Source organism: Capra hircus, chromosome 14, assembly GCF_001704415.2.
Source record: "Capra hircus breed San Clemente chromosome 14, ASM170441v1, whole genome shotgun sequence".
In the NCBI taxonomy this organism is placed as follows: Eukaryota; Metazoa; Chordata; class Mammalia; order Artiodactyla; family Bovidae; genus Capra; species Capra hircus.
This window is the reverse complement of record NC_030821.1, coordinates 63,331,706-63,620,063: the sequence shown is the minus strand read 5'-3', so window position 1 is coordinate 63,620,063 and position 288,358 is coordinate 63,331,706. Positions and strand designations below refer to the sequence as shown.

Here is a 288,358-nt window from a genome sequence, read left to right as displayed (position 1 = left end):
AAAATTTTTTGAATATAGTCAATATCAATAATCATAATAGATATAAATGAAATATCTATAGTGCCTTTAATTTTGCTTAAGAATGTAACAGAGACCTAAATAAAAACTTTGAGGACCACTGATATATGGAATGTTGACACAGAATTTATATCATACTCACATGCTGTAAACAAACATGAAAATTCTGAGCTCATATTTTGCTTTAGAGAGCGAAAGGAAAGTTAACTTCTTCCTTCCTTTCTTTCTCTTCCTTTTATCCTTGTATCTTTCCATCTTTTTATTATCTGCCATTATTTAATATCTTTCTATTTTTCTAATGTCTCATACATTGTCATTTGTATTAAACTTAAAATGTATCAGTGTAAATGAACATAAAAGGACTTTGCCTTATTTAAATCTGTATATGTAAAAAAGAAGTCTAGTATAAAGAATTCAAATTTATTGACAAGAATAGGTCACTCAGGTGTGTCTAAAAATAAATTTGAGAAAATTCAGAATATTACATATTTATCAGTCAGATATATGGTATATAATATCACCGAGACATTAATGAGATGACATTGCAATACGTCTGGAGGAGCAGGAAAAATGAATCACTTCTTTGTTAAAGGGAAACTCTCACATGGAAAATTCACTGGGAGAAATAAAACAGTAGCGATAAACTAGTTTCTCCACTCTGCTGCTGCTGCTAAGTCACTTCAGTCGTGTCTGACTCTGTGCGATCCCATGGATGGCAGCCCACCAGGCTCTGCTGTCCCTGGGATTCTCCAGGCAAGAACACTAGAGTGGGTTGCCATTTCCTTCTCCAATGCATGAAAGTGAAAAGTAAAAGTGAAGTCATTCAGTTGTGTCTGACTCTTCGCGACCCCGTGGACTGAAGCCTACTAGGCTCCTCTGTCCATGGGATTTTCCAGGCAAGAGTACTGGAGTGGGTTGCCATTGCCTTCTCCAAGGAAATGTCTTGCCATTGCCTTCTCCAATACCTTCTCCAAGAAAGCTCTAAAATTTAGAAAAGAAGAACTTGGAAAAGGGAGATTTAAATGTACTGGAATTCCAATAGAGGAAACATAAAGAATTGTAAAACCAACTAATAAAATTTGCTCAAAAATCCTATTTTGTCATATAAACTCAGCCCGGAATGTGAATAATTATCAATTGTGATAAATTCCCCAAGTTGCCAGTCTTGGTTTTCATGTCTATTCATGAAAGGTGATGATGGTACTTACACATTTCTTTGAGAAAATTGGATGGGAAAATACAAATCAATTGCTCAACACACCACTAGATACAGAGTGAGTGAACACTACCTTTTGTCTACTAACAGCAGTGATGCTCAGTTCTATCAGTGTCATGTAGTGTCCAGATGAAATGGTCTCTCCCGTTTCCACTCTGGTTCTGATTCCTAAAACCAAATCCCAATGTCTACTTCTACTTCTTTGTCAGTAACTTGAGGAATTTATCACAATTGACTAGATTCTAGGACAGCTAGATTCCAGGCTAAATCTAGCATCCATGTCCTTAGCCATGTTGGTATAACAATGGCAGTCTTTTGTATGGCCTCTTCTTCCCTTGTCTACCTCTCTACCTGTCTACCTCTCTGTCAAAGCTCAGCTGCCAGATCGCGTCACCAGGTAAATGGAATCTCCAGGCAGGCACCACCCCAGGAAGCCCCAGTTCCCTCCTCTTGCTGACACTACTTGATTTTGACATAGGAGTTACATTTCCTTGTGGCTTCTGCAGTGCTAGCATGGAAGTGAGGATCAGGGTACCCCGGTGATAGCAGGAGCAGAGCTGTTTTGTAATTGGAAGCCAAACAAGTCACTTAGCTTTGAAGGCACAAGAAAGGCTTCGTTTAGATACCAGGCGACACAGATCAAAGCTGAGGAGGACAAACACGCCTGTTGTCTGCGACAGGCGGCAAGCCACCAGAAGGGAGCCCCACATCCTTTACTGCAAAGCAGATGCAGTACATCTGAGAGGTTACCATAAACCAAATAAATACCACTGCAGAGCCTTCCCTTGAAGTCTCATGGAAACAAAAGAGGGGGGCTTTCACCTGAAACAGAGTGGCTGCTCTCGCTGCAGCTTGCACATGGCCTTCTGCCCCATTCTACTTGTCACGTCTTGGATGAACACCGAACAGCTCCTAATAAACTCCCCCAAAGACACAAAACCTCTTTATGTAGGTCCAAAATAACACAACAATGGATATAAAAATATTCTCTGGGAAGTGGCATATCACGACTTCTTGGCAAATCACAAAGGTTTCAGGAATTTACTGCTGGTAGGCAGTTAAGAGAGATGCTCTGCTCTATTTAAATGAAGCCATGGCAAATGAACACAGGGGACTTCCTGATTCAAGAGAGAAACATGAGCACATTGGGCATCTACTCTATAGCAAACACTATTTTAGGTCTTTGATGCACATGGTTGTATCTGATTGCTACCAGTCCCATGAATTTGGAACTATTCTCCAAGGAGAATGAATTTTTTTCGTCAAGGTCATATAGTAAGTGGCAGAACTGGAGTAGGAACTCCTTCCTTCAACAAAATACTTGATTTTATTTAAAAAGCTACGTAATGAATTCTACCAGCTAGGAAACTGAAAGCCCAGTTACGAAAATTAATGAAAATTACACAAAAGCAATTAACTTTAGGAGCAAAATATTTCATCTGTTAAATCTGAAGGAAAAAGAGGTAGATTTAGGATCTTAATAAGTTAGAGGTTGGTAATAACAAACAGCAAATTGAGCAAAACAGCCTTCCTCTTAAACTTTAATTTTAAACCCATTTTTGAGTACATTTGAGAGTGGCCTGGCTCTGTCCCAATCAGACCCTGTATTTCATCCTGGAGACAATGTACATGGTAAGTAGGGATAGTTGGATTCCTACCAATTACTGCCTATGATAATTGCTAGAGGGAACAGATATTAATGGAATGAAATCCAGTGGTAATTAGAGTTACTAAGTTACTTATGTGAGTGCATTAACAAAGGGATTTGAATTGTCTTGGGTGTTTAAAAGTATCACTTTCTGTGGAAGTGACAGATGAGTGGGAATATAAAGGATAAATAGATATTAGCCAGATACAAAGCGGGTTGAGTGGGGATATTCTAGGCAGAGGGAGAAGACTGTGTACAAACTGGAAGGCTGAAGGGAAGAGATCTTGGTACTTTGGAGCAACTGGGAAAAATAAGGATTGCTTGAGGGCAGAATGTGGAAAGCAAAGTGCAGGTAAGACTCAGGTAGATGAGCAGACAATTCAAAGGTTTGTAAACTGAGTTAAAGCTTTTTATTTTTATCCTAGGAAGAGAGGTCTAGGACTTTGGCTCAGATGGTAAAGAATCTTCCTGCAATGCAGGAGACCCAGGTTTGATCTTTGGGTCAGGAAGATGCCCTGGGGGATGGGGGATGGCAACCCACTCCAGTATTTTTGCCTGGAGAATCCATGGACAGAGGAGCCTGGTGGGCTACAGTCCATGTTATGGCAAACAGTCAGATACGACTGAGCAACTAAAGCTAGGAAGAAAGAGAAGCTTTTAAAGGGCTTAAGGATGGTGAAGGGAAGGAGTGGAGGTTGCAGTTGACATATTTACATTTCCATTGTGAAAAGATCACTTGCACTAAGGGGAACAGAGTAGATGAGACATCTAGCTCCTGCTAGATGACTACTGGGACCAGATGAGAGGCAATGACGACCAGGGTTAGGTGTTAAGAGCCAAGACTGAAAGAGGATGGATCGTGCATATTTCCAGAGAGACAAATTGACTGCTCTTGGCAGTAAGCTCAACACTGAAGTGAAAGTAAAGTGTCAAAGGCGATGTCTAGTTTTCAGGCTCTTGTAGATCGATGGACAAAAGAAACTTTGGTCATCAGTTCAGTCATTCAGTCATGTCCGACTCTTTGCAACCCCATGGACTGCAGCACTCCAGGCTTCCCTGTCCATCACCAGCTCCTGGAGCTTGCTCAGACTCATGTCCATTGAGTTGGTGATGCCATCCAATCATCAGTTTTACTCTCCAACAATTTATGTTAGCTATTTTAATAAAGGTGTTCTTGTTTTTGAAATAACATTGGAATATGCATGGGTCTATGGTCCCCTGCTGCCGTTTTTCGACGCTGTCCCTTACTGGCGGAGAGACAACCTGGGAGGGGGAGAGAACTGCATAAAGACGCAAACACCAGGTCTGTACATTACAGCTCACATTACACGAGAATGAGTGCACCAGAATAATTGATTCAAAGTTCCCTCAAGCTGAAGATGCACCGATAGGCAGATCACATGAATGAAAAAAACTGTAGAACTAATTCATTTAACCCATCTTCATGACAATGAGAGATAGGAATTATTAATACTTAAGAGTAGGATTTTTTTTTAAAATAACATTACTTTTTGGAGCAGTTTTGATAAGAACCAACAAAATAATTCTACAAATCTCTCTGCTCACTCAATTCTGCCACCATGAGTAAAATTATTCCCTTCATACAGCTTCCAAAAGTATTAACACATATTTTATTATGCTAACGCTCTAGATTTTTCTCTTATCAACAATATGGTTATTAAAAAGGTAAAAGCTACTGTAAAATTATTTTTGCCTTATCCAATGATCAGATTGTACTTAGCTTACAATAATAAGAAGAAAAAGAAGAAATTATGCATAAATAATGCAACCTGGTATATAATATAGAATATAGTATATGGATGTTATATATTAATGTAATATAATATATAATTAATTACATGTATTCAGAATGAACCATATTCTGGGCTATATAACAACTCTCAAAACATTTAAGAGGTTAATATACAACATGATTTTATAAATATATAAATCATGTATAAAACATGATTTTAATCACAACGGAATTAAATTTTTAAGTAGATTTTAAGAATTTTTAAAAGGGCAATTATAAATAGTATACTAGGGTGATAGGTGAGAGAAACCAGAAACAAATTTGCTTCAAGTCAAAACAAACTACATTTCTGTTAATATATATTATTATATAACACAGTATATAATAATACCTTGCATATATTATATAATGTGAGTATATAATATAAAAGTACACTATTATGCTTTAAAATATCAAAGTGATACATAAAACTCTTAATATATGTCATATTTTATAATTCACAAAGCTGTTTCATACACATTCTTGCACTAAGTCTTCACTGTGATCTAAGTGTTACTATGTTTCTAACAAAAGACAGGAAACAATGACTGTTATTACCAGGTTGTAGTGAGTTTGAGAATAGAGGATGGATGGCGTAATATCTCTGTAAGGTGCAATACATAGTATATAATACAGAATGCATCACCTATGACATATGACAAAATATACTTCCCCATGTATATTCTCACTGCCCTGGGATAGGAGTATTACCAGGCCTTCTAACAGGGAAGGAAACAAAGTGATTCAATAACTTACTTCAGTTCAGTTCAGTTTAATTGCTCAGTCATGTCCGACTCTTTGTGACCCCATGAATCGCAGCACGCCAGGCCTCCGTGTCCATCATCATCTCCCGGAGTTCACTCAGACTCACGTCCATCGAGTCCGTGATGCCATCTAGCCATCTCATCCTCAGTCATCCCCTTCTCCTCCTGCCCACAATCCCTCCCAGCATCAGAGTCTTTTCCAATGAGTCAACTCTTTGCATGAGGTGGCCAAAGTACTGGAGTTTCAGTTTTAGCATCATTCCTTCCAAAGAACACTCAGGGCTGATCTCCTTCAGAATGGACTGGTTGGATCTCCTTGCAGTCCAAGGGACTCTCAAGAGTCTTCTCCAGCACCACAGTTGAAAAGCATCAATTCTTCGGCGCTCAGCTTTCTTCACAGTCCAACTCTCACATCCATACATGACCACTGGAAAAACCATAGCCTTGACTAGACAGACCTTAGTCAGCAAAGTAATGTCTCTGCTTTTGAATATGTCATCTAGGTTGGTCATAACTTTTCTTCCAAGGAGTAAACATCTTTTAATTTCATGGCTGCAGTCACCATCTGCAGTGATTTTGGAGCCCCAAAAAATAAAGTCTGACACTGTTTCCACTGTTTCCCCATCTATTTCCCATAAAGTGATGGGACCAGATACCATGATCTTCGTTTTCTGAATGTTGAGCTTTAAGCCAACTTTTTCATCTCCTCCTTCACTTTCATCAAGAGGCTTTTTAGTTCCTCTTCACTTTCTGCCATAAGGGTGGTGTCATCTGCATATCTGAGATTATTGATATTTCTCCTGGCAATCTTGATTCCAGCTTGTGTTTCTTCCAACCCAGCGTTTCTCATGATGTACTCTGCATAGAAGTTAAATAAGCAGGGTGACAATATACAGCCTTGACGTACTCCTTTTCCTATTTGGAACCAGTCTGTTGTTCCATGTCCAGTTCTAACTGTTGTTTCCTGACCTGCATACAGATTTCTCAAGAGGCAGGTTAGGTGGTCTGGTATTCCCATCTCTTTCAGAATTTTCCACAGTTTATTGTGATCCACACAGTCAAAGGCTTTGGCATAGTCAATAAGCAGAAACAGATGTTTTTCTGGAACTCTCTTGCTTTTTCCATGATCCAGAGGATGTTGGCAATTTGATCTCTGGTTCCTCTGCCTTTTCTAAAACCAGCTTGAACATCAGGGAGTTCACGGTTCATGTATTGCTGAAGCCTGGCTTGGAGAATTTTGAGCATTACTTTGCTAGAATGTGAGATGAGTGCAATTGTGCAGTAGTTTGAGCATTCTTTGGCCTTGCCTTTCTTTGGAATTGGAATGAAAACTGACCTTTTCCAGTCCTGTGGCCACTGCTGAGTTTTCCAAACTTACTGGCATATTGAGTGCAGCACTTTCACAGCATCATCTTTCAGGATTTGAAATAGCTCAACTGGAATTCCATCACCTCCACTAGCTTTGTTCGTAGTGATGCTTTCTAAGGCCCACTTGACTTCACATTCCAGGATGTCTGGCTCTAGATTAATGATCACATCATCATGATTATCTGGGTCGTGAGGATCTTTTTTGTACAGTTCTTCTGTGTATTCTTGCCACCTCTTCTTAATATCTTCTGCTTCTGTTAGGTCCAGACCATTTCTGTCCTTTATCGAGCCCATCTTTGCATGAAATGTTCCCTTGGTATCTCTAATTTTCTTGAAGAGATCACTAGTCTTTCCTTAAGCTCCCTCAGCTATATTATTGAGAAGATTTAGGACTCAAAGCCAGCTTTCAAAAAATGCAATTTTGGTGTTATTTCTACCACATCACAGCTGCTCTGGATAATGGACTGACTTTTGATTTATAGCTTCTAACCAGCTCCTAATTGGCAGTTACATACAGGAATATTCATGATATTATCTGCATAGAGATGACTCAACTGATGACATCCGGAAGCAGTCAAGAAAATATTGAATGTGGCTCACATGTCACATTCTGAATAGGAATATTAAAATGTCCAGTAAACATTTGTGTGAAGTGTTTCCTTGGCAAGAACCAGACTCTCAGGACTGAACTGCGTTGTGTGCAAGTGGTTTTCATCGTTCTTTCCCTTTCAAGGGATGCAGGGAGCAGCCTTGCTCTCCAGGTTCACAGGACCAGGACTGTCTTTGCATACAAGTGATGGAGCAAGTATCCTGGCCTGATGGCCAGGCAGTGTATACTGCCTGCTAGAGGCAAAGGTCATCAGGCTTAATGACCTCCAAGAAGCCCACCCACCCAGAAGAACAAAGACTCCTCTGGGTTCCCGGGACACATGAGAGCAGAGGGATGGTGTAAGTGTGCTTGAGGGGGTTCCTGTGTGGGGGCTGGGGTTGACATCATTCTCTGACTTCATGGTTTAAGCACAGTTAACCCCGAGAAAGCTAAGAGGTAAGTCAAAACATATAGGGAATTCATGGACAGGGTAGGAGAAAAAACAATATTTTAACCCTGTTCCTTCCTTTCCCCTAGCTGGTACTCATTCCCAATAGTACCCAAAAAAAAAGAAAAGAAAAGAAAAGAAAACTGAAAACTCACACATGTACTTATATTTATATACTTACATAGATTATATAATACATACATGTTTATATATACACATACATATATATACATACACACATATGTTTTTCCTTATGTTTTCTTTTTCCTGACCTCTAAAAATTCAGGTAATGTAGTTCTTTGGGAAAAGAACTGTAAGCTAAAGAACTGTCACTGATGGCAAAGGTGAACTTTTTTAAAGGCCACAGAGAAGATGGAATAAAAATCATCCATAAAAAAGAGAAAGTACATCAATCATGGCCCTATCTTTAGGTCTGCTGACTGGAATCTATCTTCTGCTCCAGTATGTGTACACACACACTTTTATTTAGGTTAAGAAAAAGTGAGTGAGTGTCAGTTGCTCAGTCATGTCTGACTCTTTGCAACACCATGGACCATACGTAGCCTGCCAGGCTCCTCTGTCCATGGAATTCTCCAGGCAAGAATACTGGTGTGGGTTGCCATTCCCTTCTCTAGGGGATCTTCCTGACCCAGGGATCAAACCCAGGTCTCCTGCATTGCAGGCAGATTCTTTACAGTCTGATCCAGAGGGGAACCAATATAATCTGCCTGCCTAATTTATATCTGCATTATATATATATACAGTCTCATTAAACCTGAAAAACACTCACTGATGGGAAATAGCGAAGATTAGCTTTTTAAGAAAGTTACTGAAAGAACTGCGTAAAATTTTTCTTAAAAATAAAAAAGAGAGAGAGACATATTTTTATAGATGATTCTATATTACCTCCCTGCTCAAAAGTTGTGTTTGGCTCTTCGTGACTGACAAAAAAAATTATGAACTTTTTATGTGGCTCATTTTCACTAAGTTTGAGAGGAAAGGGTTACTAGTCACATTTTACAGATGAGGAAACTGATGCTTAAGGATGATAAGTGACCTGCACAGGGTTTCATGTGGAACAGATGTTTTCGTCTGGTTCCAAAGCTATTGCACCACACTGCGGTCTCTCACGAAAGAGTTCAGGCCTGACATTTCTCCATAGCTATGAAACAGAGAGCAGAAGATGCCTCATTTCAAAGAAAATAAAATGTTTTGATCCAGCAATATGTTTTTCTTTATTTCTCCTTTTCCCCCAATTCTTAAGAATGCAGATAATGAGTTTATCTGGAAAATGGATTACAACCTGAAAAATCCTCACTGATGGGAAATAGCAAAGATTAGCTACTTTTAAAAGTTACTGAAAGAACTGAGTAAAATTTTTCTTAAGAAAAAGAGACACATTTTTATAGATGATTCTATATTACCTTCCTGCTCAAAAGTTGTGTTTGGCTCTTCATAACTGACAAAAAAATTCTGAACTCATTATGTAGCTCATTTTCTCTTTCACCACAAAACTGTCATCATACCCCCTTTGCAATTACAGGACTACTTACAGATCTCTATATGTATGGAAAGGCTAATCTTGTTCAAAACACCTTTCATTCCTGGATTCATCAGCTAGAAAATTGCTTTGAGTTCACATTGGAACCCATGCATTCGCCATCTCTATGAAGACTGATCTGAACTCACAAAGTAAACAGGGTAACTAAACAACCTTGTTCCATACCATCATCACGTTTTTAATTATTTTTGTAATGTTTACAGGTTCTTTTACTCACTACCTGAGCTCTTTGGAGGGCAGAGAGCATTGCTTCATGCATGGTTATGGCACCAGAACCTTTCACTGTCCTTAGTACATAATCAACAAAGAGTCCTTGCATAAATCAGTGGATAACTGAATCAAAGCCAAGTATGACACACTAAAAATGCCAGGTTATTTATGGTTCTGGTGAAATTAAGTTGTGTCTCATACAATTATCTGATGCTGAAGCTCCAATACTTTGGCCACCTGATGTGAAGAGCTGACTCATTGAAAAAGACCCTGATGCTGGGAAAGATTGAGGGCAAGAAGAGAGGTGGGTGACAGAGGATGAGATGGTTGGATGGTATCATTGACTCAATGGACATGAATTTGAGCAAATTCCAGGAGATAGAGAGGGACAGGGAAGCCTGGCATACTTCAGTCCACTGGGTCACAAAGAGTTGGACACGCTGAACAACACACAATTATCAAAGGTTTATTCCCATCCAGGATTATACACTCTCTCTGTCTTCTCTGACATTCTCAAACATTTGCAATTCCTTTGTATTATTGCTTAAAAAAAAAAAAGGAAATAAATCCTCCTTCTAACCATATCTTCGTTTTGCCATTTGCACACAAATGATTCGATGGTACCCATATAGGGAGGTTATTGTTTTAAAACAACCATTTATTTTTCAGATATCAAATCTGATATGCTCCTGGCCCCAGTCCTGCTTCACAGCTCTGTTTTCTTGTAATCTTCTACCACCAAAGTAGAATCAGGGGGCTAACAACATTAGAGAAGAGGAGCGTAGACACTGCCTGGTTCCTTCATCAGCTTTGAGTTCTCAGTTCTCTAGACTCACAGCTACACAAGAAGAATGACTTCATTTTTGTCTCCTGCTGTTTTCTCAGCAACTAAAAAAGTGCCTAGCACATAGCATGCACTTTATACAGAACAATGAATCTGTGAATAAGAGCTGTTACTCTTGATCACTTCAAGACAGCAAAAGTAATAATTACTGGACTTGATGAGTAAGAAAGGATTTCCTAACATTTCTCCAGATTTCTTATGAACTTAGCAAAAGGCAGACAGACTCACTCAGTCATCAGAGTGTCAGTAAATAGATAATGACAAACAGGGAAGGGAGAGCCCAAGGCCCACCCTTTCTGATCTCATTAATGGTGTTTAGTAGAAGGAGAGAGACTGAAGGGCAACAGGTGATTAGAAGCACATCTCAGGCTCCCTTGTGCAGCCGCAAATCTGAGGCTAGGTAGGTTGGAGGTCATGTCAGCAGTGGAAAAGCTTTTGCTCTATTTATTTTTGGACATTGGGAGACTATCTCCTGGCAAGCTACCCTCTCAGCAACCCAGAAGCAGATTCAACAAATAGGTTGCTTTACTGTAATTAAATAAAGAGAGAATCTGAGTCTGGGTATACTGAGCTCCTCTCCAGATTTAGCAGAAAAAAAAAAAAATATATATATATATAGCACCCAGTTGCATTTGAATTTTGAATCAGCAAGTGAATTTGTTTTTTGTGAGTTATTTTGAGGTTTGTGTGTGTGTGTGTGTGTGAGTGTGGGTGGGTGTGTTTTGTATAAATGTTTCATGCAGTATTTGGTACAGGCTTGCACTAAAAAAATATGTTCTGATTCAAATGTGACACGGCATGCTGTATTTTAAATGGCAACTCTGCCGCTGTCACTTTTTATAATGTATAATTTATAATGTGTTCAGGGATTCCTGCAGACCCCCACAAAGCATGCGAAAGTTATTTAAGAGCTCTCCGGAGATCTTGCCAGAGGGTGTCACAGCATACTGAAAGCCAAGGTGTGGCCAAGTTTCCAGGGAGGATCAGTCAAAGCCCTGAGCAAGACAGAGAAGAAAAGATCTCAAGCTATGCCAGCCTCACGAAGGGAAAGTGACAGGCTCCCTAAGAATGGCGCCAGTTGCCCCTCGGCGGTGTCACCTGTCAAGGGAGAAGACAGCTGAGACAGAGACCAATAAACACCTAAAAATTCAAAGAACCTGTGGTAGCAGTGGAGTACACTGCCCAGACCTCTGCTCAAGATAGAATTCTCCATTTAGGTAAAAATAGTGCAGTTGGCTGACAGCCTCCTTACTGCCTTCAGGGTTGCTCAGTTTGAGACAAGAGTATGCTCTCTCTGGGTAATCCTCCGCAATGATTGAATACAGCAGGGGTACTAAGGTCTGGTTATTTCTGCTGAACACAAGACTCCTGTAAGAGTCAGTCTGTCCTCTGCCAATTGCTGTTGGATTGGCAAAGCCTTTCTCATAGTTGCTTTGTGGTCTCCCTGCCCAGTTCTGCTTCTTTCCATCTTTCTTTCCCCTGGTACCACACCTGTGGACTGAAGTCTTTCCCCATCTAGTCTTGCTTCCTCATTTCAGTTTTCACAGGTTTTGCCTTGCAGTAAATCCCTTGAACTACTCTGTTACAGCATCTGCTTCCCATAGGTTCCAACCACCACAACTGTGTTAGTTGCTGTGATGCCACCTAAACCTACCTCTTCCCATAATCTCAACTGGGCTTCCCTCGTGGCTCAGTGGTAAAGAACCCACTGGCCCATGCAGGAGACATGCAGGTTTAATCCCTAGGTCAGGAAGATCCTCTGGGGAAGGAAATGGCAACCCACTCCAGTATTCTTGCCTGGAAAATCCCATGGACAGAAGAGCCTGGCAGGCTACAGTTCATGAGGTTACAGAAGAATCAGACATAACTTAGTGACCAAAGAACAATAAACAACGACATAATCTCAATTGCCTTCTTGGAGAGAGAACTCTGATACAGTGAGTAGAATCTGTCACCCTAGCAGAAAAAGAGCTTATGCTTTTAAATCAGAGTAAGACTACCTGACTGGGATAAATGTACCTGGAGTAAATTTATTTCTTCAAGTCACCTAATTGGGACCTCATGAAGGAGATCAAGGTAATTACAGAGAAAAAAATAAGTCACATTTTCTTTGCAAGTTTGATCACAGTATTGAAGAATTTACAACTCTGGGCTATCTACCTAGGGTAGAATCAGAATTCTGATTAATGAGATAGGAAAACAGAGACTAGAGAGAGGGGGAAGAAGGAGATGGATTACAGGGAGGTGAGATAGATTACAGGGAGGTGAGATAGATGAGCTTCCCGAACACTTAAAATTTCAAAGTCTTCAGGAGGGTACTTTTGGATGCTACCCTCTGACCCTTCACTAACTTCAATGTTAGTTTCCTATCCTGGGAAAACACTGGCCGGGTTAATTTCAAAATCTCACCCTGTACTTTTTTCCTGGGAAAATGATCAAAAGTTATTACCTAGCAGGTGCCTAAAAAGGGGGAGAGGAAGTCACTTCCTGCCAGGTCCTGTAGATGTGAAGGTTCAACTTCTCCATCTAGTAAATCTCTTAGAAGCATAATATCCTTCTGGTAACACCTTACTGGAGCTAGGTTGCTACCCTTTCAACAAGTTTTAGGTTGCAACCCATTCAGAACTAAAGGGATTTAGTGGAAAGAAAACCACACCCCCCAAATATTTAAAAATCTGAGCTCTTATTACATGTATTTCATAAATTCAACCTAACCCATCTTTGTTCCTGAAAGCTGGTTAGACTGATTTCCTGCCTGTATGAAGTCTTATCTAAATTTCAAAACTATGATGCACCTGCTTCAATACTTGTATCTTATTTTGTCACCATGGTTACAGATTTCTTTCTCTTTGAATCATTTTGAATTTACTTTATTATTTATTTTTTCATTCACTATATGCCTCTCATATTTTATAATTTTTCTGTGTAAATGTCTTATCTCACCAATATTAAAGTTATTATAAAGGACAGTCCCTTTTTTTTCTAGATTGTATGTTAGAGTAGGTATCATAGGAAGACAAATATGTTTAATCTCACATGAGGAATTTAAAAGAAATAAACCAAACTCATGCAAAAAAGAGATCAGACTTCTAGTTACAAGAGGTGGAGGTTAGGAGGATGGAGAAATAGAAGGAAGGTGATCAAAATGTACAAACTTCCAATGAACACTGCTGTGTGATACGTAAGAAAGAGAGTGAATCCTAAGGGTTCTCATCATAAGGAGGAACTGGGTTTTTTTTTCCTTTTCTTTTTTCTTCCTTTTTACAGTAGGTGTATGAGATGATAGATGTTAACTGGGCATACTATGATAATCATTTCACGATAATCATTTCATGTTAAGCAAACCATATGCTGTACACCTTAAAATTATAGAGTGATATATATACATTAGAATAAAACTAAGAAAAACTATTTTTCAAGAAGTAGCTGTCAGCTCATTCTGGAAGTTCTCTTGACACCAAAACAAGTTATTTCAGGAAAATCACAGATGTAAATGGTTAAGTTAGGGTCAAAGTTAAATACTGTCAATTTGAAGGTACATAAATATTGTGCTCACCATGTTGTTATTCTTGAAACTTAAAGAAACTTCTAGTAGTAAGAGACAATGGAAAATGGACATCAAACAAGTTGGTTATGATTCACTATTTGGCCTTTACCAGTGACTAGCAGTGAACTTGGAGGTGAACCAGAATGAGTTACTCCACCTATATAGCCTTGCTACCAGTTTGAGTGAAGTGAGGTCTCAGTCTAAATTCTGCCACATATGCAAACAAAGCACATACTGAGCAATGCTTGGAAAGTAAAACAAAAATTGTCCATACAACCTGCTATATTGGCTCAAGGAAGTATTAGCTCACTGTCCTTTTAGATACTATATTCATAAATTGCAAGAAAATTCACTCAATGTTCTAGAAGTAGACACAATATTTCCAAGCCAGGATTCTGTCACCATTACAGCTGAATCAAATAACCAGAATCCTTCAGAATCTAGGGCTGGACACAAGAATCTTTGGGGATTTAGATTAAGATATCTTTTGGATGTAGGTGATAAACTAAAAACACTCCCTGAATTCTTACTGTTCATGTAAGTGGGGGAAGTATCTTCTAAATATTTTAGCCAATACACATACATTGAATATTTTAAATTTCTCTAACAAAGAATCACTTCTAAAAATTAAACTTTTTATTTTGTATTGGGGTACAGCCAATTAATAAACAATGTTGTGATAGTTTCAGGAGAACAATGAAAGGATTCAGTCATACATATACATGTATCTATTCTCCCCCAAACCCACCTCCCATGCAAGCTGCCACAAGACATTGAGCAAAATTCCCTGTGCTATACAGTAGATCCTTGTTGGTTACCCATTTTAAATATAGCAGAGCATACATGTCCATCTTTTTTTCTAACTAGGTTCCCCTAGTTTTGCTCTCCATTTCTACCAACTAGGGAGCTTGCTCATGCGCATTCGCTCAGTTGTGTCCGGCTCTTTGTGACACCATGGACTATAGCCCACAAGTCTGCTCTGTCCATGGGATTTTCCAGGCAAGAATACTGGAGTGGGTTGCCATTTCCTCCTCCAGGGGATCTTCTCAATCCAGAGATTGAATCCGGGTCTCTTGTATCTCCTGCATTGGCAGGTGGATTCTTTACCACTGAACTAGGGAGCTACTGTATCCTCAAAGGTTGAGTGTCAAAGAACTGATGCTTTCAAACTGTGGTGCTGGAGAAGACTTTTGACAGTTCCTTGGACTGCAAGGAGATCAAACCAGTCAGTCCTAAAGGAAATCAACCCTGAATATTCACTGAAGGACTGCTGCTGAAGCTGAAGCTCCAATACTTTGGCCACATGATGTGAAGAGCCAACTCTTTGGAAAAGACCTTGATGCTGGGAAAGATTGAGGGCCAGAGGAGAAGGGAGCGACAGACGATGAGGTGGTTGGATGGCATCACCGACTCAATGGACATGAATTTGAGCAAGCTCTGGGAGATTGTGAAGGACAAGGAAGCCTGGCAGGTTGCAGTCCATGGGGGTGCAGAGAGTTGGACACAACTTAGCTGAACTGAACAACAATAATACTGTATCCTTAAAAAAACAAAAGCTACTTTAAAAATTATTTAATTCTTCCCATTGAATCTCCAGGTAAGATTTCATCTGAAGGATATAGAAGAGATTGCTGAAAAACAGATTGGAAAGAATTACTCTGCTACTTGTGTTATGCTATTTCTCAATGATAAAGTTATCACCCAGATGGTGCATAGATAAAATTTAAGATGTATCATTTAGTGGCAGGGATGGACCCTGAAGAGCATTTGTATTTGGGAAAGTGGTACATAAAGACTGTGGCAAAAGCAAGATGTTTAGAAAGATCCGCACAGTAGCTGGTTTTCTGGATCCAAGTCTGTTAGCAAAGTGCCCCTGAAGAACCAACTGTGACGTTCCTTGTTCCTTTGACACATCTTAAATTATGTACAGATACAGCATCAGTCGGATACTTGGAGCTGACCCAGATAATCATCTAAATCAAATAATACAAGTCTTGATTCTCTGTCAGAATCTTTCATACATATAGAAAACTATCCTCCAGGAAAACAAAGTGAAAGTTACTTGGAAAGAGTGAGATTTGAACCCATATTATCTCAAGGATGCCTTTATAGTTCCAGCTGGACTGATGAGGTCAGGAGCCCTAGACGTTTTGATAGCCTAGAAAGCATGACCGACCCCCTCTGACACTGCCTTTCTCCCTTGGTCAGGGGCTCTTAAAAGTCTGCTTTGGTGGACAAGTGTGGAAGATAATGAGTTCTTTTATAGAAACCACGGACTCTTTCTTTACTTCTTCTGGATCCTGGGGAGTTTCCTATAAGGAAAGAGAAGGGAAAAGCCACGGATATGGGCAGAGAGCAGTGCACATGTTCTCACTCTATGCTGTTCTTTGCTTTCCAACTTGCATTTCTCAATCAGCAGGTACTTCTACCAGAATGTACTCCAAAGGACTTGTGGAATGAGGAATAAAGAAGTAACTCAACATACAAAATCTGGGAACCTTGAACCAGGTGGTTAAACTGTACCTAAGTAGTCCTTAACTTTTTCTAAGTTACATTTTGGAGGACTGGAAAAACCCTGAGTTGTCATTCCAGAACATGCTCATGTGTTTCAAATATTACAAACTATCGGAGAGGTTACTGCCTCTCCAAAGATCACCTACAAATTGTTCCCCCTTCCTCGGGTGACCTCAGCCTAGAAAGATGGCAGCCTGTGGTTATATATCCACAAGGAATTTAGATGTTGTAGATGGTAAGTTCACTATATTGATTAAAATTAAAAGATAGAACATGAACAAAAAATCAAATAAATATGATGGCTAATCTACCAACATAAGAGTCTCTATTAGGAGAGTCTCTCTCCCACGATCCCCTGTGTTCCTCCATAAAACGGCAGAGACTAAGAACACACCATACTCTGTCTCAGTTACTACTTCCTGAAATTAGCCTTCAGGCATATTTTGGTGTAAGCAAATCTATTCTTACCATATAAAATAAGACAAATGCAAGTAAAGTTATAGAGCTCTTTGAGTCACTCCAATAACATTTCTTTCTAGATTTCATGTTGAGTTTATCTCAAATTATTTAAAAATACATTCCTAAAAAAAGATTGCGATTTACTACTTTACAAGGATTATAGTATTTTTGTATAATTGTGTGATGCTGGTAATTTCGAGCATCCCTTCATCAGCACATGTTCACGTTGCCAATTTAAATTCACAAGCGTACTTAGGTTTTATTTTAGATCTCCAACACATAACTGTATTGTTTTAATTTCCACCTCTGTGATGAAATGAATGTACAAGAAAGGAGGTGGAAATGGGAAAGGTCATGGGAATAATGTGGAATCCATCTCACCACCAAATTATCTCCATGTCTTAAAAAGCCTTGTTCCAACATGGATTGGATTTCCTCTGAGCCACAGAGAAAGAATAAACAAACAGAAATCTTTTCAAAGAGAAGAAAATAATTGCCAAGCTGTACACATTTAATTGTAGCACAATGACACAAGTTAATTTGCATCAAGTTAAAAAAAAACACATATTTTACTGATTAAAAAAAAAAAAAAAACCTGGGGAACCACTCAAAGTTTCCCTCTGAAGAAAGTATTCTACCCAAGTCTAAACTGTGCAAACACACCCTGTGATTACCACCAGTTGGGAACCATGGAAAGTCCTTAATACCAAAGCATGAGAAGGTATTTTAGCTTTACACACCACCTAATTGTTCCAAGCTATTTGACAAATTCAAAAAAGCCAGTTTACAGAAAGCATAGTACATATGGTGTTTGCCTTAATTGCCATCTATTCTTTCAGATATTTGAACTCAAACTCACTATGCCTGTGAGAAGTGGCAGAAACAGTTCAGGAGCAGACAAGTTACTATTCACCTTTGAGTAGATGTATCTTTTGCTTCTCAAGTCCATTATACAGTTGATTTTACCAAACCATTGTCTCTTATAAATACAATTCATCTGAATGACTTAACCAATTAAAAAAAATTAATACAATTCCAGGACCCCAAAAATCTGCCCTAATTTATAGTCTGTTTCACGGAGAAAACATCTGCATATGACTTTGCTCTATTCTGTTAAATTTTATCTCATGATTATAATGGCTAATCCTTTGTAAAAACAAATAAAGATCCTAGTTCTCAATTCCTATAGGTAAATACAGGAGCACTGCATCATGGATCCTGTTTCTTGTTATAAATAATAAAAGATATTAACCTACAAAGCCTTAGACTCATCTGATTTTACCAAACTGTTTTCATAATTAAGCTCAGGTATTATCATTCTTATTTACTCAGTTATATAAACTATTCTACCTTTGGGCTTTATTTGGCCATCCTTGATCTGACATGAATGAAAAAAAGAAATTGTTCTGGTGATTTACATAAAACTCTGACTTGTTAAATGAACTTTTTGATTTGTCTAACATTGAATTTTTCTTTTTTTACCTTTTTTTCCCCTCACTTTGTGATAAAATAAAATAATACACTTTTAGGACTTAAAGACTTTATCTTTTATAAAAGAAGATTCTGAGGACTGAAAGTTTAAATGAATTATCCGAGGTTACACTCTTAGTTAGTGGAACAGTCAAGGTCAGGATTTAGGTCTTATGATTCTCAGTCTAGGATTCTTTCTACATATCTGGATGCTAAACTACACTTCTTATTCCTAACAACTCCAGTTTTCCATTACATAAAAACCCTCAAAGACTGACCACATTCAACAACAGGATTATTATATAGAGAAGAAACGTTTTCTTATATACTTAAATGCTTTTATCTCTACTGATGAAATAATTGTCACGCTGAAAACTTGATTATGGCAGAAGTAAATATCACACAAGATGGTCTAAAAGCTTGCTACATTTGATTAGGGCTGCAGTAGTGATCAATGAGGTATCAGTACTTTCAATAAAGAAGAAAAATCATTTTCTTACACACAAGTTCCCAGTTAGCATATTCTAGAGGCTAGAATGTGAAAACCTGGGCATTATTTGGGAGGGGATGGAACAGTCGAGAGAATGGACAGCTCATTCCTGAATCATATCCTCCTCTCCCATGCAGATGGTGACTGAAGTCAATGAAGAACTTCTATTTGTAGTTATCCTTTGCCTAATAAACTTCTTCCACACCCTAGTGGAAATTACAGTGTCTGTTTCAAGCATCTTATCCCTCCTCTTGGCTAAACTCTCCCTCTTACATGATTACTGAATGAAGGGCCAAGTATCTTCTAAAGAAACATTCATAACCAGAGATTTTCTAAGAGACCCTACTGTCTACATCCTATGCTTTTTATTCTTTTTCTTTTTTTTTCCTAATGAAAGAAAGAATAAGTAGGGCCCAACTTGTTCTTTGCAGTGTAGTTTCATAAAATTGGCCTTTCTCTAACAATCTGAGCTGTTCATTCATCTTATAAAAATGCCTCGTGTTCGGCAGCTGTTTTGTTTTGCTGAGCTTTGGAATTGGGGGCATGGTATTTACGCTGTGTCCTATTATAAGCTAACTGGACTCACACCCTGGAAACAGTTATTGCTTAATGAAAATGATATGCTATAACCAAGATAGTATTAATATATGACAAGAAGACCTCCCTTGCAGTAAAATGTGTCTGTACTAATAAAAGCATATGCAGATTTAAACCTATTGCTCTGTTTTTTCTCATGGGCAATTATCTGTAACTTTTCTTTATATGTTTTATCCAAATCGGAGAGAGAAGCATGTGATGATTTTTGAAAACATTCCCTAGTTTGGTAAAATGTACAGTCCTAGGATTTTAGTGGCAGACAGAGCTGGGGAAGATTTGAGCTATGACAGTAAGCTGCTGTATCAACTTGTAAAAATTCCTCAATTTCTCTAAAGCTCAACTATCTCATTTTATAAATGGAATAAATATACATACATGATGGTATCCTTATGAGATTTCAAGACAATTTCAAGTGCCTAGTTCAATATCAGAGAAAGAGTAGATGTTCAGTATATCATAGCAAATGCCCTGAGTTCAAAGCTTTGCTCCATCACTTTCATGTCTAAGACTTTGCTCTTGTAAATTGGGCATAATAGTAATAGTCATTCAAGAAGTTTTAATTTTTTATAAGAATTAAATAAGATGACATACATATGGCATGTAGAATAAAATCTAGTACCTAGTAAGTACTCAATTCATTCATTAATTAAATACTTATTGAGTACCTACTACAAACCAAGAACTTCCCTGGTGGCTGAGTGGTAAAGATCTCACATGTCAATGCAGGCAGCATAGGTTTGATCTCTGGGTCAGGAAGATCCCCTGGAGAAGGACATGGCAACCCACTCCACTATTCTTGCCTTGGAAATCCCATGGACAGAGGAGCCTAGCAGTCTACAGTGCATGGAGTCATTAATAGTTGGATGCGACTTAGCAACTGAGCATGCGCACATGCACTACAAACCAAACGCTGAAGAAGTAGATTCACCAGTGAAATAAATGATAAAAAATAGTCATCTTCATGAGTTTATTAATAAATTCCAAGAAAGAAATATGATAAACAATTAAAACTTCTATTATGTAAAACAGTGAAAAATGCTAAGTATATTTTCAAAGACTGGGGAAATGGAAGCAGAGTTGAAATTTTAGATAAAGTAGTTAGGAAGGCCTCACTAGAAAAGACATTTGGATACAGATCTAAGTGTTAACAGTTATTACTACTACTATTATTTTATTTCCTCCCTTCCATACTTAGTAGTCTGAGATACAATTCAATAAGCAGGAGAAGAAAAAATATATATATAAACCAGGGACTAGTCAGGACAACAGAAAGCACTCAAGTTGGAAGGCATTGAATTCAGGGATTTAGGCGCTTACAAAGCTGTTGAAAATATGATGAAGCAAAATAGAGTGAAACTACTGTTTTCTTTTTTAAAACTAGGGTATTAAACACATTGCTGGAAACCACTTTCAATGATATCAGTTACCTATGACACCAAGATGGTAATTCTCAAGGGAACTCACTAAAGCCACTGGCAAAACCTCAAATTTGTCTACAACCAAATCTCATGCATCTGTCTATTCCTGGAGGAGGAGTTTTATTAATTTCTATTCATTTTCTGCCTCCAAATCCTCATGAAATTAAAAAACGCTTACTCATTAAAGGAATTTAAATGAGAAGATTAAAGTCAATCAGTTCAGTTCAGTTCGTTCTCTCAGTCTTGTCCAACTCTTTGCGACCCCATGAATTACAGTACACCAGGTCTCCCTGTCCACCAACAACTCTCGGAGTTCACTAAAACTCATGTCCATTGAGTCGGTGATGCCATCCAGCCATCTCATCCTCTGTTGTCCCCTTCTCCTCCTGCACCCAATCCCTCCCAGCATCAGAGTCTTTTCCAATGAGTCAACTCTTCGCATGAGGGGACCAATGTATTGGAGTTTCAGCTTCAGCATCAGTCCTTTCAAAGAACACCCAGGGCTGATCTCCTTTAGAATGGACTGGTTGGATCTCCTTGCAGTCCAAGGGACTCTTGAGAGTCTTCTCCAACACCACAGTTCAAAAGCATCAATTCTTCAGCACTCAGCTTTCTTTACAGTCCAACTCTCACATCCATACATGACCACTGGAAAAAATATACCCTTGACTAGTCGGACGTTTGTTGGCAAAGTAATGTCTCTGCTTTTGAATATGCTATCTAGGTTGATCATAACTTCCCTTCAAAGGAGTAAGCGTCTTTTAATTTCATGGCTGCAATCACCATCTGCAGTGATATTGGAGCCCCAAAAAAGAAAGTCTGACACTGTTTCCACTGTTTCCCCGTAAATTTCCTACAAAGTGATGGGACCAGATGCCATGATCATTTTCTGAATGTTGAGCTTTAAGCCAACTTTTTCACTCTCCTCTTTCACTTTCATCAAGAAGCTTTTTAGTTCCTCTTCACTTTCTGTCATAAGGGTGGTATCATCTGCATATCTGAGGTTATTGATATTTCTCCCAGCAGTCTTGATTCCAGCTTGTGCTTTTTCCAGCCCAGCGTTTCTCATGATGTACTCTGCATATAAGTTAAATAAGCAGGGTGACAATATACAGCCTTGATGTACTCCTTTTCCTATTTGGAACCAGTCTGTTGTTCCATGTCCAGTTCTAACTGTTGTTTCCTGACCTGCATATAGGCTTCTCAAGAGGCAGGTCAGGTGGTCTGGTATTCCCATCTCTCAGAATTTTCCATAGTTTATTGTGATCCACACAGTCAAGGCTTTGACATAGTCCATAAAGCAGAAATAGATGTTTTTCTGGAACTCTCTTGCTTTTTCCATGATCCAGTGGATGTTGGCAATTTGATCTCTGGTTCCTCTGCCTTTTCTGAAACTAGCTTGAACATCTGGAAGTTCACAGTTCACATATTGCTGAAGCCTGGCTTGGAGAATTTTGAACATTACTTTACTAGCATGTGAGATGAGTGCAATTGTGCAGTAGTTTGAGCATTCTTTTGCATTGCCTTTCTTTGAGATTGGGATGAAAACTGACCTTTTCCAGTCCTGTGGCCACTGCTGAGTTTTCCAAATGTGCTGTCATATTGAGTGCAGCACTTTCACAGCATCATCTTTCAGGATTTGAAACAGCTCAACTGGAATTCCATCACCTCCACTAGCTTTGTTTGTAGTGATGCTTTCGAAGGCCCACTTGACTTCACATTCCAGGATGTCTAGCTCTAGACTAGTGATCAAACCATCATGATTATCTGGGTTGTGAAGATCTTTTTTGTACTGTTCTTCTGTGTATTCTTGCCACCTTTTCTTAATATCTTCTGCTTCTGTTAGGTCCATACCATTTCTGTCCTTTATTGAGCCCAACGTTGCATGAAATGTCCCCTTGATATCTCTAACTTTCTTGAAGAGATCTCTAGTCTTTCCCATTCTGTTCTTTTCCTCTATTTCTTTGCATTGATGGCTGAAGAAGACTTTCTTATCTCTTCTTGTTATTCTTTGGAACTCTGCATTCAGATGCTTTTATCTTTCCTTTTCTCCTTTGCTTTTCACTTCTCTTCTTTTCACAGCTATTTGTAAGGCCTCCTCAGACAGCCAGTTTGATTTTTTGCATTTCTTTTCCATGAGGATGGTCTTGATCCCTATCTCCTGTACAATGTCACGAACCTCCGTCCATAGTTCATCAGGCACCCTATCTATCAGATCTAGGCCCTTAAATCTATTTCTCACTTCCACTGTATAATCATAAGGGATTTGATTTAGGTCATACCTGAATGGTCTAGTGGTTTTCCCTACTTTCTTCAATTTGAGTCTGAATTTGGCAATAAGGAGTTCATGATCTGAGCCACAGTCAGCTCCTGGTCTTGTTTTTGTTGACTGTATAGAGCTTCTCCATCTTTGGCTGCAAAGAACATAATCAATCTGATTTCACTGTTGACCGTCTGGTGACGTCCATGTGTAGAGTCTTCTCTTGTATTGTTGGAAGAGGGTGTTTGCTATGACCAGTGCGTTCTCTTGGCAAAACTCTATTAGGCTTTGCCCTGCTGCATTCCTTATTCCAAGGACAAATTTGCTGTTACCCCAGGTGTTTCTTCACTTCCTACTTTTGCATTCCAGTCCCCTAGTGAAAATGACATCTTTTTTGGGTGTTAGTTCTAAAAGGTCTTGTAGGTCTTCATAGAACCGTTCGACTTCAGCTTCTTCAGCATTACTGGTTGTGGCATAGACTTGGATTACTGTGATATTGAATGGTTTAATGGCACTGGATTCTGGCAAAAGTAGATTGTAGATTTCCAGTCAGCAATACAAAGCCTGGCTTAGAATGGAGTCTAGGTAGGTATCTATCAAAAAGAAAGAAGAAATAAGATTTTTTAAAAAAAGGAGAAGGCAGAGCCAGGATACCTATTATATCCAAAGTCACATGCCAAATAAATTCCAAAGCTGTGTTTTATTCCTAGTTAGTATGTTTTTAGAACCTGCCTTCTTCACCACTCTGCTTTTATTTACCTATGATCTTTATTCCTGGGGAAAAGATAAAAGAATGAAGTTAATCATGTAGTGATATAGAGAATAATATAACTGACTTAATTTTTTCCTGACAAAGCAAGAGACATTATGGGGAGGGGTGCCCAGGCAGAGAGTAGGAGGGTAAGGGAACCCAGAAGAACTGTTCTGCCACATGGCTCACAATCTCGGGTTTTATGGAGAAGGGTTAGTTTCTGGGTTGTCTCTGGCCGACTGACCTGACTCAGAGGCCTTGGTGGCAGTGAATGAATAGCTCAGACAAGATGGATTCCAGCGAGGAGTAACATAACTGGCTTTACTTGTAACTGACTTGTTGGAAAGGAGTTAAGGAAATACCAATTTTAAAGGAATAAGAGCTAGTTTTGAGGGCTACTGGAAAAGAGGCAGAATTCAGTCAAAATTTCTAAGGAGAAGCATGAAGAAACCCACAGCACCACCCTGCCTCACTATTTCCGTAAATATTTTAAACGATTCTTATTTTCAGGCAAGGCCCCCTTTCCAGAGTAAGATCTACAGAGAATTAAAATAGCAGATTGAGAAGGAATCTTAAAAATCAATTCACCTCAGATGGGGAAATGAGACCATTGAGACCATCAGGGAGATTGTTTCAGGTTCACACACAGGCTGACTTGGAGTCAAAAATGTCCTTCTAGACTGTATTTTAGTCTGTAGTTTTAATTATTTAAATATCTATGAATTTTTGCATGGGCCTGGTGGTTAAAACAGTAAAGTAGAAATGGTGTTTGCTATTTTTGGCTCATCTGCAAACTTGCTGGCAGCTATGTCATGTCTCATTCACTTCATCCAAGATTTCCAGAAACTCCATGTTACCATATGTGGAATAGGAGTCTCATTAATCCTCATTCAAAATATTAGAAGGACTGAACTGTGAGTTAACTTGTACACAGTATTAATATTTTGAGATTTTTGGACAAAATCCACCATATAAGCTAAGAAAAGGGAACTATCTTCCTTTTCTGGATCAAAAATCAATATCCTGAAGAATAGCAAACTTTAAATTCAATAAAGAAAGTAAATATTCCTCTTTGAAATCTGACAGTCAAAATTGGAACAATTTCAATATCCATGAAATTTCAAAAGTAATCATAAAATGAGCTTGCCTCCAAAATCTTTCTGTGTAAAAGTAGAAGCATTTTAAAATTACTTTTGGGACTTTTCTATCCTGAGGAAACAGCTGGTCACACTCTCCACTCAACGGTGTATTCCCACGTCATCTTTGGAAAACTAAATACTGTAATTTACTTCAGCCATAATGTATTAATATTTATTATTTGAAGAAGGAAAAATAACCACTGATTTTTTTTCTTCTTTGAGAAGTACTGCATTCCTGAAGATTTATGGGAATCTATTTGTATTGTCCTGTTTACTAATCTTTATCAATCTCTAGTGACTGAATATTTTACTCTGTTAGAGAAAACTCCACATTGTTCATTGCATTTGATAATTAAATATTTCATTTTGTGTTAGAGAACACCACTTATCTCATCCTCAATAGAAATAAATACTATTTATTTTCCTTTCTTTCCTATTCAGAGGCCAATCAAAACAAATGATTTTATACAACATGAAGTTTAGCAAATGCCCACACTAAAAAGCACAGTAAAGTTCTTAATTAACTAGTCTGTTACCCTCACCAGGTTGCATCATCAGAAATATTAAAAGAACTAAAATGATGTAATTTTAACAATCTGTTATTGAAAAATTGAAAAGAGAAATATTTTTGCTGTCAAGCACAAATGGCATTTGCTAACCTCTTCCAAAACAACTCAGAGAATTCAGCTTATTACAATTATATCTGTCCATAAAATATACATGAATCATCTGATGAAGATATCTACAGCTTATCGAGCTCCTTGGTTCTCAGCATCTTGCTATCTAGGTTCTGCTATACTACTGAAACTGAGTCTGACAGTCATCAATAGCCCCTTGGACACTAATATCGCCTTGAAATGAACTTTTTCCTTGGTATTTCTTAGAACTCTCTCCTAATACGTCTTCTCAATTTCTATATTTTCCTTGAGTGATTTCAGATGTTCTTTTGACTTCAATCACATCTAGGCTGCTGAACGAGTTTTTATAGTCCAGATAGACTTCTGAATATCAAGCTTTTACATTCACTTTCATATTATATATCTCTGCTTAGATATCTGATCAAAATCTTATGCTCAATATTTCTAAAACTGAACTCATATTCTCATGCTCCACAGACTGCATTGCCATCTGTGCTCTGAATTTTAATGAATTGATCCATCAGTGTTTTAGTTGCTTAAGCCATAACCCTTATAAGTCTTCATTATGACTCTTTCTTCTTTCCCCAACACCTACAACTAGTTAGTTGCCAAGTTCTCATATTCCACTTTTTAAATACTTTAAAAATCTATTCATGGTTAATACTACCCCATTGTTTAGACCACAATTATCTTTTGCTTGGATTAATATAAAGGAATCCCAACTGGACTTTCTGTATTCAATCTTATCTTTCTCCAACTCATTCTTTATACTGATTCCCAGGTGACACTAGTGGTAAAGAACTGGAGACTTAAGAGATTGGGTTTCAATCCCTGGTTTGGGAAGATCCCCTGGAGGAGGGCATGGCAACCCACTCCAGTATTCTTGCCTGGACAATCTCATGGACAGAGGAGCCTGGCGGGCCACAGTCCATAGGGTCACAAAGAGTTGGACACTATTAAAGCGACTTAACATGCACACAAAATTATAATATGGGCATGTCATTTCTTTCTCTTGCTCTTTACTCTCTAAATGTTAGGAGGCATCCTTAATGCCTCATTTCTCTTTCTCTTCCAAACCCAAGTCCCATCAATTCAACAATTTGAATGATAGCAAATATGACCATTTCTCTCTATTCCCAAGTCTGAGTTAAATGTCCACACTGGATACTTTTAGAGCCACTGGATTTCCCCCTACTAAAGATGGCAATGATCACACTTTTTGGAAAATGTCTCCTCGCTTTTCTGTGACCTCTGCTGCTGCCAGTGCTGCTAAGTCACTTCAATTGTGTCCGACTCTGCGACCCCAGAGACAGCAGCCCACCAGGCTCCCCCGTCCCTGGGATTCTCCAGGCAAGAACACTGGATTTGGTTGCCATTTCCTTCTCCAATGCATGAAAGTGAAAAGTGAAAGTGAAGTCACTCACTTGTGTCCAACTCTTAGCGACCCCATGGTCTGCAGCCTACCAGGCTCCTCCATCCATGGGATTTTCCAGGCAAGAGTACTGGAGTGGGTTGCCATTGCCTTCTCCATCTGTGACCTCTAACTCACTCTAAACTCTTTAAGGCTTAAGACCTTATCCTGTTCACTCTTACATTTCCAGCATCTAGCTCTTTGTTAAAAATATAATAGGAGATTATTAATAGGTGACTGAAAAGAAGAAAGAAAAAGAAGAAGGAAGGGGAGGAAAGATGACAACTAGAAAAGTCACATTGTTTATTTTTTCAGAAAGACAAGCCATGTTACTTCATCTTAAAATTCCCAAGGAAACAATTATTTCAAAATGAGTAGCTACAAAGCTGAGCAAAGACGTACTGAATATATGAAAGACACCCCACAGTAGGAAGGGAAAAAAGAAGACACAATTGTTAAAAAAAGAAAAGAAAAATCCATCTTCATGGCCTCCGTCCCACTGGACTTGCCCTTTCCCTGTGCCAACAGATACTATTACCCTGAGTTGTACTAGACATTTCCAGCCCAGACAGAAAACTATTTTAAATGTTGCCTGTGCCGTAAGAAAAAGAAAAAGACTACCACTCCAAAATAAAATCATGAGAATTAAAAACAAAACTAAACTTTAACGAAGCCAATAATGTCTGTTGATATAAAACTTCTGTTCTGAGCCTTGACTTTATTTCTTTATTTTTAAAGGTTAGCTGGTCTAAATCATGATATTTCAATTGTAAAAAAGGCACTCAGTTCTTGATTTTAGCACTCAAATAAGCAGGGGGAACCTTCAAAGAAACTGAGATGAAGCTGGTTAATTGAGTGAGTTTTTTTTTTTAACCATGTTCATCATACTACCCCCAACTTAACGCTACCTCCTTGGGGGACTGACTGAACAAGAACTGCAGAGTAATGTGATGCTGCTCAGTTCCCACGAATGAAAAAACATGATTTATGTGTGTGTGTTTTTTTAATATGGTAAGTAAGGAAAAGAAAAAGAAATCTGAGATCTGATTGCAAAGCAATGCTCATGATCTTTAATGTCTTCCTTTCCCTGCTACAGTCTTATCCCAGGGCAGAAGGACCAGATGTGAAGTGATTCACAAGCAATATGAGGTGACAGTTCTTCCTTGTCTTGAAATTCTAAACACATTTCAAAGACACGTTTTCAAGTGAGCCAAACCCATTTGAAACCACCCTCCTTAAAAATGACATCTTTTGTTCTTTTTTTGCCCCTGCTTTGACTCCATATACCTCAAACTGAGATCTCTGTATATTTGAAAGTGAAATTACTTTTTTTTTTTTAAGTAATTCTGCAATTAATGAGAAAAAAAGGAGTTACTTTGATTCTGGAAAAAGTCAACTCGATTTACTCCAATATTTTCTATCCCTTTATGTACTTGGTTTTCTCTATAGTGTCTCTCAACACACATTTCATGATGGTGTTCCAAATGAGCATTCAGTAACCCTTTTTAAAAATTACTTTCATTTTTCTGACCATATAGTTTATGCAGAATGTTAAAGAAATACCCAGATAAAAAATGACTCATAATGCCACTGGCAATAAATAACTTCATTTTTGGATATTTTCTTCATGTTTTAATATAGCTAAGGTCAAGAAGTTCCCTATAGAGTTTTCACTCTTACAATTTTACCCAGAGTAATTTACATATCAAAAATATCATAAAAACATTTTTTATTGCTAATGTTAGATTTCATGTAGTTTTCATTGTTTTCAATACTATAAATTTTACAGTCATAATTATCTTTATATTTTCTAAGCACAAAGTCAAAGCTAAATTACTGTATCCAATAACATTTATTGCGTATATTTTGAGGCCTGTTTGATTTTTTTTGGCCTGTTTGACTTTTGTTTGATTCCCATTTCTAAATAACATTTAAAAAGATGGTAAAGTTGACTTTCTTGTATGTATTTAAGAATGATTCCTTCAATATAATTTTAAGGAAATCAGCATTATTTACTTTACCTTTCAAGTTTAATGAGCACAATGGAATGTCCTTATTATTCTACTTGGCATTTTTTATTAATAAGACTGCTGAAATTTGACAGTGTTCAGCACATCCATACCCAGACACACATACATTCATGTTCCTCAGTGTCTAGTTGCATATGCACACAGATATGTCCTTTATATGGTCATTTTATTTATCTTTTGGGGTCTTCCTTATATTTCTATGACTATCATCAGAGTGTCTAACTTCACTGAGAAGTCCACCCTGTGTTTGAGGTCAGCCTCAGATGGTCCAGAAAAATGCTTCACCCAAAATCAAGTTTCTTGACACCATTCAATAAAACCACATAGACTAAACTTCTCTGTTCTCAGGTATGAGCTGGCATGAATGCTGAATTTGTCCTGAAAATCTAGCCCTGTGTTTTCTGGACCCACTGAAGGGGGAAGCTTGAGTTTATTAAGTACTTATTCCCCAAGGAGGTGGCAGCTGATGCCAAGAGGGAGGATGAGATCACTTTGATTTCCTATGTGGCCTTTGGGATCAGCTCAGACTGTTCCTTTGAGGGGCAACAGAATAAGGGCCTGGAGCATCCTGAAATACTTTATTTTTTAACCATATGTCTCTGTGTCTCTGTGTTTATTACTGAGTATGAGATCAGAAGACCATATGGACCGACTTGGGGATGATATTTTAAGAAATTATTAAAATGATTCATTGTAAGTGCAATGGATAAACACAAAGACATGACAAATGGGATCATTAATAATTTGATAATGTTTTGGATGCAGTTACAGTTAACATTATACACTGATGTCTCACAGAAGAAGCAAAATGTGTTTTAGGATAGCAAGAGACATGGGATTGGCAAATAAACAAATGACAACAACCAAACCCCCACAGCTTTCAACAGATTCCCCCCAAAGATCTGATTGTCCCAATTCAATTCCATTAGACTAGAGAGAATAATTGCGACCACTGCCATCTCATGCCAGTGCTAGTCTAACACCTCTTTCTCACAAAAGTAACACCTCATAGCCCAGTGTTTGCAAGGTCTAACCTGTTCCAGCTGCAGGAACCCTGCTGGACCTCCCCCTCAAGAAAAGATTTTTGCTTCCTTCCACCTGAGATGAAAACACAATAGCAGTTCTTCCCAAAAAAACACTTTTGAGCTCTGTATTCTCAATTGTTCTCGGATCTCCTCCCTGACCTACCAAACCATTCTCAACAGTGAATTGATAGTAAATGGTAAATATCAATGGCAAATACCTATCACCTATTTCTATTATGTAAGAATAATAGCTTTCACTAATTACCATATGCAATGCACTGAGCAATATGGTAAGCATATTTTGAAAAGTGTAAATATACTTTCACAAACTATAGACTACACTCTATTATTATTACATTATTACTATTTTTTAATTGTAATGTGTTACAATATTTATATTCTCAACAACTCTATGTGATAGGTATCAACCCTGAATACTCATTGGAAGGACTGATATTGAAATTGAAGCTCCAACACCTTGGCCACCTGATGCAAAGAGCCAACTCATTAGAAGAGACCCTGATGCTGGGAAAGACTGAGGGCAAAAGGAGAAGGGGCAGCAGAGGATTAGGCAGTCTGGCTTCTGAACCTTCATCCTTAACTACCATGCACTTCCTAGATCAACCGCCTTCCACCCCAATGCTCTTTCCATGTCCATTTCTTCACCAGGGGTAGCTGGAGCCACCTCACACCAATTTGCAAAAACCAACTGTTAAAATATAAGGAAATTTGTTAACAGGTGACCAAACATAGTCAGTATTAAGAATTAAATTTTAGGGAGAGGGGTTCATGTTTGGGATCTCAGGTACACCCGTGGTGGATTCATGTCAATGTATGGCAAAACCAATACAGTATTGTAAAGTAAAATAAAGTAAAACTTAAAATTAAAAAAAAAGAAAAAAATAAATAAAATAAATAAATAAATAAAAAATTTTAAAAAATTAAATTTTAGAAATCTGTAATCAAATTAACTATATTAAAAATAAAGGTAAATGCTTTTGTACCTTTGTGACTCATTTTGGTTTTAATACTAACAATATTAGTGGTAATAACATTAATAATAAAATTAATAAATAATACTAATACCATTAACAATATTACCACTGCTAATACTGTATAATTTACTGTACATATTATCTTACTACATTTCCAAATTATTTTATTATATTTACTGTTACCAAGGCTCTTGAGATTATGCATCCATTGCATCCATATGGTGGGAGCACTATGTAATGTTGTTCTGTACACCTGTTCCTAACTGTGCTTTTAGTGATTATCGACAGGCCACCTTAGGACTATTTGCACCACAGAAATAGGCGAATGGGCTACAAATCAGCACATGTATTCCCTCACATAGTCAGTTGTTAAACATTTACCCATACCACTGCCAAAGGTCATGAGTATTCAAAAAGAATTCTCTGGAAAATTGTCCCTAAATATTTAGGCTATATGAGGAAACCTTTAGCTTATGTCACACTCATTCAAATGATACAGTATGAATTCACTGGATTAAAAAAAAGTGAGTGGTCCTGGTGGCAGTAGTGACACTTTTTGAATATAAACACTTCAAAGTAATGGTTCCTAGAGAATTTTTGCTGGTATTCAAACTAAGAGGCTTCTAAGCTTCTCCACAAAATTTATCTGTCTACCTCTCTAAATCATGAAAGCAACTTAGTATACAACAAAGAGTGGAAAGAAGATAATAGATTCTAAATTCATACAATATAATACAGTGCGGATCATCTAATGAACCATTATAGTTTTCAGCGGCAGAGCTCACCCTTTAAAAGGACAAAACAGTGAAAGGTGACACTAAGCTCACAGACCAGAGGAGAAACCCAGCTCAGTGTGAGTGGTGTCATTAGTGGGGCACAGCCTGAGAGATGTAAACCAGCCTGTGTGATCCCAGACCGCCTGGCTTGGTAATGTGATGCTTGGTAATTCTGCCTTGTGGGTCACTGGTTCAACCTGGCTTACGCTGAGGTTAGATGAAAGCTGCTGGCCGCAGAAAGTGATTTAATGCTTCCAGCGAAATGAAGCAGTTAGCTCAGCTCAGTTCTGCCTGGACTCCTGTTTTTTTCCCATAACAGTTAGCAGTCGTTAGCACCCTTGTTGACAGTTTACGCAGAAAGGCCAAGATCACAGTAGGCCCAGAGATTAAAAATCACATCTCACCTTGGTGGTCCCTCCAGAACAGAGCTGGAAAGGTAAGAAATCTTGTCTCACTGCTTGGTCTCATTAGAGAACCTTCATATCCACCATAATGCTTCTTTCTCAAAGAGCCTGGAGTCAAGAGTTCAAAAGAACACCAGGAGGAAACAAACAATATTTGTAAAGCCTCTTTGCTCGTCATTTCCCTTTTGATTTGAGATAAGAAAATGCAACATTTGTAAGGTCACAGTCTTAAATCACATTCTTTGGGTGAACATTTTCAGTAGAGGAAAATTTTGAACAGCTGAATGCTGTTTGTAGGACTTATTTCAAATCATTAAAGTTGGAAAACTAATAAGTTACAGCATGGAATTTTAAAAGACCTCATAATGGTAGAAAAGTGAAGTTGAGTGAAGAGACCGCTCTGAACTACTTTAAATATTTAGATCTTTGGAAAAAACACCAGGTGGTGTCACAGATTCAGAGACTGGGGTGCAAGGGGCTAACAGGCATGAAAATTAGTCCTAATGTGTGTGCGTATATGTAAGTTGCTCAGGCGTGTCCAACTCTTTGCAACCCCATGGACTGCAGCCCACCAGGCCCTTCCGTTCATGAAATTCTCCAGACAAGAATACTAGAGTGGGCTGCCATTCCAAGAACACTAGAGGGGGTTGCCATTTCCTTTTCCAAGGGATCCTCCCAACTGAGGGACTGAACCCAGGTTTCTGGCACAGCAGGCAGGTTCTTTACTGTCTTACCCACCAGGGAATCCCATAAGAATCTTAGTCCTAACCCTATCATTTATAGAGCATTACAAACTTCAGAAAAAAAGTCATGTTAAACTTGATGGAATTCCGTCTCTGACATTCTATGGTACAGACTCTTTTTAGGCAGATGAAATATTTCTAAATACCTAAAAGTACTGCTATGTGTAAAGTACTTGGCACAAAGTCTGGAATATAAGTGCTATATATTTAGTTCTCATATTATTTTTGTTATTACTATTATTATGATTATTATTTAAATGCTAAATTATCCAAAGTAAATTATAAATGAGTTTTGGGAAACTAAAACTCTAGCCCTAGCCTGGATTTTTTTTTCATTAAACTATAGAAAAATGTCATATCCAGTAGATAATCATTTACCAAACTGTTGTTCATAGGAATAATAATTCTTCAAAATGTTCCTTTATAAAATTATTCCTTGGATGAAAAGAAAATTGAGGAGATGCTTCCTACTACCTACCCTTAGAAAGTAACTGCGTATTAGTTTATTAAATATTCAGAGCAGTTTTGAGGAGAGAAGTGTATCTAATTTGACATACCTTAATATTCTCAAAGTTATTTGATGATAAAACCTCATTAGTGCATACCTACATGGATCTCCAATTGAACTACAGACCTCCTTTTTGAATTGTCTTGAGAGTTAAGTCTTGGCCTCAGTATTTGCCTATTCCAAACCCTTTGGATAAGTGCTTATTAAGTGACAGACACAGTTTTTTACAGTGATTATCCCACTTAATCCTGGCAATCGGTGGCTTCATGGTATCTTTGCAGATGAGTAAGAGGCAGTTCAAAGATGTTTAAAACTTGTATAAAATTATACAACCAAGATTCAACTGTAGAGTTGTCAGTATCCAGGACCCAGACTTTTAAGCTCTAGGCTATTCTGAATGACCATCAATAAATGAATGAATGAGTATAAATATTTCCTGAGTTGGACTGGAGTGATGGCTGAGTTTGGACAGTGACCAACGCCCTCAAAGAAAACTTGATTGGACACCATGACTAGTCAAGGGGATTGGACATCCCCGCAAAGGAACGTTGAGCAGATACCTCCTAAGTGACCCCAGGGCACAGGGCTAAGAAACTGAGACAGGAGGGGGAGCTAAGTTCTGAGTTCCTGTGTCACAGTCAAAATGAGTTAGGGAGGGAAAGGTCTGTCCTAAGAGGAGTGAGTGCTTTGTCTTGGTAGTTAGTGTAACCAGGAGCTCCACTTTCATGCATCCTTCCCTAGCTCTCCACATATGTGTTCCATGTATATTTGCCCAAATTAAAAACATATATTCCCCTAGCTCTTAACCAACAGGCACTATATTACTTTTAGCTAAAAGGACACTTCTTAAAGAGGCATACTACCCATTTCAGTAAAGTCTGAGTCACACCCTTGTGTGGTCTGCAAGGTCAGGTCTTGCTGATATGGCCTTCTTCTTGATAAATAAGCCTATGATCCCTGGTTTGCATCCAAGAACAGAAATTTCTAAGAGGGTCATGTTTGGCAACATGGGGGACTTAGCTCTCACCTCACTAATAACTTTTAGTTTCTTAGCTTGGAGTCATGATTATACTTTTTAGAATCAGAGCCTGTTGTTTATAAAGACCAAAGGTCATTTATTTATGGTGAATCCAATCACAAGATATAATTGATTTTTCAGCTGTTAACAACGAAGGAGGAAGAGGTAAGTTAATTAAACTAGATTAACTAATTAAATTAATTAATTTAATTAACTAATTAATTAAACTAGTTAATTAAACTGCTAGATTTCACTAGCAGATAAAATTTGTGATTTCCAGATAATCCTCCTGTATGACCATTAGTTACTGTGCAAAAAAAAAAAAAAAAGATCCAATTTCCTCAGATATTCTGATCTTTCAAGAGTAATAAAAATACCATGATTTCTAAATATAGTGTCAATTATTCAAAATTTTATAAAATTTTCCTTCAGGGAAAAAAGCCACTTGTGGGCTTCATTCGGGCTATTGGTTACTTGATAGTAATATTGACTATAGGTGGTTCCATCAGGAAGATGATTTCATACAGGTAGCTTTATCAGGAAGGTCTACCCAGGTGGCGCTAGTGGTAAAGAACCCACCTGCCAATGCAGGAGATGTAAGAATCTGTGTGCCAGTGTAGGAGATGCAGGGGACATGAGACCGATCCCTGGTCAGGAAGATCCCCTGGAGAAGGAAATGGCAACCCACTCCAGTATTCTTGCCTGGAGAATCCCATAGAGGAGCCTGGTGGGCTATAGGCCATGGGGCCATAAAGAGTGGGACACGGCTGAAGTGACTGAGCAGGCACACATACATCAGGAAACTTGGTCTATAAGATATCTGAAGATACTTTGCTCTGGATTTATATGTTATTTGAGATTTGTACATAAATTGAGAAAAAAATAGAGTGGATTGCATGCTATCATAGACAACGGGGCAAATTACCTCTTAAAGAGAGGCTACCTAATACATATTTTGCAACGTTTAACAATAGAAAAGGGTCAATGGAGATTTAACTCTTTTTTTCTTGTTGTTTGTTTTCTTATATATGGCAAGAATACTACTTTTCTTTTAATTTCAGACATTTAAAATTTTAAATTATAGAAGTAATACATGAATAAGGGAATCTCAAGCATCCAAGGGCTTCCCTGATAGCTCAGTTGGTAAAGAATCTGCCTGCAATGCAGGAGACCCCAGAGACCCTGGGTCAGGAAGATCCCCTGGAGAAGGGATAGGCTACCCACTCCAGTATTCTTGGGCTTCCCTTGTGGCTTAGCTGTAAAGAGTCCACCCGCAATGCAGGAGACCTGGGTTGGGAAGATCCCTTGGAGAAGGGAAAGGCTACCCACTCCAGTATTCTGGCCTGGAGAATTCCACAGATTGTATAGTCCATGGGGTCTCAAAGAGTCGGACACGACTGAGCAACTTTCACTTTCATTTTCAAGTATCTATAATAATATTACTAGTTCACACAGTAATAAGCCCACATCTCTGAAAGCTATTACCAAAAATATTGTATCATTGCATATTTTTATTTGCTTATTCAAATACATATGCACGTGTTGGTGGCTCAGTAGTAAGGAATCTGCCTGCCAATGCAGGAGATGCCTGCCAAGCAGAAGACATGGGTTGGATCCCTGGGTGGAGAAGATCTCCTGGAGAAGGAAATGGCAACCCACTCTAGTATTCTTGCCTAGGAAATCCCATGGACAGAGGAGCTTGGTGGCTATAATCCATGGGGTCAGAAAAGAGTTGGACATGACTTAGAGACTAAATAACAGGCACAGATTGTTGATTTGTTTTTTTACAAATACACGCATCAAAAATTTTATTTTATAATTTCATATCATTTTTAATATAATTTAATTTCATATAAATTTCAATGATTTTATTATACTTGACACCTTTCCTGCATATGTATATGTCTTCACTTCTGTATATACTTGCACTACCTCATTCTCTCTGAGAACTACAGCATATTCCCTAATTTGGATGATCTAAATTTATTCCATAATTTGGCAGCACTGAATATTTCAACTATTTTCCTGTTTATAGACATTGCTTTATTGTTTCCAGCTTCTTAAAATTAAAAAATGCTACAGTAATTTTTAGAATTTGATAAACTGATTCTGAAGTCCATGTAAAAGAAAAATATATAAGAATTGCTTAAAAATCTTAAAACACAATAATGTTAATATGGTGAAGTAATTTATTATTTATTGAAACAATATAAAGCTAACTATATTCAAAATAATAGAGCACTTGCTTAGGCATAGACACTTAATTCAAGGAACTGAATTCAATAAATGAAACAACTAGTCTACAAGTCAGTGGGGAAATTATGCATTTACCAGCAATTGGTATTGAGGTAATTGTTATTTATTAGAAGAAAATAAATTTAACCCCAATTGTGTGCCCACAGACGAATATAAATTTAAGACTATAGTTCCCACCAGAAAAATAAAAGTATTAAAAGAAAAAAATTAACTTATGAGTGTATATGTCCTTAGGGGTAAAGGAAAGCTTAGTAAGGAAGATGGGAACAAAAAGATATAATGGAAAAATAAAATATCAGATAACATTATAAAACAATGAAACAAACTAAAAATTCTTTGAATGGAAAAAGGCAACTTAATTTAAAAGGACAATGACCAACTGGGAAAAACATTTGCTACACATACACAAAAAAGTGACTAATACTCTTAAGATACAAGTAGTTCTTCAAATTACTATGAACAATGTATGCTGCTGCTACTGCTGCTAAGTCACTTCAGTCGTGTCCGACTCTGTATGACCCCATAGACGGCAGCAAGGAAAATTGATATTCAGGAGAATGGGGGAAGAGGCAACAATAAAATAAAACTTTTAGCCCTTTAGATTGATAAAATGTAAGATCACGTTAACACCCAATGCCCACGAGACTGCCAGGGAAACAACATGCAAGCACTCAAGAGCAATGATGAGTCTAAAAACTTCTAGAAGTTTTGGGAAATAAAATCGGGCTATATTCTCTTAATGCTGGGAAAGATTGAGGCAAGAGGAGAAGGGGGCGACAGAGGATAAGATGGTTGGATGGCATCACTGACTCAACGGACCTGAGTTTGAGAAAATGCAGGGAGAAAGTGAAGGACAGGGAAGCCTGGCATGCTGCAGTTCATGGGCTGCAAAGAGTCAGACACAACTTAGTGACTGAGCAACAATAACAATATTCTTTTAAACCACAAGTGTGAATAACATTTAATCAAGCACCTCACTCCTAGGAAATTATTTTTCAGAAAATACTGACAAGTGTATAATGATACTCTTTTCAAACAGGAACTTGGTTTGTTGTTTCCTGAATACAATAGGCAAGCATCCAGAAAACTAGAGGGTCAATTTGGGCCAATCTGGGCTCTTGCACATAAATATGCTTTGCTTTTGATGTTTTTTTCTCTGTACCAGAAAACCATAGGAGGAGAAAAGTCAATAAAGTTGAGTGAGCCTTTACTCTCCTTCCTTAAAAGAAATGCGGGTAAAAAAGGGGGAGGGGGGCTAAGCAAAGAGAAACAGAAGTGTGAAGGACTCAGGCAGAGAGCTAAGGTTTTGCAGTTCAGTTCGATTCATGGGGTTGCAAAGAGTTGGACACGACTGAGAGACTGAACTGAACCGAAGGATCTTTGACTGAGTCTGTACTGAACAAATGTGTAAAATAACCCTACCTTCTAGGTCATCTACGAGCATGCAGTTGAGCTCCCTGTGCTATGTAGCAGCTTCCCTCTAGCTATCTGTTTTAAAAATAAATGGCAACCTACTCCAGTATTCTTGCCTGGGAAATCCCGGGGACAGAGGAGCCTGGCAGGCTACAGTCCACGGTGTCACAAAGAGTTGGACACGACTGATTAACAAACACAATGATGACCTTAGTGAAGGACAGAGAAGCCTGGCATGCTGCAGTCCACAGGGTTGCAAAGAGTTGGACACGACTTAAGGACAGAAAGACGAATAACAACAAGTAATGACCTTGGGCTTCCCTGGTGGCTCAGCAGTAAAGAATCCATGTGCCAGTGCAGGAGACGCAGGAGACTCGGGTTCGATCCCTGGGTCAAGAAGATCCCCTGGAGAAGGAAATGGCAACCCATTCCAGTATCCTTGCTTGGAAACTCCCATGGACAGAGGAGCATGGCAGGATATAGTCCATGGGGTCACAAAGAGTTAGACATGACTTAGCGACTAAAAAGCAACAACAATAAAGTGATGACCTTCAGGGGTGTGATGGGGGGTGGTGGTGGGAGGGAGGCTCAAGAAGGAAGGGATATATGTATATATAGCTAATTCATTCTGTTGTACAGCAGAAAGTAACACAACATTGCAAAGCAATTATACTCAAAAACAACAACAACAACAAAAAACCCCCCTTGCTCCCTGCCATTTTGTAACTGTGTGGGGAAGGAAAGACAAATGCATACACCCAGCAAGGTGCTAATGAAACATCCGTAGTGGGTTAGTGGAAGAGCAGTCATGGTGCAAATATAAACAAATTTCAGGAGAGACTTAATATCTTTATCATGAGTGTTGTAACAAAGCAGATACATTTGTCTCCACCTGCTGATGTTTTACAAAGGAGGAACAGGAAGCTGGGAGTCAGAGTGGTCAAGAAATGGTCTAAAAATAAATCTGCCCCTTTATTCCTGTAATATGTCTGATTCAGCACTTTTGCCCCCTAGGTTTTCCTTGGAGGTGCTAGACAGTGTTCCTTTCTTTGACAAAAGGTCCATTTTCTTCACTTTTCCTCAGTCTTTTATTTGTCTTACTGGTCACAAGTAATGAGAACAAAACATCTGCTCTTTATTGAGTGTTTACTGGGTGTCAGGGACCTTGCCAAGCATTTTATATAAGTGGCCTTCTCCAGTTTTCACAACAGCCCTGCGAGATTCGTATTTTTTTATATTTTATAGATTAAGGAAACTCAGAGACTCAAGTTATTAATACTTTGGGATGGAACTTACCACTATCACATGGCAGCTATGATCTTCAAACCTGTGTTGAACTTCAGAGCCTCCAATGTGCTTAAACACGTTGTTAGCCTACTACCTTAAGACAGAACATTTTGGAGTGCAGGGCACTGTAACTTTTACTGCAATCTTACTTTTTTGCTTCACATCTTGACTTTTATTTTATCTTATTTTTTGTCTTGTGATTAAGGTCTTCTCAGGTGACTCAGAGGTAAAGAATCCACCTGCCAATGCAGGAGATACAGGTTCAATCTCTGGGTCAGAAAGATCCCCTGGAGAAGGAAACAGCAACCCAATACAGCATTCTTGCCTGGGAAATCCCATGGACAGAAGACCCTGGTGGGCTACAGCCCATGAAGTCACAAAGAGTCAGATGTGTGACTAGGCCTATAGATTACAGTTAATTTGCATGCCTCTTTACCTCAGGAGTTGATAAACACTCTACTGTTCTTTGCTTTTAGAGGATCTACATTCAAAAATGCTATTATAGACGCAGGAAGTAAAAGTAATATGAAAGTATGTAGAATTTGGTCCTTTGTGAAGGAGAGATTTGATTTGCCTTTGTCTTTGTTTCTGTCAAGGAAAGACTGAGGACCCACAATGCCTTGACTGGTTTTGATGTCTATTAGATGGATTTCTCCTGAGGAGTTTAGATAATCTCTGATATTTATATAGTGGCAATCATATCCCTGGCACTTAGCAATAGCCAGAAAGAGATTAGATAAAAGACTCTTAAGAGATTAGTGTAATGTAACCCAGACTTTGATTCATCTGTTCTCTGCTGGCGTTCCAAGTCCCGCCCACATGCTATTTTTCCCAGGAAATACAAGGGGCAATTTTAGGGTCTTCTACTAGGATTGTTTTCTCTGTTCCATTATTTTGAATATTATTGTCTTGGTGCCTGGATCTTCCTTGACATAAAATGTTTAAACACTCAATTTTCTTTTATTTATTCATTCATTTATTTTTAATTTTTTAAAATTTATTTTAATTGGAATCTAATTAAATTCACTATCATCATACAAGGCTCTCTAGAAATATCCCAAACTATGTACGACCAACTACTGAGATGGACCTCCAACTCAATCACTTTTTTAAAGAAAAAATATATATATATGATTAATTAATTCCACCTCCTAATCCTCAGACTCCATTCACATTTTTCCAGAACACTCCATTTCTCTTCAACCTATTCTGCATTTCTTCAAACCAGAGTAACTGGGGCAAAAAGAATGCTCAATGATTGGGTGAAAGTGTTGGGATAGAGAAGAAGCCTTTGCACATTCCTTTGATTATTTTTACTGATTGCCCAGTGTTCCTTTTTAAAGACAGCTCCGTTTCTTAGAAGCCTGAGAATGATTGCTTATGCTAATCCTAATGCATATCTAAGCATATTGGACACTTGGCCCAGTTTCTGTGTTTGAAATTGAACCTACATTGAACCCTATCAGGTCTCTGCCTGCTCTCCCACTCTCTCAAACACCCATAAAGACACGTACACACAGATTTCTTCTTGGTCAGTATGTGTTCCCTAAGGTTTGAAAACATCCCCTTAAAATAACCACACACACGTTTCTAAACCACTAGTACCCTTCCTGGTGTCAAAGGAGTGCTCTCCCTCCACAGGCTTGTCTTACAAAGATATTTTTTTTTAAAGTATATTTACCTTGCTTTACAACCAGTTTCTCCTACAAAAGGTATTTAGTTTTATGCCCAATTTATATTTTATAATTTCAAGCCATGGAGCATTTCCTTTATGAGATGATGTCTTTAATGAAATGTATGACATAAATTTTGAAATCTAGTGATAATTGCAACATTCAGTTGGCTTCTCCTTTGATATTTGCCACCCCTTCACTTTCACTTTTAATATTATTAACTAATATCTGTCAAAACAAGTAAAGTTACTAAGAGGAATGTAAAATTGCTGAAAAAAAATTATTCTGAAAATTTTCTTAGGAAGTGATGAAGGCAAAACACAACTGCCCCCTCTGAGGTTTGAACTCAGGACCTTCAGATTATGAGACTGATGTGCTGCCTACTGCACTAAGGAGGCAAGTTAAGAGCACAGCACTCTGTGGACACTCCTCACAAACAGGCATTTTCCTTTGAAGCCTGAAAACTGGTAGAATATTAGAATCATCAATTTTTTTATTGCTTTCAAAGTACATTTCAACAATTGGCTCAAACTGTCTTTCAAAATTGAAGCTGCTTTAATTATACAGAATTTTCTGGTGTAGAGACACAATATACCAAGATAAAGTTAACCAGTGTTTTTATATGTGTGCTCAGTTGAGTCCAACTCTTTGGACCCTATGGATGGTGGCCCGCTTGGAATTCTCCAGGCAAGAACACTGAAATGGGTTGCCATTTCCTCCTGCAAGGGATCTTCCTGACCCAGGGATTGAACCCATGTCTCCTATGGCCATTCCAGGAGCATTCTTTACCACTGAGCCACCTGGGAAACCCTCCTTTATGTGACCTTTCTCTTATATTAGGGCTTCTGTTGTGGCTCAGCTGGTAAAGAATCTGCCTGCAGTGTGGGAGACCTGGGTTCAATCCCTGGGTTGGGAAAAAAGGCTAGCCAATTCACTATTCTGGCCTAGAAAACTCCATGGACTGTATAGCCCATTGGGTTGCAAAAAGTCAGACAGGACTGAGTGACTTTCACGTTCACTTTCTTTTCTATTAAGCTTCTTGCCCTTAAAGATCCAGGAAAGGATGAAGGAAATGGCAGGAATATTTTGGAAGAGGGTGGATTGCAAAATGTTGCTTATTGTCCTGATATTTACTATAATTTAACTGAGAAGAATATAGCTGCATTTTGTTTTGGCAAACAACAGCATTTTCTTGAAGACCTGTAACATGCATTGCTACCATGGTTCTAGCTGAACAACCATGCCATTCCAAGCAGATCACATAAGGTGATTTCTGCAACCTTCTAAAGCTATTAGTAGTTTTGAATGATTTTTCCATGCAAATCTCTGCTTTCCCTACTGACTAGTTATGATGAAAAGAAACTGCTTATAGTCCTAGTAGGTGAAAGAATCAACTAGGTGTGAAATCTAAGCAGCCAGAACAAAGAAACACAGGCTGGCAAACCTGGGTGGAGTGAGGGAGTTTATTTTTAATATCTCTGTAGGGCCATTTGTGTCTTAGATGTAAGCACAATGTGAAGTTAACTTCAAGGAAAAAGGACATTGATTTAAAGAAAACTACACATTAGTTATTTAATTTGCATATCTGCACCTCTTCAAGATTACAGTTTCACTTTAGGAAACAGAGCATTAATAGTTCGACTTTTAATCAGCAGCTACCACAGCTGTCATTTTTAAGATATCAGTTCCATATTTACTCACAATAATCTTTTCAAGAGCTCTGAAAAGCAATGGAGAAACAGACATAGAGAACAGATTTATGGACACGCAGAGAGGGGAAGAGAGGGTGAGATGTATGAAGAGAGTATGAAGCGAGTAACGTGGAAACTTACATTACCATGTGTAAAAGGGATAGCCAACGGGAATTTGCTGTATTCTCAGGGAACTCAAACAGGGGCTCTGTATCAACCTAGAGGGGTGGGATGGGGAGGAGAAGGGAGGGAGGTGAAAGAGGAGGGGACATATGTCCACCCATGGCTGACTCATGTTGATGTTTGACAGAAAACAACAAAATTCTGTGAAACCAATTATCCTTCTATTAAAAAATAAATTAAAAAAAAAAAGAGAGCTCTGAAAAGTTACCAAAGCCTACGTTGTCCAGGGGGCAGATAAGACAATTTTTCTGTTAACTGAAAGGAAAAAAAAAAACCAGATAACCATAGATGGCCATAGCATTGTGTAAAACACACCTACTTTGAATACAAAATGTAAAACACCAGAAATCGTTTAGAGGGAGGGAAAAGAGAGTCAATAAAGGGGCATGACTGAGGAAAGATACCCTACCAGACAAAAGGACGACATTGTGTTCAGATCCTTTTTTATTCCTGAGAAGAACAGGTTTATCAAACTATCATGTTAAGGATAAAAATCACAACCACGACACAATCAAAAGTTTCTGTTGTTTGCGAAGCAAACTTGGCAAAGTTGACCGGTCAAGGTACTCAAGGTTTTGTCTGTTGAACTAGAGTGTAAGCTCCTGTAGGTCAGGAGTTACAGCAATTTTTTTTTTCTGCCTGTCTCTTTTAGAAGGTACAGGAAAGATGCTATCTGCCTCACAGACCTATAAAATGGCCCTGCTGAATCCGTTCTCACTCAGGTCTCTCAACACACTTCTGACTGGGGGCAGAGGGCAAATTGGACATCAAAGAGTTGCCAAAGGCTTTTCTGCTGTGGAAGGCTGAGGACTCTGGATGATTCTTTGATCTCTGTTTCCCTCCCCCTCCCCCCTCTGCCCCCACGAATACCTCACATCAGTCTTCCCTAGACCCCACCCTGTGTCTCTGCTCTCCTCAGCTGCTCTCACAGAAGACCCCTGACATCCTGGTCCACATTAAGGAACGAAACTAAACAAGAGTGCAAACAATCAACCTTCTAATCCAGACAAGCTGCTGTCATAGCCTTTGGCTCCCTTATCTGCACAGAGAAAACATTTGGTGAAACCTTTTAAATCTCAGTTTAAAAAAAAAAAAAATCAGGGGCAGTTCTCCCCCTCTCTTCATTTTATATAGAACCCAGATTCTACTGCTTTCTTTGGCTCACCTGTGAAAGAATCGAGATGGAAAGTTTCTAAGGTATTAAATCTGAAGTATATACATCTAGCTATAGAATTCTTGAAAATCTTTAGAACTTAAAGATTGTCTACTGTAAGCACACCTGTCCTGAAAGTGCAGCATTTCATGAACTGCAATGTACAAGCAGAGGATGGTTTCTTTGGAGAACAAACTGATAGGCTTGTTAAAAAACAAACAAACAAACAAAAACTATGTAAATGTTAGAATCTCTTACACACTGGAACACACAAGAAGAGTAGTTGAAAATAAACTTCAGTTTCATCAAGAGAGGCTTGGTTCAATATAAAAGATTGTCTAAAATGTATAAGATGTTTTAGAATTTACTCTAAAGAAAGAGAATATGCAATCACTAGCTTTGATGTTTTAGATTTCAAATGCCTAGAGGAAGGAAACTGAACCCCATGACCTTCTGAGGACTCTGCTCAGTGTGCGAAGCTCATTCCAGTTCTGGAATTGGCAGATGGTGTTCACCCTGGATTGAGTCCCTAAGTCAAACCTGGTACAGCATCACTCAAATATGTTCTGCTAAGTAGTAGTTGCATAGCCTTATCATCAATACTTCACCCCTACACACACAAATCATACATTGGTTAGCTTAATTTTGCTTCAGCTGACATGCATAAAGAATCTTCTATGTGCCGAGTTCCATTATTGGTGTACCGGTAAATATAGGAAATAATAGCGCAAAACTGAAAAATTCATCTCAAATCATATTTACAACTAGAGTTTTGTCTTCTGGCCTTTTCTATTATATGAGAATTGAAAGGGTGATAGAAGGCTCACCACATATGACAACCAGTTCTTTCTTCTAGGCTCACAGAGAACTGGATTACTGGATTACTTTAACAGAGCTGGGCTTTTTGTTTTTTGTTTTACTTAAAAAAATTACTTTTAATTAAGCTGGGCTTAATTTCTAGGCAGAGAGATGTTTTAAATCAGATAAAATAGTACAGTATGTTCATCTCTAAATGAGTCTAAAGCTTTTCCCTTTGTTACATCCTGATTATGCTGTCATTTTTTAGCCATTAAAAGTAGATGGTCCCCAAAGTGCTACCAACAGTCTTCAGATAAAAAAAAGAGAGTTTGTTTGTTTGTTTGTTTTCTCTTGTCCTCTCACATTCCATCTATTATCACCTTAAAGCATATGATTTCTAGGGTCTCTCTTTCTCAGATCTCAGATAGCTAAACTTTTTATTTCCCAATTCTTTCCTCAAACATCCCCTTCACCTAATGCCAATCCTTACTACCTTGACTAAAGTGACTATTTCCTGCCACTCACCCCAAATCCCCTTATTATGCTCTTTTTCATAGCTCTTAAATATACTAAGTGAAAGTGAAGTTGCTCAGTCATATCCAACTTTTTGCAACCCCATGGACTGTAGCCTACCAGGCTCCTCTGTCCATGGAATTTTCCAGGCAATAGTACTGAAGTGGACTGCCATTTCCTTCTCCAGGGGATCTTCCCAACCCAGGGATCGAACCCGGGTCTCCTGCATACTAAAGAGTTCAATTATTATCTATTTTTTATACCACCCTCTTCCCACCTGTGATGGAATGTAAACTCATGGAGAGCAGGGGTTTAGTCTATTTTGTGTCTGCTGTATGTCAAGTGTCTTAGAAAAGTTTCTGGCACACAATGTGTGTGTGTTAGTTGCTCAGTCATGTTCGATTCTTTGCGACTCCATGGACTGTAGCCCACCAGGCTCCCCTGTCCACGGGATTCTCCAGGCAAGAACACTGGAGTGGGTTGCCATTTCCTTCTCTCTGGCACACAATAGTCCTTCAACAATATTCTTTGGATATATGAACAAATCAACTCCAACTTCTAAATCTCATATTTCTGTTATGTATCTTATTTTCTTACTAGGTTCAAAGTTTGAGTTCCATGTCTAACTCATTTTCTGCTTTTCTACAAATATCCTGTGAGTCAATATGTCTAACTCATTTTCTGCTTTTCTACAAATATCTTGTGAGTCAACATGTGTTGACCATGCTTCATGAATGGTAATTCTCATGTCTTTCCCTTGAATTCTATTCCTACTGCCAGAAACCTAGCTGAAATTTCCACATTTTCTTTCCTGATTGAACACAACAGCCTCCTAACTGGTTTCCTTTTCTCTAGCCTTTCCCTTTTATAACTCATTTTATACATTGCTGCCTTTCTAAAGCATAACCTTGACTATGTGATAGCAGTTCATTGATTCTTTCATCAAATATTAAGAGCAAATATATGGCAGGCAAGGATTGAAAAGACAGAAAAATCTCTTCTTTTGTAAAGTTCATATTCTGAACTCATTAGTCCTCAGTGACTCCCCATTGTTTACAAAGAAAAGTCTGAACTATTATTATGACATCAAGACTCCACAACCTGATCTCATCAACTTTGCTATCTTCATTTCCATTACAACCTTCTATGTATTTGTGCACTAGTCAAATCAGACCGTGAATGGTAAATTTTGTTCCATATTTCTGAGTTGACACTGGCTTGCTGTTGTTGTTTGGTCTGACTCTTTTGCCACCCCATGGACTATAACCTGCCAAGCTCCCCTGTCCATGGGATTTCCCAGGCAAGAATACTGGAGTGGGTTGCCATTTCCTTTTCAGGGGATCTTCCTGACTCAAAGATTGAACCCACGTCTCCTTCATTGGCAGGCAGGTTCACTGAACCACCAGGGAAGCCCTCACACTGGTTTACTTCCATGTAATAGAGGCTCAATTGCTAATTCTCTGTATCCTGTAAGGATTCTAAGCATATTTGACTCTACCATTTCCATGAATTCTCTGATTGGCTTCCATTACTTGAAAAAGATCTCTTCTATTTTCCTTTTTGTCTATTTTTACCTCTTCAAAGATATATATCATGTAATACTTTGTATGGTCATTATTAGTCTATAGGTCTCACCTACCACAATAAATTAGAACCTCTTTGAGGTCACGGAGCCTGCCTCGGTTTTCTTGGACTTCTGCCTATTGCCTTGCCTTTCAAGGCACTCAACAATGTTTGCTGCAAAGACAAAACAAAGAATATCTTTTCTCTCTTCTACTCTACATTATACTCACTTAAAACTAAATCTTAGAGATAATTTTTCATCTCTGAGTAAATATCACAACATCCCAGACCATATATCCCAACAGACAATAATATAGAGTGGTGAGAATCCAAGTATATAAGTCAAAAGACTTTGTCTTTATTATGGCTTTATGGTGTACCTTGAACAAGTTACTTTTCCTCTATGCCCCATTTTCTCAAAATAAAGATGGGCAAATAATTAATACTTTCTTAATATGTGAATGTTATATTGAATATATGACAATCAGCATATCATTTGACACTCATCTAATGATCAGATCAGTTCAGTCTCTCCGTTGTGTCAGACTCTTTGCCACCCCAAGGGCTGCAGCACACCAGGCTTCCCTGTCCATCACTAACTCCCGGAACTTGCCCAAATTCATGTCCATCGAATCAGTGATGCCATCCAACCATCTCATCCTCTGTCATCCCCTTCTCCTCCTGCCTTCAATCTTTCCCAGCATCAGGGTCTTTTCCAATGAGTCAGTTCTTCGCATCAGGCAGCCAAAGTATTGGAATTTCAGCTTCGGCCTCAGTCCTTCCAGTGAATAGCTTTTATTATTACTGAACAAAGAGAGTGTCAGCGTTACCTCTTTACTCACCACCCCCTTCCTTTCTCCAGAGTTCCTACTCTTGATTCCATGATGCCATGCTCTATCCAATTCCTGCCCCCTTGCCACAAGCAAACAAACAACCTCCCTTTTGTTCCTATCCAGGACATATGCATCCAATAGAAGCCAGTTTAAACCTCATTTTATTCATGAAACCTTGAAAAACCATGAAATCTTGGTTTTTTCAACCTGTATTGAGTTTACTCTTCTTTGAACTGTCATAACACTTGGGAGGATATATACATCCTATTCTTTCTAGATACCTGCTGTTATTAGTCATTGGCCTATTCATTACATGATATTAGAGAGTAAGGAAATATCTATAATAAATTATTTCATCAGTTCAGTTCAGTTCAGTTCAGTCGCTCAGTCGTGTCCGACTCTTTGTGACCCCATGAATCACAGCATGCCAGGCCTCCCTGTTCATCACCATCTCCCGGAGTTCACTCAGACTCACATCCATCGAGTCAGTGATGCCATCCAGCCATCTCATCCTTGGTCATCCCCTTCTCCTCCTGCCCTCAATCCCTCCCAGCATCAGAGTCTTTTCCAATGAGTCAACTCTTCTCATGAGGTGGCCAAAGTACTGGAGTTTCAGCTTTAGCATCATTCCTTCCAAAGAAATCCCAGGGTTGATCTCCTTCAGAATGGACTGGTTGGATCTCCTTGAAGTCCAAGGGACTCTCAAGAGTCTTCTCCAACACCACAGTTGAAAAGCATCAATTCTTCGGTGCTCAGCCTTCTTCACAGTCCAACTCTCACATCCATACATGACCACAAAAATTATATTTATTTTATATATTTTTATATACATGCATATATTCTCAATGATAATCTAGTGCAGTGCTTTACAATCATGTTAGAAAGTATACATGAGACTTAGAACCATGAGATATTAGTTACAAGGAGCTGGGTTTAAATCCTATCTGTCATTTTGTTGTTGGTGGTCATGGTTTTTTAAACTAAGTCATCTTTGAAAGGCTACTTAATCTTTTTAAGCCTCATGTTTCTTCATATGAACAATGGAATGGCAATGCTTACATTATTGGATAGATGTTATAATTAAGATAAATGACACATGTATATAATACAATGTCTGAAACCCACTAGACACTTCATAGATAGAAATTGTGATCATTATTCTTATTACTATTATCAGTTAATTTATTCCTAGAAGAACTGGCATGAAGCAGAGATTAATCCATGAAACCAAAAATCTCCCTTTTACTGAAAACTGAATTTATTATATGCTGCTGCTACAGCTAAGTCACTGCGTGACCCCATAGACGGCAGCCCACTAGGCTCCCCCGTCCCTGGGATTCTCCAGGCATGTACTAAATATAAAATTCCCTTAGATGTGCATGTACATATTTCTTTTTCTTACTTTTTTCAGCAGATGTTTTTTTCATGAGATTTTCAATATTTTTTGTAATGAGAATAAAAGCAAGAATCAAAGAAGGAAAAAAAAAGAGAGAAATAAACTTGTTATCTTCTGTCTGTCCTTAATTTAAAAATCACTTTTTCAAACTGGAAATGTTTTGAAGGACAAAGTCATTTTTTCCCATCAATAGGGTGCAGTAAATCTGTTCTGGAAAATGGAAACTTTTAAATGAATACTTCCAAAAGCTCCCTGAAGTTCTTTATTGATTTAGAATCTTTTTTGCTATGTTGACAAGAGCCTTTGAGACAAGACTTAGAGACTTTTTAATGCCCAGATCTTGTGTGGAGCAATAACAACTTAGTTTCTAAAATGCCACATTGTTGGTTTTCCACTGTTGGACTAAATGAATATTAAAGATGATGTCTACTTGCCTTGTATATATCTGAAGCAGGATAAGTAGGATATGGAAGAAAGAAACTGGTGTCTTCCACTTTCAAGGGTTGGTTCATTAGAAATGCAGCAATGAATTTGCTCTTTTCAAAAATTCTGAAGCTTACACTTACGTTCATGGCCGCTTCATCACAGAAGGTATGAGAAAAACTGGAGAGAGACCAGTGCAAATATCCACTAATAAGGACTCTGTGATTCTCAGTGTTTAGAAAATAAGACCTAAAACGTGTCAGCCAAACAGAGACAGAGCTTCAAGTATCTCTTGATTGGAAAATGAGAAGTATCCTGGTTTGAGATATAGTCTACATATGTCATGTTTCCTTTCGTGTTACTTCATTGGTCACAAACTTTCAAAGTCTCCCACTGAATGCTAATTTCCTATTCTTTTATAGCTTTCATTCAAACAATGACTTGGGTTCTTTATATATCAGATAAAATGTTACCAGAGTACCTCTACCATTAAAATTGTGCCATGAAAAGATTTCTGATCATGCAATGGTTCGAAATCCATCTGTACTTTGTACGAGATATGTTATCATAACCAATTTCTTTGCCCTATCTGGATTCTATTTTTCTTATCTGCTGGTGATCCATCAGATCCATAGCATTACAAGGCAGCTTTACAGTGAGTGCTAACGGAGAAATCTAAGTAAAGGATTTGGGGAAAAAAAGAAAGAATCCTATCAGCTGGTATACTCTGGAAGGTTTCAAAAAGAAAATAATTTGAGATGGGCTTGGAGAGATGATATAAAGATATTTAATCACTGGAAAGAAGACAGGGCTTTCCAATCAGAAGAGATAGTGGAACTCAGTTAACACTAACTCAGACTAGCTTAAGAAGTGAATTCAAATAAGAGATTAGGAAAGGCACTTTAATCCCTGAACATATGGCCAAAAATATTAGGGTTTTATTTATGAACAACTTTGAATTCAGATATACTTCAGTTTGGCTTTTGACTACCAATTTCCAAGGACCAGAATCTATACAAATTATTTGGCCAATGTGAGTTTCAGTTTCTCAAACTGTAGTATTACAATTGATAATAACTTTCAAGAATGTTGGTGAACTTAGAAAAGATAAGAAGGTAATATTTTTAGCACATTACATGCTACATATTCTGGTTGTTTGATCAACCTTCCAGCTCACTCTGCTCACCGCACTCTAAGTCAATAAATCTGAGATGAGGTGTTGGGACTAGGAAGGGACTTTATTCAAGAGCCAGCTGACTAAGAAGATGGCAGGCTAGCACCTCAAAATAACCATCTTGTCAGGGCCTGGTTGCCAGGTTCTTTTATGGATCAGAGACGGGGTGGAGTGGGAGGTGAGGAAATAAAGCAAAAAGACCTGCAAACAAACATCTCTTAGAATGGCAAGTCTCAGGTAGGGGGATGTGTTAGTTCCGCTTGCTTACAGTCATTTCATGTGTGGTGTGAAATGGAACACTTCCTCTCATATCAACAAACAAAGATGTTACATCTATCTGAGATTCCAGCCTCCACAAATGTGAATTTTGGGGCCTTGCTGGTAAGCAGCAGATAGAGGCGCTGGGTGCTTGACATTTGTTATACAAACAATTCAAGAATGTCACAGTCCTTCACAGGCGGGCAGGGTAAGATTATCTCCCTGAGGCAGGCCATTATGTATGCTTAAGTCAACCAAAGGTTATTGATATTGAGGAAACATCAATAACTTCAGATATGCAGATAACATCACACTTACAGCAGAAAGTAAAGAGGAACTAAAGAGCCTCTTGATGAAAGTGAAAGAGGAGAGTGAAAAAGCTGGCTTAAAACTCAACATGCAAAAAACGAAGATCATGGCATCCAGTCCCATCACCTCATGGCAAATAGATGGGGAAACAGTAGAAACAGTGACAGACTTTATTCTCTTGGGCTCCAAAATCACTGCAGATGGTGATTGCAGCCAAGAAATTAAAAGCTACTTGCTCCTTGGAAGAAAAGTGATGACCAACCTAGTCAGCATATTAAAAAGCAGAGACATTACTTTGCCAACAAAGGTCTATATAGTCAAAACTATAGTTTTTCCATTAGTCACATATGGATGTGAGAGTTGGACTATAAAGAAAGCTGAGAGCCAAAGAATAGATGTTTTTGAATTGTGATTTTGGAAAAGACTCTTGAAAGTCCCTTGGGCTGCAAGGATATCCAACCTGTCCATCATAAAGGAAATCAGTCCTGAATATTCACTGGAAGGACTGATGCTGAAGCTGAAACTCCCATACTTTGGCCACCTCATGTGAAGAACTGACTCATTTGAAAAGATCTTGATGCTGGGAAAGATTGAAGGCAGGAGAAGAAGGGACAACAGAGGATGACATGGTTGGATGGCATCACTGATTCAATGGACATGAGTTTGAGCAAGCTCTGGGAGTTGGTGATGGGCAGGGAAGCCTGGCATGCTGCAGTCCATGGAGTTGCAAAGAGTCAGACATGACTGAGTGACTGAACTGACTGACTGAAGAGAACAGAAGATAAGACTCTGGGAAGCTGGTCATGTTAACACCATTCATTCAGATGACATAAGACAGTTAAAGCACAACACCTGGAAAAAATAGTAAGCACACAGCAAGAGCCACCTACAAATTCTCTCCTATTGATAGGTATTTCTACAAAAGTCAAATTGCTTTTGTTAGTCGGAGAAGGCAATGGCACCCCACTCCAGTACTCTTGCCTGGAAAATCCCATGGACGGAGGAGCCTGGTAGGCTGCAGTCCATGGGGTACCTAAGAGTCGGACACCACTGAGCGACTTCACTTTCAATTTTCACTTTCATGCATTGGAGAAGGAAATGCCAACCCACTCCAGTGTTCTTGCCTGGAGAATCCCAGGGACGGGGGAGCCTGGTGGGCTGCTGTCTCTGGGGTCGCACAGAGTCAGACACGACTGAAGTGACTTAGCAGCAGCAGCAGCAGCTTTTGTTAGTATCAACATATACTAACATAAACAACATATAAAACACTGAAAAAGAAAAATCATTCATAATCACACAATCTGAAATTTTTAAATGATTACTATTTGATCATATTCTCTCATATTTTTTGTTTTAAAAAACATGCACTCACTTTTGCATCAGCTAAAAAATATCCTTGTGTAATATTCTCATTCTCTTAACACCTATTTAAGTTACAAATACTGACTGTGGGGGGACAGGTGACTGGGTCAGTTAATGACGTTATCTTAGAACCTAAAATAAACCCTAAAGAACTGCAGAAATGCTACATATTGGGCAGAGGACTGGACAGATGTGTTTTTATTAACTCCCCCAGAAGAACATCAGGTTATGGACATGTCTCTAGATTAAAAATATTTCCCACATTCTAAAACTATTGCTGCCCATCTGCCTTCCACTCCTTCTCAGAGTCAAAATAGGAGTAAAGAATCCTTTCTCTTAGGTTGAATCTTGGTCTTAGGTAAAATTATAAAGAACAATTAAGAAAGGAATAAGCTCTGAGATATAGTGGTCTAGACTTGGTATTGAACCTTACTTTGGACAAAATTTTAATGTATTTTTCTTTTATCAGCAAATGCGCTCAGCAACCTTTGTAAGAGTATGTAAATGTAATTCAACTAAAATAGAATGAATTTAGCTTTAGTTATTAAATGACTGGAATCTGCTTTTTATACATTGTTTAGAAATAGGCCCTGGCATGTTTCTCAGTAGTATCATACAGCATAATGGCACACTGTTCTTATATAACTGCTACTTCTTGTATGTAACGTGACTTTGGACAGTTGCTTAACCTCATTGTGCTTAGGCCTTGAAATGGGATAACAATAATCCCTACCTCATAGGGATGGCATGGATGAACTAAAATAACACATATATTATAAATAGTATCCACACAAAATATGTATGTGTTCATCCATGCCATCCCTATGAGGTAGGGATTATTGCTATCCCATTTCAAGGCATAATATGCGTGTGTATGTATATATAAGGGCTTCCCTGGTGGCTCAGATAGTAAAGTGTCTGCCTGCAATGCAGGAGACCCGGGTTCAATCCCTGGGTTGGGCAGATTCCCCGGAGAAGGAAATGGCAACCCACTCCAGCACTCTTGCTTGGAAAATTCCACGGACTGAGAAGCCTGGTAGGCTACAGTCCATGGGGTCGCTAAGAGTCGGACACGACTGAGTGACTTCACTTTTCACTTTTGTACATATGAAAGTGAAAGCTCCTGGCTTCCCCAGGGGCTCAGTGGTAAAGAATCCACCTGCAAAGCAAGAGACACCAGAAGTACCGGTTCGACCCCTAGGTTAGGAAGACCCCCTGGGGGAGGACATGGCAACCCGCTCCAATATTCTTGCCTGGAGAATCCCATGGACAGAGGAACCCAGCAAGCTATAGTCGATAGGGTCGCAAAGAGTCGGGCATGCCTAAAGCGACCTCCCGTGTACACATGCACATACGTACATAACGTTTTAAGTGTGACACAAGATCAGCACTATTTAAACACCAGCTGCTGCTGCTGCTGCTGCTGCTGCTGCTGCTGCTGCTGCTGCTGCTGCTGCTAAGTCGCTTCAGTCATGTCCGACTCTGTGCGACCCCATAGACGGCAGCCCACCAGGCTCCGCCATCCCTGGTATTCTCTAGGCAAGAATACTGGAGTGGGTTGCCATTTCCTTCTCCAATGCATGAAAGTGAAAAGTCAAAATGAAGTCTCTCAGTCGTGTCTGACTCTTCATGACCCCATGGACTGCAGCCTACAAGGCTCCTCCATCCATGGGATTTTCCAGGCAAGAGTACTGGAGTGGGGTGCCATTGCCTTCTCCTTAAACACCAGCATATCTATTTAAATGTCACTTTTATAATTATTTTCTCTTTCATTTAGCAATGCCCTTCCCTTCATCTTTTTATCCTCTGAACTATATAATAAACAAAACTCTCAGGAATGTGTAGGAATTTCCCAGTGATTTTCAGCATTCATCTCCATTTTACAGTAGGTCACACATCTCTTTATATTGACCCATATCAGAGTTTCAGTGTGACAAAACCATTAGTTACCAATTAGACTTACACCCTGTCATCTTCCTTGTTGGCAGACAGCCAATATTGATCACATAGCTATTCTTGGCACTCAGAGTTGAATCACTTGCTCAGGAGTTGAACTGAAGTATGATCATTCTAATTCAATCATGGGCCATCTGATTAGATCAGTGAGTCATTTGGTGAATGCCATGTTGACAACCCTGCTTGATAGAAACTAAGGGGGAAACTTGGGGGCAGGGATGAGGGATAGCGAGAGTGGATGGGGAAAAGGGGGCTTAAAGATTTCTCTCCATAATTAAAGGAGATCCTGGGAGAAAATGTCTTTCTATTGAGTCTTCTCTTCTGCTGAGTCTTTCTATTGAGTCTTCTGCCTAAAACCTATATAACATAGAAGTTTCCTTTTCTGAAGTTTGTCTCCCTCACTCTAAGTTTTTTAAAATCAGGAAGGCTAATTTACTAATCTTGGTATCACCATTCTACGTTCCCCACTACAGCCTCAATTCTCAGATTATCTGAACCTACTCTTTAAAGCTGTCACTGAGCCCAGTGGCATGAATAACTTCCTCCTCAGTGCTCCCTCTATATTTTGTTTGTATTTGATCAGTAGGACACCAAAGTAGATTAAACACTGGCTTTAGAATCAAACTTCCTGGGTGTCATTATGTACTCAATTTTTCTTTCCCTTTCTGTTTCCTATTCTTCAAAATAGAGGTATCTACAGTGTGAACTTTTAGAACTTACACAAGCATTAAATAAGTCAGTTTTGACTAATATAAGTGACTTAAAATAATAAATCACTATTTACTATTGTAAACAGTGCTTGACATACAGTACATAATAAATAATTCTTGAGTTTAAGATATAAAAATTCTATTAATAAATTCATTTTAAAACAATTAATTGTTGAAACATGTTTCACCAACTAGATGATGAGGGTAACTTGGGCTTGGACTCTTAATTTCCATTTATGGGTTTCCCTGGTAGCTCAGTTCGTAAAGAATCCGCCTGCAATGCAGGAGACTTGATTCGATTCCTGGGTTGGGAAGATCCCTTGGAGAAGGAAATGGCAACACACTTCAGTATTCTTGCCTGGGAAATCCCATGGACAGAGGACAGAGGAGCCTGGCAGGGTACAGTCCATGGGATTGCAAGAGTCAGACAAAACCATTACCACCACGAGCCAGCAGAGCACCTTGCAGATAATAGGTGTTCTAGTATTGAGGAGTATTTCCTTCACTGAAGCCTTAAAAGAAGGAAGGGAAACAGTGAAGAAAAAATAAAGCATTTGCCTCTTTTTTGCATTTTTTTCCTTGGTGTGAGAAAGAATTAAATGAACTATAAAGTTAATCTGGTTACCTGTTTCTCCCTTGTGTCTAAATTCAAACTATGTCCTGAGCCTACTGAAGAGGCTTATCTATGAAGGCCTATCGGTTCTCTACTGTACAAATGATGCTTTCAGCAGAACGGTACCATTATGACACAATGAACTCTATATTAGGGGTGTGTGGAGCCAGGAAGCATAGTGAGCCAACTGAAGCCTCTGACAACATCACCACTGTGTGGTCACACAGTCCGGCTGGAGCCTCAGAGAAACTAATTATATTGTAGAGACGGGTCTTCCACAGAGCATAGAACTCACCCTGCCATGTCAGGCTGCACTAAATGATCATATTCATGAGATCCACACAGTCTTTCTTGTTTGAGAGTCTGAGAGCTCACCCCCACCTGGGTCCTTAAGCACTTGGTTTATGGCCTCTTAGGTTCCCTGGTGGCTCAGATGGTAAAGAATCTGCCTGCAATGTGGGAGACCCAGGTTCGACCCCTGGATCAGGAAGATCTCCTGGAGAAGGGAATGGCAACCCACTCTAGTATTCTTGCATGAAGAATTCCATGGACAGAGGAGCCTGGTGGGCTATAGACCAGGGGGTCGCAAAGAGTCAGATGCAACTCAGACATTTCACAATAGAACCTAGAGGATCAGCTGAGCTCCTATCTCAATAAGTAGTTATCAGGGAAGTTCCCCAATGTATCAAAAGAATCAGAATGGATTGAGTTTGGTGGATTACAGTAAGTGATATTGCCTTTCAATATTACCCAAAATTTTCAGGAAGAACTGAAGTCAGATTCTGGAGCTGTGGCCTCATTCAAGGATGTAAGTAAGCTCAGACATAGTCTGTGATGGATGTTGGACAACTTAATCCTTCATTATCTGATACTGGTGGAAACTGCAGCTTCTTCATTGTGCAAAACTTAATTTCTTTGCATATGTCAAGAGAGAGCAGTTATATCTTCAAAGAAGCAACCCAGATTTTTATAGAACTGCAATAATCTTATCACCCTTGTCTGTTCTGTTTACAGAACAGAATTATTTCCCGGATTTTTGCCCCATCTGGCTAATTCCAACCCTCTCTGATGAAAATCAGCTCCCTGTTCTGATCCCTGCTCTAAGTTCCATGTCTCTTTTCTTCTCTTTCATATTATCTTGTTCTATTCCTCCAATGTACATATGTAACTGTATGTACAATATATAATTATACTTTGTCATCTGGTTGTTTGTTTAAAGTATATCTTTCCCAGCATTTCTCTGCATAAAGATCACCAGAAAGACAATTAAAATGTAGACTTCTGGATATCCTCAGAATCATGGTTGAAGGAGGTTGATCTCACCTTTTTTTATTGAGTGGGTGATTGGTCTCATATTTTTTATTGACACTGAAGTTTGAGAACTGCTTTTCTAACTCTGTCTACTGAGGGCAGAGGTCATGTCAGTTGCACTGAGCTCTGATATTTCAGTGTTGGACTTAGTGCCTGGCACAAAACAGGTTGTTAATAAATTCTTTTTGAATAAATGAAAATAAGAAGTTAAGTACCAAAGACACAGTTGTTAGTAAGTCTAATTCTTATGAAGAAACTGAAAGACAAAGTTTAAGCATATTTCTCCAGGCAAGAATACTGGACTGATTAGCCATTCCCTTCTCCAGGAGATCTTCCTGACCCAGGGATCGAACCCAGGTCTCCTGCACTGCAGGTGGATTCTTTACCATCTGAGCCACCAGGGTAGCCCAAGCATACTTCAATTTCACTATTACTGAAACTTCAAAAGAGAGAAGTTGTGTTTGATACACTTTATCCCATGTAAAAGGCCTTAGAACCTCTAAGAGGGAACTCTTCCATTTCATCCTAGAAGTTGATATATTGGGAAATAGATTTTGCAACCCTCTAGAATTGACTGGCACTCATTTGACTTTTGCCAATTTACTCGAACTTTCTGAGTTCCAGTTTCTTCATCTATAAATCAATAGCTGTGTTAAAATACAAGCATGAACACATAATTAAATAAGACACAGACATAGAATTGCACTGTTCTTGGCTTTTAAGGATAAGGAATGATAGCCCTTGTCTGCCCCCTTTTTAGCAAATTATTTTAAAAACAACCTGGGAAGTTTTAGGCAGGCAGTCAGCATCCTTTGCTCTTTTTTCATCATTCTTAGTCATGTTTCAGGAGCATTGCAGTTCTTAATTGGAATTTTAAAGGATAATGAATATAGCCTTGAACTTGACGAGGCAGAATGTATTTTCTTGATCATCACAATTTTAGGACTACGAGTGGCTTAGCATGAATCAATGTGCAAAAGATGTGATTTGGAAACTGAGACTGGGGAAGATTCAATCACAGAGAAAGCTTTTGTGTAGGGATTATGACTTCTGGCTAAATTGGGATGACGTACCTTTGAACATCATAAAATAATTCACTCAAAAAACATAAGCAATTAACAGATATATTTAGGATTGCTAGAAACTACAATTGTATCTATATTTTAATAGTGCTACAAATATGGATAATATTCAGTCATGGCAAAGGAATAGAGGAAAAAAACTTTGTTTTTTTTTCTCCCTTACTTAGTTTCTTGGAGAAGGCATTCTAATTGTTTTAGCTCTTTTACTGAAAAAAAAAAAAAAAAAAATGAGACTTGAAAGGCTTAAGAAAGCTTTGGCAACTCCATCTTTTCCAGCTGTGTTAACAAACTTCTGTGAAGCAGATGGGTGGCTGGCTAAAACACTCAGAACTGCAAGCTCTCTTAATCAATTGACACTTCCCAGTGCTATGAAATCCATAATAAAATTAACCCTCCCATAGCTGCTTCAGGAACATCTGGGGTTTGTTATGTCTTTTTCACTTTCACTTCAACTATTAAAAGGAAACTTACTTCAATAACTAACCTTTATCTTTTCTCTGCAAAATTTTATCTTTCCTTTGTAGATAATGCTAGCAAAGTCAGTTTGCTTAAACAATTTTAATTCCTTAAACAATCAATCCCTGTCATATTGGAAACAGATGATTTCTGCATCAACATGTACTTTGGAGGTTAAATAACACCTATAGTGCTATTTAGAACCAGGACAATCAGTGAACCTACAGTTCTCTATGTGTGTGTACTTAGTTGCTCAACTGTGTCTAGCTCTTTGCACCCCCATGGACTATAGACGCTCAGACTACTTCATTCATGAGATTTTCGAGGCAAACACACTGGAGTAGGTTGCCATGCCCTTCTCCAGGGGATTTTCCTGATCCAGGTATAGAACCTGGGTCTCCTGCATTGCAAGTGGATTCTTTATTATCTGAACCACCAGGGAACACATAATTCTCTATAGTGAAGTCGTTCAGTCATGTCCGACTCTTTGCGACCCATGAACTTAGCCTACCAGGCTTCTGCATCCATGGGATTTTCCAGGCAAGAATACTGGAGTGGGTTGCCATTTCCTTCTCCAGGATATCTTCCTGACCCAGGGATTGAATCCGGGTCTCCTGCATTGTAGACAGATGCGCTTTTTTTTACCATCTGAGCCACAATAATTCTCTATAGATACTTGCTAAATATTAATAACATAAAACTATAATGCTCACAGTAGATAAGTTCCTTTCTAATTCATTGATATAATGGGATTCTCAGGTGACTTAGTCGTAAAGAATTCACCTGCCAATGCAGAAGACACAGGAGATGTGGGTTTGATCCTTGAGTTGGAAGATCCCCTGGAGTAGGAAATGACAATCCACTCACGTATTCTTCTATGGACAGATGAACCTGGTGGGCTCCAGTCCATGGATTGCAAAGAGTCAGACATGAGCTACTGACTAAGCACACATGCATATTCATGATAATAGAGAATGTTTGTATGGGCTTAATAGTTTTCAAGGTGTTTCCTCTCACAGTGGTGTTTTTGGAATTGTAAGCACTGTATAACAATTTGTATTAATATCCAAATACAAATGATTGTGGTAACATAGCATATAGAATTCCTACCTTTTTAAAAAAATTTAATTTGGTAGCCTTCCTCATCTTTCTATCTTATCTTTAGCACCCAGTAGGGGTGAGGATAGAGTGTGGACAGCAACTCCACGTGTTGTTGTTGGTTCTTAATTATGGGTCTATCTGTTCTATTATACTTTATTGGAGAGGCTAAGTTCATTAATTTAAAATAAAAGCTGGATGACAACCAACCAAGTAAGGTGTCCTGATTTGTCCAAGACTGTCCTTAGTTTTAAATTTGAAAAATCCAGCATCCCATGAACCTCCTGAATTCTGAGCAACTGGGATAGCTGGTCATCAAAATCCAAAGGTCAATTTAATGTGGTTATGAATATTTGTCCCCAAATAGAGCATCTCAAAGTTAAATGTAGAATAAATATACAGATAATGATCAACTTCATTTTGCTTTGGGTTCAAACTAGAAGGTAAGTTCTCTGACTATTCTATTGGAAAATGCTGCTGAGTCTTCATAAACTTGCCTATTTTGCTTCCCTGTTGAGATTTTTTTGTTTGTTTATTTTAATTTGAGGCTAATTACTTTACCATATTGTAGTGGGTTTTGCCATACACTGACATGAATCAGCCATAGGTTTACATGTGTTCCCCATCCTGAACCCCCCTCCCACTTCCCTTCCCATCCCATCCCTCTGGGTCATCTCAGTGCACCAGCCCTGAGCATCCTGTCTCATGCATCGAACCTGGACTGGTGATCTGTTTCACATATGATAATATACATGTTTCAATGCTATTCTCTCAGATCATCCCACCCTCGTCTTCTCCCACAGAGTCCAAAAGACTGTTCTATACATCTGTGTCTCTTTTGCTGTCTCGCATATACGGTTACTGTTCACTTCAGTTCAGTTCAGTTCAGTCACTCAGTCGTGTCCGACTCTTTGCGACCCCATGAAGTGCAGCGGCGCCAGGCCTTCCTGTCCATTACCAACTCCCAGAGTTCACTCAAACTCATGTCCATCGAGTCGGTGATGCCATCCAGCCATCTCATCTTCTGTCATCCACTTCTCCTCCTGCCTCCAATCCCTCTCAGCATCAGAGTCTTTTCCAATGAGTCAACTCTTCACATGAGGTGGCCAAAATATTGGAGTTTCAGCTTTAGCATCATTCCTTCCAAAGAACACCCAGGACTGATCTCCTTTAGAATGGAGTGGTTGGATCTCCTTGCAGTCCGAGAGGGTTATTGTTACCATCTTTCTAAGTTTCATATATATGTGTTTATTCTAAATTTTCTAAATTCCATATATATACTATATATACCATATATATAGTATACTGTTGTGGTGTTTTTCTTTCTGGCTTACTTCACTCTGTATAATAGGCTCCAGTTTCATCCACCTCATTAGAACTGATTCAAATGTATTCTATTTATTAGCTGAGTAATATTCTATTGTGTATATGTACCACAGCTTTCTTATCCATTCGTCTGCTGATGGACAGCTAGGTTGCTTCCATGTCCTGGCTATTATAAACAGTGCTGTGATAAACATTGGGGTACACTTGTCTCTTTCAATTCTGGATTCCTCAGTGTGCATGCCCAGCAGTGAGATTGCTGGGTTGTATGGCAGTTCTATTTCCAGTTTTTTAAGGAGTCTCCACACTGTTCTCCATAGTGACTGTACTAGTTTGCATTCCCACCAACAGTGTAAGAGGGTTCCCTTTTCTCCACACCCTCTCCAGCATTTATTGCTTGTAGACTTTTGGATAGCAGTCATTCTGACCGCATGAGATGGTACCTCATTGTGGTTTTGATTTACACTTCTCTGATAATGAATGATGTTGAGCATCTTTTCATGTATTTGTTAGCCATCTGTATGTCTTTGGAGAAATGTCTGTTTAGTTCTTTGGCCCATTTTTTGATTGGATCATTTATTTTCTGGAATTGAGCTGCAGGAGTTGCTTGTATATTTTTAAGATTAATTCTTTGTCAGTTGCTTCATTTGCTATTATTTTCTCCCATTCTGAAGGCTGTCTTTTCACTTTGCTTATAGTTTCCTTCATTGTGCAAAAGCTTTTAAGTTTAATTAGATCCCATTTGTTTATTTTTGCTTTTATTTCCATTACTCTGGGACGTGGGTCATAGAGGATCCTGCTGTGATTTATGTCGGAGAATGTTTTGCCTATGTTTTCCTCTGGGAGTTTTATAGTTTCTGGTCTTACATTTAGATCTTTAATCCATTTTGAGTTTATTTTTGTGTATGGTGTTAGAAAGTGTTCTAGTTTCATTCTTTTACAAGTGGTTGACCAGTTTTCCCAGCACCACTTGTTAAAGAGATTGTCTTTTCTCTATTGTATATTCTTGCCTCCTTTGTCAAAGATAAGGTGTCCATAGGTGTGTTGATTTATCTCTGGGCTTTCTATTTTGTTCCATCGATCTATATTTCTGTCTTTGTGCCAGTACCATACTCTCTTGATGACTGTAGCTTTGTAGTAGAGCCTGAAGTTAGGCAGCTGATTCCTTCTGTTCCATTCTTCTTTCTCAAGATTGCTTTGGCTATTCAACGTTTTTTTTATTTCCATACAAATTGTGAAATCATTTGTTCTAGTTCTGTGAAAAATACCGTTGGTAGCTTGATAGGGGAATGGCAACCCACTCCAGTGTTCTTGCCTGGAGAATCCCAGGGACGGGGGAGCCTGATGGGTGGCTGTCTATGGGGTCGCACAGAGTCAGACACAACTGAAGCGACTTAGCAGCAGCAGCAGCAGCAGCAGCTTGATAGGGATTGCATTGAATCTATAGATTGCTTTGGGTAGTATACTCATTTTCACTATATTGATTCTTCTGATCCATGAACATGGTATATTTTTCCATCTATTTGTGTCCTCTTTGATTTCTTTCACCAGTGTTTTATAGTTTTTTATATATAGGTCTTTAGTTTCTTTAGGTAGATATATTCCTAAGTATTTTATTCTTTTCATGGTGAATGGAATTGTTTCCTTAATTTCTCTTTCTGATTTCTCATTGTTAGTGTATAGGAATGCAAGGGATTTCTGTGTGTTAATTTTATATCCTGCAACTTTACTATATTCATTGATTAGTTCTAGTAATTTTCTGGTAGAGTCTTTAGGGTTTTCTGTGTAGAGGATCATGTCATCTGCAAACAGTGAGAGTTTTACTTCTTCTTTTCCAATTTGGATTCCTTTTATTTCTTTTTCTGCTCTGATTGCTGAGGCCAAAATGTCCAAAACTATGCTAAATAGTAGTGGTGAGAGTGGGTGCCCTTGCCTTTTTCCTGACTTTAGGGGAAATGCTTTCCATTTTTCACCATTGAGGATAATGTTTGCTGTGGGTTTGTCATATATAGCTTTTATTATGTTGAGTTATGTTCATTCTATTTATGCTTTCTGGAGGATTTTTGTCATAAATGGATCCTGTTGAGATTTTAATATGTACAGTGAAAAATGAAGATATAAATGTCAGAGCATTAACAAGTGACATGTCCCAAATGCCTAGAGTTTCTGACCAAGTTAGAAAAAAGGGCACTGAAGTTCACAGTTGTCAAAATGAATGCTGTTTTGCCCTTGTTAAGAAAGATTTTATCATGGAAGGGGATTTTACAGGGCCAGTTCAGGTGGCTCCCTGTAACCTTTTATATAGTACCTAGTATCTAGCATCTAGTACCTAGTACCATGGCAACACCTAGTACCTTTTCCTAGTTCTTACCTCTTTATGCATGGTATCTTTACTTAGCATTAATGATAACAAAGATTTTCCCCTACTGAAAACAAAGTAAACTATATTCAGGACCCCTAGATGGTATTAGATTTCTGTATCAATAGATGTTCAACAGGATTTATCTATTATCCCTATTGCATACCTAAAAAGTAAGTATTATTAATCCTTGTGAGAAAATTCAGAAATAGTATCTGAACTCTGATCCAATACATTCCGACTAAAAACAGTCTATAGTTGATACTGAGGTTGCTTATCATGAACATAGATACTTTAAGTCACTAAAAAAATCCTTTTAGTATAGAACTGTCTCTCTTCTCCCAGCCATACCTTTTGGTATCAGACTTGATGAGAATTTCCAGGTAAGGAGGGGCCAGATCATTTTGGCTGTGCGATTTTCAGTGGTTTAAAAATAGTCACACTATTTGCAGCACAGGAGTAACTGCTTTAGTGAAATGCTTCCAAATAGATTTCAATTTGCTTATGAGTTCTTGGAAGACAGTCCATACTGATGTGTATTAGCTCACTCACTCTTAAGTTTTGTTTTATAGTGTAGGCTTGTGGGGGTAATTAGCCTCCCTCTCTTAGCACCTCATTCCAAACTTCTTCATCATTCACTAAGTTCTCAGTCCTCGATCTGCACCAGAATGATCTGCAGAAATTTACAAATAAAACACAAACAAATTTCAAGGTCCCATTCTAAACCTGCCACACCCATTGATTTTAAAGGTGGAAATTATTATTTTTCCAAAAAAAAAAAATCACAGGTAATTCTGATGCAAAATTAACATTGAAGACTGATGCATTCTTTTTTTATTGTTTTTTTTTTTTTTAACATGGACCTTTTAAAAAAAAGTCTTCATTGAATTTGTTACAATATTGCTTCTGTTTTAGGTTTAGTGTTTTGGCCACAAGGCATCTGAGATCTTAGCTCCCTGACCAAGGATGGAACCGCACCCTCTGTAGTGGAAGGTGAAATCTTAACCACTCGGCCACCAGGGAAGTCACAAGGGTTGACGCATTCTTCATGCAACACATGGTTTCTTGTTGGGATAAGAATCTTGAAGAAGAATGATATATTTTAGTTGACTGGTTGAGATGTTGATTAGAGGACATCTGTCCCAGTTTGTCAGATGTTAATTTCAATGGACAGTCTCATTCACTTACATCCTATCACTTTTATTTTCATTTCTCTTCACCATCTTAGAATACTCTGGATATTCTGTCCTGGTCAAAAGGTGTTAGCTCATTCTTGAAGTAGGGCTCAATAGCTCTCTTTTTAGTAAAGAGAGCAAGGAGTTTGCCTGCAGTGAGTGGAAGAGCAGTGGGAGGGAAGAGTATGCAGAGGGCAGCATACTCTGCTGTGAGAGGTGGAGTTTAACCAAGGAGGAACCAGCATTCCAGAATCCACCTAGAGGCCTCCAGTGGCCAGGCAGGGACAGCCCCATTTAAATACTATGCAGACATGTGTGCTCAGTTGTGTCCAACTCCTTGTGACCCCATGGCTTCCCAGATAGCACAGTGGTAATGAATCTGCCTTCCAATGCAGGAGACATGGGTTTAATCTCTGAGTCAGGAAGATCTCCGAGAGAAGGAAATGGCAACCAACTCCAGTATTCTTGCCTGGAAATTCCATGGACAGAGGAGTCTGGTGGGCTACAGTCCATGGGGTCACTAACAGTAGGAAATGACTGAGTATGCATGTACATAAATACTATGGCTTTCTGCATACACTGCCTTAAAGCACAGTACCCAGAATCTCAGCAGAGAAAGCCTACTTTAGGATTTAAATTAAGAACAGAAGTTTTAACATAACTCTTGAGCAAAAGCAGAAATTCAGTTAAATTGTCATCATGCTCAAAGTCTGGGCTAGAGAAAGTTCTTTTGATGCTATGTAGGTTTCAGGCATTAAATCAATCAAAACAGTGCACAGATCATGAACCCAAAGGCAGCAGTCTGATAAGATGTTAAAGAGAAATTATGACAATAATAATGATATTAACACATAATATTCTGCAAGTCTTTACTATGATAGACTTTCTTCCAAACATCTCACATGCATTGTATCAATATTTCTGATTATTTGAAGTAGTGACTATTACTATCCCCATCATGTAGATGAGACTGTTGAGGCTCCAAGAGTTCAAAGCATTTGTCTGAGGTTGCATAGCAAGGAAGAGTCAGAGAGGGGATCCAAGTATAAATCTGACTTACTTCAAAAGTTTATAGTTCTATTTCTTTTGCTTGCTTCCAAAAGACTGTTTTGTTAAGCATGGATATCTGAGAAAGTTAGTTCAACAACTTACTGCAATTTTAAGAAAGAATTTTCAGTATAAAAGGGCTTCAAGAACCCAACCGAGAAAGAATTATTACTGAATTATCAGAAAGACCTTTCACATCATTCTGAAACATGCACCCAAGAGAAAATATTATACACAGTCTTACATGTTACTAAACTCTCCGTTATGTATCTGTTTGTTGATTTTCTAAATGGGTTCCTACAACAAGCAACCTTCTCCCTGCTTGCCTGTTTGTTTTTTTTTTTTTCCTCCAAGTGATAGCCTCTCAATCTGAAGGAAAGCATGTTTTTCAAGTCAGATATTTATGTCTGTGTGAGATTACTTACATTGTCTCAGTTCTCTAATAAACAGAATTGATAGTATTGGGATGAACTTCTAACAAATTCCAAACAATATGCTTCCCAGGCCTATAGCTTTTCTCTGACAGCTCACCAAGATGGTAAATTTAACAGTTCCATAAATTTGTGTAATGGTAAACAAATGACTAATAAATGTCTGGATGTTCAAGGAAAACATTCAAATGAACATATTGCAGAAATAAATAAATGGCCATTAAAAGCTTAACAGTGACTGTCATAATGTTAACCCATAGCCTGGGAAGACATGGTGGTTTGGGAAAATAAATGGACAAATGGACAAATTATTAATGGCTGTGCTTTTAAAAAATGGATGTTTATTCAACAATATAAATAGGACCTAAGTCCAAAGAGGAAGTCTCTCAGCTTCTGGCAATAGCTATCATAATCTTATAATAATCAAATAATAGAACCGCAAGCTCCAGTAAGTTTCAACAAGTGGTCTATTCTGCCCCTTTAAATCCTCTATATTGTAGTTTTTTTTAATGTTCTTTTTGTCTCTAGGGGAGCCAGTTCAAGACCTACTCTGATAATAAGTTGCACCACCCTAATAGTTTAGAAAATATTATATATTAAATAATAAAATGTCCTTCCTGCTTGCCCTCATTTAATCAACCATTTCACCTTCATTCTCTTTTTTGTAGTCTCTCTTGTATCCATGCCATGTCCAACATTCCAGACTAATGTCACACCCTTGCTCACCAAAGAATTTTTGATAGTATACTAGGTTGACACTCTTGCTTCTTAAATCCTTCTCTTCATTAACCCTTCCCCATGCTAGCTTTCCCAAGTCAAGTCTCTAATTCCATTTCTCCCTTGCTCAGAAATATTCAGTGTCTGAAGACAGACTAAAATCCTAAAAGCTTAGTTTGAAAAGAAACACCATCAATAACTCAAACTGTTTTTATGTGAAAATTAGGAGTCTTCAGGTGGCAAGTGAAAATCTAATTTAAGAGGCTAAGACCAAAAAAAAAAAAGGAAGAAAGAAAGAAAGAAGGGGAAAAGAAAAAAGAAAGAAATGGAGGAAGGGGTTAATTTATTAACTTCAGTGTTGGCCTCAGCCAGGGCCAGCTCCAGCTCCAAGTGTTTCAGTGATGTCACTGGATTCATTCCTAGCCCTTCCTTTGGCTCAGCTTCTCCTCTGCTGGATTTACTTGCAGGAAACCTCTCCAAAAGAGAAAAAAGAATGACTGCCAGCACCTCTGGCCTCAGATCCCATCCTATAGTAACCCCAGGGGAAGTGATGCCTCTTTCAAAATAATGCCAACCGAAGTCCAAGGCTGCTAGTTTTTTTCCCCTGAATCCACCACTATTGCCAGGAGGAAGAGATACACTGGCTGCTCCAGCCTAAATCACTTGCCCAGTTTATAAGATTAGAATTATATCAGCCACACCCCCTTCAGAAGGGCTGGGAGCAGGAGAGGGATGGTTCCCCAAAGAAAAACTGTAAATATTATGACATAAAAGAGATACAGATCTTGGTCGGTGAAGAACAACAGATATCCATTGTCTCTTTCTACTCTTCTTTCCCTCAACCTTACCTCACACTTGTATAATCAAAAGGGAGTTGATTTAGGTCATACCTGAATGGTCTAGTGGTTTTCCCCACTTTCTTCAATTTAAGTCTGAATTTGGCAATAAGGAGTTTGTGATCTGAGCCACAGGCAGCTCCCAGTCCTGTTTTTGTTCACTATGCCAGTGTGTTCTTTTGGCAAAATTCTATTAGCCTGTGCCCTGCTTCATTCTATACTCCAAGGCCAAATTTGCCTGTTACGCCAGGTGTTTCTTGACATCCTACTTTTGCATTCCAGTCCCCTATAATGATAAGGGAGTGGTGTAATCTTTGAGGGGTGTTAGGTCTTGTAGGTCTTCATAGAACCATTCAACTTCAGCTTCTTCAGCATTATTGGTCAGGGCATAGACTTGGATTACTGTGATATTGGAAACAAACAAAGATCATTCTGTTGTTTTTGAGATTGCATCCAAGTAATGTATTTTGGACTCTTTTGTTGACTATGATGGTCACTCCATTTCTTCAAAGGGATTCTTGCTCACAGTTGTAGATGCAATGGTCATCTGAGTTGAATTCACCCATTCCAGTCCATTTTAGTTCACCGATTCCTAAAATGTTGATGTTCACTCTTTGCCATCTCCTGTTTGACCACTTCCAATTTATCTTGATTCATTGACCTAACATTCCAGGTTCCTATGAAATATTGCTCTTTACAGCATCGAACTTGACTTCCATCACCAGTCACATCCACAGCTGGGTGTTGTTTTTGCTTTGGCTCTGTCTCTTCATTCTTTCTGGAGTTATTTCTCCACTGATCTCCAGTAGCACATTGGGCACCTACCGACCTGGGGAGTTCATCTGTCAGTGTCCTATCTTTTTGCCTTTTCATACTGTTCATGGGGTTCTCAAGGCAAGAATGCTGAAGTGGTTTGCCATTCCATTCTCCAGTGGACCACATTTTGTCAGAACTCACCACCATGACCCGTCCGTCTTGGGTGGCCCTAGATGGCATGGCTCATAGTTTCATTGAGTTAGACAAGGCTGTGGTCCATGTGATCAGATTGGTTAGTTTTCTGTGATTGTGGTTTTCAGTCTTTCTGCCCTCTGATTGGGAAGGATAAGGTTTGTGGAAGCTTCCTGATGGGAGAGACTGACTGAGGGGGAAACTGGGTCTTGTTCTGATGGACAGGGCCATGTTCAGTAAATCTTTAATCCAATTTTCTGCTGAAGGGCAGGGCTGTGTTCCCTCCCTGTTATTTGACCTGAGGCCAAACTATGGTGGAGGTAATGAAGATAATGGCTACCTCCTTCAAAACGTCCCATGTATGCACTGCTACACTCAGTGCCCCCAAAGCTGCAGCAGGCCTCCACCTAAATCAAATCCCTTAGGATTATACAGTGGAAATGACAAATAGATTCAGGGGATTAGATCTGATAGACAGAATGCCTGAGGAACTATGGATGGAGGTTCCTGACATTGTACAGGAGTCAGGGGTAAGGTCATCCCCAAGAAAAAGAAATGCAAAAAGGCAAAAAGGTTGTCTGAAGAGGCCTTACAAAGAGCTATGAAAAGAAGAGAAGCTAAAGGAAAAGGAGAAAAGGAAAGATACACTCATTTGAATGAAGAGTTCCAAAGAACAGCAAGGAAAGATAAGAAAGCCTTCTTCAGTGATCAATGCAAAGAAAAAGAGGAAAACAACAGAATGGGAAAGACTAGAGATCATTTCAAGAAAATTAGAGATACCAAGGGAACATTTCATGCAAAGATGGGCATAACAAAGGACTGAAATGGGATGGGCCTAACAGAAGCAGAAGATATTAAGAAGCGGTGGCAAGAGTACACAGAAGAACTATACGACAAAGATCTTCATGACCTGGATAATCACGATGGTGTGATCACTCATCTAGAGCCAGACATCCTGTCATGTGAAGTCAAATGGGCCTTAGAAATCATCACTATGAACAAAGCTAGTGGAGGTGATGGAATTCCAGTTGAGCTATTTCAAATCCTAAAAGATGATGATATGAAAGTGCTGCACTCAGTATGCCAGCAAATTTGGAAAACTCAGCAGTAGTCACGGGGCTGGAAAAGGTCAGTTTTCATTCCAATCCCTAAGAAAGGCAATGCCAAAGAATGCTCAAACTACTGCACAATTGCACTCATCTCACATGCTAGCAAAGTAATGCTCAAAATTCTACAAGCCAGGCTTCAACAGTACATGAACCATGAACTTACAGATGTTCAAGCTGGCTTTAGAAAAGGCAGAGGAACCAGAGATCAAATTGCCAACATCTGCTGGATCATGGAAAAAGCAAGAGAGTTCCAGAAAAACATCTACTTCTGCTTTATTGACTATTGCAAAGCCTTTGACTGTGTGGATCACAACAAAATGGAAAATTCTTAAAGAGATGGGAATACCAGACCACCTGACCTGCTTCTTGAGAAATCTGTATGCAGGTCAAGAATCAACAGTTAGAACTGGACATAAAACAGGCTGGTTCCAAATCGGGAAAGGAAGACGTCAAGGCTATATATTGTCATCCTGCTTATTTAACTTATATGCAGAGTACATCATGTGAAATGCTGGGCTGGATGAAGCACAAGCTGGAATCAAGATTGCTGGGAGAAATACCAATAACCTCAGATATGCAGATGCAGACATCACCCTTATGGCAGAAAGCAAAGGAGAAGTAAAGAACTTCTGGATGAAAGTGAAAGAGGAAAGTGAAAAAGTCAGTTTAAAACTGAACATTCAGAAGACTAAGATCATGGCATCCAGTCCCATCAATTCCTGGCAAATAGATGGGGAAACAATGGAAACAGTGAGAGAATTTATTTATCTGTGCTTCAAAAATCACTGCAGATGGTGACTGCAGCCATGAAACTGAAAGACGCTTGCTCCTTGGAAGAAAAGTTATGACCAACCTAGACAGCATATTAAAAAGCAGAGACATTACTTTGCCAACAAAATTCCATCTGGTCAAAAGTATGGTTTTTCCAGTTGTCATGTATGGATGTGAGTGTTGGGCTATAAAGAAAGCTAAGCACCAAAGAATTGATGGTTTTGAACCGTGGTGTTGGAGAAGACTCTTGAGAGTCCCTTGGAAAGCAAGGAGATCCAACCAGTCCATCCTAAAGAAAATCAGTCCAGAATATTCATTGGAAGGATGGATGCTGAAGCTGAAACTCCAATACTTTGGCCACTTCATGCGAAGAACTGGCTCATTGAAAAAGACCTGGATGCTGGGAAAGGTTGAAGGTGGGAGGAGAAGGGTACAACAGAGAATGAGGTGCTTGGATAATATCACCGACTCAATGAACCTGAGTCTGAATAAACTCCAGGAGTTGGCGATGGATAAGGAGGCCTGGGGTGCTACAGTCCATGGGGTTGCCAAGAGTTGGACACGACTGAGTGACTGAACTGAACTGAACTGAGTTACCTCATACATATTGTGTGATCAAGCCAAACAAAAATGTCCAGTGTTCTCCATATTTCTCTGTCAGTGTTTCTTTCATTATTAGGTTTTCACAGAATCTCACTAATTCCTCAATAGTATTGATAAATTGGAGTTTATCAATGTATCACAAAATGCTAACATGATTTATTAATAGAGCTGCCAAACAAAACTATAAGATATCCAGTTAAATTTGAATTTCATATAAATAGTAGCATTTTTAGATCAGCATGTTCCAATATTGCATGGGATATTGTTTTACTAAAAAGTATTTGCTGTTTAATCTGAAATTTAAACTTAATTGGATGTTTCTGTATTTTTATTTGCTCAATCTTATCACCCTATTGTCTAAGAAAATACACATATTTTCCAAATTTATTTGATCTGAGATTTTTTTTTCTCAAACTCTTCCTAGATAAGTGTTACACAGTTTGCTTCAAGAGAAGCTATGGTAACTCATATCTCAATAATTTAATGAAAATTCAGCATTCTATCACATGTACACTCATTTTACACCATGTGTAGTTTTCTTAGCCATTGCCCTACGAAGCGAAATTATTTTCATTGAACAAAGAGCTGGAAGAAGGAGAAAACACTTGAAATGCAAAATATATTACCCCCAAATAGAAATTGATGTCTGATGAGCAATACAAAAAGAAATCGGCATTTATTCATATACTTGCCCCTGACTTGTTGCGCATGAATAAAGCTGATGAAAAAATACTTCCAAGATGTAAGAACAAGTATATTCTTAAAAAAATGAGACCTACCAAGTGATGAAAACGTTTATATCTCTCCCTTTTACATTGCACTGAAAACAGAGATCCATCAGCCACCTCTTAGCCATGATGTGTTACGTCAAAAAGATTCACTAAAGGCTATCTGCACATGTAATTTAAACCATCCAATAAATTAAAAGTGTGTGTGTATGTGTGTGCATATGAAAAAGACTGTGGGAGGTATCTTTCCAAAATTATCACTAGGAAAGATATTTGTTTAAAAGAACACTCATATGTAGGGTTTTCCTTTCTTTATTATTTTCCTCTGTGTTATGGAAGTTACCTAATATCACATCTGGAAATGGAAATGTCTGGGAGAAATGTCACTCATTGCAGAGGGCAAGAAGCAGAAACCTGAGATAAATGTGCCTCTGTCAAACGGAAGCAGACAAAATTACTGTCGGAAAGAAGCCAGACATCCCCTAGTGCTCTTTCAGATAATATATTATAAATGCCAAAACTTTCATCAAATAAATAATAAAATAGACATTTAATCCATTTATACATGAATAGTTTAAATACAAAAGAGGAATATAAAAGAATAAGATTTCTAAGAAAAAACAATGTTCTTTTTTGTCTTAATTTCCTATTTTGGTCAGTAAATTGTCCTTGATAGATACTGGGGGGAACTCTGTGATTCCTGCATGCTCCGAAAGTCTTTTGATTCTAAGAGAAGAATCATGCAGATGGTTTTTTACATCCATGGGATGAGGGCTTAGAAAGTGATAGTATGTAGAAGTGCCTGTGATTAAACCTATACATTTGTTTCAACTTCCTTCTTTGACTTTCTAAGTTCTGTATTCTACTCATCACCTGCTCCTGAGCCTGTCCTTTAGTTTACTGCTTTGGTTCATTTTGACTTGGTTGTTTTATTGTTGGAGTTCTTTCTATGTCATTACAAAAGAAGATACCTAGTAAGCAAGACTTCCACAAGACTTTCCTATGGAAAGGTGTATTCTAATACATTCGTATTTTAATGTTCCACTATTATTATAGAATACTTTACTAGATGATTCATCCTTTCATTAATTATCACATGGAAGAAGAAACAAAGTTCTTTGAAAAAACAAAATCTGTGTAGAAGGACAACTAAATTTTTGCAAAAATTTTTCAAAACTAGAGCTATAAGAGATTATTCTTTCAAGAATCACAGAGATAAAGGAAATCTGCCTTCCATTAATTTTGCATTTTGAGTAAATTTTTCTACCATACAACAGGGTCCCTGAGGGAAAGGATTCAGTTCAGTTCAGTTGCTCAGTCATGTCTGACTCGTTGCGACCCCATGAACCACAGCACGCCAGGCCTCCCTGTCCATCACCAACTCCTGGAGTTCACTCAAACTCACGTCCATCGAGTCGGTGATGCCATCCAGCCATCTCATCCTCTGTCTTCCCCTTCTCCTCCTGCCCCCAATCCCTCCCAGCATCAGAGTCTTTTCCAATGAGTCAACTCTTCGCATGAGGTGGCCAAAGTACTGGAGTTTCAGCTTCAGCATCATTTCTTCCAAAGAAATCCCAGGGCTGATCTTTAGAATGGACTGGTTGGATCACCTTGCAGTCCAAGGGACTCTCAAGAGGCTTCTCCAACCACAGTTCAAAAACAACAATTCTTCAGCACTCAGCTTTCTTGACAGTCCAACTCTCACATCCATACATGACTACTGGAAAAACCATAGCCTTGACTAGATGGACCTTTGTTGGCAAAGTAATGTCTCTGCTTTTGAATATGCTATCTAGGTTGGTCATAACTTTTCTTCCAAGGAGTAAGCGTCTTTTAATTTCACGTCATGGAAAGGATTATATCTGCATTAATCAGTATTAACATAGTCTTTGTCACAAAGTAGGCACCTGTGAATAAAAAATTGTTACATGAATCAATGAATTAAGGACATGGAACCTAGAATGGTTTCTTATGACAAAATAAATCTAAATAATTTTTTTTCTGTAAAGAGAAAGTTTTAATGCATCCAAGTAATTATTGTTGGATAGGTTACCTAGGTTATGTGTCAACACTGACTTAGGTTTTACTTTTTCTATATCATTGTTCTCAACTCTCAGTCTATCTACTTCTAATTGGCATTTCTAAGACAGAAAACACAAAATCATACAGAAAACAAAAAAATACTCAAAGTGATTTTAATTCTGTCCACCAATGGTGTTGACTTGGAAACTTTTTCCTGGACTACTTAAAGCAAACAATTGCTAAAAGTACCAATCCATTTTTCAAATATAACTCTATAAGTTATCATAGTTATTATCTTCATTTATATTGTTTAAGAAGATTTTGCTAATATGTTTATCAATTGATATATATGTGCACATTTTTTTTATTTGTAGGAACAGTCCAGTGAATGTACTGAGTGATAAAATTAATGCATATTGTTAATTATTTGTTACTTCAGGTGATCCAAGTCAACGTTTTCCCTAGTCATTAGGCACCAGTGTTAACACAATCACTTTCATTTAAAAAAAATCATTAAAGTAGTACTTTGTTTGAGGGCTTCTACTGCATAAATATGACTTGTAATACTAAGGTTACTATCAGAGAAAATAATTGTTTATGTTCTGTGGAAATTAGTAATCTTCATTAATGTAAGCAGACTTCATGGCTATTTCTAAGACATTAAAAACAGCTGTAATGCTTCAGTATACTGTCTATTTTCATTTGTGGGAAAAAAACTTTAGTAAATGTCAACATTTATTTTGGAGAATTTGAGTGAATATCAAGGTAAATATTGAGTTGTAGAGAAAGCAGCTTTCCAAAGTAAAAATTGAATTCTTATATATTTAGTAACAAAGTTTATGTTTTAAAAATCAGTTGGCATACATTATTTATTATATATTGGCATTTATTATTAATTACCAATGGACATATTATTTATCAGTTTTTTGATTTTTAAGAAATGTTTGCTCTCTGGCATGGATGCCCAATTACATAAAGTAAGGAAGTGATGGACTGCCCAGACCATGACTTCACATTTCTTTTTAGTATAGGAAACATTTCTTAAATGTTTCAAATTCTAAAGATCCAAACATCTCTAATGGAGGCAAGTAAATATGAGGCAGCACAAAAAGCAAAATCAAAAAAAGGTTAAGCAAGCAAGAAAATAATGAAAACATTTGGAGTCTCACAGATTCAGATTAAATTACTGCTCTCCCATTTACAGCTGGGTGGCAATGGACAATTCACTTATCTAGGTTAAGTAATCTGTAAAATAGAAATATGAATGTCGATCCCATAATAACTGTGAAAATGGAATCTGATAATAAAATGCCTGACTCTGAAACTCACTCCTCACCCTACCACTCAAATTACTTAATGGATTTAGGTTTTAGGATGCCCATTTTGGTCTCCCTGGTGGTCCAGTGGTTTAGAATCCACCTTGCAATGCAGGGGACACAGGATTCTTGCTCTAGGAATTTCCCACATGACTCAAGGCAACTCAACCTGTGTACAGCAACTACTAAGCCTATGCCCTAGAGCCCATGAGCTGCAACTAAGGAAGCCCATGTGCCCTATAGCCCTTGCTCCACAACATTGCTCTCACCACAATGGGAAACCTCTGCACCACAACTAGAGAGTAGCCCCTACTTGCTGCAACTAGAGAAAGCCCATGAGCAGCAGCAAAGACCCAGCGCAGCCAAAAAAAAAAAAAAAAGAAAGCCCATCTTGCCAAAATGAAAAATACTGTTAAACACAGAGTTACTATGTGACCCACAAATTCCAGTCCTAGATATTGTACTCAGGATAATAGAAAATACATTTTGACACAAAAACGTGTATGTAAATGTTTATAGGTTGTTTACAACAGGCAAAAAGTGGAAAAATCAAATGTTTATCAACTGATGAGTGGATAAATAAAATTTAATATATCAGACAATAAATATTATACAGTAATAAAAGAGAATGAAGTCCTAATATTTGTCATAACATGGGTGAAGTTTAAAAATGTTATGCTGACTGAAAGCCAGGCACAAGAGACTACATGCTGTGCTATTCCATTTATAACAAATCTCCAGAATACATAAATCTATAGATACAGAGAGTAGATTAGCAGTTTCCAGAGGGAGGGGTGGTGAGGCATATAAAATGGAGAGTGACTATTAACGGAATCAGGGGTTTTATTTTTTTGGAGGATCATGAAAATACTCTGGGGCATTCCAGGTGGTGCCAGTGGTAAAGAACCTGCCTACCAATGCAGGAGACCTAAGAGATACAGGTTGGAACCTGGGGTCTGGAACATACCCTGCAGGAGGGCATGGCACACTCACTCCAGTATTCTTGCCTGGAGAATCCCATGGACAGAGGAGCTTGGTGGACTACAGTCCATGGGGTTGCCAAGAGTGACACATGACTGAAGTAACTTAGCACTCATGAAAATACTCTGAAATTGGACAGTGGTAATGGCTGTATAACTACATAAATATACTAAAAATTAAAGAATTATATGCTTCAAGAGAGTGAATTTTATGGTATGTGAATCATCTCTCAAAAAAGAGTAGAATATTCAATGTCACACCTCACCTATGGGACCACATATTATTTCTCACAGCAAATAATCAATAATCCTTAAACCCTCTTTCAAAAATAAATAAAGAAAGAAATAAAAGTCAGGGGTTTCAAAACCCATGCAACAACAGATATTTCTAAAAATTTTTTAAATCTTTCATAATAAAGGATAGTTTTCTTTTTATAGATGCTTTCAGCAAATCCATGTCACCTCTCAAATTATGCAGATGTTTAAATATGACCATGTACAGCAAAAGTAGATAAACAGAAATAGCTTACTGGGGGACCAAAAGAGCACCTCTTCCACCTGTTGATGGAAATGTTCCCAAATATGGAGATCAGTAAACTTGTGTCTCCCAAAACAGCTTTCCCATCCCCAAATTTCATGTACCTTTTCTTTTGCCTAAAGACCTGCCATGGGCAAAGAATGGGGTGACCCCAAAAGCACTGATGTTCACCCACATCCACCTGCATCACTGGAGCTAACTGATTCTGTTTCACATATTAACTATGAGATGGGAGAGTGGAGGCTCAGAGTGGGATGTTATCTGCCCCCAGACCCCCAGTTAGGAGCTCTCAGAGGCAATGTTCCACCAACCCACAGTTACCTATAAGGGACAGCTTCTCCCCTCACAGCACTGCTTCCAGGGAACACTCTTTAATAGTGTAGCTGATGAGAGAGAATCATTAGAAAGTAATGGTCATAGGCAAAACACTCTCTGACATAAATCACAGCAGGATCCTCTATGACCCGTCTCCTAGAATATTGGAAATAAAAGCAAAAATAAACAAATGGGAGGTTTTAAAGTTAAAACCTTCTGCATAACAAAGGAAACTATAAGCAAGGTGAAAAGACAGCCTTCAGAATGAGAGAAATTAATAGCAAATGAAGCAACTGACAAACAACTAATCTCAAAAATATATAAGCAACTCCTGCAGCTCAATTCCAGAAAAATAAATGACCCAATCAAAAAATGGGCCAAAGAACTAAACAGACATTTCTCCAAAGAAGATGTACAGATGGCTAACAAACACATGAAAAGATGCTCAACATCATTCATTATCAGAGAAATGCAAATCAAAACCACAATGAGGTACCATTTCACGCCAGTCAGAATGGCTGCAATCCAAAAGTCTACAAACAACAAATGCTGGAGAGGGTGTGGAGAAAAGGGAACCCTCTTACACTGTTGGTGGGAATGCAAACTAGTACAGCCACTATGGAGAACAGTGTGGAGATCCCTTAAAAAACTGGAAATAGAACTGCCTTATGACTCAGCAATCCCACTACTGGGCATACACACCAAGGAAACCAGAATTGAAAGAGACACATGTACCCCAATGTTCATCGCAGCACTGTTTATAATAGCCAGGACCTGGAAGCAACCTAGGTGTCCATCAGCAGATGAATGGATAAGAAAGCTGTGGTACATATACATAATGGAGTATTACTCAGCCATTAGAAAGAATACATTTGAATCAGTTCTAATGAGGTGGATGAAACTGGACCCTATTATACAGAGTGAAGTAAGTCAGAAAGAAAAACACCAATACAGTATACTAATGCATATATATGGAATTTAGAGAGATGGTAATGATAACCCTGTATGTGAGACAGCAAAAGAGACACAGATGTATAGAACAGTCTTATGGACTCTGTGGGAGAGGGAGAGGGTGGGATGATTTGGGAGAATGGCATTGAAACATGTATAATATCATATATGAAATGAATCGCCAGTCCAGGTTCAATGCATGATACAGGATGCTTGGGGCTGGTGCACTGGGATGTCTCAGAGGGATGGGATGGGGAGGGAGGGGGGAGGGGGGTTCAGGATGGGGAACACGTGTACACCCGTGGCAGATTCATGTTGACGTATGGCAAAACCAATGCAATATTGTGAAGTAATTAGCCTCCAATTAAAATAAATAAATTTATATTTTAAAAAAAGAAAATAATGATCAAATGGATGGGACTGAGAGTTGGGCTGCCGAGGTTTGAAGTCATCTTTGCCACTTTCTAACTGGGTTTGATCAGGCATAAAATGGGCCTCTAACAGGATTGTTATGAGGCTGAAATGGTTAATCATTCCTCAACATTCAACAAATACACACTGAGTACTTGTTTTGTGTCGGCTGTATTTTAGATACTGCAGATAAAGTAGTAACCAAAAGCAACCAAAAAACACTAAGATCCTACTCTCATTTTTTCTTTTTTTGCAATCTAAGGGTATTAAATGAAATAAATATAGTATGTGGTATATTCATTGTCAATAGTGCTATTATTACAGAAGAAGCTAAGGCACCCTAAATATGGCAGCATATGTAAAAAGATGATTAGGGTGCCTTTCAGACTAAGACTAAAATTAGCAAGTATTATTGTGTTCAAGAACAGAAATGTTCATTCCAAATGTGCTGTAAAATGCTTTGCCTATAACCTCATGATGCCATGGATTCCAAGAAAATACAAGCAAAATATAAAAACAAAACAAACAAACAAACAAAAATCTTGTGCAGAGAGACAATTATAAAGGAAGAAATGAGATGGTCTCTGCCTTTTGACTGAATTTGGAGATAAGTCCTTCCCAGGAGTTGACAGAGGGCCATTGCTGATAAAGCTGGCCCCAATGTGTTCTCAGATTATGTGCTCTTCATGTGCACAGCTGTCCTTGGGTATCAGTACAGTGGAAGAGAAGAAAGACTGAACATTTTCAGGGGCAGAGCTCAATTCTGCAGGAAGTGCTCACTGGTTCTGTCAGTGTCAGGAAATCAAGTACGAAGATGTTGGTATTTCTCAATCTCTTAAAGCCACAATCCTGGGAGGGTGTGAGTGCTGCAAGGGTAGCTCCTGACTCCTAACTTGTGATTCTGCTTTGAATCCTGTGTTCATGTGTGCTCAGTGTCTGACTCTTTGGGACCCAATTGATGATAGTCCACCAGGCTCCTCTGTCCATGGGATTTTCCAGGCAAATATACTGGAGCGGGTTGCCATTTCCTTCAGTAGGGGATCTTCCCAATCCAGGGATCAAACCCACATCGCCAGTGTCTCCTGCATCTGCAGGCAGGTTCTTTACCACTGAGCCACTGGGGAAGCCTGCTTTGGGTACTAGCTGTCTGGAAAAGGCCCATCACAGGATGGTTCTGCGAAGCAGATGCAAAAAGTGGTGCAGCTTCCTTCTTTCCTTCAGGCTTGGGAGATAGGAAATAGGAGGAGAGCTGAAGCTTGAAAGAACAAACAGAATTTCTTAGAGCAGTAGTTCTCAAACTGAGATGCACATTGAGAGAATCTGAAAAGTTTTAAAAAGGCAATGATGTCTGCATTTCCTCCCCAGAGGTTCTGATTTGATTGGTCTTGGATGTGGGACCTGGACACTGGGATATTTCAGAGGTGCCGAGGTGATTTTTATGTGTAGCCAAAAATAAAACTCACTGACCTAAAATAAAGATTAAAGTGAAAGAACACCTGTGGTAAAAGACATGCGGAACTCTGTTAAAGGGTCAACGATTTAAGCAGCCAATAACACCAGGTAAAGGAAGGGGTTGGGGATATGGGGAGAAGTTCCTGCAAAATCATGCAAGAGAAACTGAGACTGGTAAGAAGTAAACTGAGTTGCATGGAAAAGGAGTGATTATATTACTGTGAATCATGTAGTATATATTTTTAAAAACTGCAATGATTGCTTACATATGTATAACTGTTTTAATAGATTGTTCCAGTTTTTAAGAAAAAAACAATATTGAGTGCATTATTCCTTTCTCATTTGACCACAGTGACTCTGTGTCCTAAGTTGCTTCAATCATGTCCAACTCTCTGTGACCCCGTGGACTGTAGTCTACCAGGATCCTCTGTCCATGGGATTCTCATGCCTTCCTCCAAGGGATCTTCCCAACCCAGGGATCAAAGCCATGTCTCTTTCATCTCCTGCATTGGCAAGTGGGTTCTTTACCACTAGCGCCATCTGGGAAGTCTAACCATGTGTAGTAGATAGAAAAGCATGCCCCCTCCTCCTAAGACGTCCATGTCCTAATCTCTGAAACCAAGCAACATGCTATTTTACATGGCAAAAGTAACTTTGCCTCTGGGACTCAACTGAGGATCTTAGAATAGGAAGATTATCCAGGATTAACCAGTGGGTCAAATATAATCACAGGATCTTTGTAAGAAGAAGGCAAGTGGGTCACAATCAGAAAAAGGAGATGACAATGAAAACAGAGGTTGGAGTGACATTTTTTGAGATGGAGGAAGGACCGTGAAACCAGAAATGCTAGCAGCATCTAAATGCTGAAAAAGACAAGGAAATGGATATTCTGCTGGAGCCTTTCACCACCTGATAGCACCCTGATTTGAGCCTTGTAAGTCATTTTTGACTTCTGACTTCCAAAAACTGTAATAAGTTCATGTTGTTTGAAGCCACTAAATTGGTGGTGATTTCTTACAACAGGAACAGGGAACAAATGCCCTATGTTTTTTAGGAAGACTAGCTCTTTAGACCACAAAGCTGTCTCCCCACTTCCAAAGGGCATCCATTTACTTTGAAGCTAATAAGCAAATAGCAGCCGTAGAGTTCAGGAGGAAACAGACAGTGGAGTGCTAGCTGAACCAGGCAACCCAATAAAATGCTGGCCAAGGTCCAAACATCCCAGTCATTGTAGAAGAGCCCAGGACTTGGATTCAGTGCAGCTATTTAGGATAAAATGCACCTGGAAACAAATTCCTTTAGAGCAAACTCACCAGCCATGCCAAATCTCCTGCAGGTCTTCAGACCTTACCAAAAGAGGTTCTAGAGGCTTTCCAACTTGGCTGCACAGTGGAATAATCCCTGAGGAGCTTTGAAACAGCCGGATGCCTAGGCCACACCCTAAACAAATGAAATCTGAAACTCTGGGGGTGGGACCAGTAATCTAGGTTTTAACAAATCCTCCCTAGCAGTGGTTCTCAATATTAATGCATATACTAATTACCTTAGGATTCTGAGTAAAAAACAAAACAAAAAACAAAACAAACAAACAAAAAAACCCCCAAGTTTCTGTGCTTCTAAGAAGCACCCAGGTGATGCCAGTGACAATATCTTTGATTAGTTAGCCCACCAGGCTCTTCTGTCCATGGAATTCTCCAGGCAAGAATGCTGGACTGGGTTGCCATTCCATTCTCCAGGGCATCTTCCCGATGCAGGGATCAAACCCAGGTCTCCCTCATTGCAGACATCTTCTTTACTGTCCGAGCCACCAGGGAAGCCTAGCAGGTTGACATAACATCCTGTTTTCCTCTGTGAGATCTTCCTCAGGTAACTGACAATCCAAGAAGAATTTAAATGGCAGGCTTCAAGATCATTGTGTGCGAGTTGCTGGTAGAAAGGTGCATATCACTGCACTTAGGTCTGTACTTCTTTTGGCCTGTTCTGCTTATTGTCTAACAGTATAAACACTAGTGTCTAGCTACCAGCTATCCATTTCTGCTGAAAGCCAAGAAACTACCAAGGTATTTTTTAATCTTATAATACGTAGGCACATATAGCATTGAAGAGTCTTCAAATTCATTCTTCTGTTGGTTCTCTACCCCTCAGATATCAGTTTCATAAAGAAAAAAGAAACTCAATTGTATTCCAAGTGGCAATACATAATACAGGAAATTAAAAGCTGATACAAATATTGAAGGAGTTGGAATAGCTGCTGCCTGAGTTCCTGACATCAAGAATTTATCATATCTAAAAGAAAATGATGATTGCCCATAGAACCCATGTCTGTGATTTCCAGGAGTCTGCTGAAAATCTAATGTGGATTACAGGAACCTCAGGAGAGTTTTTTGCCTTTTCATACTGGTCATGGGGTTCTCAAGACAAGAGTACTAGAGTGGTTTGCCATCTCCTCCTCCAGTCAGTTCAGTTCAATCAACCAGTCGTGTCTGACTATTTGTGACCCCATGGACTGCAGCATGCCAGGCTTTCCCGTCCATCACCAACTCCTGGAGCCTACTCAAATTTGTATCCATCGAGTTGGTGATGCCATCCAACCATCTCATCATCTGTCATCTCCTTCTCCTCCTGCCCGTGATCTTTCCCAGCATCAGGGTCTTTTCCAATGAGTCATTTCTTTGCATCAGGTGGCCAAAGTATGGGAGCTTCAGCTTCAGCATCAGTCCTTCCAATGAATATTCAGTACTGATTTCCTTTAGGACTGACTGGTTGCATCTCCTTGCAGTCCAAGGGACTCTCAAGAGTCTTCTCCAACACCACAGTTCAAAAGCATGAATTCTTCAGTATTCAGCTTTCTTTTTAGTCCAACTCTCACATCCATACATGACTACTAGAAAAACCATAGTTTTGGCTAGATGGAATTTTGTTGGTAAAGTAATGTCTCTGCTTTTTAATATGCTGTTTAGGTTGGTCATAGCTTTCCTGCAGTCACCATCTGCAGTGATTTGAAAGCCAAAGAAAAGGAAGTCTCTCACTGTTTTCATTGTTTCCCCATATATCTGCCAGCAAGTGATGGGACTGGATGCCATGATCTTTGTTTTCTGAATGTTGAGCTTTAAGCTAACTTTTTCAGTCTCCTCTTTCACTTTCATCAAGAGACTCTTTAGTTCTTCTTTGCTTTCTGCCATAAGGGTGGTGTCATCTGCATATCTGAGGTTATTGATATTTCTCCCGGCAATCTTGATTCCAGCTTGTGCTTCTTCCAGCCCAGCGTTTCTCATGATGTACTCTGCATATAAGTTAAATAAGCAGGGTGACAATATACAGCCTTGATGTACTCCTTTCCTGTTTTGGAACCAGTCTGTTGTTCATGTCTAGTTCTAACTGTTGCTTCTTGACTTGCATACTGGTTTCTCAGGAGGTAGGTCACATTTTCTGGTATTCCCATCTCTTTCAGAATTTGCCACAGTTTTTTGTGATCCACACAGTCAAAGGCTTGGCATAGTCAATAAGGTAGAAGTAGATGTTTTCATGGAACTTGCTTGCTTTTTCGACGATCCAATGGATGTTGGCAATTTATCACTGGTTCTTCTGCCTTTTCTAAATCCAGCTTGAACATCTGAAAGTTCATGGCTCACATACTGTTGAAGCCTGGCTTGGAGAATTTTGAGCATTACTTTGCTAGTGTGTGAGATGAGTGCAATTGTGCGATAGTTTGAGCATTCTTTGGCATTGCCTTCCTTTGGGATTAGAATGAAAACTGACCTTTTCCAGTCCTGTGGCCACTGCTGAGTTTTCCAAATTTGCTGGCATATTGAGTGCAGCACTTTCACAGCATCATTTTTTAGGATTTAAAATAGTTCAACTGGAACTCTATCACCTCCACTAGCCTCCTCCAGTGGCCCACATTTTGTCAGGACTCTCCACTATGACCTGTCCACTTTGGGTGGCCCTGCACAGCATGACTCAAAGTTTCACTGAGAAGGACTGATCCTGAAGCTGAAGCTCCAATACTTTGGCCACCTGATGCAAAGCTCTTTTCATTGGAAAAGATCCTGATGCTGGGAAAGATGGTGGGGCAGGAGAAGGGGGCATCAGAGGATGAGATGATTACATAGCATCACTGACTCAATGGACATGAGTCTGAGCAAACTCCAGGAGACACTGAAGGACAGGGAAGCCTGGTGTGCTGCAGTCCATGAGGTTGCAAAGAGTGGGACATGACTTGGTGACCATACCACAACAAGAGAATTTTCCTGAGTATCAGGGCCCTCAGCAGCAAAGCATCGCTGTGCCACTCTGGTCTGTCTCTGCCCACACTTCTCTTTGCAGCAGTAGCCAGGAATAATGGCTTCTCCTTCTCATTCACCTTCAAGAGCAGATAAGACGCGCAGAGCAGAGTGGACAGGCCAGCAATAGTCTGCCTGCCACACTCAGCTCTGCAACTCAATACAGTGAAACTACTTAGGTCCTATCTGGGACTAGACTGTGTGGGAAAACAGTTTGATGAAGAGGTGATGCTTCTCTCCAAGACTTTCCTGGCTTAACACTGGAGTCAGACACACACAGGCAACCATGCCAGACAGATGCAAATTCCACTTTTGTTACACCCAAGTTTAATTGCCTAAGGAGTTATCTACATCAAAAGAATGCCCCCAGCATTATATAGAATCCCTGACTTCATTGGAGTTTGGATCTTCTGAGATTCTCATAGAAAACTCTGCATTTTTGTCCTTTCTTTACTGCTGTCCTTCTATTTCTTCAGGAATACAGGAAGGTGAGTTTATCAAAAATATTGAAAACAGAAAACAAATCAAAAGCATTTAGGTTTAGGCAAAGACTTAGGCCCTCAGCTTTTATCCAGAATTTTGTCTTCTTAGTCATCATTAAACACAGAGCACCTGCAAATACAGCTATTTGCAGACTAGCCTGTGTGAGTTATTTTTTTACTCAATACGCATTTATGGAACACTGATAAAAATGCCAATTATCACTATGTAGGGGGTGGGCTTCCCAGGTGGCACTAGTGGTAAAGAACCCACCTGCCAATGCAGGAGATATAAGAGATGTGGGTTTGCTCCCTTATGGGAAGAGGGAAGATCCCCTGGAGGCAACCCACTCCAGTATTCTTGCCTGGAGAATCCCACATACAGAAGACCCTAGCAGGCTACAGTCCATGGGGTTGCAAAGAGTCAGACATGACTGAAGCGACTAAGTACAGACGTACAAGTAGGGGATTTCCTGTCACCTCCATTATTTATTTTGTTACAAAACGATTGAGAATTGTCTTTAGACCCATTTTATTTTATCTTCTTTACCACTGGACTTTGACACTGCCACTTTAACAGGCACTGGGGTTAAGGGTACAATTTCCGGGTGCCAAAGTATGAAGGAAACACATGATGTTCCCAGCCCTGAATTTTAAAACTAATTTCTTTAAAGTATTTGAATATTTTGTTAGTACAGTTTTTTCATGCATTCCCTTTAGACATAGTAGTGAGAAATACTTTATTATCAGTTAATTGGGAGAGCCTGTAAGAGCTCCTTGGTTCCAATAATTTTAGGAAGATGAATTCGTAGCTATAAATAGGCAGCCACTACATTTTAAATTTATGCACGCTGCTGATAATCCTTTAAGAACTCCTTAGTTAACTCTGTAGGTGAGCCTATGACCTCCATTTGGGAAGTTGCAGTAAATGAAGTAAGTGGTCATGAAGTTAGCATTAACAGATAGAAAGACGAAATCACACAAATCTAACGTGTCTTTGAAAGTTCTTGCGCATGGAGATTTTTGGGTTTTGTGAATGCTGCCAGTTCAACGGGTATGTTGAGGTCATATTATGCTTCAGTCCTCTGCTACCTCCACAGAGGCATATAAACTCTCCAGCATATAACAATATCCTGCATTTGTTTTCATTTTTCACTCACATATACTATTTCATATGATATATATGTATATATATATGTATGTATATGTATATATATACATCCAGATAATTTAGGCTAGACTCCAAAATCCATCATTTTATTATTTTTTAAATTTATTTATTTATTGGACTTTCCTGGTGGTCCACCGGTTAAGAATCCACCTGTCAACCCAGGGGACATGGGCCAAACCCTGGTCCAGCAGGATTTCACATGCTGCAGCACAACCAAACCACGGAGCCATACTTACAGAGCCTGGGACAACAGAAACCACTGCAAAGAGAAGCTCATACACCACAAGTAGAGAGTAAGCCCCTACTAGAAGCAGCTGGAGAAAGCCCATGCACAGCAACAAAGACCCAACACAGACAAAAATGGAAATAAATAAAATCCTGAAGCATTTTAAAAATCATTTATTCACTTATTTCTGACTGCACTGGATCTGAAGCATGGTTCCTGTGCTTGCTTCTCTAGTTGCTGAGAGCGGGAGCTGCTCTCTAGATGCGGTGTGTGGGCTTCTCTCTGCGGTGAATTCTCTTGTGGCAGAGCACGGGCTCCAGGGTGTGCAGGTGTCAGCAGTTAAGGCTCGCAGGCTTGGCAGTTGTAGCATGGAGCTCTAGAGCTCAGGCTCAGTAGTTGCAGAGTGAGCTCAGTAGCTGTGGCGAGATGGCCTGCAGCATATGGAATCATCCCAGATCCATGTCCTCTGTACCAGCAGGCAGACTCAATCACTGCACCAACAGGGAAGTCCCCAAATCTATCATTTTGGTAAAATAAAAACTTATTTCTTGCTCACCTTAATTATGATGCCAGTTAGCAGAATCTCTTCCATCCAATGACTCTGGGATCCAGGTTTGCTCCATCTGTGATGCCACTGAGAATCAAACCATCTACCCACAGACTGAGCCTGGACACTGAGAACACAATCACCCCTCGCTGTTAAATTATGTTGACTTTGATATTTCACTGTTATCATTAGCATTTCTTTATTCTTCCACTCCTACTCCAGGAAAGCAAATGGTTTGATTGTTCATTACAGGAACTTTCCCAAAGCCATTCAACAATTCAATGGAAAGTATCAACAGATACAGGTCAAGTATCAGCATGACCTAAGTTTTTTTTTTATTCCTTTACCTCAAAATCCTTACCTTGCTGTTTTCACCAACCCTGGACTATTGAATTGTGACTGTGAGGTGGTCTCTTTTATGGGAGTAAGCAATGAACCTGGTTTTTTCTTATCAACAGGTGTTTTGGTGATGAATGAGCAGTCAGTTTTTTCAACAGAACCATCATAATACATTGGTTCCATGCTGGGAAAGGGGAAGAAGAATCAAGAAGGCAACCTGACATTATACAAGCTTCAGACTGGAAATGATATATCATTTTCACTCACATTGCCTTTGCCAGAATTCAGTCATACGGCAATAACTTTCTTGCAGAGGATGCTAGAAAATATTGCCTTCCTGGTGTCATGGAAGAGCAGGTGGTGTAAAGAGCATCACAGCATTGCTTCTGCCACAATGTGATCATGATATAATAATAAAAGCTAACATCTGTGAGCACTCACAATGTGCCAGGCACTGGTACAGCTCCTTTAATACATTTAATTCTCATAATAACTCAATGAGGTAGCTATTTGACTATTTCCCATTTTTTCAGAAGGATAAACAATAATACAGAGAGATTAAGTGACTTTCTCAAGGTCACACAGCCGGTGAATGGGGTAGCCTCACAATTCTATGCATGAAGGGGTACAGGTGAGTCTGTGCTTATAACCTGTAAGCTATGCTGCCTCGTGTAACATAGGTAAAAGTTACAGAGCACTTTTCACATGCATGACCTTTCTCCTAAACAGTCACAGGACAATAATAAACAAAAAAACCTCTTCATAGACTATACTAATAACGGTATTTAATGTATCTTTCTACTCACATTTTCAAGTAACCTGCTTCTAAACAATTTTTGAAGGCACCAAGCTAAATTAGTATACATTTCATCACCATGTGACTTAGACGATTTTCACTTCATAAAGAAATTAATGGGACTGTCATCTAGTGTTTCTCGAAATATCAAGGTCAACACTGGCACTGGACAAATGTTAACTAACACTAACTCTGAAATAATTAACTAGCATTATTCTGTTTATAGCACAATAATGAAAAGGCAGCTTCCTTCCAGTCAATGGAATTTGAACCATCATATGAAAGGTACTCGAACAGCTTCTCTTTGAGATAAACATGAAGATTCCTCCTTTTAGGAAGTCCTTCAAATGTATTGGAAAGTTAATCATTTCATTTAAAAGTCTCAGCGGAAAAAAAGTATCAGTCATGGGCTGTTATTTTCTCACTAGTAGAGGATTCCAGAATTTAGTATTTCAAGGGGATTTCTGTGACATGAACTGAATAGCTCTTAAGACTGAAGTTTATAACAGAGCCTCCATGCAGTGAGAACATTTTCATTTTCCCCAACTTACTGAGACCCCAAGAGGGAAAAATACAACATGTGAAGAGCCCCTGGAGAGCATCTTTGGTCTTAGCAGAGTTACTATGCCTCTATGATGAGTCTGTCTGCTAGTCAATTCAAGACCAGTTGTCCTACAGTTAAAGAAGCTTAAAATGCTGTTAAAAATGAGTACACCATAGGGGATTCACTGGAAAAATATATTGCATTTAATTAAGCATTCCTGGTTATCCAAGCCTCCCACTCACAAAATAAAAGTGGTTTTTGGAAGCTGCAAGAGCCCACTCAATAACTGAGCTGTAGTTGGAAAAGTAAACGAAGCCCAAATGCTATTTGAAAAGAAGAGGGGATTAAGCCTTTTATTGTTGAGTCTGTATGCTTAGACATTTGCCATTCCAAAGAAGGGGAGTTAGGTGAACAACACAGGGGGTGGCAATGCAAATGGCAAACTGGTGATCAAGATGGGGATGGGAGAAGCTCAAGAGCGCCTTTGTCCCTAGGCTTGATTTTTTTTCTAATAGAACTCTTAGAAGTAGATACAGAAACATAAGTTGGATAAACTGAAGCAGTATCTAAGGTTTACTCACAGCACATCTGAGCTTTCTAAGACATGGGCATTCTGAATCACATTTAGAGGCAAGGATACCAGATTTGCAGTGAACTTTGTAACTGAACTCTGAAACAAGATTTAATGAATAAGCACTTTCATCTTTAGTTTCCTGTTTTGTTCATTTTAAAAACATGTTCTGATTTTCATGGTTTATAGACAATCCACACTTTGTAAATACCATATCATTTACCATTTGGCAATATTTCCCCCCCTTTGGCTATTGGCATTATCTTCATGGCCAATCAATGTTTGTATAAATTTTCTAGAAGAACAGGAAAACTGTATTTGTTTTCTTCTCAGAAGCAAAACCTAGACATTTAGTACCTATCTAAATTCATGCCAACGCAAGTCAGAGGTTTTCACGATGTCGAACTTTCACAGTCTCCTACGAGAAGGCACACAAATGGTGTCGGCACCTCTGTTTGTCTTTTTCACTCACTCCTCTAAGCTGTTTCTCTTGGGTGAGCTCCCACAGCATGACAGAGACTACCATTCCACATTTTCCTGACACTGTGATATTGTGACAATTGGTCATCATAATCCAACTGACTGAAGTCTTAAATCATGTCTGATTTTTCAGTCTGTAAAGTAACACAAACAGATGCAGAAATCAGACCACTTTTATCAGAAAGGCCTACACACATACAAAAAATTTATTCTGATGATGAAAAAAAATTTTTTCTGATGCTCTTTCGCTGGGTGCCCATGACAGACACGTCAGTTCTCAAACTTTAATGGACACCAGAATCACCAGGCAGACTTAAGTCACAAACTGCTCTGTCCCACCCCCAGAATATCTGATTCAGTAGATCTGGGGTAGGTCTTGAGAACTTGCATTTCTAACATATTTCTAGGTGATGCAAATGCTGTTTATTTGGGTACTAAACTCTAAGAATCACTGCTCCAGTATCAATATGCTAGTGCTCCAAATCCCTTCTTTAAGGCCAATGCACCTATCTCCCTTCCCCCACCCCCCACCCAAGTGGTAATATTATTGGCTACTGACCATGCATAGTTGCTATGTTTATTGGTAACTGCTCTCAGCCTCTTCCAATTTTTTGATCCTCCAAGAACTTGGCATGCCGGTAGCTTGGCATGAAGTAAATTACTAGCTGAAGGAGGGAAACAAAGGCTTTCTCAACTTGCCTCAATTTGAGATCATCTGAAGGGTCACCCCAGTTACAGAGCTCACCATGGGCTCTGCTGAAGTCTCAGCTTCAATTGCACTGTGGGCCAGTTTTTTCCCTGCTAATTCCCACATTACTCACTTCCTTACAGCTATGTCTCCCCAGACTGCTGCCTCATAAACTTTTTCCCCATATCAGAATCTGTTTCAGTGGCATCCATTATAAGGCAGCATCAGATAATGCTGTGCACCAAAATTATTTGAATTGTTGCTCTAAACATAGTCCAAGTACCCCAGTAGTCACATTGACCCCTATACTTCCTTCTATTATTGAAAAGGAGGTCCTTCATTATTTGGACTGAGAAGGCAGGCCAAAAATCAGAGAAACCAGAGTCAATCCTACTTACTCTGTTTTGTCTTCTCAGATTCTGTCCTACACCCCAGAACTCCTCTTACACATCAGGAAAAAGATTTATTCCATATAAAAATAAAATATACTGAAGAAGTTACACCATTTAAAGGCATAACTTTCTTGGCACTGCTCAAGCACTGTTTATGATAATTTGAAGGCTAGGAAGCATTATAGCCTGAAATTTTCTACTTCTTAACTCAAGGTTCAAAGCTACTTGTTGACCAAAATGTTGAAAATACTATTCAAAGTCACAAAACCCTATTAGTCCTCTGCTGATCTTCCTATTTCTCCTTATATCATAAAATTTTTTTTTTACAATAACCAAGTATTTTACTTATGGGAATAAATAGGGGTGAAGAGGAAAGCAAGATAAGATTATAGGAAGAGATGATAAAATTTCATTTCAATAAAACATTATATAAAATACAGATAATCTACTAGGCATCACAACTTTTCCTGGTTTGCATCCTTTAAAGCTACTTTAGTGTTCTCATGTATAACTCAGATTAACTGTAAACATACTGTTCCTAGATGAAATGGAAAATGAAAAAATACCCAAGTCTCTTTGAATCTGGTTAGAATGGGCAATAATTTACCCTCTGATTTTCTTAATGAGTAAATGGCAGGATGAAACTCCCCTTCTTCCTCCACAGCTTGTTTAGAGTTATGATCCAAATTCACTTTGGCATAATGGAAACTTCCTGGTTGTCCAAGAGAATACATAAAAGTGTTAGAAATTGCCTTCATATGCTTGTGGAACTTCCAAAAGAGACATTTTCCTATCCAAAGATATAGCAAGAAGCAGGGAATTTATTCTGAGAAGAAAAGACATTGACAGAGGCAGTATCTGAGAAAGAAAAGTAAAAAAGCAGAGATGTAGACAAGATCATCAGCAAGCCAGAACATGAGATCAGATCCTTTGGCTCATCCCATTTTCTTTTGTGAGATTTTGTATTCACTAACTACCGCAAAACAGGTGTCTGTCATGAACTCCATGTGAGCAGTTCACAAGATTCTGCTGTGTTGGGATGTGGAACCCTCTCCATTCATCACATCTCTGAGTGAATGTCCTTTGTTGAATGGATATACCAGGAGGGAGGAAGGCCAAGAATATGGCTAGGGTTTCAGATGCGATTCTGAATGTCATTTCAGCCAAGTGAAGTGCTTTCTTTCTTACCTTCCAGCAGTCCTGCATTGCTGCATGCCCTTTGTACTGACCACATATTTTATAAGAGCTGCCATTCCATGGCAAGGCTCCATCACTGTAAATGGAAGCAGGCAAGATGCTCTTTATGATTCAGATGGTACAATTCACAGGAGGCAAATACTGGGCATGGGATTGACTGGTGAGCCACAAAAACTGTCCCATTGTGGATGCTGGTAGACTGTGGGAAGGCAGCCAAGGCTAGTGTGATTCAGAACAGATGACTATTATGATCAGAACTTTGAGATGTATGACTCTGAGAACTGAGTCACTCTCCATGCCAGTCCAAAAGGTGAGGCACTAGAGAGCCACTGAAACTGAAAGCAGGTATCTTGTCTCAAATACAGAAATGACATGGTCTTAGTGGATACACCCATTGGAGGTCATCATCTTAAGCTCAGTTCAGTCGCTCAGTTGTGTCCAACTCCTTGTGACCCCATGAATCACAGCACTCCAGGCCTCTCTGTCCATCACCAACTCCTGGAGTTCACTCAGACTCATGTCCGTCGAGTCCATGATGCCATCCAGCCATCTCATCCTCTGTCATCCCCCTCTCCTCCTGCCCCCAATCCCTCCCAGTATCAGGGTCTTTTCCACTGAGTCAACTCTTCACATGAAGTGACCAAAGTATTGGAGTTGCAGCTTCAGCATCAGTCCTTCCAATGGACACCCAGGACTGATCTCCTTTAGAATGGACTGATTGGATCACCTTGCAGTCCAAGGGACTCTCAAGAGTCTTCTCCAACACCACAGTTCAAAAGCATCAATTCTTTGACACTCAGCTTTCTTCATAGTCCAACTCTCATATCCATACATGACCACAGGTAAAACCATAGCCTTGACTAGACGGACCTTTGTTGGCAAAGTAATGTCTCTGCTTTTGAATATGCTATCTAGGTTGGTCATAACTTTCCTTTCAAGGAGTAAGTGTCTTTTAATTTCATGGCTGCAGTCACCATCTGCAGTGATTCTGGAGCCCAAAAAAATAAAGTCTGACACTGTTTCCACTGTTTCCCCATCTATTTCCTAGGAAGTCATGGGGCCAGATGCCATGATCTTACTTTTCTGAATGTTGAGCTTTAAGCTAACTTTCTCACTCTCCTCTTTCACTTTCATCAAGAGGCTTTTTAGTTCCTCTTCACTTTCTGCCATCAGGGTGGTGTCATCTGCATATCTGAGGCTGTTGATATTTCTCCCAGCAATCTTGATTCCATCTTGTGCTTCTTCCAGCCCCGCGCTTCTCATCTTAAAACTGAATACAATATTTCATAGGTTACTTCAACATGCAGCACACATTTGCTAAGAATCAATTGTCCATTCAATTTTTTTTTTTTTTAGAAAAAAGAAAGTAAGACACAAGATCTAATTTCAGGAGCTTAACTCCGTATGGGATATAAGACAAGAATACAATAATCATATCACAAGGCCGAATTAGATGGGAAAATGATAAGAGTAAGGAAGGTAAGGGCTTCCCTGGTAGCTCAGGGGTAAAGAAGCCACCTGCCAGTGCAGGAGACAGGAAGTCAACTCCTAGATCCAGAAGATCCCCTGGAGAAGGGAATGGCAACCCACTCCAGTATTCTTGCCTGGGAAGTCCCACGGACAGAGGAGCCTAGCAGACTACATAGGCCATTGGGTGGCTAAGAGTCAGACATGACTTAGAGACTTAACAACAACAACAAGGATGTTAAAATGAGGCTGAAATCATTCCAAGAATAGAACACATATCTTCTAAGCAGTGCTTGAAATCCAGTACTAGTCAGTTACAGACCACCCGTGTATTCATGCATTCAACACAGATTCACCGAGCATTCACAGATTCACCGAGCATTTGGTACAGGACACGGTGCCGGGTCTGGGGATACAACGATAAGCATAAAATGAAGCGTACTGGAGTTCATGTTTGCTCCCATTTGCTCAAAATTTAATCTCAATGGCTTGCTGAAATAGTACTATATCACTCCTGAATATTGTATTTTACTAAGATCAAATAAGCTAGTCCTGGAAATATTTCTTAGAAAGTTTTAAAAACTTCTTGAGTAGCAGGTATATTTTAGGAGATACCCATAACCTGTGTTTCTTGCTTGAATAAGTCATAAATTTATAAAATTATATCTTCCCAGTCTTGCTGGTCAGAAACCAGTAATAACAGATATCATTTTTACTCATTCTTTATGCCACATTTCATATGAGATGATAATCTCTTTTAATCTTCCCACCAACTCTTTGTGGTCAGAATCATTGCTGGAATCTTCATCTAAACGGAGACTCAGGGAAGTTAAGTAACTTGCAAGAATTTTCAGTTAGAAAGATCAAGTGGGATGAACATCTAGGTTTGTCTGGCTCTTTGGGAAACTGATGCACTCCTCATAGAATTACATTGTTGCTACTGCTGTCTTTTCATATGCTTCATCTGGGATTTGTTGAATTTTATTCCTCTGGACTCAATTCCCGTATAACTACTACTGATTTAGCCACTGTTTCTGCCTACCAGTTATATACTCTTTCTATCTGAGTTTTTGGTATAAAGAGTGGCAACATTTAGTTGCAAGGATAATATTCAAAATATTTAATATGTACTATGGCTCAACACTTGGTTACTCAGAGAATGCTTGACTTCCGGAAAGATACTTAATAATACACAGCCAGTGTGGTCATACTGATGTGGACACCAGGAGAATATCAGCTACGCCTGGCATATGCCTGTGTGTGTGTGTTGCTCAGCTGTGTCTGACTCGTTGTGGCCCCATGGATTGTAGCCTGCCGCACAAGAACACTGCAGTGGGGATCCCTTCTGCAGGGGATCTTCCCGACCCAGAGATGGAACCCAGGTCTCCAACATAGCAAGCAGATGCTTTACAGTCTGAGCCACCAGGGAAATCCAACATGTGCTTATACCAAGGTTAAGCATTTCCATTCAGGCAAAATTTTACATAGACAACACATTTTGTTTAATTCATGGAATTATTATGAGCTATCATGGACCTCCTACTCTACTACTGCAAACCTCTGACTACATCTTTATCTTTGACTTTATCTTTAATGTATGGAGATGTTTTATTTGGGGGGAAAGGGTATAGTACATTTATCTTTACATGGGCTAGCCTACCTATGGGTATGCACTCATTGCTCCAGAGATACAAAAATAGCCAGACTGCAAATAAACAGCCTGGACAAAGAGTTCACTTAACTGCACAAAATAATGGATGCCCAACTTTTAAAGTCTCAGGTCTGAGACTGCACACTGTATAACAAATTAGCTAGATGGCAACTTTTTCCAGATCTTCATTTGTTCATCATGACAAAAAGAACTTATTCATAGCACTCTTAGAAACTGAAATCAGTAAGGGGAACATTGGATTTAAAAAATTGTGTATTTTAAGTATACCACATGCCTGCCTCTGTACTAAGAACTTCCTCTTCAAACCTTACAACTCTGTTGCACCCATTTTTCAGATGTGAAAACCTAGGCACTGGGAGAGAGCAGAATCAGGATTAAAACCAAGGAGTTTTACTCTATAGTCCATAATTTTTACCATGATGTTTCACTGCTTTCCATCATACTGGGACCAAATATTCATAAACTATATGGTTTTAAAATGAAAGCTCTGGTCAAAATTCTTTTTGGTCTCCGTTATAAGAAAGCCAAACAAAACCTTCTACCTTGAATAAAGAGCTCCTTAGTATTTATCCCTGGCCATTTTTCTAGCCTCGTCTATGGTCACTCTGTTTCCTTGCTTTTTACGCTCCACCTACGTCAAATATGGCTCAGACGGTAAAGCATCTGCCTGCAATGCCGGAGACCTGGGTTCTATCCTTGGGTGGGGAAAATCCCCTGGAGAAGGAAATGGCAACCCACTCTAGTATTCTTGCCTGGGAAATCCCATGGACAGAGGAAGCTGCTGGACTATGGTCCATACGGTCGCAAAGAGTCTAATATGACTGAGCGACTTCACTTTCACTTTTTCTATGGACTTCCCTGGTGGCTCAGACGGTAAAGCATCTGTCTACAATGCAGGAGACCTGGGTTCCATCCCTGGGTCGGGAAGATCCGATGGAGAAGGAAATGGCAATCCACTCCAGTACTATTGCCTGGAAAATCCCATGGATAGAGGAGCCTGGTGGGCTACAGTCCATGGGGTCGCAAAGAGTCGGACACGACTGAGCGACTTCACTTTCCTTTCCTTTCCTTTCCGTCAAATAAGCTATGTCTTCTTTGCCTGAATTTCTTTGTAGATATGTTTCTCTCTTCCTGGATTGCCCTCACTTGTCTTGTTTCCAGATCTTACTCTAATAGTTACCTCCAGTGGCATCTCCTGCCCAAAGCTCCCCTGACTGCTTCCGGAAGCAAATGTGAGGGTTCTTCCACCTTGATCCTACCATATCGTGTATATGTTTGCCTGGATTTAGCATTGACTATGCTTCACATTCATTTTCCATTTATATGTTTGCCTTTTAGGTATATCGTGTCCTCCTGGAGGGAAAGGACTAATCTCTGTCTTTAAGCCTTGAACATAGTAGATAATCAGTAAGTATTTATAGAATAAATAACTGAATGAACAGTTACTTAATAACATCAATAGGCATTCTTTCTGTCAGTAGTAATAGAAAATTCAACTCAAAGCAGTTTAAGTAATAAAATAAATATCTCAGCTTATATTTAAAAAAATGCAACAGAAGAATGGTCTTTGGTTTCACCCAGGAGCTTGCTGCTATTACTAGTTCTTTCCACCTCCCTTTTCATCCTGTGAGCTTATTCTAAGGCTCAGCTAGTGGAGAAAAGACAATCTCTTTAACAAGTGGTGCAGGGAAAACTGGTCAACCACTTGTAAAAAAAATGAAACTAGAACACATTCTAACACCATACACAAAAATAAACTCAAAATGGATTAAAGATCTAAATGTAAGACCAGAAACTATAAAACTCTTAGCGGAAAACATAGGCAAAACACTCTCTGACATAAATCACAGCAAGATCCTCTATGACCCACCTCCCAGAGTAATGGAAATAAAAGCAAAAATAAACAAATGGGACCTAATTAAACTTAAAAGCTTTTGCACAATGAAGGAAACTATAAGCAATGTGAAAAGACAGCCTTCAGAATGGGAGAAAATAATAGTAAATGAAGCAACTGACAAAGAATTAATCTTAAAAATATACAAGCAGCTTCTGCAGCTCAATTCCAGAAAAATAAATGACTCAATCAAAAAATGGGCCAAAGAACTAAACAGACATTTCTCCAAAGAAGACATACAGATGGCTAACAAACACATGAAAAGATGCTCAACATCACTCATTATCAGAGAAATGCAAATCAAAACCACAATGAGGTGCCATCTCATATCCATCAGAATGGCTGCTATCAAAAAGTCTATAAGCAATAAATGCTGGAGAGGGTGTGGAGAAAAGGGAACCCTCTTACACTGTTGGTGGGAATGCAAACTAGTACAGCCACTATGGAGAACAGTGTGGAGATCCCTTAAAAAACTGGAAATAGAACTGCTATATGACCCAGCAATCCCACTGCTGGGCATAAACACCAAGGAAACCAGAATTGAAAGAACCATGTGTACCCCAATGTTCATCGCAGCACTGTTTATAATAGCCAGGACCTGGAAGCAACCTAGGTGTCCATCAGCAGATGAATGGATAAGAAAGCTGTGGTACATATACACAATGGAATATTACTCAGCCATTAAAAAGAATGCATTTGAATTGGTTCTAATGAGGTGGATGAAACTGCAGTCTATTATATAGAGTGAAGTAAGTCAGAAAGAAAAACACCAATACAGTATACTAACGCATATATTGGAGAAGGAAATGGCAATCCACTCCCATATTCTTGCCTGGAGAATCCTGTGGACAGAGGGGCTTGGTGGGCTGCTGTCCATGGGGTCACACAGAGTCAGACACGACTAAAGTGACTTCGCAGCAGCAGCAGCAGCAGCAGCAGCAGCAACAGCAACACATATATATGGAATTTAGAAAGATGGTAACAATGACCCTATATGCTAGAGAGCAAAAGAGACACAGATGTAAAGAACAGACTTTTGTACTCTGTGGGAGAAGGTAAGGGTGTGATGATTTGAGAGGGTAGCATTGAAACATGCATATTATCATATGTGAAGCGAATCATCAGTCCAGGTTCAATGCATGAGACAGGGTGCTCAGGGCTGGTGCACTGGGATGACCCTGAGGGATGGGATGGGGAGGGAGATGGGAAGGGGGTTCTTGTTCTTGATGGGGAACACATGTGCACCCATGGCTGATTCATGTCTATGTATGGCAAAAACCACCACAATATTGTAAAGTAATTAGCCTCCAATTAAAACAAACAAATAAATTTGTAAAAAGGCTCAGCTTCCCAGGTAGTCAAATCCTTGCTGTCTACAGTTCCTAGAGCTACCCACGTGCTCTTCTGTATCCATAAAGTCCTCAACTCAGGGAATTCTTGCCAGCTACACCCTTCTGGGAATGACCTGGTTTTCCTAGTACAAAGTTAATGCCTTGACCTGGTTAAGTGTACATTCCTAAACTGAGCATTGTAGCAAGACAGATAAGGAAGAGCTTACACACTCAAGAACCACCCCCAGAACTTGACGTGGGTCCTTTCTACCTCAGCCCTAGGGTTACTACGTAATCAAGATGGTGTGGAGTGGATGCTGGGAGGCAAAGTCCATGACCTGTATGATGCGTGAATGGATTCTTCCACTCTGAACAATCACCTATGCTTATTTATTGTAGATAACAGCATAACATTCTTCTGCAATCATTTCATTCTGATGCCAAAGTCTGATGATTTCTGACCGTAATACTACCAGCTTCTCTGCTGTTCACTCAGCTACAGCAAGCCTCCATTATCTCCACTTCACTGACAAGTAACCTCAAACCAGCAGCCTTAGCAACTGACCCAAGGATTCCTCCCCAGATCAGAAGAGATCCAAATTTCCCAGGGGGTGTCTGGGACAGAAAGGAAGTTGTTATTAACCAAATGACTCATATGCTGAATCACAAAACGAGAACCATTTGGGGAAAGGTCTGTAACTGCAGAGTATGTTTCCAGTTAAGCAGACACTCTCAGGCCCTTTTGGGGAGAAGCCAACACTGGCCAACATCATCATAGTAGCATTCCCCAATGTCTGGATGATAATGCCTTACAATCTAGGGGTCCCTTCACTCTTCTCAGTTGTATGTCCTTGAAGCTCTCAGGGATATGTCCTCTGGGAAATTGCAGATGGAGATGGGAATTTCCCATGTGCCAGGAACCCAAGTCGTCAATGAAAGATTCAAGGAAAGGCCCACAATTCTCTACAGGGATGGCCTTTGGAATACCCCTCCCAGAAACTGGACCATGATTACTTCATTTCCTTTCTCCTTCCTAATAATTTACACATGAATTTTTACCACCCTAAAAATGACTATTTTTTTGATTTGATTTAAATATTCTGATATTGAGAGTAATAAAAGAAATTTTAGCTCAGGGAAAGATAGAACTTGGGAGATGGAACAAAAATTAAAGACAATGTTGGATTTTTAAAAATTATTTATGCAGATTTGGTATTCTGTGATGTAGTAAGTAATCATCATTTTTCCATTTTAAACATATCCACCAAGAATCCTCATCCATTTTATTATTCCATTCACCTGCTTGCTTGTGAACTCTGTCATGTCTGATTCTTTGAGACCCCATGGACTGTAGCCCATCAGGCTCCTCTGTCTATGGAATTTTCCAGGGAAGAATACTAGAGTGGGTTGCCATTTCCCACTTCAGGGGATCCTCCTGACCGAGGGATTGAACTTACATCTCTTGCATCTCCTGCGTTGGCAGGAGGATTTGTGTGTGTATGTGTGTGTGTGTGTGTGTGTGTGTGTGTTTTAACCACTGCACCACCTGGGAAATATATTTCACTCGTCTCTCCCTCCATGTTTTCATTTGGGGAGCACAAATTTAGAAGTGCTTTCGCGGGCCACACACAGGCATATCCACAATGGGTACTTCTGTGAACCAGCTGATTTGGTTCCTCACCTCAAGGAACCAGGTCCAAAGATCTGTTTCTCCTCCCCATCATCCTGTGAGAGAGTTCTTCCTATGTAAGTGAGAAGAGGGACTGGGGGAAAGGAGGAATCTAATTGTGAGTTATGAACCTGTGTTACTGCCATAGCAACCTTAGTTTCTCCTTGGGTCCGGTCCAGTTCTCAGGGGGCGAAATCTCCCTTAACTGTGAGCATCTCACGTACAGGGTCGTCTCTGCTAATAGTTACATCCACGACAGTGTCTAACACCTAGCAGGTACATAGTAAGTGATGAACACAACTGTGGAAAGGCAGAGATAATAATTTGCTAGATACCTTGCTGCTGTTAATAGAGTCCCCTGCCTGCCTGCGTGCTAAGCTGCCTTAGTCGTGCCTGACTCTATTAATAGAGTCCCATTCCCTGCTTAACTTACATCCCTGGCTGGGAGTCTTCCAAATGGCTGATAACTATTTCCTACAAAGGGGACTGTCTTGATACATGCTCAATTAGGGCACAGGCATTGATAATGTTGGCCTTAATGCTACCACAGGCTCCATTTAAAGGAATATCTCTTAGGAAGTCAGTTGATTTTAAACATAATCTAGTCACCTCAAACATCTACTTTTGAGTGCCAAAGAATAAATCGGATGCCCTCTTTTCCAGTTCTTTCTCTGTGCTTAATCACAGAGAGCATCTACCAGCCTGATACAGACAGATTCAGGAGTTACCCACATTTGAAGATTCAGCTGCACTTGGAAGGGGGAGAAAGCTAAGGAAAAGAGGGAGGGAAAAAAGAGCTTTTTTTTCCCCCTCTCTCCATAGAGCAGAGACCTTTACAATGCACCGCAGTGTGTGAAGAGAGCTGCGTGCTGTGATACCATTTAGCAATAACGGATGGGTTGTGCTACCCAGACTTAACAGGCCAGTGAGCAACGTCACACTGCAGATGGAGTGCTCCGAGACTGCCATGCGCTAAAAAAGGGATGAAAAATAAAATTGTCTATGGCTATTGTCGACATATTTACCCCTTGTTTAGGGATTCCCATGGCAACGAAGAGCTCTGACCGCTGGAGGAGGTGGGAAAGCTGCTCTATTGAAGGATGAGCTGCTTGCCTAGGGACTGAAGACTCTCTGCGTGCTACCTCCCCCTCTAGTGACCACTGGGTGAACAGCAGGGCTTTTCATAGTTTTGGCATCTACTCTCAGCACCATATGTCATGGCTCAAATTCTAAAAGCATAATATTGTTATATTAAATTAGCAATGCTTATTTTTGAGGAGACTTCTAAAACTTCATTGTTTTGAGTCTTTTAATTTTTGTTTTTCAAGGTTTTGTTTCCATATTTTAAACTAAATCTAGGAAATAGCCCAGTTGCTGGCGTTAGCCAAACTTTTCCCTGTGACCTTACTTACATGCCCCATGTGTGGGAAACCAGATAAAGAAGAAAAACAGTGACACGGAAGGAGTGGTTAGGATCTCTGAGGCCACTGTCCTTTCTTTTTTGGTAAAGGGACTGCTGTATAGTTATAATCTTAGAGGTGCCTTGGTCGTATTACCGTTTCTCTGGCCCTCCCCACCTGCCCCACAACCTCCCTCTCTTCTGTCATGGATGACACCGTTCATGCTAAGAACTCTTATCTAGACCACCCAGAAGTTCACTATGCTTCAGGGGCAGAAATATTTACCCAAAATGTGCCTACTGGAAAAGCACAATAGAGTTAAAATGTGCTCAATCAATACTCTCAAACTCTTCATCAGCCTTGGAGATTGCATGGGAAGACTGTATCCTTTTAAGAATTCACAGTTCAAGTCTCACGCCCTCATTTTACCCCTCCCTGAAATTGTATAGCCCTTCCTTTAAATTTCTTCTTCTTTGAATATCATGAACTGCATTTTGCTACAAATATTTTCAACTCTGAGCTCCTTGGAAACAAAGATCTTGTTTTGACTGTCTGACTTCTTCATTCAATTTCCATTGTCCAGTTTACTGGATTTTTTTTTCACACATAACCTGATAAGGTAGTATTTGCAAAGACATTATCCAGTGAGAAATTCATGTTCTAATATTGATCCAGGTTCCTGGAGAATCAATCTGGTAATACACAATGCCCTGAGACACTCAGGAGATGGAGGGGAAAAGAAGAGAAGAGAACAGCATCTTTATCGTACTGGGTGTGTATAGATATATTAAGAGGGAAACCGCTACATCATGGACTCCTACATACCTTTGTGTCATAGATGTAATTTTTTCCTTACAGTTGGGAAAACTGAGTCTCAAAAGGTTAAGTAACAAGTTGGATGTCACAATGTTACCAACTGATGCTAACAGACTTCAAAAAAAAAAAAAAAAGTCTCTCTGTTGTAGGTCCTTGACTTTAAGAGAAGCGCTCTCAAACTTCCACTAAAAAGAACATGCTTTTTAATATTTCTGGGCTTTTGGATCCTCGGGGAAGAAGAAGCAGTTCACAGAGAGCAAGTTGTGTGTGTTTGAGAAGGGATAATGGTTGCCACTGTTGTTTGTTGTTTAGCTGCTAAGTCATGTCCAACTCTTTTGCGACCCCTTGGACAGTAGCCCACGAGGCTCCCTCTGTCCATGGGATTTCCCAGACAAGAATACTGTAGTGGGTTGCCATTTCCTTCTCCAGGGGCATAGCTGCCATACTTCCCTCTAAAAAGTCTGCCTGCAGTGGGGGAGACCCGGGTTCAATCCCTGGGTTGGTTAGGAAGATCCCCTAACGAAGGGATCTTCTACCCACTCCAGTATTCTTGTCTGGAGAATTCCATGGCTAGAGGAACCTGGCAGGCTACATTCCATGAGGTCACAAAGAGACAGACAGGACTGAGCAACTAACATTTCCTTTCTCTAGCAGAAAGCAACTCTAAAAAGCAGCATAGAAGAGAGGCAGCAGTAGCTATCTATGCAAAGTTTGAAGATCAACTGCTATTTCTAGGTCCACGTATTGTGGACTTTCAGTAAAGAACAGAATTTCCATTATGCTTCCCAAAACACTGCTACCATGAACTTTCCCTTTAAAAATGAAACAAGGATAAAAATATTTACCTCCTATGTGTGAAAATTCAGAATGGGCTCTGAGAAGTTCTATAATATAATAACAAAGGGGGAAAAAACTGCTTAACTTTGCAAACCTTGTCTTTTCCAAGCACAATAATCATAGCTCCTTACCAAACTGTATCTATGAAACTAAATTTGGAGAAACTGATCTTTAGGCAAGTACATGGAAGTTTAAGGCATGAAAGAAATATCCTAAGGATCTGGATTTGGAAACTGTGAATCACACAATAAGGAAATGTGACAGGAATGGTATTAGATGTAATGACCACTATTTTTGTTGTTGCTGTTGTTGTTGTTTAGAATAACCGCTGTAGGATTGGATATATTTTAAATCACTCATATAAGGATCCCATTTTGCTTTATAAAGCATAATCAGGAAAAGGCAGACATTAAAAAATTTGCTGGTTTTGTTGACTACATTCTGTTATTTAATTTTAAGTGAGAGACTTACTTTTGTTCTGTTTTTTCTCAAAGTACTTTCAAAAAGTTCAGCTTTGGTAATCCTCCACCCCTGCTCTTCTCCCCCACCCTCCTTTGAATTCAGAAAAGTTCCCATCGTGGGACCATTCTTTTTTCTCCATCTGTCTCCTTCCTCTTCCTCTTCTTCATGTTCTTCTTCCCCATCCCCAATTACACAATTTTGGTCTGTTTTATGTCTAGAATCTGCTTAATTTTTCTCAATACTCATTTTTTTAAAAATTTCACTACTCCTTTCTATTCTGTTTTCAGTGTCTTTTTATTCCCTTCAAGAAATCCCATTTTGACAGTGGTGGCAATTTTGACAAAATTTTTATGAGATGATAAAGGACTTGAATTCTCTCTCCCAAAATCACTAGATGGAAGAACTTGAGTAGGGTAAGTAGCTTAACATATTTTAGTTTCAGTTCCTTTATCTGTTAAATGGACTTCAAAAATTTTGTCTTATCAGTGAACTTTTTGGAATATATTGTATACATTTTAATATGCATCTTATATGTTATAAAATGTGAAGATCCAAGCATGTATCAGGCACATAGTAAGTGCCTGAAAAGTGAAAATGTTAGTTGCTCAGTTGTGTCCGACTTTTTGTGACCCTATGGACTGTAGCCCATGAGGCTCCTCTGTGGAATTCTCTGGGCAAGAATACTATAGTGGCTTGCCATTCTCTTTTCCAGGGGATCTTCCTGTCCCAGGGATCAAGCCCAGGTTTCCTACATTGCAGGCAGATTCTTTCCTGTCTGAGCCACCAGGGAAGCCCAGTAAGTGCCTAGTACATATTAATTCTCTCTTCAGAACATAGGAAGGTTGTTTGCAGTATTAAATGTTTTTGCTATTTGTTTATAATCCCTCACTCAAGGAAGTTTAAAAAAATAGAAGCTCTATTTGATGATGCAGAGGACTTCAGGAAACCCAACAAGAAGTACGGCTAGACTAAATGTAAATAAAAACTTAGTCATTGGGTAGCTACTCTTTCTCTCTCTACATCTCATAATTTTAGCTCAGATGACCAGCTGAATAAGTTAAATAAAGTACTCAAGTCTATAGTTTAGTTCTTTTCTTTGAAATCTACTGAGATTCACTAAGATATAAACCTGGCACGCTATCTACATAAAATGCCATCACTTTCCTGTAGTCTACCCTATAAACCAATAAACTAGAGAAAAGAATTTAGCGAATTTTATGGGAGATTTCAGTCTAAAAATGGAAGGAAAATTTGTGGGCTGTTGTAAACATCTCTTTTGGCAGGGGAAAGTGGTTAATTCCAAAGAAGAAGAAGATATTTCATATCATCTTTTATTCTTCAAGAAAATCTAAATTTCTCTCCACTTACTCTTTTCAAACACTGGGGATTTTTTATTTACCTGGGGATTGCCAGTATTGAGAGATCTGAGTAAGGCATCTGTGTAACAAAAATAAGCATCACCAAATCTGGGGACATGGGACTCTGGTTTATCCCTAATGAAGGTTATTGGGTTGAAGAATATAAGCAAGGTAATCAGAAGCAAAGAAAATCACAGTATAAGATGAATTGATTACCATTGATCAATAAGCCTTCTTTCTTCCTTAACCTCCTCAACCTATGACTCCCCACGATGCTTTCTTGTCATGGTCCAGAAAGCATATTTAACAAGGACATGGAAGCAGTGATCCAGTTAACTTAACCAAAGTCCCCCTATTCTTACATTTTAATCCTTGCTCAGCCATTCAATTTCCAGGTGACCTCTGGCATTTTTGGAGAGGGGATTATAGTGCTGATGTATTAAAGAATTGCTAATGCCTCTTTTAAAAGAACTTTGAAACTATAGAGGGAGATAAGTACTTGGCTGTAATAGTCTTGATCCTGATTTTTTGTCCACAGACTGACATTTACTAACAACCTGGATTAAGTCTATAATTAGGGAAATGTAAAAATATTATGTCAGCTTTTCTTTCACCCGTTTGCCTACTAATTCTACATTTATTGAACACCTACTATATGTAAAGGCAGTATTTTAAGCTTTGGTGATAACGGTTTGACAGTAACCAAGCCTTCAAGTTACTCAGAGTCTGTAAAAATTTCAGGCAGTAAATAAATGATTGCAATTTAATATGACAGGAGAGCTTATACATGAAACTGTCAAGGTACAGAACATACAGAAAGGATCTGAGACAAAGAAGGGAGACAAAGACAATATCAGGAAGAAAAATAAAGATTTGGAAGACAAATAAGAATGTTCCACGAAGAGGTGTTGGGATCAAAGCAACGGGCAGAGCTTGAGACAAATGTAGATCTTCCAGAGGAGAGAAGAATGCATTTGAACAAACTGCCATGGAAGAAGGTAGGGAAGAGATCCCGGGTGTACAAAGGAAGAGTGGCAGGTAGTGAATGAACAGGAAGGCAGGCAGGGGACAGATTGCGATGGGCCTTACAAATTAGCTTTTGAGGGATGAACAAAGGATCAGGGGCCAGTTGGAAGAAAGGAGTCAGTGTGGAGAGGATGTGCAATGGAAAAAAAAATCTGTCTTCCACCTTCTATGTGGGGATAAACTCAGCTCTCCCTTTCATAGGAGTTTCTTATCTGCTCACAAAAAACACTTCACTTTGATCACCAAATATTTGGAAGCTTTTCCCCACACCACCAAGCAGTTCTCAGATACTAGCAGGATGTCCAAGAATTCAACTCAATTCTGACACTATCTACCAGGAAATATGCATTAGGTATCATAGGTTTCTTTCACACTGGGGTGCTGGAGAAGACTCTTGAGAGTCCCTTGGACAGCAGGGATATCAAACCAATCTTAAAGGAAATCAGTCCTGAATATTCATTGGAGGGACTGATGCTGAGGCTGAAGTTCCAATACTCTGGCCATGTGATGCGAAGAGCAGATCCACTAGAAAAGACCCTGATGCTGGGAAAGATTGAAGACAGGAGGAGAAGGGGACGACAGAGGGCGAGATGGTTGGATGGCATCACTGACTCAACGGACATGAATTTGAGTAAGCGCCAGGAGATGGTGAAGGACAGGGAAGCCTGGCGTGCTGTAGTCCCTGGGGTCTCGAAGAGTCGGTCACGACTGAGCAACAGCAGTCATGTGGTTGGTTCACCTGGCAATCAGCCTCCTTCCCTGGATGGGGTTCAAACTTACCCCATTAACACATTAACATAAGAAAACACACTTTTGCTCCTCTCGGCCAACACTTAGGAAATGCCAAAGGTTTGGGGAGCTGTGACTGAGGAGCCTTTAACAAAGCCCAAATATATATGAGAACTATACCTCGGTCATCTGAAAGACCAAATACATCATTGCATTGTTGTTTAGTTGCTAAGCTGTGTTCCACTCTTTTGTGACCCCATGGGCTGTAGCCCGTGAGGATCCTCTGTCCATGGGATTTCCCAGGCAAGAATATTGAAGTAGGTTGTCATTTCCTCCTCCAGGAGTTCTTTTGGACCCAGAGATCAAACCCTGATCTCTTGCATTGCAGGCAGATTCTTTCTGCTGAGCCGCCAGGGAAGCCCGGACCAAATATATACTTTTCTTATGTGAAATGAAAATATCTCCTGCCATATGAATAAACAAGAAATGTCACAGCTATCAACGATTTCTGACCTCCAAATGTGAATGAGAGGTCCCTAAACTGCCATCCAGGGGAAGCTGCCACCCCCTACAGTGAGTGACTGCTGAGGAGCTGGGGGAATGCAAGAAGCAGCCATCTGCCACTCCTTAAGGTGAATCAAGGAAACAGGATTGGCCCCAGATAGCTGAGGTGCATATGAAAGGAATGAATTCAATGAACCCAAAGGCTTTCATCTTCCCGTATACGGAATGCTAAATTCATTAACTTTATACCTGACCTTTTGATGTTCAGACAGCCTGCTCCCTTTGTTGCAAACTTGTATATAGCCTGACCCTCCTGCCTCCTTGGAGCAGTTTTCTCAGAGCTACTGGGATGCAGTCCTAAACATTCCCACCACATAAAATAACTCTCTACTTTCAGGTTGCGCATATTTTTTTTAGTTGACACTTATAAATCACAGTATCTCAGGATGTTTACACTAAATAAAGTTTCCCAAAACAACGTAAGAAGGGAAGAGAGGAGCATGAGGCAGAAGGAGAGCATCAATTTTTAAGGCTGAGAGTATTTGGGAAATGAGCAGGAGTTGAAGAATTTCTTGCCTTCAAACCTCTAGTTTATCTAGGGAAAGCTCCTCTAGTGAGAATGATTCTCAGATAAAAGTATCCCTATACTTTTATTTCTTTCAAATGATGCTATTGTTTCAAGTTATACTGTGTTGCACTGATAAATAATAACTTCTCAGCCATATCTCCAAGGAGTCTCTCTCTTCAACAGAAACAATTACGGATTTATTGTTGGTTGTCCTGCTCTGGTACAGGTCAGGACAATGGTCGATAATTATTCTACTAAATAATATCAATAGGTTAAAAAGGTTGGCAATAAATAAAAGATGTTTTCATCTGTCTCTAATGTTCCTACTTCAAAAAAGTAAAGTTCAAATCTAATAGTAAAGAATTTTAAGTGACTATGCCCAATGACTTAGCGTTGCTAAAGGAAAATGACATGGAAGGAACACCTTACGCGGTTTACAGTTAGTCAGCTCTTTCTTTGGTGATTGGGAGGAGGAAAAGAGATTCTCTAAGGCTCACTGGGCTTCCCTGGTGGTTCAGATGGTAAAGAATCCACCTGCAATGCAGGAGACATTGGTTCAATCCCTGGGTTGGGAAGATCCCCTGGAGAAGGGAGTGACTACCCATTCCAGTATTCTAGCCTGGAGAATTCCATGGACAGAGGAACCATGGAACCATGGCAAGCTACAGTCCATAAAGTCGCAAAGACTCAGACATGACTGAGCGACTTTCAACTTCACAAGGCTCACTAGTTTACCAATTAAAGCTTTCTGTCTCATCTTCGATGCATTCATGATAAGGGATTCTGTTTCAGGATGCTACAGTAGGGGTATTCATTGCTGCTCAAGATCTCCTGCTGTAGAATACCTTTCGTAGATGTCAGATTCATCATCCCCATTTTCTGTTAAAAAGAGGAAAGATTATATCTCCAGGATCATTTCAACTCATTCTATTTTCATTGCAACTGTAAGTTAATTAATTATTACCTTTAGAAAAAAACAGAATTTATTATTCTGACATTGCTCCAATATGTCATGCATAGAAAACATGCGTAATTAGGGGTAGGGTTTAGTATGAGAGAAGAATTATATAAAGATAGACTATCTGTAAATAAAGTGGTGCAGGAGGACACTTGAGTTAAATAACACAATTTAGACTAAGTCCTCAGTGGTATGTTTCCACGACTGCCATAAAAAATTACCACATACTTGTTGGCAAAACAGCACAAGCTTGTTACCATGGCATTCTGTAGATCAGAAGTAAGACACACATCTCCCCAGGTGAAAATCAAGGTGCTGGTAGGGGTGCCTTTCTTTCTGGAAGCAGTAAATCCACTTTCTTGCCTTTTCTAGCTTCTAGAGGCCACTCACACTCTTTCTGTCAGAGACCCTTCCTCCATCTTCAAAGCCAAGAACATTGCAAATTTTTCCTACCATTTTTCTGTATTCACAACTTCTGCCTCTCTTCTGTCCCCGTCTACCTTTCAGAATCCCTCTGATTATCTCGGGCCCACGGCATTATCAGGGTGGTCTTCCTATGAAGTAAGCAATCTTACTTCAGCAAGCAACCTTATTTCCTCTCTGACATGCATTTACTGGGTCCAGGGATTAAGATGCAGACATCTTTGGGAGGTCATTATTCTGTCTACCTCACCCCTACCTCTTCGAGAATATGTAAAACCACACACGAGATTCTACAATTACCTGAAAAGTATTGGTTTTGAGCTTCTGTATGTAATTTCTTTTAACATGAAGGATATTTTATATATGCTTATTCTAGTATTCAAGATCTATATCAGGCATCCTGTACATTATAGGATTTCAGGAAAAACCAACAAAAGTGTGTGCTTAGTAAGACCATCACTTTCTCTAAGGGAAAAAACATCTTCCCAATAAGACTATTTAGATTCTGTTTGCAGTTCAATAATCCCTATTCCAATATTGGTATCCCAAGTTTCTGTTCCTCATCTTCTATTTTTTTTTTCTTTTAATACATGAAACTATGACAAAAACACGGCATCCCACGTGGTAAAAAAAAAAACCTGCCTGCCAATACAGGAGACATAAGAGGTGTGGGTTCGATCCCTGAGTTGGGAAGATCCCCTGGAGGAGGGCATGGCAAACCACTCCAGGATTCTTGCTTGGAGAATCTCATGGACAGAGGTGCCTGGCAGGATACAGTCCATAGGTTCACAAAGAGTCTGACACGACTGAAGCGACCTAGCATGAAAAATACAAAAATAATACAGGAAAACAAAAGTAGTAATTTTGACTCATTTGTCTTCTAAAAAATTATTCACTTGCTTTGCTCAGCGCACTGAGATACTGATCTTGGTCAATGATGGAGAAATGTATTTGGAAAATCCAAGAGAAATTAAATTGACTTGCATCACACACAAACCATGAAGCTTCTAGAGAAGAAAACATCAGTGAAAGAGAAGAAGGAAATGGATTGGGGCAAGCTAGGGTTTATAGAAAAGAGAGGGAAAGAAAAAAATAATAATGGTCATGCAGCAGGGACCTTTAAGGAGACAAGCCAAAGATGTTTGGGGTCTTACTGTAAATCCCCAGTTGCTGTTTTGTTTTGTTTTAATCTGACTTGTCCTTCAATGCTTTTACAATTGAACTTCTACTGAGTATGATAGGTTGAGATTGACCACCAGGGCAATTCTGATTTATTTGTGTGAAATCAATGTGACCCATAAACACTGCTTAGATGTTTACCAAGTAAACAGTGAATTGTGATTAGAGCCACAAGTTCTAGAAATGATCAAAGAAACAGGAAGTTACAAAACAACAAAATCTGTCATCCCTCTTCATATCAGAGGATGACAATTATAGCAGCCATTTCTTAAGCATCCAGACAAGAATAGTGGAGTGTGTAGCCATTCCTTTTTCCAAGGGATCTTCCCAACCCAGGGATTGAACCTGGGTTTCCTGTATTGCAGGCAGATTCTTTACCATCTGAGACACCAGGGAAGCCCTATTAAGCATCTACTATATGCTAGGTATACTCTAAGGTATTTATAGTATCACATTCAGTATACTATAATCTTAAAATGTAGACACTATTCTCTCTATTTTAGGGATAAGAAAATAGCTAAATATCTGCACAGAATAGGTGACTGAGCCAGTATTCCAACTAGTCTATGATTTTCTCCTTCCTAAACAAGTCATGTGACAGTGTACCTGTCAAGCAACATTTCTGGTCATTGCTTTCTTTTTTTTTACCTCTATAAAATGAGTAGTGTCTTTGTTTTCTACTGCTTCTGAACCTATGAATTTTGCCTTGTATGGCAAACAACGTGATTAAGTGAGGGATCTTGAGAAGAAGGGTTTATCCTGGATTATCTCAGTGGATCTTATGTACAATCCTAAATATAATGTGAATTTCTGTTGTTTTGAGCCACCAAGGTGGTAACCACTTCTCACAGCAGCCTTGGGAATGTGCACAATATCGTAACGAATGACCACACATTTAGCAACTTAAAACGTGTGTATGCATTCTCAGCTCTGCATGTCAGAAATCTGAAATGAGTTCAGGCGGCATCTCTCTCCGAGCCAAGAGACCACTCTGCACCAGGGGAGAATTTGTACATGGGTGTGGGCCACAAGGAGGGTCAGAGTCTGTGGGTGCAGACCCTGTGGTGCCTCAGGCTGGGACATGGCAGCGGGGTCTCCATGTGCTCCATAGGGCCACCTTCTAGCTCACCCCCAGTCCACGAACTGATCACATCTAGGCAAAGGACTTTGAATTCTTCTTCTTGTTATTCATTCACCAACTTGTTTCTGACTCTTTGAGACCCCATGGATTGCAGCATGCCAGGTTCCTCTGTCCTCCACCATCTCCCGGACTTAGCTCAAATGCCCATTGAAACGGTGATGCCATCTAACCATCTCATCCTCTATTGACCCCTTCTCCTCCTGCTTTCAATCTCTGCCAGCATTAGGGTCTTTTCTAATGATTTGGCTCTTTGCATCAGGTGGCCAAAGTATTGGAGCTTCAGCTTCAGTATCATTCCTTCCAAAGAATATTCAGGGTTGATTTCCTTTAGGATTGATTCTTGGTGGTGGGGGGCAGGGGGCGTGTGCCAAGTTTTAACAGGTTGGGCAGCCAGGAAGTAGGAAGTAGGAAGTAGGATGGACATTCTGGCTTCTTGCCCTGAGAAAGGGCACAGGGTGTAGGTCTGTTGGCTGCAGGAAGTAGGGCCTGGCAGTAGGTGGGCCAGGTCAACCATATCAGGGGCAAGGCTGCCTCTGCCTGCTGAGATCTGCTGTACCAGTCAGCATCCCAACCCCCCGGAGGCCGAGCATAAAATAACAAATGAAAAACCACCACAGCAGGTCTAGATGAGAGCGTGGAAGAAAGGAAAAAGTTTCATGTTTTATTACATTTAATGGCATTTTTTCCTGCTTTCTGAATAAGGGGCCCCACGTTTTCATTTTGCACTGAGGCCAACAAATTATGTAGCTGGCCCTGCCTATAAATCACATACTAAATCATATTTTACTCATTACACTGGCCGCTAAGAAAATCAGAACAAAACTTACAATCAACTTTAGCAAAATATCAAAGAATTTACGGCATATGTTTTGAGTAGTGAAATAACCTTTTACTCAACTGTTTTCTTATTTTTCTTGATTTTGTTTCCTTTTCTCTCTTTATGTACCCAAAGAGGAAAAAAATCTTATTTTACATTTATTTTTGAAATATTTCATCCTTTTTATGTACTCCTCTAAAATAAAGTCACTAGCTAAACAACAAGTTAATTATTTACTATACACGCTTTTATAGCACTCAATAAGAGACCGTTTGATATGACTTGTGATCATTTATTCACATAGGAATTTACCATCGGTGCAGCTAGTATTGTTTTAATACTTTTTCGCTTTTGTCACACTCATCAGACTTGTGAGTCTATCTAACTTATTCACTGGCTAGAACATTCAATGATGACACCATAAATGGAATTTGTCATGTCTCATGTTTTATCTCAGCACTGCAAAGTGTAAGCAGCTGGAGAGTAGTCACCTATAAGTGGCGCCTTCTTAGGATTGGATGGCTACTCACTTGATACAAGTAAAAATGACTGCTAAAATATTCTGTCTTTATAAAATTCACTATGGTGATGCATTTCAGTAGGATACTACCCTTAAGATTTGGACTGCTCACTAGAATAGTCCATCTATCAGTAATTTTTATTGGTTAGCTTCTATATGCCAGGCTTTTTCTGGGCATTGGGAAAATAGTGATGCACAAGCCAGAGTCTATCCTTAATCATAAAAAATTCAGTCTTAGAAGGAAAGACAGTAAACAAACAAGTGAGCAAGATCATTGCAGAGTGTGATTCATCATAAAGGAAATAACAGGATTGTATATTACAGGCAAAAGTTAGGGGAGTATGGGGCCTTCATTTCATAGATCTGGAAAAACTTCTGAGAAGGTAACACTTAAGCCAGAATTTTAAGGATTCTAGGAAAAGCCAGTCATCCAATGTGCTGAGAGCAGCGAGTCTCGGCAGAAGGGGTGGGTCGGGGAAGCAGGGGGGAAGGCAGGCAAAGAAGGGGATGAGTGATGGCAGATGCATAGCAAGAAAAACTGACTGAGCTGGCCCATGATCCCCTGGGAGAGTTAGCCAGCAGTAACCCATAACGTCTTCCCACCCTCCCTCAGTCATTAAACAGGCCCCTCTGGTGACATTCTCACAGCTTGAAATCACAACCAATGGAAGAAATCCAGGAAGACACCAAGGAAACAATATTAGGCAGGTAGGTAGAGATAAACTGAGCCAGGAAGGAGTCAGTGATGGTATACCTAAACAGACTGCTGTCTCCAATTGGCCCAAGGAGGAGGAAAAGGACAGGATGAAAATTGGTTAATGGTGACAAAAGACCCAAAGCACAGATGCTTTGCCCAGCTTCTTCTTAATGACAAGAATAACTACTGCAGTCACCATGAGCTTCTGACAAACAACAGCCCGTCCTTGTCAGTGGTGAGACGCTGAGATTAAAAGTTGAGATTTCCCTTCTCTATCCCATCAGAAATTCCTAAGAAAGAAGGGAACCAGAATAGTTGGATGTAAAGCACCATTAGTCTAACTTATGAGACTCAAAAGGCTTCTTCTATCATTCAGGTCCTAGCTCCTCTGCTAAGGGATCTCTCTGCCTGGCATCCCTAAATAGGTTTCAAACAATCCCATCTTTAAGACTCCATGCAAGGGTCAGTCATGGCTATTAAATGTGATAATTACTTTAAAAGGTGTTCTGAAACTCCTAAAACTCTCCACAAATGATTGGTGTGTGATGATAGTGATGGTGGTGATGACAGCTGAACAATTGTACGTTTTATCTAAGTGGTAGTTTCCCAGACAAGCCAAACCTGACTTTTCCTGGCAGAAATAGTTTGCAGGGCCACATCCTATGAATAAGAATCTTCATTGCAGTAGCAAAGGCTTCCATGGATTGCATTAGGTGGTTAGTTTTGTGACTGAACTAACATCATCACATCTTTGCATTAATTTAACCCCCTTACATAGAAGAAAACCACGTGAGATCCTTTAGTTGGGGTTGAGGAGTGAAATAAGCCTCTCTGAATGCCCTTTTTAATTCAGTGGGGGCATTCCAGGAACTCAAACCCACTCCAGGTTTCAAAGGTCTCAAGAACCCCACCATGGTTTGACATTAGCCAAAATTTTGAATGATTTTGAGGGGAGGACAGGAGTGGCGAGGGCTATATTTTGGGGTCAGATAAATCAAAGCATGTTTGGCCAGACACTGCCCCCCTTCATTTCCAAGCACATGTGAATTTCTAGGGAAATTGAATCCACGTGTTCCTGATTCATTTACATTTAACTCTTCAAAACGCTTTGTACACCCTCCAAGAAGCCTTCAGTGTATTGAGCCAGGAGGTCGGGTTTTATTAGCCACGCAGGGACCCAGCAGGCTGAATGAATGGGACGAGGCTTTCAAGACAGAATTCAAGAAGGTCAAGTGTTTTGAAAATTTGCCCCCACGTATTCCCCTTAACTTCTGGGTCCCCACCAAGCAACTTCTGCAAAGCGTACACAGAATTAAACCTCCGTTTTCACAACAGCGATCAAGCCAAGAGCTGCTGGCCCCCACGAACCTGAGCCTCTTTGATGGTCAAAGACAGAATAACTGACGCTTGATAGGTGCCCTGTGCTTCCTGGTGTTAGTTTTCCGTTCTCATGCTTCATTTGCTTTCTTTGCTGAAGTGGGAAGCCTGCTGCCGCCACCCCGGAATCCTTGATAAGAATTGATGAGACCCAGGGGGAGTGTGGGAAGAGTCTGTGACTTCAGCCGCTTGGCAAAAGTTCCGGAGACTTTCTGATCTTCCTCCACATGCTGAAAATCCCTAGAAGTCCTTTGACAGAGAGGAGGTTCAAAAGGGCAGTCTTCCTGTCCTCATTTCTTTGGGGGGAAGAAAAGAATATACATATATATATATAAAGACGAGGACAGCCACCGCATTACATCCTCAGAACAAGCAGACGTAATAAAAAGGTTATTTTCTTTGCTAGGGTCAGGGAACAGTTAGAGATCACTCATTTCTCCCTTCCCACACATCTGAAATGCAGTCATAAGTAGACACACCCCATCTTTAAATTGCACAAATGTTCTGGCAAAAAAACCTACACTTTCTTTATTATGTGATAATAGCTCAGATGCCTAACTCACAAACAAGGCGAGTTCCTCCAAAAGAAATTGCCAGAGCTCATGTGTGAATGCTGTGTTCAAGGTAACTCCTTTTGCCTTTTACCTGTATTGCTTCTCCATTTTCAGTATATTCTGCAAATATATGCAGTATTTGAGATTCTAATCCTAACATATCTTGGTCAATAGGTCAAATCCTATAGTAAGCTCTCAGAACAATTTTATACTTGCTTGTGCGATTACATCAATCATGCCGAAGGTCTCTGTGAGTATTTTGTCCTGTTATTCCAAGTGCTGGGATCTGCCATAGTGTAGGTGCTCAAAAATACTGAGTGAATGAATTTAATGAGGTCTTAATATATGCCAGCTGGGGTGCGTTAAATGCCGCTGAGCCCTTACAATAAACCTAGGAGGGGTGGGCTCTTAGGATTCCCATTAGTACAGATGACGAAATGGAAGCTTAAAACATGAAGCAGCCTACTAAGGCCATGAAGTGTATTAAGAGGTGGAACTAAGGTTCAAGGGTAAATATGTCTCCTAGGATAACAGCCATGAAATTCAAAGATACTCCTTGGAAGAAAAGTTATGACCAACCTAGACAGTATATTCCAAAGCAGAGACATTACTTTGTCAACAAATCTCTGTCTAGCCAAGGCTATGGTTTTTCCAGTGGTCATATAAGGATGTGAGAGTTGGACTGTGAAGAAAGCTGAGCACTGAAGAATTGATGCTTTTGATCTGTGGTGTTGCAGAAGACTCTTGAGAGTCCCTTGGACTGCAAGGAGATGGAACCAGTTGATTCTAAAGATCAGTCCTGGGTGTTCATTGGAAGGACTGATGCTGAAGCTGAAGCTCCAATACTTTGGTCACCTCATGCGAAGAGTGGACTCATTGGTTGAACATCGACTTTGCTTTCAATAAGAAGCATTTCCAATTACACCTTGTAAGAAAGTATTTAAACACTGTCTATGAGAGGTTGCTTCACTAATGGGCAAATCAATTCCTCAGGGACCTCTTCATTCAGGACACATCCCTGAATTCCCCTCTGGACTTCTTTGAGTGCACCAGTATTTATAGGTTACTTAATGCGTAAACTCATTTTGGTGCATGCCGTATAGTTTGTCTACATTTTGATCTAAGATTCTAAACTCTGAAAGCTGGAAATATACAATAAACTTTGAGTTCCCTGGCTGAAAGATACAACTTTCTTTTCTTTGATTTTAGCCTGCTTTCTTTTGCCTTCTGAAATAGTGCCTTGAAGTTCACAGCCATGTAAATTCCCTTCAATAGCTCTTGGTCAATAGTTTATGTAAGGGCAGTGAAGTGATTCATAAGCAAACGGAGAACTTTTCAGATACCTAGGAGACTGTAATCCTCGGCAAATATTCCAATTTGAAGTATTTCAACCTCAAGCTAATCAAATATGTATTTCTCTGTGCGTGTGTAAAATTGTTATTGTAAACTGTAAAGCACTCTGCAAATATTTGCTATAGTTGTTTAAAAGGAAAGGATCAAAGTGAAGTTGGCCACATGACTTCTGCTCCTGTTGCTTTGGGTCTGTTCATTCCTGGGGACTCTGGGAGTACCAGAGTGTACCATAATGGTTCTTTCCTTGAAACCCAGGATGGTTCTTTCCTTGAAACCCATGTAGAAGTACAGACAGGACCACCTCCATGCAACATTTTAAAAACTGAGAGGAAGATAATGATTCCTAAAAGGTTTTAAGAACATTGTAGCATGATCACTCTGACGAGATAAGTCTGAAGCAGAGAATTAGACTTTTAAAAGAACTTTAGAGTTTTTCCAACAAAGATTGTTATCTCTCAGTAGAGACGTTTCACGATCTACTACAAAATATTAGTGTTCTGAAGTGCTCTATAGCAGTGCATCCCAAAGTTTGCTGTGACTGTGAGATTTTGGTAAAATGCAGACTCCAGGACACTGGGTCCAAGCTGGGGTCTGAGGCTCTGCATTTTATCAAGCTTTCGATTGATAGTGATGTGACTGATACATGGGCCACACTTTGAACAGCAAGACTCCAGAGAACGAAGTAACACAGCTTTTAGACTCAAGAATTAGGTATTTGACTCTGGATTTAGAATGTGACTTGGGATTCCACCTCAATCTCATTGTGTGACTTTGGTAAAAATATTCTACTTCTCTTTGTCCATTTCACATCTGGGAATAAAGAAAATGTTAGTACTAACTTCATAGGCTTTTGGACCAATTATATAACATATTTGTGAAAATATGTGGTTGGCATTGTGCCTTACACATAGTAAACATGTGAGACATATTAGCTATTATTATTACTTTCAAATCTCCATGCTGCGTCTCCAAATGATTTTGTCTTTTCATATCTGAAAGAAAAGATAAAGATTTAGCTTTCTCATCTAAAATGCAAAAAACATGACATATTTTCTCCAAATAAAAATAGAATATACCAAAGTATTTTTAAAATTCCCTTTGGGCAAATATAGTCAACTGACATAAATGTGTTTAGTAGGCACATACACGATGGTTTTATTTTTATATTTGCAGCCCTCTTTTAATGAATTCTTCCAGTTTTTCTTATGCAATTCCTTATTAAAATTTAACTCATTGTGATCAAAGTCTCAGTGGAAATTCTCACCAATGTCACCCTCAGTTTGTAGTTTTGATAACACCGTAATCTGTTAGTAGAAATAAATAACAGAGCCATGCTTGTACTTTATTGAGTTCTCTCTTGACGGTGTGTTTTCTTCTGTTGGTCAAACAGTGGGAGAAGATTGTGCTGCTCTATTGGTTTACCCCCAAATGGAAACATCAACCACATTCTTTGGAAAACCACACTTTTAGCAGCTTTGATCAGTAGACTGGAAATACAGAATTCCTCTCAATTTATTGGATTGGTGAATTGAATCCTATATTTCTATTTCTCGCTTCTCTTTCTTTTTTTTTTCAGATATGAGTTTTTCGTGTGTTTTTTTTGTTGTTGTTGTTTTTTAATTTTTATTTTTACTTTATTTTGCTTTACAATACTGTATTGGTTTTGCCATACATTGACATGAATCTGCCACGGGTGTACATGAGTTCCCAATCCTGAACCCCCTCCCACTTCCCTCTTGCTTCTCTTTCAACCTGATTCTACCTTACCCCATACCTCCCTCCCCAGTCTTCTTCAAAAGCAAGGTGAGATGTGAAAGATTTAATTCCAGGAAAAGAAGAGAAGAAAAATAGCATGCATTGAGTTGGTTATACACTATACCTTTCCAATCTAACTTGTGTGGAAAGCACGTACTAAATAAGCAAGTTTTCTGAGTCCTAAAGATGCTTGTGTATATTTAACGGAAACTCTTTGGTGAGATTCTATGAGGTAAGTAATTTTTTCTCCATTTTATAGATGAGGACACTGAGGGATGAATAATTTACCCATGGCAGCAAGACAACTTGTTGAAGAGGGAAAATCATCTCTGAAAGGAAATTTGAACTTTAAATGGAAAGAATACTGATGTAAAATGAAAGTACTACAAAGTGAAAGAGACTGTTACCTTGAATTGGTAGGTTAAACTTATGCTTTCTAAAGAAGGTTTTAAAGGGAGCTTGAGGAATTTTATTTTGAATAAAGAAAACTATAATGTTATTCTTCTTTCTCCTTTTTCTTCTTCATTTTGCAAGCCTGTGTTGTAATAAGTGTGAACATTTCAAACTTCTACCCCACATCCCCATCCCTCACTCATAATACATAGATGGCCAGCGGGTCCTGAGTTCATTAATGATTATGCATGCTTTCTAAAAGGCTATTAACTTGAAACGTGGACTTTTCTTCTTTTGTCAGACCCTTTCTTAGAGGAAGGGTAAAGAAAGTAGGTAACAACAAAAAAAGTGAAGCGCAACAGACACTTGGATAATCAACGAAAGACGCCACTCATCTTGGGCGAATCAAGAGCCGGCGGTGCTGGTCTCGCCTGCTGGAAAGGCTGAAGACTTCTTCGAGTACGCCTTGGAATCGGCTCTGATCACTGTCATCCTCCTGTCTGCAGCTGGCTTCAAGCGTGCGCCTCTCCCACTAAGGCCCGTCCTAACTCACAGTGCTATAGCGTCCTTTCCCTTGCTTAACTATGTGTTTTTGGTAAACGCTCTATCTTGTTATTTATAAAATGTGGCCAGTTTCTTGATGTTGCTAAATCCCAGTTCCTCTATTAAATCATCCTCCTTAATCCCACTTTGCCTTTATTCTCATAATTGCACTTTATCCTTGTCACAGAAACATTTCACCTCACACTGGGTCCCCATTCTGAAGAAAAATTAAACAGGATGCCGTTATAGGTTTCCATCCTCTCTCACGCTTTCAGTTTCCTAGCTTTCATACTTTCTCTTTGTCCTTTGAATTAATTGCCTGGGTCATAAAGTGCTTTAGCATTTGAATCCCAGCAACATCATCTTTGTGACTGTGATCACTTTGATGAGTCTTAATCTACCGGTTCATGAAGTGGGAATATATGTAATAATAAGTATGCTTTCCTTCCAGAATCATTGCAAAGATCAGACACATTTCAGTTGCGTGACCCAGTGTCTGGTGTATACTAAATGCACAATAAATATTGTTCCTCTCATTACCTCCATTCTAGGTTCATGAACAGGTCACTGTAGTTAATAATTCACAAGCTTTTATCGGGACCTGAAATCCTGCTTATTCAGCATCTGTTTTCCGTATGCTTCTTCTTTACCTTCAAAATTTCCCTCTGCCCACATCTATAAAATGATTCATAATAAATGAGGCTTATAATTATTGACATATTCATATATGCATCCACAACTCAAATATAAAATTTTTGAGGTTTTGTTCATGCATCATGAGTTCAATTTTTCTTTCAAGTGTTCACATCCTAAGAGAAAGATGCTACTCCCAAGAGGTAGAGAAGACGTAAGATCTGGGATGTGAAAGAATGTGGGTGGCAGGCCAAGTGCAATTACAGCATAGCTTATCCCAAATGGTGATCCCTAAAAATATTCAGGCTGGCTTTTTATGGAAGACCAGTCTCACGGATGAGGGGGATTTAATAACAGCTGGCAATGGAAACATCAATGTTATAGATGAGGAGCTAATTAAGGGTTGGTTCTCTGTACAGTCTTTATATACCTTCTTGTATGAAATCAGGGTAAGAGGGAGAAGAAGAAGGAAATTAGTGTACATATGGCCATGAGTAGAGCTTGGCTGAAAATGGCAAAGCAACTCTATAGTCCTTATCTGGTCATATTTCAGACATGACTCAATGACCTGTTTGGCATAAGAAATGGCTAAGAGCAGCTTTGCCAAACTCCCAGAGACATTTCCCCTATCCTTCTTATGACTGCTGGGAGTTTAGGCTGTCTGATACAAGTAGGGTAACATTTCTGAGTTACTTAAGTGGATATTGAAGCTTAAGAAAGGATGAATAAATGGCCAATGAGCCTCTAATGAATGAAGCAGGATTAAGTCCTGATGTCTGAAGCCAGAATCCTAGCTTTTGCAATTACGACACAAAGGAATATGATAGAGAGCGAATTGTACAAGAATTGTTTGTAAGAATGGGACTGTAAGGATATATGTTTGCCTGATCAGCTGAGCACCATGGTGTTCCACAAAGATACACCTGATTATCAGGCTGAGAATCACTAAGTTTTCAGCAACCAAGAGCTCACAATAATATATATTTTGAATGGACCCATTCTACCCTATGGTGCAAGTTATAGCATTCTATTTCCTGGGATCCTTTTAAAAACTGAAATATTAGAGGAGGACATTAGATTCAGAATAAATATACTTAGCTTTCTTCAAAAGCATTGGCTTTACCCTAGTTTTTACTAGGTTTAGCGTATTATATTTACTCTGTAGAGATTGTAGTTTTGTAGATCTTTCCAAGGTAACATCTGACAAAGTAATTCAGCATCTAATACAATAAATCATTATACAATAGATCATTAAAACTCAGGCTTATATGGCCAAAGCCAAAATGGAAGGAAAAAAATAAGGGCTATATATGCTTCTACATTTGATTCTTACCAGCAAGAAAATGTGGTTGGTAATGGCAATGGAGATCTGCTGACAATAAAGAGAGAAATAGGGAGGGAGGGAGGGAAGAAGAAGAAGAAAGAAGAGAGGGAGAAAGGAGGAAGGAATGAGCAAAAGAAAAGGGAACTGCAGGGAATCGCAGGTCAACAGGAGCTAGATATAAGCAATTGTACGATTGCCATGGAAGACTCAGAAATATGAACACACACACACATACACACACTTCCAATATCCAATGTCTATCTGACCCCAACATCCAGGTTCTTCAGTATTTTGTTCTATTAGTTAAAAAACCTATTCACTGCTGGATGAATAAACCCAAATTTGTCCTGTTTGGAACCACTGAAGAAAGGCCAAACCTGGGGTTTAGCTCTCAACTGCCTCACCTTACCAGCTATGTATTCCCCTGGGCAGCATTCTCCTCTTTAGAAGCCTGGTAGGCTTATTGTATGTACATGAAAAATTATATAGACTTTATTAAATTAAATAAGATTTTATAGACACATATACACATAGATGTATGAAGTATTTAACACACCAATTATCAGTAGTTTGATCAAACAGTCTATCCACATCATAATTTGAGATCTTAACCAACTTTACCCTCTGTGTTTTGTCCAGCAACCTGTCTCAGCATGTGATCACCCTGGTTGTCAAGTTTTCTTTTTTTTTTCTGACTATTTCTTGTGTTTTCCAGTAAGAAGAGGGTAAAAGTAATCTAAACTAGCAAATTATGAACATTGCAAAACCGTTTAAATGTTTCATAAATATTGTCATCTAAACAGCTAAACAGTTTTCCTTTGATTATCATTGAGCAAATTCTTAACGACAGAGAATGTTCATTGAGGAATTCTGTTAATCATTTGAAAAACTGAAACCATTTAGTAATGTTATGTTGTATCCATATGACAGAGAAACATCCACTTCTTAAGGGGAATGAGACAACTCAATATGTTACTGAAATTAAAAAGTCCACAATCAATTCTGAAGTTAAAAAAGAAATTGTAAGGCACTGCAGATGATTTCATATCATTTGTGTAAGAGAATATATATAAATTTTATAACATGTATGAAAAGTGTGAAGTCAAAGTCTTAGTTGTTCAGTTGTGGCCAACTCTTTGCAACCCCATGGCCCACCAGGGTTCTCTGTCCAAGGGATTCTCCAGGCAAGAATACTGGAATGGGTGGTCATTTCCATCTCCAGGAGATCTTCCTGATGCAGGGATTGAATCCGGGTCTCCTGCATTGCAGATGGATTCTTTACCATCTGAGCTACAAGGGAAGCCCTAACATGTATGTGAGCAAATTATACTTTCTGCACTAATTTTGCTTTCTAGGGAGTGGCAGTAATGGGTAAAAATGAGAAAGGAAAATTTCTAAACTTTTCACAAATCAGGAATCTAAACTTAAACATCCCATGTTATACTAGTTTCCTGTTGCTTCTGTATCATAAACTTAGTGACCTGGGACAACACATAGCATATTTCCTGACAGTTCTAGAGAACAGAAGTCTGAAATGTGTCCTTATATAAGAAGCAAGATGCTGGTTGAAATGCATTTCTTCTCTAGGGAAGAAGCATTTCATGCTTTTTCCAGGTTCCAGAAACTGCCTGCTTTCCTTGGCTCATGACCCCACATCACTCCAGTCTCTGCTTCTGTCATCATATGTCCTTTTCCTACTCAGACTCTTCTGCTCCCTCTTATAAAGGTCCCTGTGATTATATTGGGCTCACACAGAAAACCCAGGATCATTTCCCCAGTTCAAAATCCTTAATTTAATCATGCAAAGTCTCTTTTGTCAGGTGAGGTAGCATATTCATAGGTTAGAGTGTCCTTGAGGAACCATGACTCTGCTTACCATGAACGCCTTTCTATTTTGGTAAAATCTGTCTTCTTAATAATAGTTAGCCCATCATTTGTTACTGCCTCTCTTCCCAAGCTCTAAGTGAAAACACACACACACACACACACACACACACACACACACACACACATGCTCTTTCGTTAGCCCAAGACATTAGCACAATGTGGAAAGAGAAAAGGAGGTTAGGAAGTTGGAGGGAAGAAGGAAGGAAAGACTCTATGTTTATTCACCTGAAATAATGGGTAATAAAAATATGATGCATTCATTTATTCCCCAAATAGTAAGTTCTTCCGATAAGTAAAACAGTCTTCAAGGAATTGTTCACATCACATGCAAACACACACACACACACAAGAAAATTTTTGAGCCATTTAAGAATTTATCACTCATTAAGAGAGACAAAATTAAGCATATAAGAAGACTTAAGAAGAGTACAACAGTGGATCAAAATAGTTTGAGTATTTGGAGATAGATGACAAGAGCTTGAGAACACAGTCATAGAACTTAATTCAGGTATGGTTTCATGAATGAAAGATTGAGTCAGGTTATATAAGGCAAATGGGCATAAAATGATAAGTTACATAAGTCATGTAAAACAGAAGAAATGAGAGTAAAATCACACAATCAAGGTAGAATTTATGGAAGACATAGGTAAACTATACAACTTGGTTGAGAAAGAATAAGAGATGAGCTCAGAGGGATAAAGAACTTGTGTTCAGTTGTGTGTGTGCGGAAGTAGGAGGCGGCGGGGAGGGCGATAAGCTGCAAAGGTGAAGAATGAGACCAGAGAAGGTAAACTTGTGGCGAGGGACCACTCTGCATTTTCAGCAGGCAAGTGAAATAATGTGATTTGGGGTCCTAATCATCTGTCTAGAGTCCTCTTCTAACACCTGATGAAGGATTAAAAGCATAGGTGTTCTGTGATCAGTGAAGTAAGTTGGCTAATTTTAAAGATTATTTTAAAGAAAATTTTACTCAAAGTTAGAGCTACACAGTCTTGCTTCTCTCTTGAGACTGATACTGGTAATCAAGGGGAAATAAGAATGTCAAGAGAAGAGCCAGTTGGAGTTTAACTGATGTATAGATCACTTGCCCCTCCTGGTGGCTAAAATGAAAATCCATTCTCAATAGAAACAAGTGGACCATTTCAACAAAAAGTCATTAATGAGTGATGTGAAAAACAGATATGTTTGACACTGTGTAGGAACACACTGTAAGTGAGGGATAAGTAAATACAAGAAAGTTTATACTTTTAGAAAATTAGTTTAAAAACATGTTGACAATTGCTTCACTAAGAGGCAGGGCTAGAATCTCAGAAAAAACATGGGATTCAAATACTTTCAAGAGCAAAAACCAAGAGGAATATCTCAGCTATACAAATGAGAAAATTGAGGTTTATAGAGATAAAAGAAAAAAGCCAAAGTCACACAGCCAGGAAAGTGAAGATTCGGGATTTAATCTCTAGCCCATCTGCTTCCAAGACCCTGGTGTTACCCAGTACATGACCACAACTACAACTCCAACAAAAAGGACAGAAGTGTTCACATTCCCTCACATGTTCTGTCTAGGCCATGATTTAAGAAAAAAATAAGAAGTCTTCAAACATTTATCACTACCTAAAGAATAAAACAAATTTTTATAGAATATCATTTCCCAGAAGGCTTACACAGCGCCCTTTTCTTCAAGATCTTTCTGCATAAAAAGATAGATGTTTATTTTTCAGTGTTTTTGAATGCAGAAAACTCCATTTATTTCTGTACAAGAATAAGCAGCCAGTTATCAGTTAAGTAAGGCTTACTGAGAAAGTAAGTGTTTCTGTAACTGGGCAGAAACTTATACATGATGCCATTAAAATATATGTACATGCTGTGGCCAAGGCCCATGTTCCTGTTTTGGAAGATTAACATCAAAAAGAATGAAGGACCACAGGGAAGCTGCTGTAAAAATATATGTCAGAAATACACACACACTCATGGGAAATATCAGCTGTAGAAATCAATCTACAAATCTAAACTGATTAGTTCTGTCCAAATGATAGCCACCAGCGACATGAGGCTACTGAGTTCTTACAATGTATAGTCCAAACTGAAGTGAAGTCGCTCAGTCATGTCCTCTTTGCGACCCCATGGACTGTAGCCTATCAGGCTCCTCCGTTCATGGGATTTTCCAGGCAAGAGTGCTGGAGTGGCCATTTCCTTCTCCAGGGCATCTTCCTGACCCAGGAATCGAACCTGGGTCTCCCGCATTGTGGGCAGACACTTTACTGTCTGAGCCACCAGGGAAGATTCCAAACTGAAATGCACCAAAAATATGAAGTATTCACCAGATTTTTGAAGACTTAGTGTGATAAAAATGTAAAACATCTCAATAATTTTCACACTTATTGCAAGCAGAAATAACAGCATTTTATACTGGTTTAAATAAAGTATACTATGAAAATTAATTTCACATAGTTCTTCCCACTAGATAAATTGAAACCACTCATGTGAATTACAGTTTTAGAATCACATTTTATTTCAATTGAGCAGTGCTGTCTGGACATGTTTGCTAGAGGCATTTTGAAGACTACTACCCTGAGTGGAGTGACAAGAGGTGGATGGGGTTGGTCTGGACGTGTTCAAGCTGGTTGTGTATCTTTTATCAAATGCTCACTCTCCAAAAAAACTGTCATAAAAGGTTATTTGTCAACAAGTCTGTACTTTTCCATTGTTATTAGTTATTTATTTTCAGTAAAGTTCTAATGTCACTTCAAAGGTTATGGTTCAGATGTCAACTCTGCATTCCCATCAGATGACATTTTCTTCATTCTATGATACTTGAATGTGCTGAAAATTAATGTGCTGACAGATATTATTAAAGATCCAGATCATCACCAAAGGTCTAAAGTTCTGGAAAATCAATAATACAACAATTCTTAATCTCAAAGGACTCATTTGAAGAGAAAAGACAAAGATAAATAAAACAGGTAAAAATGGATAGGGTTGGCCAAAAAGCTTGAAATTTTTGGCCAACCCAATAGAATATCACAGTTTTGTAACAAATTAAAAATTCGAAGTATGGTACAGGAATTAAAGTTTGATAAGATGGCTGGGAATATATAAGGTATAATTGGAGGATTATGAATCAAAGAACAAGGAGGGAGGTATTAATAGGAAAACATCATTGGCTTCACATTTCCTCTCCACTTGTGAGTTTTTCAGCTGCAGAGTTGACCTTCTTGGGGATGGATTTCCTTACCATCTTCTATAACTCAGAACAGTATTTGACATTCTGTGAGCTTTGTTGAACTGAGACATGAATATGCCCAGAAAATGGAGGCACTAATGAATATTTGATAAGGGTTTTGTGGGCTTTAAATTCAAAGACTTTTTGCAGATTTTGGATCACAATACATATGCTAGCTGTTCATTCAGCTAATAGTGATGGACACCTACTGACTGCCAGGCACCATTCTAGGTTATGCCTGTTACTTGGGTAGAGCGCAGGCAAACAATAAGGGAAAGTGTTGCAGGAGGAGAGAAAAGGTTGCAAAGACACAGAGGGATGCTTCCTTTACTACTTTAATACTCTAACTGGTCTCCTTGCTCTTAATCCTAAACCCTTTAGAAATCCTATGTATTTCTACCAGGTATCTTTGGTGTTCCCATGCCACAGCCCTTCAGCCATTGCTGAATTTGGTTGCAGCGCCAGTGGATACATGTATGGGAGCTCATACTCCCCTTGTGATGGCACTATCCCTTAAGCACCCTCCCTCCTTCTCCCTCCTTTCTGCTGTCTCTTTTAAGAGCCCAGAAGGCACTCCTACAAGTACAACCAGAAATACAGAAGAGTTAATAATCTGCAGACACCTCTCAACCAGTGAGGGACCAAAAACAGGGAATAAATTCTCCAGATTCCCATTCTTTGAGCAGATCATTTAAGATAAATTCTGTACACTTCTCAGAAGTTTCAGTAGATTTAAGCCCTGGTTACCGGTAGTAGCGACGTTAGTAATACTCTCTCCTTTTACTTTTTTCTCCTTTCCTGTTGTACTCTTCCCCAGTTCAGTTCAGTTCAATCACTCAGTCATGTCCGACTCTTTGCAACCCCATGAATCGCACGCCAGGCCTCCCTGTCCATCACCAACTCCCGGAGTTCATTCAGACTCATGTCCATCGAGTCAGTGATGCCATCCAGCCATCTCATCCTCAGTCGTCCCCTTCTCCTCCTGCCCCCAATTCCTCCCAGCATCAGAGTCTTTTCCAATGAGTCAACTCTTCACTTGAGGTGGCCAAAGTACTGGAGCTTTAGCTTTAGCATCATTCCTTCCAAAGAAATCCCAGGGTTGATCTCCTTCAGAATGGACTGGTTGGATCTCCTTGCAGTCCAAGGGACTCTCAAGAGTCTTCTCCAACACCACAGTTCAAAAGCATTAATTCTTCAGCGCCCAGCTTTCTTCACAGTCCAACTCTCACATCCATACATGACCACAGGAAAAACCATAGCCTTGACTAGACGGACCTTAGTCGGCAAAGTAATGTCTCTGTTTTTGAATATACTATCTAGGTTGGTCATAAATTTTCTTCCAAGGAGTAAGCGTCTTTTAATTTCATGGCTACAGTCACCATCTGCAGGTTCACTTCCAAGATAAACTACTTTTACCAAGCCCATGTCTCCAGCAGTGTTTCAGAAGAACCCAAAGAGAGCACTGCTAAGGCATCACTTAGGATATGAAGAAAAGTTGCCATGTTAAAGCACAGTTCTGGTCTCCCTTCAAGTCCCATCTGAAATATCACTCGTCCAGTGAAGTTTTCATAACCTGAAGCCTTCCAGACTTAACAGTTCTCTATTGCTGCTCCCTCACACTTCTGTTTTAACACTGCTCATAATCTGTTTTGTAGTGAAACTGCTTCATGTTAACACATTAGTGACTGGAGATATATTAATGCCACAGGTGTTAGTTTCTGCAAAAATCCCCCAGTCAATAATGTGTTAATTGTGTATCTCCCCCAACAGACTGTAAGCTCATGGGCAGGGACTGTGTTACATTCATATTTACAGCTGCATCAACAACTAGTAGAGAGTTTTCAACATTTTTGAAAGATACTCAATACCTGCTGACTTTTTGTAAATACAATCTCTCATGATATCAGCATATTTCATGAGATGGGCAAGTCTCAGAAATGTAAAGTGGCAGAATCCCAGAATGAATGGGCTGTCCTCATGAAGAAAAACAGCTTTGAGTAGTGTAATAAATTACTCAAACTTCATGAGGCAGAAAAGAAAATATTTCTTTCAAGAAAAGATCACTGTATTTGAAAGCAAAGAAATTGTATGGCCCCTAGATAATCCAAAATCATGAGACTCTGAACAGCATCAAATATTCCAGAAAAAGAGGAGTTATTTAACTTCTCTGAAATAAGAGGGACAGCATAGAGAGGAAGATGTACAGGAGATAAGGAGAGCCATAGAGGAGATAAGGAGGGTTGGTGAAACGTTGTGTGGTGCAAATGCGGTTCATCTCTGTGACCTCCTAGATATTTAGGCAAAATCTCTTTTAATATACCTAAAATCTTGTTAGAGGGATTAGAGTTCTTGTGGAAGTTGGTCACAGAGTAAGTAACTTATTTTTGGCATGTATGGGGTGAAAAATAAAAATGTTATGTTTACTATCCTCTTACCTTATGTGCTTGGTTTTAACATATATATGTAAATCATATATACACACAGTTGATCCTCATTATCCACAGATTCTATACTTACAAACTCACCTATTCCCTAAAATATGTTTGAAAGCCCAAATCGATACTTTCTGAGCTCTCCTGGTCATTCAAGGGCATGTGTACAGCAGAAGTCATCCAACAGGCCTGCTCCCAGTTGAGGAGAAACAAAGTGATTCTGTCTTCTTGTTTCAACTTGAGTACAGTAAACAAGTGTGCATTTCATGGTCTATTTAGTATCACTTTTTTATTCTTTTTTGCATTTTTGTGATTTCTGTTGGTGACTTTGCTGTTTGGAATGACCCTCAAACCTAGTGCTAAAGTGCTGTCTAATGTTCCCAGTGTGAGAAGGGCTTTTAGAGAAAATGCTTATATCAAGTATCATAAATGCTTATATTAAGCATCATTCAGGCATGAGTTAGAGTGATATTGGTCATGATTCCAAAGTTAACAAAGGAACAAAATATATTAAATTGGGTGTCCTTAAACAGAACCACACAGAAAACAAGGTATGCATTGATCAGTTGATGCAAGTATTGTGATTAGAGGCTCACAGAAACCTAACTCTGTGTTTCCCCTAGGAGAAATGGTTCACTATTCGCTAATCCAGGTTACATTAACACGAATATAAATTTTTATATCATATTATACTTTGGTACGAGTGAGGAGCTAAGGAGTTTCTCTTGGGTTTGTACTCTAAAGTAGAATTGCCAGTTCATGAACCATGTGAAAATTCAACTTTTGTAACATAATGCCAAAATGATTTTCAAAGTGGTTATATCAATTCATTTGCCCATAGCAATTTATCTAGCTTTAATTTTAAAATGCATCCTTCAAAATGTTAATTTTATTTTACTTTCAAATAAACACACTTCCCCATTTTTTCAAAATTTCTGGCTATGTCACCATGAAATATGAAGAAGTCTATAATGCTCCTTTTATAAAAATTCAGAACATTAAAGCATTTTCCTATACAAAATAATATTGTTAGAGAGAAAAATTATAGAACACATAGAACCTAGGGTTCCACAGAAGAATTTCAGAATTTCTTGAATTAAATGCAAACTTGTGTTCATGTGTCCATGATTCTGGGAGCATATAGCTTTGTTTATATTCTCAAATATTTCTTTCACACATCATGTGAAATCATGTGAAATCATGGCTAAGGAATAAATTGAATAATTACTGTACCAGAATCCTGGAATAAGGTATTAGAAAAGAAAAATAGCCCTAAAAGTTCTCTAAATTACAATAAAGGAAGACTCATGATTTGTCATATAGTTTTCAGAGGACAAAAGGAAACATACCAGTCTTTACCTTAAAAATTATATTTCACTCTGGCTCTCATTTAAAAATCATAGGAGTTTTCTTATGACTCATACTGAAATTGAGCCTTGAGTCATAGTTTAAATGTTTAAAATTGGCTATTGATACTATGTTCATACAGTTAATAAGTTAAATTCCCAAGTCAGTAAAGTGGAAAACTACCTATAAAAAGGAGAAGCTGGAGTGAGCAAGACACAGAAATTATAAAGTGTTCTAGCTAAGGCGTGTGAACAAGAAAAGAACTGATACACAACATATTTGAGAGTTTTTCGTTGCAGTGTTAGCAATAAGCAACTGGTGAAGGAGGGCCTCATTCAGTAGGAACTGAATGCTTTGCTAGGAAAAACACTCACATTTGACCACCCTGGGAGAAGCTTATAAAACTCTTCCGAGCGAGTAAAGGAAAAGACCCAGACAATTATAACAGGAAGCACCAGCTGGGGAAGATCTCCACTGGTGTTCCTGAGCACATGGGCCACATAATGAACAACAGAAGGGAGGATGTGGGGAGCCTCCAAGGAACCCTCCTTGGGAAGAAGCGAGCAGGTGGCCCTCATCAGGAAGTGTTTGCTGGTTTGTGTTCATGAAAACCCATCAAACCACCAAGAGGCTATTTTTTCTTAAAATTAAAAAAAAAAAGAAAAATTAAAACAGAAAATTGGTTTTATGTCTTTACTGACAGGATAGTGGGCATTTCCTCTCAAATTTCGACATGTTTTGATTAGGGTCTCAGATGTTTGGGACATATGGCTGTTAAAATTTTATACAGCACCTTTATCATCCCTTTACTCATGATTTCTTAAAGATACGATTCAAAAGAACCCCCAGTTGTGTGTGTGTGTGTGCTTGCATTTTAACAACAAAGAAGTTTCACCCATAGTCAAGATTAGGAGACATAACATGATCATTTCTTCACTGGGAGAGATAGGAGTAGAGAATTTGATTGTCTCTACCTATGCATAAATTCACCCCCACCCGCTTCCTCCTCATCTCATTTGTGGGATAGTGATCCCTCTCCTACTCCACACTACCACTTCAGAATTGCCCTTTGGTGGTTGGGTACCTAAATTTGGGTTAACTAAACAAACATTTACTGAACACTTACTGTGTGCCACAGGAGGAAATGGCAAGCCACTCCAAGATTCTTGCCTGGGAAATCCCATGGGTAGAGGAGCCTGGTGGCCTACAGTCCATGGGGTCTCAAAGAGTTAGATATGACTTAGCGACTAAACAACAACTGTATACTAGGTGCCAGTCATCATGCTCAACAGGAAGTTCAAAGATGAAACAGATTTAGCCCATTTCCTGATATACTGCTATTCCAGAGAAGGAGTGAATTTGAGAATATAAAATGTATAACAATGATTTGACACAGAGTTAAGGTTTTTCAACTCTATAATTGAACAAGTCATTACATAGTAACTATGCTGGTTACTTACCTGCTTTTGGAGCATTTGTTTTTCTCAGTGATAAAATCAGCTAATTCTGTATTTATAAATTGATACATTCCTTTCAGTCTGGACTTGTTTCCCCCCAACATTTCCAAGAGACAGGTAACAGAACTTCAAGACCAGTTAAGGGTGACATGGGAATTGGCACAGTATCATTGTTGTCACAGGACTGACACAGTGACTTTGTTAAAGAGCAAATAAGGGAAGAAATATTACTGCAACTATCATACGAAAATCCAGTCAGCCAATAGGCACATAAATCTGCCATACCTAAAAATCTGCCAGTCACCCTACAGAAGAGGAACAAACTCGCCAGTCAGGATGGCCACCACCAAGAAGTCCACAAATATACATGCTGGAGAGGGTGTGGTGGGAATGTAAATCGGTACAACCACTATGGAGAACAGTATAGAAGTTCCTTAAAAAAACTAGAAACAATGCTTTCTATGACCATGAACTTCTATTCCTGGGCATATATCCAAAGAAAAACATAGTAGAAAAGATACATGCATACCAATGCTCACTGTAGCATTATTTACAATAGCTAAGACATGCTGCTGCTGCTAAGTCACTTCAGTCGTGTCCAACTCTGTGCGACCCCAGAGACGGCAGCCCACCAGGCTCCCCCGTCCCTGGGATTCTCCAGGAAAGAACACTGGAGTGGGTTGCCATTTCCTTCTCCAAAGCCAAGGCGTGCTGCTACTGCTAAGTCACTTCAGTCGTGTCCGACTCTGTGCGACCCCATAAACGGCAGCCCACTAGGCTCCCGTCCCTGGGATTCTCCAGGCAAGAGTACTGGAGTGGGTTGCCATTGCCTTCTCCAATGCATGAAAGTGAAAAGTGAAAGTGAAGTCGCTCAGTTGTGTCCGACTCTCCGCAACCCCATGGGCTGCAGCCTACCAGGCTCTTCTGTCCATGGGACTGCCCAGGCAAGAGTACTGGAGTGGGTTGCCATTGCCTTCTCCTAGCCAAGACATGGGAGCAACCTAAATGTCCAATGGCAGATTAATGGATAGAGAAAATGCGGCATATTTATACAATGGAATATTACTCAGCCATAAAAAAAGAATGAAATAATGCCATTTGCTGCAACATGGATGACCATACTAAGTAAGCCAAGCAAAGATAAATATCATATGATATCACTTATAGTGGAATCTAAAAGATGATACAAATGAACTTAGTATGCAAAACAGAACTACAGACATTGAAAACACATTTATGGTTACCAAAAGGGAAAGGGAGGTGATAAATTAGGAGTTTAGGATTAATTTATGCACACTTATATACATAAAATAGATAACCAACAAAGACCTTGCACAGAAACCTATACTCTTTTGTAATAAGCTATAACGGAGAAGGAAATGGCAACCCACTCCAGTATTCTTGCCTGGAGAATCGCAGGCATGGAGGAGCCTGGTGGGCTGCCGTCTATGGGGTCACACGGAGTTGGACATGACTGAAGCAACTCAGCAGCAGCAGCAGCATAAGGGAAAAGGATCTGAAAAAAATTATATATTTGTATGTATAACTGAGTCACTTTAATGTACACCTGAAACTAATACAACATTGTAAATAAACTCGACTTAAATAAAAATTTAATTAAAATAATAATAATAATAAAAAGAAACAGATTCACAGTTGCAGGGGACAATATAGGGATGGGTGAGTGGGAGGTACACACAATTGGGTATAAGACAGGTTATAAGGACATGTTATACAACACAGGGAATATAGCCAATATTTTGTAATAACTGTAAATGGACTGTAGCCTTCAAAATTGTATAAAATATATATGGAGGGAAAACAATTAAAAACCACTTTGCATAAAATAAAAATAAAATAAAAAATGAAAAAAATTGCCAGTCACACTTGACTCTGAAATTACTCACTGACTGACACTTAGGTCAAGTTTTCAACTTCATTGTTTAGCCCTCATCTCCCTTTCATTTTTCCTTCCATTCTCTATTCTATCTCTTCCAATTTCAAGTCTGGTAGCTTTCTTGGACAGGTTTGTTTCTATTGGTTGATTAATGGATTTATAAATTTATTTCCATCATTGAATCATTTCTGTCATTCTCAGAAGGCCTTATCTTTAAAAACAATCCTATTAAATTGTATTTTTTTAAAAAAGATAACAATCTTTCAGGAAAAATATTATCTGTTACCTATTAAAATAATTTTTATCCTCACCATATTTGAATCTCTGATAGTACCCACAAAGGCAAAAAGGAAATTTTGCTTTTTTTTTGTTTTGTGTACTTTGTTTTTTATTAAAATATGTTTATTTATGGCTTTCCCAATGGCTCAGTAGGTAAAGAATCTACTTGCAATGTAGGAGACACAGGAGACTTGGGTTTGATCCCTGGGTTGGGAAGATCCCCTGCAGAAGGAAATGGCAACCCATTCCAGTGTTCTTGCCTAAAAGTCCCATGGACAGTGGAGCCTGGTGGGCTACAGTCCAATGGGTGGCAAAGAGTCAGACATGACTGAGTGACTAAGTACACACAATATTTGTTTAGTATTACATACCTTATTCTTAAAGTATAAAGAACACTGGGTTTGATTCCTGAGACTTTAAATCCAAATCTAAATTCTTTGTTCCTTTTTCTCTTTTCAGTCCCTAAGCCTAATTTTACTCAAAATTTCTTCATGTATGGGTAAAAGAGATTCTGCAGGGAGAACAGGCCAGACATGAAGTTTGCGTATTTGGGGGCAAAGCTGTTTGTTATCAGTTTCTGCTGCTTTCAATCTATAACACAGTTAAGAACAGGGCAATTATGCATAGTAAGTTTTCCTTTCAAAGCTAAAACACAAAAGAAGCCCTTGTCAAGAATTATTAATGTCTTAAGTAAAGTTCATCATAGTCAAAGCCATTCAAAGGAATAAATCTACCCAAAATAGAAAAGTGTGTGTGTGTACTGGTATAGAAATAGTTGGGGGAGGTGAGGGGATAAAGAAGGTGAAAGATTTTTGTTTTTTACAAGGTAGAGAAAAAAAATGGACATTTCATAGGATGAAAGAAAACACAAACCTAATAATAAATAAATCCTCTTTAAAGAAAATAAACTTACATAAAAAGAAAAACTAGAGGTCAAAAATGAAAACCCGAGTTTAATTCAGAGGAGAAAGCCATGGAATTTAAAGACAGAGCAGTGGGCTTGGATCAGAGCTTGGAATTTAATGGAGCAGTAACAGGAGGGCAGAGTGTAGGAGAGCTATTTGACCAGAATTACTGTTCATAAGACTTTTGCCAATATCTAACTATTTGTATGTTGTGTGTATAAAAGGTTATATATATCCAAATTACTTTATATATCATGTGATGTTAGATTTTTCTTTTTGTCTTGACATGGAGAAACACCTTATGTGTTCAATGTAAACATTCAAATTGTCCCACAGTTGTCTTACATTGACTTTCCTTACTTTTTTAATGAGACAGTGTCTAAAAATACCAAAAGAAGGCCAGATTGTTTCAGAATTCTGAAATGCCTGGGTGCCAGTTACAAACCGTGTACACTTGGGAAACATAGTTCTTTGCAGCCCATAGGAAAGGAGAATAATACCTGCCTTATCGAAGTCCTTGGGTTGCTGTGAGACCTTAAAACAGAAATCACAAAGTGCCTCAAAAGGGGAAGGGACCCTTCTTATTCAACATTGCTCTAAAATGTGATTGTTATGGAGAACTACAGTCAACTTTGAAGGGTGATCTTCCAGTAATCCAAGAGTTTGTTCAGGAAATTCTGAAGCTAGTGGGTCAGACCTGTGTGTTTTCTATCATTGTGAGAGAGACACATTTCACAGACTCCTGGCTTCAAAGTCACCCCCAGATTCAATGCTGATCATGGCTCTCCAGGTATCTCTTTCTAACAAACTTTTCAAGAAAGTTTTCATGGAAATTTAACGCCTACCTCGTTAATCTTATTTTCCAAGTGACACTGAAAGTTAAAGATACATTCGACCAAGGGGGAGAAATACCCTTAGACTTAAAAAACCACACGTGCATGTGTGTAAGCACAAAACACACATACGCATACAGAACCTTAAATTACATAAGCATAAAGCCTTAATAGAAATAACAAGATTTATTAACTGATGTGTGCATACTAAGCTGCTTCAGTCATGTCCATCTCTTTGCAACCCTATGAATTGTAGACCGGCAGACTTCTCTGTCCAAGGGGTTTTCCAGGCAACATTACTGGAGTGTGTTGCCATGCTCTCCTGCAGCGGATCTTCCTGACCCAGGGATCAAACTCGAGGCTCCTGCCTTGCAGGAGGATTCTTTATCGATGAGACACTAGGAAGCCCTTATTAATTGATATATTAAATTAAATTATAAGATATTTGAGGTTGAGTTTCCCAGGAAGTAGACATCTAGAAGAAGATTAGCTTGCAAGTATACTTTGGGGTATCCTTGGCATTAACAGCTGTAAAGAAGTGAAGTAATCAGGATTGAGCAGAGAAAGGAGTTGAACTGTGACGAACTTACAGTAAAAACTTCAGCAGATCCTATGGAGAGCTCTGGAGCTGGCACAGCCCTTCAGTGTTTTCTCCAGTTAGGGAAGGAGGCAGGTCCTTTATAACCCTGTATTGACTTGACCCAGGCTATCTAGTAAAGAAGGGTAACCCTGAGCAAGGTGGCTTTCTTTAGCTAAGGATAAGACCTGGAGAGGGACTCAGCTTAGGGATATCAATCATGAATGCTTTTAGGAGCTGCAGAGTTTAGTTCTTCAGTTCTGGAATGTGACCTGGGTGAATACCACTGAGTCCGTTCCAATCCAAACCTTGTACCTTTCAATCCCACAGACATCACAATCATTTCTGGGAGCAGTCCCATTGTTCTTGGAGGAAGCTTACCAGGAGCTGGTTAATGAGATGAATTACAGACACCAGCAATAAAGCTGGTATTGAAGCTTGATATTCATTGTACTTCTCTTTCACCAGCTATTCAAGATCCCCTTCACCCTCAACCTACACTGCTGTTAGCCCTAGGTAGAGGGACCCAGACCCTCATTTCCGAATGGTTACCATGCTCTTCTCAAGCTTTAGCCATTGAACTTGGCCATGTGTGCATGCTCAGTAATTCAGTCGTGTCTGACTCTTTGCGATCCCATGGACTGTAGCCCACCAGACTCCTCTGTCCATGGGACTATCCTGGCAAGAACATTGGAGTGGGTTGCCATTTTCTCCTCCAGAGGAACTTCTTGACACAGGAATCAAAACCATGTCTCCTGAGTCTGCTGCATTGGCAGGAGGATTCTTGACCACTGAGCCACTTAGGAAGCCCTGAAGTTATCCATTTGTAATCAAAATTGGGCAAAGGGAATACCAAGAGATACCTAAGTGTATCATCTGAGTGCCAGGCATATTATTTATTGCCTATATAAAAGCAGCCTTACCTCCTCTAGATAATCAGAATCATTGGTCAGGTTGATGACCCCTTTCCTTACATGCAGGCTTCCCTGGTGGCTCAGTTGGTAAAGAATCTGCCTGCAATGTGGGAGACCTGGGTTCCATCTCTGGGCTGGGAAGATCCCTTGGAGAAGGGAACAACTACCCACTCCAGTATTCTGGCCTGGAGAATCCCATGGACTATACAGTCCATGGAGTCCCACAGAGTCGGACACAACTGAGTGACTTTCACTTTCACTTTCCTTGCATGCTATTCTCACAACACAAGAAAGATTAAAGTGCCTGAACAACTGTCAAAGCTTGAGTTTACTGCGATTCTTTCTGTGTTCCCTGGTAAAAATTTCTCCCTCTGGTAATCAGGGCTCAGAGTTGTCAGAATAAGAAACACAGATTCTCTAAGCAAATCACTGGGAGTGATGAGTAAATAGGCTACTTTGATCTTCACTGCTCAGTACTGGAACTGCTGTGTTCTCTCTCTGGAGGACACAGCACCGACTATGGTTCTTAACTTAAGGTATATACGATATTTCCCAAGGTGCCCTCGCTGAGCCTCAGATATTTGCTCAACAGGCTGTACTACTGCTAAAGTGACTGACAGTTCCTGGGAAGTGAGGTTCATAGTAGGGCCAAGGCATCGCAAGAGGACAGGATAAAGTCAGATCTACTCTGCTTTGAGGGAGGTCAGTTATTCTACCATCACCGTACATGGACTCACATGTCAGTGGGTCAGGGAGTTGGCAAGTTCTTCAGTTGTGGAGCTGTCTGAGTCCTACTGACAGAAAAGGGAAGCTCATATCCCGAAGGGTGTGGATATCAGTTAATATGAATGGCAGCCTTCCCCAGGGTGGAAGGGACCCTGTTGAAGTCAATTTGCCATCAAGGGACTGGCTGATATCCTCAAGAAATGATGCTATATTCAGGGCTCAGCATAGGTCTCTCTTGTTAGCAGACTGAAATGTGGTAAAGACACATGAGCCTTGGTAAATGGGAATTCACACAGTTTGACTGATGCACAGCCTTCATCACTACTACCTAAAAGCCTACTCTGTTCACGTGCCCAGTGTGCCAGCATTAGAACGGTTGACATCAACTGGCTGAGTCACTCAGCGTACTTGGCTCTTTACTTCTCTTGTGCTGGATGTTCTCTAGTCAGCACTGACAAGCAGTAGAAAGTCCATCGCATTTCATGACCACTCCCCACCAGTTGTCCAAATGCCTCTTCCTCAGAATTTTTCATCCCCAGTCTCCTACTCTTTCTTCTTCCAGGCTTCTGATTAACTGGCCAAGCTATTTTCTACTGCCCGTATGTGTATTATCATTATCTTGGGCTGCTTCTCTTTCCATACAAAGTAGGTGGCTAGGTATACTGCCCAAAGTTCTGCCCACTGGGGTGATTTCCCCTTATGTGCCTTCAGTGCCAGTCTTGAATGGGATATAGTATATCTTTGTGCAGTTTCAGTTGTGTCTATATACTGAGCTGAACCATTCATGATCTATGCTTGGTCTATTCCCTCTTCCTCAGGAGGAAGCCCCCCTTATATTCATAGGTATGAGCTGAGGGAGAGGGCTTCTACAAGAGTGATGGGTACCATGAGGGCCTAGGTCTGGGCTACCTGCTAGTGAATCCTATTTATGACTTCTAGCCCTATTCTTGTCTAACCCCAGCTGTACCACTTTCTTCTCACAATGGATTACTGCTGGCCAGGTCAACATTATGATGTGGTGAGTCTGTCTGAATTCTACTCAGGGTAAACGCTGGAGAAGGAAATGGCAACCTGTTTCAGTATCCTTGCCTGGAAAATTCCACAGACTTAGGAGCCCAACGGGCTACTGTCCCTGGGCTCACAGAAAGTCGGAATCGACTGAGTGACTGAGCATACATACAAACACATCTAGTTGCATAGCTGCTGGCTGCTCTGTGGTCAGGCTTTATGTCTTTTACCAGGGCCCAGTAACACAACAGAAGGTATTTTTCATAAAATTATTCATAATTCTTTGAGCTAGTTGGCATGGTCTTACGATAAAACATTAGCACCTTACTGTAGAATGAAGGGTCATCTGGGATAAAGGCAATTGTTAGATCAACCCTGGTAAATGGGAATTCATATAGTTTTACTCATTCAGAAGCCATTAGGGCTTCTGTAAGCCCTCCTAAGAGCTTCCCTGGTGGTTCAGTGGTAAAGAATCCACCTGCCAATGCAGGAGAGGCAGGTTTGATTCCCTGGGTCAGGAAGACCCACTGGAGAAGGAAATAGAAACCCACTCCAGTATTCTTGCCTGGGAAATTCCACGGACAGAGGAGCCTGGTGGGCTACAGTCCATGGGGTCGCAAAGAGTTGGACACAACTTAGCAACTAAAACACCAAAGCACTCCTAAACTAAATGAAAGACAAATTTGACAACTTATTACATGTGCATTCTTAATCTCATTAAGGTGGAAGGAGATAATCTTGGAAACACTCTTCTGCATAGCTCAGACTTATCAAGGCTTATAGAAGTGTGAGTTGAAAAGAACAGAGGGAACATTTATAGGTTTCAATGGCCCTTTTCTTTTAATTATTCTGATAATCAGAAAGGAAACATGTACAAAGTATTATCAGCACCCTGTAAGATGCTCTCATATGCTAAAATTAAGGCAATGTCTACTTCAACTAAGCCTTTAAATGAAGTTGGTGCAAACACACAAACCAATCAAGTGACTCTGCTCAACAAGAGCAAAGGTGAAAGACAATGAAAATCAGTTCAAAATCAGAACTAGCACAGTCCATTCATGACTTTTCTTTCTTTCTAGGGTATAAAAGCATACAATTTCTTCATTGTCTGTGTGAAAGGACTGTTTACTTTGCATCTAACACAGAAAAAAGAGAGCCTTTCAATTCTGTTTACTTTAAAATGAAGCATTCCTAACCCATCTGAGTGATGGTGTTGTCTCCTAATAAGAAAGGTATTTTGTGTGTACCAAAGTACAGCCTATCTAGAAAAATCATAAAATAGCAGAAGCCTAAATGAAGACGCAGAGGAAAAGTAGGGCAATATTTAAACAGGAATTACATATGATATTGTACTAGAGAACCCAAGACGGAGCAGGAAAACATTTAAGGGGAAGGGATTTTCCTGTTCTTAAAGAAACATGTATGTTGTTATAGAATTCTGAGCCCTGCAGACTTTTTGTTCACTGTAGCGAAAAGGCTCCGCAAAAGATGAAATCATCTGTATTATATTAAGAGCAGTCAGGCCAGTTGAAAAGGGACATTGAGTTTGCAATGTGGTAGATATTAGCAAACACTTAAGAGAAACCACAAAAAACCTCGTGCATTGGCCTGGAGTAAGCCTTCAACATCTGCTCAGGCCCTTCAGAGTCTACACTGCTGAGAACTTGTCAGTTGGTTGGTCATTCCTCTGAACTTGAAGCCAGATGAGCAAATCCAAGCCATTTTATGGTACAATCATTCAAATCATTCCAGTATGTTACGAGACTTTTTGCCTTTGCCTTGAGCTTCAAAAAGAATTAGGCGGCATTTGTAACACTTCACACATTCCAAGGAAACGATTGGATCCAATTGCAAAAGTTTTCAAGTTCAGATGAATTTTTAATGTATAATTTATGCTGAACATCCAGCTTAAAATGATACTTTGCTATAGAATCATGGTGTTACAGTACAGCAAGGCAATTACTGCTGTTTATTATTTTATCACAAGTGCTATGTATTTATATTTATTATTTTTATTTAATAAATACTGATTTTGAAGTGGTGCTAATCCTTTGACAGTCTTATCATAGGCTTCATCCAAATGGAGTAGACTCACCAATCAAGTTTAAGATTTACAGAAGGTCATAAGAAGACGACCATACAAGATGAGAGGAATTCCCCTACCTCAAGATTTTCAACAAATGCATTTTAAAAATGTACATTCATGAGGCTGAAAACAGTGAAGCATATATTTGTGTTATTTCACTGCAGTGACATATACTGTCTAGCTATCTACAAAATATCGCAAAATACATCATCTTCGTTTGAGAATCTTTATGAGTACATGGATATATAATTACAGGGCTGGAAGTGAATAGCATCCTTTCACTGCAGAATTAATTTCACTTTCAGAAGCAAATTATTTTGTGGCTGCCCTAAAATATTTAATGTGTGCCTAACAGCCTCAGTATTCTACAGTTAGGTAAGAGTTACTCCATGTTTTTTCCTGTTAGATTACTGTTGTCTGGAAGAAAGGGGGAACAGGAAAGGGAGAGAGAATGGGGGAAAGGACTTTGCAGAAATTTCAAATCTCTTTTATGTTTTTCCTGAAATTCTGAGATGTTAAGTCTAATTCTTCTCCTTTCAGAGTTAGGATGAAAACAGCAACAATGTTTGAGCCTATTTCTGTGACCAGAAAATATGCTTAATCCCCTGTTTTCATTATTTTTTAATACTCACACCAACCCCATGTTATTTGGGCCGCTATTATTGTTCTTATCTCCAGGCAGAGGAAAGCGGAAGTGAAAGTCATTCAGTCGTGTCCACCTCTTTGAGAACCCATGGACTGTAGCCTGCCAGCCTCCTCTGTCCATGGAATTCTCCAGGCCAGAATACTGGGGTGGGTAGCCATTCCCTTCAGGGGATCTTCCCGACCCAGGGATTGAACCCAGGTCTCCTGCATTGCGGGTGGATTCTTTACCATCTGAGCCACCAGGAAAGTCCAGGTATACTAGAGTAGGTAGCCTATCCCTTCTCCAACAGATCTTCCGACCTGGGAATCAAACCAGGATCTCCTGCACTGCAGGCAGATTCTTTACCAGCTGAGCTACCAGGGAAGTGAGAATTACAGAAATCAAATATCAGTCTGGAGTTTGTACTCCCAGGTACCTGGAAGATCCAAAGCTGAAAGTCTAGTTAATTCCAATACTGAGTGAACAGCTAAAAGGAATCAAGTCTGCATTATGACTTTGAGCATATTGAAATCCACATCCTAGGAGTCAGGACACTAGACCTTAGTTCTACATCCCCTAAAGGGTGAATGGGGTTAACTCTCAGAAAACTGCTTTTCTTTTCCTGAACAAGATTTTTAAAAAGAAAAGGAAAGGTGCAGGTAGGTCTTGCTCACTTGGAGTTTTGGAGTTGGCAAAACCAAAGGTCCTTGAATCCTTTCCAAGCAACTATAACCATTAGTTGGCCCTGCAGCAATGACAAGGGAGTTGGTATTTCCTGCTCCTCAGAAGGAGCAAAGAAATTACTGCTCTGCTTCTCCCCATACATGTGAGCATCTCAGTGTATCTGAATTCTCTTCTGGGTTTTGCTGAAAAAATGGCTGACTCACATTTGCAAACCTAACAGTATTTTGTGAAAACACACTGATATCTTGAACCTCAGCACTTGATCCACATCTGCATTACCCCAGAAATTCACAAGAAAAGGAAGACTCTTCCGTCCCTTTTTCATACTGCAATTATCTCCAAGTTAATTCTTGGGACCAAATAACACCATAACTCTGAGGTGCCTTAGCATCCAGCTCAGTGTCTGTTGATTAAAGCTACTTCAGGAGTTCAAAGATTTGCTGAGGAAGACTATAGAAAGACTAGTTTTCATGAAATCACCGTCCATTTGGTCACTCTGTACTCCTTCCTAATGTTTACCTAACTTATCCAAGGAGACACCAAAGATCTCAGACTTTGCCTTCCCCAATCATCTTTCACAACCAGCCTTCGCTTAGTTCACAAAATGAAAACACATCTCACCTTCTTTTGAAATCTCTCTTGGATGTGCTACCCAAGGATGCAAAAATCCTCTGAAATGCTAAACGAACGCACAATTAAAGAATGGAGAGCTCCTGAGGGCAGAGGTCCAGAAAAACACAGAGTGAGAGATTTTTCTCACATGCCACTTATTCTCACTTAAGGTTGGAAAAAATAAACGTCAGAGAAGTCAAATGACCTACTGACAATCATACAGCTATAAAGGAGAGGGTTTTAGGTTTTAAATAGCATGGGTCCTCTGGCTACAAAGCCTGCCACCTTCCCTCCTTACCATGTTTCCTTAGAACATGTGAAAACTGCAAAGTGTCTGGCACTCAGTCTTCTAAGCTCAACATTTTTTTCCTTATCTTACCTTACAGTATTCAAACCTAAAATCGAGAGGGTCACCAACAAGTCAAAAACTCCAGTGGCATTAAAACTATAGTCACACTGACTCAATATAGCCAATATGTGGCATTGCTCTCTAAACTAATACATTTTTTCCCCTTAGAAGTATAAAAGATAGAATTACAAAGGGTCATATTATACACGCTCTAAGCATTAACTGCAAGTGGGAGCTTAATAGCCAGTTTTAGAGCCAATTTTTGTAATGGCAACTTTCCTCCCTTTCTGTGCTCGGTGACCGTTTCTCCAACCGAATTTGGTTAACAAGCAAATTGTGCCTTCAATTGCCTTCACTTAGCCTGGGCAGGTAAGTAGTTGAGAGTCATTTTACATTTATTTCCTGTTGTTTGCCTTTTTGAGAGGACATCCCAGAGCTGTGTTATGCGCCCTCCGTCTCCCAAAATTGCATTCCTTCAGGAAAACCCTGCCAAAACCTGGTTGTGAGAGATTTCCCTTAAAAACCTGGGAGCGACGCTGAAAAAAAGTTTTTAGACCCAAGAGAAACGTATCAACCTACTCCACCTTCAGTGACACATTCCATATGTGATATGATTTAGAAATGGAAGAAAATACAAATGCACTTATTTACAAAACAGAAACTCACAGTCACAGAACACAAACTTATGGCTACCAAAGGTGCAAGGGGCTGGCGAGTGAGGGTAAGGAGGGATAAATTAGAGGTTTGGGATTAATAGATGCACTCTGCTGCTGCTGCTGCTAAGTTGCTTCAGTCGTGTCCGACTCTGTGTGACCCCATAGACAGAAGGCCACCAGGCTCCTCCATCCCTGGGATTGTCCAGGCAAGAACACTGGAGTGGGCTGCCATTTCCTTCTCCAGTGCATGAGAGTGAAAAGTGAAAGTGAAGTTGCTCAGTCATGTCCGACTCTTAGCGACCCCATGGACTGCAGCTTACCAGGCTCCTCTGTCCATGGGATTTTCCAGGCAAGAGTAGTGGAGTGGGGTGCCATTGCCTTCTCCGAAATGCACACTGCTATATATAAAATAGATAAATAACAAGGACCTACTGTATAGCACAGGGAAGTATATTCAGTATCTTATATTAGCCTGGAATGGGAAAGAAACAGGAAAAGAATATATCTGAATCACTTTGCTGTAAGCGTGAAACTAACAACATTTTAAATCAACTAAACATCAATAAATTTTTTAATTAAAAAAGAAAAGAAATAGAAGAACATATGAAGGAAGGAAGAGAGAAAGGAAACTGGGAGCCAGGAATCTGAGTTCTGATTTAAATTTTACTGCTCCCTTAATCTGGGAACTTGGGCATTTTCTTTACTTCTCTTGTTTTCTGTTTATATAGTCTGTAAAATTGGATTAACACTTCTATTTTCATAATTTGTTTAGAGGGTGCTATGGAATAAATAAATTAGTTGCCTGGTTCAGCTGAGTTTACTATGCAGAATAAACTCAATAAATTACATGTAGCCTTATTAGGGACTCAGTGATGAGATGCGGCTCTGCAGTAAATTCTCATTTTCTCTGCAGAACTTTGGGAACACACTTGGCTCCTGTCTGGATAGACCAGGTGAGGAGGTAGGTCTTCATCCAAAAAACAGACTAATCTTCCCTTCTCTCCAACTCATACATTATTATTTTTGGAAGAAATATTATTTAGTAGAACAAGTTCAAGCTTCCATCTCCCAATGGAGAGACGCTGAGAGAATCGTAAGAAAAGGAGAAACAAGGAGTGAACACATGGCTAAGTCATCATCGATTTTATGAAGGAATATTCAAATAAATGGTTACTGAGCAAAATCAACCCAATCAAATGCAAAGTATATACTTTCAGACATGTTTGAGTTGTGTTTCAAGGACTTTACCACCAAGAGTTTATTTCAAATAGATGATAAAGTAACATCAGAAATTGTTCTTTTCTACATTTATTAGGTATTTTATTTATATTAATTCATTTAATCTGTACAACAGATTGAAATTGATAAAATGTTATTACCTATTTGAGGCTGGTAATAATATTTGATATTGGTAACAGCATCATTACCTATTCATGAAGGAGGGTTTATGGTCCACGAAGTTTGTGTGATTGGCCTGTTGCACACATTTCATCAGTGGTGGAGCCAACTTTTGGATTATACTTTCTGGCTCCAGAGTAGCTTCCTTAACCAGCAGGACATACTACCTATAATTTTCAAGACAAATAGAGTTAAGGGAACAGAAAAAATGACACATCTCTAAGTGAGCTTACCTAGGCAAAAATTTTCCTGAAGATCTACTTTCTCAATGAATATTATAGTGAATGGAAAATATTTCATGAAAGTAACAATTTACTGCTGTAGGAAATTTTATGATCATTTCACTGAAACAGATCATCTTAAGGAAGAATCAGCCTTTAAACTTAGTGCCCAATCAGTCTGGTACAACTTCAAAGGAATCAACTTACTTCAAAAGCAAATGGAGTTCTGTGAAAAATGTTGCTGGTAGCTTGATAGGGATTGCATTGAATTTGTAAATTGCTTTGGGTAGTATACTCATTTTCACTATATTGATTCTTCCAATCCATGAACATGGTATATTTCTCCATCTATTACTGTCCTCTTTGATTTCTTTCATCAGTGTTTTATAGTTTTCTATATATAGGTCTTTAGTTTCTTTAGGTAGATATATTCCAAAGTATTTTATTCTTTTCGTTGCAATGGTGAATGGAATTGTTTCCTTAATTTCTTTTTCTACTTTCTCATTATTCATGTATAGGAATGCAAGGGATTTCTGTGTGTTGATTTTATATCCTGCAACTTTACTATATTCATTGATGAGCTCTAGTAATTTTCTGGTGGAGTCTTTAGGGTTTTCCATGTAGAGGATCATGTCATCTGCAAATAGTGAGAGTTTCAAGATTTGTATGGAAACACAAAAAACCTCAAATAGCCAAAGCAATCTTGAGAAAGAAGAATGGAACTGGAGGAATCAACTTGCCTGACTTCAGGCTCTACTACAAAGCCACAGTCATCAAGACAGTATGGTACTGGCACAAAGACAGACATATAGATCAATGGAACAAAATAGAAAGCCCAGAGATAAATCCACACACATATGGACACCTTATCTTTGACAAAGGAGGCAAGAATATACAATGGAGTAAAGACAATCTCTTTAACAAGTGGTGCTGGGAAAACTAACTGGTCAACCACTTGTAAAAGAATGAAACTAGATCACTTTCTAACACCACACACAAAAATAAACTCAAAATGGATTAAAGATCTAAATGTAAGACCAGAAACTATAAAACTCCTAGAGGAGAACATAGGCAAAACACTCTCAGACATAAATCACAGTAGGATCCTCTATGATCCACCTCCCAGAATTCTGGAAATAAAAGCAAAAATAAACAAATGGGATCTAATTAAAATTAAAAGCTTCTGCACAACAAAGGAAAATATAAGCAAGGTGAAAAGACAGCCTTCTGAATGGGAGAAAATAATAGCAAATGAAGCAACTGACAAACAACTAATCTCAAAAATATACAAACAACTTCTGCAGCTCAATTCCAGAAAAATAAATGACCCAATCAAAAAATGGGCCAAAGAACTAAATAGACATTTCTCCAAAGAAGACATACGGATGGCTAATAAACACATGAAAAGATGCTCAACATCACTCATTATTAGAGAAATGCAAATCAAAACCACAATGAGGTACCACTTCACACCAGTCAGAATGGCTGCGATCCAAAAATCTGCAAGCAATAAATGCTGGAGAGGGTGTGGAGAAAAGGGAACCCTCCTACACTGTTGGTGGGAATGCAAACTAGTACAGCCACTATGGAGAACAGTGTGGAGATTCCTTAAAAAATTGCAAATAGAACTACCTTATGACCCAGCAATCCCACTGCTGGGCATACACACCAAGGAAACCAGAATTGAAAGAGACACATGTACCCCAATGTTCATCGCAGCACTGTTTATAATAGCTAGGACATGGAAACAACCTAGATGTCCATCAGCAGATGAATGGATAAGAAAGCTGTGGTACATATACACAATGGAGTATTACTCAGCCATTAAAAAGAATTCATTTGAATCAGTTCTGATGAGATGGATGAAACTGGAGCCGATTATACAGAGTGAAGTAAGCCAGAAAGAAAAACACCAATACAGTATACTAACACATATATATGGAATTTAGGAAGATGGCAATGATGACCCTGTATGCAAGACAGGGAAAAAGACACAGATGTGTATAATGGACTTTTGGACTCAGAGGGAGAGGGAGAGGGTGGGATGATTTGGGAGCATGACATTCTAACATGTATACTATCATGTAAGAATTGAATCGCCAGTCTATGTCTGATGCAGGATACAGCATGCTTGGAGCTGGTGCATGGGGATGACCCAGAGAGATGTTGTGGGGAGGGAGGTGGGAGGGGGGTTCATGTTTGGGAACGCATGTAAGAATTAAAGATTTTAAAATTTAAAAAAAAAAATAAAAATAAAAAATAAAACAAACAAACAAAAAAAAGCAAATGGAGGATTCACTTGTATGCAAATATCAATAAGATTAACAATGATAGTAATTGACTCTGGCAGCACAGAAGTCACAGTGTTCCTATTCCATTTACAAAGTTTCCAATATATTTCTAAGTATCAAACATGTGAGAAAGAGAATAGTTTGGCTAGATCACCTTGTCCTTGGCCTAGGTGGAATTGCTCTCCACAGAATATGGTTGGAAAGTATAGAAGAAAAGTTATCATAGTAGAATCGGCTAAGGAAATATATGTAGAGCCAGAGGTTGGATCAGGGCCACTGCTATACAGACTGAGTCTGAATGGATTAAAATGGCAATGTCCTGTCCATAGGAGGACACAGATTAGAGCACTAAGTCATGTCCATGCCTTGGGGGATAAACTAAGCATGCGCTGCAGCTGTTTTCATGGAAGGGGCACGACTATTATGCAGAATTGCACCTCCACGAAAAAATATAAAAGAGGGAACCGATCCAGAAGGTATGAAATTAAGCACTTACAGATCTTTTTTCCAATTGTTTGAACATGTTTGCCCATCATTTTATTCATTTTTAAGTTTTCCAACAATGACCTTCAGTTTGGGATAATAAACTGCTGAATTTAATGGAATGAAGAGAGACATTCCTGTGGCTTGGACTCATCGCTTCCTAGTTAGAACATTTCCTAATATTTTAGGGCAAATTTGGTGATAAATTTCTAAAGTAAACCAACTTCTGTAAAGTTTCATCCAACAAGATCCAAGTATTTCCTACCCATGGATAGAACATGAATCCCTGTGTTCAGCTGAATTATCTGGAGAAATATATCCAAGTGTTTAGTTTCCTTGGCTGCAAAAAAGAGGGCTAAATTAATACCTAATTCCAGCCTTCTTGAAGGTTAGGTGGATTAACGGTGTAAGCACTCAGTCAATGCCTGGTACAGAGTAGACACCCAGTCTATATTATATTAAATCAACTGAGTGGCTGTTCTAGTTGATAATGCTCTTCCTCTCTGACACACAACTGTTGTGTTCTATGGACAAGATAATCCTAATTCCCTCGTACTAATATTTTGCAACTTCTTTCTATTTTTAAGAAGCGGTATCTTGGTGTGAAATTATTTCTGGATGAAGGTCAAATACCTAGACTCTGGGCTTCCCTGGTAGCTCAATGGTAAAAGAATCCACCTGCCAATGCTGAAGATGTGGATTCGATCCCTGGGATGGGAAGATCCCCTGGGAAAAGGGGATTCTCCAGTATTCTTGCCTGGAGAATTCCATGGACAGAGGAGCCTGGTGGGCCACAGCCTATGGGATCACAAAGAGTCGAGTATGACTTAGTGACTGAAGAGTAACAAGCTAGACTCTAGTCAGAAAGCTGTCACAGGACACGGGGTTTGAATGAGTCATTTTGCTTCTGTGGTTCTATTTTTCTCATATCTAGAGTGAAAATCATGTCCTTGCAAATATATTCTCAGAGGGGGAAAAAAGCATTTAAATAAAAAAAAAAATCAAACCAGTGGTAAAATCTCTATCCTGTCCAGTCCTTAGTCTCTATCCTACAAAGCCTAATGATCTTGACCCACAAGTGAGAAATAATTTATTAAGCAATTTCCACAGTTTCTAAACCATTCTCTCCAGTAGTTAAGGACTCATGGTTAGACACAGTTAAGCATGCAATAATTGGACATGGAACTTAGTAACATTCACTGAACCAAAAGTGAACTTAATTATGGCCCATGGAAACATCCTTAGAAGTTTCCTAGACCAATGGAGACATGGAAACATGCAGATACACAGAAATGAGCATTGCAGGCAATATTTTGGCCTTTTCATTACCCTAGAAAGGAAGGAGCATACGTACCACTCTAACCTAATTATTATTCAAGCCATCTCAGCATATTAACTACACAGGATGATGAGATAAGCATGAAATATGAAATTCTAGGTTTAGAATTCAAGGGCTAGCCCTGCCACTTTCAAATGAATTGCGTGATCAATTTCTGCCTTCTAGAATGGTGGAAATAAAGAACATTTCGTCAATGTTGCTTTGAAGATTAACTGGCAAAAGGCATGTTAAAGGTCTAACCTAATTACAATTCTTGTGAAAGTGTTAGGCACTGGAGTGGGTTGCCATTCCCTTCTGTAGGGGATCTTCCTGACTCAGGGATTGAACCTGGGTCTCCCACACTGCAAGCAGATTTGTTAACAGCCACCAGAGAAACCAAATTACAACTCTTAAAAGATAGTTAATGTTGGTGCTTTTTCTTCTCCGCTAAGATGAGCTGACTCTCATTGTCCAAATTTACGGGAGAGGAAAAAGAAATAAACTTTGGGATCAAGAATAATTTCTAAGTCAATTTCATGTCAAATTTTTAGGCCTGGGGATTATACACCTTTGGCTTCCACCTGGTAGTTTAAAAACAGGGAGCGATTCCTGGTTAGTTGTAAAAACTGTTAAACTTCTAAGAGATATTACATGCAATACTTAATGTCAGATATTTTGGCCAGGTGATGATTTATTTATTCAGAGGCTCTGTTATCTCATTTTTCCATCCTGATTCCCTCCTTTCCAACCCTGATACCCAGTTCATGCTCCAGCAACTCAAGACAGGTCAAGCTTTTACAACACCACCACAGTTAAACCCACAGATGTGAGTGAGAAAAAAATGACTGTTGTGAAAGCTGCTGAGTTTTAGAACGGTTTGTTATATACCATTACCTAACTGATGATACACTCTGCATGAAATGGATCTTCGGCTTTACTGTCTCCAATACCTATTTCCTTTCTCAGTTCCCTACTGTCACTAAGCCAGTGCCAGATTTTCGATATGGTACACATTTAAGATGGGGCTTCCCGGGTGGCTCAGTAGTAAAGGGATCCACCTGTCAATGCAGGAGATGGAGGAAATGTGGACTCGACCCCTGGGTCAGGAAGATCCCCTGGAGAAGGAAATGGCAACCCATGGAGAATTCCAAGGGCAGAGGAGCCTGGTGGGCTACAGTCCATGGGGTCACAAAGAGTCAGACATGACTGAGTGACTGAGCACGCATTAAGATACGAATTTGGACCCAGTAAGTACTGTTAAGTGAAGAGACCCCAACAATGTATGATAGTTCAAACCTCTTTAACAGGACTGGCCAGGCAAGCAAGTTGAAGTTGCTTGGTTTAAAAAAGTTTTGAGAGTCATCTTCATTTCTTCAAGCCCAGAAGTTAAAAAGATAATGGAGAATGTATCAGATTTTATGATCCAAGCCTAGAAGTGATGTACTTCATTTCTGCTCTTATTTTATTGGCTAGAACTTATTTGCACAGCCACACCAACTACAAAGAAGAATAGTAAATGTATTCTAGCTGGGTACAAGGAAAAAGAATATAATATATAATTTTGATGACTGGCTGGCAATTTCTGCCCCACCCCACACAGCCCTTTTCTGAGGTGCGGAAAAGAGCTGATGAGGGCATCCTTTGCAGCTTCAGTTAGGAATTTTTTACTACTAAGATCAGTATTGCTGCTGCTGCCATACCCACTACTGATATAATGTATATCAAATAACATTTCCTATTTGATACTACCTTTTGTTCTTTCTGTCTTCCCAGGTGCTTAATGTGCTTATTTTAAGTATTTTTAATATTACAGATGAGGAAAATTAGATTAAAAAATAAGCAGATGAGTCAGAGAAAAAACTGACATGTCATATTCCAACTTGTTATACTATTTAGCTGTACATAATCAAATTTGTATTATGTGGTCTCAAGTATTTAAGTGAATGAACTATAATTCTTCATATACACACACACATACACAAACAAATGTTAAAATCCCTGACAGTGGCAATAACAAGCTTGAGCTAAGGAGACACATGATTTTTCCTCAAAAAAACATACTGTATTTCTCAAAATTTCTTGGAAACTGGAGGGCCATATTACTTATTTCCAAGAGATCAAAAGTTATGAGAAACCTAGACAGAATATTAAAAAGCAGAGACATCACTTTGCTGATAAAGGTCTGTATGGTCAAAGCTATGGTTTTTCCAGTCATGTATGGATGTGAGAGTTGGACCATAAAGAAGGCTGAGTGCCAAAGAACTGATGCTTTCAAACTGTTGTGCTGGAGAAGACTCTTGAGAGTCCACTGGACAGCAAGGAGACCAAACCATCAACCCTAAAGGAAATCAACCCTGGATATTTATTGAAAGGACTGATGTTGAAGCTGAGGCTCCAATACTTTGGCCACCTGATGGGAAGAGATGACTCATTGGAAAAGACTCTGATGCTGGTAAAGATTGAGGGCAGGAGGAAAAGGAGATGACAGAGGATGAGATGGTTGGTTGGCATCACCAATTCAATGGACATGAGTTTGAGCAAACTCCAGGAGATAGTGAAGAACAGGGAAGCTTAGTATGCTGCATGTGACACATGAGGTCACAAAAAGTCAGACACGACTGAGCAACGAACAACAACAAGAGATCAAATTTTAGCAGTTTAGTCAAAATTGATCAATGTAATAAGAAAAAGAAATCATTTGAAAAGAGTCTGTTGATCCCTTAAAAAGAAACAACTGATGGTTAACATTTGCATTTCTTATATGTATATAACTAGAATTTGAGATATTTATTTAATGAGTAAGGTAAAAATTACCCAGTTAATGTAATCTCATTCAGAATTATATAGTGCTTTGCATATTTCTAATGACTGGAGAAAACTACTTTTCTAATATGATTAAAAGTATGTTTTTATGACAGTCATAAAATAAAGACAAAACAATAACATGGTGTAGTTACATGATTATAAAGCTAGGAGAGACCTAATATTGGTCTGCTTTATTCATTTTCAAATTTTAATTTTATTTGGCTTGAAAGGGATGAGTCCAGATTCTCATCCTGCCTATCCTCTAGTTCCTAACTCATCTATTCCTATGTAATCTCCCACTATTACATCTTGAGAAGTAGAAGGAAAGTAGAAGAATGAAAGTCTTTCAGACAACTGAAAACTCAAGTGATATTTTGTTTCCTTTTTCCTCTTCTTAAATATTTCAATTAGCTCATCATTTATTAAGAAGATGCTAATCTTGCAATTCCAATTTCTTTCATTAATTCATAATTTATGGAACTAGAGACTAGGAAGATTTTATTGAACATCTAACACGTTATAGGAACTGTGCTAGACTGGAGATTCAAAGGTGATCAGAACAGTGCTATAGTCATGAAGGTGCCAGGCTACTGGGGGAAGAGAAGTAAGAACTCACTTTAAAATATGGATTAGACTCATGGGTAAGAAAAAGCCTTGGGAAACCCAGTAAAGCACAGAAAAGAGTCTCTGTGGAGAAAGGGAAAGAGACAAAGGAGAAAAATGAGAGGACAGGATGGCAGAGTGGAAGAACCTTGAGCTCACCTCCTCTCATGAGCACACCAACATCACAACTAGCTGTGAACAACCGTCAATAAAAAAGAACTGGAACCTACCAAAAAAGATACTCTACATCCACAGACATAAAAAAGAAACCACCACAAAAATTGCAGATCTATGTAAAGAATCAAGAAGGTATAACTGAACAAGTATCATGTTTTAAAAGAACAAGTTATATCCTGATTTTTCACTATTGACCAATGCACCTGTGGGACATCAATTTTTCAGAATTTTATGTGTGAAGACCTCCAAGAACACAATCAATTCATGAGCCTCCATCTAGTTTCATGAACTACACAGAACTCCACCCTGGCTCTGATTTCTCTTTTTTAGTTCACAGTATCTTACTATCATTTCCAAAAGAGACAAAGGATCTATTTGGCCTAAGCCATTTTTCTTATTAGCAAATATAAGTTGTGACTTTGGATTTTCAGAGTCTTCTGCCTTTCTCCAGAATTAACCCCAGTGTTATTCATAGAATCTGCTTTGTATAGGATCTCTGGAAATGGCTGGATTTGAGAACATGCTTCTCACATCAATTTGAACTTAGAGACTGGCAGAGTTTCTTTTAAAAGGTAGTTCTCTAATCTATTGTACTTACTGTAAGAGGGTAAGAAATGGAAGAGAATAGGGCAGCATGCTTGAGGAGTGGAAGATTAGATAAAAAGAGAGAGAGTGTGTATATTATTACATGTCAGTGTATTGATCCAGCTGCTGAAACATGTAGTCCAATATATGCCAGTACCTCCAAAACCTCACTAAATAAATCTATGTATTTTTAGTGTGGAGGCGTGACAAAAAAATGGGATAGACTGTGTTATAAGAGGCACCAGGAGCAGTAATGCTCCAGTACATTCCCATCTATGGAAACATAAGAAGTGTGGAAACAAGCATTCACACACACACACACATACACACCCACACACACACACTTACCTACCTACACTAAGACAAAGAATAAATAAGCAGGGTGGGATTATGCGGTGAAGGTTTCAAACCCCACACAGAAAATTTTTACTGCAATGAAATGAATGAAATCAAGAGTCACTTAGGCTACTCTACAAGGAAATGTTTTTAAGAATACCAGTATAAAGAAAGAATTCGAATGACAGCAAGTAGAAGGGTGTGGGGATTAGTAATACATAAATATGCAGAAGAGTTTGGAGGGTTACATAGCTTGTCATATTAAGTACATGACTTTTCACTTATTCCTGCTAGTTCACTCTGGCTTCCAAATTGATAAAAAATGAAATAATTTAATTTACAAATGACATGGCCCTTAGCTATTGTTTGAAAATGTCTTTCATTGTATTTGCATGACACGACAGGCCAAGTATGTAAGCATGTCATTTCACTTTGGCTTGAAGAACTACCCAAGCAAATGGAAGGGTGGCCTCTCTTCTCCAGCCTTCACCTCTTAAATTCAGGAATTCACAACAGCTTTCTCTACCACATGTCCTAACCACCTCTGAGTTCCTCATTACTCCTCTGGATCTAATTCAAGACAACATAATTTGGAGATTTATTATTCTAATAAAATCTTTGAGACACCTAAACAAAACGTTCATGTAATGTCCAATAATCATTTTATGTCAAGACCAATTACAGAATCAAGGCAATAGTAGATATCATTGCTTTTAGAGAAATGCTTTTTATACTAACTAGCAGAACCCAATGATGTAATCATGTTTTCATATGTAAAAGTACTAGGATAATAAAAAAAAAAGTAAGCCAAGAAAACCAAGCTTTGCTTGGAATGCTATAATTTGAGGCATTTACTTTTATGAAATTTGGTGTTGCTGGCCTCACTGTAAAAGTAAAAACTATTGAATTACTTTTGGAGATGTAACACAAGGATCATGAGGCAAATTCCAATACAGATGGCAGTAAGGAGGAGGGAGGTTGTAAAACAGAAGGATTAGGCCATAGCCTTTCCTCTACCATTTCCTTTCTAGGACACCTTAGCAACCCACCTGCCTGGGCATCATTTGTCTTACCTTTAAGACAGTGATAGGCACACTTTACTAGTCCAAAGATAGAGGGCTGAACTAGATGTTCTCTGAGACTCTTCCAGTTATAAAACCCAAGCCTAAAAGCTGGTAAAAAGTTAAAGGAGGCAGGTGACTAATAACCTGGGCTTCCATGACAAGAAAAACATCTACTTCTGCTTCAGCGACTATGCTAAAGTCTTTGACTGTGTGGATCACAACAAACTGTGGGAAGTTCTTAAATAGATGGGGATATCAGGCCACCTTATCTGACTCCTGAGACTCCTGTATGCATGTCACAAAACAACAATTAGAACCAGACATGGAAATACTGACTTGTTACAAATTGGGAGAGAGTATGACAGGTTGTATATTATTACCCTGCTTATTTAACTTCTAGGCAGATACATCAAGTGAAATGCCAGGCTGGATGAATCACAAGCTGGAATCGAGATTGCTGGGGAAAATATCAGCAGCCTCAGATAGACAGATGATACCACTCTAACGGCAGAATGTGAAGAGGAACTAAAAATTTCTTGAGGAGGGTGAAAGAGGAGAGTGAAAAAGCTGGCTTAAAACTCAACATTTGAAAAACTAAGATCATGGCATCCCATCCCCATCACTTCATGGCAAGTAGAAGGGGAAAAGTGGAAGCAATGACAGATTTTATTTTCTTGGGCTCCAAAATCACTGAAGACTGCGACTGCAGCCATGAAATTAAGACACTTGGTCCTTGGAAGGGGAGCTATGACAAACCTAGACAGCATATTAAAAAGCAAAGAGATCACTTTGCTGACAAAGGTCTATATAGTCAAAGCTATGGTTTCTCCAGTAATCATGTATGGATGTGAGAGTTGGACCATAAAAAAGGCTGAGCACAGAAGAATTGATGCTTTCAAACGGTTGTGCTGGAGAAGATTCTTGAGAGTCCCTTGGACAGTGAGGAGATCAAACCAGTCAAAGGAAATCAACCCTGAATATTTACTGAAAGGGTTGATGTTGAAGCTGAAGCTTCAATACTTTGGCCACCTGATGGGAAGAGCTGACTCATTGGAAAAGACCCTGATGCTAGGAAAGAAGAAGGCAAAAGGAGATGGGCGCAGCAAAGGAGGAGATGATTATCGCCTCATTGACTCAATGGACATGATTACAGCAAACTCTGGGATATACTGAAGGACAGGGAAGCCTAGAATACTCCAGTGTGTGTGGTTGCAAAAGAATGGACATGACTTAGCGATTGAACAACAACCATGACAAGGAGAAATTGGAACTCTGAAGATTTTTCACACTCCCTCTAGGTTGGATCATGAGATATACTAATTACCAGTAATAGTGGATTATATTATCCTTAGCCAAAGGTTAAGTTTTGCTGCTCCCAGTAGAATGTTTACATTATCTCCACCTTACTGAACCCAAGAGCATCCTTGTGCTACCTTTTGGCCACTTAAATGTCAGCAGAAGTGGCTATGATTCTTTCATGAAAGCAATACTTTCCAAATGGTAAATAATGTCGGACTTAACTGTAGGGTGACCAGCCATCCTTGTTGACCCAGATCTGAGAGGCTTCCTAAGATGTGGGACTTCCAGTCTCAAACTGGGGTGAGTTTCTCATCTTTGTTTTTAAATAATAAAAGCTCTCCAAAGTGTCTGGCTGTAATGTCGTCCCATGGGGGCTCAGGATCTCCTGCTCAACCCTTTCATGTCTGCTTCTCTGCAAACCTAACATTTCTGTGTTCCATTTCTTCCTGTAAAAGGTTACCAGAGAATAAATCTGAAAAACCTATAATAACCCACATAAGGCCTCTCTTCTCTGACAGCATTGCCAATTTAATAGGCATCTTCAGACCTTATCTCAAAGAAATATATAAGTAGAAACAATGACGGTGAGAGGTTTTGGAGGCTGCAAGAAGATACTCAACGATCCTCAGTCCACACCATACACCCTGATATGGTGTAGTAAACACAGCTCTGGACTTGCATATATTAGATAAAGCTTCAAGACCCCACTCTTCTTCTACATAATAGTTCTGTGACCCTAAGAAGACCACTTAATCTGTTGAGTTTGGGTCCCCCTGTTTTAGAAATGGAGCAAAAATAACATGGAATGAATTTGGAAACTCTTAAAAAGCTGTAATGTAGTATTTACTTTGAAGTGCATTTATAAAGACTGACCACATAGTTAAATCATATTCTCTCTATTTACCAAAGTAATTTTTAAATGTAATGATCATTGCTATTTACTGCAACTCACATCAATGTATAGTGAAAGAAGAATGAGTAGTATCTATCCTACATCCACAGATATGGACATGGTGTCAACTGATATTGACAGTTGGGAGTTATTCCAACTTGGTCAACAAAACATGGGTAATAATGATTGTTGTTGATGTTTAGTCTCTAAGTCATGTTTGACTCTTTTGCAACCCCATGGACTGTAGCTGACCAGACTCCTCTGTCCACAAAATTTCCCAGGCAAGAGGGAGTTGCCATTTCTCTCTCCATGGGATCTTCCTTATTCAAGTATCGAACCAGCATCTCCTGCATTGCAGGCAGATTCTTTACCACTGAGCTACCAGGGAAGCTGCAAGACAGTGTGGGGGGCAGTATGGGTAACAGGGAGGATTCAGAGTAGTAGAAGGAAAAGCAACATGTTATTATTCTTAATCTCTATATTGGAAGACAAAGACAAAAATTCACTAGAACTCTTAATAAGTGCATTTTCACTTTAAACGTGAGCTGTTAACTCCCCTATCTGTCCGCTTATGCTGCTATCACGAAACATTATAGAATGGTAGCCTTATAAACTATATACATTTATGTCTTACAGTTTCAGAAGTCCAGGATCAAGGTGTCAGCAGATTCGGTATCTGGTGAGTGTCCACATCCTGGATCACAGCTGTCTTATCTCTACAACCTCACATGGTAGAAGGGGCACGTAAGCTCTTTGGGACCTCTTTATGTAAGGCTTCCCTGATAGCTCAGTTGGTAAAGAATCCACCTGCAATGCAGGAGACCCTGGTTCAATTCCTGGGTTGGGAAGATCTGCTGGAGAAGGGATAGGCTACCTACTCCAGTATTCTTGGGCTTCCCTTGTGGCTCAGCTTGTAAAGAATCTGCCTGCAATGCCAGAGACCTGGATTTGATCCCTGGGTTGGGAAGATCCCCTGGAGAAGGGAAAGGCTACCTACTCCAGTATTCTGGCCTGGAAAATTCCATGGATTTTATAGTCCATGGGGTCGCAAAGAGTCAGACACAACTGAGCGACTTTCACTTTCACTTTATTAAGAGCATTAATCCCATTTGTGTGGGTTCTACCCTCATAATCACTTCCCCAAAGCCCTACTTTTCACTGGACATTAGCTTTCAAAGATAATTCAGTAATCTGCCCCTCCAAAACTATACCCTGTTTTCTCCTCCTAACTCTGTGCCTTTGTATGGATTACATCAGTTGAGTGTCGTTGCTCTCTGACTCCGGATAAAAACAGTGCCAGAGATTGGAGGAAGGGAAGCAAGATTCGGGTATTTCCCAATCATTTTCTTGAATGGTTGCTGGGGCTTGACTATATGCACTGAAAGTCACAATTCAGGTCAAAGTAGCCCTCTCCGCATGACTCATTCAAGTTTCCATCACCTCTGATTTAAGGCGATGACAGCACTGTGATATTACTGCCCCAGAGACATTTTACCATCATCCTGTGGCTTCCCTACACCTTGTTAAACCCTCTCCAATAATCCATTTGAGGAACACAATTTGTTTTATTTTTTACTAATTAATTTATTTCATTTCCTACCAACCCTCAAAAGGACTCAAGTACATGTATATATACATATATATAACTTATATATATGTATATATGTATATATATGGCTATTTTTTAATATGCAAGAATTATTATTTTAATTTCTTTATAGTAACACTTTGCATTGGTTATTTCATTGAAAGAGAGTATCTCTCTTGACTCTGCCTTCTTCATTCCTGATAAGAAATAGATTAGACTTAAGAGATCTGGTTGCTCTATGGAACAAAGTTTTGACCAGCTCCTCTGGACGTTGGTTTTAATGAAGGCTACCGAAAAGCTCTCAGACAGTCTCCTGTCCTGTGCTTTCCTGCAAGATAAGTGAAGCTGATTGCTGGACAGCTTCCAAAGCATTGTTTTGCAGGTCTGGCTTCTTTCTCCTCTTTTAGGCCATTTCCAACTAACACATGTGAGCAATCTGAGCCCCGCCAGTGGCTTTTCTGGCAGACACAGCATGTGTCAGTTTTATTGCTCATTCAGACTTGGGAATTGAATTGAATGCAACAAATGCTTACTGAGCCACAATTTCGTGCAAGAGCATTTTGTTAGATGCTGTTGAGAGTACAGAATTAAATTATTGTTATCAGGCTTTTAGGAAACATTTTTCTTGAATTGAAACAGTGACTATTAGTTGTTACACAGCTTTATATTCCAAACTTACTGGCTATTTATTCATTGTTTCATTCCATTTAAATTTCAGAAAAGGTCTTGCAAGGAAAGGAATTATTTTTATGAATGAAAAACACGGAGGCACAGAGATGTTAAATATGTTACCCATGATCACATAGCTGATAAGTGGAAAAAGTAGGATTTGGATACACCTATCCAGGTGCCAAAGCCTATGTTCATCACCATAAGCCTTGAAAATGGCACTAGTCTTATTCTGGATTCAAAACAGCTGAGGAAAAAAAATCTTCCAAAAATGTCAGCTGCCCATTGAATCTTACTGCCTTCTCCCTTTGAGCAGCTGACAGAACACAGGCAAAATTATACTATGAAGGTGTTCAATCATGGTTTCTCCTGCCAGGATACCAATTCTGTGGATGCTCAAGTCCCTTATGTAAAATGTCTATAGTTTAGCAAGCTGTCTATTTCCACGGATTCCACTTCCATGGGCTTGGTTGAACCCAACTGCAGATGCAAGTTTAAACCTCGCTTGGAAGGAGGGCTGACTGCATTGACTCCTGCAAGGCGAGTCAGGAAAAGGTTGGGATGGTAAGGGAGCTGGTCTCCTCTTAAGTTGAATCTGACCAATAATCAAGGGCTTTTACAGACTCGGTCTCAGACATGGCCATGTGAAGTGAAGCCTGGAGAAAATACAGGATGCTTTCATCCAAATGGAAAAGAAGAGAAATCTCCCTATTATTCAGTCTTACTGGATGCATAGTTGGCTGGTAGACAGAAGATATTAAGAGTCTCTTTTCAATGCACTAGGAGGACTGATTATCAAGGGAAAATGCAGTGATTTCTTCAGTTAGACAAAGAATCCTTTAAAAAAAAATACGATTAATCATTCACTTCATTCATCTTACTTTAAGATGTTTCAAAGAAACATTTCTTTCTTATTATCACATATTACTTGTAGGTCTTTTCCCGGTTACATACTATATTGGTGTGCAACTATGCCCCCCAAATTTCCTGTTTAAATAATAGGAGCCTAAAATAGAAGAATGAAATAATTGGCACTGTGATAAAGCTAGTCCTCTCTTTCTTTCTCTCTGCTCTAGGACAAAAAACTGCTCTGGGAAAACCCAATTGCTGGTCCCTTCCTGCCACAGGAGTCTGGTTGTGTCTGCATTATAATTCAAGCGATAAGTGATCTAAATTCTTTAGAAGAAAAAAATCTCAAAAGACTCTCTCTTCTGTTCCACTTTTTAAACAGGAAACATATTTTGCTTTTTAGCCAAAATGACCACATCATTTGCATCTTGGGAAGCAAATGAAGTTTCTTCCCAAAGCTGAATATGATTTCTTAAAGGAGTTCTCCATAATTAATGAATAGAACCAAGTGTCTCTATGGACTATCCTGGTTTCAATATGAAATTTGGCTTGAACAGAAACAGGTGGATGGCAGAGATGACCAACTGTGCACGTAATTTGGAAATCGAGGGAAGTTAGCCTTTAACATCTATCTTTGTCTTCATTCACTTCTTTTTTTAATTTTTAAATTCATTTTTATCAGATGATAATTGATTTATACCTTTGTGTTAGATTTTGCTGTACAGCAAAGTGAATCAATTATATATTTATACTCATACTTTTTTAGATTCTGTTCCCATGTAGGTCATTAGAGAATACTGAGCAGAGTTCCCTGTGCTATACGGTAGCTTCTTGTTAGTTATCTGTTTCATTCACTTCTTTTGTAGCTAAGAACTTGTCCCAGTGCTTTAAAGTTTCAAATATGGAATAAACATATTGGTGGGCTATGTATCATGGAGAGCAGAATCCAGTGAGCAAGGTGATGAATGTTCTGTACAGGTCTCACCATAACAGACATTCCAGTCCTCCTTCCTAGATCCTCTGGGTTCTCTTCTTGCCTGACATAGTGTGAAGACGGAAGGCTGATTCATAGATGAACCAGTTATGTAACTTTGGGCAAGTCCTTTCCTTAAGTCGTTTCCCTGAATCAGATGTTTCCTTTGTAAACTGGATGAGGTGAGATTAGACAAATCTCATTTTTCTCACATTCTAATATTCCATCCATTAGAAAGCAATAGTTTTCAACAGATTCTTCCTCATGGCAAAACTATGTCTTCAGAGGAAGTTTTGAGCTGCCAGTGTAAACATAAGAACTTCTTAGTATGGAATGCAATTGGCATCAATATGTCTGGATCACTATTGTTCTGGCCTCTGAGTTCATATCTTGTTCCATGTGTAGCAACAGCCAAAGTTCACTCTTTGGAAGGGCTGAGCTATCGACGACCACCCCTGGTGAAATGTGGCCATTGCATCTGAAACTAAATAAAGCAATGTACTTGGAAAAGGGGACTTCCCATGTTTCAGTGGCAATGAATCCGCCTGCAAAGCAGGAAACACAAGTTCGATTCCTGGGTGGGGAAGAGCCCCTGGAGGAGGGCACTGCAACCCATTCCAGTGTTCTTGTCTGGAGAGTCTCATGGACAAAGGAGCCTGGTGGGCTACAGTCCATAGGGTCACCAAGAGTCAGACACAACTGAAGCAACTGAGCATGCATGCACACACTGGAAAAATGTGGGTTTACTATAAATTCATTTGCCAGTTGGGTGTGCCAACTAAAAGTTGTCATTTGTCATCTACTTCCACAAGGATTAAGTCATTAGCCGGTGCAGTGCTGACCTTCAACACATCCTGAAAGGAGTTTGGGATGGAGATCAAGAATAAGGTTCTCTGTGCTCTGAGAAAATCTGGCAGAACAGGCATTCAGATCATTAGATATTTTTAGATTTTAGGAGCCCCATATCTTGTTCTTGTTGTTGTTCAGTTTTTCATCGAGTTCTAAGTAGAGAGAATGGACCTCTCCCTCAGTGATTTTCACAGTCTGGCTGGGATAACAAGATATGACTTGAGAGGATGGGTCTAACAGTGAAGGTACATCAGGCCAAGGGAAGATGAGGAGGCCAGGATGCACATGGGACCTTGGAGATAAATTGCTGTTTGATTAAGTTTAGGAAAGATCCCACCAAGTGGGCTGCCCCTGTTCCTCATTTTTTTTCCTTTACTAATGTGTTCAGAAAAGTAAAACTGAATGATAATAGTGATAGGTTCTTATTAATAGCACAAATCACAGTTATTTGTGTTACCATTCCATTCAGCTACACTAATGAAAGTAATTGCTGCCAACTTGGCCATCTTGCCTGCTCTTTCTCTCATCCACAAATCAAACTAATCTTTCTCCAGCACAGCACCCTCCACATCACTCTCCTGCTGAAAAGCCTTCAATTGCTGCTTCTTTTTGCCTAACAATTTAAGAATAGTATTTAGCTTGGCGTTGGGTGACTTCTACAGTCTGGACCCAACTGACTTTTCAGTTTCTCATACTCAAGTTCAGGAAAGCAAACAGACAGTCTCTAGAGTGGGTTGTTTCTAAAATATTTTAACTAAGTATTATTGAAATAAGATATGATTGCCAACCTCTAAAAATCAGAATAAAGCACATGGAAATCTGGATTTCTGTCCTTCGTTTACAATTCAGAACCTCTAGTAACACTGGGTCTTCATTCACATGTGAAAATATCCACAAGTACCACCAAAAAGCAGCTATTCCCTTTGGATAGTCAGACCCTCTCCAGTTCCCTGAGTTCAGTTCAGTCACTCAGTTGTGTCTGACTCTTTGCAACCCCATGAATCACAGCACGTCAGGCCTCCCTGTCCATCACCATCTCCCGGAGTTCACTCAGATTCACGTCCATCGAGTCCGGGATGCCATCCAGCCATCTCATCCTCTGTCGTCCCCTTCTCCTCCTGCCCTCAATTCCTCCCAGCATCAGAGTCTTTTCCAAGGAGTCAACTCTTCGCATGAGATGGCCAAAGTACTGGAGCTTCAGCTTTAGCATCATTCCTTCCAAAGAAATCCCAGGGTTGATCTCCTTCAGAATGGACTGGTTGGATCTCCTTGCAGTCCAAGGGACCCTCAAGAGTCTTCTCCAACACCACAGTTCAAAAGCATCAATTCCTCGGTGCTCAGCCTTCTTCACAATCCAACTCTCACATCGATACATGACCACAGGAAAAACCATAGCCTTGACTAGATGGACCTTAGCCGGCAAAGTAATGTCTCTGCTTTTGAATATACTATCTAGGTTGGTCATAACTTTTCTTCCAAAGAGTAATCGTCTTTTAATTTCATGGCTGCAATCACCATCTGCAGTGATTTTGGAGCCCCCCAAAAAATAAAGTCTGACACTGTTTCTACTGTTTCCCCATCTATTTCCCACAAAGTGATGGGACCAGATGCCACGATCTTCGTTTTCTGAATGTTGAGCTTTAAGCCAAATTTTTCACTCTCCACTTTCACTTTCATCAAGAGGCTTTTTAGCTCCTCATCACTTTCTGCCATAAGGGTGGTATCATCTGCATATCTGAGATTATTGATATTTCTCCAGGCAATCTTGATTCCAGCTTGTGTTTCTTCCAGCCCAGCGTTTCTCATGATGTACTCTGTATAGAAGTTAAATAAGCAGGGTGACAATATACAGCCTTGACGTACTCCTTTTCCTATTTGGAACCAGTCTGTTGTTCCATGTCCAGTTCTAACTGTTGCTTCTTGACCTGCATACAGATTTCTCAAGAGGCAGGTTAGGTGGTCTGGTATTGCCATCTCTTGAAGAATTTTCCACAGTTTATTGTAATCCACACAGTCAAAGGCTTTGGCATAGTCAATAAAGCAGAAATAGATGTTTTCCTGGAACTCTCTTGCTTTTTCCATGATCCAGCGGATGTTGGAAATTTGATCTCTGGTTCCTCTGCCTTTTCTAAAATCAGCTTGAACATCAGGGAGTTCGTGGTTCACGTATTGCTGAAGCCTGGCTTGAGAATTTTGAGCATTACTTTACTAGCATGTGAGATGAGTGCAATTGTGCAGTAGTTTGAGCATTCTTTGGCATTGCCTTTCTTTGGAATTGGAATGAAAACTGACCTTTTCCAGTCCTGTGGCCACTGCTGAGTTTTCCAAATTTGCTGGCATATTGAGTGCAGGACTTTCACAACATCATCTTTCAGGATTTGATACAGCTCAACTGGAATTCCATCACTTCCACTAGCTTTGTTCATAGTGATGCTTTCTAACGCCCACTTGACTTCACATTCCAGGATGTCTGGCTCTAGATTAGTGATCACAACATCATGATTATCTGGGTCGTGAAGATCTTTTTTGTACAGTTCTTCTGTGTATTCTTGCCACCTCTTCTTAATATCTTCTGCTTCTGTTAGTTCCATATCATTTCTGTCCTTTATCGAGCCCATCTTTGCATGAAATGTTCCCTTGGTATCTCTAATTTTCTTGAAGAGACCTTCCCATTCTGTTGTTTTCCTCTATTTCTTTGCCTTGATCGCTGAAGAAGGCATTCTTATCTCTTCTTGCTATTCTTTGGAACTCTGCATTCAGATGCTTATATCTTTCCTTTTCTCGTTTGCTTTTTGCCTCTCTTCTTTTCACAGCTATTTGTAAGGCCTCCCCAGACAGCCACTTTGCTTTTTTGCATTTCTTTTCCATGGGGATGGTTTGGATTCCTGTCTCCTGTACAATGTCACGAACCTCATTCCATAGTTCATCAGGCACTGTATCTATCAGATCTAGGCCCTTAAATCTATTTCTCACTTCCACTGTATAATCATAAGGGATTTGATTTGGGTCATACCTGAATGGTCTAGCGGTTTTCCCTACTTTCTTCAATTCGAGTCTGAATTTGGCAATAAAGAGTTCATGATCTGAGCCACAGTCAGCTCCTGGTGTTGTTTTTGTAGACTGTATAGAGCTTCTCCATCTTTGGCTGCAAAGAATATAATCAATCTGATTTCGATGTTGACCATCTGGTGATGTCCATGTGTAGAGTCTTCTCTTGTGTTGTTGGGGAAGAGGGTGTTTGCTATGACCAGTGCATTTTCTTGGCAAAACTCTATTAGTCTTTGCCCTGCTTCATTCCGCATGCCAAGGCCAAATTTGCCTGTTACTCCAGGTGTTTCTTGACTTCCTACTTTTGCATTCCAGTCCCCTATAATGAAAAGGATATCTTTTTTGGGTGTTACTTCTAAAAGATCTTGTAGGTCTTCATAAAACCGTTCACCTTCAGCTTCTTCAGCGTTGCTGGTTGGGGCATAGACTTGGATACCTGTGATATTGAATGGTTTGCCTTGGAGACGAACAGAGATTATCCTGTCGTTTTTGAGATTGCATCCAAGTACTGCATTTCAGACTCTTTTGTTGACCATTTCTTCTGAGGGATTCCTGCCCGCAGTAGTAGATATAATGGTCATCTGAGGTAAATTCACCCATTCCAGTCCATTTTAGTTCGCTGATTCCTAGAATGTCGACGTTCACCCTTGCCATATTTTGTTTGACCACTTCCAATTTGCCTTGATTCATAGACCTGACATTCCAGGCTCCTATGCAATATTGCTCTTTACAGCATTGGATCTTCTTCTATCACCAGTCACATCCACAGCTGGGTATTGTTTTTGCTTTGGCTCCATCCCTTCATTATTTCTGGAGTTATTTCTCCACTGATCTCCAGTAGCATATTGGGCACCTAATGACCTGGGGAGTTCCTCTTTTGGTATCCTATCATTTTGAAGACCCCATAATTCCCTGACTCTTGCACACACCAACTTTATTCATTTTTATTCCCTGTCAAACTTCTGCAGACATCTGTATTTGAAGCCCTTACTCTACCATAAAGAACAGTTTGTTATTAGACTAATTATCCTGCCCCCACTCAACTGACAGAACTGTCTCCTCTAGTACATGATCTTGCCACATCCTGTCTCCCATCAGCAATCAATGTCTTCATCAGTACTTTTTAATGCATCCTATCAAATATGCCCTATTTTTCCAAGTCCATAAGATCTTATAATTTATTTTACGGAATTCTCTTTGTCGTTCCTAAAATATGATTAATTAGAAAATGGCTTTTTGATTCTTCTTGAATTAAACAGCATTGGACAGATGACTAAGCACACAGAATTTGTCATCAAGTCAACTTGGATTCAGTTCTCCACTCAGCCACCCACTGGTTTTGTACTACCAAGTTTGAGTCCTTTATGTTCTAAAATGTCCATTTCTTTATCTAGCAATGTGAGGCTAAGACAGCTACTCATTTCACACATTTTTGTGAGTATTAGAAGAGACAATACATGAAGAAGGTTTAGAATAGCTCCCATACCTAATAAGTACTCTCTAAATGTTAATTATTTTGACTCTTATTATTTAACACAACAGCATTCCTGACAGTTATTTTCACAGTGCTTTCTTAAAGCAAAGAAAACTTGCAGCTAAATAATCAAAAGGACAATGACCCAGTCTTATTTGCAGCCTATGAAACAAGAAGCAACAAAAACCACATTTCATCTGTTTTACTAGATAGTAAAACACTAATATTTGACATTTACATAACACCTGCAGAATATAAAACAGCTGGGGTTGGTGTTTCATAAAGGAGCCCAAAGAGTTCTACCTTCAGGAAAGGTCTCATTAAAATCAAAGCAGCATGACATTATCACCCTCCTTAAAGGAATGGCTGAATTATGCATTTTAACAGAGAATCTGACAATAATAGAGCATTAGAAATCATCTACTTCTTGTATAAAATTCTCTCACCCTGTTATTCCTTCCGGAATACCACATGTAAACCAGATCAGCTTGTTTCAAGAAAGAAATAATCAGAAATTAAATGATGAGAAACATAAAGAACTTTATGGGTCAGAATAAATAAATGAGGTACTTGCCATTTGGCAAGATGAATGAAGAAGACAGAAGAGGAGAAGGGGTAGGAGATGATGTTTACTATTCCAAGAGCTTTTTGTACATGATCTCACATAATGCTAACAATCCTAAGAAGCAGGTACTAGTACTCTTTCCTACGGGCTGATAGAAACACTAAAGCTTGGAAAGGCTACATAATTGGCTCATTGACCCAGTGAGTAGTAACAGGTCAAACAATTCTCTTTGTTCTAAGAGCTCCATTCACATTTCATTCAGTAACCGTTTATGATCTCAAGAAATTTTGTTAAATTCCACATAACTAGAACTAGAGAAAACTTCTGGATACTGGAAGAGGTAAGTGAATAGTATACAAATGGCATTTCTACTGAATTGATGATCACTACCTGCAATAGGGGACGTTTCTCCTAAACTTTACTGAGGTCAATGAATAACAAATCACCTATGAAGAGTTTTAAAGAACATGAGCATATTCTTGAATATTCTTAATATTTTTATCTTGAAATTCCATGTCAAATTTTCTTATTTGGGTGAATGTGGGGCCTAATCCCCAAAGTAGTTTTCTTTGTAACATGTGATTTACAGGATAAACATTCATTGTGTCAGTTGGACACAATTATATCAACTGTAACTATTATTTAAATTTGAGACATATCCAAGTATGATATCATTAACATGCAGATTTGAGGGTCAGAAAATAAAACTAATTCTTCCTTTCAAGGGAAGGGGAAGGTGAGCATCTACTGAATGATAGCTACTTACACATGTGATATTGTTTAGTTGTCAAAACAAACCCATGAACACAGAATTATTCCCAAAAGTAGAAGCCAAGGAAGGGTGCAAGGAAAGGCGTTCTCCCAAATACATGACTTATGGATAACTGAGCTAGTTATTCAAATTCGGATCTCTCCAAAGCTCCTAATAATCTATCAAGGCTAAGAAAATGTGAATCGTTTTCTCTCCAAGTTTTGAAAGATTATTTTAAGGTTTTTTTTTTCTATTTTATTAATTTCTTGTACAATCCTTAGATTCACAAGAAAGTCTGATACACTCAAACCTGCCTCAGAAGCTTTATCCATACATAGACCAGGTCAGCAAGCACTAATATCAAATATGTACTAGGTGATTATATTGTGCTGATCACTATCCTCATCTATTCATGGATGTTAACTTCTCACAACAAACATAAGAGGTAATTGCTTTATTATGATCATTTTTTCCCATGGAAACTGAGGACCAGAAGGATTATGTGGGTCGCTATCATTACACAGTTGGTAAAAACAGGAGCTTGGATTTGAACCTGCATTCCTTGGTAGCTCAGAGGTTAAAGCATCTGCCTGCAATGAGGGAGACCTGGGTTCAATCCCTGGGTCGGGAAGATCCCCTGGAGAAGGAAATGGCAACCTACTCCAGTATTCTTGCCTGGAGAAACCCATGGACAGAGGAGCCTGGTGGGCTACAGTCCACGGGGTCACAAAGAGTCGGACACAACTGAGCGACTTCACTTTCACTTTCCTCATCCTCAAACACTTTCAGTGACAGTACTGCAGCCGCTCCCACATTTCTTTGGTAAAATAGCATATTAAAAAAAAAAAAAGATAGTTTGGGAAGAGTTTTCCACAATGCACATTAATATCTGAGACTGAATGATCAGTGATAAGTAGCAAACCAGTGAGAGTGGAGAAGCTGGCTATAGTATGGATCTGACTTAAAAAAACAAACAAACCTCTTTTCCCCCAGTGGTCTATAGGAGCTAGTGGGGTGTTATTCAGTATATAACAGTGAGCCAAGCAACCTATACCAGGGTTGCAAAAGGATGATTAAGGTAAACTATTCTACCATTTCTCTCATTTATTTTTCAAGGCAACTTTGTTGACCTTGCCCAGAGGATCTCAGACCATCTCTAGCTGACTGGGGCACATGGAAGCACTTTCTGCCCACAGAAGCCATCTCCATATACTCCAACAGAGACTAGATGAGTCAGGGATATGGGAAGAATGGGAAGAATTACTATTAACACTACTAATGCTATTACTAGAGATAATGCTGGAAAAATTAGAATGTCTGCCAACTTTCATATTAGTATTTGCCAACCCTTTGTCATGCATTGGAGAAAGAAATGGCAACCCACTCCAGTGTTCTTGCCTGGAGAATTCCAGGGACAGAGGGGCCTGGTAGGAGGCCATCTATGAGGTCGCACAGAGTCAGACACGACTGAAGCGACTTAGCAGCAGCAGCATTCTAATCTCAGTTCTTTCTATTTTTGTTTTTTTCTCCTGTTCTTATCTTATCCATTTAGATAGAGTCCAAATCTCACTCCTAATCCAGGAGTTCTGCAATCCAAGTATTGTAGCGATATTTATAAAATTACATGCTCATCTTGCTATTAATACATATATATATACTTCCCTGGTAGTTCAGATGGTAAAGAATCTGCCTGCAATGCAGGAGACCCATGTTCAATCTGTGAGTCAGGAAAATTCCCTGGAGAAAGGAATGGCAACTAATTCCAGTACTCTTGCCTGGAGAATTCTATGGCTGGAGGAGCCTGGCAGGCATCAGTTCATGAGGTTGCAGAGAGTCAGACATGACTGACTAACACTTTCACTTTCATATATACATATATGTATATATAATTGCTTCAAAGTCATATCTATACTAGCATTCTTTCTACTCACTAGCTTTGACAGTTTTAAAACATGGGTGCAAATCTCTTGACACTTCTCCTATTGAGAAGTGAAGTCTATGTACACTCTCCTTGCATCTGAATGGGCTTGTGACTACATCTACCAATGGAAAATGGCAGAAATATCATTGTGTGACTTCTGAAGCTAGGTCTTAAAGGTTATGCAACTTCCTTCTTGCTCACTAGAACACTTTCTCTGGGATCCCTGACTATCATGTGAGAGGTGAAACCACCATGATGGAGAAGTTCCTGCATTCTGGCTACCAGTTCCAGATGAGTTTATCCATTCTGCCATACCTGCCGAGATATGGGGACAGAGCCATCAAATGATTCCACCGTCCAGCTATTCAAGTCACTCCCAGACATGTGAGTCCTTACAGCTGAGGTCCCAGACACTCTGGGACAGAGAACTCATCCAGGTGCACACTAATACAATGTTCATTATGTTATGATACTTGGTTTGTGGGTGGTTTGTTATGTGGCATCAGGTAACCAGAACACCAGAATTTTAATATGCTTTTAAGAACGGTAGAGAAAGGGATGGAATGACAGCTACTATTAACCTGAAACCTACACAGAGGAATGTGTCCCACCAGAGGGCATAATTTGTCATTTGTCTCTCAACAGAGAAGAGATTGAAAACTCCTTCCTACAGTCTATTGAAGGAGAGCCTTACCATTCCCCACTCCTACTAATACTTTTTTTTAAATTATCTCATCTCATGATGGGAAAAATGTTCAATTTTGAGTGCCAGGGACCTAATTCAAACAAGTTGGGATTTAACATGTGGGCTTATTGGTTCATATGCCTGGGAAGAATGCTAAAGATTTGCACAAAGAATCAAACAGCTACAGGGAACAAGGCTTGGTTTCGAGATACTGAGATCATCAGGACTTTCTCACTCTGATTCTATTATTCATCTCTGATTGTCTCTGTTTGGATTTATTTGAGTATTATTGAAAATTATAACAGCATCCAACTTCATAATTTTAATGTAGCAATATCAGCAGAAGCAAAGTTTTCCCCCAAAGTTAATCAGTTCAGTTCAGTTTAGTGGCTCAGTCAGGCCCAACTCTTTGCAACCCCATAGACTGCGGCATGCCAGGCCTCCTAGTCCATCACCAACCCCCAGAGTTTACTCAAGCTCATGTCCATTGAGTCAGTGATGCCATCCAACCATCTCATCCTCTGTTGTCCCCTTCTCCTCCCACCTTCAATCTTTCCCAGCATCAGGGTCTTTTCAAATGAGTCAGTTCTTCGTATCAGGTGGCCAAAGTATTGGAATTTCAGCTTTAATATTTGTACTTACAATGAATATTCAGGACTGATTTCCTTTAGGATGGACTAGTTGGATCTCCTTGCTGTCCAAGAGACTCTCAAGAGTCTTCTCCAACACCACAGTTCAAAAGCATCAGTTCTTCAGCACTCAACTTTCTTTATAATCCAACTCTCACATCCATACATGACTACTGAAAAAACAATAGCTTTGACTAGACGGACCTTTGTTGGCAAAATAATATCTCTGCTTTTTAATATACTGTCTAGGTTAGTCATAACTTTTCTTCCAAGGAGCAGGCATCTTTTAATCTCATGGCTACAGTCACCATCTGCAGTGATTTTGGAGCCCCCCCAAATAAAGTCTGTCACTGTTTCCACTGTTTCCCCAGCTATTTGCCATGAAGTGATGGGACCAGATGCCGTGATCTTAGTTTTGTGAATGTTGAGCTTTAAGCAAACTTTTTCACTCTCCTCTTTCACTTTCATCAAGAGGCTCTTTAGTTCTTCATTAGTCAACAATCCTACAAAAGAATCCTGAGTTGATTTACTTGGATCACAGGGCCAATTATTGCAAACTTTTCCTGTGAGTTTTGTTTTCATGAAAACTTATTTTTGCATGTTGTGGCTGGTAGAGCTGCAGAAGAAAGATTGTTCCATATATCTGAGAGGTGACTCAAGACTGGACACTTCTGTAAGGTAAGCAGAGACCTTTTATGGCATGAGTCTTCCAGAACTGTTTACACCTGAACTGTTCAAAACTGGAGTTATGAACTGGTTAACCTATACTTACAGCAGGATTCTTTTCACCTAGTTCTCCTTAATCTGTTAACAGCATGTAGTTAGTCCCAGCTGTTCCCAATATTTAGCCATTTTATACCCCATAAGCCTGTCCCCCTTATGTTCGGCAGGTAGCAACTTTTGTAAGGCAAGTACCTTACAAAAACTAAAATTGGCTATTTAGGGACATTCTGGGTAGGCTGAAAAAATACATCCTTTTCCATGTGTCTAACACCATCTGGAAGCATTTTATTTTTTATTTAAAAAAAATGGCAGGTCACTTGATTATCCTATGGTTCATTGCTCTAGAAAATGTTTCCTAAATAAAAAATAACTAACAAAAACCGCATAAATACAAGAACAGAACACTTAAATACAGTTCTTTATTAGCATGATTTCAGTGACCAAGAATTTAGAGAGATCGGTTCCCAAATAAACCAACACAGAAATGACGTATTTGGGCCAGAGGGTATTTAAATACTAATTGACAATATGGCAAAGATTAAGAAGAATATGTCTAAAGACTACATCTAAAAACATCACCGAATTGGATCTAATTCTCCCAAGCCACTACCATGCTCAAACTGATCATGTAAAATTCACATGTAAAAATAATTCAAAACAAAAATGCAATAGTCATTCTTTGTCCCCTTCTTTATAGCTAAAATTTCTCTTTAAAAAATGCCAAAAGGATTTTTGCTCTTGGATTTTGGTTTATTCTACTAAAGAGAGTAGAATCTACTTCTTAGCTTTTCACTTCTTGGATACACACAGAGAAATTTTAAAAGCTGATAACCAAAGTTGCAAAAAAATGAAATTAGTTACCAGAGAGGGAAGAGAAGAAGTATGAAATTTCATTCTAGAATGGATCTCCAAAACTCAAAAGCCTTTGGGAGCTAGGCTTAAATGTGTGAAAGAGCAAGATGAACCAATGTGGAGTAGAGGAGACAGAACGATGAAGAACATATTCCCCATCCAAAGAAAGTTTAAAAATCACATCACTTAAAACGTGATGGTGAGATAAGGTGAAGGTCTACTGTCTCTTGAGTATCAGCAGCATGTGATGAACATCATGGACTCGCCGTATTTCATTGTGCTGCAGTAGAGAACTGTTATCAGGAGCTGTGAAAAGGCTACCCACTTCTTGTTTGTTGTTAGTCACTCAGTTGCATCCGACTCTTTGCAACCCCACGGTCTATAGCCCACCAGGCCCCTCAGTCTATGGGGATTCTTCAGGCCAGAATACTAGAGTGGGTGCCATTCCTTTCTCCAGGGGATCTTCCTGACCCAGGGATTGAACTGCGGTCTCCCACACTACACAGATTCTTTAACATCTGAGCCACCACAGAAGCCCCGGTGGCTCTTCTTAGAGGTCTGGATTCTGGTTCTGCAAACCCTCATTTGTATTTCTAGATTCTGACACCCCCAATCCCTTCCCTTTATTTCCTCAGCCTAGCAATAGAAGCTGCTTTTCATGTTACCTCAGTGTTTCCTCCTTTGCTATTTCAGACATCAGACTTCAACCAATTTTCAATACTCTTCTCATCAAAACTTCTAGTGTCACTAGATTTCCTGACTGCAGTACAACTGATAAGGCATAGCTACACTGTAGGATGGTAGTGGGTGGCTTCTCATGTGGTGCTAGTGGGAAAGAACTTGCCTGCCAATGTAGGAGATGTAAGAGATGTGGGTTTGATTCCTGGGTTGGAAAGGTCCCCTGAAGAAGGAAATGGAAACCCACTTCAGTATTCTCTCCCAGAGATTCCCATGGAGAGAATAGCCTGAAGGGTTACAGTCCATGGGGTCCCAAAGGGTCAGACACAACTGAAGGGACTTAACATGAGTGCGTGCAATGGTATTTTCATTTTGAGGAAAAAGAATAGTGCTTTAGACAATTTCTGGCTGTAACACAATGAGCTGATAAGAGGGCTGGTTGGAAATATAAACCCAGTTCTTCTGCTACCTAATTAATGTGTGACAGGTCACTGAACCATTCTGCTTTCCAGCTCCCTTAAAAATAAAATGAAAAGCTTGAAATAAGCAATGTTCAAGATTCCTTCACATTTACTCTAAATAAAAGAAGTGGTGTTATCTCTGTATATTTCAGATCACTAAGGTATTTTTGACACGGAAATGATGATAAACCGACTATATTCCCAGCACCAAGAAGATGAATTTGGGGCATGAATCCTTTCTTCTTTAAGCAGATATGAAGGCAATCATATCAAACCTGGAAAAAATCTAAGTGAAATGAATTTCTCAAACATGTCAGCACTTTTATGGCAAATTCACTTTGAGGCTAAGAGGAAGGGAAGCTAGCCTAGCCAAAATCATAATTGTGAGGAAGCTACCCATGTAAAGAACCCATGGGTTCTTACCATGAAAGAGCCCATCTATAATAACAAGAGGGCTGGTAGTATGATGTGATCCTAACACAGTCCACTTATGCTGGAGCAGAGTATGTGTTAAACTTGCCAACTGGAATAGCAAGTTCAGCTAACAATACTCTGTGGCCCCTAATTGCCACTGTGGCATCTAGCTGTCTCCTCACCAGGGACTTCAAACAGTGTAGCTGACACCACAGGCAGCAGCTGGCTGAAGTTTCTCTCCTATGTGTTTAGAAAGAAATAACCACAACCACCAAGGCCAAAGAAATTCTGCAGCTTCCTTACCCTCTGGATAAATACCCTCATTCTATAGTGAAGTGACAGGAGCCTAAAATATCTGCAGAAAGAAAAGCCCAGATCAGAAAAGACAGATTTCATTCCCATGACTAACTCTATAATAAAACATTTTTTCTGATCCTTTTCTTCCCCATTTCACTGCCTCCATCCTTCGTTCCATCCTTCCCTTCTTCCTTTCTTCTTTTCTTTCTTTTCCCATCCTTCCATTTTTCTCTCCTGCCATCTTGTCTTTCCCACTTGGAAAATATATATGGTCTCTACATCTATTAGGCTGTTACAGTACTAAGTACCACTTGTACAGAGATGAAAAAAAGCATATTCCCTAAATTCAAGGCGCTCACAGTAGAGAGAAAAAATAAAATAACATACACCAGTAGAATTGAATTCTATTTACTATAATAAAGATATATATGATTCTATAAACATAGAAAGCAAGTCAGGATGGGAAGTTAGCACCAGGAAAGGGGGGATGTTCAATATAAGTCATGAAGAATGAGTAAGAGAGATTCGACAGGAGAGCGGAGGAAGAAAGGATCATATAGACGGAGTGATTAGAATGTGAACAGTCAGTCACAGGAGAAGTGCAGCAGCCCCATAGATCTATGAAGCAGAGCACTGGCAGAATGAAGGCGTGTGGAGGAATGGTGGCGGAACTGGTGGAGGAAAGCACGGAGGCAAGATCTTGGAGCCAATTTATGTGGCACTAGTATTTACATCTACATTGGAGGTCATGAAACCCCTTTGAAGGGAGGATAACATTTTAGAAAAAGTATTTTGTGGTCACTATAGAGCAGATGACACTGGAGAAAGAGGGAAAAGATATTAGAGACCGCTTCTGTATTTCAGGGAAGAACTGGGAGTGTCTGGGTTAAGATCACAGCAACTGGAGGAGAAATGAGAAGACAGGTGGGAAACAGGAAAAAAGTGAGACTGAATGGCCACATATTAGAGGGTGTGAAGGAAAAGGCAAGAGAGAGCTAGGATTACTCCTAAAACTTTTTTTTATTTGTTTGTTTTTGCTAATTATCTTTCAATTCAGTTCGTCACTCAGTCATGTCTGACTCTTTGCAACCCCATGGACTGTAGCACCCCAGGCCTCCCTGTCCATCATCAACTCGCAGAGTTGACTCAGATTCATGTCCTTCGATTCAGTGATGCCATCCAACCATCTCATCCTCTGTCACTCACTTGCATTTCTTTTTCTTGGGGATGGTCTTGATCACTGCCTCCTGTACAATGTCGTGAACCTCTGTCCACAGTTCTTCAGGCACTCTGTCTATCAGCTCTAATGCCTTAAATCTATTTGTCACTTCCACTGTATAGCTGTAAGGGATTTGATTTAGGTCATACCTGAATGGTCTAGTGGTTTTTCCTACTTTCTTCAATTTGAGTCTGAACTTGGCAATGAGGAGTTCATGATCTGAGCCACAGTCAGCTCTCAGTCTTGTTTTTGCTGACTGTATAGAGCTTCTCCATCTTTGGCTGCAAAGAATATAATCAATCTGATTTTGGTGTTGACCATCTGGTGATGTCCATGTGTAGAGTCTTCTCTTGTGTTGTTGGTGTTTGCTATGACTAGTGCATTCCTTCGCAGAACTCTATTAGCCTTTGCCCTGCTTCATTCCGTACTCCAAGGCCAAATTTGCCTGTTAGCTATTTTTTGACTTCCTACTTTTGCATTCCTGCGCCCTATAATGAAATGGACATCTGTTTTTGGTGTTAGTTCTAGAAGGTCTTGTAGGTCTTCATAGAACCATTCAACTTCAGCTTCTTCAGCATTATTGGTTGGGGCATAGACTTGGATTACTGTATATTGAATGGCTTGCCTTGGAAATAAATAGAGATCATTCTGTTGTTTCTGAGATTGCATCCAAGTAATGCATTTTGGACTCTTTTGTTGACTATGGTGGCTACTCCATTTCTTCTAAGGGATTCTAGCCCACAGTTGTGGATATAATGGTCATCTGAGTTAAATTCATCCATTCCAGTACATTTTAGTTTGCTGATTGCTAAAATGTTGATGTTCACTCTTTGCCAGAGTATGTCAAGTCTGTGTATTGTCATCCTGCTTATTTAACTTATATGCAGAGAACATCATGAGAAACGCTGGGCTGGAGGAAGCACAAGCTGGAATCAAGATTGCCAGGAGAAATATCAACAACCTCAGATATGCAGATGACATCACCCTTATGGCAGAAAGTGAAGAAGAATTAAAGAGCCTCTTGATGAAAGTGAAAGAGGAGAGTGAAAAAGTTGGCTTAAAACTCAAAATTCAGAAAACTAAGATCATGGCATCTGGTCCCATCACTTCATGGGAAATAGATGGGGAAAGAGTGGAAACAGTGGCAACAGTGGCTGACTTTATTTTTCTGGGCTCCAAAGTCACTGCAGATGATGATTGCGGCCATGAAATTAAAAGACGCTTACTCCTTTGAAGGAAAATTATGATCAATCTAGACAGTATATTCAAAAGCAGAGACATTACTTTGTCAACAAAGGTCTGTCTAATCAAGGCTATGGTTTTTCCAGTGGTCATATGTGGATGTGAGAGTTGGATTATAAAGAAAGCTGAGTGCTGAAGAATTGATGCTTTTGAACTGTGGTGTTGGAGAAGACTCTTGAGAGTCCCTTGGACTGCAAGGAGATCCAACCAGTTCATCCTAAAGGAGATCAGTCCCGGGTGTTCATTGGTAGGACCGCTTTTAAAGCTGCAGCTCCAATACTTTGGCCACCTGATGCAAAGAGCTGACTCATTAGAAAAGACCCTGATGCTGGGAAAGTTTGAGGGCAGGAGGAGAAGGGGATGACGGCGGGTGAGATGGTTGGATGGCGTCACAGACTCAGTGGACATGGGTTTGGGTGGACTCCAGGAGTTGGTGATGGACAGGGAGGCCTGGCATGCTGTGGTTCATGGGGTCACAAAGAGTCAGAGATGACTGAGTGACTGAACTGAACTGAACTGAACCAAATTTGTCTTGACTCATGGACCTAACATTCCAGGTTCCTATGCAATAATGCTCTTTACAGTGTCGGACTTGACTTCTACCACCAGTCACATATACAACTGGGTGTTGTTTTTGCTTTGACTCTGTCTCTTCATTCTTTCTAGAGTTATTTCTCCACTCATCTCCAGTAGCATATTGGGCATCTACCGACCTGGGAAGTTCATCTTTCAGTGTCTTATATTTCTGCTTTTTTAAAATTGTTCATGGGGTTCTCAAGGCTAGAATACTGGAGTGGTTTGCCTTTCCCTTCTCCAGTGGACCACGTTTTGTCAGAACTCTGCACCATGACCTGTCTGTCTTGGGCCACCCATGTAGGGCCACCCATTTATCTATATCAGATCTTAATTATGCTTGCTCAGAGGAGAAACTGAGTCCTGTGTTTTGTGAGAAAAACTCTGACTAAAGTTTTCTCTCTTATCTGTAACTATGATGCCTAAAATTATTTCATCATGGAGATTTAGTCCTATTTTTGACAGGTGTGCTATTCCACAGGAATCCCAAATACTACCCACATTGCTCCACATAGGACTTAGTAGCAGAAGCTTATTACTCTTAATCTCTTCAAAGAAGTACTCCTAAGAAAAAGAAATTAAATAAATATTTTTCTCAGATGATTGCTGAGCATAATATTTGCCTCCTATGTTAGTTTAAGCATAGAAACAATACTTTAATTGCAATGATTTTTTTTCGCTAGCACTTGAGAATAACTGATGCTGTATCAATGTGTGTCATAGTCGTAGTATTTTTTGGCAGCTTCAGTACTAGCACAGATCCACAAGAATAAGCATTTCTCATTTTATATGCATAGCCTCAGGTATTCCTCAGGAGAGCTATTCCATATTATGGAGCATAATCTTAGCTAGATAAGCTAGATAGAAATTGACTTGAAGAAGGAATATTTGGCTATTAATGGTCCAGAAAATAGAAATGAAAGAGAGGGAGATCTAGAAGAATACTTAACGAGAATCTCTCCTTAAAGATCTTTCCATATGTTTAGCACATAAACTAAAACCCTGGAAAGAACTTAAGGCTAGAGATGTGTACCTGGAAATCATTAGAAATTGTATGATGAGAGAAAAAAGAAATAGAGCACTAATAAAATTCTGGGAAATTCCAACACTTACGGGTTCAAATAAGAAGCTTATAAAATAGGAAAGTCAACAAAGTACAAGACTCTTTAATTGTAAGGTCAGATCAGACCACATTAAGGAGATGACCTTTGAACAAAAACTTGGAGCATTTTGAGAGAGTCATGTGGGTATTTAATAGAAGATTATTCCAGGCTTAAGAACAGTCACTACAAATTCTCTAGAAAGTATCTGGGATGTTTGAGCAGCCACACAAAGGCCAGTGTGGCTGGAAAGTAGTGGACAAGTGCAGGGCTTGAAAGAGATGAGGTAAAAAATGTGAGGATGAAGGATCATAGAGCTACTTAAAGGCCATTGTCACATCTCTGGTTCTTACTCTGAGTGGACTGGAGCGCCACTGCAGGGTTTAAATGGGAGAATGGAGCACTCTGTCCACTGTATTTGGAACAGGCCAAAAGACTGGCAAAAACAGACACAGTTACTGATGAGAACACTATTAAGGTAAAAGTTAATGATTGATCAGATAAGGGTAGCAAGGGTGGAGGAAGTAAGAACTTGTTGGAATTGTAATGTATTTTAAACGTTGCACCAATAAGCTTTCCTTATAAATTTTGTGCAAGAGTAATTGAAAAACATCAGGGGTTACTCTAAGTGTTTTTGCCAGAGAAACTTCAAAGATGGGATGACCATTATCTGAGATGGGAAAGGCTGCAAGTGGAACAGAGTTTAGGAGGAAGTGTAGCATTCAGCTTGTTGTTTGTTTAGTTGCTAACTCGTGCCCAACCCTTTTGCAGCCCCACAGACTGCAGCCTACCAGGCTCCTTTGTTCATGGGATTTCCCAAGCAGGAATACTGGAGCGGGTTGCCATTTCCTCCTCCAGGGGATTTTCCCAACCCAGGAATCAAACCCCCATCTTCTGCACTGGCAGGTATATTCTTTACCACTGAGCCACCAGGAAAGCCCACAGAATTTGGTTATGGACATGTTAAAATTGAGATAAATCTGAGATATCCAAAAGGAGATTTCAAAAATGTAGCTGTTATATGAGTCTGGTATTTGGGAGACAGAAATAGGCTGAAGCTATAAACTTAAGTCATTGGCATACAGAGGGAACTTAAAGCACCAGGACTTCCCTGGTGGCTCAGAGGTCAAAGCATCCACCTCCAATGTGGGAGACCTGGGTTTGATCCCTGGGTTGGGAAGATCCCCTGGAGAAGGAAATGGTAACCCACTCCAGTATTCTTGCCTGGAGAATCCCATGGACAGAGGAGCCTGGCAGGCTACAGTCCACAGGGTTGCAAAGAGTTGGAATCACAAACAGTCAGACATGACTGAGCGACTTCACTTCCTTCACTTTCACTTAAAGCACTATAATTAGCTGAGACTAACAAGACAACAAGAATAGATAGGAAGAAGACCATTGACCATGGGTTTGAGGAGAAGAAGGGGAACCAGGATGAAGACAGGGAAAGAAAGGGGAAAACCAAGAAAATGCGGACACCTACAGTCTGAGTATATATAAGTATATGTAGAAGGAGGGAGAGAATAGTCCGGTATATCAGATGCTACCAGTAAGTCAGGGTATGGCCTGAAAATGGGTAACTGGACTTAACAACATGGAAGGGCTTGACAAAAGAAGTTTCAGTGGGATGATGGGGATAAGAACTTTATTAGAAATAACTTTTAAAAAAATATTTGTATATAGGTGTATACAGAAACTGAGGAGACTTGCAGGAGTAGGGTAAAAAAAAAAAATGCCTGCATTTTAAGATGGGAAAACTAGCGTGTTTACATGCTGATGGAGATATGAGGAGGAATGGTTGGGAAGTGAAACAGAGAAGTAGGATAGCAATGGTGGAAGACTTTCAGAAGAAGCTTAATCCGGAGGAGATCGAGAACACTAAGAGGGTTTGTAGAGAGGATGTCAGAGTCATGCGAAGCTTTATGAACATTTTTAGGGTAAGATAAACTAGATTGTCTGAGCGAAAAGAGACAGTAGAATTAAAGTTTTAATATACAGAAGAAAGTGAAATCATAAATAGAGCTAGTCCCAATAGGATGACTGGAGATTGGGTAAGAGTACGGATAGAGATTTGATCCACGTAGATTATCCCAATACACAGATAACTCCTCCTTCACTCCCAGAAGGAGGATACAGATGAGATGAAAGATTAAATAAGGGGATAAAAGGGATGATGCATGTGTTTTCATGGTGATATAAATGAGGCTATCTGAGACAGAAAATATGTGTGCTGATTTTAGGAAAAGGGTATATTTTGGAATACTTGCTGACATAAGGAAAAGGATCATGATTAAGGGTAAGTGAAATTATGGGCTACCTGGCCAAGGTTAATGTTTATACAAAGTTGAAAATCATATATTTATGGTAGTGATAGTTCATATGTTGTAGAAATTATTTTCCTGAAATTTTCTATATAGTCAAGCTTTATGCAGTGAGAAGGCAAATGGTAGGTTGACCTGGGGTCTTAGTTTGCCAGGCGGAAGCTTTGGAAATAAAAGAGAGCAAGAGTTGCTACTGTTGGTATTCAAATTGTGTCGATGATTAACCATGAAGTCTAGATGAATTCGGAGAAGGCGATGGCACCCCACTCCAGTACTCTTGCCTGGAAAATCCCATGGACAGAGGAGCCTGGTAGGGTGTGGTCCATGGGGTCTCAAAGAGTTGGACATAACTGAGCAACTTCCCTTTCCCTAGATGAATTAGTGAAGTAAAATGAAGACAGGGGAGGGCACATAGAGGAACAAATGGAAAGACAAAGAATAGGAAAGACACCCCTTCTTCCTATAGATGGAAGAGCGAGTATCTGTGAATACTCTGTAAGACACATGTGGACTGATTCCAGAGAAGTTGAGAGTGTGGATACATAGGATGGAATGCTGTGATAGTAAAGATGCCTCCAGTGGAGCTGGGTGTGTCATCTGCATTAATCCTTGAGTATTTGAGGGTGTCGGCAGGATATGTGGAAGAGAGGAAAATAGTGACCTAGAAATTAAAGTTCTGTTTTTTCCTTGACAGTTCCTAAGTAGCTAACTTAGCTACTAACTTAGTAGCTATTGATCCATTGTAGTGTTCATGGAGCTTGTTAAATTCCAGTTGAAGATCTGCCACTAAGAGTTTGCTGAACCCTGATAGAAATGTTCCCTTGAAAGTGAAACTGTTAGTTGCTCAGTTCAGTTCAGTTCAGTTCAGTCGCTCAGTCATGTCTGACTCTTTGTGACCCCATGGACTGCAGCATGCCAGGCTTCCCAACTCCATGAGCTTATTCAAATTCATGTCCATCGAGTCGGTGATGCCATCCAACCATCTCATCCTCTGTCATCCCCTTCTCCTCCCACATTCAATCTTTCCCAACATCAGAGTCTTTTCCAATGAGTCAGTTCTGCATATCAGGTGCTCAAAGTATTGGAGTTTCAACTTCAGCATCAGTTCTTCCAATAAATATTCAGGACCGATTTCCTTTAGGATGGACTGGTTGGATCTCCTTGCAATCCAAGGGACTCTCAAGAGTCTTCTCCAACACCACAGTTCAAAAGCATCAGTTCTTCATTGCTCTACTTTCTTTATAGTCCAACTCACGTCCATACATGATTACTGGAAAAACCATAGAAAACTTTGATTAGATGGACCTTTGTTGGCAAAGTAATATCTCTGCTTTTTAATATGCTGTCTAGGTTGGTCATAACTTTTCTTTCAAGGAGCAAGCATCTTTTAATTTCATGGCTGCAGTCACCATCTGCATGATTTTGGAGCCCCAAAAATAAAGTCTGTCACCATTTCCATTGTTTCCCTATCTATTTGCCATGAAGTGATGGGACTAGATGCCATGATCTTAGTTTCCTGAATGTTGAGTTTTAAGTGAACTTTTTCACTGTCCTCTTTCACTTTCATTAAGAGGCTTTTTAGCTCTTCTTTGCTTTATGCCATAAGGGTGATGTCATCAGCATATCTGAGGTTATTGATATTTCTCCCAGCAATTTTGATTCCAGCTTGTGCTTCCTCCAGCTGAGCATTTCTTAGGATGTAATCTGTGTATAAGCTCAATAAGCAAGGTGACAATATACAGCCTTGACGTACTCCTTTTCCTATTTGGAACCAGTCTGTTGTTCCATGTCCAGTTCTAACTGTTGCTTCCTGACCTGCATATAGGTTTCTCAAGAGGCAAGTCAGGTGATCTGATATTCCCATCGCTTTCAGAATTTTCCACAGTTTATTGTGACCCACACAGTCAAAGGTTTTGGTATAGTCAATAAAGCAGAAACAGATGTTTTTCTGGAACTCTCTTGCTTTTTCCATGATCCAGCGGATGTTGGAAATTTGATCTCTGGTTCCTCTGCCTTTTCTAAAACCAGCTTGAACATCTGGAAGTTCACAGTTCACATATTGCTGAAGCCTGACTTGGAGAATTTTGAGCATTACTTTACTAGCATGTGAGATGAGTGCAATTGTGCGGTAGTTTGAGCATTCTTTGGCATTGCCTTTCTTTGGGATTGGAATGAAAACTGACCTTTTCCAGTCCTGTGGCCACTGCTGAGTTTTCCAAATTTGCTGGCATATTGAGTGCAGCACTTTCACAGCATCATTTTTCAGGATTTGAAACAGCTCAACTGGAATTCCATCACCTCCACTAGCTTTGTTCGTAGTGATGCTTTCTAACGCCCACTTGACTTCACATTCTAGAATGTCTGGCTCTAGGTGAGTGATCACACCATCATGATTATCTGGGTCGTGAAGATCTTTTTTGTACAGTTCTTCTGTGTATTCTTGCCACCTCTTCTTAATATCTTCTGCTTCTGAGCCACCAGGGAAGCCCAAATATTCCCTTGGTGTGATGTAATAGCTCAGTTACCTTCCTAAACACCTAACTTATTACTAACACAAGAGTTAGAAACAGAAGACAGTTTGATACTGTTTCTTTTAGTATTGCTCCATAGCAAACTACCCCTAAGCTTTTTGTCCTAAAACAACCACTTTATTAAGTTCAATATTTTTATATTCAGCAATTCAGAGAGAGCTTCATGATGTTGGGACCTCTGCTGAAAAAAAAAAAAAAAAACTCAGTGGCTCTGTGTGACAGGAAAGTTGGAGCTGGATTTATCAGGAGGTATCTTAATTCACATACTCAGTAGCTGGTGCTGACCGTTGGCTGGGACCTCCACTGGGGCTCTCAGTTAGAGTACCCACAAGTGGCCGTTCATGGTTTAGCTTCCTCACAGCATGGTAGCCACAGAGTAGTATTTCTTCCACACTATTTCAGGGCTCCAAAGGTGAGTGTTCCAAGGGAACCAAGTAGAAACTGTATTCTGATTTAGCTTTGAGAGTTTAAACATGTCATTTCTACTACATTCTGCTGTGATAAACGAGTCACTTACATCACCCCAAATAAATAGGAAAAGGACACAGATCTCACATTGCAATTGGAGGTGTCAAAAATTTTGCAATCAAATTTTAGAACTTCCAAGTGGCATTTACAGGAATTGCTTAATCCCAACCCTAGTCTCTAGCTAACGTTTGTTAAGCCCTATTACAAATGTTCTTTGATTCCGTCTATGTTACATTCTGAAAATGGCAAAATTATGGAGATATGGATTTCCAGGGTTTGTGGAGGGAGAAATGAATAGGTGGAGCATGAAGGATTTTGAGGACAGTGAAAAGAGTCTGTATGACAGTGTAATAATAGATATTATAATAGAGTCATTATACATTTGTTCAAACCTATATAATGTACAAGAACCAGCTTGCAATGCAGGAAACCTGGGGCTTGATCCCTAGGTCAGGAAGATCCCTTGGAGAAGGGCATAGCAACCCACTCCAGTATTCTTGTCTGGAGAATTCCATGGACAGAGGAGCCTGCTGGGTTATAGTCCATGGGATCACAAAGAGTCAGACACGACTTAGTGACTTAATACACATATATAATGTACAACCCCCAAAGTGAGCTCAATTATAACTATGCACTTTGGGTGATGTGATGTGTCAAGGTGAGTTTGTCAGTTGTAACAAATGTACCATTCTGGTGGGGGATGCTGATAATGGAGAAAGTTATGCATTTGTTCAGAGAAGGAGGCAAGTTCCTCTTAATTTTGCTGTGACACTAAACCTGTCTAAAAAATTGTTATTGTGGGGTTTCTAAGTCACGTCTGACTCTGCAACCCAGGGACCGCAGTGTGCCAGTCTTCCCTGTCCTTTGCTAACTCCCAGAGTTTGCTCAAACACATGTCCATTGAGTTGGTGATGCCATCCAACCATCTCATCCTCTGTGCCTCCTTCTTCTCCTGCCTTATGAATTAACCTATGATAGAAAATGTACATAAATTAAATTTTAAAAGACAAATTCTTCCTCTATTTACTGTCTTTATTATATTTGAAATTTCCCAACTTTCAAGTCAGCACTTGAATGTTCTCACTTTCAAAAAAAGTGTTTGGGTACATATTAGTAATTCTCTTCATAACTGAAAAACCATCAATTATATGCTGCACAGATTCATGAAAAACCACCAGCAAAGCCACAGTTCCTCATAGGAAAAACTGCCCATCCAGAGTTTATTTCAACAAAAGTGGCAGTAAGCAATACAGACACACTCATTTTTCCCATTCTTTTTCAATGCATGTGACCTCTTGGCATGTTGCAAGCTTATGTTCTTTCAGTTGACCTAGTAATTCTTGGGTTTGTTTAAGAATTGCCTAATGTTTATCACTAAGTATAGGTTACTGTGTTGAATGAATATGCTTTATTTTTATGCTGATGTAATTTAAAAATAGAACAAGTAAATAAAAAGATAATGGTTTATGGCAAAAGTCTTTTAACATAGGATATATTTTGTGGTGGTATTCGTGTTTTATGGGAGAATTGAATCAACTACTAATTCCTTTATTTCATGAAAATATCCAATTAGAATGTAAAGTCCACACTATATTCTGCAAGTGACCAGTGAGCTCTGTGAAAACAATGGCCTAAAAGTATAGTTACTGGAATTAGAGTTCTAGGTTGTGATGTTAGCTTTACTGCCTCACCTTAGGTAATTACTCTAAGCCTCAGTTCCCTTTTCTGTAAAATGGAGTTGTTTATACTAAACTCACCTTTCTACCAGAAAACAACTATACAATGTGAATAAAATACAAATATTAACTGTAGACATCAGAGAAAAGCCAGGGCAGTCAAGACAAAGGGGAATATGGTGATGTGAGCTGCACATTCTCTACTGCTTTATTCTTGAGCTATTTGCTCATTGGTTGGCGGTGTGGGGCCTGGAGTCTATACAGAAAATGGCATCAAAGCATCCACACCCTCAACAATTGGTGCAAAGGTTGTAAAGACAATGCATGTAAACATTTAGCTCAGCGTCTAGAATGTGGTGAGTACTCAGTGCGTGTGTCAAAGAACTAAAACAAAGATGACTCGGGATCTCCTGTTCCTCCATTGCCTTCTCTCCTTGGCCACACCTCACCCCTACTTCCTTCCAAGCTTGCTGTCTAACTCCTTCACCCTAGGAACTTTGTCTGTCCAATAAGTCACCAGGTTTCCAACATAACCCGTTCCTGGAAAACACTGATTCAATGCGTACTGTGAGTGTACGGTGAGCATATGATGTGGTGCACCTTTTCATACGCTTATTTTACATCTGTACAACTTTCTTTGGTGAAGTGTTATGGTTTAGTTTCAACAATGACTGTTGTTAAGGGACTCCTGCACCAGATGCCGTCTCTTTTAATACCTTCAGTAATGTTCTAATTAGGTATTGTTATGTTCTTGTTCAGTCACTGAGCCATGTCCAACTGTCTGTGACCCCATGGACTGTAGCATGCCAGGCTCCCCTGTCCTCCACAATCTCCTGGAGTTTTAGCTAAAATTCATGTCCATTGAATCAGTGACACTATCTAACCATCTCATCCTCTGTCGTCCCCTTCTCCTCCTGCCCTCAGTCTTTCCCAGCATCAGGGCCTTTTCTAAGGAGTCAGCTATTCACATCAGATGGCAAAAGTATTGGAGATTCAGCTTCAGCATCAGTCCTTCCAGTGAATATACAGGATTGATTTTCTTTAGGACTGACTAATTTGACCTCCTTGCTGTCCAGGGGATTCTCGAGATACCTCAGCTCCACAATTCAAAACATCAATTCTTCAGTACTCAGCCTTCTTTATGGTCCAACTCTCATATTTATACATGACTACTGGAAAAAATCATAGCTTTGACTATACCACACCTTTGTTGGCAAAGATATATCTCTGCTTTTTAATATGCAGTCTAGGTTTGTGATAGCTTTCCTTTAAAGAAGAAAGCATCTTTTAATTTCATGGCTACAGTTAATGTCCACAATGATTTTGGAGCCTAGGAAAGTAAAATTTGTCACTGCTTTCACTTCCCCCTTCTATTTGTAACCTAGTATTAAGACAGTTATAGTTCAGCAATATGGGTTTGATGCCACTTAGTAGGTTATGACTCTAGACACGTAACTTAACCTGTCTAATGCTTCAGCTTCCTCATCATTAAGATGGGGACAATGATGATATTGGCTTCCATGAATTTATTTTAAGATTAAATATGGTGTGTGTAATGAATGCATGGTTATTGGTATACAATACATTCAAAGGCATTATTATGATAATTATTATACATGAGATATTGAGGCTTTGGGAGGTCAATAATGACCCAACTTATACAGCTTGTATGTGTCAGAATTGCAAATCAAACATCCCTCTTTGATTCCAGAATCAGTGAACTTAATTACTATATTTTATTTTTCTCTAAGTCTATGGGCTGTATCTCCCCAAGAAACAAAAACAGAGTTATAGGACAGAGTCAACAAGCAAATTATATTTTGTGTAGTGGGTTAATTGGTGCTCACCTCCCCAAATATGTCCATTTCATAATTACCAGATTCTGTGAATATTAACTTATTTGGAAAAGGGGTTTTGCAGATATAATTAAATTAAGGATTTTGAGATAAGAAGATCATCCTGGATGATCTGAGTGGTCCCCAAATCCAATGACAAGAATCACTATAAGAGTAAGGCAGAAGGAGATCTGAGACGAACACACAAGAGGAGAAAGCCAGGTGATAATAGCGGCAGTGATTGGAGTGATGGTGTCACAAGCCAAGGGATGCCGACACAGGCCAGAATCTGGAAACTGCAAGTGACAGAACCTTCCCTGAAGCCTTTGGTGAAGTGTGCCCTAACATCTTGATTTCAGGTTTCTGGACTCCAGGATTGTGAGAGAATAAATTTCAGTTCATTTTTTATGATAGTCATCAGAAACTAAATATATTGTGTTTCATGATTGATGGAAATTTAAATTTATAAGTCATTTTTTAATTATCTCAAGTCCTACTTTTCTTCATGTGCTCAGTCACTAAGTCATGTCTGACTCTTTGTGACCCCATGGACTGTAGCCCACCAGGCTTCTCTATACATGGAACTTCCCAGGCAATAATACTAGAGTTGCCATTATATAGTTGCCAATATTAAAGTGGCAACTAGGGTTGCCATTTCCTTCTCAAGGGGATCTTCCCAACCCAGGGGTCAAATTTGCATCTCCTGCATTGGCAGGTGGGTTCTTTACCACTGAGTCACTAGGGACACCCTGCTGCTGCTGCTGCTGCTGCTGCTGCTAAGTTGCTTCAGTCGTGTTCAACTCTATGCAACCCCATAGACGGCAGCCCACCAGACTCTGCCATCCCTGGGATTCTCCAGGCGAGAATACTGGAATGGGTTGCCATTTCCTTCTCCAATGCATGAATGTGAAAAGTGAAAGTGAAGTCACTCAGTTGTGCCCAATTCTTAGCGACCCCATGGCACCCTACTTCCTTTATAATCTTGCCTAATAGAACTAATTTATGTCAGCTTTGTTTTTCCTCCAGTTCCTTTTTCTGATGGAATTATAAGCTTAACGGAGAAGGCGATGGCACCTCACTCCAGTACTCTTGCCTGGAAAATCCCACGGCTGGAGGAGCCTAGTGGGCTGCAGTTCATGGGGTCGCTAAGAGTCGGACACGACTGAGTGACTTCACTTTCACTTTTCACTTTCATGCATTGGAGAAGGAAATGGCAACCCACTCCAGTATTCTTGCCTGGAGAATCCCAGGGATAGGGGAGCCTGGTGGGCTGCCGTCTATGGGGTCACACAGAGTCGACATGACTGAAGTGACTTAGCAGCAGCAGCAGCAGTAGAAGCTTACTATATATGTTCCTTGATTTTTACCTATCACATAATTTGGCATTCAACCTTATTCTCTCAATTCTTCATGGTTAACTTTGTCTCCCCAGCTTGAATGCAGATTCTCCTGAGCTAGAACTATCTAGTATTAACAATTGTTTATAGTTCATTCACTTTGAAGGGCTTCCTTGGTGGCTCAGATGGTAAAGAATCTGACTACACAAAGACAGAAATATAGATCAATGGAACAAAACAGAAAGCCCAGATATAAATGCATACACCTATGGACACTTTCGGAGAAGGCAATGGCAACTTACTCCACTACTCTTGCCTGGAAAATCCCATGGACGGAGGAGCCTGGTGAGCTGCAATCCATAGGGTCACTAAGAGTCAGACACAACTCAGCGACTTCACTTTCACTTTCATGCATTGGAGAAGGAAATGGCAACCCACTCCAGTGTTCTTGCCTGGAGAATCCCAGGGACAGCGGAGCCTGGTGGGCTGCCATCTATGGCGTCACACAGAGTTGGACATGACTGAAGTGACTTAGCAGCAGCAGCAGCATGGACACCTTATCTTTGACAAAGGAGGCAAAAATATACAATGGAGAAAAGACAATCTCTTTAACAAGTGGTGCTGGGAAAACTGGTCAACCACTTGTATGTAAAAGTATGAAACTAGAACACTTTCTAACACCATACACAAAAATAAACTCAAAATGGATTAAAGACCTAAATGTAAGGCCAGAAACTATAAAACTCTTAATGGAAAACATAGGCGGAACACTCTAACATAAATCACAACAAGATCTTCTATGACCCACCCTCCAGAAAAAAATAAACAAATGAGACCTAATTAAATTTAAAAGCTTTTGCACAACGAAGGAAACTATAAGCAAGGTGAAAAGGCAGCCTTCAGAATGGGAGAAAATAATAGCAAATGAAGCAACTGACAAAGAATTAATCACCAAAATATGCAAGCAGCTCACGCAGCTCAATACCTGAAAAACGAACAACCCAGTCAAAAAGCGGGCCAAAGAATTAAGCAGACATTTCTCCAAAGAAGACATACAGATGGTTAATAAACACATGAAAAGATCCTCAATATCACTCATTGTCAGAGAAATGCAAATCAAAACCACAATGAGGTATCATCTCATTCTGGTCAGAATGGCTGCTATCAAAAAGTCTACAAACAATAAATGCTTGAGAGGGTGCAGAGAAAAGGGAACCCTCTTACACCGTTGATGGGAATGCAAACTGGTACAGCCATGGAGAACAGTGTGTCCATTCCTTAAAAAACTGGAAATACAACTGCCATATATGACTCAGCAATCCCACTGTTGGGCATATACACCGAGGAAAGCAGAATTGCAAGAGACCCCAAGCACTGTTTACAACAGCTAGGACATGCAAGCAACCTAGATGTCCATCAGCTGACAAATGGATAAGGAAGTGGTACATACAACAGAATACTACTCAGCTATAAAAAAGAATGCATTTGAGTCAGTTCTAATGAGGTGGATGAACCTGGAGCCTATTATATAGAGTGAAGTAAGTCAGGAAGAGAAACACCAATATAGTATATTAATGCATATATGTGGCATTTAGAAAGATGGCAATGACGATCCTATATGCAAGGCAGCGAAAGAGACACAGATATAAAGAACAGATTTTTGGATTCTGTGGGAGAAGACAAGGGTGGGATGATATGAAAAAATAGCATTGAAACATGTATATTACCATATGTAAAATAGAAAACCAGTGCAAGTCGACGCATGAAGCAGGGCACTCAAAGCCTGTGCTCTGGGACAACCTAGAGGGACAGAGTGGGGAGGGACGTGAGAGGGGTTTCAGGATGTGGGGGCTTATGTACACCTGTGGTTGATTCATGTCGTTGTATAGCAAACACCACTGCAACATTGCAATTATCTCCAATTAAAACAAATAATTAAAGAAAAGAATATGCCAGCAACGCAGGACACCCCAGTCCATGGGGTCACAAAGAGCTGGACACCACTGAGAGTCAGGCACAACTGAGCAATCAACATTTTCACTTTACATCATGAAGCTGGATCTCATTGGCCCTCAACAGATGCCTGTTTATTAGTTGTTGTGGTTAATCAAATAGATGAGTGACTAAGAATTGCCATAAATAGATGAACAGTGGAATGTGCAGGAAGGATTAGAGACTTGAAAGTCAGGCACATCTGAATTTCAATCTTGATTTAACCATTTACTAACTTTGTGACCTGGTGCAAGTTACTTACACACTGATTTGAAATGTCCTCATGTGTAAAGAATGATAATATTTACTCTCCAACCCTGTTGAAGGGAATAGAAACAGGGTCATTGTTCTTCTGAGAATACATTCATTTCTAATGTGACAGTACTTAATTTTGCCCCATTAGGTGAGGTCATTGTGTATGATACTCAAGGGGCTGTCTGCTCCTGGTCAATGGGTGGTTATGTGGCCCAGGTTAGAATGTCAGGCTTTCTTTAAGACTGACAATAAGATGACTTCCCAATGCATGAGCCCTGAGATATTCACTATTTCCTTTCACCAAGCAGACAAAAACTTCTCAGAGGACAGGAGTTTCATTGGTTGTTGTCCTTTCTGACATTTGGTTCTTTAGCTTTATCTTCAGTCCTATGATTCATTTCATAGGACTGAATTTTCTGTAAGTTTTCATTTTGCTTATGTCTTCCATAGGATTCAATTTTGTGCTTTTAACCAAATATTCCTGAACCATACCTGTTTGTCCAGTGACTAGGGCTCTGTAAGACAATAAATTATTATCGATTGTATTCTCCATGTAGAACACAGTCACACTTATAGACCGGCTGGTATAACCTATAATTTGTGCTTCCTTCCTCTATATCTCTACTGGGGGTGAATCTGTGTTCTAAGAGATATTTGGCAGTGTCTAGAGACATTTTTGGTTGTTATAGCTGGGGAGCTCTTATATAGACATCTACTGGGTAGAGGCTAGGAATGCTGGTAAGCATTCTACAATGCAGAGTACAGGCCCCACAATTATTTGGTTTAAAATGTCAGAAGGGCCAAGACTGAGAAACCCTGCTTTAGAGGAAGCAGGGCAGCATTTCCAAGGAGTAAGTGGAAATATTTAGGGGAATTAATCTTTGTGTTTAGAATCAGTTCATTTACTCTTGGAAAGAAAAGAATTGAGACAGTGATGGTCACAAAGTTATGAACATTTTAAATTCTTTCTCAGCAATAGGTCCACCAATATCTGATCAACGAGCTTAAGAGATTTGTTGTCCTAACTCTTTGAAGGTTTCTTCGAAACACCAGATTAATGAGCACGTGTCCTTCCTCTTCCCCCCCCCCCCCACTGTGTCTTCAACTTCTTTGATTGAAGGACTGAAGAAACCTCTCACTCTTAATTGTGCTACCACATCTTTAAGAGTCTCTGGCACCAATTGTTCTCCTTTGGGGAAATGACCTAATCAACAAAATCAGTATATATAAAACCAAGAGGAGGGGGGAGAGTTCAGAGAAAATCAATGAGCATCTTAGTCAACCAAATGTTCTTTTACATTCTGAGTAATCTGTTCTGTATTTTCCTTTGCTTGTAACCATACTGCCCATCGGCAATACATGTTTTTGATAATGATGAGGATAATGAGATGAACTTCAAGATGGGTTACAAAGTGAAGAATAATCAGAGGGAAAAAATGAGACCTTCATTTTGGAAGGGGATTGATTTGTTGGTTTGACTTAAAAAAAAAAAAAAGCTTAATTCATTCAGCTGGTGATTGGTAATAATGGACCTTTATTAAAAATGAGCCTCAGGCAAGAATTCTAGTTCTTGCAGTGGAGAGGAAAAGATTTTATATTTTGGGTGCTCCTGCCTGAGGATTTTTTAAAAATAATCACTGTGTTATCTGGAAAGCTATAGTGATCTTCAATTTACATAATTAAGAGGTCTTTAAAGGCTGTCCCTGGTGAGTTTCACAAAACTCTGACAGTTTTAAGTGAGCCACTCGAAAGAGATATACCAGATGAAACGGTGGAATGAAAATAGCTGTAAGTAGTTTGCCAGTACCAGGGACATCTCCCATTAAATGTTTTCGATGCTTGGATGTTTACAACCTGGACTCTCTATAAAGAATAGCTATAAACTCATTTTAAACCCCTCAGAAAAAAATCTAGACTTGTGAAATGTTGGGTTATTTTCTGAGATAAGTATATCCAAATAAACAGTGAACTAAAAAGACTTTTCCCCTGACAATGCTCTGCCAAAAATTCATGAATATAAGAAAAGAGTCCTGCATTTCCTGTCACTGCTGATGGCAACAGACATGAGAAGAAGAATATTTCTTGGGGACTGAAGTTCATCGGAGCTATTTAAACTGCAGGAACACAGGGATTATCAACACCATAGTTCTCTATCCCTGTGATGAAGAAAGAGCTAGATGAATAAAACAGAGCACAAGAAAACAAGGTATGCCTGTATTCAGAATTAACTCTATTTTCTTCAACTTCCCAGTACAGAGTTGGCCCAATTGCCATAATGCTATGAATGGACAATAATCAATAGCAAATAGTATTAACCACAGTCTTGTGGCTAATAAAAATATCAATCAGTGTATAAACTTGCTTACTGAACTCTAATATTTGTCTTGATTGACTGCTTTCCAGTTAAAATTCTTGTCCTACCAGCATTCTGATTCTACTACCAGAACCCAGAGTTAATTGAGCTTGTAATAACAGTCAGAAAGTACCCCAAAATTATTCCTTTAGCAAGGAAAAAATGCCACAAAGGCCCACCACAGTTGAATATATCCAAACATTGTTCCTTGATATCTCACAGAATCAGACTAAACATAACAGCTGAGGCTCAAAACCCCACTTTCTCCATGAAAAGATCTATTTTGGTTGGGCTTAGGTTTCTACTGCACAATATTTGGCTTTGTTTTACTAACCACATGCTATCTGTTGCCATCTTCTTTCTTGAGTCCACCCACAGACATCTGAATGCTTTCATTAATGGTAAACCACTAGCATCAATGCAAGCACAGCAATAACTCCACAGCCAGCACTGGATGGTAGGACTACAAAGAGAAGAAATGAATGTCTTCAAAATGTAACTTTTCACACGTAGTGTTTTAACTAAGAGTGTTATGTTTATAAAGGCCACTGAAACAAGCATATTGAGCAAGATTCTTTTTTTTTTTAATGTTAAAGGTAAAAAAAAAAGTGATTTTTTTTTCCTTTGGTTACAAGATAGCAAGATAACATTGACATGTTGGGTTGGACTACAGTGGTTAATATGTGGATTGTTTAAATTTTCCAGATGATTGCAAAACAGTCAATTCTCATAATGTAGAGCAACCTAGTCATGTTTACCCCACCTGACACTCAGATGCTTGCCAAGTAAGAATCTAGATCAAAGCAAAAACTGATATTGTTATCTTTATGTGTCCCTAATAAAAACACTGTATGCTTTTAAGGGATTTTTAGGAAGTTTTTAAAGTAAGAAAATGTTTTATTTAGTGCCTTCTATCTTTTTTCATATTTTTCCCCAAGTGGGCATGGTTCCTTAATCACCATAATGTTTCTCTCATGATTCCAAGATAAGTCACACATACACTTCTCTTTCTTCTCAAAATCCAACACAAGCCTGCACTTACTCAAAGCCAGTATCTCTAACATTTAGATATATTAATAGTTTACATAAAGTGAAATAAACAAGTCCCTAATGTATAGCTCTATCAGTTTTGGCAAATGCAGGCATCCATACATCCTAAGCCTCTATCAAGATACAAAAAGCTTCCATCATCCCAGGAGGTTTCTTCACGCCTCTTCCCAATCGATCCCCCTATTCCTCCCACCTACACACAAAAGCTGCCACTATCCTGGTTTTTATCACCATGGATTCGTTTTACCTCTTCTAGAATATCATCTAAATGTAATCATATAGTAAGTACGTAAGTAAGTTATAACTCTTTTTGCATCTTGCTTCTTTCACTCAGCCTAATGTTTGGAGATTCATACTATTGGGTGTCTCAAAAGTTCTTTTTTTATTGCTAAGTAGTTTTCCATCATATTAATAATATAGTTTGTTTACCCATTTTCCTGATGATGAACTGATTAAGTATTATGAATAAAGCTGCTAGGAACAGTCTTGTACCAAATTTAGTGGACATATGGTTGTATTTCTCTTAGATAAACACTGAGAAGTTGATAAGCTACCTCATAGGGTAACTGTGGGTTTAACTGCTTAAGTTAACTGCTTCTTTTAGGAAACTTCTAAAACAGTTTTCCAAAATGGTTTTTACTATTTTTTCTTTCTCTATCCATGAGAGTTCCATGACACATCAGGGTGAGTTTTAACTTTTCTGGTGGGTATGCATGTTGTTGTGATTTTGTCTTTCCCTGTTAAATATTAAATATTGATGTTGAGGATTTTTTATTTTAACACGTATAGCTAGCGTGTACTCCCACTTTGAGCTTCTCACAAAGGGAAGCTTAAAAGCACAAGAGGTGCTATTTCTTTCAGCAATTTTATCCCCAATCAAAACCCCACTCCATCTCAAGGCAAAAGCTTCTCTAATCTGTGTCAAATACAAACTACAGTCCACATGGATATATAATAGGATCACCATTGCAGTAGGGAAGGTTTCAGACAGAAAATTTATGCTAAGTGTGAATATCATTAAACATTTACTATTGGTCGCCACTATGTTAATCACTTCTGATGTGTAATTATCAATGTGTAATACATTTAGACTTAGAACAATCCAACTAAGTGGCTATCATTTTCCCCCAAAACCTTCAGATTACAACACTTTTCATTTTTGTACCGATTATCTATACCTGCCTGATTAATTACTGTAAAGCATAGTTGTTTAAAACAACACGCATTTATTATCTCCTTATTTTTGCAGATCAGGAATATGGGAGTAAATTGTGCCTCAAGTATTGTCCCAGACTATCAAGTTGGTGACTGTGACTGTAGACTCAGCTAGGGAAAGGTCAACCTTCAAGCTCCCTCATGTGGTTGTTGGCAGGATTCAGTACCTCATGGGTTATTTGACCTTGCTGACTGGTGGCTGGAGGAAGCATTCCAATCCTTGCCACATGAGGTTCTTCATAGGGTAACTCACAGTATGGCAACTTGCTTCATCAGAGCAAGTAAACAAGAAAAGCAGAGAGAGAGAGAGAGAGGTCACAATCTTTTACAACCTAATCTGAATGTGAAATCCTATCACATTTGTTATATTCTATTTATTAGAAGCAAGTCATTACATCAAGCTAACACACCAGAAAAGATGATCAGACAAGGGCATAAATGCTAGTAGGTGAGATCATGGGGACCCATTTCAAAAATGCCCTATCACAATGTCCACAGCCCTTTATATTTTAAAAAGGGTTATCAGTAATTTTTGATATTCATAATACTGTTGTGGTGATGGTGATTGTTTAGTTGCTAAGTTGTGGCCGACTCTTCTAACCCCATGGACTGTCGCCTGCCAGGCTCCTTTGTCCATGGGATTCTCCAGGCAAGAATACTGGAGCGAGTTGCCAATACTGTCATAAATGATGTTAAACCCAAAGCCAGAAAGATGATTTGGCAATATATCCAAGGTCCCACTCTTTGGCCATGACAGGACGACTTGACCCCAGAAAGGTATATTAATCCAGTCCCAAGGACGCTATTCATAGTACCCTATTGCCCCTATACCAGCACTGCTCACTTATTTTTGTTTATTTGTTTTAATAATGACTCACCTACTTTCCTGCCTTAAGCAGTCAGCTCCGGGTAACTTTTATCTTTTAAGCTTGAAGCTTTAGTTTCTGAGTATTAGCAACTCTGAATTCTGTTGCCAATATAATATGTGGAGAAGATGTAAGAGCGCGAGTTTAGTGCGAACAAATCCAAAGGTGCATATTATTATTATTATTAAAATAAGTCTCTGAAATTAGTTTGTTTGCTCAGATTGACTTTCTAAAAAAATTTAGGCAATTAATGGCTCAGTTTGGTTGGTTTCATATGATTAATCAAGGCTTTACTATACTGAATAGAGAGAGGCCAAAGGGTAACATTGTAAGAAATGGTTCATTGACATGACACGTGTTTTAACTTGAAGGATTCTGTTTTGAATTTTAGCATGTTCAGATTCCCAGCCTTGAATTAAGTTGTTTCGAAAGCACAGGGTAAATTTGCTCTCAACAGCAAAATCTCTCCTAAAAACCATGTAGTAACTTTGACTTTAAAAATCAAATTAATTGATTTTGGATATAAAACCCCAAAAGTTTCACTTGGTTGGATCCATCATTTATCTGAATTCTAGGAAGATTCTGTTGATGGGTCTAAAGGCTAGGAATGAATGGGTACCATTCATCTGTACCTACATGCCCAGTAGGAAAATGTTCTGTGGGGATTAAGTAGAAGAAAAGGAGGGAGAGAGGGAAAGGAAAAGAAAAAAATAATCGTAAAGAAAAGGAAAGAGATGAAAAAGTAAAAAGGAAGGAAAAAGATGTTTAAAAGTTTTCTGTGTATAACCTTTATTACCAGAGATAACAATGGTTTCTGATATTTTCCAAGGGACTTCATAAACTGGAGCAGTGTAAGGTCAAAATCAGAAGCATCGGCTTCACTCAGGAACTTATTTAAGACACAGATTTTCACTTCCCATTGCAGGTCCACTGAATTAGAAACTTTAGGGTTTGAGCCCAAGAATATGTTTTTCCACACACATTGTAATATACCTTTAAGTATGAGAATGATAGAAACTAGAGAAATTTCAAACATAGTTACAAGATCATAAAGAGTGTTACATTCTAGGTGTTAATTAGGACGACTGAAAAATTCTGGTTCTAGTGTTGAAGTGCTATTTTTTTTCAGCAGAATATCTTTGTTTATTGAAGCACAAGCAAAATAAAGGGCAGCTACTTAGGTAACTACTATAGAAGAGGCCAAGTCTGAATGGGGTTAATGTTAGAAGCACAGTGTCGGTGAGTGAACTCTAATTAAAACAACAACGACAACAAAACTGGGACTCAAAGGAGCAATCACTCCCCTAACAAAAACAATTAGCTGACAGGAGGACAAGACGAGAAAACAGAACTGCCCAGGGCCACCACAGATGGACTCACCACCCAGGCCCAGATTCATTTCCAGTGGACTCCCTGTGAAGGCCTGAGTCCCACTCCACATTTTCTACTTTGAAATGGTAGATAAGCCCCAGGCAGTCCTTTCATTTTTTTAATATTTATTTATTTGGCTGCACCAGGTCTTAACTGCTGCATGTGGGGTCTAGTTCCCCGACTAGGGATTGAACCGGACCCCCTGAATTCTTACCCACCAGAGCACCAGGAACATCCCCTAAGCAGCCTTGGGAAATAAAGCCCTGCAATCCAAGATCAGGGCTTCCCCACTGGCTGCGTGGGTAAAGAATCTGCCTTCAGTGCAGGAGACATGAAAGACGTGAGTCTGATCCCTGGGTCGGGAAGATCCTCTGGAAAAGGAAATGGCAACCCATTCCAGTATTCTTGCCTGAAAAATCCCATGGACGGAGGAGCCCGGTGGGCTATAGTCCAAAAGGTCTCAAAGAATTGGACACAATCAATCGATTAAGCAAAACCCAAGATCTGACATTGTCACAAACCTTCCTCAAAGTAGCAGTTCCAGCAGGAAAGTCAGCAGCCCTCCTCAGAGGAGTTTACAAACTGAGCCCTCCACTAGACTTGCAGCTGAGATGCTTCTGAGCTGCCCTGACCCCGAAGTCCTCCGGAGCTTTTGATTTACGTATCTGTAAAAACTGCAGTGTGACCAGACTGTACAGGAGCCTTACGAAACTGTAGATCCATGTGAAATCATATTGCACACAGTAGTCTACATTTCTTGCCCCATTCTCCATAACACATAGAGCCACCTAAAAATTCCTTGGTATCCATATCCATCTCTCATTGGGTATGTCTAGAAATCCACACTTGTATCTGAAAAGGATACACCTGTATTCTTCCTCCATTTTGCCACTTCTTATAGGACAACCCAAATCTATTGTGACCATGGCAGGTTATATCTATGAAAACTGTGTTTCCCAAAGTCCCCAAACTTGTCAACCTCTAGGTGCCTTTGTTGCAGATTTGTACTTGGAAACATGACTCTAGATAATAACTGAAGATCTGGAAACACTTGAAGACAAACCAGTGGGAAGGGAGAGGAGAGGAGAAGAGAAGCAACCAAGATCACACTGTCTGAAATAAAGCTTAGGGAATGGAACAAATTAGAGGATGCACTATAGGGATCTGAGGAGGAATCATAAAGTACATGGATTCAAAGAATCAGGAGAAAGTCTCTACAAGCTAAGACACAAAATACCTTTAACAAAGGTGTCATGATTGGTCAATAAAAGCATTGAACTGTAGAAAATTCAAGTGGAGTTACTTGAGAGGAAAAGAGACTATCAGATGTATTGATAACAGATACTTGATTAACCTGGCAAAACTAATTTTTGAAGACTAGTGAGTTTTGTAGAAGGAGCAGCAGAAATTAGTATTTAGCATATAAAGGAGCAAGAGAGAAGTGGGCAAAAGAGGACCGAGAGTCAAGTTTACTATTTCAAGGATTAGGTAGTGAATGAAAGGAAGAAAAGGAAGGGTAGGGAGATATTTTTTAGGCAAGAGATATCTAGGCAGAGAAGAAAAAAAATAAAACTTTATAGAGTGGGCAATTGAGGAAGAAGAAAGAGATGAGCAATTCTGAAATATCAGTGAGGAAAGAAAGGATGAGTGTGGATTATCCAAAAGCCCAGAGGAGTTGGGAGGGAAGTTGAGAGAAGGTTTATGCCTGAAAGTCACAATTAATTTTCTCAGCAGAGTAAACATTCTGGACTTTCTTGGCACCAATGCACACTGGAAGCTAGGGAGTTGGCGGAAATTATTTTTTAAGACATTTGACAAAAAAAAAAAAAAAACCCTAATTGCTTGGCTTAATAAGGCTGCATGGATCTGACAAATATCAAAATGATTAAGAAAGGCTGGAGAGACAGGGGAGAGAGATAAAGAGAGACAGTGGGGCAAGGATAAGAGGGAGAGGCAAGAGAGAGGAAAAGATGGGTGAGGAAAGAGTGAGGAAAGGAGGTGAGGAGGAGAGGGAGGCAGGGCAGGGGATAAAGAGCTAAAAGGAGTGGAGGAAAGAGAAACTGCAGAAAGAAGGAAACAGATGCCATCTCAGAACACTGAAATGTCTCATTTGTGTTTAAATTCCTAGAAAGGGGAAACTAAACAAAGACAAACTCTTAAATGTTCTTGTTGACCAGCTGGCTTTCAACCAATGATAAATTCTAGGCCAGGGGTTGGGTAGAAGCTAATGCAAACCAGGGAGGGAATTTAGATCACAGAAGTCAATATATTCCCAGGCTGGATAGTTGAAAAGTATTTCACAGGGGAAATCATAAAAGAAATTGTGCTTGCAGCTGCCATGAACATTATTTATAAAGGTCAGGGGAAAACCCATGATAAGGTGTAATATTTTTTTGGCTTCTTACTACAAATAAACCCATAAAACTGTACACGTCATTCTGAGCAGATAAGAGCCAGTCGCTGTGCTGTGACAACTTGGGTTTCCTTTTGAGTACATTCTAGCCTAAAGCAGATCCTGAGATGGTCCTAGTTCATTTGACAATTGCCTTCAGCTTCACACTCTGGCCAAGGTGAAGACTGTCTTGGCAGTGGTTCCTCAGTGTCTGGGCGGAGAACTGCTTTAACTCTCCTCCTCTCTTCCAGACCCCAGGGGAGAGCTTCCCTGAATAGTGATCTCAGGACTAAAGGACTCATGGGTTGGGTCTCTCCCGTTTTCGTGATGTTTGAATTTTTGCCCAGTGATTTGTGAAAGTACTATGAACAGTTACAAGTAAGTGTTGGTTGCATTTTCAAAGTGGCACAGTTCCGTGGTTTTCAATACAGGGTTACTAAAATAAGAGCTTTTCTAACCATCAAGTCTATTCTGAACATATTATTGTGGTAAGGATTGGAGTCAACATGGTATAGTCAAAGGATCAAACTAGATGGGTTGTGGAGTCAGATCTAGTTAGGTTTGAATCCATTTTCTAGCTATCTGATTTCGGACAGTTTATTGAAGTTCTCTGGGCCTTAGCTTCTGTGTCTGTAAAATGTTGTCCATAATATTCATACTATCTATCTCAAGGTTGACAAAAAAATTCATCGTCAATCTAAGAAAGAAATGGAAAATTTTATTTGAGCCAATCTAAGAATTATAACCCAGGAGTTAGTCTCTCAGAAAGCTCTACAGGTAAGGGGGGAAGCCAATGTATACATAAGACTTTGAAGAAGGGGTATGTGCAGCCAACATGCATCTTGGCAGAGGGTAACTGAATTCAAGAGGAACAGATGTCTTAATTAATGGTTTTAGCACTTTTCTATGTATGGGAAGATGTGAGAAACTGGGTTCATAAAATTTTCTCTAGAAAATAATTATCTGAGAGTCAGTTTTTGTAGAGCACAAAGTGTCTCAAGCTGATCTTCACCCTGAATTTCTTTCTGGGAGCATTGTAGATCAGGGATTACAGTGGCTAATGACTTAATTCTTGTAGAACTAGATGGCATACAATATTGCTTATTTTGTAACTGTGTCTTTTTTGATCTTAATTTTGACTCTGCTTTGGGAAGTGGTTTATGGTCAGTTTGTAGCATGGCACTAGGAATGCTCATTCTCAGGCCAGGCAAGCATTTCATTGACAGGTCACTCGAAGTGCTATTGCTGGAATAGGTCATGTAACAGTAGCCAAGCCTCTCGATTGTCCATTTTACTAGTCTGTTATGGAGAAGGAAATGGCAACCCACTCCAGTATTCTTGCCTGGAGAATCCCATGGACGGAGGAGCCTGGTGGGCCACAGTCCACGGGGTTGCAAAGGGTCGGACACGACTGAGCGACTTCACTTTCACTTTCACTATGGTCCAGATATGGTTCCCTCTTGTGGCTTTATACCATATCTAGAGTTACACTATTATGACCATTGACATTATATAACAATATATTTGGTCAGTCATTTCAGGTTACCTGGTTATCACTATTTTTATCAGAAGCTCAATCACATATTTTGGCAATGCAAGAAACAATAATCTTATAAAATAAACAGAATACAAGTAATAGAGTTAGCAATATTAATAAGGTCCTAAGTAACTATTTAAGCTAATAAGAACTTTCATCAGGTGCAGCCTCAGGTTGAGTGTCCCAGTCTGTCCTGCTCCAATCACTATCTTTAAGGAAAATTATATATTTGTTTTATATGTAAAGTCGTATATTGGCTTTATACATAAAGTTCACCAATGATGTCTGTATGCACAAGGCAAGTGGTGGGTCATCATGACCCCTTACAGGATTGAGAAAGGAGTTAAATGACTGGTGTCAGAAGAAGACAGTTTGATCTTTATAGTTGCACAGGTGTTTCTGCCACTGGGGAGGTCTGGTTAATGCATAATACAAGGATGGGGGAGGCCTGAGAGGGCAGAGAAAAACTTTATTTTAAAATATTTTTGTCTTGTCTTAAAATATGAATTCCATTTCATCATGAAAGAGTTGCTGTGAGCATGTCTGTGTCTTCAGTTGCTCAGTCGTGTCTGACTCTTTGCAACACTATGGACTGTAGCCTGCCAGGCTCTTCTGTCCATCAAATTCTCCAGGCAAGAATAGTAGAGTGGGCTGCCATTTCCTTCTCCAGAGGATCTTCCTGATTCAGGGATCAAACCCGCATCTCTTGCACCTTCTGAATTGGCAGGCAGATTCTTTACCACCATGGCACCAAAGATACAAGCCATACAAAGGGCTTGAGCATTACAGTGACTTCAATAGTATCCTCCCAAAATTCACACCCATTTGCAAACTCAGAATGCAACCTTATTTGGAAACAGGGTCTTCGCAGATATAATAAAGTCAAAACGAGATTAGAGTGGGCCCTAAATCCAATGACTGGCACCCTCATAAGAAGAGGAGAAAACACATGGAGACCGAGGGAAGAAGGCCATATGAAGACAAAGGTGGAAATGGGAAGTCTGCTGCTACAGATGACGCCACACCCTGAAGTCACCTGAAGCTAGAAAAGGCAAAGAAGCTTTCTTCTCTGGAGGCTTCACAGGAAGAACAACCCCACCAACACTGATTTTAGATTTCCATCCTCCACAACTGCTTAAGGAATACAATTTTTTGTTCTATGGCAGCCATAGAAACTAATACATGTTCATAGTAAAAGTGCTCAATGAAAATCAACTCAGCATCAGGTGGATTTTACCCTTTGTTCTTTCTGGCTACTTACCTTGTAGTCCTTAGATTGGTAACTCAATTTGGCCCTACTTTACCAGTTTTGACACCTTCAGGTCTCTATTTGAGCCATTTAGCCACCTTCCTTATTCTCCAGACCTGGGCTAAGAAGAATCCTGCATATTCTCCTGGCAGCTCAGCCACTGGCTTTGAGAGTCTCCCTTTCCTGATCCAGCCAACCCCACCCATTCATCCATTTCAGCCATGTTAACTCACCTCTTACTCTGAACCTGTCAACATATGAAAAACCATATGTAAAACAGTGGATGCAACAAAGTACCTCTTCTTATAAAATATGCTTTCTGGTGAGAGGAGAGGGAAGAGAGATTAACAAGAAATCAAGTGAATATATAATGTCACATGTGTGTGTGCTAGGTTGCCTCAATAGTGTCTCTTTGTGACTCCATGGACCGCAGCCCACCAGGCTCCTCTGTCCATGGGATTCTCCAGGCCAGAATGCTGGAGTGGGTTGCCATGCCCTCCCCCAGGGGATCTTTCAGAACCAGGGATCAAACCTGCATCTCTTACATCCCCTGTATTGGTAGGTGGGTTCTTTAGTACCAGTGCCATTTGGTAAAGTGAAAGTCACTCAGTTGTGTCCAACTCTTTGTGACTCCATGGGATTCTCCAGGCCAGAATACTGGAGTGGGTAGCCATTCCCTTCTCCAGGGGATCTTCCCAACCCAGGGATCGAACCCAGGTCTCCTGCATTGTAGGCAGATTCTTTACCAACTGAGCCACTAGGGAAGCCCAGACCCCATGTAATTTGTTAGATGTTTTCTAATGCTATGGGGGTGAGGGGGAGGAGGCAGGCTGAGGATGAAGAGCAGAGGCAGGATATACCTCAGTGTGTCTCTCTTACAAGGTGGTATCTTAATAGTGAACTAAACTAAGAAAAGAGGAAAGAAGTTATCCTGCCACGTGGGAGGTCAGGTGAAAGAAGAAGAAATGGAAGTTAAGTCACCTCCAGTCTTGGAAACCATAACTTGGACTTCAGTTTTTGCACTGAATGACAAAAAAAAAAAATCACTGGAGGATTCCAAATAGAGAGAGCATGATCTGTTATATTTTTCCAAAGGATCCCTCTAGCTCTGTTTGAAGAATAGGTTTTAAAAGGGTGACTTGGAAGCAAGATCAGTGATTGTGAAAAGTCCATGCTAAATCTGATTTAGCTAACAATTTTTCACTGTTTCTGCAGGACTATGATAAAAGGCAGGTGGACATGAAAGCACTGATAAAAATTTACTAGAGTCTGCTTTTTTTGTTGTTTTGCAGATAAAGCCAACTGGATTTTTTTTTTTCCCAATGAATGGGGTTTCCAAGAGAAAGAGAGATTATAGAACACTCTTGAGTGTTTTAATGATCTAGGAAAGATTGGAGAAGATGTTGGAAAGTGGAGAAAAGAGATTAATTAAATGTGTGAAATCCAGCATGCTGTGACTATAGAACTGACGAATTTTCTTCCCCTGCAGTTATCACATAATTCTCAGTCAGTGGAATCCAAAGGTCTCAGGTAATGTTAAGATGTCACCTAGTTTATAAAACCTGGGAGGCCCAGCTGTGTCTTACTAAGCACACTGTCTTAAGGATATTTTTAATTTGTTAAAAGTATATTATCATGCAACCATTAACATAACCATAGCAGCAAATATATGACCTGTGCCCCAAACAAAAGCACAGCAGCAACTGGAACATCTGTTGTTTCATGGCATCTACTTCCCACCTGTGGGGTGCAGGAGCTATGTCAAGCCACACTGGCAGACCGTTTGTGATGGAGGTGGACCTCTCAAAACCCACCAACCAGACCCAAGTCTATAAAGACAGCATTTGTGGAAGTGATGGCCAAGGTGTTGAAGCTGAACCATTGTCTTGGATAGCCACCGAATCTTTCATCTGGTACTCTGAAACAATGAGGCTGAGAAACTCACTCTTGTCCAAGGCTGCCAGGTCCTTTTTTCCTGACAATGCAGTCAATCAGAAGAGTGTTAGCAATTAAAAAGTAAAACCCTGCCAACTCTTGTGTGTGCAAGCTGGGGAGGGAAGGTGAGGAAGGGCTATTACAGAGCATGCTTTTTCACACCAACTCCGTCTTCGGGGTCTGATTTTTTCCACCATGAGAAATTCTTCCTGGGAAGCAGGGCTACCAGCGATACAAGGTCCTAGGGGGTAGCCTTTTATGACTCCCTCTGCAAAGAAAGGATAGGGAATGAGAGGGCTGCTTAGAAACATATGTTCTTCAGGGAGTCGTGTGAGCCTTGCTCTAAACTCTGAGCCAACACAGCTGTGAGGGGGCAGAGGTCAAGACTTCACAGAAAGCCAGATGTGGCAGTGAGCACATATTGTTTTACAGACATATGTGTGTATGCATATGCCTGGTGTATAAATATATACATCGGCATGTGTATGTATACACTGGCAACCCCCCCTCCACACTTCTCATCCTTTTAGGTAAACTGAAGGAGGAAGGGAGGATTTCCTGTGAAAACAATATGTAGCCCTGCTCATCTGGTTAATGTGTTTGGCTGGATACGATGTAACCAAATGACAAGAAGGAGTAGGAAGAAAATATAGTGATAAGACCATCTTTAAAAGGACATTCAATCTAACTCAGTTTTAATTCCTGATTATGACTTTCTACTCTATGCCTTCTAATTCAATTCCATTCTGAGGCACTATTTATTTACACTCCTACCTAATATGCGGGATGTAGAAGTGATTGCAAGACCAGTCACTCTTATCCATTTATAAGCAGTGTGACTTTGGGAAAGGCACCTCCCTGATGAGATAACTGAGTGGGAGCATCCCGTATTCTACCCCCTGACACAGCAGAGTCTAAACAGAGATGCCCACAGTGTGCTATGGCAGAGAGAGAAATGGGCTGGAACTCTAGCCCTGAATCTGCACTGTGTTAACTGTGGCCAGTTCATCTCACTCCATTTCTCTCTCGCCAAAGCTATTCCCAGAGAGAGATAGGCTTCTTCAGTGTGAAATGAGATGATCAGATCAGAAAAAGGGTCACAAAACAATAGCCTGTAAAAGAACTGAGTAAGTTCCGTGCTTACCAACAGGGAGTGAGACCCCCTGTGTGAAGGAGGCAGCTACTCTCCACCACGGTCCCCCTGCTCCCTGTGACAATACAGCCTTATCTAATTTTTCAAGCAAGAGTTCTTATATGTTCTTTCACGTTCTGCGTTCTTATATGAGACTGAACAATTCTTCAAATACTGTACAAGATGAACAAAATACATCTGGAAGCCCAAACCTTGCCCATATGCTGCTGGTTTGCAATCTCAGGATTGGATAACTTAAAATGGGTGGGAGTGTATGATACAGCAGTCCCAAGAGTGCCCTCAGAGATTTCCTGCTACTGGTAGAAACTGTGCCCGTGAATCATTCGTCCCTGAACTGGGGCCATCCAAAGGTCATGCACTCTCTAGTCTAAATCTCTTCTAAAGCAGGATTGACCAATTCCAAGTCCAGAGGAACCTCTAAGGTGTCTCCTAGCATTCACAACTCTACAGAAGGCAGCAATGCTGTCTAGAACTTACAAAAGGACATCTCCTGACCTGGCCAGTGAGTCTACTCTCAGGCTCAGGCTCTATGCCCATTTATAAGTACTGAAGGCTTTCATTCTGGAGTTGACATTTGCTTTTACAGGCAAAGCCCAGGAAACTAGAAAGGATTCCGCACCAGTCAGATTACAGAAGGTCTAAAAGTTTTGTGTATCAGTATTGTGGGCTTCCCTGGTAGCTCAGCTGGTAAAGAGTCCACCTGCAATGCAGGAGACCCCAGTTCTATTCCTGGGTCAGGAAGATCCGCTAGAGAAGGGATAGACTACCCACTCCAGTATTCTTGGGCTTCCCTGGTGGCTCAGCTGGTAAAGAATCCTCCTGCAATGTGGAGACCTGGGTTCGATCCCTGGGTTGGGAAGATCCCCTGGAGAAGGGAATAGCTACCCACTCTAGTATTCTGGCCGGGAGAATTCAGGACAGGAGTCGCACACAACTGAGCGACTTTCACTTTCATTGAAAAAAATGAAGAAACAAAATCTATCTACTATGCCTTGTGATTCAATGAGATTTCATGTAACCTAATGCAAAGACGCTACACCTAACACAAGTAAAAGTGAGCAGAACACTGTCACACAGAGAACAACAGGATATGAATATAATTCTGTCTGTGAGGGTGGAAGATACCTCAAAGATAGTATTCAAATCATTTTGATATTAATTGATGTATATTTCACTCGATTCCTTCCTGTTAAACTCCATGCATTTCTGCTTTTATGCACTTAATGTCTAGAGTGAGAAAAAGACATTGCAAAATGAATTATTAAAAATATTAAGTAACAGAATACTGGATTACGGAGAAACATAGTGTTTCGTGGACTATGTCCTGTAGCTTGTAGTAGGGGTTTACCTTAGAACACTCTTTCCACTTCTTTTTCTTAGCTATCTCGTATTCATTACTAAACAGACAAACCTACTATCCAAAGAGAGGAAGGTAGATCCATTTACTGAGAGATGGAGAGACAGACAGTGGATTACAGAAGAGAGAAAGTAGATGAACTGAGAATAGAGAGGCTAGTATGGATGAGATGGAGTGCAATCCTCTAGGACATATGGGCTTTATCTGAAAGTCCATAGGAAGCCACTAAAGGTTTTCCACAGTTTTTAATGTATGATTTGTTCCTTTTACTCTGAGGAGGCTTTCTGCATAGTCCCAGTGGGAGAAGATAGTGGTTTGGTCTAGGATAATTACACCGAGAATGGAAAGACGTGAGTGAATTTGAGAAATATGTAAATCTGCAATTTTTGTATTAATATTAGCATCGAGCAACCTAAAGCATAGCGTGTGTTTTACAATTTGGGTTGATTGATTTTGTGTACTATCATATTCCACATCCTTCCACATTGCCAATATCCAATTTCCCTTTATGGAACATTAGACAAGTTAGTGGATTCTCTGGTTATGGATATTAATTAATATCTAATGGTCTGTTCAAACTATTCTTCTCTAATTAATGACATTTTCTTCCCTTTATTTTTTTACCTTCTTACTAACAATTTACTGCAACTTTGATGTGAAAAATTGAAGTGGGGAGAGTGTCTCCTTTTTGTGTTCAACATCAACAACTTGGGTTCAATATCACAGAGTTTTACAAAGATTTCTGTATTTTAATTTACTTACAGCACTGGCATTTGGGGAAAAGCCTGGAAATAAATTAGAAAACAGACATTTTTCCCCATAGTATCACCCCTCCTCTTCAATGCCTATCTCTCTGTTACAAAGTCATGCTTAGCTTAGTCTTTGCTTAGGATGAATTAATTCCCAAGAAATCTCTCATTTGTTCACAAATACAAGATTTTTGATAAGGCTTCCTCCTATCTATTCACCTCTCATCCTTAGGTGGGTTCACAAGGCAGACTTAAGGAAGTTCCCACTACTCAAGTTTGGGACAGCCAGAAGTTTTCTCTACTTTTTTAAAACACATATACCTGAAAAAAGACATCACATTTATATAATTAGGCTGAGGGATGCATTTTATATTCAGTTTTATGTAATGGGGGAAAAACTGTGAAAAACTTTGAAATGAATCAAGAAATTAGTAAGTATTCTGTCTGAATCAGCTTTCAGATTATCTCAGTCTTTCATTGCCTTCAAGCTATTTCATAATCCTATAAATTTTAGAGAACTGATATGTTTCCATCTTTTGGAAATTATGTTCAGTGGAATGCAACGGATTATTGCCCTATGGATAGTGAGTTGTTTTTCGCGATTATTTGTAATTGTTTTCAGTTTCTTGACGTTTATATATTTTCCTTTGGAGTCATCTTTGAGAAGGTTGCAACATCTTGCTAATGAGTTAATTAAAATCTATGACCCATATTCATTTTATATGTCGTTATTTAACCATTTAAAAAATTAGCCTTTAATACTGGATGTCTGTTTACATCTCTCATTGTTACTATAAGCCTGACTTTGATTTGAACTCCAAATATTTTATATCTGGCTAAAATCTAACAAAACAAAAAAGTATCACATACAGCAAAGAAGAGTTCAAAGTCACTCTGTTTCAATACATTATTGAATTTAGTTTGTTATAAATCTATTTAATATCACACATACCCCTCTTCTCAATCAAATCTCTTCAACAGGAGTTGGTAAAACCTTTCCTGTTAAGAGCAAGGAGTAAATGTTTTCAAGTTTGTTGTCCATGAAATCTATCTTACAGCTACTCGTCTCTGCTTTTGTTGGACAAAATACAAACAAATGAGCAAACACTGACCCAATAAAACTTTATGTACAAAAACAAACAGTGAGCCAAGTTTGGGCTACGCTTTGTCTCAGATATCAAGCTCTTGAATCTTGTTGTTGTTGTTTAGTCGCTAAGTCAAGTCCAACTTTTTACCACCCCATGGACTGCAGCATACTAGGCTTCCTCATCCTTCACTATCTCCTGGAGTTTGTTCAAATTCAAGTCCATTAAGTCAGTGGTATTATCTAATCATCTCATTCTTTGCTGCCCTATTCTTTTGCCTTCAGTCTTTTCAAGCATCAGGATCTTTTCCAAAGAATCTTGAATCTCACACTTGAAAACCATGTAACTATTTCCTCTGCAGTTGGGAAGTCTTAAATGCACTTTGGAGAAAGACAGTGAAACATGTCCAGTTTTACAAACTCCATGAAAGAATGCGATGTTGTAGAAAATGAAAGGAAATGACTATGAGAATTTCTTCCTAAAAGAAATTTTTAAAAAAAGATGCTATTCATTAGTGTAACATAATGAACACTTTTTCTTTCAAACTAAGATGTCCTGTTTCCTTATAACCATGGATTAACAAGATAAAATATAATAAGTTTCTTTTCTTTCATTTATCATAAATATAGTCATTGACCTACACTTGGGAATTTGTGTAACTTATACTAGAGATAGACTATTCATTAGGAAAAGAAGAAGCAAAGTGAACGGGATAAGAAGAAACATACCACAAAATGATACATTTCTGAATAAAAGCATTTCTACTATTATGCCTCAAAAGTATATATTGCTATATATTTCTATGGTTCTTTTTCTGGATATATTTTACTTTAATATGGTTGTGATAATACTGTATATATAATTTTGTCTTTTTTCACTAATAAGTATTTCCCATATCATAAGCTTTTCACTGTGCAACTTCAAATATAATGTTCTCATTAAGGAGGTTATTTACCATTCTGCTATTCTGGGACATTAAAGTTTTTATCCATTTTAATTATAATAATTTGCAATGAATATATTAGCATGAATTTTCATGTTGTCTAAATGTACAGCCTTAGTTGTAGAATTACTGAAACTGAGCAGTTATATAAACTGATCAGTAGAGATAAGTATACATTACAGGATTCTGACTGGGCACAATCAAACAAGAAATAGAATTCTGCCATACAGAAATTTATCTTTTTTTTTTTTTTACAGACTGTAAATGATACACAGACACAGGGGATAAAGTATCAGAAAAATATAAAATGAAGTAAAAGCATTGCTTACTCCTGATCACCAGTCATAACCCAAAGATAATAAGTTTGAACCATTTATTGGATAGCTTTCCAGGAATTTTAATGTTCACAGAAATATATATTCGATATCTTCTTTAACTCTCCCCTCCAAATGATATAGATGCTGTTTTAACGTCTTGATTAAAGCCGTAGAAATAGTTAAGTAATCTTTTTCTGAAAGAAATGAAGGTGATTTCCAACTTTGTGCTATTACAGCAATGAGACTCAACAGAATACAGCTGTACCACTAATTCCTAGAAGTCCAATAGCTTGTTCCAATTTTAAGAGTACTTGAGAAATTGTCTCCCAAGAGATGTTGTACCAAACTAAAGGTATGTAGCCCTCCAGGCCCCTCTGTCTATGGGGATTCTCCAGGCACGAATGTTGGTGTGGGCTGCCATGCTCTCCTTCAGGGGATCCTCCAGGGGATCCTTCCCAACTGCAGGCACATTCTTTACTGTCTGAGCCACCAGGGAAGCCCCATATTCTAAAGGAGAGATCTTAAATCATGTAAACAAAACAATATTTATTGAGTCTCCAATCCGTGCATATTATTTTTTGTTCAAGGAATACAGGGAAGATGATGGCAATGTCCACCAGTTTATTGGTATATCAGGTTAGCAAACTATGACCCACAGGCCAAATCCAGCCTGCTTTTGTGAATAGGGCTGAGACCCATTTAGGACTTATAACCTTCAGAATGTAAAACAATAAATTTTTTTGTGTTTTAAGCTTAGTGTCAATAGCTATAATGCCCATAGGAAACTAAGACAAGGAATGAAGAAAAAATTTTTTTAATGAAGAACTGTTGGTTACTGCTACTCCCTATCATATCAGTTACATATGTGTTAAGGGACTAAATGGCCTTTGCCATTTATGTGTGAGGGAAAATTCTCCCAGCAAGGGACATCACATATTTGATTTTAGCATTCAGTGAACTTGTTTCCCAAGTGGCTCAGTGGTAAAGAATCCAACTGCCAATGCAGGAGACATGGGTTTGATCCCTGGGTCAGGAAGATCACCTGGAGAAGGCAATGGCAATGCTCTCCACTATTCTTGCCTGGGAAATGCTATGGACAGAGAAGCCTGGGGGGCTACAGTCCATGGGACTCAAAAGACTTGGACATGACTTAGCGACTAAACAACAGCAACAATTTTAGCATTGAGTGAACCTGCTTTATCTTCCAAAGAAATCTCTCCAAATTCTTACAAAATGGGTTGGGCTGCTTGCTTTAAAATTCAGACTTCTGCTAGAGAAGAGGACCTCTCTGACACAGTCAACCTCATAATCTGTTGAAGGTTCCAAGAGAGTTTCCAAAGCCAAAGGCATGACCAGGAGAAAAGAGAATGCCCTTTATTACATTGTTATATTGCCCTCTGCTACATTTTAGAATGATGTCATCCCTCTCTGTGAAGTTGGCTCATTTCCTATTCGTAAAGCAAAATGATAAAACCATCTGCGTCCTGGGAACTTGGGACAAGCAAACCTCTGGATCAGCTTTAGTAGGGAAACAGTTCATTAATTTACAAATTGTCTGGTTTTCTTCTGGAAAGAAAGAGAATAAAAAGCAATGGTTCACATCAGAATGCCTGGAATAACTGGTTGAAAACAGAAGATAATCCCCAGCTCTCTCTCTGGCAGTCTCAGCTTGCAGTTGCTACCAACAGAATAAACAGAGACACATCTTCCATTCTGTTCTTGGAAAAATATTTATATGAAGTAACACACCGAAAGCTCTCATGTTTGAGTCCAAAGTCTCAGGCTGAGAAAGACCCTCTCTGATCCTGCCTGTGTACACATATTATATATATAAATATGGGCTTCCCTGGGCTCAGACAGTAGAGCATCCACCTGCAATGTGGAAGACCTGGGTTCAATCCCTGGGTCAGGAAGATCCCTTGGAGAAGGGCATGGCAATCCACTCTAACATTCTTACTTGGAGAATTCCATGGACAGAGGAGCCTGGCAGACTACAGTTCATGGGGTTGCAAAAAGTCGGACACAACTGAACAACTAACACTTTCACATCATATATATATATATATATGTGTATATATTTGTGTGTGTGCGTGTATATATGTGCTATGCTGTGCTTAGTGACTGGATCAAACCCAGGTCTCCTGCATTGCAGGCAGATTCTTTACCAGTTGAGCTACCAGGGAAGGCCATATATGTGTGCACATGTGTCTGTGTGTCTTTCATATGTATTTGCAGGGTCCATCGACTTCACTTAGTGCTTGCCATTTGTCTATTTTGGCTTAAAAAAGATAACTTCGATTATTTTTGCATTCCTCCTATAAAAATGCAAATTTTCCTTGAAGTATACTTTTGGACAAGTCAGGAAAGTGTGGGAACAACAGATAAGCACACAAAAAATCCATTAAGATCTTATCTCTGGACTTCCCTGGTGGTCTAGTGGCTAAGTATCTGCCTTGCATTGCAGAGGACACTAGTTCGATTCCTGGTCCGAGAAGATCCCACATGCCCCATGCCTCAGGTTGACTAACCTGTGCTCCGTAACTACTGAGGTTATGCTCTAGGGCCCACAAACTGCAACTACTGAAGCCCGCATGCCCTAGAGCTGGTACTCTGCAACAAGAGAAGCCGCCTCAGTGAGAAGCCCAAGCACCACTACTTGAGAAAATCCTCCAATCTAGCTCGCTGCAGCTTGAGAATACCCATGTGCAATAAGAAAGGCCCAGTGCAGGCAAAAATAAATAAATAGCTTTTTTATTCCAAAAGTAGAAAATGACCTTTTCTTGCTACACGTGTAGTTTTAGCATAGTTCCTACATATCTGGCTACATTATCACTCCTCTTCTGTATCTGCTCCACTCCTAACACTTGCCTCAACAGCCGCAAAATCCACAACCTTCCATCTGCAGTATCGTCATCGCTGTCTGTTGCCTAGGGCTGAGGTATCTCAAATAAGTATGAGTTCCCTAAGATACTGTCTCAGGATTCTAGTGACCCAACCCTCATAGCTACCTAACTTTTATAATATATGTTTACATTTGAACTGCCCATGAGATAACTGAATAGCTCCTTTATTTAAATTCATTCACAGATTCTATACTTTTGTATTCTCTTCTGTTGCAAGGGTCCTAAATGTATTCTGTTACTGACTTTATACATGTCTCTATAGGTTTTATGTGTGTCTCACCATGTCAAAATAGAAGACTTTTACTACATTTTATTCATCTATCATTTGCACAGCTCAGGGCAGCAAATGATGGGAGAATCAGCTTCTCTTTCTCCTCCAGTTTTGTAACTCATGAGACCATGTCACAGGTCTTAAACATTCAAATGTTTAATATATTAGTTGTGAGGCACGCATATGGTAAATGTGTAGTAAGTGTTTTCTTTGATTATTTTATTATTCTCTATAAATTCTTTACTGTGAGAAGAGGCTAGTCCACATTTCCATATGGCTTCTTTAGTTGGTGTAAGAAATTATTGCCCCAGTTTAGTGGTATAACAGAAACACAGTGGAGGCTCATTTTTTCATCTTATTAACAGTATGTCAGTATTCCTGGTGGGCAGGAACAATAGTAGTCTTCCACAATAATCAAAGACCTACATTTGTTTCGTCTGGAGACTTAGTTGTTAGATAGAGGTTCAGAATGTTCTGCGTTCACTCGGAAAGTGGGGAAGAACAGGTGGAAAATGGATCTCTACTTCTCAATTAACCTGGCCTGAACTTGTGCTTTCGATTATCCATTTTCTGTTCCCTTTCGTTGACAAGAACTAGTCACTTGGAATCACCTAGAAGTAATGAAGATTAGAAAAACTCCAGTCCCTATATGTACAGCCACTTCTTAGCAATAGCTCTAAATATTAAAGGGAAAGCATGGATCTTTGATGATTAACCTGGTTAGGGCATATGCCATAGAATTCAACTTAAAATTGATATAAGCATGTGTGTGCATATGCACATAAACACACATCTCACATAGGATCTTTTATACATTTGTCAACCTCACGTCACTACAGCAAAAAGCAATGTGTTTTATTTTACAAGCAACATATAAATCCTTGAAGCTCATCCAAATATATAATTATCTGATAAACCCTTTTCCTCAACTCAGGATACAAAATATGTCCACATCTGTTGTACATTCAATTATTGGCCTTGATTCTTCATGCCTTTGCCATATAACTTTTTATTCCTCCATTGGAAGGATATACTTTCATGCCCCTTCACTTTGAGCTCAGCCATGTAACTTCTTTAGCTAATGGGATGTTAGAAAACACGACACAAACGAGGGCTTAAAGTGAACTTGTGCCTTTGAATATTCTGTCTGGCACCCTACCACACCATTGTAAGAACATGCCATGGCTAGCCTGATGGTCCAAGAAGGATGAGAGCCAGGTAGAAGAGAGTTACTGCATCTGACCCAGCAATCTGCAGAAGCAGAGTGGCATATTGGAGCTCAGCTTAGATCAGTGGAACTCTAGTGAGCTCATAAGTCTGTCAGGATGCTTATTACCAAATGCTACTGAAATACCATGACTATTTGTTACATAATATTGTGTGGCAGTAGAAAACTGTCGCAACATATATCAGTTTTGAAACGTTTGCTTATGACCCCAAACTCCTCTCTTTTTCCCATCTCTGGAGACATACTCTAATCTGAATTTTCCAAGAATATCTAAGACTTACGTGTCTTAAATGAAGATTGATTAACTGTCCTTCCAAACGCAAGATAACAAGAGACTTGGAGAGTGAGACTAGGCCACTAACGCTATTGCTGCTTGAAGCCATTGTGTGTTGCTATTGAAGACTGTCCTGCACAATCCTACAAATAACTGTGATAACGTTATTGGTGTAGACTCCTGTGCTACTCATACAATTCTTGAGTTTTGGATTTTGCAGTTACTATTCTTTATTCATACATACCTCCTTAGCCACGGTCCACCAAGCATACTTCCATGTCATTACAGCTACAACCTCAACAGGTTGTGTTATAACTGGTCCTCTTCCAAAACCTTTGTACCCATGTGGTGACTCAGATGGTAAAGAATCTCCTGGGAGACCTGGGCTTGATCCCTAGGTCAGGAAAATCTCCTGGAGAAGGGAACGGTTATCCACTCCAATATTTTTGCCTGGAGAATTCTATGGACAGAGGAGTCTGGCAGGCTACAGTCCAAGGGGTTGCAAAGAGTCGGACATAACTAAGTGACTAACACTTGAGACAAAGTATATAGATAAGACTCCTTATGCTTATTTTGGCCTTTATGGCCAGGCCAGGCCAGCTAAGTCCATTCCAAACCACCAGGGAGCTTCTAGTAATGGGAAAGATTAAGGTATAGGAGATGCTGATATTCATCTTCCTCGAAGTCATATTCATCACTGCACATTTTATCCAGCCTTCTCCAAATTCCACCTCCATATAAGCAGTATTTTGAGAATGTCTATATTCTCAGGCCACAGAAGTTTTGTTATACACTTTCTGTAATGTTTTTATATATCCACTTCCATTCCAGTGATTGATCCATACTACTAAATCAGCCTAATGCTGAGATGCTATCTTCATCTAGGAGCAAAGGGCTGGCCAGTAAGACTTATAAAATTTTATCCCATTTCCCATCATATTATATCTAATATTCTATTTTAAATGTTACTTAAGGGAAAATCACTCAAGAGGAAGCACTTATAACACGGGAGTCTAGGTTTACAGAATGTCAGAGCTCAAAGTATTATGCTCACTAATTATCAGTCCACATTAGTGCTCAACCAAGGAGCTTGCAGCCAGATTTAGCTGAGCCAGCAAATGTCTTTAGATAGGACACGTCTTCTCATTTTTAAACCCCTGTCATGCCCACTGGCCTAGTTACTCTGTTTAGCAATTTCTGCTTTCCTTTATCTGGGTATATTGAAAGACATTTGAATTCAGGATCTCTGCTACAGAGCAGTTCTCTCACTGCACACATGCGGAAATTGAAGTCCAACTTGATGTCATGGTTTTTGTGATGACTGGTGGAATCCCAGCCTTTGGACTCTGATCCTTGGACCATACATTGGGTTTCAGAACTCTGACACATTGAGAAATGAATTGACAAGAGTTGAGCTCAGAAGCTCTTATTCTCATTCCAAGGCACAAATCAGTGCATCCAGGTGTCAGGCAAGCTAGAGTTCAAGGATGGTGGAATAGCTATGGTCAGAATAAGGGAGAGCCGGCCAATAGCAAGAGAAACAAGACTCTCCGCTTCCTCTTCCAAGACTGAACAGCTGCAGAGGGATGGTAAATGTTTCCTTTCTGGAGTTAACTCTGGATGAACTAAAGGTGTCAAAAATATAGATGAAAGAAAAAACATGTAGACACTAAAACTGACTCTCTTTGCCCAAGCGAAACAGATGGCTGGAAAAAAGTCAACGAAACTGGGTCAAAGACAAAATGGGTGGTCCCAGGGGAGGCTGAGATGTTGTCGTATTGATTTGTCTAAGTTTTGGAAAATAACAATTAAACCAAAGTAATGCAGATTGCAAATTCCTGGGGACTGCGATCAGACTGACTGAATGAGGATCCAGGGAAAGAGATTGCCAGTGGAGCCAGTGACTTGAAAGAAAGTAAGAAGAATAAAGAATGGGCCACACGAAATAGGAATAAGAAAGCTAGAATATTTTATATCAGTGATTCCTATTTGATAAAAGACAGAGGACAAAAAATCCTATCAATGGTCACATACCAAGTAGGAAAGAGAGAGAAAGCAAGAAATAGAATTTACTCAGATTTTACAGGGTCTGTGTTAATTCCATGCATTTGGGGATCTCAATAAGAGGTAGATTGGGAGAGAGGAATAATCTAGAAATGGAGAGGAATATAGGTTAACTAGACATTCCCCTCCTACAGGAAAAGAGTGGTGATGCCAAATTACATAAATTTTTGATGGCCATTGATCCAAGAGATGAGGGCTTGTAGATCTTACGGAGATTTCCAAGGAGCAGTCATTCTGGGTGCTGTAGGTGGATTGAAGGAGAGCTACAGTTTGTATTAAATAGCTGGGAGGAGAAGGAGGGTGAGGAGAATAAATTCCAGCCTCCAAGAGAAGGTGCTAGAGAGGGATGACTCGGTAGTTCAGGTATTTAAATTCCACGCTCCACAAGAGAACTAGATTTATCAGAAGCAACTGGTACAGAAATCTAGAGACTTGTCCTGACCCTAAACCACAGGGTTTAAAATATAGCTGAAGGCTGCTGGCATCTGTTGAAAATTGACCCATAGACATACTGTTTCCTTGACATCCAGAAATTTTAAAATATATTAGTTCTTTATCAACATTTGGAATGAGGAGTTTTCATACCAAAAAAAAATGATCTAAACTTTGATTTTTCTGTGAAAGTTATAAAATCAAGCAACATCGGCAATGTGGTTTGTGGGGGCCCAATAAATTCCACCTCTTGTTTTTCTCACTTGAGTGTATGAATAAATTGAAAAATTAGAGAACAAAAGATTAAAGCAGGCACAGCAACGGTCAAAAGATCTCATTTAGTGCTCACAAACTCTAAGATGAAAGATGTGGGTTAGGTGAAAAGAAACAATAAGCTTCTTGATGCCAAACCCCAGAAAAAGTCAGGCTTATTTACCTAGTCCCAGAGATTATTGGACTAACTGCAGACCTCTGCATGAGGGGACCTGACTTATTAATACTTTGCCACATGGAGGAGCAGACTAAAGCCTGCCCCTTCTCACACAGGCAAGTGCCAGAGGAAAAAAGCAAGAAAGAGGTTGAGCTTCAAAGTTCGGCTCCTCCACCAAATTTAACAAACTTGATCAGTTATTTATCTCTAGATAGCAGTGCATAAGATCAGGGAGAGGGGCCAGAAGGTCCCTCCACTTAGAGGAGGGAGAAACAAGATCTTTTCTTCACCCCCTAAACCCACCTACCTTGCTCATGGGGCCACGGCAGTTCCTGTATCTGTTGTCATTGAGCAAATGTTCTCCAGCTCATTGCAGTCCCAACCATGTACTTCTTACTCATATCATAGCCAGTTTGTTTTATTCATTTGCATTATCTGCCTTGCCCTTCTGGTATTTGTTTGCAATCATTGGTTTTGTTGAGAGTTGTCAGTGTGGTCATCATACCACACAAATGGTTAGTGAAGCAAAATGGTTCCAACTTCACCTCTAAGAATCAGAGAATAGAATTTAAAGGTTTCTGGTCTTCAATAGAGGCCATCTGATGTGAACAGCCAACTCACTGGAAAAGACTCTGACGCTAGGAAAGATTGAAGGCAGAAGTAGAGGGCGGCACAGGATGAGATGGTTGGATGGCATCACAAATTCAATGGACATGAATTTGGGCAAGTTCCAGGAGATGGTGAGAGGCAGGGAAGCCTGGTGTGCTGCAGCCCATGGGGTCGCAAAGAGTAGGACATAACTTGGTGCCTGAACAACAACAACAAGACAACTGAAATGGACTGAGTCAAGCAAGGATGCATGTTATGGTTACACTGGAAACTCAAAATCTACCCACATCAAGACTGCCTTTGCTGAATATGGGGGCTGTAAGTATATTGGGAAAATACGGGGTTTTAAACAAACAGGAGAATGTAGGTGAGGGGAAGAATAAAATAAGGCTCAGAGTTGCACAGTCCTCCTTACTTCCTTCTCATGGCCTTCCCCTTACTGCATTCTAATGGCCTCCGTGTGTATCTCATGTATGATTACATTCTTTATGGCCTGGATACAGGGGGCACCGAATACCTTTTTATTAAACACATGAACAACAAACCAAGAATGATGTCTTAAGGAAGAAGCTGTTTAGGAAAAGTGATGAGGAAATACTTTATCAAATAGGAGGTTATTGTTGATCTAGAACACAGGGACCAGAGGTAAAAGTCAGAGGATGATATGTTAAACAAGCTTCAATTCCCTTGCAAAATCTTCCCTGATTTTCTTACCATATGAAACCACAGCAAACTGATCAAACTGTCATCTATGATACCACTATTGCTTACTGACACTGTACAAATATTTCTCATACTATATAACTTATCAAACAGAATAAATGAAATGGGAATTTGCATATTAAAAACAGTCTCACTCCTCTTAAAATTCAAGGGGAAAGACACAGACAAAATACAAATAAACAGATGAGCATATAAAACATACCAGCTTTGTGTGTATGCTCAGTCACTCCAATCATGTCTGATTCTTTGCAACCCCGTGGACTGTAGCCTGCCAGGCTCCTCTGTCCACGGAGTTCTCCAGGCAAGAATACTGGAGTGGATTGCCATTTCCTACTCCAGGGATCTTCCTGAACAAGGGATCGAAACCGTGTTTCTTCCATCTGCACTGGTGGTGGATTTTTACCTCTGTGCCACTGGGGACAACTATGAATGCTTTGAAACAAACTAAAAGAAGTGAAACAGAGAAATTATATCCTATGACCCCTCCAGATACCCTACTGAAAACAGACGCTAGGGCCAAAAGATTGGAAGCTGATAGACCACCTAGGAAACACTACAAAAGATAGTGATGGTTTAGACCATCTTGACAGTAACGGACATTGTGAGAAGGGGTTGCCCTTTTAAAAAATATATTTTGATGGAAGGACAACAGTATCTACTAATGGTTTGGATATGGGTTATAAGAAAAAGAAAGTGGTCAAGGATCCCAAGCTAGTTAGCTTGGGCAGATGGTTGAATGGAGTGCCAAAATACTGAGAAGCGGAAAAACGTGGCTGGAACAGGTTTAGGTAAGAGGAAACATCCTTTGGTAATTAACTGTTTTCTTATCTAGCTTCCTGCACTATTTTGTGGACTCCTCCATGACAGGATTTTTGTCTCCTTGCCATGTTCACAATATTTTATACCACATTTGACACACAAAAAAAGATCATTTATTTTCTTAGTGTTTGATAAATAAATGAGCTACTTGGAAACATATAATATTTTTACTTCTTAAATTCAATACTATAAGCTTCACAGGAGGCATGGTCTTATTTTGTTACCACTGAATCCCCAGGATCTAAAATAAAAGCCAGTAAAAATGTTGAATGCATAGTTTCTGTGCTGTTCTTCCTACTGATACTTCTGCTCTCTGTATCTGGTTCTGGTTAGTCTGAAGGAAATACAAAAGTAAATTAATATACATTTTTGGCATGTTCTTAATCACTTAATTGATGAAAAAGTTGCTTTAGAAAATGAAATTCATATTCCTTATTACCAACTGATGGTCATTAATACTGGCAAATCTAACGGTTTCAAATATCAAACTCTCTCCCTGAACTTTTGGTCATTGCATGTCCTTTTCTCATTTTACTAGAATTTCCTTTAGAAAGTCACTAGAATGTCAGGGAATACTTCCAAGCTCTCAGACATGTTCTTGTGGTTTAAAGGGACAGATATCTGGCTCTGTATTTAAATCTTATTAAGACGCTAAACAAATTATTGAACTGATTCTAATTTTCTGTAGTTTAAAAATCACTTTTAAACATCCATCTTTGTCCTGGACAGTGGCCAAAGCTAGCAAATGCATCTCAGCTGGGGAACAAGCTGCCGCTTCTTCCTCTAGATCCTCTTTCAACACTGGAGATGGGCTCACACATGGTGAAGAGCTACAAGTCAGACTTGTCCTTGAATCTTCCTTTTGTTGTAGGGCAGATTTTCTAAATTGCCTTTTTCAGAACACCACACTCTATGAAAATAAATTTTGGAAGCTGTAGTCTACTCCCTCTGAGAGATTAATAATGAATCTAAATACCCTGTGGTTAAAAGAAATCAACTTTAAATCTATTGCTTCTCAAACCCGCATGACTGCCGAATGTTTTTTATAAAGAAGCATCACTAATAAGTTGTAAGAAATAGTGGGCTACAAAGTTCACTTTGTGAATGCTCACCTTAAAAGGTATGTATTAACATATAAGTGGTGGAGATTCCAGTGCCTATTCTGGAGTTTTTTTTTTTTTTTCCCCCCAGGGGAGAGTTACTTGAAGGGAAGAATCCAGAAAACTATAGCTGTTGATAACACTCCTTTCTCATCAGCTCAAGTTTTCTGGACTTTTCCCTTTAAGTAACTCTCCCCTGGAAGAAACAAACAAACACAAAAAACTCCAGGATAAGCACTGGAATCTCCACCACGTACAGAATGGGATAATAGGGAAAAATTGTTGGTCTGAAAGATGTTTCAAGATTTTGTCTTAGCTCTGTCACTTGTACTTATGTGATTTTAGAGGCTAGGTCTTTTATATTACTTGATCCTCAGTTTTCACACTTAAAGAACCAAGAATGATAAGCTGTATCCTGCTCATCACTCATGACAGCTATGAGAATTAAGTGCATACTAGAGACATTTATAAAGTGCTACAGACTGTACAAATAAAGTGATAACTGTAAAATTTCCAGAAGGGTTTTCTCCTTATCAATATTGTTCAAGAAAGATACAATGTGAGCCACAAATATATTTTTAATTTTCAAGTAACTACATTTTAAAAGCAAAAAAAGAAAGAGATGAACTTAATTCTAACAATATGTTTTCTTTAACTCAACACTTCTAAAATATTAATAAAACTAAGCAACATAATTAATTTTAGAATAATCAAATACATTACTTTCTAATTTTTTGTACCCAGTCTTTGAAATCCAATATGTGTTTTATACTTCTCATCTCATCTCAGACTAGCCACATTTTAAGTGCTCACTAGCACATCTTGGCAGTATGGCTATTAGCACAGCTCTATACAAAATTTTGTCTGTAGAAAGCTAGTGCCTTTGTTCTAGTAGATTCCAGAGTAGTAATTTTTCCATTATTGTAATCCATTCTGGAGGCTTTATAGGGAAATCCTTCTCACATCTCATCACTTCAACACTGACTCTTCTGCCTCCCTCTTCCACACTTACAGAGTCATGACTACATAGGACCCACCAGCTAGTCCAGGATTACCTCTCTATTTCAAGGTCAGTTGATTAGTAACCTTAATTCCACTACCTTAATTCACCTTTATTATGTAATGTAAGATATTTACAGCTGCCAGAGATTAGAACATGGGTGTTTGGGGGAGGCCATTGTTCTGTCTACCACACTCTCTTTAAGAAATATAATGCAAATTTTTTTTCCTGGCTCTGGCAACCCACTCCAGTATTCTTGTCTAGAGAATCCCAGGGATAGGGGAGCCTGGTGGACTGCCATCTATGGGGTCACACAGAGTTGGACACGACTGAAGCTACTTAGCAGCAGCAGCAGCAGTTGAAATCTCAGGCAGGTCACATGGATGTTTCCAGTTCATAATTTAAGAAAAAATATTCCCAGTGAATATTTTCAACATTTTAAACTGATACTCAATCTTAACTTCTCCTATCTCTCTGATTAGTTCCAGCACAGGCCTGGAAATCTGGTGTGGGTAAGGAGGTACAGTGAGTGAGTGAATGTAAGTCGCTCAGTCGTGTCTGACTCTTTGCAACCCCATGGACCATACAGCTCATGGAATTCTCTAGGCCAGAATACTGGAGTGGGTAGCCTTTCCTTTCTCCAGGGAATCTTCCCAACCCAGGGATCGAACCCAGGTCTCCCACATTGCAGGCAGATTTTTTACCAGCTGAGCCACAGGGAAGCCCAAGGAGGCAGATATATGGTTAATTTCTATGTACTTCTTGACTACCTCTTCCCCATGTCAATAGCTGCTGTTTCTCACCTAGCCAGGATCCTGAAGTGACACTGCTTTATAGGCTCGAACCTCTGGCATTGGTGCCCTTTAAAGCCAGATGCAATTACTGGCTTTGTTTCATTAGGTGAACTCCTTAAGATCCTCCACCAGGAACCTGCACCTGCAGTCCTGCTGATATGGTCAGTGCGTCCCCTCAGTTGGAAGCTACAACTCCCCCACAGTGCTGGGGTTCCAGCATCCCTGCCCGCTACTGGAGTCACCAGGCAGTAGAATTGCACAGCTGACCCCAGGCTCTCTCCCCTCCATGGTGGAAATATAACTTGCTCCCCATGCTGCCCTTCAGTTCAGTTCATTTCAGTCGCTCAGTCATGTCTGACTCTTGGCTACCCCGTGAACTGCAGCATGCCAGGTCTCCCTGCCCATTGCCAACTCCCAGAGTTTACTCAAACTCACGTCCATTGAGTCGGTGATGCCATCCAACCATCTCATCCTCTGTCGTCCCCTTCTCCCACCTTCAGTCTTTCCCAGCATCAGGGTCTTTTCAAATGAGTCAGCTCTTCACATCATGTGGGCAAATATTGTAGTTTCAGCTTCAGCATCAGTTCTACCAATGAATACTCAGGACTGATTTCCTTTAGGATGGAACTGGTTGGATCTCCTTGCAGTCCAAGGGACTCTCAAGAGTCTTCTCCAACACCACAGTTCAAACGCATCAGTTCTTTGGCGCTCAGCTTTCTTCACAGTCCAACTCTCACATCTATATGTGATTACTGGAAAAACCATAGCTTTGACTAGATGGACCTTTGTTGGCAAAGTAATGCTACCCTTAGGACAATCTAGTTATAATTTAGGACAGTTAGACTATCTAAGCCTGAATGTCATAACTCAAGTTCATCAAACTCCAAGAAGTTGTATGAGTCACCCCAAGGGATTTCCGTAAATTTTCTTTCATTGGCTTAAGTCAAGACAGAAGAACCCTCCCCCTCTGAGAGACATGAAGCAACAAAAAATAAAGCACAGAAGTAACAATTTTAAAAATAGTCCCCTTTGCTTTCTTCTTCATGCTGCTGCTAAGCCACTTCAGTCGTGTCCGACTCTGTGTGATCCCATAGATGGCAGCCCACCAGGCTCCCCTGTCCCTGGGATTCTCCAGGCAAGAACACTGGAGTGGGTTGCCATTTCCTTCTCCATTCTTCTTCATAGTAAATCTGAAATTGGATAGTGGGTAAGATTAGGCAGAACTCTTTCTGCAATCCCTTACTATGCCACAAACAGGCAGGCAAGTACTGGCAGCTTCTTTAGGGATGACTCTTGGTACCTACTGAATTGCTCTTGACCTTGGCAGTCTCAGTGGAAATTGAGATGTATCTATATCCTATAGTAAAATTCTTACATTTATGCAAGTATAACACATCTTTTAAACAAATTGCTTGGACATGGACACTTCTAGTGTAGAGAGCCCTATCCCAAGGGCCTTTTTTGAGCCTATTGAAATATAAAAGCCTTGCCCTTTATACCCAAGGAAGGAGGAAGAATATGCGTATGGGGCCATGGACCACTGAGAGAAGAGTAGGAGAGCTTAGGATAATCTCTACGGAGACGTATGGATTAGCTTCTGTCCCATTCCTAAGCCCTTGTTCTACTATCTTGCCTCCCCACCATTTGGAAGCGTGTCGACCAAGAAATAGAGGAGATATTTCGTTGGAGACCCTGATCACAAATAATGTTCATCTGGGCCAACCTGACAGGTTGGTACAGAGTGGAAAAAAAGATACTTTTCTCATGTCTGCTTAAAACCTAGGACCACTCTGGCATTCCGAGATCTGGTGGCCTCATAAATGGGAGATAGCACTTCAGACATGGGCACATTTATCCCCATGCAAGCAGCAGGAACAGGAACAATGACGCAAGCAGCCCTCATCAAATCAAAATAAAAAAGGAAGATTAAGTGGATCCTGCTGCTGACTACATGCTAAGCAATAAGTAAATGCCTACATACAAAAGCAGGAAGCTCAGCGGTACGAAAGGAATTAAGGTAAGAAACTTTGGGTTATTGATGTCAATATGACTTTATGTCCCCAAACTGGAAAGGGTAGGGACATTTGGGATACATAGTATATTACAATTTATAATGGACTTATTATGCAATTTGAGGTAACTAAAAAACAGGCAGATTTTAGGCCATTTGGATAAAAGACAAACTAGGAAACTATCACCCCCTAGGCAAGAAACTGTACCGAGCCTTTAATATACTGACAGTGCAGAATTTGTTTCTCTTGCCCAACTGAGAGCTTATCCTGAGGATTACCATTTATATGACTCTAATCTTCAGATAGAAAAAAAACTGATTCAAATATTTTAAAAACAAGGATCATTTATAACACAGAAAAACGTTTCTAGATGCAGGGCTGTGCTTCTCAGTTTTGTTCAGATATGCAATACAGCACAGCAGAGATCTGTTCTGAATCACTGGGGGTAGGGATTACTAGAGCCAGATATGCATATATCACCCGCATCTTATTTTCATCTCCCCTTTGATAATATTTAGATCATCTGTCTTCCATCCAGAACTTAAGGGCTTGGAAGACAACTGAGGAAGAAAATGGAGTTTACAAAGTCTTTGTGGTGTTTGAGGAATACAAAGAAAGAACATGACAAAATGAAAGGGGAAAGGCATTTTTAGGCTTAAATAAAGATTTTGAGTAGATTACTTTTTCCTTAATGATGATTAAATAGTCCTAAAACTCTAAATATTCACCTGTCATTTCTTTTGAAATGCGCATCTCTCTGGATTTCTGTGCTGCTACATTCCCCTCCCCACTTCCTTCTCTCTGCTTCCTCCGTGCTGTTCCTTGATACCTTCAATTTTCTGCCCTCTTATTAGTTGTAAAGTTTGTGAAAGTGTTAGTGGCTCAGTCGTATTTGACTCTTTGCGATCCCATGGATGGTAGCCTGCCAGGCTCCTCTGTCCATGGGGATTCTGCAGGCAAGAATACTGGAGTGGGTTGCCATTCCCTTCTCCAGGCGATCTTCCTGACCCAGGGTTCGAACCCAGGTCTCCCACATTGCAGGCAAATTCTTTACCTCCTGAGCCACGGTGAAAGCACTCTTCAAATTTTTAAGCTCTGTTATATTAAGATATTTTAATATCTTTTATTCTCCCTTCCTAAGCAAGATTTCTAGGCAGTGTTTCACACCAATAGTTCCAATCACTGGATGAGCCATAAAAATGTGTTCCATCATGTCCCTTCATGTCCTCTCTTTGTCCATCTTGGTTTTGTCACCTAACACAAATTGTTGTTGTTGTTTAGTTGCTAAGTCTGACTCTTTTGCAACCCCATGGCTGCAGCCTGCCTGGCTCCTCTGTCTGTAGGATTTCCTAGGCAAGAATACTAGAGTGGGTTGCCATTTCCTTCTCCAGGGGATCTCCCCAACTCAGCGATGGAACCTGCGTCTCCTTCATTGGCAGATGGATTCTTTACCACGGAGCCACAAGGGAAGCCCATTTCACAAATTAGCTTCAGCTATCTCCTTCTCTTGAACCCCTGCATCCAATTAGCCAAACAGTGCCATTGTTTTAATCCCCGCCTTGTTTCCTGAGGCCATTTCCTCTTTTCCACCTCTCCTGTCTCATTTACAGTACCCCACCTCCTGCAATAACTTCCTGCATTCCCTTCTTCTCAATACCCTCCCTTGTTTGTCCTCTTGCTCTAGTCATCTTACTCATCTTTCAAACAACGAATGCAGTCATAAGACCTGCTGATGTCACCTTTGCTGGTGTTCCATCTTCTCAGATATAAAAGCCCAAGTACTTGATAAATCTCCATCCTTCACAGTTGAAGCCAAAATTGCTTCATTGGTACTTCTCAGTAGACTGTTGCTGCTTTGTTAATCTTGCACAATTCTGCAGCTCCTATGTCTGCTTTATTCCTGTGTTTACCCATCAGCCTTTGAACAAAATATATAAAGTATACATAAATAATAGGTTAAATTCTTCTGAGCTCGGGTCATTCACTTTATGTGAAATATCTTATTCGTACACACACACTGAATAATGACGAGAGCAACAACAACTACATTTACTGAGCACTTACTATTAGCGGGTGCTGTTCAAAGAGCTTGTTGTTTATTAAGTCATTGACCTCTCAAGCCTCTGAAGTAAGTAGCATGATTTCCATTTTATAGATGAGAACACCAAAGCATAAAGTGTTTAAGTAACTTAGCCAAAGTAACAGGGCTGATGAACTTCTACTGAATTCTGATATCAGCAAGGTGTGTCATTTCTTTTGATTATTAAAGCTATGTCATGAGGTAGGAATTATCACATAAATGTCATAAGAAATTGAGCTTTACAGAGATCTGCCTCTAAATTGTCAATTTCTTTCGCTTTCTTTCAAAATTTTTGACTATTTCTATAATAAAATGCTTCTTCTCATATGACGGTAAAAGATAAGCTTTACTCTTAAACTGAAATTTGAGGATCTCCCACTTAATGTAGTATTGTTTTCTCCATGATATGTTCTGGCCAAAGGATGATGCTAATGGGCTTGGGTTGCACAAGAACCACTAAGGGTTTGTAAGAACCACTAAGCTATGAATATTCTGTGACATACAACTAGCATAAGTTCTGATAGCATCACTGACTGAGATAAATGATATTTAACATCCAGTCTACAGACTATACAATTCAGTCAGTTCAGTCACTCAGTCATCTCCAACTCTTTGCATCCCCAAGGACTGCAGCACACCAGGCTTCCCTGTCCATCGCCAACTCCCACAGTTTACTCAAACTCATGTCCATTGAGTCAGTGATGCCATTCAACCATCTCATCCTCTGTCGTCCCCTTCTCCTGACTTCAGTCTTTCTCAGCATCAGGGTCCTTTCAAATGACTCAGTTCTTCGCATGAGGTGGCCAAAGTATTGGAGTTTCAACTTCAGTATGAGCCCTACCAATGAATATTCAGGACTAATTTACTTTAGGATGGACTGGTTGGATCTCCTTGCAGTCCAAGGGACTCTCAAGAGTCTTCTCCAACACCGCAGTTCAAAAGCATCAGTTCTTTGGCACTCAGCTTTCTTCACATTCCAACTGTCACATCCATAAATGACTATGGAAAAACCAGAGCCTTGACTAGATGGACCTTTGTTGACAAAGCAATGCCTCTGCTTTTTAATATGCTGTCTAGGTTGGTCATAACTTTTCTTTCAAGGAGCAAGCGTCTTTTAATTTCATGGCTGCAGTCACCATCTGCAGTGATTTTGGAGCTCCAAAAATAGTCTCTCACTGTTTCCATTATTTCCCCATCTATTTGTCATGAAGTGATGGGACCAGATGCCATGATTGTAGTTTCCTCAATGGTGAGTTTTAAGCCAACTTTTTCACTCTCTTCTTTCACCTTCATCGAGAGGTTCTTTAGTTCTTCTTCACTTTGTACCATAAAGGGTGGTGTCATCTGCATATCTGAGGTGATTGATATTTCTCCCGGCAATCTTGACTCCAGCTTATGCTTCACCCAGCCTGGCATTTTGCATGATGTACTTTGCATATAAGTTAAAAAAAAAAAAAAACAGAGCAACAATGTACAGCCTTGACGTACTTACTCCCTTCCTAATTTTGAAAGAGTCTGTTGTCCCATGTCCAGTTCTAACTGTTGCTTTTTTGCCTGCATATAGATTTCTCTGAAGGCAGGTCAGGTGGTCTGGTATTCCCATTTCTTTAAGACGTTTCCATGGTTTGTTGTGATCCACACAGTCAAAGGCATTAGTGTAATCAATAAATAGAAGTAGATGTTTTTCTGGAACTCTCTTGCTTTTTTGATGATCCAACAGATGTTGGCAATTTGATCTCTACTTCCTCTCCCTTTTCTAAATCCAGTTTGAACATCTGGAAGTTCACAGTTCACGTACTCTCGAAGCCTGGCTTGAGAATCTTGAACATTACTTTCCTAGCGTGTGAGATGAGTGCAATCGTGTGGGAGTTTGAGTATTCTTTGGCATTGCCTTTCTTTCGGATTGGAATGAAAACTGATCTTTTCCAGTCCTGTAGCCCCTACTGAGTTTTCCAAATTTGCTGGCATATTGTGTGCAGCACTTTCACAACATCATCTTTTAGGATTTGAAATAGCTCAACTGGGATTCCATCACCTCCACTAGTTTTGTTTGTAGTGATGCTTCCTAAGGTCCACTTGACTTCACATTCCAGGATGTCTGGCTCTAGGTGAGTGACCACACCATCGTGATTATCTGGGTCATAAAGATCTTTTTTGTACAGTTCTTCTGTGTATTTTTGCCACCTTTTCTTAATATCTTCTGCTTCTGTTAGGTCCATACCATTTCTGTTCTTTATTATACTCATCTTTGCAGGAAATGTTCCCTTGGTATCTCTGATTTTTTTAAAGAGATCTCTAGTCTTTCCCATTTTATGGTTTTCCTCTCTGTTTTCCTTCTTTCTCTTTGAGGAAGGCGTTCTTATCTCTCCTTGCTATTCTTTGGAAATCTGCATTCATATGGGTATGCCTTTCTTTTTCTAATTTGCCTTTAGCTTCTCTTCTTTTCTCAGCTATTTGTAAGGCCTCCTCAGACAACCATTTTGCCTTTTTGCATTTCTTTTTCCTGGGGATGGCCTTTATCACTGCCTCCTGTACATTGTAATGAATTCTGCCTGCAGTTCTTCAGGCACTCTGTCCGATCTAATGCCTTGAATCTATTTGTCACTTTCACTCTATAATCATAAGAGATTTGATTTAGGTCATACATGAATGGTCTAGTGGTTTTCCCTGCTTTCTTCAATTAAAGTCTAAATTTGCCAATAAGGAGTTCATGATCTGAGCCACAGTCAGCTCTCAGTCTGGTTGTTGCTAACTGTATAGGGCTTCTCCATTTTTGGCTCCAAAGAATATAATCACTGTGATTTCATATTAACCATCAGGTGATGTCCATGCGTAGACTCGTCTCTTGTGTTGTTGGAAAAAGGTGTTTGTATGACCAGTGTGTTCTCTTGGCAAAACTCTGTTAGCCTTTGACCTGTTTTGTTTTTTATTCCAAGACTGAATTTGCCTGTTACTCCAGTATCTCTTGACTTCCTAGTTTTCCATTCCAGTCCCCTATAATGAAAAGGATATCCTTTTGGAGAGTTAGTTCTAGAAGGTCTTGTAGGTCTTCATAGAACCGTTCAACCTCAGCTTCTTCAGCATTACTGGTAGGGACATAGACTTGGATTCCTCTAATATTGAATGGTTTGCCTTGGAAATGATCATTCTATTGTTCTTGGAGGAGGTCGCCAGTAACCCCACCACAGAGCCACGAGAACTTACACAGGACTGGGAAACAGTCTCTTAGAGGGCACAAACAAACATTTTGCCCACTGGGACCCATGAGAAGTGAGTAGTGACCCCAAAAGAGAATCACCCAGACTTGCCCATGCGTGTCCAGGAGTCTCTGGTGAGGCATGGGTTGGTGGTGGCCTGCTGCAGGGTCAGGGGCACTGAGTGCAGCAGTGCGTGCATGGGACCTTTTGAAGGAGGTCACCATTATCTTCATTACCTCCTCCATAGTTTGGCCTCAGGTCAAACAATAGGGAAGGAACATAGTCCCACCCACCAACAGAAAATTGGGTTAAAGATTTACTGAGTGTGGCCCTGCTCATCAGAATAAGACCCAGTTTCCCCCTCAGTCCATCTCTTCCATTAGGAAACTTCCATAAGCTTCTTATCCTTATCCATTAGAGGGCAGAGAGACTGAAAACCACAGTAACAGAAAACTAATCAAACTGATCACATGGTCCACAGCCTTATCTAACTCACAGTGACAAGACACTGTGAGCCCTGCCTTGTAGAGCCACCCAAGACGGACGGGTCATGGTGGAGAGTTCTGACAAAGTGTGGTCCACTGGAGAAGGAAATAGCAAACCACTTCAGTATTCTTGCCTTGAGAACCCTATGAAGAGACTACACAGACAGTTTCTAATCTTTAGGTAGTATTTCCAGATATGCTTTGGAAATCAATACCTTAGATGTTACAGCTACAGATTTCATATTTTAGGTTTTCCTATTGTTAAAATGTTCTTCTGAGTAAAACAGTATATTTACGTATGAATAAGGACATTTTGACCATCATGCTAATGGGGGGCACTTTTCCCCCTGGTTGTGCAGGAGGTTGCTTTTGCCTCTTCTTCCTCTTTCTTTTAATAGTAATTTGGAAAGAGTTAATTTTCTTCTTAAAAATTATTCTCCAAATTTTCTACAATGATGTGTATTATATAAATCTGACAAAACTGTTTAATAAAAACATAACTCCTTTCTCATACCCTTTGACACTGGGTTGTTAAATTTAAAAAAAAAAAAAACAGTTCTGTTGGATTAGTTTTATTGCAGTGAATTTATTTTAGCATAAAGAAATTAATGTGTTCTCTTCATGTAAATCTTCCCATCTTGCCCTTTCTAATGCATCAGCAGAAGAAATCAAACCACTCAGACACTGCAAAACCATGCTTTTTTCCCCAAGCTGGCTGCTTTTCTGGGTAACTAGAGATGACATTTTGCAGCTTAGTGTCAAAGATTGAAACAAAAAACTTGAACTCACATTCAGATGTTGCTCTATGTAAAATCGAAAAACTACAAATTCAGCAACAATGTCCTGCCTTTTGGTCAGCAGCCAGAAATAAAATAATATATTTAGCCAAAAAAAAAAAAAAAAAAGTCAATTATGAAAGTGGTGTGGGAGATTGCAGATCACTTGAAAGTTTTGTGTCTTTCTAACATTATTGCTTGAGAACAATGCTGTAGAGGGCCAATGGGCTGTGTGCACTTCAGTGACACCCAGAGTAATTGCTGGCAGATGTATCATATGATTTCTAGTCAAAATTTCAAAGCAGAGACATTTAGCTCTGTCCTGTGGATAATGAGGAACTTGTGCAGTAACTGAACCTCTGGTTACTTGCTTATATGGTGAAGGGTGGAAAGTCCCATCAAACCACAACACGTACTGCAACTAACTCTATACGAAGACTTGTCTTCAGAAACCCTATTCCTGGTAAATGGCAACTCTGGTCTCCAGGCATTCATGCTCAGATCTCCAATCACCTTTGAACTCTTCTACTTCGCCACACACATTTACCATAATAAGTCTTATTTAGTCTTCTTTTGTTGATCTTCCCTCTCCCTGCTTCAGACTTAGGACTTCTTTATAGTTTTCAACAGAATTTTTTTTTTTTTTTGCATTTTTTTAAAAGAATTTTGGATTAGAGATCCTAATGCTCACCACTGAACAAATATCTCTACTTATTCTCTTACACTTTTTCCAGCTTTGTAACATTATTATAACAAGTATAACGGAAATATCTTAAGGAGGAAAACTTATTTCAATCTTACTATTCAAACATCTCAGCAATTTTTTTTTCAAGTCTTCTATACATTCAGTCTATTTACATAACTGACTGTTTTCATATAATCAAATCACATACATAAAATTTTTTTCTGTCTTTTAATGAGAGGTTTTTCTATAAAATGATATGTAATATAAAATTATATTTAAGCATTACCATATATGGATATGCAATGTTTTTAACTTTTTAAATTTTTAATGGTTGCATGATACCCGTGAGGTCAATATATCCTTTCTTATTTAATCACCTTCTTATTATTGGATAACTACACTGTTTTCAATTTTTTGATAATAAAAATGATAGACCATCATTCTTTAGGTCTCTTTTCAACACTACATCAAAGGATAAGATATAGGATATTGCATGTCAGACTTGTTGCATAAACATTCAAGCAACATGAGAGGACATGAGCTAAAAATTAATAAACTGAAATATTTTTAAATTGCATCTACTTTTTGTAAATTGTTCATAAAAGCTTTTTTTTAATTTAATCATTGAGGTCATATTTTTTATTCTAATCAGTGTGTGTGCTGTTTTATGTAATGTAGAATCAAAACCTTTATCATTTTGTATAAATTTTATATGGTATTAGTCTTTTTTATTCTTTCAAACTTTAAAAGTTTTATGACTGAAACAATTGATTTTTTTTTATTTCATCACTTAAAATGTTGCACTGCTAGGATTTGATAATTACTCCAATTTATTTTTGTTAGTCATTCCATGATTTCTTTTTACTTTTTACTTAACTCTTTAATCCATTTGCAGCTTTCCTAGAGTATGTTCTAGAAAGCTGAGTGCCAAAGAATTGATGCTTTTGAACTGTGGTGTTAGAGAAGACTCTTGAGAGTCCCTTGGACTGCAAGGAGATCCAACCAGTCCATCCTAAAAGAGATCAGTCCTGGGTGTTCATTGGAAGGACTGATGTTGAAGCTGAAACTTCAATACTTGGGCCACCTGATGTGAAGAACTGATTCATTGGAAAAGACCCTGATGCTGGGAAAGATTGATGGCAGGCAGAGAAGGGGACAACAGAGAATGAGATGGTTGGATGGCATTACTGACTCAATGGACATGAGTTTGGGTGGACTCTGGGAGTTGGTGATGGGCAGGGAGGCCTAGTGTGCTGCAGCCCATGGGATTGCAAAGAGTCAGACACAACTGAGCGACTAAACTGAACTGAACTGGAGTATGTTCTATGGTCATATTTTAGAGATTCACATGTGGAATTTTTTTCCCAAACAAATATGGGCAGAACCAGAGATCTACATTCAGTAGCTCTGAGATGAAAATATATTAAAATTATATAAATATAATTAATGTATTATTGCTTATGATTATATGTTAAATATATTAATAATAAATACAATTATTCTTTATTATAATACATTACCCAATTTAGAAAAGTTGCAAGTTACAGAACAGTAAATATACAACAGAGTATAAAATAAGATTTGGCTCATTTTTTTCCCCCATATTTATGGTTTGTAATTTCTTACTTCATTAATGTATCAGATAACTCCTCTATTTCCTGTGCTTTTTGGTTACTGTTCTTTTTGGAGACAATATTTCCCATGTAAAAGAGTGTCACATTTCTTGCTGTCTCTACCTGGAGTATGTCAACTTACTGTTCCCTTCATCTCCCGCCTACGTTACCCCCGAAGTTCCTAAATGCATTGATCTTGAATGTGTTAGGGCCACCTATGTTTTTCAGAGGTATGTAATATTGCAACTAACCACTGAAATGTTAGCAAGCAGTATCTCCAACCATAGAAAGAACAAGGATGAAATGCAGGAAGCATCTAACCAGAAAATCTTGGTGCTGAAACACAGTGCTAGCTTGTTTTTTTATTCCTTTACCAAGGGGACTAGTGGTTAAAAAAAAAAAAAAAGTGATTAAGGGAGAAAATAGTAGATGAGTTTAGAGCAGTGGCCAGATTTCATACTATATGAGCTTTTGGTAAGGGTTTGGGAGTTTACTTGAATGAAATGGGAAACCATTGTCACCATATCATATGTCAAGCACTGTTGAACCATGAAGATGTAACATTACATTTTTAAGGAGATGACAATCCAATACTGAAGATAGGCAGACAGTCAAAATATTATTATATGTGATGAAGTACCATGCAAAGGCTATTTCCAGGGAGCAATACAGAAGGCCACCTACCCTGTCAGAGCAAGATTTATCTAAACTGAGGAAGAAGCAAAGGGAAAGTGAGGAATCAATCTCATCTTTCTTCTTTCCTCAGTTTTAACTGCTAATGGGCCCCAGCAATTGGACTTCAGTTCAGTTCAGTCGCTCAGTCGTGTCTAACTCTTTGCGACACCATGAATCGCAGCACGCCAGGCCTCCCTATCCATCACCATCTCCCGGAGTTCACTCAAACTCTCATCCATCGAGTCAGTGATGCCATCCAGCCATCTCATCCTCTGTCATCCCCTTTTCGTCCTGCCCCCAATCCCTCCCAGCATCAGAGTCTTTTCCAGTGAGTCAACTCTTCGCATGAGGTGGCCAAAGTCCTGGAGTTTCATCTTTCACATCATTGCTTCCAAAGGACACCCAGGACTGATCTCCTTTAGAATGGACTGGTTGGATCTCCTTGCACTCCAAGGGACTCTCAAGAGTCTTCTCCAACACCACAGTTCAAAAGCATTAACTCTTTGGTGCTCAGCTTTCTTCACAGTCCAACTCTTGCATCCATACATGAACAATGGGACTAGGGCCCTTCTAATTCTAGTGTCAGTCTTAGAAGGATATCCAAAGCTTATTTCATAGAGACCTAGGAAGACTTAGAATATATTGCTGTTACATTGCTAGCAACCTGGTTCTTCATGGGTTCTCCAAATTACATCACTCCTATTTCCTGACCTCTGCCCTCTTGGAAAACATCTATTTGATTGGGTGTTTTCTACAGTTTATCTGATTAGCACTTCTCTTTCCTATGAACTCTTTATCTCTCCTCTTATTCACTGGGGCTATCAGTCAATGTTCAGAGAAACAGAAACAACTATGAGCATTTTAGGCAGAGAGAGAGATTAATAATACAGGGATTTATTTACAAAATGTTAGAAAATCTAAGAAACACAAGAGGAAAGTTCAGGTTGCCCAGACACCTGTAACCAGAGGGAGTTCTGCCCACAGACACAGAAGCCAGCATTCTCTGAGACACAGGAAGAGGTTGCCTTCCCACTGCTGCTCAGGAGACCATGAGCCCCACTACTTCCTACTGCTGTGACCAGTGCTAGAAATGGTATCTACCTTCCTCGGGGCTTCTAATCCATGTGAGTGTTTGCCACTAAGCTAATAGAAATATAGCTGTCAAATAATGTGATATTCATCCTTATTTGCCAAGGACTTTTCCAGGTTTTGGCAGTGAAAGTCTCACATCCCTGGAAACCTTCAGTTCCAGGCAAACTGGGACTGTTGATACCCAATTGACAAGACAATTTGGGAAATGTAGTTTTCAGGCTTCCAGCCTGTACAGCTCTAAAGAAAGTACAGAAAAGTTGCTGAGACTGAGTACTAGGAGACAGTTGTCTGAAAGAGTTCCTTTAAAGAAAATTACAGATGACTCAGAACCAAACTCTCATTTCTACTTAGATGGGGACACAACTCACTTTATGGAACTCCTGTGCTATGCTGCAATAAATACACTGATAGAAAAGATTTGTTGATTCAAATTGAGCTACTATGATGATGAAACTCTGACCAGCAATAAGCCAGACTTTGAGTATGGGATTTTTGTGAGATTAAGTTAGATTATTATTATATAATATCCATGGCACATTTCCTACATTGAACAACTATGCAACAAAGTCAACTAGCACCACTAACAACAGAATCTGAGACCAGTTGTCTTTTTCTGATGAGTAAAAACAAGCTGTACAAAAATAATTAAAATGAGGCCAAGTGGAAAGAGAACAATAAAAACTCATTCACTGGTTGACTTCTCCAGTTTCAAAGGATAGACAGACAATACGTTTTGTGACCAGTTCCATTCATCCTCCCAGAATGTAAATCTAAGCATTTCTAGCCCTCTCAGAGAGGAAGGCAAACACATCTTCCTGGTGTAATTGGGGCTATGCACTTGGCTTATTCTAAGCTTCTGCACAACAAAGGAAACTATAAGCAAGGTGAAAAGACAACCTTCAGAATGGGAGAAAATAATAGCAAATGAAGCAACTGACAAACAACTAATCTCAAAAATATACAAGCCACTCCTGCAGCTCAATTCCAGAAAAATAAACAACCCAGTCAAAAAATGGGCCAAAGAACTAAATAGACATTTCTCCAAAGAAGACATACAGATGGCTAACAAACACATGAAAAGATGCTCAACATCACTCATCATCAGAGAAATGCAAATCAAAACCACAATGAGATACCATTTCACACCAGTCAGAATGGCTGCTATCCAAAAGTCTACAAGCAATAAATGCTGGAGAGAGTGTGGAGAAAAGGGAACCGTCCTACACTGTTGGTGGGAATGCAAACTAGTACAGCCACTATGGAGAACAGTGTGGAGATTCCTTAAAAAACTGGAAATGGTACTGCCTTATGATCCAGCAATCCCACTTCTGGGCATACACACCAAGGAAACCAGAATTGAAAGAGACACATGTACCCCAATGTTCATCACAGCACTGTTTGTAATAGCCAGGACATGGAAGCAACCTAGATGTCCATCAGCAGAAGAATGGATAAGAAAGCTGTGGTACATATGTGTATACTCATATGTGTATTACTCAGCCATTAAAAAGAATACATTTGAATCAGTTCTAGTGAGATGGATGAAACTGGAGCCGATTATACAGAGTGAAGTAAGCCAGAAAGAAAAACACCAATACAGTATACTAACGCATATATATGGAATTTAGAAAGATGGTAACGATAACCCTGTATGGGAGACAGCAAAAGAGACACAGATGTATAGAACAGTCTTTTGGACTCTGTGGGAGACGGAGAGGGTGGAATGATTTGGGAGAATGGCATTGAAACATGTATAATATCATATAAGAAGTGAATTGCCAGTCCTGGTTCCATGCAGGATACAGGATGCTTGGGGCTGGTGCACTGGGATGACCCAGAGGGATGGGATGGGGAGGGAGGGGGGAGGGGGGTTCAGATGGGGAACACGTGTACACCCATGGCAGATTCATGTTGATGTATGGCAAAACCAATACAATATTGTAAAGTAATTAGCCTCCAATTAAAATAAATAAATGTAAATTAAAAAAAAATAAACCCACTGAAATATAAAAAAAGAAAAAAAAGTCTTCACTGTCCACCATACAGGCCAAACAGAAGATAAAAAACATAAATAATAGTATGATATAATTTTAACAAATAGAAAAGTTTGAGTTTTGAGTATCTACTGCCTTTGTTGCTAATATAGTTTATTTCATAATAAATTTACATAAATTAAATTTTAAAATAAATAAATAAATAAAAGCAAAGAATTGCTTCATTCATTCCTACCCGAGAGCTCTTGCTATGCAAAAAAGATGAGAAACACTCTACTGTCAAAACACAATGTAGGACTTACCTGGTGACTCAGTGGTAAAGAATCTGCCTGCCAATGCAGGAGACACAGGTTCGATCCCTGATCTGGGAAGTCCCCACATGCTGCGGAGCAACTAAGCCCACGTGCCTGTGTGCTAGAGTCTGGGAGCTGCAACTACTGAGCCCGCACACCCTAGAGCCCATGCTCTGCAACAGAAGAAGCTACCACAGTGAGAAGCCCATGTACCACAGCTGGAGAAAAGTCCACACCCTTCAACGAAGACCCAGCACAGGCAAAAATAAATTTAAAAATTTTAAAAACACTCAACAAAGCAAAAGTTGAGTCTCATTTTAAACCTTAAATAATTTCATACCAGTCCTTGGCACCAACAGAAATTCACTGCATGTCCACTGGGAACATAACCCTTGCTTGGCAATGAGTTTACTTGCATGGCCTCTTTAAATGTCACATAAATGTATTTAGCTTCCATGCTGTCATTTTGTATCCTCAAGCAAACACAGGACAACTAGACTGATTGAAAAGAAAGCATTGTTTATAAAGCAGTATGGTGGAATCTAGAAATCGCTGCCCTGACCCTAGACAGCAGACAGCTCTTCCAGGCCTCTTGGTCATCCTCACAAAGCTGTGAAGAGAAGGGCTCTCAGAGCCTGACACCACTGACTCCCAGGATGAAACTCAGGCTCATCCATTAACCAGAGCCTTCCTCGTGTGTTCTTGGATTACAATCCCTTATTCTGGCTGCCAGACAAGGCACTCACAGCTTTTTAACCTGAACAGACAGAGCCCACCTGTTTATCTATCCTGAGGCTCTGACATCTGATGCTCAGCTGTGATGATGCCGGAAGAATGGACTCCTGAAGCATCGCTTCAGGGACTCCTCCCAGGGAAGCGTCCCCAGGGAGGGACACATATCCTGGATCACAGGGGAGGCAGGCTCTCGGGAAAGGCAGTCAAGGCTGCAAGGGAGCTCAGTAGGAAGAGTTTTGCTGGGTGTGTACATGTGATTTGGGGTTGTAGAAAGAATAAAGTGTTGCTAAAGGACCATTTACTTCTCAGCAAAGGCAATAACAGGGTTGCATATCTTCTTTTTAAGACTTGTTACAGCTGCTCTCCATACCTTACATGAACAATATCTACACGTGCTCTCTTAGCTCTTCCACATTAATGTTCACTGATACTAAACTCCCAGACTGTCTCAGGCACCGTGCTAGGGTCTGGTAACACAAGAAGGAATAGAAACTCTTTCTTCAAGGGGTTCTCTGTTCTCTGGCCAGTGGTGGCAGACAACAGCAAGCCTATCATTAGAATATATTTTTTCAGTATGGAAAAGGTCACGATGAGGAAACTTTCCATTTTTCCTAATAGGTGCTGGTCCTTAGACTATCAGAGACTTGTAAGTTTGCCTTTTGATAGAGTGGTGAAGAAGTGGGTGGAAAGAAGGTTTGTCAGACAAAAGAAAGCATTACTTCCCAGGGGCCATTTTGTTTCTGTTCATGAATCCAAAACTGCTATCCTTGGGTACACGGCTGGCACAAATTTAACTTGTGGTCAACTAAATCATGCCCACATCCACCACCACAAGTTTTAGGGGATTTTTTTTTTTTTTACAAACTGTATAAGAAACATTTGCTTCCCTCTTATACTTTCTCAACTGATTCTTTTTAAGAGCACAAATGCTGAACTTTGTCATTTTTTCCAGCTTAATTTCATTCTGTTGGTTGGATTCAGTCTCCAAATGTGGTGAAATCATTATGCATTTTGCTTCTGTCATCTATTATTGTAACTACTCCACCCAGCTTTATGTCATCTGAAAATCACACAAATATCTCCTCTTTCTCTTTCCTTCTATTCAGTCCATCTACCGCATGGCAACCAGAGTGATCTTAAAGGAATACCTGACCTTGTTATTCTCTACCCACCCACAACTTAACTGTGGCTTCCCACCAAGACAATAGTCTAGCGCGGAACTCAAGGACTGCAACGGTTTGCCCCTTATTTGTTTCTTCTTCAATTCCTGACATGTAGCCTCCCTTACCTCCAAATGTATTAAATTCTTCAGAAGTTCTCAGCACTCAGTGTACAACTGCTGCCTATCTACCGAGCTCTGCTCTTCCTTCTATGATGGCACTTTTCTACCAGATCCCCCTTGATAATTAGCTACTCATCCTTCAAGCCTCAGCCATATAGTAGCTCCTCTGGGTAAACCCTCACCCATATTCCCCCACATCAGGTTGGTGTTCTAATTTCTGGGCTTTTATGACAATTCACATTATGCTAATATGCTGCTTCTGACATCAATTAAAACTCAGAGCCTGCCAAACTCTAATGTTCGTATAAATCACACAGAAGCCTGGGTAAAATGCTGATTCTGATTGATCGGGGCTCAGATGGCTAGATCTAAAACCATGCATTTCCTCCAAGTTCCCATGTCATGTTGATTCTTCTGGTCATGGACCACACTTTGACTAAATATATATATATATATATATATAATTCCTTGTCTATTTCCTTTCTTAACTATGGACTCCTTAACATTACAGTCTGAGACTCACTCCTCCTTGAGTCTCTAGAATCCAACACACATAGTGAAGTGAAGTCACTCAGTCGTGTCTGACTCTGCAACCCCATGGACAGTTGTCTACCAGGCTTCTCCATCGATGGGATTTTCCAGGCAAGAATACTTGAGTGGGTTGCCATTTCCTTCTCCAGGAGATCTTCCTGACCCAGGGACTGAACCCAGGTCTCCCACATTGTAGGCAGATGCGTTACCATCTGAGCCACTAGGGAAGTGAATATACAAAATATCTTAAATGAATTGACCCTGTATTGTTATCCAATTTTAATTTTTTTTTAATGTTGAACAGAGGTACCAGAAACCACCTTCTGGGTTGACATCAATACAGTGGCAACACTTCATTCAAAGTAAACCTTGGCTTTTTCATTTTTGATTCCTAACCTCTGGAAGAGACTTGCTCTAGACAGCACATATCTGATTTTAACCGAGGTACAGAAAGGAGGTAAAAACAAGTTGGCTACAATTACCATCTATTTTACAATACTTTCATTCCCTTTTATGCAAGCCACTTTCACATACCATTTCTCTTATATTCAGTCACTACTGCCCTGTGAGATAAGGTCTGCATATATCAAAGGCACATACAAACTTCAAAACCCAACTTGCTAGTTTTCATACCTGACTCTGCCACTTATCTGCTGCGTGATCTTGGGAAAGTTTCAAAATATCTTTGAGCTTCTATTTCCCATCCATAAAATTAGCATAATTAATAGTTTCTGCCTCACAGGGGTGTCTTGAAAATAAGTGTGTTCATGAGATAAATAAATGTGAGATGTTTAAACAGCACTTACATATGTTAAGCATAAATTTTTTTTAATGAAGTATATTTTGTTTACAATGCTATGTTAGTTTCAGATATATCAAAAAAACAGTGTTTCAGTATTTTAATAGATTATATTCCATTTAAAGTTATCATAAAACATTGGCTATTATTACTTATTTACACACTCAAAATTCTTGAGTGCCTGCTCTGTGTAGTCTAAGCTGAGATTACACAATACGTAATATAAAATACACATCTATTCTCAAGGAGCATAGAGACTTGGAAAAACAGACAATATGCAAGGTAGCAAACAAATAAATAGTTACAAATTGAATTATATGCTGTAAAGGAGTCAAACAGGAGTCTGGTAGTCCAACCCCTACCAGAGTTGGATGGGGAATGGGGAGCTGGTTTAATTAAGGTAGCTGCAATCAGAAAAAGATGAAGTTGACACCTAAAGGGTGAAAAGCCAGCCAGAGATGCACAGAAATAAGAGCATTCCCATCAAAGAAAAAGCCTCTGCAAAGGGCTGAGGTAGGAAATGTAAGATTATAGTCTTTTCCCAGATGAAATAGAGGCTAAGCAGGGTTAAGTGATTTGCCTGTTGTTAAATGATAAGCCCCAGCAAAGCCAAGATCTCCGTCCAAATTCTTGATTTATATGGCTCTTCTCATTATACCACACCACATTGTGGATCCTGATGGAAGGGAAAATGAGCTTAGCAACTGCCCAGTCTCAAAGGTCCATAAATCCAAATTAGTCTTGTCATCTATGCATCAGGCTGGACAAGGGATGATATGAAAGCCCAGGCCTCCTTCCAAAAAAAAAACTGTCCAGGAAAATTTGAGGCATTTCTACTTTTTATTTTATGTTCCCATAGTGTATTAGACCCTGATGTTGGGAAAGATGGAAGGCAAAAGGAGAAGGGGGTTGGCTGAGGATGAGATGGTTAGATGGAATCACTGACTCAATACATGTGAATTTGAGCAAACTCTGGGCAATAGTGGAGGACAGAGGAACCTGCTGTGCTGCAGTCCATGGGGTCACAAAGATGGGCATGACTTAGCAACTGAACAGCGAGTATATTAGCCAGCGTTTACTAGGTTATGTTGAAATAACAAATTGTTTCAAAATCACAGTGTTTGTCAAATCAAAAGTTTATTTCTTGCTTGCCTTACATTTTGGTGATGATCTGATTGCAATATGCTCATCCCATGGTCTAGGCTGAGTGAGAACAGAACTATGCGATGGTTCTTAAATGTTCTGCACAAAAGAGTGTCATTATCACTTTTATTCCTACAAGAAAAAAGAGTGGGCCAAAACAAATTTTATGGCCAAGTTTAACATCAGTGGTATAGAAATTGGTGGGATATGTAATCTTCCCTCCAAGGAGGCACAGCAAATACACACACAGATCAAGAGTATGATCTGTCAGATATGTTAAACAAAGACTTTCAAAATCATTTTCATTTAAGATAATTTAATGGTTACTGAAATATCAATTTATAAAGTGTTTATTATCAGAACTTTTAAAAGAGTCTCTTTAAATTTGATCCATACAATTATTCAATAAGCAATTATTGACATTGCTGTACCCAGAATTCTAAATATCTGTTTTCTCTTTGCTTTAAAACCTATATTCCTCTACTCTTAACCTCAGTCTCTTACATGAAAGAAATATGTGTGTTTATTTAAACCACCAATTAATTCAATTCTGATGCTCTCTACCTGGAGATGGCATCAGATCTCACCTGTTGGGAATTTAGTCTCATAAAACTGCCCCCCAACTTCAGATGCCAATTGCACATACAGGTGTTACCTGTGCTTCTGACTGGATATAAACTGGAAGCTTCCATGACCTCCTCCCTGCATTGGACTAATTTGGTAAAGTAGCTCACAGAGAAACATTTACTTATATTTCCCAGTTTATTTATTTATTTTTTTTTAATTTTTTATTTTTTTTTAATTTTAAAATCTTTAATTCTTACATGCGTTCCCAAACATGAACCCCCCTCCCACCTCCCTCCCCACAACATCTCTCTGGGTAACAGCACTATAAAGGATACAGATTAGCATTGAGATGAAGAGGGTAAGGTATGTGGGTAGGGGCTCAGAGCTTCTAAGCTTTCTCTGTACTCCCCACATCTTCATGTCTTCACCCACCCAGAAGTTTGCCCAAACTAATCCTTTGGGTTTTTATGGAGGTTTCATTATATAGGCATGACTGATTAAATCTTTGGCCACTGGCAACTAATTCAACCTCTGGCTCCTCTCTCTTCTCTGGAGGACAAGAGGGTGGGACTGAAAGTTTGAATCCAGGAATATGAGTGGTTCCCTCGGGAACCAACCTCCTTCCTTGGATGCTTTCCAGAAGTCATCTCATTAACATAAAATCATAAACTGGTGGAAGTTCAGTTCAGTTCAGTCACTCAGCCATGTCCAACTCTTTGCAACCCCATGAACTGCAGCATGCCAGGCCTCCCTGTTCATCACCAACTCCCAGCGTTTACTCAAACTCATGTCCATTGAGTCAGTGATGCCATCCAACCATCTCATTATCTGTCATCCCCTTCTCCTCCCACCTTCAATCTTCCCCAGCATCAGGGTCTTTTCAAATGAGTCAGTTCTTTGCATCAAGTAGCCAAAGTATTGGAGTTGCAGCTTCAGCATCAGTCCTTCCAGTGAATATTCAGGACTGATTTTCTTTAGGATGGACTGGTTGGATCTCCTAGCTGTCCAAGGGACTCTCAAGAGTCTTCTCCAACACCACAGTTCAAAACCATCAATTCTTCAGTGCTCAGCTTTCTTTATAGCCCAACTCTCAGAGCTATACATGACTACTGGAAAAGTCATAGCTTTGACTAGATGGACCTTTGTCGGCAGAGTAATATCTCTCCTTTTTAATATGCTGTCTAGGCTGGTTATAACTTTCCTTCCAAGGAGCAAGCGTCTTTTAATTTCATGGCTGCCATCACCATTTGCCTCTGATTTTGGAGCCCCCCGAAATGAAGTCTCTCACTGTTTCCCCATTTATTTGCCATGAAGAGATGGGACCAGATACCATGATCTTAGTTTTCTGAATGTTGAGTTTTATGCCAACTTTTTCACTCTCCTCTTTCACTTTCATCAAGAGGCTCTTTAGTTCTTCTTCACTTTCTGCCATAAGGTTGGTGTCATCTGCATATCTGAGGTTATTGATATTTCTCCTGGCAATCTTGATTCCAGCTTGTGCTTCTTCCAGCCCAGCATTTCTCATGATGTACTCTGCGTAGAAGTTAAATAAGCAGGGTGACAATATACAGCCTTGATGCACTCCTTTCCCGTTTTGGAACCAGCCTGTTGTTCCATGTCCAGTTCTAACTGTTGCTTCTTGACCTGCATACAGATTTCTCAAGAGGCAGGTCAGGTGGTCTGGTATTCCCGTCTCTTTCAGAATTTTCCACACACTCAAAGGCTTTGGCATAGTCAATAAAGCAGAAATAGATGTTTTTCTGGAAATCTCTTGCTTTTTCTATGATCCAGTGGATGTTGGCAATTTGATCTCTGATTCCTCTGCCTTTTCTAAATACAGCTTGAACATGTGGTAGTTCATGGTTCATGTATTGTTGAAGCCTGGCTTGGAGAATTTTGAGCATTACTTTACTAGTGTGAGAGATGAGTGCAATTGTGCAGTAGTTTGAGCATTCTTTAGCATTGCCTTTCTTTGGGATTGGAATGAAAACTGACCTTTTCCAGTCCTGTGGCCACTGCTGAGTTTTCCAAATTTGCTGGCATATTGAGTGCAGCACTGTCACAGCATCATCTTTTAGGATTTGAAATCACTCAACTGGAATTTCATCATCTCCACTAGCTTTGTTCATACTGATGCTTCCTAAAGCCCACTTGACTTACTTTCCAGAATGTCTGATTCTAGGTGAGTGATCACATCATCGTGATTTTCTGGGTCATGAAGATCTTTTTTGTACAGTTCTTCCATGTATTCTTGCCACCTCTTCTTAATATCTTCTCCTTCTGTTAGATCCATATAATTTCTGTCCTTTATTGAGCTCATCTTTGCATGAAATGTTCCCTTGGTATCTCTAATTTTTCTTGAAGGGAAATTTCCACCAGAAAACTGGTAGAAAGGGGTTAAGAACATCAAGACACTATTATCTCTGTCACTGTTTAGGATTTCTAAGGGTTTCAGGATTTCCAAGGGTTTTAGGAGTGCTGTGCCTGGAATGGGGTCAAAGTCCAAAAATGTATTTCTTATTACAAGTCACAATATCACAGAAAAGAGGGACTGACGGGGGACTAAGACAAAAAAGGTTTGCTTGCAGTACATGCTTAGAGGAAAGAAAAGAAATCATATCCTTTGTCTTAGTGATAACATGGAACATATGGTTAAATTTGAACCATTTTAACACCAACATCAATAGCCTTCTCTGTTTCTCTCTGCTTCCTTCCTACCTAGTATCACATTAGTAACAAAGCCCTATTTTGACCATAATTTGCTCATCAGCCATTTCACATGAGCTAAGTGCTACATATTATAAAATTTACTATAAACCTGGAAATGATGAAAGCAGCAAATACACAAATACACATAATTCAGAGAAGTTTAAAGGCTGTTAATAATCTTCCACAAATATATTTTGCACTAAAATGTAGAGATGAACAGATACCATCTTGTAGGTTGGTGCTTCACAGCCCCGCAGGGGAATAGTGTTGGATGTGAATGTTTTACAAGATAAATGATAAAAAAAAAAAAAGAATCTTCCAGCTTTGACTTATAATACACTTTCCAATAATACACTGGAACTAAAGGTTAACTTCTTGAGGTTAACCCTTTGCTAGACAGAACAAGAGACTCAGAGATTGACAATGCAACTAACCTAAAATTCCTTATTTCTTCCATCGCATGGAATGGTAGAGGTAGAACTCATACGTAGATGGCTACACTGATATTCTATAACTACAGTGAAAACACTCACAGTAGTAAAATTCTCTACTGTTATGAAATACCTTCACACCTATTTAGTGAAAAGCCATACCCTGAATCTCTCCCCCGTTGATAAACATCTTGAAATGTACCCCACTTCCCACCCTGGGTTGAAGCCTTGGCTTTCTCGGCCAAGTTGGCACAATGGTGTAGCGAGATGACCTAAGTTTAAGCCCAAGCTGTGCCACAAATTTGGGATGTAATACTTGGCAAGCCCCTAACTTTCTCTGTATTTCTTTTTCCTTTACTTAAAAAAAATTTAAAAAAATGGAAACAATTCCTCTGCCTATCTCATAGGACTGAAATGACAATCAAGCAGGGTTATATTTTATGCCAAACATAATAATAAATATCATGTAGATTTATCATGCACCAGAAATTCTACAAAGCATTTTACATTATTGCTTGATTTTTGTTCCCACAATGCTAGTTGGGAGAAACTATTAAGATTCCTACTTTATAGATGAAGAAACAGACTGTGAAGGAGTATCTTATCCAAGGCCATATAAATGGAGTTTGGCAGAGCTAATGCTAAATCCAATTATCCTTCTGACTCTAGGTTTCAGCTAGTTAGTGAACATTAGAAGAGATATTAAGAAGAGCAAGATTACCTACAATTTACTTTCAAGAACTAAAACAAGTATTCAGGAAAGGTAATCATAGCTATGACTTTAATTGACTTAAAAACTCTGATCCTAACACCCCAAAAAGTGTCAAAATAAAATGTATTTAAAAAAACAAAATAGTTTCATGGTCCATGAACTATGTGTCTTATGTCAGCCTCCTAAAACACACGTGATAGCTTTAAAAAAAAAAAAAGACCAGAATATACAAATGTTTTTGATCAAATTTTCCAATTTCTATATTCTCCTGATGACAAAACATGTTACAGCCATTTTCCAGGACTTAGTAAGATTCTCTCTGGTCAAGGTGTACTAGAAGAAGGGCTCATCTGGCAACATCTATGGACTTAATGGGAAGCAAAACAGCTTTAAGCATTGAACCCATATGCTTACTTCACCAGCTTGGCTCCCCATCTGGAAAAAGATTGAGGGCATGGAAAGTCTTGGACATTGAAAAGGGTAGGAGGCAATAAACCCACACTGACCACAGATTTCAGACAGCCATATTGAAATTAACCAGGGACAATGGCAAAGAGAAATTTGGCTGAGCATAGGTTAGTCTATAATCTGTCTTTGGGAAAAAGTTTCACCATTATGACCACTTCAAGAATGTAACGGAATCTGTTCTTAAGTTCTGTGCTTTTCTCCATACTCCATTATCCAAGCTTCCCTGGGCTTCTTCGCCTATGGATGGGCACCCAGCGTTCTTATACTCTGCTCTACTTCTATCTAGACCTATTTCAACAGATTTCAAAACCTGATTTCCTAGGAGGAAAATTATTTTTAAAGGTTTCATAGTATTCTCTCTCCCTCACTGAGAGATTCAAATGTTAATGAGAAAAATTGTTGCTACTATAGAATCATCAGCTTAAGGAGTAAGTGATGTGAATAGTAGGGTTATGGATTTCTGACAAATAGATCTAAAATTGCATTTGTGTTACACAGCCCCAAACTATCTTACTCTGTCTTACTCTCTGCCACCTCATGGAGGGTTTCTAAAAGTAATTATCAAGTTGGCACAGTAAGGAATAAAGGAAGATGTAAACACATAAAATACTTCAAAAATATCTGTATTATACCAGTGCTTGACATTCTCTTATTCTTTTTTCCCTCTTTTCCCCTATAGATGAACCTCAAATATTGACTCATACATGAAGTCTTCCCTGACCTGTACTGAAGCGTGTTTACCTTCTCTGCTCCTGTAGTGTTTTGAACACATTTACCGGCAGTAATGAATCTGCCTGCAATGCAGGAGATGCGGATTTGATCACTGGGTCAGGGATATCCCTTGGAGAAGGACATGGCAACCCATTCCAGTATTCTTGTTTGAGAAATCCCATGGACAGAGGAGCCTGGTGGGCTGCAGTTGGTGGGATCGCAAAAGAGTTGGACATGACTGAGGACTAAACAACAACTGTTTGTTTAAATATCTGTCCATTCATTTGTGAGGTTCTGAAGGACAGGGATCAGACTTTTTAAAATCTTTGAATGCCTGGTTACTAGCTGAAGCCTCATATATAAAGTTAACAAACATTAGGAGGATGATAACAGGATGTACATGGAAAGTAAGCACAAAGGTTTGTCTTAATTTCAAAAATGGATTTGAATCTGTTTTCATTATTTAACAGTTGGATACTTCATGTGAGAAATCTACATTCTCAATTGGTCTGTAAAAAAAGTCTGAAAACATTGTGCTCAATAAGCTAGAATAAACTCAATAAGTTTATCTTGGAGTAGAGAAGTTATTCTCAGCATGATGCAAAAACATAAGACACGAGAAAATATTGATACAGTTGACCAGAAAACCAAAAGTCCATATATAATAATTAGCAGAAAAAAAAAGTTCACAAGCAGATATCACAAGTTCTGAACAGAGAAAAAGAAGCATATGCATTTGCAAGAGGTAAATTTCCCCCAAACACAAAAGTTTTTGAACAAGAAAAATATCAATCACTTAGCCCTACTCCCCTTAAAAGAATTTGCCTCCTTTAGGTGGAACATGTGCTTTCTTTCCTAAATCCAGCCTGCTTCAGTCATTAGTTTTAATGACTTGACTCTTCGAGGCATTTGATTTTTCTGCCTTTGCTATAGGTTTATTGTGGGAGCTTTGTATTATGCCAATTTAGATAAATTAGAACTACAATTCCCAGAATTCATTTTCCTGCATGTTGCAGAGTTAAGGTTTAGCAATCGAGAAATCTGCCTGAAATTTAGGAGGCTGAAATACCCAGCATCTACATTGACATTTGAAAAGTGTTGGATCAAGGACTGCTGAGGCTCACTAGCAGGTCTGTTGGCTCGCTTCATTGGACAGGACAGCAGCCAGAATGGCAGCTCCACCAGATCCTACTCCATTTTCTCCAGATCCTGTAGGAGGTTCACATACAGCACTGTGGTGACTCACACTGCCTCTTGGAAGGCTTAGTGAGTGACCAGCATAGGTTCCAGTCTGTCCTCATAGGTTGCAGCTTATCTTCTAAGGTTTCAATTAGCTCTCCCAGATTCTCTCTGATCACCAACCCCAGTGACTTCTGGCTGCAGCCCCTGACACTGGGCTAAGAGACATACTTATACATAAGCCACTTATTTAAGGTTCTATGACTGCATGTGATCAGATTCCTATAATAAATCACAATGGTTCTGCTTCTCTCATACAGATACATCTCTCATGACTATAAATCTGGCTGCCAATTCATCAGAAAGGTTCCCCTCTTCCTAATTTAACCATAGAAAAATCATGGTAATAGTGGGAACAACAAACATTTATATATCATATTATTATTCACAGAGCAATTTCACATTTACTATCTCATGTAATGCTCAAAACAACCCCCAAGTCATTTTAAACTATCTTTGTTTGACAGATGGGGAAACTGAGACTCAGAATGACTTGCCCCAAGTTATACAACTAGACTGAGCCAGTACCAAGGCCAAACAATGATAGCAGCTGAGAAACCTTCACAGTCTTACATTCCAATTAAGAATTTTACATTGCCCTTTTTCCAGCCAAGTAACGACGGTCATACATATCCTATAAGATTGTTATAAAAATTAAATAACATGTGTAAAGAATTAAGAAAGGCATCTGGAATATAGGAAAAACTCAAAAAAATTAACTAGCATTATTACCTGTTGTAATAACATTAACAAAAAAGAAATTGATACTGTAAATTAATCAGTAAATATATGTAGTCAGCCCTTATCCCTGAGTTTACATCCACAATTCAACCAACCAGATCAAAAAAAATTTGAAAAAATTCCAGAAAGTTCCAAAAATCAAAACTTGAATTTGCAGAACATTAGCAACTATTTTTTAAAACATTTACATTGTATTTGCAACTATTTACATAGCACTTACCTTGTATTAGCTATTACAAGTAATCTAGAGATGGTTTACAAGTACTCAGGAGTGTTGGGGGTTATATTCAAAGACTATACCATTCTGTATAAGGGATGTTAGCATGAGTCAATTTTAGTTCTTGGGGGTGTTCTAGAACAAATCCCCCACAGATACCAAGGGACAACTGAATCATAAATAACTAAAGACTAGAAGAAAGCAGAGAGAAATCTTGTATAATCAGGCCCCACAAAATGGTTGCTCTCTTGTTCTTTGTACATCCCCTGCCCGACCAGGCTCTGGTTCACCTTCACCTTACCCGAATGTCCTCATCTTAGCATTCACTCAGTAACTACTGGTGTGATCAGTCCAACCCTCAGCTTACAATAGCTCTATATTCCTTGGATTGGAAGGGCTCTGTTATGTTAGGTTATTGACAAGAAATTTCAAGTTACATGAAATTTGTGGGAGATTCCTTCTTTCAATAGTTCCCCTGGTAACCAAGGACATCCTCTAATGTCATTCCCCCTACAATAGGTAGCCTCCTCCTCCCTTGAACAGCAAAGACTGCTGCTGTGTCCTGCCTGCAGTCAGCCATGGATCACGACTGTCATTCCAAGACTTTTGCCTCTGACTTGTAAGATTCCTTGTTCAATAAAACATTAATGTCTTTGTTGACTCTGGGTTCTTTCTTCGGTCTTGCTGCTGGGCGGTTGCAAGCACTGCAGGACTGTGAGGCACAGCCCAACAGGTCTTGTTGTTCAGTCACTAAGTCATGTCTGACTCTTTGCAACCCCATGGACTGCAGCACACCAGGCTTCCCTGGCCATCACCAACTCCCGGAGCTTGCTCAAACTCATGTCCATCGAGTCAGTGAGGCCATCCAACATCTCATCCTCTGTTGTCCCCTTCTCCTCCTACCTTCAATCTTTCCCAGCATCAGGGTCTTTTCCAGTGAGTCCATTCTTTGCATCAGGTGACCAAAGTATTAGAGTTTCAGCTTTAGCATCAGTCTTTCCAATAAATATTCAGGGCTGATTTCCTTCAGGATTGACTGGTTGATCTCCTTGCAGTCCAAGGGACTCTCAAGAGTCTTCCAACATCATAGTTCAACACTTTTGCCTTTCACTAAATTACCTTCCCTTATAATGACTATGACCATTAAGTCTCACAACAGTTCACAAGATAAAAAGTTCACCTCATCCACCCCATAGTTGAAGTTGAGGCTAGCCAACTTCATCCCAGCTCAGACCATCTTCTATAACACATGAATACTTCAAACATATCCCCCTGATTCCAAATGCCACACCTATTGCATTTGACCATCTTTTATTTTGACATTTAGGATCTTTTTTTTCTTTTAATATGAATTCTATTTATGCAGTGTAAGGCTGTTTCCAATAGGTTTCTTTTTTGTCAATCATCGACTTTAAAATATTCTCTTCAGCTTACACTTTATTTCCTTTCATCTTCTCATTTATAAATTTCAAAAGCTGTTTTTTATTAGTTGTTTTTAAAGCATAATCTGGTTCACTTCCTTTGTCAATGTATTTGTGGTGTAGCATGTGCTGACTCCAGCCTTTCTTATGATGAAGACTTTTATCCTATTGAAAAACTATATGCATGTAGATTTCTAAGACTCTATAGTGATTTCTAAGATTCTACATAACTGAAATCTATTTAATATACTTGGAGAAATTTGGGGTAGTATGTGAGTTGGTTTACCAGAAATAGGTAATGTACTCAGATTAAATTACAGTTCTTTTCATCCCTCTGTCTCCTATTAGAATTATAATCAACGAACACTTATTGAAAATCTGCTTCATGTCATGCACTACACTGAACACAAGTTGTTTGCACGTGAAGCAAAACAGACATAGTCCTTCCCTTGTCACGCTCATAGTCTAGTGTCAGAGACTGATGATAACCGAATAAGCAAATAAGTGCAATATGCTATTCCCTTATAGGATGGGTTAGATTCTGTTGCAGGAAGAAGAAAACAGCAAGATTTTAGGGTTTGAAGCAATAAAGACTCATTTGTCACTCTCATGATGGGTCCAGAGTGGATTGGTTAGGGATCTGCTTTTCAACACTCTCTTTTTGAGGACTTAGGCTAGCAGAGTGGCCATCATGATGTATGTTTCTTATATCAGCAGCAGAGGAAAGAGAAAATAGTGAGTAGCACTCTGGTTCTAAATATTTCCCTTAGAACTGATGATACACGACTCTTGCTCGTATTTCACTGGTCAAGGAAACTCATGAGGCCGTGCCAAACTACAGGGTGAGATGCTACAGTAGTAAACGAAGTGTACTCCTACCACCTGCCAGGAGGAGGAGTCACAGAGACCTTAGGAAGATCTAACAAGTAGCACAAGAAGGGACTGTATTTCAAACTGTCTGAATGCTTTGAATGTAAGTAACAGAAAACCAAACTAGAGCTGTCTGAAATAATAAGGATATTCATTTCCCCACATAAGAAGTTTAATAACAGAGCAGATTCCAGCGTGGATTGATTTAATGGCTCAACAAACATCATCCAGAAACCAGATTATTTTAATCTCTCTGATCTATTATCTTCTGTAAATTGGTTTTGCCCTCAACCTGACTCCTTGCTTAGTCTCTGTATAGGTTCAGTTCTTCCCAGATTTTTTTTTTAACATTTTACATTTTTTACATTTCCAGATTACACTTTGAGGCAAGAACATGTATAAATGAAAATAAGATGAGCTCTTCCTATATCTCCTTCAAAGTGAGGAAACCGGTGAAGCCCCAGGTTTTGCCTCACATCCCATTGGGTCCTACAATTGTTCCTGATCCAATCCTTGTCAAGCAGAATAAGACTGTTCTGATTGGCTTAGACCAATCATTTGATGTTGAATGGACATTGTTATTCTCCAAATTCCCTATGCCTGTCAAAAACTTTGGAATATACCAGGCCTACACAAATGCTTCTTAAAAATCATGTATAAATAAATAACTGGATGACAATCAAAGGCATTTAATTTTGGACTGCTTTCTACAATTCTCTTTATAATTTGTTTTTTGATGTTATGTTATTAGTGTATAATGAAGGGAGTTCTGTATTAGTTTGTTACAGCTGTCATAACAAAGTACTACAAATTGGGCAACTTGAACAACAAAAATGGCCTGAAGTCAAAGTGTCAGCAGGCGTGGTTCCTTCTGAAGGCCGTTCCAGTCCTCTGTCATTGGCTGTCTTCATGTCAAATACATTCCCTCAGTATGTGGGCATACATCCAGGTTTCCCCCTTTTATAAGGACACTAAGCATACTGGATTAAGGGCTCACACCTATGACCTCACCTTAACTATATCTTCAACTATCCTGTTTCCAAATAAGGTCGTATTCTGTGGTGCTAGGGGTTAAGACTTTAATATATAAATTTTGGAGGGGCCCTAATTCAATCCATAAGAGGTGCATTAAAAAGCAGCATAGGAATTTGGCATTTCTTTCTTGGGTGTATATTTTTAGCATTTTATGATAAAATGCTCTTATGAAATCTCTCAGGAAAAAACTATTTTATTTTTTAATGCCAGTATAAACTTATGTTTCCTCAGCAACTTATATATGTGTATTTTTATCTTGTTGATATTATGAATGTTATAACTTACCCCATGTCTCTTTTGGTACAAAATCTTTTCTTATATATTTCTATATATAGAAGTGCTCCTGTTTCCTTGTACTTCTATCTCTATCTTGATATCTTTATCTATTTTTACCCTATTATCATTGTCTAAATAACTCAAATCATTTCAAAACGAGTAGGGAAAAGGGAAGAAAGGGAGGAGAGGAGAAAGGAAGGGAAGAAGTTTTGAAGAAGTAGAGAAAAACAGAGGAAGGAGGGGAAAAGGGAAAGCAGCAGAAAAGCACACCAATAATTGAATTTAGAGCCTCTAAAAGTATATGAATAATAGCATTTTAGAACACAGCATAAATTTTTGAGGTTTAGCAATATTCTAAATAAGTCTACAGCTGTTCCATTTATTTGTAATAGGCATATTGGGTTAAAATATAAAAATTTAAGAAAGGCTTAGTATTATTGATTCAAATTAATGGATAAAAATGAAATGGTGACATTCTAATTATGGTGTACTCATAAAGGAATAGCTCTTTCAAGTCCCTGTAGTATCGTGAAATAGGACAGCAAAGTTTTAGCAAACCGATATTGCTTGAAGACATGTTTCAGTGAGTACACAGGAAGGAATAATATTCAGTTAGAATGTCAGACTAATTTATAAGCGAAGGTTAAAGAGTTTGGAAAGTAGATTCTTTTAAGTTCCAATAACAAGATCAACTAAAATTTATTGAACAATTTCTGCATGATAGCAAATATATACTAAGCACTCTATTTACTACACTTCATATAAGCCTTATAATAAGCCTGTGATATATGTTTCACTATAATTATCATTTTACAGATAAGTATATAAGGCTCAACTATTTAAGTTTCTTCCCAAAGTATTGAGCTAGAAATCAGCAAAGTTGGGAATAGAACCAGGGTCTGTGTGACACCAAAGCCTGTGCTCTTAAAATCACACTATTCTCCCAAATGAAAGATCACTCTATGGGTTTTACTATTCTTCAGTCTCCTTTCTAAATTATCATGCATTTTGATTAAGTGTATATTTTATAATATCTTTGATAGCTCATAACTAAGTAAACTGGAGATGATTTAGGAACAGCAAATTTGATGAAAAAAGTCATTATATATCATCATATTTTTAGTAGTAGTATGAGAATAATAATATGCAATATCTTAAAGGAAACTGTTACATACTGAAGTCATCCAAAATCTTCAAATAAAATATTTTTTCAGTAATTAAATAAAAAGATGGCTTTACTTCATTAACATATTTTTATAGTATGTTTATGCCTGGTATGGCTTTCAGTATTTTTTTACCTGTTGCAGCATAGCAAATTACTACCTAAAACATATCTACTTAAAACAAGAAGCATTTACAGTCTCACGATTTCCATGGTCAGAAATCCAGGATAAGCGAAGTTGCATATATCTGAATTAACATCTTTCGTGAGAGTGCAGTCAAGTTGTCAACCAGAACTGCAGTCTTATCTGAGGCATCAGCCAGGGGAAATCCATTCACAAGATCACTTTGCCATGTTGGCTCAAATGGTAAAGAATCTGCCTGCAATGCAGGAGACCTGGGTTTCATCCCTGGGTCAGGAACATGCCCTGGAGAAGGGAATGGCAACCCACTCCAGTATTCTTGCCTGGAAAATTCCAGGGACAGAGGAGCCTGGTGGGCTACAGTACATGGGGTCGTAAAGAGTCGGACACAACTGAACGACTAACACTGTCACTTTCAGTCCCTCTCAGGTTGTGGCACTGAAAGCCTCAGTTCTGTGGCTGTTGGTGGGAAGCTTCCTTAAGCTATTTCCCATGTGGGCCTCTCCAGTGAGCAACTCACAATAAGGCAGCCAACTTCCCTCTGAGCAAGCAAATAAGAAAGCAAGAGTCTATGACCGTGATGCAAACTAGTTTTGTTGTTGTTTTTTTTTTTTTTTGAGATATCAAAAATGATATCTCATCCTGTTTGCCAGATTCTGTTTTTTAGAGTGAATCAGTGAATCCAGCCCACACTCTGCAAAAGGGGAAGAGATACAGGTGCGAATTCTTCCCTGGTGGCTCAGATGGTAAAGTGTCTGCCTGCAATACAGGAGACCCGGGTTTGATCCCTGGGTTGGGAAGATCCCCTGGAGAAGGAAATGGCAACACACTCCAGTACTCTTGCCTGGAAAATTCCTTGGATGGAGGAGACTGATAGGCTACAGTCCACGGGGTCACAGAGTCAGACATGACTGAGGGACTTCACTTTTTCTTTCACTTACAGGTGTGAATACTAGGAGGTGAGGCTCACTGGGGGCCATCTTAGAGTCTGCCTGGCACAATGACTCTACACCATTAGTGATCTAAGGCTCACTAATAAAAATCTCAAGTCATCACTGACAGAAAAAAAATCTCATTTACCCAGGTAGTAAGTAAAACATTTTAAACCAATTTTGTTACTGTTCAAGAGTGGGTAACAGTTCAAATTACATTTCAAGATACTAATAGTTGTTTTAATAAATGCCATGTTGAAAAACTGGCAGATACTTCAAAGGAAATTTTGCTCCAAATTCTTCCCTCACATTCTCTGAAACAATGATACATCTTGAACTTGCAAAGTGTGCATGGATTGTGCAAATGAGAATGGATGCTGCTAGATGGACGAACCAGCTGCACACACACAATAGGGGCCAATATATGAGAAGGCAAATATTTGTGGCTGCCTCATGGAGTCTCACCCACCAGGAGCTCCTGCCTGAATTCACATCCCACTGCAGCCAGTCATAGAGCATTATGATCTGTCCCTGGGCACGTGGGATGTGAAATTCTCCAACATCTCCAGGATCTCTCATTTATGGTGGTTGACAGCCATTCTGCAGCTTGCTGCTGGAATATAGCCAAGAGGCAAAGCACTTGTTTGAGCATGTTCTACACTAGTGTTTCTCTGACTTTACTGTTCATGCAAATCACCCAGGTATCATGTTAAAACTCAGACTCTGATTAAGTAAATACAACATGAGGTCTGAGATTCTCCATTTCCGTACAGCTCCCAGTGGATGCTGCTGTGGGTGAGTAGCAGGTCTCTATACAACAAAGTTGGATGTCAAGCACCACATATCACTCATCGTATTTTTTGCTGCCACTAGGAACAGTGAGCAAATACTGCCAGACCCCACTCCTCAAGAATATAATTTAAGCATGTAGTAGAGACTATAGTCGGTCTACCTTGAAAGCCTTAGATCTCTCTTATTTTTCTGTTCTCATCCTCCTGCTTCTATGGGCTTTGCTTAGGGCTCACACCTGCACATATATTCAGAGGATTACCCCCGAGCTGCTGGTGCTACTTTACCCATACTGCCCTCACTTATCAAGAGCCAGTGGTGCTTGGTAGATTGTGTCCCTCTAGGGCTGTCTATAGCCAATGACTGTTGCGGGAGTAGGAAAGCTCAGCTTTCTTACTTCAAGGCGGGACAAAATCTGAGCTGTATTTTATGCTCCAGAGCTCCCTGCAAATTCCAGCTGAGTCTGGTGCTTCACTAAGGGAATTCTACCTGCTCATTTCTGTTCCTTCTGTTTCCTGCATCCCCCACTCTTTTGCAGGTGTCTTCTTACACACAAAAAATCCCTTACGCACAAATTCTTTTCATAGGTATATACACTGGAGGAAGCTGCTTGCTCTTTGAAGCAAGCCACCCTGACTAGTACTTCCTAGGCCCTTTCTTCTTTCCTAGGGCCCAAGGACATCAATATCTATGGAACGTGCGTGCATGTGTGTTCAGTTGCTTCAGTCATGTTCGATTTTTTGCGACCCGATGGACTGTAGCTCACCAGGCTCCTCTATCTATAGGATTCTCCAGGCAAGAATACTAGAGTGGGTTGCCTTCCCCTCCTCCAGGGCATCTTCCCCACCCAGGGATCAAACCGGAGTCTCCAGCATCTCCTGCATTGGCAGGCAGATTCTTTACCACTGAGCCACTGGGGAAGCCTCATCTACAGCACATATATAACTAATACACTCTTTGGGATGCTCTGGGCTACAGAACCTATTCTGTCTATATATGCTGTGTGGCATGAACCATGGGACACATAATAGTTTGCAGCTTTTGTCCTGTTCACTAATCAAGAAGGCAAGATAGTCACCTGTTTCTAAATGTGTAGGCCTCGTGTTTTTGACACGAATGTCACAGAACCACTGCATCCTCATTTGTCATTTAAAAAAACAATGCATGGCAGATGTGACATTATTTGTAGGCTCTTTTAAGTCACTTTTGGCAGTGATTCCTAATTTTTTCAGGAAACAATTTTCATTGACATGTGTCCCCCAGCCTTTGCAGTTTGGCCTACAGTGTGTGAACAAGGATGATGAAGACATTAACAATTTTATTTAAAGTAGCTGCATTTTATGTTAAAGACAAAACAGGAAGTCCTTGATTTTGCTGGCAGACTTTCAGTGTTTGAATTCTATTTAAAGTGAATTATGAAAAAAAAAAAGCTTATGTTGGGAAAAAGGCTACAAATAGCTTATGAGTCTTATGTAATAGACTAACATCTCATTATTATGATATGAGTTTGTTCCCACTAGTGGATAATTCAAAGCAACTGTTAGTTCCCTTAGATGCCTTGTTATTCTTTAATAAAAATAGCTAAACCTTAGTTCACTGAGACTCACTTATTTTTAATTTTTATTTCTTGCTCACCTTATTCATTAGTTTTCACCATAAAGTTAAAACCAAGCTAAGGATTATGAAAACCAAAAATTGGTGATAATCTGAGAACTATAGCTTAAAAGCAACTATATTTCCCCCTCTTTGAGTAAGCAGCTTTGGACCCGTTTTTTTCCCTGCTGCAGGTTTTAATAATAGTATTTAAGTTGGGTGTTTCTTTCTGCAGTTAATCAAAACTAGTTCCCAACGAGACTGAACTTAGCTTTTCCACATTTAAACTGCAGCTGTTTTTCGTATGGTGGTGTTCCAGAAAAGATCTGCAGCCTCCCAGCCCCAGGAGAAGGTGGGCAGAGTATGAGAAAGTCTTGTCTTCCACCATTTCCTGCCTTTTCTGTCCCTGAAACAGGCCAAACAAAATGATAAGTAGTTTTGTCCTTAAGAAAGTCCTTACCGCCATCTTTTTTTTTCTCTGTTGAAGCAGTTTAAACACTCAGCATGAGTCTTTGGCTACTCATATCTCCTGAGGGGAGTCAGTGCTAAGGAGTATTTTCTGTTATATCCGTGCTTTTACTGTAATAATGACATAGGCAATGATAGAGAATGATCACTTTCGCTCAAAAGATGCTTGTCCGGTGCCTGCCAGGAGTCTACAGCACGGATGGAATAGAGATGAGAAAGGCTGCTTCCTCCCCTTGACAGGTTTCATGATTTTGTTGCAAAACTCACAAATAAGCAAGCATTTTTAAAACAATGAAGATGAATTGCTTCAAAGAAAGCAATTTCTTGTTGATCCTTTGTCAGATTAGAATTGGGCTGGCCTCTTCACAGACACAGTTCATCTCTGGACCTTTTCTCATTTAAATCCTCTGTCCTAGAATGCCCTGGAGCCCCTTCCTTGTGACTTTTCATCTACCCAAAATCTTACCACCAGAAAAGAGCTCACTGAAAGCCTTCCTCATCTGAGAACACTGCTTGGCTCCCTCCAACCCATAGAAGACTTTCTCTGAGGCACCTTCCTGTACTTTGATATAGCAAGACCAAATTCATATAATATCACACTTTGAACTTTCTCTCCCATCCCCTTCCTACCAATAGTTTTCTTCTGGTCATTCAGATGCCTCGATCTTACCTTGAGTAAAAGTAAGGATTTTAGCACAAGAATAAAGAATGTGAGAACAATCTAATGTTTGTTCATTTGTTATGCATCAAGATGGGCTTTTGAATCTAAAGAAAGTACAAAATAAAATAGAAAATAGAATGAAAAAGAACCAGATAATCCATGCCTTAATTCCTGCATCTGTACTCAAGGGAAACTACTGGTGGACATGGAGATTTCAACAGAACCAGTTTCTTTGGAATGCTAACCAGCATGAGTGGCCAGGACCAGGGTGATATGTGGATATTCTAGGTCATTCAAGCTAGTACCAAATGTCATCCAAAAGAAGAAGCCAAATTAGAGTGGCTTCATGGTAGTAGGGTATGGACTCTCTGTCAACTTCCTTCTATAGCTGCCCATGAATCATCCAGAAGAAGGCAATCCACCAAGCCCCGGGGCTTTTCTCAGTGTCACTAGAACTGACCATTGTCCTTTGTCAAGGATCCAAGACAATATGAAAGTTGTAGCCTAGTGTTGCATAATGCTACAAAATTGGCCTAGAAGGAAGGCTTCCCTCCCTTCACTCAACTAAATGAAAGGAAAAAAAAAAAAAGACTTTAAACTTAACTCCCAGGAGATGATGTGGAGGGTTGTACACTATAAAGTTCAGTTCTAGAAACTGAGTACGACTGGAGAATGGTGAAGCCCAATCGCACTATACTTTTAAACTCCATACGGTTATTATATTGTTGTATATTTATGTCTTCAGTCTAAAACTGGAGATGAAATATGCTTCGGTTAAGACAAGTCATATTTTTGTGCATCTCTAAAGCACTTAACAGAAGCAGAAGATATTAAGAAGAGGTGGCAAGAATACACAAAAGAACTGTACAAAAAAGAGCTTCACAACCCAGATAATCACAATGGTGTGATCACTCATCTAGAGCCAGACATCCTGGAATGTGAAGTCAAGTGGGCCTTGGAAAGCATTGCTACGAACAAAGCTAGAAGTTGAGCTATTTCAATTCCTGAAAGATGATGCTGTGAAAGTGCTGCACTCAATGTGCCAGCAAATTTGGAAAACTCAGCAGTGGCTACAGGACTGGAAAAGGTCAGTTTTCATTCCAGTTCCAAAGAAAGGCAATGCCAAAGAATGCTCCAACTACCACACAATTGCACTCATCTCACACGCTAGTAAAGTGATGCTCAAAATTCTCCAAGCCAGGCTTCAGCACATGAACCGTGAACTTCCAGATGTTCAAGCTGGTTTAGGAAAGGCAACGAGAGATCAAATTGCCAACATCCACTGGATCATCGAAAAAGCAAGAGTTCCAGAAAAAACATTTATTTCTGCTTTATTGACTATGCCAAAGCCTTTGACTGTGTGGATCACAGTAAACTGTGGAAAGTTCTTCAAGAAATGGGAATACTAGACCACCTGACCTGCCTCTTGAGAAACCTATATGCAGGTCAGGAAGTAACAGTTAGAACTGGACATGGAACAACAGACTAGTTCCAAATAGGAAAAGGAGTATGTCAAGGCTGTATATTGTCACCCTGCTTATTTAACTTCTATGCAGAGTACATCATGAGAATTGCTGGGCTGGAAGAAGCACAAGCTGGAATCAAGATTGCCAGGAGAAATATCAATAACCTCAGATATGCAGATGACACCATCCTTATGCAGAAAGTGAAGAGGAACTCAAGAGCCTCTTAATGAAAGTGAAAGAGGAGAGTGAAAAAGTTGACATGAAGCTCAACATTCATAAAACTAGGATCATGGCATCTGGTTTCATCACTTCATAGGAAATAGGTGGGGAAACAGTGGAAACAGTGGCAGATTTTATTTTGGGGGGCTTCAAAATCACTGCAGATGGTGATTGCAGCCATGAAATTAAAAGACGCTTACTCCTTGGAAGGAAAGTTATGAGCAACCTAGATAGCATATTGAAAAGCAGAGACATTACTTTGCCAACAAAGGTCCATCTAGTCAAGGCTATGGTTTTTCCAGTAGTCATATATGGATGTGAGAGTTGGACTGTGAAGAAAGCTGAGCGCCAAAGAATTGATGCTTTTGAACTGTGGTGTTGGAGAAGACTCTTGAGAGTCCCTTGGACTGCAAGGAGATCCAACCAGTCCATTCTAAAGGAGATCAGTCCTTCCAGTTCTGTGGAAGGACTGATGCTAAAGCTGCAACTCCAGTACTTTGGCCACCTCATGCAAAGAGTTTTGACTCATTGGAAAAGACTCTGATGCTGGGAGGGATTGGGGGGCAGGAGGAGAACAGGGATGACAGAGGCTGAGATGGCTGGATGGCATCACTGACTTGATGGACATGAGTTTGAGTGAACTCCGGGAGTTGGTGATAGACAGGTAGGCCTGGTGTGCTGTTATTCATGGGGTCGCAAAGAGTCAGACATGACTGAGCAGCTGAACCGAACTGAGCTGAAAGCACTTATGGAGCTTCCTAGGTGGCTTAGTGGTAAAGAATATGCTAGCAATGCAGGAGATGAGGGTTTGATGCCAGGGTTGGAAGCTCCCCTGGAAAAGGAAATGGCAACCCATTCCAGTAGTCTTGACTGAGCAGTCTCATGGACAGAGAAGCCTGGTGGGCTACAATCCATGGGGTCACAAAAGAGAACGACTGAGAGACTATGTCTCTCACTGGCAGGCAGTTGCTTTACCACTGAGCCACAAGGGAAACCTCATCAATAGTATAATAATAAACTAATGCAATAAATAGTATCATAAAGCAAATTATGACAGTAAAGCTACTGTCATAAAGAGAGACTTCCTTCAGGTCTCAAAGACTGTGTCTTCATATTGGGCCAGGTATCTGTTACTCTGTTTTCTCTTTTGCAGGCCCCTAAATTAAAAGTTATGACCAACCTACTAATCTCAAAAATATACAAGCAACTTATGCAGCTCAATTCCAGAAAAATAAACGACCCAATCAAAAAATGGGCCAAAGAACTAAATAGACATTTCTCCAAAGAAGACATACAGATGGCTAACAAACACATGAAAAGATGCTCAACATCACTCATTATTAGAGAAACGCAAATTAAGACCACAATGAGGTATCACTTCACACCAGTCAGAATGGCTGTGATCCAAAAGTCTACAAGCAATAAATGCTGGAGAGGGTGTGGAGAAAAGGGAACCCTCCTACACTGTTGGTGAGAATGCAAACTAGTACAGCCACTATGGAGAACTGTGTGGAGATTCCTTAAAAAATTGCAAATAGAACTGCCTTATGACCCAGCAATCCCACTTCTGGGCATACACACCGAGGAAACCAGAATTGAAAGAGACACATGTACCCCAATGTTCATCACAGCACTGTTTATAATAGCCAGGACCTGGAAGCAACCTAGATGTCCATCAGCAGATGAATGGATAAGAAAGCTGTGGTACATATACACAATGGAGTATTACTCAGCCATTAAAAAGAATACATTTGAATCAGTTCTAGTGAGATGGATGAAACTGGAGCCAATTATACAGAGTGAAGTAAGCCAGAAAGAAAAACACCAATACAGTATACTAATGCATATATATGGAATTTAGAAAGATGATAATGATGACCCTGTATGGAGACAGCAAAAGAGACACAGATGTGTAGAGCGGACTTTTGGACTGTGAGGGAGAGGGAGAGGATGGGATGATTTGGGAGAATGGCATTGAAACATGTATACTATCATGTAAGAAACGAATCACCAGTCTATGTTTGATGCAGGATACAGGATGCTTGGGGCTGGTGCACAGGGATGATCCAGAGAGATGATATGGGGTGGGAGGTGGGAGGGGGGTTCAGGATTGGGAACTTATGTATACCCGTGGCAGATTCATGTCAATGTATGGCAAAACCAATACAGTATTGTAAAGTAAAATAAAGTAAAAATAAAAATTTAAATAAAAAATAAAAATAAAAAGAGATTAAATTTTATATCTTTATAATGGGAAAGAATGTATTAATCTACAGTTTCTTTAACAGAAAATTGTCCTCTTCATCCATCCTTCAATCAATGTAATACTATAAGGATAGGATTTTTAATGTTACAAAAGTGATTCATTCAGTTGAACATATTCAATTGTTATTGGTGATAAAGTTATTATTTAATTACTGTCGATTCTGCTCCAGATATTACTAGTAGGAATACAACAGTGACAGTAGAATGTAATTTGTTAATCAATTTCATAGTACTGCTCAGCTAAGCATAAATTTACCAATTAAAGTAAATTAAATAACTAAAAAAAAAGTTATTACCAACCTAGATAGCATATTCAAAAGCAGAGATATTACTTTGCCAACTAAGGTCCGTCTTGTCAAGGCTATGGTTTTTCCAGTAGTCATGTATGGATGTGAGAGTTGGACTGTGAAGAAAGCTGAGCGCCAAAGAATTGATGCTTTTGAACTGTGGTGTTGGAGAAGACTCTTGAGAGTCCCTTGGACTACAAGGAGATCCAACCAGTCCATTCTGAAGGAGATCAATTCTGGGATTTCTTTGGAAGGAATGATGCTAAAGCCGAAATTCCAGTACTTCGACCACCTCATACGAAGAGTTGACTCATTGGAAAAGACTCTGATGCTGGGAGGAATTGGGGGCAGGAGAAGAAGGGGACGACAGAGGATGAGATGGCTGGATGGCATCACCGACTCGATGGACGTGAGTCTGAGTGAACTCCAGGAGTTGGTGATGGACAGGGAGGCCTGGCGTGCTGTGATTCATGGGGTCAGAAAGAGTCAGACACGACTGAGCAACTGAACTGAACTGAACTGAGTTTTATCTATCTTCTAAAGGTGAGCAACAGTATGTGTTAATTTAAGTGCTTACATATGTGCAGACACTGTTCTCAGACCAGAGATAAGGCAAGAACAAAAATATCCCTGCCCAGCTCCTCTGTTTTCTTCAAATAAGGCCATGACATAATGAGTGATTTTTTAAACCTTTTTAAAAATCATTAATTTAAGGGTTTTTCCTTCTAATGATTACAGAGAAGAGCAAGCATAAGCAAGCATATTGTTTAGGAAAACTTAAGGTGAAAGAACTCAGACTGCCTTCGTTTAGATCCCTTCTTCAACTTTCTAGGAATTTACTTAGAACTTCTTATGTTACTTATTTCTGTTTGTGGGAGAGAACATTACTATTTTCATGCAGATGAGAAGGCTTCCAGGAAAGCGTATACTAGAGTGGACATCGTGGAGTGCAGAGACAAAGCAAACTCTGAGGATAAAACATAAATGGGCTCATGCTGTAAGGTACATATTACTAAGGAATCTAGATGTCAGTCTGTGATCAATGGACAGTAGTTCACAAGCTATAGTTCACTCTGGAGCTCGCAGCCCAGTCCTTGTCAGCACACTGGTATAATTCTGAAATGAATTTTCACAGCTAAAGGAGTTTCACTGACTTGAAAGGGGTCCTTGCTTCCTGAAAGGAGTAGCACTCTCCAATAGAATTTTCTGCAATAATAGAACCTTTTATTAAGAAAACTGAAATTACTTGGCAGAGGGCATGATTCAGGTTAAGGACAAAGGCCAAGAATTAAATTTACCTTAAAGTCCTGGATTATATCAATAGTCTCCAGTAGAGCAGCCACTAGCCACATATGGCTATTGAGCATTTTAAATAGTTAGTGCTAAGGAATGAATTTTTTATTTTATTTTAGTTTAATTAAAATAAATATAAACACATTTTGACTAATGATTCTGGTAGTAGACAATGCAAGTTTGGAAAAAAAAAATCTGTGCTCTAGATTAGTACTATCCAATAGAAATAAAATGTGTGCCACAGATACATTTTTAAGTTTCCCAGTAGCCATATTAAAAAAGTAAAAAGAAAAGTAATTTTAATAACATATTTTTAATTAAATTATTCAAAATACCATTTTAATATTTAACCCATAAAAACACCTATTAGTGAGACAATTTACATTATTTTAATTGAACCAAGTCTTCAAAATCTGATATATTTTACACTTAACAGCAAATCTCAGTTTGGGTGTTAAATTTCCAATGGTTAACATGGAACATAGTCTTACAAAAACAATGAAGTTGTGTTTAACAGATAACTCTTTTATACTACTTTCATTTTTAAATTTAAAACTATGTTAATCCCAATTAACATAAAACTTTTTCTTCCTGCGTCACGCTAACCCCATCTCAAGCACTCAACAGACACATGCGACTGTGGCTCCCACAGCGTTCAGTGTAACTCCAGATAAATAAAAAACTAACAGAATTTAGATGAAATATAAAATGAGTTGATCTTGCAGTGAGAGCTTCCCTGGTGGTTCAGACAGTAAAGAATCTAATCTACCTGCAACGTGAGACACCCAGGTTTGCTCTCTGGGACAGGAAGATCCCCTGGAGAATGGGAATGTCAACCCACTCCAATATTCTTGCCTGGGAAATCCCACAGACAGAGGAGCCCGGCAGGCTACAGTTCATGGGGTCGTACAGAGTCAGACATGACTTAGCAACTGAGCACGCACACAGCACATGACAGAAGTAATTTTGTCCATGGGGTCTCAAAGAGGCAGACACAACTGAGCGACTGACACACTGCAGTGAGAGTAAGATAATAAGTGTGATGAAAGGTGAACACTATACAGATTTAGATGGTAGGACTTCCTACCAGAACAAAAGTAGAAAATGAAACAACTTGCAGAAATGGATTTCCCCATTTCCTGTTTCCATTTTCGTTCTGTAGCTCATTCTTTTGGAGGCTGCAGTATTTCCAGCACGTTAATCTGGACACCACCACTCCCACATGTTCTCCTCATTAAGAAAAACCTCTCTATAAGTGCAGAGCTTCGGGGATTCAGCCCAGCTTGTGTTAGATCCTCCCACTTCATTCTGCTTCACCGCTTTATTCTCAGGGCAGCACTCCCCTCCCTCCTTGGGGCTATAACTATTTTGGCCCACATTGCTAGCATCTCCTTCCCTCTGGTTCAACTGGATAAGCAGCTGTTAAGAGGACAAAAGAGTACTATACACTCTGGATCCATCTTCCTCCTCTCACCATTCTCTGTCTCAGACAGATCATATGTGAGAAACTCTGTTTATTCAAGGAGAAGTAGGCTTGAACATCATTTTCAGCCTCCTATATCCAATTTTCTTCCCATTTTCTTACCCTTCTGGAGTATTAATGAAGAACTCGGAAATGTCAGAGAGGATGACAGGATGTTACCTCTGAAAGGATACCCTATCCCTCAGACTTTGAAATAATCCAAGTCTCTTAATACATGCACTTCACATCTCATGAAGGTCATCCATATCCAGGTGCAAAGAAGGCCCCAAAAGGATGTAGGAACTTCTATTAAAGAACCATTGCCAGTTTTTCCTTGGAATATCTTCCCTTGAAAATGAAAGACCAGCCCCCAGACACTCGTTGCTAGTCAGCCAACTGGCACATTTCAAATTTCCTATTCCATTTTTGGACAGTCTAAACTTGTCATATGTTTCAGAGTTTTCTGTAGGGCATTCTTTTTTTTAATGGACCTCAGGTGCAGAAGGTTGAGTTAATCATTTCCCCAGTTCATAATATTTTATTATCTTTGGCTCAGGAAAGTCCTATTTATTTATTTATTTATTTATTTATTTGTTCATTCATTCATTCATTTTCTATGTATGTACTTTTTATTGATATAAACTTGATTTACAATATTGTATTAGTTCAGGTGTACAGTGTAGAGATTCAGTATTTTATAGATTCCCTAAAAAGTTATTATAAAATAATGACTATAGTACTTTTATCTCCTTTTCTCACTTCTAAGTCTCCCTACAGAGGCAACCATGATATGCTATTTAATACCTTCCCTCTTTTTAAACATTCTTATGTAAGATGTGTAATTTTTGTGTGCATGCAATTTTAAACTATATAACTCATGATATATACTACTTCTTTCATTTCTTAATTTTTCACTGAGGTCTCTATGTTGAAGCTTTCTTCTCCATGTTGGTTGCTATATGTACAACTTATCTGTTGCTTCCAATTGTTGCATAATTTCCATTGTTCACCCAACAAGTATGTCACTCGGCCTTTCCAAAAGATTCAGGAGAATCCATGAGTTCAAATACAATCAAATGGCTAAAGAAAACCATAAGCAAAGAGCTAAAGTAAACCAGGAGAACGATGTATGTACAAACAGAGACTATCAGTTAATGGAAACTTTAAAAAAGAACCAAGGAGAAACTCTGAAGCTGAAAAGTAAAATAACTGAAATGAAAAATTAGAAGGGTTTAGCATTGAGCAAGAAGAAGAAAAGAATTAGCAAACTTAAAAGAAGATATTCTCTAGTATATGGAGAAGAAATAAAATATAATAAACAGGATCTAAGAGATATTGGGGCTTCCCAGGTGGCTCAGCAGTAAAGAATCCACCTGCTATGCAGGAGGTGCAGGTTCGATCCATGGGTCAGGAGGAGCCCCTGGAGAGCAAAGAGTCAGACACAACTGAAGTGACTGAGCACACAAGAGACATGGGGAAACCATCCAGCATACATAAAAGCGTAATAGGAATCCCAGAAGGAGAGAAGAAAGAGAAAGGAACAGAAAGAATATCTGAAGAAATAATGGCTGAAAACCTCCAAATTTCACAAGACACTATTACACATATTTCATAAAAACTACTCTACATATCTTACAAATGTACTCCAGGAAGAATAAATTCAAACTGGATCCACACTGAGACACATTATTCTCAAAGCGCCAAAGCCAAAGACAAAAAAGAGAACCTTGAAAACAATCTGAACAAGGCCTTTGTACTATGAATAGCTGACTCATTGGAAAAGACCCCAAGCTGGGAAAGATTGAAGGCAGAGAGAGAGGGCAGCAGAGGATGAGATGGTTGCATGGCATCACTGATTCAATGGACATTAACTTGGGTAAAGTCCAGGAGACAGTGAGGGACAGAGAATCTTGGTGTGCTGCAGTCCATGGGGTTGCGAAGAGTCAGACATGACTGAACAACAACAATAACTGCTATGAATAGGATCTGGGTGGAGGAAAGGAATGCTTGATCTTTTTGCTTCACTCCCCAGGAATTTAGTCTCTTCAACTGGTAAGTAGAGGGGATGACATAAGCTAGCAGTGTGCATCTCTGGTTCAAATACTGTAAACCTTGACTTGGAGCTGAGGGGCGTGGGAGGCTTTGTCTACCCAGTGGAACTCAGGCTGAACTCAGAAGTAGGAGGTGGGTGAGGAGGAACTAGGTTGTGACTCTAATGCTAAAGACTCTCGGGTTTCTTACGAAGAGCTAGCTCAGTTCAGTTCAGTTGCTCAGTCGTGTCCAACTCTGCGACCCCATGAATTGCAGCATGCCAGGCCTCCCTGTCCATCACCAACTCCCGGAGTTCACTCAAACTCATGTCCATCGAGTCGGTGATGCCATCCAGCCATCTCATTCCCTGTCATCCCCTTCTCCTCCTGCCCCCAATCCCTCCCAGCATCAGAGTCTTTTCCAATGAGTCAAAACTCTTTGCATGAGGTGGCCAAAGTATGGGAGTTTCAGCTTTAGCATCATTCCTTCCAAAGAAATCCCAGGGTTGATCTCCTTTAGAATGGACTGGTTGGATCTCTTTGTAGTCCAAGGGACTCTCAAGAGTCTTCTCCAACACCACAGTTTAAAAGCATCAATTCTTTGGCACTCAGCTTTCTTCACAGTCTGACTCTCACATCCATACATGACCAGTGGAAAACCATAGCCTTGACTAGAATGACCTTTGTTGGCAAAATAATGTCTCTGCTTTTTAATATGCTCTCTAGGTTGGTCATAACTTTCCTTCCAAGGAGTAAGCATCTTTTAATTTCATGGCTGCAGTCACCATCTGCAGTGATTCTGGAGCCCCAAAAAATAAAGTCTGCCGCTGTTTCCACTGTTTCCACATCTATTTCCCATGAAGTGATGGGAAGAAGAGTTAGTAGGTTTTCTCGAATAAATCTTCTATCTTAGGACCTCTTACTAAGAGTTAGTAGGTTTTCTTGAGTAAGTCTTCTATCTTAGGACAATGTACAATATTTTAAAAGCTTGTTGGGTTTGTTTGTTTATAATTTTGTTTGTTTCTTTGGCTGCGCTGGGTCTTCATTGCTGCACAAGACTTTCTCTAGCTGTGGCAAGTGGGGGCTACTCTCTAGATATGGTGCACAAGCTTCTCATTGCAATAGCCTCTCTTGTTGCTGAGCACAAGCTCTGGAGCCAGCGGGCTTGAGTAGCTGCAGCATGTGGGTTCAGTAGTTGCAGCTCCCAGGCCCTAGAGCACAGGCTTAGTAGCTGAGTTGCTCCATGGCATGTAAGATCTTCCCAGATCATGGATTGAACCTGTCTCCTGCATTGGCAGGAAGATTCTTTACCACTAAGCCACCAGGGAAGCCTGCTTTTTTGTTTTGTTTTTAAATAGTTTTTGCAAGGTTTTTTGTTTGTTTGTTTGTTTGTTTCTCACAGAAGTGGGTCCACAGAGCTCCTCATGATGTCATGTGGAAATGTGTTACTTTTTAACTATTCCAAGACATCTAAAGAAACAGTGACCAGCCTAGAATTCTTGTACAGCAGTATTGCATCATAAAATGTTCCCACTTGACTCTGCAGAATGCAACAGCATATTCATGACTTCTAAAATGTTAAGTATCCTACAGCTTCTAGAAGGTGAAGTCTCACTTTGCCAACACAGCTGGTACCTTCTGCAGAAAGATGGACATTTGTGTCAAGGCCCCTGCCTCTCACTTCCCCCAATCTTGTATTTTCTGCATCTTTACAGTTCCTAGCTACCCAATGTTTATCAAAAAAAACTGTGGAAAATTCCTCCTCCCTCACTACAGGCCCCAATTTGTCGTTAAAGTGCTCACTGACAGAAAGACACTTGTACTTCCTGTGTAACACAGGGCCCCTCAACAATGCGTCTCTATTATCTGTCCAGTTCCCCAATTTACACATGCATAGCTCTCACTCCATGGAGCTGGAGCTGGAAACTAATGACTGAGACATGTATCCCTTGATCCTCAAAATATTAATTCCTCCCTCTTTGCCTCTGCACATGAAACCCTAATAAAAATCTTTATAGAAATCTGCTCATGATGGCTTTCTGCACGTTAAATCTACATATTTTTACCTGTCTCCCAATAGAAACTCAAGCTTTTCCTACAGCAAAAGTTGGAAAAACTATGGCTTGTAGGCCAGATCTGGTATACCACCTGTTTTAGTACAGCCTGTGTGTTAAGAATGGCTTTTTGTACACCCGTGGTGGATTCATGTCAATGTATGGCAAAACCAATACAGTATTGTAAAGTAAAAAAATAAAATAAAATAAATTTAAAAAGAATGGCTTTTACAGATGGATATTTGTAACCAGTTAGATAACAGAGATTACTCACTTTGAGCCCTAGTTAAGTGAAACGTTATCCCCCAAAATAACAATATTTTTTTTCACTAATAGAGTCATATTACTCAAAAGTTTATACTTAATAATCATCATATTTTGAATTTCACCATTAAAATTTTGTATATATATACTTTCTTTCTTGTCACATAATATCAATATTGTTTATAACACTATCTTCCACTTGTCCTACTGGTTCACAAATTCTAACATATTTACTATGTGTCTCTTTAAAGAAAAGGATTTTTTGGCTGCCAATGGGTATCCAAGAGAATCTGAGTTTGGAAAATGCTAGCTACTGCTAAGTCGCTTCAGTAATGTCCAGCCCCATAGATGGCAGCCCACCGGGCTCCCCCCATCCCTGGGATTCTCCAGGCAAATGATAGAGAAGAGTACAAAAGGTGGAAATTGGCAAGCTTCTGTCTAGGATACCGTATCCTGGATCTGGGGTGAAAGACTATGAGGGCTAGTGACAAAGTTGCAAGGCCAGATGGCACAGATACAGATTTGCTGCAGATGTGGTCAATTTATTCCTTTCCTCACCAGATGGAGACTATAAAGTCGGAAGCAAGGCAACCCTTCTTTGTACCAGTTCTTTACACTGTCAACACATAAACTCCAGAAAATGGCAGACACCTTGCTTTCTTCAGGGCAAAACACTTTCAATGAATTTTTATTAGCCTAATTCTCACCCATATGCTTGGCCAACCCACTGTGCAATATTTTATATGTTCCAACCACCTGCACAGTAGCATGATATATTTATGCCAGAGGACAGGATATAGTAGATATAGTAGAAGCTTTACAGCAAAATAGGAACTTTAGGATTTATCCTACCACTTAACAACTAAGTTCAGTTCAGTTCAGTTGCTTAGTCATGTCCTACTCTTTGTGACCCCATGGACTGCAGCATGCCAGGCCTCCCTGTCCATCACAGCTCTTGGAGCTTACTCAAGCTCATGTCTATTGAGTCAGTCATGCCATCCAACCATCTCATCTTCTGTCATCTCCTTCTCCTCATGCCTTCAATCTTTCTCAGCATCAGGGTCTTTTCAAATGAGTCAGTTCTTCGCATCAGCTGGCCAAAGTATTGGAGTTTCAGCTTCAGTATCAGTCCTTCCAATGAATATTCAGGACTGATTTCCTTTAGGGTGGACTGGTTGGATCCCTTTGCAGTCTAAGGGACTGTAGAGTCCCTTATAACTCTCAAGAGTCCCTTATAACTCTCAAGAGTCCCTTATAACAACTAACTCCTGCTGCTGCTGCTGCTGCTGCTGCTGCTGCTAAGTCGCTTCAGTCGTGTCCGACTCTGTGCAACCCCATAGACGGCAGCCCACCAGGTTCCCCCATCCCTGGGATTCTCCAGGCAAGAACACTGGAGTGGGTTGCCATTTCCTTCTCCAATGCATGAAAGTGAAAAGTGAAAGTGAAGTCACTCAGTTGTGTCCAACTCTTAGCGACCTCATGGACTGCAGCCTACCAGGCTCCTCCGTCCATGGGATTCTCCAGGCAAGAGTACTGGAGTGGGTTGCCATTGCCTTCTCCAAACAACTAACTAGCCTAATCTAGTAAGTGACTTAGTCTACAAAGTCCTTGGTTTCTTCACTATGAAATGTAAATTATAACAGGTGGATACTTATAAGGCTGATTGGTATTCAAAGCTCTTAATAACCAATACAGTATATATATTAATCAATCAAAAAGTATATTGATCATGAAGAACAAGTAAGCCACACAAATCAGACTTAATACCTCAATTGTGTGAGGTCTAACTGACACATTGTATGTCATATGCTTAGCGCAGTCTGAAACAGTAAGGGCTTCATAATTTTTGCCATCATTACAGTGACACAGTTCCTTCTCTTCTTCCTTAAAAATGATTTCCTGCTTTATTTGTTAAAGTGCACTGTATTTTCCAAATGCATATTCATAGTGTCAGAGCTTTCATTTCTTTCCTTTTTGGTAATTATGCACAATGAAGAAAGGTACTGTTTTGAAATAAATATCTGAAAAGGGATCCTTTGACAAGGTTGACACAGTTGGAAAACATTATTCTTTTATCCACAACACTAAGAACCATAATTGGCAGTGAGATTCTTGCAAGAAGTAAATTTTGTTAAAGATTCATAGGTCTTAAAAAATAGTTAACTTATAAGAAAATTCTGTGGTAAATTTAACAGGCTTTACTCAAGCTCAGACCACATGGAGAAAACCCTCAGGCAGGAAGGCTTTCATTATTTGTTTCCAGTTTTGATCTGTATACATTGAGTATTTTCTTGGTTGAAATCAAAACAGAAAATTTAGCATCAGTGATTAGAAGGATCTAACAAGATAACAAAGTTCTACATCACTGGATCCACCATGATATAGAATAGAATTGATGATTTATTGGCTATCTATTCAATATGCTGAGCAATGTTCTAACTGCTTTACACATATTAACTCATATAATCCTCACAACAGTTCTATCAGATAGTACACTGGACACCTTTCAATTACCACTTCACATTCCCTTGGTCTCTGCTGTCCAGTATGCCACCACAGCTGCAGCAACCAACTCTGCCTATATTCCTACTAGCTTCATGTCGTACAACTGTCAGCATCTAGAGTCAAGCCACATGTCTTAGTCAGTTCAGGCTGCTATAGCAAAATCCCACAGGCTGGATGGCTTATAGACAAGTGAAACTTTATTTCTTATAGTTCTAGATGCTGGGAAGTCCAATCAAAGTCCTCTAGTGAGGACCTGCTTCCTTGTTCATAGGCAGCCATCTTCTAGCTGGGTCCTCAAAAGAGGGAAAGAGCTAGGGAATACTCTGTTGTCTCATTTTTTTATAAGTGAACTAATCCCATTCATGAGGGCTCCACCCTAATGATCAAATCATATCCCAAAGGCCCATCTCCTAACACCATCACATTGAGGGATTAGGATTTCAATATGTATAGTTGGGAGGAACAGAGCAATTAGTCCATTGCACCATCCATTACATTTGCTTATCTCCAATTTCAAGACTTTTCTCTTGATGCTGCAGAGTAGCACACAAAGGTAACTAGCTCAATGCCTATATATGCAATCCAGAAATAAAAAGGAGGGTGTTAACTGTTAGGCAAGTCTTTATCAAGGAGAATTCACAGCTGATGGATTAATTTTTTTCCCCAAATGGACAGTCAAATGCTTTTCATATGGTTTCTTACACAGTACTGCAGAATTAAGTAACCAGTAGATTGTAACAATAGCCAACTTTATAAGGTATCTTTGTATTGGCTCATGCTTCTCTGCTTCACAGCTCTTCCCTTATTCCTCCTCCCTGGAACTATATGCTCCAAAATGTACTAACACCTTTCACTATAAAACTCTGTCTCAGATTCATATTTCTGGGGAACTTGGTAATAATCCAGTTAGTACAAAGAGTAGACTTAGACAATAGACTATCAAGATGGAATTTTGAAGCCTGATCAATCACCAGTCAGATGGTAATATAGTCCCTATTCCAACTGGTAGCTGAGGTGAGAATTACCATTGGAATTCAGTAAAATTAGAGCTACTAAGAATTTTGCCTATTGTTTTGGATAAAGTGCTGATAGAAGATACAACATTGTATTATATGGTGGCTGCGGTGAATTAATGGTATAAGGAGCCAATGATAATAATAGTAAGTATAGAACAGACTGGTTTTATTTGTTGGAAGTCTTGAAAAAAGCAAATAGAGTCATAATAGCCAATTTCAACTCAGGGCAAGATATGAAAGTTATAGGTCCTCTCTCAAGGAGTCTAAAGACTCTACTCTCCTTCAACTGCAGGCTGGATTGTGCTGAAAATCAGGCCCCTGATCTAACTGTAACAGTGGCAGACCTTTAACAGAGATTAAATGAAAACCTTAACAAATTTCTCATATCAAAGTTGGTGCCTGGTAGGAAAAAAAAAAAAACTAACTGTATGACCTAGGAAAGAGACATTTAATGAATAAGCCTGAGACTCTTTTTTTTTTTTTTTGTAAAATCAGATTTAGTGAAGTATAATTTAAATACAATAAACTTGCCTCCTTTAAGCTATAAGGCAGTAAATTTTGACAAATTCACACACTCATGCAACCACAACCACACTCAAGATACAAAATCATCCTTAAAAAATTCCCTCATGTTCCTTTGTAGGCAAGTTCAGTTCAGTTCAGTTCAGTCGTGTCCGACTCTTTGCGACCCCATGAATTGCAGCATGCCAGGCAGTGCCGGGATCCAGCATGAGGAACTCCGCCCATGGCAAAGGTCATGAGGAAGGAGGCCTCTGCATATGCAAAGGCAGGATCGAGCCTCAGGAAACCCCCTGTTCCCGAGCATCTACCCCCAAAACCAGAGTCTGCCTACTTTACTTATGCTCTCACCTACACCTCTGACTTTACGGGGGGCTCTCCCCCATCACCATTTCTCTCCGAGAAGGAGTTAACATGCAGCTCCAGTTCATAAAAATTCCTGGGCGTGACAAGAGTGTTTCAACTTACAAACTCCTCTGAAGTTTCTCTAGCCTGCCTGAGCGGGTTCGTCCGGACACATGTGATTGTTTACAGCCTCCCAAACGTGAGAGGCACGAGATGCTTTAAAACTTTCTAAATACAGACTCTTTTGAGAAGTTAGAAAATTATTAGTATGGTATTAGTGGGTTGATTAGAAATTATATTGGTGAAGGGTTTTTCATTTGTTGAGCCAATATTTGCTGCTAAATCTCCATATTCCCTGCCCTTATAATGAATATAACTAACATATAGGAGAAATAAGTATTAACCTTTAAGATTAATTGTGTTAAACCTGAGGCTAAGTAAATTCCTTTTCTTGATTGTAACCCACTACACCCTCACCCTACAGGAATGCAACTTTATTTGGAGGGTGGCGCCTGGTTTAAGAAAAAATCACCCCTTGAAAAAATAAGGTTTTCTGGTTGACTGACCATTATCAGAAAGGGCCATAAAATGTCAGCAGGCCTCATGGCCATAAGAAGATGTAAAACCCATAAGACCTTTGTATACATTTATATGAAGCACCTGATTTTGACAAGGGTCAGGTCTGCTGACCCCCACATGACTCTGTATTCATCCCTATGTATAACAAAAAGTATATAAGCAAACCTGAAAAATAAAGAAATGGGATCAGTTTCTGGAAAGACTGATTCCCCTGTGTCATTCTTTCTTTCCCCTTCTGGCTGAATTCCCATCTGGAGCGTGGATACTAGATTGATATTCCAAGTAAACCAAGTTATTCAGCCTCCTTTTCTCCACTAATATTTCTTACTACACTATCCTTTTCTAATCTCTCTTTATATCTGTAATTAAATACGTTTTTTCCTAGGACGCCGATTCTGTCTCCCCTTTGAATTACCCTGGCTCCACCGGGGCTGGACCCTGGCCATCACCAACTCCTGGAGTTCACTCAAACTCAGCTTTCTTCACAGTCCAACTCTCACATCCATACATGACTACTAGAAAAACCATAGCCTTGACTAGACAGACCTTTGTTGGCAAAGTAATGTCTCTGTTTTTGAATATGCTGTCTAGGTTGGTCATAACTTTCCTTCCAAGGAGTAACCATCTTTTATTTTCATGGCTGAAATCACCATCTGCAGTGATTTTGGAGCACCCAAAAATAAAGTCTGCCACTGTTTCCACTGTTTCCCCTTCTATTTCCCATGAAGTGATGGGACCAGATACCATGATCTTAGTTTACTGAGTGTTGACCTTTAAGTCAACATTTTCACTCTCCTCTTTCACTTTCATCAAGAGGCTTTTTAGTTCCTCTTCACTTTCTGCCATAACAGTGGTGTCATCTGCATATCTGAGGTGACTGATATTTCTCCTGGCAATCTTCATTCCAGCTGGTGCTTCTTCCAGCCCAGTGTTTCTCATGATGTACTCTGCATAGAAGTTAAATAAGCAGGATAACAATATACAGCCTTGACGTACTCCCTTTCCTGGTTGGAACCAATCTGTTTTTCCATGTCCAGTTCTAACTATTGCTTCCTGACCTGCATATAGGTTTCTCAAGAGGCAGATCAGGTGCTCTGGTATTCCCATCCCTTTCAGAATTTTCCACAGTTTATTGTGATCCACACAGTCAAAGGCTTTGACATAGTCAATAAAGCAGAAATAGATGTTTTTCTGGAACTCTCTTGCTTTTCCCATGATCCAGCAGATGTTGGCAATTTGATCTCTGGTTCCTCTGCCTTTTCTAAAACCAGCTTGAACATCTAGTAGTTCATGGTTCACATATTGCTGAAGCCTGGCTGGGAGAATTTTGAGCATCACTTTACTAGCCTGTGAGATGAGTGCAATTGTGTGATAGTTTGAGCATTCTTTGGCATTGCCTTTCTTTGGGATTGGAATGATAACTGACCTTTTCCAGTCCTGTGGCCACTGCTGAGTTTTCCAAATTTGCTGGCACATTGAGTGCAGCACTTTCACAGCATCATCTTTCAGGATTTGAATTAGCTCAACTGGAATTCCATCACCTCCACTAGCTTTGTTCGTAGTGATGCTTTCTAAGGCCCACTTGACTTCACATTCCAGGATGTCTGGCTCTAGGTGAGTGATCACACTATAATGATTATCTTGGTCATGAATATCTTTTTTGTACAGTTTTTCCATGTATTCTTGCCACCTCTTCTTAATATCTTCTGCTTCTGTTAGTTCCATACCATTTCTGTCCTTTATTGAGCCCATCATTGCATGAAATGTTCCCTTTGTCTCTCTAATTTTCTTGAAGAGATCTCTAGTCTTTCCCACTCTGTTGTTTTCCTCTATTTCTTTGCATTGATTGCTGAGGAAGGCTTTCTTATCTCTTCTTGCTATTCTTTGGAACTCTGCATTCAGATGCTTATATCTTTCCTTCAGTTGTAGTCAATCCCCTCCCCAAATCCACAGCCCCTGGCAACCTCTGATCTATTTTCTATTCCTAGAGTCACCTTTTCTAGAACATCATGTAAGTGGAATTATATAGTACGAGAGTTTTTATGTCTATGTTCTTTCACTTAACATTATACTTTAAGACTCATTCTTTTAGTTAATGTGTTCCTCTTAATCGATAAATAGCACTCCATTGTGTACTACACAACTTGTTTATACATTTATCTAAGCCTGAGAATCTTGAACCTCCAGATTCCCTGAACCATCCATTCCAGCGAAAGCATTCCTGTCCCACTTGCCAGAAGATAATTTTCCCTTAGCTGGAGACCTTGTACTGTAAAGGGCCCCACAAACCAAGCAAGGTATTATTGCCCTTCTTCAGGAGGAAACAGAACACTACCAAGAGAATAACAGAATCTCTGTGTGTTAGAATAACACCCTCCCAAAATGTTCATGCTCTAATCCCTGATACCTATGAATATCACATGCCAAAAGAGACTTGGCAAATCTTGGCAAATGTGATTAAGATTAAAACTTTAAAATGGGGAAATTTTTATGGATTGGTCTGATTTAATCATATGAGGAAGAGAAGGTCAGGACAATGTGACTAGAGGAGAACTCAACTCTTTTTGCTGGCTGTGAAGAGGGAGAAACAGGGCCACCAGCCAATATGTGTGGCAGCCTTTGGAAGCCAAGAAGAGTTCTCAACTTACAGTCAATAAGAAACTGGGGACCTCAGTCCTACAACTGCAAGGGCCTGAATTCCAGCAAAAACCCAATGGGCAGGAAACATTTTCTCCCCTACAGCTTCCAGAAAGGACAGCTGATTACTATGTTACTCAAGTTTTAAAATTAAAAAAAATAATAATCAAGTTCAGATAAATAAAGGCCTGTGTCAGCAACCAGAATGAAAATATAATCCTTTCATGTTCTTTGGACAGATTTTTTTAAGTTTTGACACAAGGTTTTAACATAATAAAAAATGATGATTCTTCATCCAGTTTCCAGATTCAAGTCAGTTCACAGATGGAGCCAATTATTGAAGGGGGAACGAGACCCTGAAATGCCACAGATTTACACATGGCAAAATCCCTTTCCTTAATCTTGCCCCTAAAGTGTCATATGCCTGTTAGCCCAGGTAACTGTGTGCTGGAGAAGGGCAGTACTCAGACATTTCAATAACTGTTAGATGTAGTATCTGAACTGACACTGATTCCTGGTAAAGCAAAATACAATTGTGTTCCCCCTACTAGAAAAGGAATGCGTGGAGGCCAGGTGATAAGTGGAGTCTGGCCCAAATCTTTCTCACATTGTTCTAATGGGATCATTCAACCACCCTGTGGCTATGCCCCTGGTCAAGTGTGTGTATGTGTGTTAGTTATTCAGGTGTGTATGACTCTATGCGACCCTGTGGACTGTCCCTGGGATTCACCAGGCAGGAATACTGGAGTGGATTGCCATTCTCTTCTCCAGGGGATCTTCCCAACCCAGGGATTGAACCCAGGTCTCCTGCATTGCAGGCAGACTCTTTACTGCCTGAGCCACCAGGGAAGCCATCAATTAGGTTTAGATATATTCTATAAGTAGAAGAATGCTCTTCAGTTCTCTCCTCTATAAATTAAAGTTATTATAATAGCAAAGACCAAGTGGAAGCTTCTGAAAAAGAGCAAACACTTTCATCCCTAATCCTGAGAGACAACCAGAAAGAAGACTTCATCCTCAGAGAAACTGCCCTTAATGTTACCATCAAAGACTTACACAGGGAATTATATAGATGAAGGGGTGATAGTCTCCACTGTATCTCCATTCAATTCACCTGTCCTGTCTCTGCAAAAGCCATCTTGTTGTTAAGTCACTAATCGGACATGTGTCTGATTCTTTGAGACCCCATGGACTGCAGCACACCAGGCTTCCCTGTCCTCCGTATGGATCATCAAAGATGGTGGCCAACTCTCATAATCAGCTGGTAGTCCCAGTCTCAGCTGCAGTGCCATGTGGCATTTGATATGCACCTGCCGATCTGATGAATACATTCTTCTTGAAACCCATGGTGTTGGGAGGATAAAAAGCAGTTTGCTTTTACACACAGATAAAAGCTAATATTCACTGTTTTGCCATGGACTAGAGTGGCAACACACTCCAGTATTCTTGCCTGGAGAATTTGATGGACACAGAAGCCTGGCGGGCTACAGTCCATGGGACAGTGAAGAGTCGGATACAACTAAGAGACTTTCACTCATGCTAACTCTACTGTGTTCTACCTCAGAACAGTCCACAGTAACCTTAACTGTCTTCACAGTTCGCAAAATGGTGTGTGAACTAAATCTCGGCTAATCTAATACATAGCTCAAATTGTTGCATCTTACACTTTGTACTACTAAGAAAGATGGACCACTTAGGATTATGCTTAGACCCATCTGGGCAACCTAGAAGCCTGCCAACTTCAACCGGGAGCTGAAGCACCAAAGAGATTTCTTCTCTTAAAAAATCTTTGTAAAAGTGACTTATGCCTTTTCTTCTGTCTCTTCTGTCTCTCTCTCATTCTCTGTTTCTCCTACATGGGCCAGAAACCCATGTTTTATTTGTTTTTACTGTTTTACTTTATTTTTTATTATTTTGATTATTTTTTATTATTTATTGTTTTATTTTATTTTTTAAAGAATAACTGTGTTTTTAAATTATTCATCTATGCTGTTATATTTAATACTTCTTTTCATATATTTAATGTGCTTTTGTGTATTATTTTATTTGCTACAAAGATTAAAGTCTAACTCATTTAATATGTATTTATTAGCGAAGGATGTTAATTTTTCTGAAAATCAGTTTGATGTCATCATTAGTTTGCATTGTCATTCATTTCTTAATAGTCTGTGATTTTAGTTTTAGCTTTCTCTCAAACTGAAAAGTTTAGAAGAGGTCCATGTGTTTTTGTTATTAATCTCTAACTAATTGAGTTTTATTTATTGATTTATTTATGTGCTATCATTTGTTGCTTAATATTTATAATTCAATTACATTTTGAAATAAAATATGGATTATGTAATTTGTATTTTTAAAACATCCTTTAATATTCTTTGTAGCCCTAGAATGGATAACTTTAAAACTATTCCATTGGATTTTAAACCGTGTATATTCTCTCCTTATTGAATAAAATGAAATTGAATCAACTTTACAGCATTATTTATCCATCTTCTCTGTATCTTTACATTTTATTAAAAATTGATTTCTGAGACAGGGGTGGTGTGAATTCTTTTCCATTGCTTCTATTTCTAATCACTTTTTCTTTATACATGATACATGTGTGTCCCTTCCTCTATTACTAATATTCCTCATATGTATTCCTTATAAATAAGCATAAATATTTATACTGCATTATAATTTTAATCTATAAAGATCATTATATTTTTCTGTGATATTTTTCACCTTGGATTCTATTTTGGCACATATGTTGCCATTCTTTTTGTTAACATTTTCACCAATTATCAATCACTTATTTTACTTTTTATCATTTTATTTCCTTTTGCATATGTGTCTCATAAGGAGAATATAACTGAATTTGATGGATTTGTTTACCTAACACAAAAATCTTGAATTCATCAAATTTATCTTCTCTTCTGTCTTATATGCTACTCAACTAATCTATTAAGTTTTTATTTCATCATTTATGTTTTTAATTATTCAAGACTGACTATTCTTTTTGTAGTAATCCATTTTTGTTCATTTGTAAGAACTGGCTACTCTCTCAAGTATTTATTCAATGATTATTTATACCTCTTTTCATATTTTCTTTCACTTTCTATGCTAAATCTGTTTCTTGAGGAGCGAGGGCTTCTGTTAAGTTTACTGCTTCACTCTTATGTCTCAGTGCTCTGCAAAAGTTTGGTAATGTTTATACATCAGAAACTGAGTGCTCACTTAGCATATTGTAATTTGAGGGCATTTCCATGGCATAAGTCAGAATCCCTCTTTCTTAAGAAGGCAGTCCAGATTCTGACTGCAGCAATCTTACCTCTAAAGAATGTGCAAAGAATGAGAAAATAGCTTGTGACAACCTGACAGGGAAAACACAATTTCTAGTTTCATGTTTCTGTGTGAGCTATAGGTTTCCTTGCGGTACCACCTCCAGTTTTGAGGTCAACAAGCCTGACTGGCAATCTCATAGAGAGAACTACTACTTTCAATGCCATCCCTTCATGGATACCTATTTCATTCTTTTCACTGACAACTTTTTCTGCTACATACCAGACACACTCGACAATTCCTAAATTTTCCTTTATTCTACTTGAAAAAGCAGACTAAACAAGCATATAATCAGATTATTTAATAGCAGAAACAGAAAACATCATAGACTCTAGGGGAAAATAAACTGAATAGAAATGTTGGTTTTAGCTATCATGACTGAGCATTTATAAATATGGCTCTGCATTTCTTGGCACCAAGGCAAAAGTACTCAAAGTCTCAATAACAGAAGATGCTAGTTCATCAAGAGAAACAAAAAATTTTCCTAGGGAGGAATTTATCATATATTTATGGCTCAGATGGTAAAGCGTCTACCTGCAATGCGGGAGACCTGGGTTCGATTCCTGGGTCGGGAAGATCCCCTGGAGAAGGAAACGGCAATCCACTCCAGCAATCTTGCCTGGAAAATCCTGTGGACAGAGGAGCCTGATAGGGTACAGTCCATGGGGTCACAAAGAGTCGGACACGACTGAGCGACTTCACTTTCACTTACTCAAAAGATAAAACGTATAAAAAGGCAACCTTGAAACAGATGCAGGAGCATTCTTTACATGACTACTTCCCTGTAAAGACAATAAATTTAAAAATCAGAGTCTATGGAGAAATGTTTATTTAGTTCTTTGACTCATTTTTTCGATTGGGTCATTTATTTTTCTGGTATTGAGCTGCATGAACTGTTTGTATATTTTGAGATTAATTCTTTGTCAGTTGTTTTGTTTGCTATTATTTTCTCCCATTCTGAAAGCTGTCTTTTCAGCTAGTTTATAGTTTCGTTCATTGTGCAAAGGCTTTCAAGTTTAATTAGGTCCCATTTGTTTATTTTTGCTTTTATTTCCATTACTCTGGTAGGTGGGTCATAGAGGATCTTGGTGTGATTTATGAGGTACCATCTCATGCCGGTCAGAATAGCTGTTATCAAAAAGTCTACAAACAATAAATGCTAGAGAGGGTGTGGAGAAAAGGGAACCTTCTTACACTGTTGGTGGGAATGCAAACTAGTAGACACTATGGAGGAGAGTGTGGAGATTCCTTAAAAAACTGAAAACAGAACTGCCATATGACCCAGCAATCCGACTGCTGGGCATACACACTGAGGAAACCAGAATTGAAAGAGACACATGTACCCCAATGTTCATCACAGTACTGTTTACAATAGCTAGGACATGGAAGCAACCTAGATATCCATTGGCAGATGAATGGATAAGAAAGTTGTGGTACACATACATAATGGGATATTACTCAGCTATTAAAAAGGACACATTTAAATCAGTTCTAATGAGGTGGATGAAACTGGAGCCTATTAAACAGAGTGAAGTAAGTCAGAAAGAAAAATACCAATGCAGTATATTAATGCATCTATATGGAATTTAGAAAGGTAGTAATGATGACCCCCTACCATTTCTGTCCCTTATTGAGCCCATCTTTGCATGAAATGTTCCCTTGGTATCCCTAATTTTCTTCAAGAGGTTTCTAGTCTTTCCCATTCTACTGTTTTCCTCTATTTCTTTGCACTGATTGCTGAGGAAGGCTTTCTTTTTTTTTTTTTTTTACTTTATTTTACTTTACAATACTATATTGGTTTTGCCATACATTGATATGAATCTGCCACAGGTGTATACAAGCTCCCAATCCTGAATCCCCCTCCCACCTCCCACCCCATATCATCTCTCTGGATCATCCCTGTGCACCAGCCCCAAGCATCCTGTATCTTGTATCGAACATAGACTGGCGCTTCGTTACTTACATGATAGTATACATGTTTCAAAGCCATTCTCCCAAATCATCCCACCCTCTCCCTCTCCCTCACAGTCCAAAAGTCCGTTCAATACATCTGTGTCTCTTTTGCTGTCTCACATACAGGGTCATCATTACCATCTTTCTAAATTCCATATATATGTGTCAGTATACTGTATTGGTGTTTTTCTTTCTGGCTTACTTCACTCTGTATAATCGGCTCCAGTTTCATCCATCTCATTAGAACTGATTCAAATGTATTCTTTTTAATGGCTGAGTAATACTCCATTGTGTATAAATACCACAGCTTTCTTATTGAGGAAGGCTTTCTTATCTCTCCTTGCTATTCTTTGGAACTCTTCATTCAAATGGGTATATCTTTCCTTTTCTCCTTTGCTTTTCACTTCCCTTCTTTTCATAACTATTTGTAAGGCCTTCTCAGACAGTCATTTTGCTTTTTTGCATTTCTTTTTCTTGGGGATGATCTTGATTCCTGTCTCCTGTACAATGTCATGAACCTCCATCCATAGTTCATCAGGCACTCTGTCTATCAGATCTAGTCCCTTAAATCTATTTCTCACTTCCACTATATAGTTATAAGGGATTTGATTTAGGTGATACCTGAATGTTCTAGTGGTTTTCCCTACTTTCTTCAATTTAAGTCTGAATTCGGCAATAAGGAGTTCATGATCTGAACCATAGTCAGCTCCCGGTCCTGTTTTTGCTGACTGTATAGAGCGTCTCCATTTTTGGCTGCAAAGAATATAATCAATCTGATTTCAGTTGACCTATTTCAAATCCTAAAAGATGGTGCTGTGAAAGTGCTGCACTCAATGTGCCAGCAAATTTGGAAAACTCAGCAGTGGCCACAGGACTGAAAAAGGTCAGTTTTCATTCCAATCCCAAAGAAAGGCAATGCCAAAGAATGCTCAAACTACTGCACAATTGCACTCATCTCACATGCTAGTAAAGGGATGTTTAAAATTCCCCAAGCCAGGCTTCAGCAATACGTGAACCATGAAATTCCAGATGTTCAAGCTGGTTTTAGAAAAAACAGAGGAACCAGAGATCAAATTGCCAACATCCACTGGATCATTGAAAAAGCAAGACAGTTCCAGAAAAACATCTATTTCTGCTTTATTGACTATGCCAAATCCTTGACTGTGTGGGTCACAATAAACTGTGGAAAATTCTGAAAGAGATGGGATACCACACCACCTGATCTGCCTCTTGAGAAACCTGTAAGTCAGGAAGCAACAATTAGAACTGGACATGGAACAACAGACTGGTTCCAACCAGGAAAGGGAGTACGTCAAGGCTGTATATTGTCACCTTGCTTATATAACTTCTATGCAGAGTACATCATGAAAAACCCTGGGCTGGAAGAAGCACAAGCTGGAATCAAGATTGCCAGGAGAAATATCAACAATCTCAGATATGCAGATGACACCACTGTTATGGCAGAAAGTGAAGAAGAACTAAAAAGCCTCTTGATGAAAGTGAAAGAGGAGAGTGAAAAAGTTGACTTAAAGCTCAACATTCAAAAGACTAAGATAATGGTATCTGGTCACTTCATGGAAAATAGATGGGGAAACAGTGGAAAGAGTGGCTGACTTTATTTTTTCTGAGCTCTAAAATCACTGCTGATGGTGATTGCAGCCATGAAATTAAAAGATGCTTACTCCTTGGAAGAAAAGTGATGACCAACCTAGATAGCATATTCAAAAGCAGAGACATTATTTTGTCATCAAAGGTCCATCTAGTCAAGGCTATGGTTTTTCCAGTGGTCATGTATGAATGTGAGAGTTGGAATATAAAGGAAGCTGACCGCAGATGAATTGATGCTTTTGAACTGTGGTGTTGGAGAAGACTCTTGAGAGTCCCTTGGAAAGCAAGGAGATCCAACCAGTCCATCCTAAAGGTGATCAGTCCTGGGTGTTCATTGGAAGGACTGATGTTGAAGCTGAAACTCCAATACTTTGGCCACCTGATGTGAAGAGGTACTCATTTGAAAAGACCCTGATGCTGGGAAAGATTGAGGGCAGGAGGAGAAGAGGACGACAGAGGATGAGATGGTTGGATGGCATCACCAACACAATGCACATATGTTTGGGTGGACTCTGGGAGTTGGTGATGGACAGGGAGGCCTGGCATGCTGTGGTTCATGAGGTCACAAAGAGTCGGACACGACTGAGTGACTGAACTGAATTGAATGATGACCCTGCATGCAAGACAGCAAAAGAGACACAGATATAAAGAACAGACTTTTGGATTCTATGGGAGAAGGTGAGTGTGGGGTGATTTGAAAGAATAGCATTGAAACATGTATATCATCATATGAGAAACAGATCACTAGTCCAAATTCGATGCATGAAACAGGGCACTCAAAGCTAGTGCACTGGGACAACCCAGAGGGATGGGATAGGGAGGTGGGAGAGGGGTTTGGGATGGAGGCACACATGTATACCCGAGGCTGATTCATGTCAATCAATGTATGGCAAAAACCATCACAATATTGTAAAGTAATTAGCTTCCAATTAAAATAAATTAATTAATCTTTTTAAAAATTCAGAGTCTAACATTGAGGCCTTATTTAGATAAGCAATGAAAAATGGTAGAGTGCCAAATGTGGTTTTGGCATGTATTAATATATCCCCTTAGACTCCAGTGTTACAGCCACCTTGGGCACATAGTTAATTTCCACTCATCTGTTTATGCTTGTCATGTTACCTCTTTCTCAGAGCTTGCCTTGATTACCTTTCTGTCCCTCTGGCTGAATCAGGCATGCTCCACAGTGCTGTTGTTTACCTCCATCACAAGTACCTGCCTTTATCATTGTATAATGTCATAATTTTCCTAGTAGGGTCATTGCTTATTGAGGGTAAGGACTGTGTTTTACTCATTTTTATATCCCAAGTGCCTGTGTTAGAGATTTTCAGTATTTGTTAAATAAATGAACTAGAAAAAAAATTAATGTTTATCTAACTTGTTATAATTTTATTGCTTATCCCACAAAACTTAGGTAGGGAGCCCATCTCTATGTATATCTCCCTCTAATTTGGCTCTCAATCATGATTCTGAAATCTTAGGTCAGACTAAATTTTTGACTTGTCACTGTGAAAAGCTATATAACTTGGATATCAAATGTTTGTGTTTCACAAGGACAGTGGGACATGTCACCTCTGGGGAAACTTCAAACAGGCTAACATTTTCCTCAAGATGTAAATTTGTATTTCTTCATAACAGCTATCACTTATTGACTGCTTACTATCTTCAGTTATTCCCTCATTGGTATCATTGAATCCCATGGTTTTAAAAGTCTATATACTAATGACTCCCAAATTTTTATCTCCAGGCCCAGTCCACTCCCCATAAGCATCTTTTATCGGTCCAGTTGTTCACACTAACCATCTTAAAGCCATCCTTGATTCCTTCTCTTTTCTCTTATACTTATTCTATTACCAAATTACCAAGTAGCATGATGGCTGGACTGTATGGTAACAGCATGTTTAGTTTTGTAAGAAATTGCCAAACTACCTTCCAAAGGGACTCTACCATTTTTCAGTGCTACCAGCAGTGAATGAGAGTTTCTGTTACTTCATCAGCATTTGGTGTTGTCAGAATTCTGGAATCCTATTATGTAACAGGTTGGATTGTTTAATTTTAAAAGTTCATGGTTTTATTTTAAATTTCCCTGATGACATATAATGTGGAGAATTTTTCATAAGCTTATTTTCCACCTGTATATCTTGTTGGTGAGGTGTCTGCTCAGGCCTTTTTTTAAATTGGGATGTTTATTTTTGTTATAGAGTTTGAATTCTTTGCATATTTTAGATAACAGTCCTTTATCAAATATTTCTCTTGCAAATATTTTCTCATTAATAAATATCTCTCCACTAGAAAATAAGAATACTAAATTTATTAGTTAGGGCACTTTGTGGGGAAAAAGAAGGAAAAAGAGAGCACAGATAATTTCCTTTTAAGCTGATAATGTGATGGTTACACATATCACTTCTGTTCACATCTCACTGGCCATAGCTTAGTTACATGGCAACATCTAATTGCAATGAGGACTAAGAAATATTGTTTATGATTAACTTGCCTATGTGTTCAGTTGAAATTTGGTGACATGGGGAAGAACCT

General features: G+C 39.3%; 1 non-coding gene across 1 annotated transcript; it reads right to left on the bottom strand.

Moving 5' to 3' along the window:
* Positions 41,606-41,678, bottom strand: TRNAM-CAU. Its single transcript has one exon. It is a non-coding gene; the product is annotated as a tRNA-Met (tRNA).